Source organism: Topomyia yanbarensis, chromosome 2, assembly GCF_030247195.1.
Source record: "Topomyia yanbarensis strain Yona2022 chromosome 2, ASM3024719v1, whole genome shotgun sequence".
Lineage (NCBI taxonomy): Eukaryota > Metazoa > Arthropoda > Insecta > Diptera > Culicidae > Topomyia > Topomyia yanbarensis.
This window is the reverse complement of record NC_080671.1, coordinates 372781626-373069983: the sequence shown is the minus strand read 5'-3', so window position 1 is coordinate 373069983 and position 288358 is coordinate 372781626. Positions and strand designations below refer to the sequence as shown.

The window sequence follows — 288358 nt, the reverse complement described above, 5'->3', positions numbered from 1 at the left end:
CATCCTGTAATTCCGGAACTAGAAGTCAAACCCACACAAAATTCAATAGCAGCCAATAAAAACGTTGTATCTTTCATTTAAAACTAAGTTTGTGATAATCTGTTCAGAAAATGCCGAGAAACTGATGTGGACAAATTATAACAAGATTTTCTATGTAACCGTACTCTTCAACTCGTATCTCCTGAAGCAAATGTCGGATCAAAATAGAATCCCATAGAAGCCGATGGGAACGTTGTACTTTTCATTTGCGACTAAGTTTGTGAAAATCGATTGAGCCATCCCCGATAAACCGATGTGGAAATTTTATTGTCATGTCTGCACATGCCCATACATATATACACACAGACATTTTCCGATCTCGACGAACGGAGTCGAATGGTATATGTGAATCGGCCCTCAGGGCCTCAGTTAAAAAGTCGATGTTTGGAGCAATTGCATAACCTTTCTATATGAGAAAGGCAAAAAGGAAGCTTGAGTGAATATTTTGTCTTTATTTTAAATGCATTGAACTTACGAAAGAAACATGATTGAATTTAATTGTCATGTTGTTTTGCTTTTAGATACGGTTCAAGGAGACATTGTACCGAGCACCATATCGAACTTCACAGTTATTCGTATAGAATACATGAGGGTACTGTAGTATTCTCTAGATTCCATTTCAGGTGTATTTGTGAATTTTTGGGAATCAGGAAACAGATCACAGACATCCATAGTTGTGTGTGTGCACAAACTAGGCATGTTTCTGCGATGTTCATCTCAGAAAAAAGATCATTTCGAACGCTTTAGCGAGAAAAAAAAAGTTCTAATTTTTTTCGCCCAGCGACCCAACCCGCCTTTTGGCGGGTTACATGTTTTGAGGTTTAACTGAAAAACCCGTAACTTTCGTAAACCGGCAATATGTTTTTTCTGTTTTCTGATCATAAAGACACACTACTTAAGTTTTTTGAAGTGAAACAAAAATTTGGCAGTAGAGGGTTAAACACAGTATCTAACAATAGAGAGCTGCAGCCTTATTGTTGGAGACTGTGTTTGCACCATTTTCCAACCAGGTATCGAAGAGCACTCTATGAATCAACGAAATCTAGAAATCACTCATCTCTGGACTCGCAAAAACCTTAAGTAACGCGGACACTTCCCCTACAAGCTACTGCAGCTTGCATGAGTGCACAACACAAGGCACGACAAAAGTGATCAGCAGGAGTAAGAGCTGAGCGTAACATAACATATCCCCATGTAACACGTTGTCCAGGAACACCTACTCCCTAATTTGGAATTCCTCAAATCTCAACCGATTCTTCGGCGCAAAGTCGCACACGAACGCATTGTTTGCGTCAATCCGCAATGTCCACTCAGGGGGTGATCTCGTTATGCCAACTTGTGCTGGCTGATTTATGACCGATCCGTCCGCTTGATGGGCACGCTCGTGTTCAAACCGTTGCTTTGTTGTTGCTGTTCTGCTTTGAGAGGTAAACCGCGAGGTGTCAGAGTCATAAATTTTGCGTTCCCCGTTCGACGCTTCAGTTTGGTGAGGACGGTTTTGTTTTACGAGATGTTTCCATCTCCCGGCGAATGATCTCTATTCGGAGGTTGTATGTAGGAACCGAAAGCGCCATCGGTTGTATTTGACGCAGCCAGTCGTGTTTGTCCGGGTCGCCAAAGAGGTGTTGGTGTGTAAAAACCGTAGGTACCAACTATAATACCCCCAAAGCATTAGCGGCCGCCGCTGGACGGAACGAGTTATTATGGGGTGTGAGAAAACATGCAATCGTTGACGCTGGCTGGAACGCTGATGCTCATGATGACGGCAAAGCAGTAAATCACGGACACGGTTATGGCCTGGTGATTGATTGATTGAGTTTGGTCGCGCAAAAGTGGTGTATTATGCAATGACTTTCTAGAACCAATTGCTTATTTAGGCTGGAGGCTGTTGGGTTGCCTGTCACCATGGGCGCTGTTTGCTTAGTGGACCTTCTTTGCAGTTCGGGGTGTGATACAGTTTCAGCAATGGTTTTTCATGTAATATCATAAATTATCTTAATAATTTTCCTAGGACAAAATATGAAAATTTGAGTTTTTTCAAATATTCGAAATCGTATTTTTACTGTCTAATCAAGAAATCAAGGGTTCGTGGTATAAACATAGTTGCGGATTGTCGTTAAAAATTTCGTTATACAGTGAAAACGCACAAAACAAGTTTTGTCAAAAATCGTATAATTACTCACTCACATCCAAAAGTGATCCCGAAGTCCGCCAAAGTCACCCAAACAAAAAGTTACGTAATCGGTTAATGTCTCGACGAATTCAAATATCACTTTCTAATTCCCCTTAAGCTGTCTGAAGACTGAGAGCAAATGATTTTTTGTTGCCGTTCCTACTACTTTGGAAAGAACCAGCAAGACTAAGTATAATAACGTTATTGATAAGCACATAATGTAGGCAATTAATCATCGCGTCCACGCGGAACTTTAGCCGATCTCGGCATTATAAATGTCGTACTCCGAAAAGTGCTGTATCATTTGGGGTTACACCGTAAACTCGGAAGTCACTGTTCGATTGGTGTTGAGAAACAAAAACAGTTGCTTCATCGGAGTGGTTCTAGTTGTTGCACATAGTTTTCTTTCCGATTCGAGCAACGAATCATTTACGTTCAACTGAATTTCACCGGTTCATCCGGATTAATTACTCGCTGTTTTAGCGTTGTTCGTCTGATTCTTGACACTCCATCCATTACCATTTACGTTGGGACACATTTTTATTTATTTCGTTGGAAAAAAACAGCATTAATTTGCAGATTATTTAAATCCGCGAAAATGGTGCTCTATAACTGATGCTGTATTAGTCTGAAATGGACCGAACATAAGCAGCTCGCTTCAGTTAAACGTGCGTGTTGGATTGTTTGAGCGGCGGTAAATTCTCCTATATAACAAAGTATAGAGAGAAGATCAGGCGACATAATGAATTTTTTAAAGTTTCGGAACAGTTTTAGGCTGTACATTCAAATGAATTTAGTAAACATCCATAAATTGAATGGAATTTTGGCAAACAAATTAAATTTTATAACGCAGACAGACGATAAGGCATCATTGAAATGCTTCACCTATTCACGCATAGAGAATCAAATATATCAACCCATTATTGCCCAACCTATTATTGGGTATAGTGCCTATTTTCACCATGTTATGCAGGGTACTTCACTAATTCATTAATTTCTCGGCCTACAATAAATGGAAAGCGTAAAAATTGACATCAACAGCTTTGCTTCGTTGTTAAGAACCAGTATAATAACACAAATGCGCTGAAAACAGTGGAATTCTCGCGTTTAAGCGCAACGAAAACTCGAATCGAGTGCGCCTACTGTTGCGCTACCATTTGACTCAAAGCGTTGAACAAAGATGGCAGACACTGCTCTAACCAACGGCTTCAAACGGGTAGGGTGATAATAGAAACATGGCGTAAATAGGCTCATCACCCTATATAGTTTGAAGCGTAGCAGGTAGCACCATCTTTTTTTTTACAATGGAGAAGACATTTACGTCCTAACCCAGTAAACGTGCTATTGGTAGGTGTCCAAGCAACCACACGGGGTGTACTGCGGGCGTGTCGGGCTCGAATGGTGACGCTGCCGTTAATACCGACTAAACTCGATTGGGCTCCGCCATCGTCCCCCCAGGAACTACCTCTCGGTATTACTTCTGGGGGGATGGCTGTACTTAATGTACTCATTCACTCTCACTCACGCGTTTATACGTCCTGTATAAGGCTTACTTGGGTGCTCTCTCTATCGCACCTTGATTCACTCTCAAACACTCCACATGAGGCTGACTTTTGTGCTCACCTTTTTCATTCCTTGCTAGGCTTACTTTTGTGCTCGCCTCTAACATACCATGTAAGGCTGACTTGGATGCTCACCCTTTCACTCTACTGCCACGCCACGAGGCATCGATATCTAAGTCCCAACATACTACGCTACGACCCTCCCATCTTGGCATGAGGCAGTCCACTTATACGCCTATACACTCACTCTTCTGCTTTGCTTCGGGGTGGCTGGGTTTACCCCTTACGCGGTTGCCAGTCGCTGCGCCAAACCTGCCTCAGCATGAACAGACCATTCACTCCTTTTTTTGCGCTCGGCCTTTTTCGCTCCAACTAACCAATCACTAGTTAGCCGTGCCTATCGTCTGTTGCTCGGTTCGCCAGATTACCTGTAGCCTACAGGCAATCTGGGTGGTAGCATCCGAGACTGCGTTCCACTTCTCCACCGATTGACACATCCGCTGAATAAGGGTATCAGGGGTTGTGTCCCAGCCACAGACGTCAAGCATTGCTCTTCTTTCGACGTCGAACCGAGGACATACGAACAGTATGTGTTCGGCAGTTTCGTCTACACCTGGGCAGTCCAGGCAGGCTGGGACCTCCGCGTGCCCGAACCTGTGGAGGTACTGTCGGAAACAGCCATGGCCTGACAGGAATTGTGTCAGGTGGAAGTGAACTTCCCTATGGGATCTTCCCACCCAGCTCGATGTGATAGGTATCAGCCGGTGGGTCCACCTACCTTTCGAGGAGTTATCCCACTCACGCTGCCATCTGGCGACAGAGGTCACCCTGGTGCGCTCGCGGGCTCCTCTATTTTCACGTAGCTGGAGATACTCCTCATCTTCCCGAATGACCAGCCCGACTGGCATCATGCTCGCTATCACGCAGGATGCATCGTGTGATACCGTGCGGTAGGCAGATTTCACTCTGAGGCACATCACGCGGTAGGTGCTCTCCAGTTTCTGTAGGTAACTGGTTACCCTCAGTGCTCTTGACCATGACGGGCCGCCGTACCTGAGGATAGATACGGCAACGCCTGCCAGTAACCTACGTCTACTGGCGCACACCTTTGAGCTGTTGGACATCATCCTCGATAGAGCCGCAACAGCAGTCGACCCTCTCTTGCATGTATAGTCGACATGGCTGCCGAACGTCAGGTTGTCGTCCATAATGACTCCGAGAGACTTCAGACTTCGCTGTGAAGTGATCGCGAGTTCTCCCACATGGATAACTGCATGTTGTGCCGACTTGCGGTTGTTGACGATAACTACCTCCGTCTTATGATGAGCGAGGTCCAGGCCTCTCGCGCTCATCCATTCCTCCACCGTGTTGATCGTGTGTTCTGCGGTTAGTTCTACCTCAGAGGTTGACTCCTCATTGACCTCCAAGGTTACGTCGTCGGCAAAGCCGACGATATTGACCCCAGGAGAGAACTTCAGTCTCAGAACCCCGTCATACATGAGGTTCCATAGCACCGGGCCTAGGACCGGAACCCTTTTCTGACCGGCATCGGTCTCGTATAGCAGTACGCGGTTCTGGAAGTAACTTTCCAGGATACGGTACAGACCCACCGGTAGGCTAAGCCGGTGTAACGAGAGCGCGGTGGCATCCCAGCTTGCGCTGTTGAATGCGTTCTTCACGTCAAGAGTCACTAACGCACAGTATCAAATGCCTCTCCTTTTTCGTTGGATCGTTTTCTCGGCAGTCTTTATCACTGAGTTGATAGCGTCCACCGTGGACTTACCCTTCCGAAAGCCAAACTGCTTGCTTGACAGACCGTCCGTACCTTCTGTGTACGGGGTTAGCCTGTTGAGGATAATCCTCTCAAGCAATTTGCCAGTCGTGTCGATCAGACAGATTGGTCTGTACGCCGATGGGTCGCCTGGCGGCTTCCCGTGCTTCGGCAACAGTGCCAATTTCTGCCTTTTCCATCTATCGGGGAAACGGCACTCGTCAAGGCATCTCTGCATAGCTAGCCTGAACATGTTCGGGTTCGCTATGATCGCAGCCTTGAGAGCGTTGTTTGGAACTCCATCCGGCCCTGGAGCTTTGTTCATTGCTAGGGATTTAGCCATTGCGAGTAGTTCTTCATTCGTAACTGGAGCCACCATTTCAGCCGTACCCACACTGTCTCGTAGTGCAAGTGGTCAGGGGCTTGTGGCTCGAGAAGGGAAGAGTACTTCGATAATCGTCGCCAACCGGTTCGGAGACCGTTCTGGGGGTGAAGAGCCCCCTTTGGTCTTGGCCATCACAATCCTGTAGGCGTCACCCCACGGATTCGCGTTGGCACTCTCACACAGGTTGTCGAAACACGCTCTCTTGCTACTTTTAATGGCCTTGTTAAGGGCCAATTTCGCAGCTCGAAACACTTCACGGCGGTTCTCTCTTGCATCCTCGGTGCGAGCTCTTTGCATCCTACGTCTAGTTCTGAGGCAGGCTGATCGTAGAGCTGCAATCTTGGCACTCCACCAGTATATCGGGCATCTGCCGTTTCTTGGCAGGGTTTTTCTCGGCATAGTGGCGTCGCACGCGCGTGATAGAACAGCTGCCAGCGCATCCCCGCTTAGTCTGTCGGTATTGGCCTCTAGTCCCAGGGCCGCGGTGAAAGCTTCGCTACCGAAGTGATTGGACTTCCACCCGCGTACTTGACAGGGATCTCCCGCCCTCGGATGCTGCACACCATAGTTGATTCTAAAGGGGATTGCTAAGTGATCGCTATGGGTGTAGCCTTCGTCTACCCTCCATTCCATGCCTGGAGCCAGACTCGGGCTGGCAAATGTTACGTCAATCCACGCCTCCACTCCGTTTATACGGAATGTACTAGCGGAGCCATTATTAGCTAGCACAGTATCGAGTTTCGAGCGCCTCCATTAGCGCTTGACCCCTGCTATTTGAACAGCGGCTGCCCCACTCCACTGCCCAAGCGTTAAAGTCTCCCGCTATAACTACCACTTTCCGGCCCACTAGGTCTGACGAGAGCCTGTCGATCATCTGATTGAACTGTTCTATTGGCCACCTTGGTGGAGCGTAGCAGCTGCAATAGAACATACCACTGATCTTGGCAATCGCAACACCCTCGGTGGAGGAGTGTATTACCTCTTGAACCGGGAACCGTCCCGTTGTACAGATTGCCACCATTCCAGACCCGTCCGACACCCAATTGCCGTTGCCGACAGGGATGTTGTACGGGTCTGATAGGAGGGCGACATCTGTCCTCGACTCTGAGACCGACTGCCACAGCAGCTGTTTGGCTGCTGCACAATGGTTAAGATTTAGCTGTGTGACGTTCACGGCTTCTTCTTATTTGCCTCACCGAAGGGACACGAAGGTCCGCCCATAGCATGTTTATGGACTTGCTTCTTAGCGGTGCAGATAAGGCACTTGTGCGCCTTAGTGCAACCCCGCTCCTTATGCCCCTCCTCGCCGCAGCGACGACATAGTTTGCTCCTGTCTATGCCCTTGCACTCATAGGATTTGTGGCCGGACTCAAGGCACCGATAGCACCTATCCACTGAAGGCAGCTGGGGCATGCTAATTGGACATACCGACCAGCCGATCTTCAGCTTACCTTTCTTGGTTACCTTTTTAGCATCCGCCTTCAGTAGCCTGAGGTAGGCTACTTAGGTGCCAGAGGGTCCCCCTCTAAAACGCACAGAGGCCCGCTCGATTGTCACGTCGCATTGCTCCTTGACGGCTGCGACGACATCTTCTGCGGTCGTGAGCTCGTCCAGATGCTTGCACTGGAGAGTTCCCCTAGCGACCTGCCCTGGGCGCCTTCACCAAGGACCTTTTGGGCCAAGGCCTTGTACACCGCACTAGATTGTGCGCCTCGCTTCAGCACCAGAAGCATTTCTCCTGTGTTGGTGCGTCTCACGCTACGCACGTCTTGCCCAAGGGCCGAGAGGCTTTCGGCCACCCTCATCGACTTTAGGACGTCGGCGTATTAGCATTACTAGCAGTAGTAGCATCTTAAGTTATTAATTTGTTTAGGACTGGTGGTATCCAACGGGAAAAAACGATCGGAAATGATGGGTGAAGCTAAGCAATCATGTGAAAAAAATTCCTCCCAGAGGCGAGATTCGAACTCGCAGCTTTTGAGACACCGGCCCAATGCACTAACCCTTATGCTATCCCTGGGTATGGTGACATCCCAGATAGAACATATGAGTATCCAACTAGCGACGGTGATCGTACTCTGCCTTCAAAGCAAGAATCACACATAACGGCAGCTGATCACCCCAACACATTTGATCTATTTAATTTCCCCGCTTGATACCAAGGCCCGGGTTTTTATTATCGTCTGATGTCTAATTTTTAGTTCATTACCCATCGTACTTCGGTGGGTGACAGAGCTAATGAAGACTGTAGATTTCTGGTTCCTTGCCCAGTGAACAGAGGTATGACGGGAGCGGGCCCGCCCATTCCAATTAAACTAATAATTCAATTTTTGGTCTTTTGACTTAAGTGCCAATACCTTATTTAGGACTGGTGGTATCCAACGGGGAAAAACGATCGGAAATGATGAGTGAAGCTAAGCAATCATGTGAAAAAATTCCCCCAGAGGCGAGATTCGAACTCGCAACCTTTCACATGATTGCTTATTGCTCATCATTTCCGATCGTTTTCCCCGTTGGATACCACTAATCCTAAATAAGGTATTGGCACTTAAGTCAAAAGACCAAAAATTGAATTATTAGTTTTATTCATTTGTTGTTCAGCAAGAAATGCCCTATTGATACATATATAAATCATAGGGCGATCTAAAGAGATCCTTAGAATAATGTGGGGTAAAATATACTAAGCGTTTCAATGAATTATTTGTATTATAAAGCATGAAAAATAAACCATTATTCGAAATTGTTCAAATGATTTGAAATGTTATAGTCCATTCCATATATTCCAACATTCGATTTTTTTTGTTAATAACATGTTCATATATCATCAGTGTTCTGCCAATCATCTTCTTCGCCATTGGATGAACAAGGTATTTCGTTGCTTAAAATACTCGGTTGTATTACTAGATCCTTTTAGTTAAAAAAAATCGTTGTCAAGCATCGATCCTAACAGATCGATTGAAAAAATAATATGCTAATAAATACGAAAACATTTATATGATGAACGAAATTAATATGTACGAACAACAAAATCGTTTGTCGTAAACACAAACGTTTGTTAAAATAAACAATACATTTCGTTTCATTCACGAAACAAAAAATAATGTCGTAATTAACGATAACATTCGTGCAGTGTACACTAAATATCTAAAATTTTCGAAAGAGCACATTCACCAAGCGGCCATTCTTGTTCATGAAATGTACGAAACCTACTACATATTTACAATGACCGAAAATACTTTGTTGCAGAAAACAACGAATGAACTCGTGCATTGCGTGATGAATTTCATTATAGGGTAGACGTGCCCCTATTCATCTTATTAGTCACGATGTCACACCATTTCGCTGATAACTCGGATTACACTGATTGGATTGCACTTAAATAGGTATCAACATCTTTGCTTCATTCTTAAGAAGCAAATCAATAAAAAATCTGGCTTGGAAAATGTAAAATAATCGCGCCGGAGCGAAGCGGAAAGTCGAGTACAACGCACCCTTATTCATCCCACCATTTGAGCTCATGCGTTCAATAGAGATAGCAGACACTGCTCTAACTAATGTGTTTAAACGGATGGGATGAATAGAGGTGCTAAGATGAATTAAGGCACAGTAACCCTATTTACGAATCTGTATTGTTCCTATACTCTAGCAGAATACGTTTCGAGAAGTTAGAGTGGTTAAACCGGTGCTTATGTTTTGTTTTATTTTTATCAGGATGACAAAAATCGAATTTTTGTAAATTAGATATTCTGAAATTACATACACTGAGGATTTTTTTTTCAAAATTTCATTAACCTTACGGCAGGCGCGCTAGTGCACTAAGTACACGCTGCTCTGAAAATCTAACAAAATCGTTTTAGGACATCAGCGGCTGCTCGTTCAGTGGGCCATAAGCGCGACTTCCGGAGGGTTCAGAGTTACAGCTATTCAGAGACCGCTACCCATTGACCACTCGTAGGCAGTGCGTTGACGTTGACTGTTCCGACAGTAAAACTCGATTATCTCGGAGTTGTATTTTATTGAAAAATTCATTCGCGGCGATCACGATACACATCAGATCGATCCGTAGAGTTGGTCAATTTCTATTGTCGATTAAAGTCAACAACATTTGTTTGTTCATAACAATGGAAAAAAGCAAATTCAGGGCTGTCACCAAACATCTCCATTTGAAATGCTTAAGCCCGGAAGAAATCAAAGCCGAGTTGGATTCAGTTCATGGCACATTTGCGACGGTTTACAGTTGGGTGAATGAGTTTAAACGTGGTGTTCATTCACAAAAGAAGAACATCGTTCAGGACGCCCCGTTGAGGTGTCTACTTCTGAAATCATCTATAAAATCTACGATCTGATTTTGAGCGATTAGTGAATCAAAGTGCGGGAATTAGTTGAGGCCACAGGCATATCACAAGGTATAGTCGCTTCAATTTTGAACGAATAATTGTCTGTGAAAAAATTTCGGCAAGATGGGTGCCGCGTTTGCTCTCAAAGGAGAATAAACTCAATCGTGTAGTGGTTATGTTGACCCTTTCTATCGGAATCCTATCGAATTCCTTCGTCGATATGTTACTGTGGACGAAACCTGGATTCACTACTACACTCCAGAAACGAAGAGATAGGCTTGGCAGATGACAGTTCACTTCCAAAGAGAACGTCATTGCTCAAACGAATGTGTATTTTGCAGAACTTCCGTAATCCTATTTCTTGGACGGAATAAAAATTTTGGAAAATCGGTTGTAAAAGTATGTAGAGTTGAAAGGACATTATGTTGCGAAATAAAAAAGAAAATTTTCAAAAAACTGTGTTTTTCCATCATTTTTAAGGACTTATTGAACAACCCTCGTACGTTAATATATGAACAAGCGTTTCTGTTTTAGGAGATTATCTGTAAAGTATCACACATTTAAATTCTCACAATACGAACCAAATATAAAAGAAATTATTTTTTATTGATTTTGACCGTTGTTATTTTGTGTTGTCGCAGAAGATTCGGTTAAGTACATCTCTTTAACGTGCATTATAAATTGGGCTTAACGACTCCAATTCTACGCATCAGCATCAGCCTTCTCGATCGCAATATAGACGTGAAGTCAAAATCGTATGCAAACAGTAAATTTCAGCATCAAATACAGTTCACTAGTGAGCAATACAGCATTCCTAATAAGTCGATATCTAACTTCGGAAAATCCATATATTTTCTTCCAATGGACATTCCATTTCGACGACTCTTGCTACCCTTGAGATCAATCAATATAATGTTGATTCTAAGTGCGGATATCGCCTTGCGGTTTATTAATGTTCCATCATCCCTATCGGAACAGAAATAACGGTTCTTTGCCATATTGTCTGGGGTTCTGCAGTCTACTTTTTTCAAAGTCTTCATCAGTGTGTTGGTTTTGTGTTGTGTCTTTCGGTCGGTTATTCAATTTAGTTAATTCTTTTGTCTAGTGAGTCACGGCTGTGAATATGTTTCCTTTTTTTTGTATCTTTGTGACATGTTGAGAGGATATGAACACATCTAGTATATTTTGAAAATAGTTCTCACTTGCAGCAGGATACATTCCATTAGCCTAGCGGGAAATAATTATACAATTCATTCCCAAAGGTGGCCGCGTTACTTATGGGGTCTTTCCTTTTCAAATTCAATCAACCACTATATTCCCAGTTTGTCTTCACTTCTCGCCCTGAGCAGAAGCAAAAAATCGTCCCGCTCAAGTGAAACAGTCAATTCTACCTAAAAATCAATCGGTGCCTATCACACAAGCAGTCCATATAACAATAGCCTACTGTGCGATTTAGTGATGAGTGACGGTGCCCAGCAAAAAGCAACCCAGATACGGCCGAACTGTGTTGCTGTTGATTTTTCGAAATGCCCCGTAAGACCAGCCATTCGGGAAGTGGAACAGTTATTAAAAGTGCAGATGAAACTCAATCTGGCTGAAGTGAAAACCCTACAAATGCATCATATCAAACATTGCGTGCTGATTTCGTTCAACAACATTAACCAAGTTGAGTCATTCGCCTCGCGAAACAACATGCAGCACACCGCCGAATGCGGCAATGTTAAATATAGCATTCCCGTATACATCGAGAACGGCGCAGTAGAAGTTCGTGTCCATGATTTGGCTACGCGTACCCCTGACGGCGCGATTAAAAAATGCTTGCAAAAATACGGAGAAGTAGACTCCGTTACACATGAGACTTGGAGGAATTTTTTACCGGGCATCCCTAACGGTGTTCGTGTGGTGAGAATGCGTGTGACCAAGCCAATTCCCTCATACATAACTGTCACAGCGTTAGGAAGTGACGATGTTCTCATTCATCAAACATCACTAGTCACGTACCCAGGGCAAATTCCTACGTGCCAGTTCTGCACGAAGAAGCTGCACCTCGGAAAACCTTGCGTAGAAACTGTTAAGGAAAACTTAACCAATCCAACTGAAATCAGCCCAGAACCATCTTACGCTAAACCACTAACAGCTGCAAAACCAACATCTTCGGATCAAACACCAACAACCAGCAACAACAACAACGAAACGAATGCCGAAAAATACGAACATACAATGACGACCGATAAGAGTAAGACACAAACTGGAACATCTGACCGCGAGCAGCAGGAAAGTAGTACGGATGAGGACATGGACATGAACGACAACGCAAAAGAAGACAAACGGATCGAACCTCAAATGGCAGTGGACAACACTGGCAATATTTCGCCCTCTAGAAAAAGGATCTCAACACGCAGCAGAAAGCTGCGTCTAAACGAGACAAAAACTTAACATAGTTGTTTTTTTTATTTATTGTAAAAAAACAAACAATCGGCCTCGTCGAGCTACCGCATTTGGGCCTAAATAAATTTAATAATTATAAAAAAACCACTATATTCTGGATATTAGCATGGGCGAGCACTTCCTGTTTATAATGCAACATGCATATCAGCGAGAGAAGTCTACGACCATCCATGCTGTCTACAACATTGAAAAAGCTTTTTCGCAAAAGTCTTCCGAATAAATGCTGTCTACAACATTGAAAAAGCTTTTTCGCAAAAGTCTTCCGAATCCATTTTGAAAGTAGCACGATGTCAAGGAGTACCGGATACACGCAATGCTTAGCAACCGACATCTGTGCTCATTTTAAAGACAAGTAGAGATAAGGAAACTGAGTGTATGCGGATGCCCTCAAGGTGGTGTGCTATCACCACTTTTATGTAACCTTGTCGCCGATGGCTTGTTGGGGAAACTTTATGAGCTTGGGTGTCCGACGCATGGTTTCGCCGATGATTATCATATAGAGATCACCGGTATTTGCATTAACACACTTTTTGATTTGATGTACCAAGCTTTATGTGTTGTTGAGCAGTGGTGGATTCATGTTGGACTATTAGTTAATCCAAATTACACATCAATGGTGCGTTTTACGCATCGAAGGATTGCAACTGGAGCTCGTCCGTTGCAGTTTTTTTACTTTGAAATGGGCGTTCGAAAATAAAAGCCACAAGGACAGAACATGCTTCATATAACCCGTTTCAAATATATTAGAATATAAAAATCGGAAATAAACTTCAAGCGTAAAAATCGGGCAGAGATCCTTCAGTATAAGAATCGCTCAAAAAATGTTCACCCGAATAACACGGCAAGGATGAATCTCCATCATAAAAATAGTTTAAAAATAAATAAATCGTTCGCAGGAGCATCCGTAATGTTCAAAATTGAAAGTCGGCTAACAAAAACTACTTTGTAAGAGTCGGATATATTTTCTTCCGGTTTTTATACTGAATGTATTTTTATCCGACTCTTACAAAGGAAAGTCCATGTCCGATTTTCATGCTTGAAGTTTATACCCGGTTTTTATATTCTAATGTATACGAAACGGGTTTTACAAAGCATGTTTTGCATTCATTGCGACTTTCAGTTTCGGTCGCTCAAATTATTGTCGCAGAGTACCTTGGGATAAACCTTGACTCAAAACTTAATTGGACAGCTCATATCTATTTCAGAATCAAGAGAGCTTGCATGGCGTTCGGCCAATGTAGACGGGCTTTCGGCAAATCTTGGGGACTTAAATCCATGTTTATCTAGTTACACAACAATTGTTAGACCAATACTGGCATACGGATGCCTTGTTTGGTGGTAAAAGGGAGAAGTTATGACCATCCAATCAAACTAAAACCATATTCAGAGGATGGTCTTGGAGGCGATGACTGGTGCGTTCTCAACAACACCTACTGCTGCTCTAGATGCACTCTAGAACATAAAAAGAACTACGTATGTTTCTGAAACAAGAAGCACTTTCTTGTGCATACCGTCTTTAAGCTACTGGGCTGAGGTTACTTGGGATGCGTATATACTTGCTTCTAATTACCGTACACTCAAATGCAGTTTTCCTTTTAAAACCTTCAATGTGAAAATTCCTCCTTGCGAGGAATGACTGTTTGGCTGGATGGAGCGATAACTTAAAGAATACGTAGTTTGTTATACTGACGATTCTTTGTTGGATGGTTGAACTGGTGCTGGTGCCTATTGTGGTGAAATGAGATTAAACCAATCTCATTCGCTTGGTAGATACTGTACCATATTCCAAGCAAAAATCTTCGCGATTATGTGTAGCGTACAATCGTCACTTCAACAGAGAATTTGTGGTAAAAGAATCTTTTTTGTTCTGACAGCCAGGCTGCCTTGAAAGCACTTGATTCGGCAGATTCAAGATCGAAATTAATAATCACATGTCGAACTCAAATCGAAGAACTCAGTCTATCCTCTGACCTCGCACAAAGCAGAAGCAAAAAATCGCTACGCTATAGCAGGTTATAGACACCAGTGAATCAATCTACCTATTGTTCTATATCAGTGCACATACAAATTGTATCGTTGCCCCCGGCTGCGGAGTGAAATGAGTTTGCCAAATTAAACAAAAGTGCCCGTGCTACGAGATTATACAATTTCGATCAACTTTAATAAAACTCGTGTTAGACCCACAGTACAGGAAGTGGAACAATTAGTTAAAGTGAAAATGGAGCTTAATCTCGCTGAAGTTACGTACATCACGTAAAAAACTGTGTTTTGATCACGTTTAGAAGCTTAGCACAGGCAGAAAACTTCATTGCGAAGAACAACATGCAACACGTGGTCGAATTTAATAACACCAGAATCAAGATCCCCGTGCATACGGAAAACGACATGGTGGACGTGCGTATCCATGATTTGGTCCCGCGCACGAAGGAAGATTACATCAAACGAATCTAATGTCGCAATATGGAGAAGTAGAATCTACTACGAATGACACCTGGAGAAATTTTTTCACCGGCATTCCCAACGGCGTTCGTATTGTGAGGATGCGAGTGACTAAACCAATACCTTCTCACATGACTATCGAATGCAAATCACCGAGGGACGGCGTAACCTATAAGCAAACAACGCTAATCACATATCCCGGGCAGACCCCAACATGCCAATTCTGTAACCATACAGCCCACTACGGAAAAACATGCGCCGAAGCAACTAGTCAAAACTCATCTAAGGGCGAACACGAAATTATTGCGACACCGAAAATGTCATGCCAATTTTCTTATAATCCAACCAAAATTTTAGGGTAGTTTATACATATATTTACTTCAAAAATCAAAAGAAAAGTTAATCGATGGAGCCTTGAGTGTAAAATTGAAAGCATTTTCGCTTGATGCCTTCCATCAAAGTCTTTACAATTTTTTCCTTTTTTATTAACGACTTATAGTGAGTCAATCTTTTTTCTTTTTTATATTGTAACGACATATAATTAGCAAGGGACTGGAAGGTGAAGTATTTTTCAAATATTAAGAGCCATAGTACTCAAGGGAGAGCAAGGATTTGAAGTAAGAAAATTTAGAAAAGCGTGGAGTAGGGTCAATGAACAAGCTTAGAGTTTCCCGGTTACTTAGCTTTTTGTCTTCTGCAGCGCAGTAGTCAGGATCTTTTGACTACTGCGCTGCAGAAGACAAAAAGCTAAGTAACCGGGAAACTCTAAGCTTGTTCATTGACCCTACTCCACGCTTTTCTAAACTTTCTTACTTCAAATCCTTGCTCTCCCTTGAGTACTATGGCTCTTAATATTTGAAAAATACTTCACCTTCCAGTCCCTTGCTAATTATATGTCGTTACAATATAAAAAAGTCTTTACAGTGTCATCCGGTGCCAGTTTCTCAGTTTTTTTTTCCATTTTCTTAACATGTCCTTCTCGTCTTTGACTGTCTTCTTGCTCTTCCGAAGTTCCTGCTTCATCATTGCCCAGTACTGCTCCACCGGGCGCAGCTCCGTACAGTTTGGCGGATTCATGTCCTTTGGAACAAAATGGACAGAATTGGCCTCATACCACTCCAGGACACTTTTAGAATAGTGGCATGATGCCAAAACTGGCCAAAATAGCGGAGCTTCGTCGTGCTGTTGCAAGAACGGCAAAAGGCGTTTCTCGAGGCACTCAGATTTGTAGATCTCGCCATTTACTGTGCCCTTTGTCACGAAAGGCTCACTCCTCAGTCCGCAAGAGCAGATGGCCTGCCAAATGAGATATTTGGAGGCGAACTTCGACATTTTCTTCTTCTTAAATTTGTCGTCCACATAGAACTTGCTCTTGCCGGTGAAAAACTCCAACCGCGGAATTTGCTTAAAATCGGCTACGTTTCGTCGTCCATCACACAGCAGCCATATTTTGTCAGCATCTTCTCGTAGAGCTTCCGTGCCCGAGTTTTAGCCGTCGATTGTTGCCGCTCATCGCGGTTTGGGAAGATCTGTACCTTGTATGTATGTAGTCCAGCTCTCTTCTTTGCATTCTGGACGTAGCTCTGCGACATGCCGATCTTTTTAGCCAAATCACGGCTTGAGACGTTGGGATTTGCTTTAATCATCTGCTTCACCTTTCCCTCCGTCTTTTGTTCTCCGGTTTTCTTCCAGCTCCTTTGCCGTGGTCCAACGTCAACCGCTCCTGGAACCGCTTCAACACTCTGGAGACGGTTGAATGATGAATGTTCAACATTTTTCCCAACTGCCGGTGCGACAGGTCAGGAAATTCCAGGTGTTTGGAAAGAATTTGTTCTCTCGACTCGCGTTGGTTCACCTCCATTTTCGTAGAATCGAAAAACACGACTTCGAGTTTGACAGCATGTAAACAATACACATCAATGAGAAAGTATGCAAAATTTGGTTGATTTTTACCCAATGGTAAAAAAGTTATGCCCTGAGGAATGTGTCGCAATAATTTCGTTTATGTAACTGACCTGTAGTAATGCAAATACATGTCCGGATTTAAGCATAGGCAGTTTAAACTCAAGGATGTGCTATTGTTCCTAACCCAGTGTGGTAAAGAGCTATATAACTTTTCCTTCAGGTTTGAAGAATTCACGCAGTTTAATGTTTTGTTGTCATTTTTCATTTCCCCTAAATTTTTCTTTCTTTTTCCTTTCTCTTGCCATCAGGAATGCGATGAGACGACATGCCAAGGCACAAATCTCCGACTAACACCGGGCATGTGCCAAATGAGCCAACATGTTCTGATTCCTGAGGATCACCTCACTTTACATTATGTTCTTCGACAAAGTCCTTGTACATATCACTTTCTGTGATGATCTTAGATTTGGTACTTGAACGCTTACAATGCTACCTAGTGGCGAAAATCTGAATTGATTGTGTTTCTAACAAACAATTTATCTGGATAATTGCTTGAACAGCCCTTGCTCAGCTTATTCTCCTGTATCAATGGTTTGTTCAGCATTCGTTGTTTGTTGGGTATACATTGTGAAATGTTATACTATTCGATTTTGTTGGCTATTTTCGGCAAATTTAAGATTAAGTGAAACGAAAGCTATGAAATTGAAAGACCTATTGCATTATATAGTGAATCAGTAATAAATTTGATACAAAAAACTAGGATTAGGCTCATATGCACATAATCGAAAGGATATGTGAAGAATCTTTTGCCTTCTGCTGGTAGGAGTTAGGCGTTCCTCAAGTCTATCTCATGGTCGGTGATACAGTGTAACTCATCATGTTTTACAACCAACGCCGGCTTAGTATCTAAGTAACACATTGTGATAACTTATTGTGACAGCGAGTCATGTTTTTCGGAGGGTCCTGGGTTTTGGGAAAATAATTTTGAAATAAAAATTATTTGGAAGCTTCAAGTTTGCGCTAGGTGTCCCTCAATAAAAAATGAGCTAATTAAAAATCTCAATATGTTATATTTATTTCGAATTTAATCTCTTGTTGTATAGATACTATGCTCACGGCTGAGATTCGACCGGGTCGACAATCAAGTTCAGACATTTCGCGGTATCAGCAAAATCTTTCACCGTCAATCCTCATCCTTTAAGGCAATCTGGTTGAATCTCCTCAATCGCAGATCCTTATCTGTTACCTCCGTGATCGATTGATGTGAGTGTTTCTTCGATCTGTGCAGTCCTACAGGCACATGTGACTGATGACAGTTATTGGCTCGTCCACTTCGATCTATCGCTCCCACTCCCGTCCCACAGGTTATCCATAGTGAAATGAAAACAAAATCAAGATCTTGATCGAAGCTATGCTTTGAGGGCCACGCGGTATCAGTTGTCGATCGTATCAAATCCCCATCAGTACGGAAGATTAGCCAGCGAGCGGTGGGGGCCGGGTCAACTTCAGGCGGAGGAAACAAGTACTTGATCGAAACATGCTTAAATTGACTTTGGCGTGCGGCAAACATGCTACAATTCCAGTGCAGCGATCAATCTCACTAGCTAGTTCGATGTCAGCGAGCGTCGTTTTGTCAGAGAAGTTGAAGGGGGCGAATATGTAGTTATTTTGTCGCAATTTAGCGTTGCGGGGGGTTTTTGTAAATCAATCATAATGTGTAAAAAATTATGTTGGTCACTCTACAGTATTATCATTATCCGGTAGATATTCGATTGATTTGTTTTGCACCTCAGTATTTAATTTAAATTTAATAGTGCTGTTTAGGAAAACTGGATAGTCTGAGAGAGCTCATTCCATTTCCACTCCCACACACACAAACTCGTCTGAGATAGCGAATTGGACCTAGAAATAAATTTAAAAATCTTCAAAAGAAATCTTACATAAGTCACTCATCATTCAATTTCAACACAATCCGGCTTGAACACTATTCCCAATGAATACTTCGTTCAAACTTTCAACGTTCATCAAGAAGTCTGCGGCTTCCTAAAAACGCTTCCTGTGAATCATGAATGTTGGACAATGCGGGGGTCCCCATAAGTCGCATACGTTCCACTTTCGCTGTTTGGCTAGTCTCAAGCAAGTGATTACTATATTTTAAAGTGGTTGGCCAAATCCGCCGGGCGCCGCCTGGTACGGAAAATTAATACCTTCACCATGCCCGGACAGTGAACAGCGAACCCCTAAAACAAAACAAAAACCGACCGTCATAGTAGTGGCCATCTGACAGCTGCGTAAAAGCTCCGAAACCCTTCACTGTCTCAGCAGCCGTTTCCATAATGGCCATTGGATATACTTTTGATGATGTAGAGTTTTTAATTGTATTGCAGTGATGTCAGCGTAGTCTAACCGGTTCGCAGTGTTGCCGGAAATGTTTCAAAACAAGTAGGTGCGCGAACTGCAATCCTCGCAAATCCGAATACGAGGAAAGTATTGCTTTGTGGGAAACTATTCGCAATGATGGTGAAATCTGAAGGAAACGGATATCCCAAGCCGAATGTATAGCTGTCTGTTTGTTGAACGCGAACAAACAATACCTCGGTTTGTTTTGGGCAGTCTGCGTACATGTCGATCGCGCACGGGAACTCATTAATATTCAATCACGGGTATTAGAAAAAATCGATCAATTATAATTATACTATTTTTCGGGTCGACTCACGCGCGCTCTGCGAGGTAAGAAAGCTTGCGAAAGTGATCTTTCAGCGGCGTCCAAAACTGTACCTACACCACTGGATCCCACCCCCACCGGTCGGAGCTGAAGTCTCTGGATATTGATTGTATCAGAACCGGAGCTCTGGATGTTTAAAGGTATGGGAAAAATGTACGAGCCGGGCGATGAAAGTGATGATGGGCTAAATGATGCTCAAAACCAGAGCTGGTAGGCGGTGTAATTGATGTTTTTCTTTGAGGAAATTATAGCCATTAACCCCCATGGTTTGTCGGTTGGTATTTTGTTGTGAGCGTTGTTGTCTACAACTTGAGCAAAGGGAATGTGGAATATTTCTTTGGCAATGATCGCTGCCATCAGTTTAGGAAAAAGTAACTTTGCAAAATTTGCGTAGGTGTTCTATAGAGGGACAATTCATGCCTTCCACGAAATCTAGAACTCATTACTAGAAAAATTCAAAGCAAGTGAACGGCGGAGATAAACTACTTTTTGGCAATTTGTGTTCTGTATGGAAACACGTCCAATGACGTAGCCCAAGAGGGATGTTTACAAACAAGGCGACTGTGACTTACCATATATGATATGTCCCGAAAATGTTATCAATTCAATAATTAATACATTATCAAGTTATTTTGAAAATAGTTTGAAATATCTTGAAATTTGTCATTTTCATTTAAATCTTGAGAAACTACATCATCTACTTTAGCCCATAACCTTGCTTGTTTCTAGCACAAATAAAAACAATAAAAACAATCGTGCATCCATTGGCTAAGCTGTATGATGTGGAATATGATTCCCCTTTATGTGGTATCGAAAATCTGTGGTGTACCGACCTATTGTTGATATCGAAATACTAATATTTTCAGTACCATGTAAAGCTTTTGATGCACAACTTCCATTCCACATTCTGGTAACGACGAGGACACCGAAGAAGTCATTCACAAGTACAAAATCAGACGCAGGGGCAGATAATCATTTATTTTTTAACATTTGCTTCCGCAGTTTCATGATTTTTCACATCATTTGCCACTTCCTCATTTTCTTACCTGAATAACGTAAATGAATTATTTGTGTTATTAATTTTAAAAAAATCTGCAGTATTCATACTTTTCAAATGAATGTTGAACCGCTTTCTAGGCGTGATCGTTGTCAGGGGCGGCGAAACACTTGACACCCGAGTGGGTAGAAAGCATAGGGTGAAGGGTCCATTAGTAAGAATTTTTTCCCTTTTTGCAATGCACACGCTTACATTACATTCACATTAAATCATGTTCGTTTATGCAAATGGAATTGTGGTGCATCGATGTTTTCAAGTGTGTGTAGTGCGAGATACATGCGTTGCACATCTAAATTTTTTGAAATGGTTCAATATTTCGAGTGGGTAATTACCCGCTCGGTTATTTTCGAGTAGGTAGTACTACCCATACTACCCACGCTTTCCGCCGGCCCTGATCGTTGTTTTATTTAACCTTGACCTATCGTACCCTCAAATTCTGAAAACAGCGAAAATAGTAACTTCGCCTTATTGGATTTAGTTTGAAAAATATTTACCTAGGCATAGAATTATTATTGTCAAAATATTGCCAACGAGTGATTATTTGTCAAAATCAGTACAAAAATCCTTCGCATGACCTACTTGACCACACTCTACTCTATATACGGGGATATTTGCTCAAACGTTGTTGTAGTCGGTGTTGTGTTGCATGATGCTTCCAGCCTTAGCTGAAATTTGAACGTTATCAGTACCACATTACGCCCTTGATGTAACCATTTCCGTGAGTAGATGCTTCGTTTTCACCTTTGGTAACTGTTCCACCTAGCTCAAGTTTGGTCTAATACCAGTTTGTTTAAATTCAGACGCAATAGTAATTGTAGTACTAGAGGCACTTGCCACTTCTGTGGATTTTTCATTTCACTGCGCAGCCGGAGGAACGATACTATACTGTTTGTGCAGTGGATAAGCAACAAAGCAGTAGGAATTGATTGCCTGCTTTATTAATGGCTATAAGAGAGCAGTGTTTGCTTTTACTCCGGGCGAAATTGAAGCATATGAAAGCATATCAATTTAAGCATATTTTTAAGCAAGCGTCCCTTGGCAGAGTCTGGCACATTCTTCAACGTTGAATTCGATTCTGTTTGGACCTGAGGCTTTATTGTTACATGACAAGAGAGTGAGTGAGAATTCCACCATATAAAAAGATATATTGTTCGCGGTATCGTGAAGTTTCCCCGGCGTGGAACATCTTCTGTGCCGGAGCGAAACTAACGTTCTCGTTAGTACTAATTCGGTTCCGCATATGTCGTGTCCCAAAGATTGCTCATCGATGTTTCTCTAGTTTATTCGTCAATGAACCAGCGCCAGTATCTACGTTACTTGGCTTTCATTAAACTCTTCATTCGCGTTCCTGACATCGTCTACTGTCGATAGCCCGGCATCCCGAACTATCTTCCCCGCATACATATCTGAGCATACTCTTTGTCCCACCATGGGTAAGGAAATCTTCTGGTACGCATTTAGTTTGGACTTGAATCGCGGTGTCGAGAATCAAGCCAGCCAGGAACCCATACTCTTCCTCCAAAGAAGCTTTTTTGTGAATTCGATTTTGCGAGATATCGCGGACGCTTAGCAGTTTCGTTTAATTTTTCGTGTGAGATCACAGGGAACATTGATTCCATATTCCTCGTCGGCAAACAGAACCTCTGTGCTCATTATCGAGACATCACTCGGTATGAGCCAGTGGTTTAGTGCTCACGAAAGACGTGTGACTTTTTGGAATTTAGTGTCTAACTAGTGCTAATTTGGGTACTAGTTTAGATACTTAGTCTAACTAGACACCCAGATGGTGCTAGTTACTGACGAGGAGAATCCGAAACACTAAAACAAAAAACCATACTTTATGTAAGGTCTTGTGCCCTTATGCACAAAAAATGTTGGTCTTGTCCCAAATTTTTCCCACTTGGGAATATTGCAACATTGATTGTACTCGGTGGCCCTGTACTGTTCGCAATAGGAATTACCATTAGCAGATGCACCGTGGAGATAAGGGATTTTCTTCCACATGTAATCCAACTGCGGCGATGTCGAGCAGAGGGAGGCGGAGCGGGAATCATTGTCATGTCACCCATAGTCAAAATGGTCATAGTGAAGATACAGCAATGCTCGAGAAGTGAGGTAGATCAATTATTGTCATAAAGGCAACCCCATGCCGACCCTTGAGAGTTAAAACCACCCAAAACTTGTTTGGTATTTGGAGGAGGTTGGTAATATCGCAAAGCCGTTGGTGGCCAGTTGAGGCTCTAGGAGGTGTAAGCAATTCAAAGGTCCTTTAATTCTAGTTTAGCTAGTTACACTTTCACTGTCTGGTGTCAATGGACGGTCAATTCGATTGAAAGAATATAAGGCGGAGAGTCGATTGTATTTCGACATCCATTTCACCTTGAGGTGAACTATTGTCAGGGGAAGTCAATTTTGCACGGGCCTATAGCTTAGTTCACAAGACCGAAGATGAAAAGCAAATAGCTGAACACTTGCCATGTATAATCTAATGTAAAAATTTAAACTTCGTCAATAAAAACAAATTTTAGTAGTAATAGCTTAGTTCACATTAGTAGGTGAACCAAAAAAGGGGAATGTATTAAGTGTTACTTATTTTTTATAACGGTGTACAGCGGAAAAAAGAAACAGTTCCAAAACTTCAGAGAGACGCAGAACGCTCGAGGTAACCTTGAAAGAGGATTGCTTTATAGCGCGACACTACACGGACTGAAAAAAGCGTCTACACACTCTGAGAGTCATTGTACGAATGATCAAGCATGTTGTCTGTATATGCGCCGGGTATTGTGACACCAGGTCACAGTTAAAGGTTTCCCTTCAGGTTCGCGGTAGACTACCCAATGTTCCATTTGTCAACTGTTGTTACGGCATTTAATTAGCAAGGGACTGGAAGTTGAAGTATATTTTTCAATATTAAGAGCCATAGTACTCAAGGGAGAGCAAGGAGGTGAAGGTGGAAGGGTCATCTGTGCAAGCTTAGAGTTTACCAGCGACTTAACCTTTTGTCAGCTACCGTAGGAGTCAAGATCTTTTGGCATTAGAAATGCGAATCACCTGAGTCTACGGCATGTCCGGACAAGCGTAAAGTAACTTGTTACTTTATGCTGTCGGAACCGACAAAAAGTTAAATCACGGTAAACTTCCACACTAAGCATTTGCGAAGTCGAAAAAAAAATACCAATGTTCCAGTTCAGGATATCCTGGTAAGTCGCCATCTTCTCTATAAGTATCTTATCCACCTTTTTATAAAACGATAAATATCGAAATCTAGCCCCTCTCTTCTATTTATCGTTCTAAGAAGTTACCTGCACTGCCCTAGTGGAGCCAAGCTGTAGCAGAGTGCCGTCATTGGACCGCTTTTGCTCTCTCCACTACACCGGCACTATCGGGATTTAAAACGAGCGAGACCTGATGATTTGATCATGTTAGGAAGACTTTCTGCGGGTTCGGAGAGTACCACCCGTCCACTGTCAAGGCAACCCGAGGTTGTAATTCATGTCGTTGACCTTCCGTGTTTCCGCTTTCCGAAGTTCAATTTTCCGCAACTCGACTGAAAAATCATAATTACTTTATTCTTGAATTCATTATAATTGAACAATTACTTACAAATTAGTTTCCTAACTTTTCAATAAATCCAACGAGGTTACATTTTAGGCAGGTTAGGTTTCTCTACTCAGTAGATAGTAGACAACAGTTTAATTAGGCTAGTCATAAGTATGTATAAGTGATTCATTAGGTTAGGTAGATAGGTATAATGTAAATAAAGTAATCTTAAGTAATTTCAAGTAGATTAACAAACCTCAAATATAATAATTCCTTTCCGATGATATTATCGCCTATGAAATGTGGCTCTATTAGATCCAAGCTGATTATATATAGTATATAGCACAGTCACTGGGTGTCATTTATATGCCAGTGTGGAGCTAACTAACGCGCCGCGTCAATAGTTTTCTGCGCTGATTCAAGAAGAGCCGATCGAAAGGGCCTAACACCCACTTTTCCCAACATTCCGTTTACCGTAATATTGCAAGTTTGAGTGTACAAACACCCAGCCACCCTTGCGTCACTGTCCGCCTTTTCGCCTCTGATAGGATTTTTGCTTTCGGTATGTGAGTTAATATTATGCCAAACATAAACTTTCGTTACAAAAAGCAAACTTGATTCCTAGCTTTTAGGGGGTCATCGCCAGGGGGTCAGATCAATAAAACAAGCAGTATGAGAAGTCGGACAAAACAAAATGTTTGTCGTCATCTCTATCATGTAGAGGGCTACTTTTTTCGGCAAACTCGTTCAGAAGATCAAGAGCTAGCCTGTGTGCATGTTCTTTTTCAGCTTACAAGATTCAGATTATTTGAAAAGTTTGTGACTTTGTCGACGTTGCTCAGCGTTCAAAAACCTATGAGGTGTTATACAGAATATCTCAGAGCACTACCATTTTTTTTATTCAAATCGTTTATTTGATAAGGCACATTGCGTTAGCTTAAAGATTCCAATTTTGTTTTGTTTTACATTTTAAATAAGCATAAGCATAAGAGATCGCCCGTAGTTGCTACTCCGTTATTGACCAGAACCAAATTAGGTTGCAAAATGTTCATTGGAACAACATGCTTGGGAATAACATGATGAGCCACATTGTACAATCTATTCTGATCCCTGCATGCTGATCAATACCGACCCCGGCCACGGCCGAATGCAGATCTTCTGGGAAAGGAAGGAATGTTAGTCCGATACATGTTGCTACTAGAGACCGAGGAATCCTCTGCATCTCCACATGTATCACGAGAATGGGAGAGTTGTTAGTAAGTGTGCCAGTAGCGTTATCATGTAATAATTGCTCTGGGCAGCCAGCTGCCGAGAATGTGGGTAATTTATCATTTGTTGTATTTATACGATTAGCAAAATAAGCAACTTGAACTCCGGAAAGCCGGCTATAAGGAGCACTGCTTATATTTCTTAATAATATTCAATCACGCGACGAATTTTTTCGTGGTTTCTATCGTGTCGGTGCTGATTTTACCCGGCGATCGTTTGAATAAAATGAGGAATTTTATACAGAAGGTTCATCAGACACTTCCATAGGTGTCGCGAAGTTGGTGTTCTAGGATTCGCTCCATGCAAGCGATGCGACCTGTACATAGTTTATTAGGTAGTAGTTTAGTAAGTTTTCGAGAACACGATCGCTCGAAAAAGAAGATCTTGTTTAGTTTTTGGTTCTTTTTAAACACTGGGTAGCCGGCTACCGAGAGTATCCTATGTTTTCTAAACAAAAGCAATTTCAACTCCACACAGCCGATCGTGGGAGTATGCCTAGAAAAGCTAATCTTATCTGCATAATAGGCCGGATCACTATTTATTGCGACATTATTTAGACTAATTTCGCTATACCTTCTCCACAATATATTTTTTGGGTTGCAAACTACCGAGTGATAACACGTTATACACACAAAGAGTTATGATAGCTCGAGATGTTATAAATCAACGAAAGTATTTCCTAGTTCTAATATCGGATTGTTTGCGAAATACACGTATACGAACGATTATATCGAACATTAAAGGGAAATACAGGGGATCGTTAACCTAATGCACGGGCTTGCCACCAATAACGGAACTTGAAATTAGATTCATTAAAACAGACGCGGCGAATTTTCAGTACGTATTGACCCGCGATCATCGATACTAGTCAAATTAAAGTCTTATTGGAGCTGATTTCCCAACAACTATTCATTTCGACGGTATTGTTTTCTCCGCTAGATCTGTTCGCACCCTCTCATTCTGCTACTATTGGCAGAAGGCTGATAGCACCCAGTCGTCGCCGGTCTAAGGACCAAATGCTATTAATAAACTTAGACTCGCGTGGAGGCATGAGATAGAATTGAAAGCTGAATGAACATGACAGCAAAACACTTATTCTTCGTGCTGACATAACTGAATGTAATTGCTTACCGGTCCCCGATTCCTCTCGCGAATTGTCAATTCTCAAACCTTATACATGATTGAAGTCATCGTTCCACTCAAATAAGGCCATGTGTTTTCCCTAAGCACATTGAATGCTCTTTGGATCAGTGCCCCCGTTGGTAAAACAAACCCTAAAGAAATATAGAAATTAGTTTGCTCAGTCCAAAGAAAAGTTTGCCGACCGGCAGATACGTGTTCCCGAATATTAAAAAATCAAAACCTCTCCTCATACGCAATAAAATAAGAAAGTAAAAAAAACAGTTGAATATCCAAGGCGGCTCATTTCCAAAGATAGCACTGCGGCTCATTTCTGTTACCGTAACACAACTTAGTTTTCTTAAAGATGTGTGAACCGTAGGGATAAATTATAATCAATTAGTGTAGGAGCAACGGTGAATTTAAAGTGGGCGGTCGGTAAAGAAGATATGTGGATTCGAACGCAGAGTTTGGGTGAAAAATGCAGTGGATTGACGCGGAAAATGAAACGGAAAGAGTGAGAGCGAGAGAGATAGTGAGCGGGAGTTGGAGTTGGTTAGAAGGCTACGATAAGGGAAGGCTATTGGATAGTTGGACTTGGACGATAGAAAGTGTAAGACGTGTTCGAGGTGCCATCGCTACGGCCCTTGGGGAAAAAGTTTAAACGAACATTATTAGCTAGACAGTTACTGCTACGTCCTTTTCCCAAATTGGGTCGCCGTTTTCCTAAAACTAAAAGTAACGGCTCACCGTCAAGGACCCCGTCGCAGGACACGATTGCCTCGTGCATTCCGGCACTTTCGCCTGCTAAACGCCAAGGACGACAAGGCCTGCGCGCCCAAATGCAGAACCACCCGTTTCTCGTGGTCCCGGATACAGTGAATGTAGTATCTCTCCCGGCCTCGTAGCCCACAAAACAGCTCAACTTACCTGCCTGCCGCACGTGTCATCCCTGATCATCGTCGCCCGCTGCTCGCCGCCATCGAAGACTCACGCCATTGTCACCACCGCACCCGAACCGGAATAAATTTGTACGTAAGGTAGGAAGTGTGTTATTTTCTTTAGGACCGCCACACATCCGAAAGCTCCCCTACTTCCACAACGCCCTGGGACTCGGAACTAATGAGGCCTTGAGTGCCCACTCCAGGACTCCCATACCAGGAGTCGGAGCTTAGGCAAAACCCCCATCTGGGACTTTGCACCTTCCGAGGCGAGAGCCTTATATCTGGCGCCCAACGTAAATTAAAGGTTCCTAGGAGAGAAAAAATATTCATGGAATATTTTTTCTTAATCAGTTGTGGGGGAGTTTTCGAGCTTTAACCTCTCAAATCCACTCTGGTCACATCGCACACGAAGAATTGGTGGCCATTTGTAGGTAATTCCGCCGCGGTAGTTGAACCACGTGGTAAATTCTGAGCGGTCAGTGGGGCATCAAAAGCTTATAAGTCATTTTCGATGAAGTGTAGTTAACCTCGAATAGTCTTGAAGTGCTTTGAGTAGAGAGACGTTTGATGTTCGGATCGTTTTCTTACAGATTAATAAGTGCCATCTAAACCACATTTATTCCTTCCCCGCGATCGTATCAACCATCTACAATGCCTCCGTCACGTTCAGTCTCGGGTACAGATTTCGGGACACTCTATCACAACCTGCGGGTTGATTTTCTTACCGCGGGCGAACTTGATTACGAATTAGCACTCCGAAACGTGTGTATTAGCGATGACGAATCTCGGTGTAGGCGCCGTCGTCGGTTGAACGGAATCCTGAAAAACGAGCGGGAAGGTCATGAGTTTATTATTCACTATAATCAAGACCCGGAGGTGGATCTTAGTATCTGCCGACTGCTATACAATGAACTTGATCGCATTATATCCGCATCGCCAAAAGATGAAGCTTTTTTCTGTAGGGCAAGGTTGTTACATTTGGGTCATAGATTAGTTCTAATTAAAAACCATTCAGTAGGAGAGGTACAAAAGAAAGCTAATTGTGAGTTTAACAAAGTGATTGAACTGTTCTCAGAGCATTTTTGGGACGATGAAAATTGGTCTTCCGAATCAGATGAACAAGGGTCTGACGAAGAAGATTTGTTAGATGAAGCCGCAGGAACCACAGACACACCTCCTATCGTAACGTCGACAGTCACAACCTGCACAGGGACAATTCCTAAAACTCACCCAGAAACTGGCTTTATTACAAAAGAGGATTTTCACCAAGTTATGACCAATATCAATTCACTCATTCAATCAATGGCTATACAAATTACCGATTTGAAAGAACAATTAACTCCGCCACAACCTACGAAGACCGTACAGAGTCTGAATGAAACAAATCCTTTTCTGTTTCGAGACGATTTCCACTCAAATAATAACCCAGTACCCCCTAGCTATGATTTCCGGAAGGTGTCTCGATCTTCAACCATAACCACTACTGCCATTAGTAGGGGTATACCATATCCAGCACCCGCCACTACAGCGACTTCACATTTTATCCCAGCCAGCAACCCAAATCCTTTTTCTGGCACCAATAATCAAAATCATTCGTTCAATCGTAGAATTGATGAAATACAATTTAGTCCATTTGATCATGGTTATGTGCATCAACAAGCAACTCCCCGTGCATACGGTAATTTTAGACACCCTTCGCAGATTTCCCAAGAAATTTCGCAACGAAAAATGATTCCAGTTTCACAGTGGAAAATTAAGAAGTACTCGGGAAATGATCAAGGGTTGGCCCTCAATGAGTTCCTCAATCACGTCCAACAGCTAGCAATTTCAGAACATGTCAATGAGTCCGATCTCTTCGATTCGGCGGTTCACTTGTTCGAGGGAGCGGCGCTAAGTTGGTATACGTCTCAGCGTAATCAAAGTTCCCTTCTCGGAAGGGCACATTTGGTACAAGAGCTTAAAAGCGAGTTTAGGCATCCAGACCTAGACTCTGTTCTTCGTACCAAAATTTATCAAACCCGACAACAGAAAGGCGAGTCCTTCCAGCAATACTATTTGCAGATGGAAAAACTGTTCTCAGCTATGAATCATGGCATGGCTGATGCAGAAAAGGTTGAAGTGTTGAAGATGAACTTACGATATGATGGCAAGAAAGCTCTCGTTGGTAAGAACGTACGAACTCTGAGGGAATTGATAGCCATTGGGAAGGATTTAGACGCCACCGACTTTTCAGCTTTTACAAAAGTATTTGGGATGGGCAAACGCGAGACCTGTGCTATCAACTCAGGTAATAACTCCGGTCATTCTGCCCGAACTTTCTTTAACAAAAACCGTTCGGATGACAATAATGCCCAAACATTAAAAGGGAACAAAATGTGGAAGGGTCAGAAGGGAGAATACCAAAAGTACCCCCCACAAACAGACCACAAGCATGCATCTACTAATAATAAAACAGATAGAAGGAATACGCAATCTCCAGAATCAGGTCCTAGCCAACAAAGTCCTTTGTTGAGACTGGTCTCAAAGTACGTTCCCCCTTCTAACGACGAGTGTTTCAACTGTGGGGAGAACCATAAACTCAAGGACTGCCCAATTCCGAGAAGAGTTTTTTGTAGCGTGTGCGCCTTCAAAGGCTTCACGAACGAAAACTGCCCCTATTGCTTAAAAAACTCGATCAGGAAGGCCTAAAGGCGCAGGTGCTTCCTATAGCGCGGGAGGAGGAGTGGTCCCCTTTATGGTGGTCTGAGGTCAGTCAATTTTACGAATTAGCATTGAACGAAGAAGGAGATTACCAACCACCCTCTCCAGCCCAAATTCACAAAATTACCTTTCATAATACGCTGGATGATAGACCTTATGTTCAGATTAAAATTTTTGATATACGAGTTAATGCCTTATTAGATTGTGGAAGTAATTTGTCGTTCATAAATTCCAAAATTTACCGTCAGTTGCACCGAGTAACCATTCGAAATCCGTCGGAACTGGTAGAGCTGCAGACAGCAGACGGATCGCCAATGGAAATCCTTGGAGAGGTTCTCATCCCATATACATTCCACGGCAAAACGAGAGTGATTCCCACCTTAGTGGCGCCTAGTCTCACAAAGGAATGTATATGTGGCATGGACTTCTGGAATGCCTTTGGAGTGTACCCGTCAATTGCTTCTATCTGTTCCACTTCAAGAAGCTTAAATACTATACCAGATTCGATTGGACCAGTTTTATCTGAGGAGCAAATAAAAATCTTGAACCGAATAAAAACTAACTTCAAATGTGCTCGGGCAGATCGGTTAGATACCACACCGCTTTGTGAGCACCAAATTATTCTCGACGGTGCATTTAAAACTGCTAAGCCGATACGACTGTATCCGTACCCGATTTCCCCAAAAATTCAGGAAGGATTGTTCACTGAACTGGACAGACTGCTGGACCGGGGAATAATTGAAGAATCAAACTCGGACTGGTCGCTCAACATTGTCCCGATTCGGAAAACGTCTGGGGCGATACGGCTATGCCTAGATGCTCGTAAATTGAACGAGAGAACGATACGTGACGCGTACCCCCTGCCTCATCCAGGACGAATCCTCGGGCGGCTGCCCCGAGCTCGGTTTCTTTCGACGATTGACCTGTCGGAGGCCTTTCTTCAAATTCCACTGGCGAAGGAGTCTAGAAAGTACTGTTCTTTTAGCGTACAGGGGAAGGGCATGTACCAATTCACGCGACTTCCTTTTGGCTTAATTAATAGCCCGGCGACGCTAGCCCGTTTGATGAACCGCGTCTTGGGGCACGGGGCACTAGAACCAAATGTCTTCGTTTACTTAGACGATATCGTCATCGTAACGGAGACATTTGAGGAGCACATACGTTTGCACGATGAAGTCGCGACGCGCCTCCGCGAAGCAAACTTATCGATTAAATTAGAAAAGTCCCATTTTTGCTTGAACGAAATACCCTTTCTAGGATACATCATTTCCTCGCAGGGATTAAGAATTAATCCCGAGAAGGTAAGGCCCATCGTAGAGTACGACCGTCCTAACTCTATAACCAAACTCCGCCGCTTTCTCGGTATGTCGAACTACTACCGACGTTTTATCGCGGATTACAGTAAGGATACCGCAGCCCTTTCTGAACTTCTCAAATCGAAGTCTAAATCATTGAAATGGACTGTAGAGGCGGAGGAAGCGTTTCAAACAATAAAAGAAAGACTGATAACAGCTCCGATATTGTCCAGCCCTGACTTTGACCGTGAGTTTATTATACATACTGACGCAAGCGACTACGCCATTGCTGGTGTGCTAACCCAGAAGATTGAGGGGGAGGAACGAGTCATTGAATACTTTTCAAGAAAGCTAACCACGCCAGAGCGATCATACCACGCGACAGAAAAAGAAGGACTGGCAGCATTGCAATCGATCGAACATTTTCGCGGGAACGTGGAGGGTAGCCACTTTGTGCTAGTGACCGACTCATCCGCTTTAACCTTTATCATGAGGTCAAAGTGGAAAACTTCCTCTCGCCTTAGTCGATGGAGTTTATCGTTACAGCAATATAACATGACGATCGTCCACCGTCGGGGAAGGGACAACATCGTACCCGATGCTCTATCGCGAAGTGTAATGGCGATATCGGCCAACTCGGAATCGGTCTGGTATAATGATTTATTGCAGTCAGTACAAGATTCTCCGGTTGATTACCCTGATTTCCGACTCCAGGGTAAATTGTTGCAAAAGTATGTCTTCAATGACGAGCTCGCAGATCACCGCTTCGACTGGAAGATTGTTCCGAGCCCGGAATCGAGAAAGGACATTATTATAGCGAACCACAACAATAGCATGCACATTGGCGTTGATAAAACGCTAGCCAAAGTACGTCAGCAATATTATTGGCCCAACATGGTAAGAGACATCAGGGCCCATATTAAGAAATGTAACGATTGCAAAGAAATCAAACCTCCCAATACATCCACGGGTCCTCTAATGGGTGAGATACGTTCCCCGTCCCGTCCTTGGCAAATCATCGCGATAGACTATATGGGTCCCCTACCGCGTTCGAAGGCGGGGAAACAATTCATCCTGGTTACAATGGACCTGTTCAGCAAATGGGTGCACTTGCGCGCATTTCCCCAAATATCGTCAAAAACTTTGTGTGTCGAACTAACCGATCATTGGTTTTTCCGGAACTCCGTCCCAGCGATTATTCTATCGGATAACGCCACTACCTTCACGTCCAAAGATTTTAAAAATCTGCTGGACCGCTTTGAAATTAAACATTGGCTAACCTCGCGGTACCATTCGCAAGCAAACCCAGTCGAACGAGTAAATCGCGCTATAAACACGGCTATCCGATCGTATGCGAGAGGAAATCAGCGCGAGTGGGATACGCGCCTGTCTGAGATCGAACTTATAATCAATTCCACTATACACACTTCCTCTGGTTACAGCCCGTTCCGGGTGGCGAAAGGTGAGAGGTCATCTTGAAGGGAACCGATCACTCACGGTTAGTTGACGAAGAGGAAACCTCACTAGAAACCCGGCTAACGCGAATTCGCGAAGATTCTCCTCTGTTATATTTCATTGTTAAAAATAACCTCCAAAAGGCACACACTGCATGTGCAAAAACCTACAACTTAAGAACCCGCAAACCAGCTGAACCTTTCAAGATAGGCGAAACAGTTTATAAAAGAAATACGAAGCAGTCAAACGCAAGTGAGTTCTATAACGCCAAACTCGGAGCTCAATATTTACCTTGCACTGTTGTGGCCAAGCACGAGTCATCTTCGTACGAACTAACTGATTCTAATGGCCGCAATATTGGTGTCTGGCCAGCAAATTTGCTGAAAACCGGGTAGACCAAACCTAAAATGAAACTAACAATATAGAACAAGAGAAGATCATCGTATAGCAGATTGCTATTGTTCATGTTTTCGACCAACAATAGTGATAATTACCTCATGATCTTCAACACTCCTTGGTGATAAAAGGCCACAACTTAGCCAAAAGTAGCATCTAATTCCCTATCCAGAACGGTGACTGGGAGATCATTTATGGCGGTAAAGCTGGTCTATACGTGGAGATGAACGTTGTATTGGATATTCTAGCTCCAAATCGCGGAGACGTCTGCGAATCATGGCCCTGGAAATCCTCTCGAAATCACGCGCGGATTCTGACCTTCATAGGTTCAGAGTTAAACGACTACTGATATCCGGATAAGATTTCAACTTATACAAAGCTGTGTAAGTGAAATTAGTATTGCCCTTGGCTAACTGCACGAAAACCCGATCCCATGGGAAATTTATTTAATTAACAGTGACATGTAAAAGTATTCAAACCCCTATTATAATCCTACGAGGTTCGAAGCGAGAGCTCTTATCACCTAATCTGTGATCCTTGTCTCGTTCGATCGATCATCGTGACGATTTCACCCGACGTGTTGTAAGATACGAATCTGGCTTTCATCCTTAGTCTTACGTGAACCTTAGACGTCGTAATATGAATCCAAATTACTCGCGGCGCGTCGGTTTCGTACCCTTTCCGTGAAAAGATTAACAAATGTGGTGTAGAAGGCATATACATAATCGTTGTTGCGTAATCCGTCTGCGCTACTCAATACAATTTAGCACTGTCTCTGGTGCCTAAGCTGATCGAGAATTTTGACCGTAGTAAATAAGACTAGGAATGCACCCGATGATCGATGTAAGAATAGCCACACGTTTATTTATATTAGTGTAAGTGTTTTTGGTATATTATGGTGGCCACCTATTCTTCTATGTGTGATTATCCATGGTTTATTTTTCTTGTTATTTCAATATAAGGTATTTGTGTATAAAAAAAACGAATTATGTAGCATTCATTTTTTTCGCTGACCAGAGGGGGAGTGTTACCGTAACACAACTTAGTTTTCTTAAAGATGTGTGAACCGTAGGGATAAATTATAATCAATTAGTGTAGGAGCAACGGTGAATTTAAAGTGGGCGGTCGGTAAAGAAGATATGTGGATTCGAACGCAGAGTTTGGGTGAAAAATGCAGTGGATTGACGCGGAAAATGAAACGGAAAGAGTGAGAGCGAGAGAGATAGTGAGCGGGAGTTGGAGTTGGTTAGAAGGCTACGATAAGGGAAGGCTATTGGATAGTTGGACTTGGACGATAGAAAGTGTAAGACGTGTTCGAGGTGCCATCGCTACGGCCCTTGGGGAAAAAGTTTAAACGAACATTATTAGCTAGACAGTTACTGCTACGTCCTTTTCCCAAATTGGGTCGCCGTTTTCCTAAAACTAAAAGTAACGGCTCACCGTCAAGGACCCCGTCGCAGGACACGATTGCCTCGTGCATTCCGGCACTTTCGCCTGCTAAACGCCAAGGACGACAAGGCCTGCGCGCCCAAATGCAGAACCACCCGTTTCTCGTGGTCCCGGATACAGTGAATGTAGTAGCTCTCCCGGCCTCGTAGCCCACAAAACAGCTCAACTTACCTGCCTGCCGCACGTGTCATCCCTGATCATCGTCGCCCGCTGCTCGCCGCCATCGAAGACTCACGCCATTGTCACCACCGCACCCGAACCGGAATAAATTGTTACTTCTGAGTATAAGAGTCAGGGGAGGGAGGGTAGACAAAGATGGCAGGGAGAGAAAATTATTTCAGTTTCAGGCATCGTGAGATCAACAGATGGCTTACAAACTCGGGTGGCCTTCATCAGGGGAATCATGTACTGGGACGCCGGGTGGTCCTCCTCAAGATGGCAGGGGGTTTTCCAGACGATTTCGTAGTACGGCTCAGATGTGGATCGGCTACATTTCGAGTTAAGCGTGTTATGTTCGTGCCGTAGGTGTTTGTTGGCTCATTCGATACAGATGCTTTGATACAGGTGGAAGAGGGTTCTGAGAATGATAAGGAAAATAAGAAGGGGCAGTTAGATTTGTATATTGATGGTTTTCACAAAGGTGTATATAAGGGACATATAGAGGACATCGCGGCTTGCCAGCACATCTCGAACCGGGACGTTGGTTGGTCTTCCTCGGGCCCGCAGGGTATCCATTAGCCGAAACCTGGCGGAACTGTACTCGGTGCACGCCCAGACAATTTGCTCGATGTCGTGATAGCCGTCGCCACAAGCGCAGATACCACTATCCACGAGCCCAATACGCCGGAGATGTGCATCCAGCGTGTAATGGTTTGCCATGAGTCGGGACATCACACGAATGAAGTCACGACCCACATCCATCCCCTTGAACCAAGGTTTCGTCGATACCTTAGGGATTATCGAATGTAGCCACCTTCCCAGCTCCCCACTGCTCCACGAAGTTTGCCAACTTTCGAGGGTTCTCTGATGAGTAATACTGAAAAATTCGCTGAAGCAAATTGGTCTTTCGTAAACGTCTCCTTCTAAGGCACCCACCTTAGCTAAGGAGTCTGCCTTCTCATTGCCTGGAATGGAGCAATGAGAAGGGAGCCATACCAAAGTAATCTGGAAAGAGTTGTCAGATAAAGCACTCAGTAGCTCCCGTACTTTCCCCAAAAAATACGAGGAGTGCTTTCCATGTTTCATCGAGCGAATAGCGTCAATGGAACTGAGGCTATCCGAAACGATGAAGTAATGGCCTGCGGGTAATGTTTCAATGACTCCAAGGGTATACTGAATGGCAGCTAGTTCTGCGGCGTAAACTGAAGCAGGGTCACTGAGTTTGTAGGAGGCGGTGAACTTTTGATTGAAAATACCGAAGCGAGGTTTGATCCGTCAGTATAAAACATCTTAGAACAGTCGACTTCTCGGAATTTATTATAAAAAAATGTTTGGAACCACTTGTGGGCGTATGTGGTCCGGAATCCCACTAATCTCGTCTTTCATGGATGTGTCGAAGAAAACAGTAGATTCAGTAGTATTTATAAAATGCACACGGTTGGGATTGTAAGAAGAAGGGTTAATATGCTGCGCCATGTAGTCAAAGTACAGGGACATGAAATGGGTCTGAGAATTGAGCTCAACAAGCCTTTCGAAATTTTCAATCACGACCGGGTTCAAGATATCGCATCGAATGAGCAATCGATATGAGAGTTCCCAAAATCGATTTTTCAACGGGAGAACGCCCGACAATGCATATGCTTTTCCGACAACAAGTTTAGTAAAAAGTTATTCAAAGTCGCTGAAAGACCATGCTGGTGCAGCTTCTCTGAAAGAATGTTGATCGAAACTGAATCAAAAGCCCCCTTAATATCTAGGAACACTGATGCCATCTGCTCTTTGCTAGCATAGCCCATTTGAATTTCAGTTGAGAGCAACGCAAGACAATCGTTCGTCCCTTTGCCTTTGCGAAAGCCAAATTGTGTATCTGACAGTAAGCCATTTGCTTCGACCCAATTGTCGAGGCGGAATAGGATCATTTTCTCGAACAACTTCCGGATACAGGATAGCATTGCGATCGGACGGTAGGAATTGTGGTCGGAGGTTGGTTTTACTGGTTTTTGGATGGCGATGACCTTCACTTGTCTCCAATCGAGTGGGACAGTAAGTTCAACAAGCGTCTCTTGGCAGATTCAGGCAGATTCTTCAACAAGTTGAATTTGATTCTGTCTGGCCCCGGAGCTTTATTGTTACACGACAAGAGAGCAAGTGAGAACTCCACCATCGAAAAAGGTGTTTCGTTCGCGCTATCGTGAGGAGACGCGGCGCAGAGCAAAAATAAATACGTTTTTACGCAAATTCCAAGTTGAAGTACCGATTGTACGCCACACAGAATCGCAATGATTTCTGCTTGCAATACGGTTGGTTTTGCAACCAATTCGCTCAGAGGATCGAAGGGCATTTTTGTATGCTTTGCGAGCCAATTTAAATACCTCCGACCCATCCCTGCGTCTGCGATTCCAACCTCTTCTTAATTTTTTGAGTGGAACGATTTCGGTATTCCACCAAGGTGTTCCTCTAGAAGCACGCATAACTCGGAGCAGGCAAGCCTCTTGGTATGCTGCTACTATGAGTGAGTTTGTTTTATCCACGACCTCATCCAAGTCACGTGGAGACTCAATCGTTGGAAGATACCCATGAAACCTAGTAGCCAAGCCCAAGCATCGTAGAACTCTCAGTTCGAAGATTTGGGATTACGATATGTTAAGGTATGTAGCGAGACGGTTAAGTGATCCAAGACGACGTACGAGTCAGTTTGCTAATTCATACTTAATAATGTCAGAGCAGAGAGTTAGATATAGCACCTCTTCTCTGCCAACTTGTGCAAATGTGGACGATTATCATGCGAGCTAGCTAGATGAACTTTTTTTTCAAAATTATCAAGTGTTAGTTGTGAACATAGTGAAATTGTTCAATGGGTTTTGGATCCTTCTTCGGAGTTTGATACTCATCAATGTATGGGATTGTCTATCCGTTTTTGTGCGATTGCACGGGTGTGGAAGATTACTATTCCCGAGGTTTCTAGGTAACGCTTTGTCATCGGTGTCTGTCGGATTGGCTTACGTACGGTCTCTGTCTGAAAGAGTAAAGAGTCAAGCGTAGAAAGTGGTAATGCAGCGAAATGAAACTTCTGCACGAATAAAGGACTTACAGATGCTGGTTGAAGCATTAAGTATGTGCAGATTTGTACTGTATAAGTATTCCATCAACTCTGGGCCTCTCAAATTGATATCTGAGCTGCTCTAAATTATGTGGTGGGTATTTGCATTACTGACGATTATGAAGGAAGTTTCGGCCACGGTATGATACAACCCTTTCGAAATTATCAGAAGGTGATGGCAAATATCACAAATATCGCGAGTTGTGAGGTCGGATATAAGACATGCGTCAATAGCACTATTCGCAAATATACATGTACGAGGCATTTGTCGTGCCATTTTTGTTGAAAGCAACGAAGACAGGGTTAAGTAGCTTTCCCATATAGCAGTTGCCTTTACGGAAATGAGTAATCTTGAACCAAAGCTATGGCAGCTTTTCCTTCCTGCACAAGGCGGGATAGATTCATAGTTGCTGTACATTTTTGCTGAAGATTAATTTGTGCTACTCTAGTCATGCTCGATCGCAGTACTACACATTTCATCATCAGCACTTGTTGTACAGCAGCTAGAAAATACCAAAAACGTTGGTTTATAATCGCCTGTAGAGAACCCCTAAATGGGCATTAGGCACATAATCATCATTTAAATCCCACGATTTACGAAGAAACAAACGTCCACTATATCAAAAATATGCTTATCACAGTAACGGTAAAACCCACGACACTCCGTGCGCGGCTGTCATATGTTTGTCCTGCCAGCCATTCAGTCCTTGGCATGGAGAATCACCTTGACTTGAGGACTCCAGTTTTCAGTCGCCGCTTACGACATGGGAGCAGGAACCCGGATGATCAATTCTTGATTGAGAAACTTCAACCCGCTGGATGCCACACAACCTGTAGGCTGGTTTTGTCCGGAGAACGATAATAGACAACCTCCTAGTGGACCCCAGCCGGGACAGTAAAATCAGAATAACTTGTTTTGCAGTACATAATAGAAAGAAATGACAGCAACTTTTTTGATGGTATGTTATGTAGAATTGAATAATTCCTACCTCTACCTTATACCTTTACTTTCTTTCAATCACCCTTATCCACTGGCTGTACCATGTAGAAACTCTAGCGAAATTGTCTTCGAACACCAGCGGCTGCTCGCTTGCTAAGCCACTAACGCGACATCTGGAGTTAGTAACACTTATTTTAGGTTTAAATTTTTCATTAAGTGTGTCTAACGTACCTATTCCAAAAAAAATGTCTGGCCTCTGGGAACTTCAGATCTAATCTAGATCTCGCTTACCTCGAGTTAGTGGAGCCGATTGGTACCGCAGCGGAAGAGGAGAACCGTTTTATATTCCCCGGCAAACCAATTAATTTCGACTGCAATCGCCATAAAGGCAAATCAGACCGAAGACATTATTCTTACAACGTCAAGTTACTTGCATCGAAGCATAATTATACCAGGATTCACAGTATGTACTGCATATTCGAATCGATCGGGACCCACGACGCCTCACCAAACTCGGACGTCGCGGTGTGGTCCAGCCAGCTCATAATTTATGTGAGAACGGCTCGCACTTGCTTAGTGCGGTTGGTGTGCAAAGCTGTGTATGTGCCGTACTCCAGCAAGTAATAATATTACCCGATATATCTACGGTAAGAAAGTCTTTTTAACCGCTCGCTCGTCGTATGTGAACTTATGATTCGCTAGCCGGGGCATCGAAATAAACATGCAACGAGCTCTTGGGGAAACCGAAAGCACATGTTTGCGAAATGGCTTACTTTTTTTTAGCTGATGGTTTGTGTTGCACAAACGAGAACAAGTTGCAAAACATTCTCCAGAGGAATCCTCGGGGATTTCGAAAGCTTCCACCGATGCTGGTGGCGGAAAGAACTGGGAATATGGGAGGTCATATGAATTATGATTTCACTGCTAATAATACGGCCCCGTCGCAGTTTTGGTCCATGACGACCGACCGACCGACCGACCAGTGGTGGAGTCAAGTTTCGAGATTTCCTTCTTGGGAGCAGCTCCGCTCCGCGCAAAAATGAAGCGCGTGTGCCTCGGCCAGCCAAAAGGATGGCTCTGATGCGGCGCGCGAATTCCCATGTGAGCTATGCTGCGCGTCCCCATTGATACCTGCACGGCGAATTGGAACCCTTTGATGCCGTGCCAGGCGAACCGTTTATGGCTTCATAATAAATATTCGAGAACTCGTCAATATTGGCACAAGTAAGACTGTTGCGATTGCGAGCCCCAAAACCGGTACCTATAGGTACTCGCCGTTTCACCTGTTGCGCCGTATACCAATGCAATAAATTCGCCATCAGAGAGCTGGTGCTTTACTCGGCTGCAACTGACTATTACCGCTCATAAATATCATATTTTTAATTAACTCGTTAGAGTACCTGCCGGTAATCGATCATTTTTGCCTTGCTCTCTGACTTCGCTGGGCTAATGTGGTTGATTTTAGTGAATTGTGTGGCTCGGCTATTGAGCTGCGTTAGGCTGCTGGGGAACTGGTCTACCATACGTAGTATGATGTAGGGCTAATTTATAGTTCAATGATAACATTGCTTGGGCTCAATTTAGTGCCGCAATCAAGAATGATGAATTTTGCGCAAGCGAAACGATGGCTACGGAGAGCTATAGCTCGTGATTAATGCTTATGTATGGGTTCTATTCTATATTTTGACACAACGTATTATTCGCTCGCATATATGTATCTTTTGCAGTAATCACCCCGATTAAACAATTAAATCGAGGAACACTTTGTAATGCCATGGAGACACCGTCCTGAGTCTGAGTCTGTCAGACAATCAATAAATTATACTGTTTATTTTCTTGTTTGCTTACTGGTTTGCTCAAACCCCCCATGATCGTTTTGAACTACTTTTAAAAATTTATTATCTTCCTGTTCCGGAAAATAAATATACTGTAAACCGTTTGGACACATAAAATGTCATTTGAGTTCGATCACTTTAGAAACAAGTCAATGAAGAAACCAAGGACGAAACTTTGCGAGGGTGGATGGAAAGGGATGTATGTCAAGTTGGACGGTTTCTCTGAAGGATCGATTAACGTATCGACAAGCTTCGATATTAGCAAAAGTAGTGGAGAAAATCGGGATATCGTTGTCTAGAATTTTTTTTCCGCCGATGATTATTCCGGTAGAGTGGCAGCGAAATGGATCGCGAAAAATGGCATCGGTATAGGGTGAAATACTGCCGCCAAGAAGTTCTCAGCACCAGCTAGCAGATAAACAGGAACGACTAGCACCAAGAAGGAAAAGAAACGCGGCGAAGGACGTTGTAAACAGATGTAAATCCTTATGGTCGACACCCCCGGACCGGTTCATGTCTCAACAGGGTACGATATTTGCAGCAGACCTGAGCTGGTGAGATATATCGCGAAGGTTTGACAGCAAGTAAGGAAAAGTAGCTATGGATAAAAACATGACGATTCACACAAAACTAAATAAGCAAGAACACAATCCTTACTAAAACAGTACTTAACGGTTGCCCCGGATGGATGAGGATTACGAGATACAAGAGGTTTAAGTTTAGTCGGTTGGTTTAACGACTACTACAAACCAATCCGAATCCACCACGAGCCAGCATTCAACGCACAGTGGTCGGAAATGCCAAAAACGTCACTAGAGGCAAATTATTGAATATATTCATAGGGTATCTTTGGAGGAATTGTTCGTAAGAATATTCCCCACAACCTGATAAAAATTAAATTAAGGCATGGTTTACTATGATTGAAATAGAAAAATTAACTTTTTTTACTGACGATGTAGAAAGTTGATGTCTTCGACAAAGTTTTAGGAATGCTCGTAATTAAGAATTTTGTTGAACAACTTGAGCTTGTAGGACTTAATGTTATCGATTTTTAAAGCGTTTTCTAAGGTAAATCCCTTAAATTTAGCTATTTAATATAGCTTTTCTCGTTGTGACTTTTCGTGCAAACGATGTTCCAGACAAATGTTGAGGTATTAACACCGCATAATATTGTTGAAGACTGCATGTAAAAATAATGTTGAACACTGCATATGAAAATTTTACCTGAAATCGGCGGCGCCGCGCACACCTCTTGTAAAAATACTCATTCGTTTTAGAGTTATTGAAGAATTTTAAATTTTTTTACACCAACTTCAACTGCGTATAAGAGATATAGGTACAAACCAAAATGGACGAGCAGGCACTATTTTCAATGTCCAGACTACGCATAATAAAGGTAAGAAGGTTTGAAGCTCATTTTGTAATGTTTTTACTTAAGTATTTTTACTTACAGTCTTCAACAATATTATGTGGTATAATGCCACCATATTTGTCTAGAGCACGGTTTGCACAAAAAGTCACAGTGGAAAAAGTTATTAAAAAAAACTAAATTTGAGGGTTTTGCCATAGAAAACGCTTTACAAATCGATAACATTAAATCCTACAAGTTCAACTAGTTCAACAAAATTCTTTATTATGAGCATTTCTAAAACTTTGTCGAAGACACCAACTTTCTACCTCGTCAGCATAAAAAGTTCATTTTTTTAATTTGATCGTAGTAGACCATGCCTAATTTTAATTTTTATCAGGTTGTAGGCAATATTCTTACCTACAATTCACAGGGTATCCTTGTGAATATATTCGATGGTTTGGCCTCTAGTGAATTAAGTTCGCGTTTTTGGGGTTTCCGACCACTATGCAGCGGTGTCCTTTAATGACTTCTTCTCGATAATAAACATTTACCCAATTTGTTGAGTAGAGTCGTTTGATTCACAAGACTAGGTCCAGGCCTCTGAAAAAATCTTTAAAGTTTGAGGGTTTCTGTACGTTTCTTTTAAAATAAACGTTAAAAAATCAAACCCCCCCCCCCTTGAGAATTTTCTGCGCACGGGCCTGTATAGATGTAAGGCAACATGACCTATCACCTTGTACCCCTTCTGAGCCAATTGCAAAATGCGTCTTGCAATACGGAGAAGCAGAATCCGTTACACCTGATACTTGGAGAAACTTCTTCCCAGGTACTCCTAACTGCGTTTTGTAGTGCGGATGTAGATCGAAAGACCTATTCCTTCTTTCTTGACTGTAGAAATCAAAACTCACGGAACTACAACTAAACAAACTACGCTATGCACCCATTAGGGGCAAACGCATACGTCCAAGAACTGGAATCAAACAGCATATTATGAACAACCTTGCGTGGAAGATGCAGAGGAGAATGCATCTCTCTCAACCGACAGCCAACTCATCTACGGCAAACCAACCCAAAGCACAGTTTTCAATACCATGGCATTGGTGAAACCAAAAATGGTGGCCAAATTTGTGGCAGTTGTTCAGACCACAATGACAACCGCAAAAGAAGCATCCAGTACCCCAAAATCAACAGTAAGCAACATCCACAAGGAAGGTATTAACAATGGCGCCGGGTTTATGTTGGTCAAGCGTAAGTGCAAGATGCTCTTAGGCACCAAGCTAGCTTCAATGGTGATGACCTGAACGTGAACAACAATAGGGAATTAAATAACCCTCCTGACGCCGTACGCTAGCAGACAAATGTTTCGCCCTTACGAGAAGGTTTCCGCTCGCAATAAGAAGTTGCGCGCACGAGATCCAACGGCAAAATAATATTTATTTTTTACATATTTTAAATATATAAAAGGCCCACGGCTCCGTTAAGCTACCGCTATGAGCCATGTCAAATCAGCGAATTAAAAAATATAAGACTATGTTTGTGCAAATCGGTCTAGGCATCTTAAAGAACCGGAGATGACATTTTTGCCACATGCATAAACATACCCCTAGTAGCATTTTAGGTTTTATGATACTCTTGATACCTTCCTTAAAACTCAGATTGCACTTGTAGTGTGCTATAAAACCAGAAATGCAACTTGGGACACGCACATATAAACAGCAGGGAGGTACAGCAGGGAAAGGACTAAACGATCTTCTCCTCCGGACCTTTTCTAAGTCAACTATAGAGCCAATCGGCACATCAGAATCAACGCTAGAAATATCTTGATTACGGCATACGGGTAACACCGGCTTGAAACGGTAAATGAACCAACGGTGGCGCTGCCTCCAGCCCGGTATAACCTTGGCAAGCCTCAATGTACGTTCGAAGCTGGTCACCAGACTCGGTGGCTAGTAGTTTCCGCTTTAACAAGCCTGATTAACGCCAATCCGGCTCTGGACTTGATCACCATGAAGGATCGAGTCCAACCCTAGATTAACTTCACTGCTTGCACAGATAATCAATGGATCACAATAGGCGTACAATACAATGCATACAATGAGTTTTTATTGCGGCCTGAAAAGAAACCCACCAGCATGGGGTCATCAAAACATTTCAGTATGACAGACGAAGCACGCAGAGCGAAGTTGGACGTGATTGGGTTTGCAATGAGTGGCAAGGTCCGGAAATCACCGGTGTTCTACAAGGAAACCAACGGGAGAAGGGGTTACTGAATCGAGTCACCAAAGTGACTCACAACTTGGAAGTCGAATCTGGCAGTGGGGGAGGAAAAGGCTAACGAGCTAGTGCAGAAAGGACAAGCACAATGTGAACACCAAGGTCAAGCAGCTAGCGACGAGCAGTAAATCTGCCGTAACAGCTGTCGTAATGTGAGCAGAAGGCACCCTAGATAAGAGTTGCATTAGCTGAAAAAGTTCTGAATGAAGCCGTAGAACACGCAACGGCCGAATCTGAGCAGACATCGAAGAGTCACCGCAAACTCGCTCGGAGAAAAGAGTGAGGGACACGCCGGGAGAGCTAAATGACCTGACGAAACAAAAGAGCGAGCTGGAGTTTACCAGTGATCAGTGGAACGTTGGCTGGCGCATCGTAGAAAGCCAGTAGGCGAAGCGGAAAAAACAGCGGCGGGAGGAACAAAATGAAAAGAGAACAGGACAAGAAAAGAAAACGCTCGTCTCCTCTGGAGAGGCACACCCTTTAGTTATGCACTAATAGTCAAAGCGAACGATAAGACATCGCACTATGCTCTTCTCAAGACGATGATAGAGGAATCGGAGCTGTATCAGTTTGGAGAGAATATCGTTAAAACGAGGCGCGCTTAGAAATACGAGCTGAACAAAGATAAAGAGCACGGCTTTCCGTGAGTTTGTTGCTAAATCCGTAAGCAGCGTAGCGAACGTGGGAGCTCACGAAGCCATGGTCGAGGGCGGGACGATATCAGGACCGAAAAAGAACTGAGGAGTGCCCTGATTCAGCAGTTCCGCGAATTACAAAGCGGATGGTGAGTTCTTTCATGTGTTTTGACAAGTGACTGGTAGAATCCGGACGGTCTGCATTGTGTCGAAAAAACGGAGAAAAGGGGTATGGATGACGAAAATGAACACACGATTGGCGGCTTCAAATACTCTCCGCATAAAAAGACAGGGGCAGGCAGGGGATAACCCAGTTTAATTTTAATCATTGTTACATTTCACAACAACTGTTATGGTAGTCGACAGCAGGAGCGAAGTGCGACACTGCACAGTGTTTTAAAACGTCGTTTTCGTGCTCAAAATTAATAGCGCCCAAACCTTTAACTTTAGAAGCATAGTTTGTTCGGAGAAGTTGTTGTCCTTATGGTAGCGCATCTACAAGAGTATATCGTTCAGTGATTAATTCTCCTATAAGTGATATACGAAATTTATTAGAGGTGTGCGCCGCCGCGCCACGCCGCCGCCGCCGATGATTTTGACACGCCGCCGATTTCAGGAAAAAATGATCAGCGCGCCGATTGCCTTTTTTGTGCTGCGCCGCCGATCATATTTAAACTCGCGCCGAGTCCATATTTGACCTGAATGTGTATTGAGTGAAAGAATTTTGGTTTATTTTGCGATAATCTTTTTGGTTGTAATAGTTTTGTCTGATTCTTACCATTCCCAACAAACATTTCGTGGTTTTATAAACGTTTTAACAGTTGCTTTATTCAGCTCTAGCTGAACATTGGAAGTATACGTGTAATCATATATCGTTTATTCCACCCTTAAACATCCGGGATTTGGAGAATTTATTCAGCTGGTCTGATTAAGACACATGAAAGAACAATTCTTCAGCACGTATACAGCCTGAAGAAAACCATAGTTCAGCTTTATCAATAAACCTTTTCGTTACCGCTATTCAGCTGAGAGAATTATCATAGGAAAATTGTTAAAAAAGACATTCATTTCAAGTTACACACGCCATCAATCTCTTTGGAAGCCATATTCTTTTATTAGTGTTACGTTACAGTTAGAGAAAAATTGTATTACCTTGTTGGATATCATATCACGTACCTGGATCCGAACCAGCAACCTGTTGAATACTAAGCACTTACCTTACTGTCTGCACCAATCTTGCATACGTTGAATGCTTAAGAGTTCACCGATGTACCGACAAGTCTAGGCTGCTGAATAGAGTCTGTACAAAGGCTACAGTAGCCTTCTATAGATTTAAGTGAACCTAGTTGACTTGGGTTCGAATCCCAACCTACGATAATATTTTTATTTCATTTTTTTTATTTAATAAGTTTTAGAACATTCGGGAATTTTAAATTAGATAATTTATTTATTTCAAAAATGATGATTATAGTCGTTTTTGTTTCCAAGGTGAGGATTTATGGTTGTCACAAAATATTTAGATAAGTAAAAATGGGTGTTATATGAAAGTGGTGGTAACTGAATGATGGATTGAAGTCATTTATAATTCTAAGGTGGCAATCTCCTCAATTTATTTACCACTCCCTGCCAAATGATTTTCTTTCCATTGTGATTTTTTTGGTAAGCGGAAGTCGCTGTTCGAATTCAATAGTTTATTTATTTATATCAATTAAGTCCGCCAGCGTGAATAATCATTTCATTGTACCTTTGTTTGCAAGTCGATGGATAGAAAAAAATCATGGTAACAATGCTGGTGTCTAAAATTTATAGCAACATTGGAACAAAAAGTTTCTATTGTGTTCAATATTAGTATATTCATGTTTCACAAGTAAACAAACCGTTTCGAATTAAAAGGTAAATTTACATAAACGAGGGCGCGAGTGATTTGGTAAGCTTGTACATTGAAAAACTGTAAATCGTGTATTTCTCGTGGTGAAAACTCAGTAGATATAAAAAAAACTAAATAAACTTTCTTTATTTCTTTATTCATTTATTGATCTATTGCTCCTTAACTGTAATATATGCAAAACATCTCAATTGGAATATACCGAAATAATAAAAAAAATCCTTCACATAATAGTAAAAAAAATATTGTGTGTGTATTGGGACTCGAACCCAGGTCGGTTGCCATTCCTCATGATTTGCTAATCGCGCCAATTTTTGTAGTAGTTACAATTACCTTTGTTAAACACAAAATTCAGCTGAAAGTCAAAGGTGGTATAACGGTAAATGCAAAGGTAGAAACAACCTCTTGAAGACATGTAGTGCAGCTTAATGATTAAAGGTAATACTTTTGGTAACAGCATCGTTTATTCAACTCGCAATTCAGTCTAATTAAGATGGTTGAATAAAAGCTTTAATATTGTCGCTATTACATTTATTAGCAATATAGTTCAGCCTAGTTGGAACTGGCGAATACTGGATTTTAAATAGGCTGAATAAACTGTTAATGTTTAAATAGTTCAGCGAAAGTTTTATTCAGCTTACATAACCTTTAATCTGCTTTAAATCAACACGTAGTCTTATAGTTCAGCTCCTAATGTTGGTTGGGTTGCCAATCTTGAGGCAGGATATTGTAGTCCATATGGAAACAAAACTGCTTTCGAACCGCACGGCAATTCAGCAAGAAATTAAACTGTCACCGTGTCTGCGAGCGGTTTGCTTATGAACTGTGAATTTATATAGTGTTCCGCTGTTTAAAGACTGGACAAGCGAATATCAGCCGAATAGGTCGGTAAAAGGTATTAAGATATTCAGAAGTTAAGCAATATACTTGTTCTTAGCATTTCTTGTTTTACTAATCAATCAATCGATATGATAATAAAATAGCCTGGACAATACTTTTGCTGACTTCCTACTCGCATAGTCATCCGGATCGCAGCAATCAACCGTCAGTCTGTGGAAACCATAATACTCCCTACTGTCGAGTTCTCAGTAGTTAAAGACACAAGTTACTCAGTGCAAGAAAATATTCGGCTCATGCGGAATTAGATAGCATATCGAACGAATGATGTCACTTTTTCATGGTTAGAAACAGTTAAAACTTAATGAACCGACATATAAGCCAGTACAATTGTTTCTACAAAATCTGTGTAAATATTTAAATAAAAATACGTTGTAAATTACCATCGCACGCGTGAACCACAATTCTACTCAAATTTGCACGCAAGCAAAGCTCGTATAGCGTCATGCCTTCGATATAGTAATTCAAGCCGTATGACTTTTAACTATTAACCTTGGTCTGGTAGTTCAGAGGGTAAGGCGTTGGTGTCGTATAAGCCACCCGTCGCATAAGCCAGCCCCCGCCAGGAAGGATTCTTAGTAGTCAGTAGTCTCGTAACACTAGCCATGCAGTAGCACTGCACATTCCTAAAACCTGGCTGCAAAGTCTGCCGAAATGAAACTTGGAACGAAAAACTAGTGCTAGACATACTTCTGTTAACATAATGGAAGGTTTTCTGTACGTTTACAACTGGTTCTCTCTAGAAAAATCCGCATTTCAATTTTCTTATCCTTTGTTTCTCTTTTCCTTTAATTTACCGAAAAAGTCTACAAAATCGATACAGTAGAACTTTGCCGCAATCGAAACTACCATACCATATTGGCCTATTGTTCGAAAGTGATTCGATGTTTAACCTGTATTGGAAGCCGCACCATTTTGTAATTTTATCATGCTAAGGATTTTTTCCAACGATATACGTGGGCAAAATATTGAGTGCGGTGTATCAAACGATCAGAGTGGCCCAGAAAACGTCCCGTTGATTTCTATTTCAATATTTCAGCAAAAAACATTATTGGTTATCCGCAGAATCTCGTGCTCGTGATTTTCTATTGAGAGTGGAGACCTTCTTTAGCGGTGGGGATACAGTTGACTGCTTGTCTGCTGTATCTTTGGAATTATTTGCTTCTCTCATGTCTGACGTCCAGGTCTTCATAGTTAAAGCTGTATTGGTGCCGACGGTCGGATGTTGTATCTTGCTTCTTGCACTTGCGCGTGAGCAACGTCGCCTTTTTATCCTCACCGATAGTGCTAACAGTTGATTTTGGGGTGCTGGATGCTGTTTAGCAGTTGTCATTATGTCCTGAACAACTGTTACAAATTTGGGAACCGTTTGTAGGTATTTGTATAGAGATCACTGTTCAAATAGGTATATCGTCGATGAGTCGGCAATTCGCTGAGATACATTCTCGTTTGTATATGTATCTTTGTATTGCGCAAGGATTGTTCACGATGTGGCGTCTGATGTTAATACATGCGCGTAGGAATTTGCATGTTATGGGGACAAAGCGTGGTTTATTTAATAGTTCCGTGATTTTTAGTTGAATAATCGATCCGCATTCTCAGCATAAAGAAATTTCTCCAAGTATCAGGTTAATAAATTCTATTTCACTTCACTCGGTTGTATAGGTCTGGCTCAGGCAGAAGTATAAATTAGACTGAAGACCAGGTATTGTTATTTTATCTCAGAGGAATATTTATTAAAATGAATGGCATAAAACTTTGCATGCTTTCTGAAACTGTGTTAGCATCGATATTCGTAACAGTTGGCATTGCAAGTATTAGGAACGGTTGTTTAAATTAATCTTTAGTAATCGCAATTTTGGATATTTACTTTTATTTTTTTCCATTTTCTCAAATAAAATTAATTCCCGGTTAAAAAACAGTGTTATGCTTAAAGCTGATGACACCGCTACGTCATCAATATTTGGTTTAATTTTGACACACGCAGACACAATAGTCAACATAGCAAGATTATTGAGAAAATTACTACTTTCCATCCATATAAAAAAATATCCCACGCCGCCGCCGCCGCCAATGATTTTAGCAAACGGCGTCACGCCGATACGCCGCCGCCGCCGGCCCAAATCACACCTACGCCGCCGATTACGACATTTTTCATCGGCGCACACCTCTAAAATTTATTTTCCGAACTAATTAAGATAGAGACTTTGTGTCTTCGGCAAAGTTGTAGCAAATGTTACTACAAAAGAAAGTGCTGAAGACACCATATATCTTTCTTTAATAGTTTACAAGTTATGGAGAATATTATATGGAAGACCCCTTAAAATTAGTTTTTTCATGATAACTTTTTTAGACATTCTCTTATCGTCTTGAAATCTTCCACAAAGTTGTTTGCGGTATCGAAACACATATTTTTGCTTAACATAGCTACTTCCTATCTGTCGTATTTAAAAAGATATTCCAAATTTTACGATATTTTTGGGGTAACTTCCACCTTAAATAACTAGTTAAGGAGCAAAAAGGAGCAAACAACATCATACCATACTGAAAGTACTAGCTTTTTACTTTCATATAGTGGTCCGATTGTTAGCCGACGCGATTCTCCCCGCGTGTTATGTTCAAAACAATATGCCCTCTTAGCGGTATAAAATGAAATATTCATGCGCACTGCGACAAGCAGCTTCATCGATTATATATTATGTGCAAAAAAAGAAAAGGGATCTTTGACCACATACAAGATCAAAGTGCGAAACGTCGCGTATCGTGTGTTCGAGAAGGGTGTCAATCATATTTAAGCAATCAGTGTATGCTGGGAAGCTTGAAAAAATTACGGAAATCCCACCAGCAGGTTTGCAACAATTTTTATTAATGCTATCGAGTTTATTAATGTCCTTTATGACATTTATTGTGGAGCTTGATAAGCGTCACCTGTTCACAATATGGGTTCATACGAATGGGAATTTGGCAGTAAAAAATCAAGCAGTTTACGCGCACGTTCTCGAAGCACACAGAACGTCCTTAGACGCACATCCAATTGTTCGTTCTGGAGTGAAATCAAGAGTTCGAGTTATTTGTTCGTATTTTCAAAAGCTTTGGATTAAGCAGTGTCGTTCGGAACATAAGGTTTTAACGTGTTGCTCCAGATAGTTTAATAAGCCGTTCAAATTTTCTGAAAACACTCAGTCATCATTGAGAGTGAAAGTTGGACGAAGAACAGTACCTTTCGAAGAGTGTAGCGACACAATAAAAAGAAAGAAAACAGCGGGAATCCGGAATAGCCATCATTTGGATGAACTAGCATTTGCGACCCAAATGAAACTACGAGAGATGAAGCAAAAGGATGCGGCTGAAATAATTAAAGAGGCTACCCAAACAACACCGTCTCGAGCATAAAGAATTCGAGAATCGTGGAAGACATCCGAATGTACTCCAGTTTATGAGTATTCAGATCTGGAAGCACTTGCGCTTATAGTAGATAATGATTTATCTGCCTCACAATATATGAATATACAAGCAGGAACTAAACGAAGAATTGCGAACATATATCCTCCATACTACCGAGTGCTAGCTGCTAAAAAGCAGTGCTACCCTGTAGATGAATTTCTTACAGTTACGGAAACAGAGATTGAAGTAAAGCTACAACAGTTACTCGATTTAACATCAGAACGAATTGTGTTGGCGAATGAAAAAAAACTTATCAACTTTACGAATGCGGAACTTCTAGATATTGAGATGATAGTAAAATGTGGGATGGACGGTAGCACTGAAAATTCCGAATACAATCAAGTATTGAGTTCTACAAGATGACGACACGAATGAACTCATAATGAATAAAGTTCATGTTTGACAATTCTCGGTGGTTTGTTTACTTTGTCAGATGCGTGAGTGCGAGCGCAACGGTTGCTCATCTGTTACATTCGAACTCACGTAACTTCCATGTAAACAAACCACCGAGAATTGTCAAAAGAAGTTCATCCGGCTCGTTTTGCGGGGTTATGTCGGTTGGTGTAAAACCTAATTTGAAAATGACGATGGTTCAAAAAGTCATGCAAGCATTTTCATGTCCTCACTTGTACCAAATAAAAGTTGCATCGAAAGAAAAAATTCTTTTTCAAAATCCTCGCCCGTCGTCAACGCGCCTATGCAGGCCAGTACATATACAGATAACGACTGAAACGGCTGAAGTTATTGTCCGCGAAAAAGATCACTTAGCTCGTCAAATTAGTATGCTGAAACCTACTGAAATAATAAGAAATAGTCGTATAATTCGTATAAGTTACAGAATGCTGCTTACGATGGTTGATGGCAAGATGCTACATATGCAAAGCAGACGCTATTAATTTTGAGCACGAAAACGACGTTTTAAAACACTGTGCACTGCAATTATTACAGAACCATATCGTGTTCCTCCCCATAACGGTAATTTGGTGGCGGATAGTGCTGGGTTGGCCATCCAAGTGATGAGTGGTTTCCCTGTCCAAGCATCGTGGTGGATATTCGTATATAGCTGTTATGGCCCCCAAGCTGGACATCAGAGTAGTACAATCCGGTGTTGAACTCCCTAACGGACTCAAAAGGTTATAGCTTGTTGGAAACCCTTTCGAAGCAAGATGTAAAACGGAGGTTCCGAGAATACATTCCGTATAGTCGGTCGGAAATTTGATACAAGAGCAATTTTTCAGAAGGGCGTAAACATTTCTACGTGCCTTAATTCAAAAAAAAAAAATTGTTCGATTACTCTATTTTATACAGCATAACTTTCTGAGAACGACTTTCAGGAAATAAATATTTATGTTTGAAAAAAATATACACTGAAAAAATGTGCCATTTTTCACAAAAATAAAAATTTGTGTTAAAAATTTAAATAGCAAAAAACGTATTTTTTCTAATTTTTTATATTTTGTCAGCGAAAACCTAAAGAGAAAAGAAACATTTTGAATGTGACTGTAAGATGAAGAACTTATCGGTAAAGTTTTAAAGGTAAGTTTTTGTAACGATAACTTTATACATGTTTTTAAATTTGGTGCATATTGACATACAAAACCGTAATTTTATTACAGAATATAATTCTATGTATCATTTTAAATCGAAATGCATTTAACAAAAAAATTACAAAATGCGATAGTTTTTAAGATATTTGGAATTTTGTTCCAACAAAAACAGTTAATTCGTGTGATTATGCCCTTTTTGAAAGTTATTCGCGTTACCCCATCATAAAATGACAAAAAAAAGTTTATCGGTTGAAAGATGTAAAACGAAACTTTTTGAGTATATTTGGGTCATAGAGAAACTTTCAATAAAAAAGTTTTCTTAACAACTTTTGGCATATTTTAATAATTCATACTATTTGTAGTCAAAAATACCATTTTCTTTTTGAATATGATTCAAAACGCTATTTTAAATCAAAATGCTCATAACAAAATTTTTCTGAAATGCTGTGGTTCTCGAGATATTTCAAATTTTGTTTTAACAGTACAATTCTTTTGTTTTATTACGATTTTTTCTGAAGTTATTCGCGTTTCTCCATCAACAACAATAGGTTTTTCAAAAGTCCCATAACATTTCCTGTAACATCTCTTTTGATATCAAGGCGATATTATAACCCATTTGAAAGTTACATGAAAATAACCAAAATATGATCGAACTATTTAGTTTAATCATAAGTCCCTAATAGGGCATAGCAAAAAAAATTTTTTTTTGGATTCTCGAAGGCCCCCCCTCTCAAATTGTGACAAATGTCAAAGTAAGCTCAGATGCCAAATTTCGCATAATTTGGACAATTTTAGACCCCCGCCCACTTCGCTTGAAATTTTTTGAAATTGGTACTATGGGAAAATATGGAGGAAAAATACATTAAATGCAATAACTTTTGCAGTAGCAATCAGAAAATTAAAATTTATGCCTCTTTTTGAAGGAAATTAGTATTTGTATTTGAATGGAGATATATTTGTTTCTATAAAAATACGGGAAAGTGGGGTACTGGGCCATTTTGGCCCCAAAATCCCCTATTTTTAATGATTTTTCTGCTCCGTGATGCAAATCATACATATTTTGTAGTTTTTCTAATGTGAAAAAATCTCAGAAATCGAACGGAACCCTTTTGATCTTAGTTTGAATACGAGAAGTTGGGGTTAAATGGCCTTTTGTCGTTCATATTAAACTTCATAATTTTCTCGCGAATATATCTCTATTATTGTTCACTCAATTTTCATAAACTATACCTTGTTGAACGTGGAAAATCCTTAGGATTATAACAAAAATAGATTCGTTACCGGTAAAATTCAGGAACATCAAATTATCTGACATATAGTGTCGATTTCACATTTTTATCATAAAATCGCACATATTAACTCCATTTAACAACAAAATTCTTATTTAATTTACTACTTTTAGTGTAAAATTTGCTTAGGGATCACATGAGAAAAGTTTCATTCCTGGAAAAATAGGGGAAGTTGAGGTATTAGGACAAATAATGAAAAAAATGAGATTTGTAGAGTAAATATCAAGAAGTTTGATGTTTCTGAATTTTACCGTTTTTATTTTTGTTTTATTCCTCAGAATTTTACACGTTCAATAAGTTACATTTTATGAAAATAGATTGAAGAATAATAGAGATATAAGCATGAGAAAATGATAAAATTTAATATGACTGACAAAAAGCCCTATAACCCCAACTTCTCGTATTCGGACTAAGGTCAAAAGGGTTCCGTTCGATTTCTGAGACTTTTTCACATTAGAAAAACTACAAAATATGTATGATTTGCATCACGGAGCAGAAAAATCATTAAAAATAGGGGATTTTGGGGCCAAAATGACCCAGTACCCCACTTTCCCGTATTTTTCTAGAAACAAATATATCTTATTCAAATACTAAGATTATTTCCTTTCAAAACAGGTATAAATTGTAATTTTCTGATTGCTACTTCAAAAGTTATTGCATTTAATGTATTTTTCCTCCATATTTTCCCATAGTACCAATTTCAAAAAATTTCAAGCGAAGTGGGCGGGGGTCTAAAATTGTCCAAATGATGTGAAATTTGGCATCTGAGCTTACTTTGACATTTGTCACAATATGAGAGCGGGGGCCTTTGAGAATTCAAAAAAAAAATTTTTTTTGCAATGCCCTAGTCCCTAATGACCCTAGTATTTTGGTTGTTTTCGTATAGCTTTCAAATGGTTTACAATATCAGCTAGATGTCAAAGAGAAAGTTACAGGAAATATTATGGGCCTTCTGAAAACCCTATTGTTGTTGATGGAGAAACGCGAATAACTTCTGAAAAGGTCGTAATAAAACAAAATAATTGCGCTGTTAAAACAAAATTTGAAATATCTCGAGAACTACTAAACTAAAACTAAAACGATAAACATTTGTTTTTTGACATTTTATGATGGGTTATCGCGAATAACTTTCAAAAAGGGCATAATCACACGAATTAACTGTTTTTGTTGGAACAAAATTCCAAATATCTCGGAAGCTATCGCATTTTGGAAGATTTTTGTAAAATGCATTTCGATTTAAAATGATACTTAAAATTATATTCTGTAATAAAATTACAGTTTTGTATGTCAATTAGTATGAAATTTAGGAATATGTATAAAGTTATTGTTAGAAAAAAAATTTACTGTCAAGTTCTCCATCATACAATCACATTCAAAATGTTTCTTTTCTCTTTATGTTTTTGTTGACAAAATATAAAAAATTAAAAATGGGTTTTTTGCCATTTAAATTTTTAACACATTTTTTTTGTGAAAAACGACACAACATTTTTTTCATATTTTTTAAATATTTTCGGACTAATCTTCGTGTAGTTCCTCTTTTGCTTTCGCGTTTTAGAGAATAGAATTTCTGTAAATTAGTTAGGAAACATAATTCAAACTCCAATGCCTTAAATTATTTTTGATCAGTTAAAGAGGAGGGCCAAAAATAACAAGGGAGCGCTAAACTGAAACTGAAGGGTGCTAGAAATTCACGCTACGGCTCGGGGGTTGATACGACACATTTTCTCCCCATGGACATGAATCCACTGAACTACGTCCAATCGAAATCTATGTATGACCATGATGAAGCGGCAACTCGGAAAGACCAAAGAGTAAGTGAATACAAATAACATACTAACCAAATAACATCTAATAGTTTATCCATTATCCGTAAACTGTTCTAAATACAAGTATATTACTGTCCTAAAAATGATTGCAGTGCCAAGATTGGGTTAATTTGGGGCACACAGCTGATTAAATTCGAGCCACGTTGCTGCGAAGCTACAGCTACCAACAGTGATACCTCGGTTACATAACGGTAGAGGGAGTAATTATGCTGTGACATGAAGAATTTCGGATTCCGAATGAATATTCACTGTATACATATAAAACGATAGCTTTATTTAAAATAATCATGTTCACAAAACATACTAGATAATAAATAAATAAAATACTGCCGGTAAATAAATATTCTAGAAAGGAATCGTACTTTGAAAAGAAATGCACGTTTAACGTCATTGTCGAATTTTTGTGTGTGTAGGAAACATCGGAATAAAACATCAGAGTCAAAAAATTGCACTTATAAATCATCAAAACTGTCGAGTGATCGATTGAGAAAACAGTTAACTACGCTCTACGCTTTAAAAAACAATACTCTATCTACTAGGCGCATAGCCTCTGTACTATTTACTGTAAGGAATTTGTACCCTCTAGGATCTACCGTAAAACAATACTGATACTGGAATAAGGAATGGCTTCTGCCGTCGGGAGGGGCAGAACTGTTACTTCTTCTCAATGAGATCGTTTGACTCCCCGGTGATGATTGCTATTCATGCTATTTCCGGGGGTTGAGGAAGACGACGCTGAGGACGATGACGAGGATGAACTTTGATGGTGAAGTTGATGCTGCTGCTGCTGTTGCTGTTGTTGTTGCTGCTGTTGAATATGATGATGATGATGATGATGGTGATGAAGATGTTCCTCCATCGGCTTACGGTCTACGGATGAGGAGGATGTGCTTTCCAGCGCTAGCAAGCGATGGTCCGAAGGCCATGGAGGAGGTGGTATCTGGATTGGTACTGGCATCGGAAGAGACATGGGCACTGGAATACCGTCCTGATTTATGGTACATGGTAGAACACACCCGGACGGTGTTGAAGGAGGGTGGCAATCCGTCATGATCGGAACGAACTGTTCTGGCATCCAGTCGAAGGAGAACGAAGCAGGTACACCAGCAACGTGAGGCGCACTGGTTGGTGTTGGCGGCGTTGTCGTCATGTAGGGGCTAAGTTCCTGGTGGGTGATGTCGGGAACTTTTTGTACGGTTGTATCCGACCAAGGAGGACTAGGATTCCACTGATCGATGAAATCTGTTGGTTCTGTCACCGTCGAAGAGGGAGGAGCCTTGAGAATACGGGTGCTTCTGGTGTGAAAAGAGGTAGACAGGGTCATGGTTTGAACTCCGCCGGATCCCATGAGTGTCCCCGTTCCACCACCAGCGATTCCCGCGCCACCGTTGTGGCTTGTTTCTGGGTGTTCGTGGTTGGAGGGATGCGTTGGGGGGTGCAGTTCTGTTATGGAACTTTCTGGTGACTCTTGACCGTTTTCTGGAATGTAGAGAGGCTCTATCCGATTAAATGCCCGCTTTTTCGCCGGAGGAGTTCCGTTGCGATCAGGTTGAATGCTTTGACTACTGCCAGTGCTTTCACAGCGTATTGGTATGGAACCCATCGGAGCTTGCACTTGACTACTGTAGTCTACCGGTTGCGTTTCCAGACAGTAAGCGTACGGCCGATAATGTTCTCCGCCTAAACCGTGATGGTGGCTGATGATTGGAGTTGAAGATCCGTTCATGTGGTGACCACCAGTGCCTCCTCCAGCCTGCCCCACAGGTGAGTGGTATCCGTAGGAAACATGATGCGGAGGTGCGATATAACCGTGGCCTTGAATCGTTGACGTTGGCGAAGGGTGACCATGGTAGTAGGAAGTGTTCGGCGGGATTCGGGTTGCTCCTTCGAACGGAATACCAAATTGCATCTTCGATTGGACGGTGTAGTAATGATAAAGCCATGAATTGGAGAGCATTACTGAAGCTTCGCGATCACTGTGGAAAGAACAAGAAAACATACTGTTACGTATTAAGTCAAAAGCATGCACGAAGTTGTCGCTACGAGTTTAACGCGGTCACAATAAGACATGTGGTGATGTGTCTGATCCTCCGATCCGAATTCACACTCGCTTTTTAAATTACCCGCATGTACAGTGAGCTTGTCGGTAGGAAGGCGAGAATTATGTTCCTGTCAATTGCTAACTGGCACACGGTTTGCTTTTGGCTACTTTCATCTTAGCGTTTCGCAACATGATCGACGGTACCCGTATGACGTTTTATTTTTATTTTCAACTGACGTTAGACCGGGTTGCATTGGAAGGCACACACAGCCCCAGATTGGAATTTAATTGGCCAATTCATTTCCCATTGATAGGTGAATTTATCAACATATCGCGGTACCCCTTTCGGTCTCTGGCTGCAACAGGTTTAAACACCCTGCTGTGAGACCGAGTTCCTAATACGAGCCAAAGTACGAAAGCCCCGGAGGTGAAAATTAATGTCTGGTCATTTGCCATACAATCAGAAACACTGGCTGGCGCGTTACACAAATTCAGAAGCACTTCACTGACCTACCTAAAGCACACTTAACCACCTCCAGTAGTCGTGAATAGGGCGAATAATTCACACGCTTGTTTCGCGCAAAGTACAAACCTATCGCCTATGCATGTCGTGGGGACTTCAAATGACCAGCGGTTGCTTTCGTAATTAATTGGCCAATAATCTCTAATGTGGCAAAGTACAAGATGAAAGGAAGCAAAACAAAACGAATGCCAAACGAAGCAAGAAGAAATTTAATTGAATTACACTGTGGAAAACAAAAGACTTGTTGAACGCGCCTCGGCCCGTACGTATGCAAAGACGCAGGCGACGAACCCGGCATCCCGGTGGTGCGTTAAAGTCTCGTCCTTTTCGGATGAGGCACGCGAGTGTGTGATCACAACCCAACCCGAAACCCGGCCGGCATATATATCGTTTCGCATTTCATTCATGCAAAGTTCACGCCAAGCCCTTTCCATCCAATCCCTATGGAGCCCGGGGGCAAAGTAGCGTTGAGCATCGTACTGACTACGACAACGAAGACGACGACGACGACGACGCATAAAAGGGAACACGGGCCATTGGAATAAAATAAAATTTGATTGTTCTGGGGGTAATTTAGTTGGAATTTTCAGTATTCCGCATATCCACTTTGCTTGTAATCTCTTTCCCCAGCTCTGGAGGATTTATTTTAATTCACTAACATTACTGCGGTTGAGGTGGTTGGGAAACCGGGGTTCGGCGGGAGCGGAAATGGACATTGTGTCCAGCCGACAGGATGGTACAATATGCGTTTTCTGGACGATTGGGAACATCTCTACCTGACAAAGAATAATAATAAGTCCAAGTGATTGTTGTTTGTTACGGATGGCGTCCAGCAGACGAGGACGGATCGTGTGAGCCTTTGCCATACATTCGCAGTCGAAGGTAGAATGAAAATGGTAATGGTGCGCAGGTCAATTTACTGGTTTGAAGCCAATTAAGTGTATGCCGAATAGTTGCATAATTTCTTGAATTGGCAAATTTTCCTCTTGGTTTGAAAAGTATCGTCTAATTGCTGATTACTTTAGCAGATTTTAAAACATTTACTTTTGATAAGTATGAATAAAAAATGATTGAAATTTCACTGTTCAACAACGTATCAAAACAAAACTCGATAACACTCAATTTGTGCGAATAAATTCATTGAAACATCCATTTATAATAGGGGAGGGCGTATCGTAGTTGGTAAATCGATTGCCTTGTACGCAGCTCACCTGGGTTTGATTCCCAACCCCGCACATAGGGTTAGATATTTTTCTAAAGACATTTTTCTAACCCGAAAAGGGATGAATGACCATAAGGTTAAAACCTCTACAATCAAAATAAAAAAAACCTCATTATAATAAGTCGCTACCAGTCAGTGGGACATGGGAGGGTTACCGCACACACACAGTTTATAAGATAGAGACAAATATGATTACACTTTCAAAAGGTGTAAAAAATTAAAATAGGAAGAAATTTACATCCCTTGTTCTCGACATGGACTTTTTTCCATTAAGGGTCGTACTACATTAGTTGATTTTTATATTTCTTACAAAACAAATATATAGGGTTCGCTTTAATTTTGAAAACTTTTTTTGAGGCCTGGAGGGCCGAGTCTTATATACCAATCAACTAAGCTCGACGGATTGCGAATATGACTGTATGTACGTATACCTCAACACTGGGCCACGGCCAGGGGCCCCGAGCTTTTAGAGGCCCTCAGCTTAGGATGTATAGAATCATTCAGAAGACTATGTTCCAAAAAATAGTAGTGCTCAATTGTTTATAACTCATTAGCGTGTGAATAACAATGGATCAGTTGCTCGGATTCGCACATTGCATCTTGACCCATGTGACTTCCAAGACCATCAGATAATCAAGCGGACTGATGGAAGCGGTAGGAAACGAGGCATTGCCTGACCGGGATGGTATTGGACCAATTCACACTCAAACCAACATTTTCAATTCATTTTCAGTAAAAACAATGAAATGTTTTCTACAACACGTATAGAAAGTTCCAAAGCGGCAACCAGCAAAGGGCAAAACTGTACAGAAAGTGGGAGAAGACGATGTTGAAATTTGGTACACAATCCTTGTTTGGCAAGCGATCCGCGCATGTGGCAAATTTTCATTTCATCAGGGATTGTGAATGGACAAATCTAGATGAAAACCTCTAAAAATGAATCCTGGATTTCTTGAGGTCTCACGACACACGATACACACTATGCCGTCGTAGTTAGGTATAGAACCAATTATGTTATTTTTGTATGACACTCCGCCTTATCAAAAATATTTTAGGCTGTCAGAATCAGGAATCAGAATATACTGGCTTAAATTGAACATATACCATAAGTAGTCGAGGATTTGTGCCTCACAGCACCGTGCATTCGATGTGTTTCCTATTTCGACTGTTTTACATTTCTGGTATTGAAATTGATTTTTTTTAACCTTCTTTCGGTGTTGGGATCAATGTGACCCAAAATGAACCTTCAAAATGCGACAACTTTTCAAGTTTTGTGCCTAGAAGTTTGGAATGTCTTGACTTTTGCTCTTTCATGGTTAGCAACGATTTTCAAAAAAGTTCAAAATTTTCGGACATTCCTGAAGGGCAGTACAAAAAAAGTTACGAATAAGGTGTTAGTGGGTTATATTAACCCTGATTTCGAACACAGTTTTAAGACACATTTACAGTCAAATCTAAATGAACTTGTACCCAAATTGTTTTTTAGAGTTTCAATTTTCAGTTTCTGATAAATATTACCGTTTTTGACCAGGTTAGCCAGCGGGAATCGCCTCGGTGCCGAATGGGGCATACATAGATGTATTCAAAACCGTCATCATAAATTACAGGTTTATTGACAGAATACTAATAATAAATACAGTTATATATCGTTTTATAATAGTAAACGCAAACAATATAAGAATGTACATATCAGTTTTGCACATGATTCGACCGATCTTAGGTATTCCGAAGTACGCTTCCGATGCCGATTTCGGTGATATAATAGTATTTCTCATAATACTGAACATGCGACAATGTTGTCAATCAATGAAACTGATCCCAAAGTTGCATAATATTCTTGAAAGCTTATATAAAATCCCATCTAAAATGATTATGATACTCTGATTCAAATACTGACCCTGGATTGTACGTGAAAATCATCCGGAACATTCGAAAAACTGGCTAATTCATGAATCTACTTCTAGAATTCTACAGTTTTTTTCTAAAACATTTGTTCACGTTCCATTGGCATAAATTCATAGTTTCGAGTGAAAAATTTACCCTATTGATCGCGTAATGATCATCCGGAAAATTTGGAACATTCGATGAACCGATTAATTCATAAGGCTGGCATTAGAACCATGTGTTTTTAGTGTTTCTTAAATTCTCAGTGGAACGAGTTCGTACTTATGACCTACACATGTTTTTGGCTACATAATGACTTTCTGGAACATCGGTGGACCGGCCAATTTATAAGATTTTTTCGAAAATATTTTTGGGAATATCATTCGTATAAATTCGTAGAGGAAAGTGGTAGGTTGCCGACACCCCTATGTATCTTTTGACAAAAAGCAGGCACGGACATTCTGAAAAATATTATTAGTGTGTTATACTAGCACGTTCTTTTTGTTTCGTTTTCTGAAGTAAACAGACTCGTATGTTCTGTTATACAACCAAAATATTTTTTAAGTAAGTGAAACTCTACTTAAATGCTTTTTTTTTATTAATTGGTTTGTGTTATAGAAAGAAGTAAATCGATCGGTTGTCGGCACACACACATGATCGGTTGTCAACCTCATTTGTGGTCAATTCTCTATAACCTAATCAATATAGGTATTTTCGGAACAGGTTTAACGAGTAGATGCCAAAGATCGTCAACTGTCAAAATTCTCTATGGTAGGAAATTCCGAACAAACCGTTACTTGCCAATCACAGATGTTGGCAGTAAACTAAAGACAAAAGTATTCTATTTCGTTAACTGCTATGAACTGTGTTTAGCCAGTAACGGTTTGTCCGGAATTTCCTTTCAAAGAGAGTTTTGACAGTTGGCTTTTAAGCCGTAATCATATGTTTGTCGAGAATTACACCAAAAAGCATTTCATAAAACTTTGTGGAAGTCAGTAACTTTCTATCTCAATTCATTGTTAATTCTGGCCAAGATTGAGGCATCATATCACTAGAATCGCATACCATCTAACCTATGCCGAGCACCTGATTAGGCAAGATCGCTTTATACGTTGTTCGTTAACCATGGCAATCACTACCCGAGCAGAGTCTGACATCAAATTGAAAACTAAACTTGATGTTGTGATGTTCGGCAAATGATTACTCAGGTTGTTGTCGTTTTGGTCGTTTTAACGGGTTAAAGATCAAAATGGAGAGCAGCAAAATTGTTCTATGACATCAAACAGAAAACTAATTCTGCTATCAGTTAGAGTAAATTGAAAGCTTATTGAGATGTTAAATTTTTTTTTAACAACAAAATATGTATTCACTTTGATGTTTCGCCAAAGAAATATAAACATAGAAAATTCTTCTAAGAAACAAGGATAGCAAAATGAGATCAAAATTTGAAGTCATATTAAAAAAATCTAAAACTGATAGCAAAATAAAATTTCAATTTGATGCCTTCATCAAAATATTATTTCTACTTGTTGCAATTTTGATGTTCGACTTTGCTCGGGTAGTGAGAAACCACTGCTTTGGGGAGAGTCTCAATGATCAGTCTTTTATCAAATTTATTTTACATCATTTTCACACCAATTTGTTCGAACATTTTCTAGGATATTCATGATACACAAAACTTTCGCCGAGATACACGCTTGTTTGGAATTATTCCAATTTTTTGGATAATTTATTTATAATTTTTTTCAGAAAAGTTCGTGGAAGAGCGGGCTTACTCCTAACATCCCCTTCTCTATATATGTGCCAGCGTGGACTTCTGTCTGATTTGTCTGAAGCTTTAGTCAGAAACTGGACTGACTGAAACTAATTCCTTTGCAATGAACGCTATCCGTCGGTTCGTTGCATTAGCAGTGTGTAATATTCGCACCAGTTTCATATGATTTTCATTCAAATTTTTCTTAGTAAATTTTCTTAACCGACAACCGCAATTCTTGCAAATTGCAAAAAGAATTTTTTTTCTAAATAGTTAGTAAATTTTTTTATGTTGAGAGAATAAACTAAAATCTTTCACCGGTTATTAGCTAAGGCCTCTAGCTTTCTATTGGTACGCTTTTGTCTCAATATTGTGCAATTGGAGTAATGTTATGAGCAAAAACCGATTTAATCCACCTAGCAGTGCGATGAGACATTTCTTACACATTTCACTATTGGATTAGTTTGCAGAACTCACGAGAAGTAGGCACCCAATTAGAGGTGGGATGAAAACAGTTTCTAGTCTTGCACGAATAAAATCTCGAATAAACTGAATAAATTATAGAAATCAACAAAACGACCGAAATAAAAAAGTAAAGCAAAAAATGGAACAATAGGTTTTTAAATTCATAAAATGAGTAGAAAAATTAATGGAAATCATTATAATTTTGATCCAAATACACGAATCAAATTAGATTAGGTTATTACATAAAAATTAAGATTATATTTAGAAATAGTTATAAGATTAATAGAATAAATTGACTCATACTAACAAATTGAATGAAATAAAACGAATGACTGAACATGAAATGCATAAAATTAAAGATATGAATAAAATGAATCAGATAAATCAGATAAATCAAATGAATCAAATGAATCAAATGAATCAAATGAATCAAATGAATCAAATGAATCAAATGAATTAAATCAATCAAATAAATCAAATAAATCAAATGAATCAAATGAATCAAATGAATCAAATGAATCAAATGAATCAAATGAATCAAATGAATCAAATGAATCAAATGAATCAAATGAATCAAATGAATCAAATGAATCAAATGAATCAAATGAATCAAATGAATCAAATGAATCAAATGAATCAAATGAATCAAATGAATCAAATGAATCGAATGAATCAAATGAATCAAATGAATCAAATGAATCAAATGAATCAAATGAATCAAATGAATCGAATGAATCAAATGAATCAAATGAATCAAATGAATCAAATGAATCAAATGAATCAAATGAATCAAATGAATCAAATAAATCAAATAAATCAAATGAATCAAATGAATCAAATGAATCAAATGAATCAAATGAATCAAATGAATCAAATGAATCAAATGAATCAAATGAATCAAATGAATCAAATGAATCAAATGAATCAAATGAATCAAATGAATCGAATGAATCAAATGAATCAAATGAATCAAATGAATCAAATGAATCAAATGAATCAAATGAATCAAATGAATCAAATGAATCGAATGAATCAAATGAATCAAATGAATCAAATGAATCAAATGAATCAAATGAATCAAATAAATCAAATGAATCGTATGAATCAAATGAATCACATGAATCAAATGAATTAAATGAATCAAATTGATTTAATTCATCCGGTGAATACAATGAATCAAATTAATGAAATGGATCAAATGAATAAAAAGAATGGATGAACAAAATGACTAAAGTAAAAAATAAATGAAATGCATAAATAAAACAAACGAATCAAATAAACAAAATGAGCTGAAGTGATAAAATGAATAAAGAGAAGAAAATGAGCAGAATTAAATGCATTGATTAAAATGAAAAATTGAACAACAGTAAAAGGTTATAAAGGTTATATTAAATTATATTATATTAAATTATATTAAATAAAGAAATAAATTGAATCAAATAAATTATTTGGATGAAATGATTAAAACTGAAAAAGTAGTAAGATTATTAAAATGAAGTAACTGAACAAAATGAATAAACTGGGAAAAATTAATAAAATGCATACAATGAAAACAATGAATGATATGAGTAAAATGCACAAAAAGAATAAACTGATCAGAGTGAATCCAAAGAATGAAACGAATAAAATAAGTAAAATGAACGCAGATGAACAAAACTACTTAAAAGATGCGGAATGAAATAATTAATTAAAATGAAATGGTCATATATTTGAAGCCAAACACATTTTTGAATAAAGAAAATGAATAAACCGGATTGTACGTATTTGAAAACCATTGCATCAGAAAATTTTGAAATGTTTTTGAAAATCCCATCTTCTGAGAAAAGGCTAATAAATATGCAATGGACTTTCTAGGGCTTCCATCTTTTTTTGGTTTTATTCTTTTTGTTTTCATGCTTCTTTACTTGACGAATTCAAAGTTTACTTTTTGGTCACATATTCCCGAAAAAAAATTATGTGCAGAACAGAATTTACTGGTCCAGTATTTTAACGCGCAATTGAATATAGTAAAGTGAGATAAGGTCACATGTGCTTTCAAGCCCCTTGAACAGAGAACGACAGAGGGAGAATGCGATTCGTGAGTGAGACAGGTAGAGTTTTTATTTGCATTGAAGTAAATAGTGTGAAATGTCTAGGCTATGTCGATTGCATAAAAGCCGTGTTTGTATTGTTTCGTTCGGAATTCTCGTGCAGGAAATATGGATAAATAAGTCCTATACAGACCAATATTGTGAAAAGGAAATGGTTCAAACTAGTCAGTATATCCAAATATGGACGACGATAAGTTAGAAGACATATTATAGTTGCATCCCCCATCGAGAGTGGGTACTTTGGGGACTTCTTTTCCTGGATCTAATTTGTGGATATTTTTGGTTTTTGATCTGTTATTTTTCATGAAAGTTCGTACCAATACAACGAATGTGCAGCTGATACAACTCATGGTTCATTCGCCTGCGCAACGTTCCGTCTTCCATCTGCTCGCCACCATAGATGGTACGCAACACTTTTCGTTCGAAAACTACAAGGGCGCGTTGGTCCTCCACGAGCATAGTCCAGGTCTCGTGGCCGTAGAGGACCACCGATCTAATCAGCGTCTTGAAGATAATCAACTTCGTGCGGCGGCGAATTTTGTTCGACCGGAGCGTCCTCTGGAGTCCAAAGTAGGCACGATTTCCCGCTATGATCCGTCTCTGAATTTCTCAGCTGTTATCATTGTCGTCGGTTACCAGTGAGCCCAAATACATGAATTCGTCGACCATCTCGATTTCGTCTCCGTCAATCCGAACTCGGGTGGGAGGTTCACATTGTCGTCTCTAGAACCTCTTCCTCTCATGTATTTTGTCTTCGAAATCCTGGCTTCAGCTTTCAGTCTTTGAGTATATATTTCATTCAAAATTCAATAGAGATACGAATAGTTTAAATATCGCACGTGGAATGTCTCTTTTAAAAATTTTCATCGTTAAACTTTCATATAACCCAGTTAAGCCAAATATTTTTCTGATATAGCCATGAATTTCCTTAATTATAGTGTAGATACAGGCATTGAATACAATTGAATTAAAGTTGAGTTGATGTAGCAGCAGACAAAAAATAGTTTTGTTTTCTCAAACCTTCGCAATTACAATTAATAAATATTTCAGATTGGCAGAAGATCTTATCACACAACTTAGAAATGGATACAGAAATAGCTAGATAGATGCGATAGAAGAGAGACAGAGAGAGAAAGAGAGAGAGAGAGAGAGAGAGAGAGAGAGAGAGAGAGAGAGAGAGAGAGAGAGAGATGAGGGGGGGGGGGGGCGTGTGAGGAATGGCAAATGATGGTTAATGCAGTGACATTATTTGTATATGTATATTATTATGATATATTGATTCTTACATTCTTATCATAAATAATGTAAGTAGTACTTTTTGCGCCATAACCAGTATAACCTAAATCTTGCAAAAGAGCTAAATTTTCGCTAGATTTTTGGGTTTCAAACATACAGTTGCTTTCGGTGACGCCACAAGTATAATTATATTAGAAATCTTTTATCTCACTACTAGGTGAATTACTTGTTGATCTGTGTATTGATATACCATCCAACATTTACCTCATGATTGAACGCAATGCCTAATCCAAGGAATCAATACTAGAACTCACTGTTTCTTTATCAACGCATTATTTTGTCTTTGAAGTGAACTTATATATTGATTTTTGAGAAATAGTTCATTTATTATAAAGGTAATTCACAAAATGTTCTCAACATCGAATTCCTTGAATCACGTAGATGTGTTTTCATACCCAGATATTCAAAATCGGTTTAGTTTTGCCCCTAAAACACCAGTAAAGCAATACTCTGTATGAAACAATCTCCTTTTTAGTTAGTGGAAATTGGTAAGCGAGGACTAAAAATACAAAATGTCTAATATCTCCGCCGCTCGTGTACGGATTTAGACAGTCTATAGCTTGTTAGAAAGGTATTTTTACAAGCTTTCTATTTATGTGCAGTTTGTGGGACAATATTGTATTGTTTGAAAGTTATTTGCAAAAAACCTGCTGTGTTTTGACAAAATCGCCCATATCTCAGAAAGTAAACAACATATCGAAAATCAAAAATAATAGTGTCAAATGGCAACGTTAGACCTTTCATTTGAAACTAATTTCATTAAGATCGGCTCAGCCATTGCTGAGATAATTACATGACATTTTGTACATACATACATACACACATACACACACACACACATACAGACATTGTCTCAATTTGTCGAGCTGAGTCGATTGGTATATGAGACTCGGCCCTCCGGGCCTCGGGAAAAGTTGTCAAAGTTTGAGCGAATCCTATACATTTCTTTTGTAAGAAATGTAAAAACACAAGTGTTCTGACAACCGACTACATTCCCCTACCCTATTGATAACGTAGTAACCTTCTGGAAGATCTGGAATTGGCTCTGAAAGTTTGTGGCTTTCTCGAAAGTTTTATTTAGAATTATTATTGCAAAAGAAATCATACGTGTGACTGGTACAAACACCCTATTTGTGATCTGGCCAATTCTACGCCGGATCATCCGAAAGGTCTATGGGTCACAAGTACGAATTTATGCGAATAATATACCGTTATATGTTTTCGAAAATAACTCAGAACTCTGGAACAAGATTTATTAATTGACCAGCTGCACGGATGTTCCAGATCTTCCGGAAAGTCATTATGTGGTCAATCCAGTCATAACTACGAATTTATTGCAATGCAATAAATATTTTTGAAAAAAAAAAACTTCAGGATTCTAGATTTAGATTCATGAATTGACCCATTATACGGATGTTCCAGATCTTCCGGGTGATTTTCACATAAAATCCAGGGTTAATAGTTGAGTCACAGTGATAATATCATTTTAGATGGGTTTTTATATAAGCTTTCAAGTCTATTACAAATTTTTGGGATCGGTTTCATTAATTCTCCACTAGAGTCGGCGCTCCCCTGAGTCGATTCCTAGTCCTAGTTATTTTCACTTACAGTGATAATATGATGCATACATTGCCACCTAGCGGCGAAAATGTACACTAATGGGTTTTCTTCATGTACACTGAAAACCATTCGATGAAGAAAATAACAAAACAAATTCTTGTTTTCCTAATTAGTTGATTTTAACAGAAAATTGAAAAACGTAACTAAATTTTCTCTTGATTTTGCGAGATTCTCAAATAATGGTTATTGAAAATTATTATTGATTTTGATTCAAGACGCACATCATACGAAATGACAGCAAAGTAGCCAAGATTTACACTAGGGTGACAGGAAAAAAATGACCCCTATCGGCCCACCTCTGCGTCGATTCCTAGTTTCACCAGGATTACTTGCACCAAATTTGAAGCAAATCGGACAAGTCTAACTACCGGACCAACGGGCCTGAAGTTTGTATGGGAATTTTCAACAATTTACATGGAGAAAACCCACCAGCACGCATTTTCGCCGCTAGGTGGCACTGTATGCATCGTATTATCACTGTAAGTGAAAATAAGAAGGATAATTGAATTGTCTACAACTTAGTCGAAGACTGCAAGTAAATCCGACTTTGTTAAAAGAAGTTATTAAAATTTCAACGAAGTTGTGTCTGAGTCAGTTTTGCATGGGGCCTAATAGTGCATGATTGTGTATCAGTACTCGATTCACACAAACTAAACATTTTTGTGAAATAATCGTTAGGTTTAGCTCAATGGTATGTTCAGAAGAATTATAGTAAATAATACGAGTCATGCTTTGATTAGAAAATTTTAGTCCCACCTGATACCGCATAGAGGGCGCCAACACTAACTTTTCAACGGAGATAGATAGAAATTTGGTGTCTTCTACAAAGTTATAGAACAGGCATTTTTCAGTATTTCTTCTGAACATCTTGATACTCTATCTCTCTTCTATGAAAAGTTAGTAGTGGCGCCCTCTGTGCGGTCACAGGTGGAACTAAAATTTTCGAACCAAAACATAACTCGTATTATTTACTATAATTCTTGTAAACATACTATTCAGCTAAATCTAACCATTATTTCACAAAAATATATAGTTCGCGGGACTCGAGTACTGATACACAACCATGCACTGCTAGGCCCCATGCAAAACTGACTCAGACATCACTTCCGTAAAAGTCCTTCCTTCTTTTAACATAGCCGGATTTACTAGCAGTCTTCGACAAAGTTGTAGACAATTGAAATATCTTTCTTATTTTCACTTACAGTGATAATACGATGTATACAGTGCCACCTAGCGGCGAAAATACGAGCAAGTGAGTTTTCTCCATGTAAATTGTTGAAAAGTCCCATATAAAGTTCAGGCACGTTGGTCCGGTAGTTAGACTTGTCCGATATGCTTCAAATTTGGTACAAGTACTCCTGGTGGGACTAGGAATCGACCCAGGGGTGGGCCGATTGAGTTTTCAAAAATTCATCATTTTTTCTGGGCAGTCTAATGCACACCTTACTGAAATACATCAAGGTAGCGACAGCAACTATGTTCATACACGCTGGGCAAAACGGTTATGCAGGTATGTAGTTGTCTCCACTTGGAAAGCTTGTTTTAGCCCGGATGCAACTACCTGAACCAGCATACAAAAATCAGAAATTCAACTGACCTCATTTTGGTTTTACCTAGTTTTTCTTTAAAAACATTTCAATAAAGGAATGATTTTGATTGACATTTATTTTCAATACATGTATACTGAAAGTTGAAAGTATTGTCGAAAATTGCCAAAATTATTCTATTTCGGATTTTGTCGATTATATAGTAAAATTTCAATTATTAACAAATGTAATATGCAATATAATAATAATGTTTCATCTTTTGAGATTCCAAACTAGATCTGAAATAAGTATGAAGTTTTTTTGTACAGCTGGCTGACTAAATAAAAAAGAAATAAAAATTATTCCTTTCATCTAAAATTGAAATCATCAATCAATTACCAACAATACTTAAATAGCTTTGGTTATTTCGTCTCATTTAAGAGTGCAGTTTATAAAAAGATAACATTATGAGAAACATAACTCTATATTATATTTACGTATGAATTACTGGCATACGGAGTATTTCAACAATTTAATTCCATACCTTCATCCGTCGGTCGGTGAAACAAAACGTTTGAAATATCCTATGTTGTATTTTACGATGTTTAATTCAACAATGAGATTAGTTGAATTCCAGTCGTTTGTGTCTTGGCTGAAAAGGTAGTGTAACGGCATATGCAATTGTGTCTGAACTAAAACAAGCGTTACAAGCTGAGACAAGCTTTTCAAACTTTAGCTCAGGTAGGCTTTTTAAGTTTTGTGCTAGGCTGAAACGTTCATGGCCAGACTGAAACTGACAGCTTCAAACCAACATGCTCAACTATTTTTTTAGTTGAAATTGTGATGAATCGGCTTTCCGTGTAAATTGTCGAAAAACCTTATACAAACTTCAGGCACGTTGGTCCGGTAGCTAGACTTGTCCGATTTGCTTTAAATTTGGAGCAAATACTCCTGGTGGGACTAGGAAACGACTCAGGGGTGGGCCGATAGGAATAATTTTTTTCTTGTCACTCTAGGGGGCATTCAAACATTTTAAAATGCTTAAGTACGAAATGTTTCGAATAAAAAACCCGGCCCGACGAATACCCTGTGATCATAAACCTGATTCCTACGGATAAGGCTTCGGGTCGGGTATCGTACCCGTATGGGGTGAGAAAATAATCATCATCATCATCAACTGTTCCTTAATCCTATAATAATCCCTTCATTATCTACATTGGGGCAATCGTTTGAAGTTCTACGACGAGTCCCAAGGTTGCAGGGGATTTTTTCATATAATTGCTCATTATTTCGATCTGTTTTCCCTGTTGGATACCACCAATAAAGTCTTTACGACGATTTCGTTTAAAGTTCAATCGATGGTTAAATATTTGAAAATCGAAATGTATCAGGCAAGATACTTTTATAGTTTGTACATTTAATAAATTAGCCTTTTCTAATATGCGAATATTTTTTGTATTTAGTCATTCGATATTTTGTTACAATCGATCTTTTCGAAATTTTTCCATACATCATCCGACATAATGTTATAGATTCATCCAAACTGGCTATTTATGAAAAAGGAAATCACTTTTTAAAAATTTGAATAATGTTCAGTGGCAAAAAATGTGTGATTCTTATTGAGGGATATTGTAATCTGGTGAAACGTATAGATGACACAGAATTTTCGTACTGCATTTTATTGATTTTACAAATATTTATTAAATGTTTAAGTATGTAGTTTGTTATCCATTGAAAAGATAAATAATCAAACATTTCAGAAAACATTTGAAAAATATATGGAATAGTTTATTAAATTTCATGAAAAGAGAAATGCTGAGTTATAAAATTCTTGAAAAAAGTTATGTTCGCTTAAGGGGGATTATTATCTAATCGATCATATTTACTGCATATTTGCGCATGGTAAAAAAACCGTATTGAAGTCTATAACTTTTTTATTTTGAAGACTTAATTATTAACATGTATTTTTTATTTCGTTAAAATATAGGGGGACTCGGAGCTATTAGGACAGTGGGGGTAATTCGGACCCCTTCGATTTCTCAAAAAATAGCAAGACTTTCTGACTATCGTACAAATTTGTGGAACCGCTATTATGATGCTTAAATTTCTCAAAACAAAAATCATTATAATATTATTTAGAAAAACCGTGATTAAATCAACAAGTAAAAGTGAAAAAAATAAATGGTAAGTGTTTCGGAAAGCTTGAGGCTCCTATTTTGTGGAATGATTTTTGTTTGGGTGAAAACACAGATATTTTCGAGCCGCTCACTACTTTTGTGCGAAATGAGCGTACGGGGCTATTCGGACTCCATATTCTGTCAACCACCGTTCAGCGGCTTGCGGCTGCGCACACCATTGCACATGCCACAGCAAAGAAAATACATGGGCCGCCAATTGACAGCTGTGACTTACCATATTCAGTTTTTGCAAAGCAATTTGTTTTTTTGCTTCTTAGGGAGTGTCTCTTATAAATGTTTCATAGGTAAATTGCATTGTAAAAAAAATAAAGAAAAATGACGGCCTGAATTGGGGCAAGGTTCGAATTACCCCTACATTGTAAAAGGATGGAAAAACGTAAAGGTTTGCAAATCGTTGCCTAGCGCTGCCATTGAGTGGTGCAAATGAACCTTTTATGCCACCAAAATTTAGCTGAGGTTTCAAACTAACAATTAGAACCTTTGACCGGTAAATTTTGTCACATCTTTCCACCTAAAAGGGCGATTTGCTTATGTACCCCTATTCGTTCAAATGGGAGATATTAAGGCGCACAGTCGACATGATTTTTTTTTCAATAGACGGCTAGTATTGCAATTGCTAGTATATCCAACCTCTTCAATGCGAACCTCAAAGAAATTTTAATAAAATAGTTTTTACCAATTTTGGCTAAAAACAATAAAACAATCGAATTTGTGTTTCCACTTCGTCTTATCAGAATCCAACACTAATTTAGTACAGGACTAAGCTACAGCTGGATTGACATTAGCTCAGAAGACGGAGCTTAGTCCTGTCACTAAGTTAGTGTCGGATTCTGATGAAATGAAGTCGAAACGCAAATTCCATAACTAATTTAGTTATAGGTTTTGTGCCCATGCGCGAATGTGGTTTTACACAAGTGCTTGTCGTGATGTGAGCGTGTTCAGACGTGCATCGCGTTGCTTTTGATTCGTTTTCCTTTCAAATAGTGATGGTGTCAATTACTAAAGTGCATTTGTTTAGAATACATAAATTACGTGTCATAATAACATAAAGATTGTGTACGTTGTTGGAATGGCGTTTCTCTCCATCGGGTGTATTGTTATAAGAAGTAGAACGAAGGAGAACTAAATTGTATCATATACAGTACTTATGTGTGTTTGTGAGACCAGTTAGTCGTGGGAGAATTGGTAATAGTTAACCTATAATAAAACTCTATACTCATACTCATCATATTCTTTACATATGTTATATTCACCTTTAACGGTATGACCATTATACTTATCATATGCACTATTTTCGTTTTAATTAAGTTATTCAATTTATCTAATTTCATGCAAATATTTTAATCATATATATGTTCTGAATATTTATAATATCCATGGTGTTATCTTTTTTTTCAGTATATTCAAGATAGATTCTTTACGTATATTTCATTATTTCATGAACTGTCTTCATTATCGGCATTATAACCATCAAAAAAAACTATATGAATTATTTCCATTGTTAATCTATGTTACATTATATTAAATAAATATATTATATGCAACTATATGGGAAGGGAGGGTTAGCATCAGGGCACCTTACAACTGCCAGTCTGAATCACTTGGAGGAAACGTACCGTTTCATCCTAATATATTATATCATGTTGGATTATATATATATATATATATATATATATATATATATATATATATATATATATATATATATATATATATATATATATATATATATATATATATATATATATATATATATATATATATATATATATATATATATATATATATATATATATATATATATATATATATATATATATATATATATATATATATATATATATATATATATATATATATATATATATATATATATATATATATATATATATATATATATATATATATATTGAATTATATTATGTTATATTATTATTTTATTATGTTATATTATTTTAATGCCATATTCTTTATATTCATTAATTAAAATGCATACATGAAACCGCAACCAGAGCAAGACTCAAGCTGGATGATGGCAACCTAGATTCATTCATATATAAATCATTCATCACTATATGATTCTAATTCGGTCGTTATATTCATAACATTCATTATATGCATTATATTCAGAATTCATACATTACATTTCATATACAAATTTAAAAAACATTGGGTTGGGAGGGAGCATCAGGGTATCATTCAAGTTACAACTTGGACTAGATGTCGTGGGTCGCCAGCTTCTAGTCACAAAATATGAATACTACCAGCGAGCGCATAATTCTTCAGGATCATGCGGTTGCTGTGAATTTTCTTATCTGACAAATGGTAACAAGATTGACGCGCCCTTCTCACACAAACCATCAGGTAGTGCCTTAACAAGTATTGAAAATTGAGTTATGTAACTGGCTGGATCTTTTCGTTGGAAGGAGATTATCTGTCCCTTCGGATTGCGCATAAATGACTCCGTTTATTAATCCACCCCATTTTGGCCCTTTATTCAGCGTTAATGTGAATGTCGGTTGATTACATAATTTTATCCTTACTGTTAAAAGCATCTTTAGCCACCGGAGTATTCCATGCACTGATGGTAGGTTCCTATATCATCATGCGCAAATGTGGTTTTTTTCTTGATGAAGAAAAATTGGTTTCTGTCAAAAAAATTTTTTAGGGAAAAATAACATAGTGCTTTATTGTCTTAATTTGCTAAACCAAACCAAGTTTTGATTTTACTGGTTCTCATCAGCTTAAATAGAAAATTTTCTATTGTAGGACTGCGCCCGATGATATCTCCTAAATAAACGGAGGTATATTAACGAAATAAAAAATAACATGTTTAAAACGAAGTGTTCAAAATAAAAAAGTTTAAACCTTGGACATTCATTCAATATGATTTGACAGTTAATGTCGCTTTAATGTTTCCTAATAGAATACAACAATATCTTACAGAAACGAACATTTTATGCGTGTCGCGGAAATACCCCGCAAATCCTTTTTTCATCCACTGTATATGTACAACGCTAATCCAACATCCTGAACGCCGAGAAAACATTCAAAAATTCAACTTATTTACCAACAGTAAATTCTAAGCGACGCAAACCGTGTTCCGTGGCATGTCGCTCAGTCCCCATTTCGCCGTGTTTTCCAGCAAGCGATCAAAATCTACTCGATTCCAAATCCCTGCCTGTCGATAGGGAATCACTTTAGGGAGGCAGATTGGAGAGCGCACAGATCCGCGATACCGATCAAGATCACCGATCAGAAGTTTTTAAGTGCACATTTATTGCGCCGACTCAATAACTGTCGACCGCCGTTCGACCATGGATGGCGTGGTAAGCTATATTATATAGACTTCAATCGATCACGGTGGTACAGCCATCCAGATAGTGATCTTGGCCTCGGCCGGTTTCCGGGAGGTTAGTTATTGCGCGAGTGAAATGGACAGTGTACCGACCGACCTCGACGGGCCTGCTGGATGGCACGCTATATTGGACCTACCTCAAGACCTGGTTCGTGCACACGATCACCGACTGTTGGTTCGAGTCCTGGCCGTCGCGGACCTGCAGCACCACGTGCACCCAGATGAAGTCGTTCTGTCGGCGCTGCATCCGGACCAGCAGTATGCAGGAACGGTCCTGCTCGGATTGGGTTACTGCGAATAGAGTAAGCAGAGAAATGGAAAGATAGGTGAAAATTTGGTAAAATAAGATTAATCGATGGGGATAAATTTCAATTTGCCTAATGTGTGTGCTCCATAATCAATTATTCTGCTCGGGGAGCAGATGTGGAGAAGGAGAGAGAGGCAGTCAATGGGAATGGCTAGCAAAAAAACGAGGCGTGGAGAAGGCCTTGAAGTTAAAATCTACCATCGATTAGGGTCATTGATTAATGTCTGATGAGGAATTGAATAATGGCCTGGTAAAATATGATACCACTCACAGCCCGGAGCGAGTTTGTTCTTGATGATTGTTTACTGACCAGCCAAGAGGGCAAAGAAAACTTCGTGGCAAAATGGATGTGATTTTTTGGTGTTGTAATATCTTGATGAGTTCAATGATAGATTCGCCAGAGGAGGTTGATTGGTTTGAATGTTTCAATTAAAGCTTACGCATTTGTGGAGTAGAGTTATGGGAACGTAGCAGATTCCGTATCCATGACACATGCTAATACCTGTATTTGGTTTAGTTGCGTAGCGCAATATAAAAGAAGAGAGAGATAGATAGAAAGAGAAAGGACAAGAGAGAGATAGATAGAGAGAGAGAGAGAGAGAGAGAGAGAGAGAGAGAGAGAGAGAGAGAGAGAGAGAGATTGGAGAGGGGAAGAGATGGTCAAGCCTTCCAAAGATTGTCGATAAGAAAATATATTTTGTTCAGGTTAAGGTTCAATAATTATATTGATTATAATCATACTCATTTTAATGTGGTTGATCATTACTGAAAGAAAGATAAGGTAAATAGCACCGCGAAGGAAATATGCTATCTAAGATAGAATGTTAAATATTACAATTTGATGGATTTTATGCTGTAATCGTAATCATATTTTAGCAATCGCTCAAAAACATGAAAAATATTCTATTTGGGATCATCCATAAATGACGTAGCATTTTTTGAGTGATTTGTAACACCCTTCTCCCCCAACGTAGCATTTCGTCACAAACCTCTAAATCCCCCCTGGTAATTACGTAGCTTGACGGTAACTCTCCCCCCCCCCCCCCCTTGTCAACGCAAATTAAAAAAATGTTAGTTATTCCCCTTTAAAAAAAGCTACGTAGCATGACATGACCCCCTATCCCCCTGTCGTCACACATCATCACAAAATACAAAACTTCCCCCTCCCCCATATATGCTACGTATGCTACGTCATTTATGGATGGTTCCTTTTCGAAATGAAGAAAATATTCCATTTTCAAAATGATGCGGAGCAAAATGCACCTACCAGCGCACAGTGGGACGAAATCCAAAAAAAAAACGGGCATTAATATTTGCAACGACAACGAATTATGTTACTTCGATGTCTTCTGGAAAGTTTCTTTATTTTTTGAGCAATTTGATATGATGATGGTAAATTTTGATTTATGGGGGTACTAAACTGGTTCAATTTTTGACTTTTAGCTCCACCAGGCTCTACTGATTTCTTTTATGGCTCCTAGTAATTGTGCAAATTTTGGTACATATCGGTTGTGTCTACGGACCCTCCAAAAATTCAATATGGAATTTATATGGAAATTTGCATGGAAAATTGTTTTACATTGAAAATAAATTCTTAAAAAATCACCTCATCAATCAATTAATCAGAACACTATATATTTCTAAAAGTATTCTTCTACTGAACACATTCGTGGAACATTGTAAGTTTATGAAAATTCGCTGAGAAAAGTTATTAACTAAAGAAGCAGCATAACTTCAAAACAAGTGGATTTTATTATTAATCATAGCAACCCTGTTTGAATAGGTCCATCTTAATACAAGTGTAAACTAGACTTGCCACCCGCCGATCGAGTATGGTAGATGCAGCTATTCAAACAGGGTTGGATTAATAATAAAATCCACTTGTTTTGAAGTCATGCTGCTTCTTTAGTTAAAAACTTTTCTCAGCGAATTTTCATAAAATTACAATGTTCCACAAATGTGTTCAGGAGAAGAATACCTTTAGAAATATATAGTGTTCTGATTAATTGATTGATGAGGTGATTTTTTAAGAATTTATTTTCAATGTTAACCGATTTTCCATGCAAACTTCCATATAACCTTCGATATTTTTGGAGGGTCCGTAGACACAACCGATCGGTACCAAAATTTTCACAATTGCTAATGACCATAAAAGGAATCAATAGAGCCTGGTGGAGCTAAAAGTCAAAAATTGAACCTGTCTAGGGTACATACTCAGATGAAAAACATAACTTTTTTATTTATTGTTGAAATGGTAATGTGTCTATGGAAAGTTTGTAGAGGATCTTTGTCAAAGATGCAAAGTGATAGATAGATCTCTTAAGAGAAAAAAAAGTTATAACGTGTAACAGACGTACCACGGTGTGTTTAGTAGAACAATTTTATTCGAAAAAAATCGACATCTTCAGCACGTGATAGAATGCGCTTTTCCCTTTCATTTGAAAGTAAAATTAAAATATTTTGTCGGGGGCTCCAGAACAACTTTTTATTTTAAAGTTTTTTTGTTTGAAAATTTAAGTTTTTCAATGAAACTGGTTCACATTGTTGCCCCTAGGTAGTACTTTAGACATTCAAATATTACCAAAAGTGAGAATCTGATAGACAATCAGTGTGTACAACTTTGTAGAAAACTACATCGCGATCTAAAATCGCTAGAGAAAGATATTATTTTTATCAAAGTTTCTAGATTCGCGCGGGGCCTATTGGTTAAGAAGCTTTGTTCCAAAAACATTTTTATTTGTAAAAAAATGGATTGCCTAATTTTAACAGTGTGCTCAGAAGAACTTGAATGCTAGCAAAGTCCCACCTTGAAGGGTGAAAAACATAATTTCAGATTCCACCATTTTATGCGCACCAATGATATTTTAGAAGCATGGAGATATAGAGAAGAGTAGATAAAATTTGAACGAAATTAGTACTCTTTTGAAAGATGCTGGGCAATGCAGCAAAATTAAACAATTTTTTCTGTCACAGATGTACAGTAAAGACCCGTTTTTATCAGCCCCTTGGCGAATTTTAAACTGATAAAACAGGGACATTGATAAAATCGGGACATATATTTTTCTGTCTTTTTAATAAACCGAAGCTCTTAAAATATTCTTCCTTGTTCCTTAGAATAGCCTTGCAACCTTTTTTGATGATTTATTTTAAGTTCTCCTTAAGGGGGTCTGACAGCGCAAAATTAAAAAAAAAATAATATTTTTATTTTTGCATTTTTCGGATGTCTAAGATAAGAAATATATGCCTAAGAAAGGATTTATTCGAATTCAACTTGGTTCGTTTGCTAGAGCCCATTAAACTACTAACTATCAATTTTCATATGAAACTGATAAAATCGGGTCAAAAAAAAAATAAAGTCGGGGGCAGATAAAATCGGGTGCTGATAAAATCGGGTCTCCACTGTATTTATTTCTTCTTTTTTTTCTTCACTCATTCTGGAGTATGCTTGATGTAACCTTGAATCCACCTTTTTGCTCGTTAGCATCTTGTGGGATATCTATATTTGGCTTAAATTTTAACTTTATATTTGATCAAACTCAATTATATATTCAGTCATTTGATTTGATTTCGATTGAGAATCCTGATTGACACTGAACTGAACTGGCAACTCTGTCTTCTTGATATTTTGTCTTTGCTCTTATCCCATATTATGAGGGAAATATTCAATAAACAGACTTGTATTACTTTGAGAATTTACTGAATGTATGGTCCAGCCTGATATTTTCTTGTTCGTTTTCTGTTGTGATCCGTGTACAGCGAGTAACGACTCCGGAATTTCTTCTTACAGGAAATTATGATACAATTTGTTATTTTTTCTCGAATTGGAAATAAAATTTCAAGACAAACAAAAATCTGCATCTATAAATTCTGATGAAATGAATCTACCCAAAAGATAAGAAACATGGATCCAAAACTCGAAGAGCTTTTATCTTTTTCAATCATCTTTCTTTTAATGTTGATAAAGACAAACAGGATTCTCAACCCAAAATTGCAATAAAATCCGTCGTTTATTACAATGACTCGAACTGTCTACTTTAGTTGATTTAAATATAAAGCTTTGAATTTAAGCCAATTGTATTTTACCAGGCAGGATTGGATCAGGAAGAAGGGTTATTCTGGTTTACATTAGCTATCCCCTAGAGCGAGAAAAGTAATGAAAAAGGCATGATAAAATCAACATATTGAAAAAGTATAAGATTATCGAATAAATTTGGTCAACACCTTACCACACCTCATAAAGTGTCATTTTCGCCCAAGACCCGGAGAAATCTGAAAATATATTTTTTCTGCTGAGAATGGGACTTTGTATACATTGAAATTTATCTGAATTTACTGTTCATTTAAACCCAACATTTTTTTGTAAGTCCTTGTTAATCGACTTCTTAATCCATATGCCCCGAGCACACCTAAAAACTGATTAAATTTTAATAACTTTCTCGGGTGATTTCATATAGATTTATAGCATTCTACGAAGTTGTAGAGAATGGGATTGTTCATCAGATTCTCACTTTGAGTATTTTTTGAATGTCTATAGTACCAATTAGTAGCAAAAATGCGAATTAATTTCATTAAAAAGCTTAAGTTTTCAATCAAAAAACTTTAAAATAAAAAGTTGTTCTAGAACCCCCGACAGAATATTTTAATTTTACTTTCAAATAAATCCATTCTTTCATATTCCGAAGTTTTACAGATGCCGAATTTTTTTGAATAAAGTTGTTCGACAAAGACACCGTGGTACATGTCAATATACCCCCTTAAAACGATTTTTTATTAAAAATTTTTTTGCTCTATCTATTTTATTTGATTTTTGACATTTTTGTTATGTTTTGAACAGTTGTAAAGCCACATTTTTGTGGAGCACTCCAACTCGCTATCTCTTCTCTTTAAGGATTTATGACGTTTTTCTGGATTTTCACTCTTTAAGGGATCTATAACTAACCTCCCGGAAGCCTAATGTTGCCGGAATTTGCAGCTAATATTTACAAAGTTGTTAAAAAATGCCTAACAAACTTTTAGCAATCGAAAAATCAATGGGATCTAGAGAACCTTTTAACTTAGCCATTTTTAAATTAGTGTTTATTTCGCACAACTATGAACAATTTTCAAACAATAAATTATTGTAAGTTTTTTGTGCATGTCACTTGTAAGAGAACAGAATGATTCATTATTAAACAACTTGACAAACTCGAAGTTTCTTGCATTTTAAAGACATTTGCCATCAAAAATGCGAAATCGATTTCGGAAATTTTATGTGGTCACCCTCCGAAAAAAAATTTCAACTTATCTGGGAATTTCATATTTGGCCGTACCGATTCAGTATATATTTCCGAAACCATACAACCGATCCGTACGAAATTTTGTGGTAGTCTATGGCGATAATAGCCCCTTCATTTGAAACTAATTTCGTGGAAATTGGCCCAACGATCTCTGGGAAACCGATGTGGGTTTGTTAATTTTGAAGCATGGTCATTTTTCTCGGGACTGCCGGAACTTTTTATGGCCAACGAGACTTCGAAAGAGAGGGGGAGAAGGGTTTGAGCTCATGACGTGAAGTTCAATGTAGTATACAGTTCAACAGATGTCATAGGTCCACTAAGAATGTCTTTGAGCACAGTTCTAAAGATCTACAAGTGTTGCCACAGCAAAAAATGTCAGAAATGTCAGATAAAAGGAATCGGGCTAAACAAGTAGATATAATCATCCTATTTCGAAAATGTCCATATTGCTGAGGTTATTGAGAATTTATCTAAACCGGATGTAGCAATTTTGGGTTTTCAAAATGGCCTGCGACATCGATTTCCATCATCTACTCGTCAATTCCATTCTGAAAATACTCACATTGTTGAGGTCATAATGGGGGTTCAATTAAAAATGAGAATCTTTTCAGTGATGTAGTTAAAAAACAAAAACTAATTTTTCAACGAATTCAGTATTTTTTATTAAAAATATTGGTTGGAGAAGGGGCCCTGGTCAGCCGTACGACGCAACTTAGTCGCGATGCTTTCACAAGAGCGCTGGACGGCACTGACGCCCATCTTCCGGATACAATTACGGATCCAGGTGGTGAAGTGCTTCGTATCCTTGGCCCGCTAATTATTTTTGTACACTAGGGCACTGAGGGAGCCGAAAAAATCATCAATGGGACGGTACTGGGGAAATTTGGTCGGGTTCCTTTGTTTCGGCACGTACGGTATCTTTTTCTGCTTAAGATACTCCAGCGTCTTCTTGGCGTAATGGGAAGACACCTTTTCCGGCCAAAAGACGTACTTCCCATCTACATGATGCTCTTTTGAGAACGGCAAAAGAATTTTCTCAAGACACTCCTCCTGGTACACATGTTGATTGATGGCCAGACCGCTCGGCTTGAACGACGGCTTTAAAATCCCTCTGTCCGATATGGCGATGCATAGCATTTTTTTTCAAATTTATGCTTAACCTTATATTTTACTTCGGGGGTGTGTCCGACTTGTCGCTGGAATAGTAGCTGTAATTTTCTAGAATGTAACTTTCGTCATCCAGCACGAAAGATGTCCCGCGGTAGTTCTTCGTCATCCATCGGCACTGCGTTTTCACGATCGCTATCTGCTCGTCCGTGTACTCGGGGGACCGAGTCTTCTTCCGACAGATGATGTCCTCCATCTTGAGGGTTTGGTGTATCAATGTAAGGGAGCAGTGGTATTTTCAACCGGCGTCACACAAACTCGTTCCGTCGTTGTTGTCGAACAGCTTTTTCAACGCTTCCTTCTTCTTTTTCGTCATTATCTTTGCCGGACGCCTGCGGGTTGCCAGGATCTGGTAAACTGTACTTGCGGGAACGTTTTCGTCTCGAAAGTGGTCTACCGTAAACTTTTTTCCACGAGAACCACGATGACGTTTTGTAAAACCGTACAACACGCTCGCGGAGTTCTTTCTGTTTCGACGCCATCTTCGATTGAACTGACAGCACCCAAGCGAAAAGAAACATACCACCCATTTCTTGAGAGTCCAGAGAGCAATTCTCTTGGAGAGAAAACAAAACGCTCTTTACTGTAATTACATCATTCTCATTTTAATTGATTAATTTTGGCATAACGCGGATGGCGTCATGAAAACGGTCGAATGGCTCGAACATCGAAATATTCAAAATGTAAGTAATAAATTATACAAAACTGCTCTTGCTTTTTGATAAAAAGAATTAAAGCTATTTAGACGCTTTAATTTAGAATAATGCTCTTTTACTATCAAAATATATTCAAAACAATTTAGAATCATGATCCCCGCAGATCAAGGGATGCTTCTCCGGAATATTTAATACAATGAAAGTCGTTATCTCAAGTCATTATAGTTCAAATTTCATGTATTTTTCTATGGAGGACCCTACGACTTTTGATCATATTTGATGCAAACTTGTCAACGGCGTATTCATTCTACGCAAATATACGAACATACATTTCTGTTACGAGTACTTTGAGAGTTCCGCACACATGACATATACTTTTTTTTAAAAAGGAAATTTAGTAATAATAATCCGCGTGAAAACTCGTCGTTCTCCTTCCTCCCTCCCCATGAATAAACATGAATTATGTCGTTCTCTCCTCTTCACCTAAATGGTTCACGTGGTACATGAACGATTCTTCAGTGTGTGTGCTTATATGAGCCAGAAAAGAAGTTCGTTAGGAGGATTTTTGCCCATGTTTGTTAGACATCCTTCAACATTACACATGTAGCATGACAGCAAATATCCAACAAACAATTACTTCAAATTACTAGAATCATCTTTGTCAATCACTATTGGGTTAACTATTTTTTATCAACTTATAGCAATCAATGTTCACTCATCATCGAAGACAGATCGTCGTGGGAATAGAAATTTGAAAGATCTGTCGTATTCTTCTATCATTATCATCATCATTATTTAATACTCACTCAGTCGATGTTTGCTTTGCGCCTCCCGCGTTGACTCCCAGTGTAGCAGCTGGTACCACGAAATGCCCTGCAGTTCGGTGCGGCTATAGCCGAGATGAAATTCACCACTGAAACGAGACGAAAGCGGAAAATTGTCAATTTTTTATTTCTCTCTAGCTCTCGGAACACAACTCGGAGTACGCGGTTGGATCGAACGCGTAACTCTTGTACATATGGGGACGTTTATCTCTGAAACAAATCTCGATCTCGCCCATCGATATCGTCCTTTCGAATCCAAAGGGCTGCATAGGAATGGGATGCATCCGAGAGAACAGTGACTAAACAGCACCTGCAGCAAACTCTGGCAAGCAAACGCCCGATGCCCATCGGAGCAGATATTGTGCAATTTCAAGGTTTAACGCTTCGGACCCACCCACCCTCGCGGTTTTCGTTCGGCTGCTCACGTGAACGAAACATGTATATTATTATCGCGGGGTGTTTTGCATTAAAATTCAATAAACCAAGCGGTGAAAATTAAGATCGTATGTTATTTCGAAGTCGCAGAAACACTCCCGGAAAACAAAGGGTGATGCGATTGTCGAACGAAAATGACCCTAGGGGTATAACTTTGTCTTACGATGCGATGAGTGTATGAAAAATCTCGAGGAGGAGGAATGCATTGCATCGGATCGTAGCTCAATCGATCGAAATGAAGTTGGAGGTTATGATGGATGCAATGAATTGATTTCATGTCCGATGGTTTTAACTGTTAGAAGGTTCGTATCGAATGATTGAACAGGTTCAACGATTTATTGATAAGTTCTAGTTGAACAATGTTATTTGTGAGACATACCTAAAAAATTGAACTTAACTTAACGAAGAGTTAATCATCGTTTCATTTTGGCAAGTTGATTAACGAAGAGGTAATCATGATTTCACTTTAACAAAACGTAATATTTGGAAGGAAACAAAAAAACTGTCATGTTTTACACTCGTTTGTCTAGTTCAAGAGACCTAAATTTAATTTTTTTAATAATTTAATTAATATTTTTTTCCGCCCGATATTTTTAATTACTATTTATTGTAAATGAGTTTGGCTTCTGATTGAAGACGCACATAAAAACAACAAAATACTTAACTATTAGTATAAAAATTGCAAGCTTGTAGGTTTGTTCCCATCCTGATGCATAGATGTCCAGGCTGACACTAATAACTACGCCACCATTAGGTCAGCAGGGCTAGATTATTATTTTCAATAAAAAAAACTCTGTTCGTCTAAATGTCAGCTAGTCGAAATCAAAATATCAAGTGAATGAGCTTTCCGTGTACTTAAGCTATAGGAATAACCTATCCTATTTTACAGAAATACAAAGCTTGTAAATCTAACAGCAAAACAAACATCCTCCATCTTCAAAGGGGTTTGGTGGCCTACGGCAATACAAATGCTAATAAGTCCGCAATGGCAACTAGTTACAACAGTTACTGGAACAATTCAATTATCACTGGTGCGATACTGTCTCAAACAAGAGTATTAATTAGAACACTCCCACCCCTGGCATCGGCTCGTGCCGTTCGAAAGTGCGTTCCAGGTTAGAAGGATCGCAATCGATAGCACCATGAGCTAGGTTTACACCCCCTCGCGGGAAAAACTTTCCGATTGTTCGATGGCGTTTCTGTTTAAAATCTTTGGTCCCTATCTCTGCGCTAGAGTACCTACATATGCGCATTGCCTTATACCATAAACAACAACAAAATTTGCGATCGTCGATGCCGTATCAGTGTGCCGGTTGGCCAGTTATTGCTATTGCACAGCCCCCTGCACGAGCCTTGTCTATAGCCTACCAGGGCTGAATATCATAATAAATGTGCATATACCGGCACTGTATCCGATGTGGGAAAGAAAAGTGAGAATTCCAAACGATACGTATGATTGTTTGAACATACACAGTCTTCTCGCTAACTGTATGGCTTATATATTGTTACACTAATAGAAATTAACAAAATATTGTATTTACCCTACAAAATTGCTGAAATTTGCTGTAGGAATTTTAATGTTTATTGTGTTTGTATTGTAGCATAACATTAGCCTTCATTTTAAATTATTGAAAAATTATTGCATTTTCATAGAGAAAATTGTGGTTTTGTTACTGTACAGTTCGAGGCAAGCCATTCTCCGACCACAACTCTTATCGGCCGATTGCTATGACCTGTATGTGGTAGTTTTTGAGAAAATGGTGCTATTTCGCCTCGTACATCGGATCGATGCAAATGGCTTACTGTCAGATACACAATTTAGTTTTAGGTAGAGGAACGAACGATGGCCTTGCGTTGTTCCCAACAGAAATAAAAATGGTCTATGCTCGCAAAGAACAGATGCCATCAGTTTTTTAAACATCGAGGGGGATTTTGATTCGTATGATCTATCAACGTTGTTTTAAAGAAACTGCATCAGCATGGTCTTTCACTGATTTTAACCAGTGTTTTGCCAAATCTATTGCACATGCATTTTTCGCATGGCGATTTTACAGCATCACGAGTTAGCTACAAGTGTCTTTCCCAGGGTTCATGTCTAATATTTAATACTAGTAACATGTTGCTTTTTTCCACAAGCCGCCAAAATGATACCCCCCCCCCCCCCCACCGAAACCGATCAAAAACCTAGTCCTACTCGAGCGTTTTCGTGAAAAAACTGCGCCTCTATCGAATTTAATAAGTTGAATCGGTGAACAGAAAAAAAATCCTAAAAAATCAAGGATTTAACCCACAAAATAACATTCCAATCGGCTAGCCTTTTGGTCAGGGAAATAACGGGGGATGCGTTGGCCCTGACTGAGGTAGTACCGACCACAGTAGACGAGCCTCCGGCGGCTGCCTCTAGATAAGTCACTATACAGCCCCTACCATCAAGGAATTGTACGCCTCCAACTTGTTTCCAGACAACCTACCACATCCCATTCTCAGCCATTACACTGGGCAAACATCGAAGAGAAATCGAGGCCCACTGATAAACCCATTATCCGGGCCGCAAAGTCAACAGAGATCCACAACGTCAAACTGTACATCAGCACAAACCAGAAAAAAGGAGAACCGATTTCAAGGGACTCAACACACGATCACCCAGTCCAATCGCCGGCTCCCGGTAGCCTTACGTATAAGACGACCAACAAACGACACTCCAGTATAAGCCCACCAAGCTACAACAAACGAATGACACCCTGTAACCAAGAACACTATGCGTAGTAGCATTACCCGCCGGAAGTCGCGAAAATGGCTCACTGAACGAGCCCCGCTGGTGCCCTAAGACGATTTAGCTAGATTTTCAAAACAGCGTGCACTCAGTGCACTAGCGCGACTGGCGGAAGGATAAGGAAAAAGCCTCCTCCCTTCTGCTTGCGGATGTACCTGATTACACCGACGAGCGTTCCACGAAGAGGCCTTGGCCACACCCTCGACGGTCACTGGAGGAGCAGTCCGTCTCTCTAAACGAACCTCAACCTGAAAGACGACGAATCTTCATATCCGAAGCAGTTAGCTATCCGGCCAGGGTTAGAGCCTCCTCTCCTGCACTGGTCCCCCAGGTTCCAACCGAAGAATCTTCGACGGTTGCTAGTGCAGGGGGACTGGCACCCCCAAAATCTCCCCATGACCTGATCTATGCTATGTACTATGCCTCATCTATTTCGGATAGCCCGCTTAGCCTCAAACTGCCCCTTACCAATGACGCATATGGCATATATCTGCTTCCCCATCCAGTCTAGCAACCGAGCCAGAAGCCGCGATCTATCCATTCTCGCCGTTCAGTGGAACATCGACGGCCTGGGACATAGCCTTGGAGACCTGAAATAATCTCAGCACGAGCCGCTTTGCTTCGTCATCCAGGAGACTCACCTTCACGCAGCACGAGGCGCTTTCGGTACCGGTACGAGTGGGAGACATCCAGAGAAATCAACAATCATCAAACCATCGTTTTAGACACCAAAGTAGAACTTCTGTCGGAGCTAAGCCCCCTCAATACCAAATTGTTTGCCGTCGCTGGGAGATTGTCAACCCCCATCCGGTGCTCCATCATTTCCATATATACCATAAGAAGTCACTGACATCCGAAACTGATCGACCTCATTAACCCGATTCCAGTTCCGTTCATCAAAATGTGGGATTTAAACGCCCACCATACCACCTAGGTGTCTGCAAAGTGCGGCCATGCCACCGTGGCATTGAGGTACTTATAGCCATAGAAGAAAGCGACACCGTAGACGTCAACTTCTATTCCATTGCAGAGTGCTGCGCTGGGCGAGAGCCAACGACACAGCAGAGAGTCACCTCTTCCTCATCGAAATCTATTTGAATCAAACCCCATACAAAACCAATCGTTGTCGTCGGTGTGTGTACAAGAACGCTGACTGGTATTCACTAGAAGCAGCTTTCCAGTCCAACCTTGACTAGGACCGCACCCGTAAGCGCTCTCCGAACTGACCATCCAAGCTGCAGAACTAGGCGTCCTCCAAACTAGCGGGTGCCCCGCCGTACCGTACACTGGTGAACCCCAGACGATGCCACCGCCATCAGGATATGCAGGAAAGTACTACGCCTTCTACAAAAAACGCCTGTATTCAACCCCAGAGCGATGAAAGAGCAGACGAGTTCAGGAGACTTCGCAATCTAGCTAGACAAACCATCCAACACCCGCATACACCCAGATTCCCTGACATCTGAACTATGGATACGAGTTAATGCTTTCAGCGGTAATCGGCAAAAAGATCAACTATGAAATCATCACCGACGCCCGGAAAATCGCAATCGCGCCTTGAAGCAACCCCTGCCACATTTTCGCCAAACTCCACACTGGAATTTAACAAACCCTTCTCTGGGACGCAAGTCGCTACCGCCTTCAGGTCAGCCCGTGGAAAATCGGTTGGCCCCGACACAGTAGGGTACCCAATATTAAGACATATGGATATAAGAATAAAAAAAGGGAAAGAGTACTCCTCTATGTCTTCAATAGGATCTAGGAAGGCGAACTTTTTTCAGATGCCTGAAGACTTGTCTACATCGTGCCAATCCCCAAAAAGAGTCAGAGCATACGATCCCCGAGCGACTTCCGTCCCATAAGCCTTCCTTCGTGAACCGCAGAAATTATACAGAGAATGGTCGCCTTCCGGAAAGCACTCGGGAGCGTAATCCACCTGGGATCCCTTGGGGAGCTGATTGAAGATGCAAGAGCGAAAAACGACATCGCCATCTTAGACGTGGCGAAAGCCAATAATACAGTCTGGTTCGAAGGGGCGAGCTGCTGCGAAGGGGCATCCACGGAAATCTTGAAGCCTTCATACAAAATTACCTCAAGGACTGCTGATTTCAGGTATACATCGGACGCGAACTCTACGGAGAGAAACGAAGTCCTACTTGGATCAATGTACGCAGTAACGCTATTCATAGTCAGGATGAGCTCATTATTCGCTTTACTACCCAAAAGAACCTACGTGTTCGTATACGTGGATGACACCATCCTAGTTGTCTTGGGAAAAACATTCCCCCGTACCCGGATCTCCCTACAAGCCGCCGCCAACGCGGTCGGACGATGAGCTCTAGCCGCTAGCTTCAATATCGCCGTGTCTAATTATGCGATAACTCACTGCTGCGGATCCTTTTATCCCGCCAACACCAGGTCGGTCGTGCTCAATGGGGCTTAGATACCCTTCCAAGAAGAACCGTAAGTATTTGGCATCACTTCCGGCAAGTAAATAGGGACGTACACCGCGACTTTATCCATATTATGGTAATGGTTTATATTATGGGATCGAATTGACCTGTCGCAACCTAGACGGACTGGTAGAAGTCCTCGCCCCACTGTATCACGGAGCCGTCCGACTAGCTTCCCAGTATGCCTACCGAATACGCCATCGATGCAGGAGTCCTTCTCTGTTGCTGAGCAGCATTCAGGCGAAGCGAATCCTCGGATTCATAGAAAAAACATCGGGAGGAGGGTGGCACGCTGTTCCGTAGCTAGGGCTGTCTTAAGAACACTCGGGGCCCCTTGGCACTTTGAACTGCGGGGCTCCTTGAATAAAGTAACCCGATAGGAAAAACATGTGGTAATCTGACCTTCACGCATGACGCATCACGCATCACGCAACGCATGACGTTGTTTGAGGATTAAGAATGCCTTTGCCAAGAGGGGATGCTGAAGTAGGATGAGTTTATGGTTCACTATTTGAATGTTTTCTTGATCATCAAAAAAATCTTTGTGTTCTGTGATGAATTTAAGGCGACTTTCGTAAACAAAACGCAAAATTTCCTATATCATGAATATTTTTTATATTACGATTTTTGCTTCTCGTCAGCATCGAGACTATTCTATGTCAATCATTGCCAAATGTCGTTAATTAATGGGCAATCGTTGCTATTTTGGAGGATTAAGTAAAGTGAGAGGCTGAGAGCAAGAGCAGATTAAAAATTCGTTGCGAGTAAAAGTGGTATACGTTTTATTTAGAGCAAAACCAGTTTAAGTACCAGTCAGAGCAGAAATGGGATAAAAAAAACCTTAGCGCAAAAATGGGTTAAAAAGATATACCACTTTTGCCCTGAGAGGATATATATATTCCATTTTTATCCTAAGAATGTTTTCAAAAATGGTTTATCACCGATCAGGGAAAACCATCACTAATATGGGTATCATTTGAAAGGGGGTGGTCAGTAGATATCGGAAATCGATAATTACGCCATTTTGAAATCAAAGATGGCGACTTCCGATTACCACAAAATAGTGAGAGCCAGCATTAATATGGGTGTCATTTTATAGGGGATGGTCAGCAGACACCGAAAATTGACCATCACCACCATTTTGAAATCCAAGATGGCGACTTCCGGTTACCACAAAATAGTGAGAACCACCATCAACATGGGTGTCATTTGAAAGGGGGTGGCCAGCAGACACCGAAAGTTGACCAATACAGCCATTTTGAAATCCAAGATGGCGGCTTCCGGTTGTCACAGAATAGTGAGAACCACCATCAATATGGGTGTCATTTGAAAAGGAGTCAGTAGACATCGGAAATCGATAATTACGCGATTCTGAAATCCAAGATGGCGACTTCCGGTTACAAGAAAATAGAACCATCATCAATATGGGTATCATTTGAAAGGGGGTGGTAGAAGTCGTTTTAGATCCGATTTTCTTTCACTGCAAACACTACATTGCAACAACACGGCTGTATGCTTAAATGATCGACAACCAACCTGCTCTCGTTCACAACATATGTACTCGATGGATTTACAAACGGATTGCAAACCGATTCTATTTACATATATCTATCGGCGGCCTTCGACAAAATGAACCATAATATCGCAATAGCGAAGGTTGACAAACTCGGTATTCATGGACAACTCCTCCGCTGGTTTCGTTCCTACCTCGATGGAAGGCAATTCCAAATCCCTGCCTATCTGCACCATTCTTCACTACATCCGGCATCTCAATAGGAAGCCATATCGGTCCAGTGATATTCCTCCTCTTCTTTAATGACGTCAATATCAAAATACAAGGACCCCGCCTTTCTTTCGCCCATGACATGAAATTTTTTCGACAAATACGGGATAAAACCGATGCCGAGTTTCTTCAGAGTGAATTGGAGAGCTTTAGAACGTGGTGTGATCAAAACATCCGCTACATCTTACATCCGAGTAAATGCTTAATCGTTACATTTACACAGAAACGCTTTTAGATTCAGTTTAACTACTATTTATTCGACTCGAGCATTCCAAGACACTCTCACGTCAAGGGTGGTGCAGTCATCAGGGATTCAGCACCGCACACTTCATACTTCGTGGATGAGGCATGAAGACAGCTTGGGTTCATTATCGTAGAACTTTAAGGACGTATACTGTTTAAAATCACTCTATTGCACGCTGGTAATGTTCTGCTGTTTGGAATCCGTACTACCAGAATGGCGTTGACATAATCGAGGCCATCTAACGCCGGCTCATACGCTTTTTACTCCAACATCTTCCTTTGTAAAACAGATTTCAGCTGCCGACCTACGAAAACCTGTGTCAGGAAATATAGCTCGATACTCTAGGTATCCGGAAGGTCTGCTCTCGAGCCCTACAAATTATGTTCAAATTGTGTTTTTTATTCATATATCATATCATTGCATGTTCGAGTAATAATCAGGATGCGAAGTCTGTCGAAAACGGAGCTCAAGTTCCGCTACGGAATGTAGTACCAGGGAATCGATTTTTTCCTTGAGTCACATGCAGTTATTTATTGAGTTATTAAAATACATATTTCAACATGTGTCAATACTACTTCTTACTGTGCATTGTCTTTCAAATGACATTCATATTGATGACAGTTCTCTCTATTTTGTGTTAACTGGAAGTCGCCATCTTGGTTTATAAAATGACGTAATTATCGATTTCCGATGTCTACTGGTCACCTCCTTTCAAATGACGCTCATATTGATGATTGTTCTCTCTACTTTTTGATCATCGGAAGCCGCCATCTTTGTTTTCAAAATAGCGTGATTATCGATTTACGATGTCTACTGACCACTCCCTTTCAAATGACAATCGTTTTGATGGTGGTTCTCAATATTTTGTGGTAACCGGAAGTCGCCATCTTGGATTTCAAAATGGCGGTAATCGTCAATTTTCGGTATCTGCTGACCACTACCTTTCAAATGACACCCTTATTGATGGTGGTTCTCACTATTTTGCGATAACCGGAAGTCGCCATCTTGGATTTCAAAATGGCAGTAATGGTCAATTTTCGGTGTCTGCTGACCATTCCCTTTCACACCTATATTGATGGTAGTTCTCACTATTTTGTGATAACCGGAAGTCGCCATCTTCGATTTCAAAATGGCGGTAATCGTCAATTTTCGATGTCTGCTGACCATCTCCTTTCAAATGATACCCATATTGATGATGGTTTTCACTATTTTGTGGTAACCGGAAGTCGCCATGCTGGATTTCAAAATGGCGGTAATGGTCTAAAATTTACTAAAAATTCATTACCTACAAATCCGAATAAGAAATATCTGATTCTTTTCTAAGCGCAAAAATGGGTTAATATTCTATATTAGTCTTGCCCTGAAAATTTTGTCGAACCACTTTTGCGCGAATTAATATTCGACCCGCTTTTGCCTGAGGTTGTGATGAATATACCTAGTGATGTCTTTTTTTACTCGATTAACGCAAATAATCGATTAATTTCTAAAATAATCGAAAAATCAATAATCGATTACAAGCTTTCGGTATAATCGAGCAAATCGAGTAGCTGCTATCAATTAATCGAGAGCATAATTAATGAAGGGTGGCATTGAAAATGAAAGTCGCAGGGCAAAAAAATATGACCAAACTTCTCCCAATTTTTCAACATGTATCGAGCGGCCTTTTTTTTGGTTGACAAACTAGGATTTACTAAGTAATCGATTATTGATTTTAATCGATTATATTGGTCGATTAATCGAATGAATTAATCAAGCTCTCAAAAATTATTCGATTAACGGATAATCGATTATTTGCAAAAATCAGACATCACTAAATATACCATTTCTCTTCTAACAGAATATTTTAACCCACTTTTGCTCTGAGCAAAATTTTAACCCACTCTTGCTCTCAGCCTCTCAAGTATCACTCATTTTTATTCTCACACTGCTGATAAAATATAGAGACAAGTATTTGTTTTTTTTAATTCGTTTATTTGACACTGCTCATAGCGGTAGCTTAACGGAGCCGTGGATCTTTTATACGTTTACAATACATGTAAAAATAAAAATACAAACAAGAATTGATTAATTGGATCTCGTGCGCGCAACTTTTTATTGCGAGCGGAGACCTTCTTTCGCGAGGTCTGTTGGCAAACGGCGTCAGGGGGGTCATTTAATTCTCTCTTGTTTTTCACGTCCCGGTCGAAGCTGGCTTGGTGTCCGGGATCAGATGTTCTCCCTTGCTTCTTGCACTTATTGTTGATCAGTGTAAATCCGTCGTCATTGTTACTGCATTCGTTTCCGATGTTGCTTACAGTAGCTTTTGGGGTGCTGGATGATTCTTTTGCGGTTGTCATTATGGTCTGAACAGCTGCCACAAATTTGGCCACCGTTTGTGGTTCATGCATTGGTATAGAAAACTCTGTTTTAAGTTGATGAGTTGGCAACCGATTGAGATGCATTTTCCTCTGCATCTTCCGCGCAAGGTTATCCATGATGAGCTGTCTGATTACAATACTTACACGTAGGAGTTCGCCCCTCATGGGTGCATAGCGTAGTTTGCATAATTGTAGTTCCGTGAGTTTTGAGTTTTATTGCCAAGTAGGAGGGAATAGGCCTTTCAACCCGCATCCTCACTACAAAAACGCCGTTAGGAGTACCCGGGAAGAAGTTTCTCCAAGTATCAGGTGTAACGGATTCTACTTCTCCGTATTGCGTACGGGTACGAGGTGATAGGTCATATAACCTTATATCTATATAATCATTCTCAATATATACGGGAATCTTAATTCCAACGTTTTCACTTTCAACCACGTGTTTTAGTTGTTCTTCAAAACGAAACGCTCGGCTTGTGCTAACGTGTTGAATGATATTAACACTGCTTTGCGAAGATGATGATACTGAAGGTACAAGACTTCCGCAAGCCTAAGTTGCATTTTTACCTTCAGAAGGTATTCCACTTCACTAAAACTCGGTCGTTTTAAACAAAATTTAAAGTCAACGACCGCAGCGTTGGGTCGGAGTGGAGCTTTTTCGTCAACTTTACTCATTATGACAAGAATAATCCGATATTTCCTTTGTTCTCGAGACAATGCACACTAGATCGAGAGTCCTGTTGTTCACTTGGCTCGATTGTACGTCTGACTGACAAGTATTTGTTGTTTTTTTTTTTATGTCAATTATAGAGGTTTGAACCTTAAGGTCATTCGCCTCTTCGGGTTAGAAAAATCTCTTATGAAAATTTCCAACCCTATGTGCGGGGTCGGGACTCGAACCCAGGTGCGATGCGTACAAGGCAATCGATTTACCAGCTGCGCTACACCCACCCCTCAAGTATTTGTTGTTGATTTTGACAGTTATTCGTTTGTATTGTCGTTATTTTTTCGCAGTTCTCTTCTCAAACTCTAAAGCTAAAGAATGTCCAACCTACAAGAAATGGAGTGTTTTGCTTAGAACTGAGCTGACGAAAATTGGAAATGCATTTGCCAAGAAGTAGTAGTCATGTACACCATCTGACTGTACAGGATAAGGGGCCCAGGAATCAGTAGCGTCTGGCTCAAATGGCACGTTCCCCATGAAACGTTGTTACTAGGGGGTTTAATGTTTCGAATTCTTCTGAGCAGCGTATGACATCCACCTTGATCGCGATATAGAAGTAAAGCCCAAAAATGTAAACAACAAATTTCAGTGTCAAATATTGTTAACTAGTTTTTAGACTACGGAAGTTATATTAGTTCGCATCGACATTGACCTAGTTTAGATTTGTTCAGAACTTTTTGATTGTGAGCAGTACAACATTTCTGATATAATTACTCTAAACTGGTTAGAGTCGACATCCAACTTCGGGGAAAACCACATATTCTCTTCCAATGAACATTCCACCGAATCATTCAAATCAATCGATACAATGTTGATTCTAAGCGCACATATCTCCTGGTTTATTTATGTTCCATTCTCATTGCAGGAATGAAAATAACGGCTTTTTGTAATATTCTCCCTTTTTGGTACGAAATTTTTGTCGAGGTAGGTTTTTTAATTGAATAATTTCATAGATGTTTCGCACACTCGTTCAGTATGATCGGCTTAACAAGACGAAGAATAAAATAATACAGTTTAAATAATAGCACTTACATTTTAGAGACAGCATCGGAAGTTAGTTAATAAGCCTGAGTGCTGGTTACCCCAGCGAGGCTAAATTTAAAAGGTGACAAGTCCAAATGAAACGATTTTCAATTCAAAAATGTGCCATTTTAGCAACGCTCTGAAGAATTACAAATATTCGAGTGTACCTGTTCACGGACACAGGCGTTAGTATGGATTTAAATCCATCCTCAGTGTGCCCCCCCCCCTTCTCTCACAAATCCCGGAGCCCCTGACCCGGAATAAAGTAGGGAACTGCTATCGAGTGGCTACCAATTTTACAAAAAATTTGTTGTAGATTTTTTTTGCAGGCTCTACCATCTTCGCCATCGAAAAGCAAGTATCGCACCTGAGAAGACTGTTTATATTTATGTACATAAGTGGGTAGGCAAAGCAACGACCAGTGTGGATGCATGCAACGCCGCGCCACTCCTATCGAGCGGACGTGGTGGCCACCAACCACAATCGTGGAGCATTTTGAGCATAAAATATCGGTAAAATACGACAGACGTTGTCACACCGAGGGTCTGATTAACCTATGCAGTGACCTCCTTATTAGTGTTGAGTAAGTTAGCAGAAACATTACATTATTCAATCTCCGTGTAATGCAGTTTCACTAGTTGCAGTCAGTGTGCTGGATGGTGGGATTTCATTTGACAATTTCTATGATAAAAACACTAATTGGTGCAGGCAAATCTTTTTCGAAAATATCGTCAATAGTTTTCTTCGTATTGAAGAAATTCACTCGCTTTTCAAATATGGTTCTTTTTTGCTAATTTTAAACATAACTACTTCATATTTTTGTTTATTATGATCTTTGAACATTTTTAATCGGATGCGAAGCATTTTGAAATAGAAGCTAAAAAATCCGCAATGTGAGTATAGTAAGGTGATTTGCCTAATTTTTGACTTTCATGGATAAGTTCCAACACTATTTAATTAATTAGTTGGACTTCCATGAGCGGGTAACCTAAATAATATGGAGAGAAATGTATTAAACATCGTACTCATACTTTGTTTTTCGTTGATGTATATCCAACATCTTTAAAAGTTGAAAACCTCTCGAACAAGTGCGAGATTTTTCTAGTTAATAATATCTTTTAAGGTAGAAAGTTGCGAACCAGCTTGACAGAGCATATACGGTTAGCAATCACGGAATTGAGTACCTATCAAAACTTTTCCATCTGATTAGTGCTTGATGGCGTCGAATCAAATTGCGCGATGTGCGACGACCGGACCACCTCAACGTGGGAACGATAAGGAAATAAGTGCTCGCTAAAATAAACCCTCCATCTAATCTACGATAAATCGCAAATGCTTTTACGACCCATTTCCCAGGTACATACCTACACAACAGATAGTTTAAAACATGTCAAACGGCAGCTCCCAGACAAAATATAATCCTATCATGTTGAAGCAACACCACCAGACCCCGGAGAAGAGTGGGTCCCATTTCGAATGGTCCTACAGTTTTTGTAAGCACAGTAATATCACATTGCCTCCCCTAATACCGATGTGACTGTCGTCAGCAGCAGCAGCAGTAGTCCATCATCACACGCTCTGTCAACTTAAGCCATCGCGAATAATACCTTAAGAGCACCGGCGACGGTCATTGATTGAATGGTCAGCTTTGTCTCAGGATTTTGGTATCTCTTTTCGAGTATTGAGGCAACCACTTATGTAACGCGCTTGACTCATGATGATTTGGCTTCGGTTGGAAGTCACCCACTGCACATAGTTTCTCATGAGTCATGAATAATTGATCTTTCATTCAAATTCCACCGAGTGGTCGTTACACACTGTCCCGTTAGCCCAGCATTGTATATGCGGCAAACAAACCCTACACACCAAAAAAATCTGAATTTTATCGTTGACGTATTTGTAAACATGACACAATTCAACAAACAGTAATTTACGAAATGACGGAACATTACCGTGCTCCGTTTAATTTTTAAAAGAAACATATACTTTACATGCGCAATGACATAAAATTACACTTCCTACAATTCAGAACAAACGCTGTATGAGAAGTAAAATTACACGATTTACGAAATTAAACGTCATGTAAAATTAAAATCAAACGTAAAACTAAGTCATTTTTGATGCTCGTATATGTCATGGTCAGGAGACGTAAATTTACACTATTTTTTCTAGGTGTGTAACTTACTTCTTATCGATGTGCACAACTTTCATGTCCATCGAGTGAATTGTGGTGAAGACGTTGGTCGCCCCTTGGACGACGCACTCCCTCGTCTCAGGCATCGCGATCGGGGTGCAGGTCGCGATAAACACCGGTTCGTTCCGGCTGCACAGTGGCAGGTACGAGAGGTAGTGACCCTGCACCAGGACGACCTGTTTATGGATAAAAAAAAACAAAGACAGATATTTATTAGAATTCCGTTGAGGGACTAACTCATCCGATCAACACCGAAGCATCATACCTTCTGATCCCCGAATCGCATCTGCCGTCGAGCGTTTCGACTGACGTTCATCCGACAGAGGAATATCCGCTGTTCTCCGTCCAGCTGACTGGAAGCTCCATGGGCATGATGACCGTGGTGGTGGTGATGGGAGGCACTGGTTTGATGTTGCGGCACGCCGCGTCCTAGCTCCGACTGGATGGCACCGTGATCCTGCTTGTCGATGATGTCGTACACGGAATCGCCGTGTATCAGCAGGTCTTCCTGTAATAGGAAAAGAAATCATATAGAAGGTTCAAACAATTATAGAAATATGTTTTGCATTTTGTGTGATATAACAGTTACAAACACAGTGACAAAAATGTTTAATTTGGGAGAAAACGGCGTAAGAAAACGGGTGTACCCCATTAAGCATAAATACGTTTGTTTCATGGACTTGTTGACTTTTCTAGGTGAAAATGAAAACTCCAAATTTTCCTATTACCTCAAATAACGTTTCGGCTTACTGCTCTTCAGCCATCGTCGGACGCCTACAAACATTCATTTTCATTTTCACCGAGAAAAGTCAACAAGTCCATGAAATAAATATGTTGCGGTGACCATAAAATCTGATATAAATACGTTTGGCATGCGTACGTTAGGCATAATGGACGTTAGGCATAAAGACGTTTGGCATAAATTATCATATTAAAGTATACTTTAAGGAAATAACTTTTTGGTGGCGACAGCATCGGGTGGTAAGAGCGTAAATGTTTGAATTTTTTTGAAATACTCTGGAAGCTCATAAAACTCGACCAACATTTTATTCTATTGTATATACCTCAATAAATATTCACTCAAATAAAAGATGCAGAACGAATGAACAAATTGCACATCTTTAAAGTAGGCTAAATACTCTTGTTTAAAATCAGTTTATTTTTTAAGGTATGAATAAAGCGCATCAACCCCTTCATGCCAATGTTGTTTGTATACAACAATTTTAAAACTGCTAAAACTTTTGATTTGGGCATAATTTACTCACAAACACAAGGACGACCAGTAACTGCGACTATTAGAACTTAGAACTGAAGTTATTGCTATTAGTCTGATATAACTCTGCTGGAGCAGTACCACCAGAGATATTTACAGTTGGCGCTGATAAATGAAATTTGGATATATCTTCATTATTTTCCATTATTATTAAAAACTGATAAAGCGTATCAATTTGGACCGTCTTCGACTATCTTTTCCTAGCATATAGAATATTGAAAAAAAAATCTAGGAGCAGCACCGGAAGGTAAATATTGAGCAGCTTTCAGCGGTGCGGAAGACGTATCTTTCAAAGCGGGGTTCTCGTTTTTCTCGAACCCTATGAACGCTAAAAAGAAGTTGGGCAGGTAAGGATTACCTTAAATTAGTTCTTCATCCATGCAAGGTGTTATTGTCCAAGAAGAAAATATAACCTTGAAGAACAGCTCATGAAAGACAGAATGATGCATTTTAGTATTCATTCAACAAATATACGAATATTGCTGGTTGTATATTGATTATCTCTCATATTCTTAAGCACAATGATTGTATTTTTGAGGCCATCACAAATAGAACCACGGAAACTCTTTGATGTGAGAGAGAGTTTATTCCTATACTGTGATGAGTTTCCAAAACGAAAAAGGTATCGTCACAAACGTAGAATCCGTAGCCTAATGTTGATCCTCCAAAACTTAATATCTGTTCAATATTTTGCTTTTTTTAAATATTTGGATGCAACTGTATTGGTCATACATCTAAAAGGCTAGAAGCAATCTTCCATGGTATTTTTCATTTTGGAGTCTATCGCTAAAGCTTTGCAAAAGTATGGAATAGCAAAGTATCATTTTTCATTAACCTGAAAAAACAAGTGAAATCTCTAATGAAAGCCTTGCGATTATTTTTATATTTTTGTTTGTTATGCCTATTGTCCATTATCTTTTATTTTGAATCATTTGAAATATTCTGAAACAATCCATTAGTTCTTCATATTCGCTTATATGTTGCATTTACACAGTTTATTCTACACTATTCAATTTATTCAAATGGAGAAATCATTCAAGCACTCGAAAAGTTTTTATTTCAAAATAAAGTTGATCAATATACTTTGAATTTTTTATGCTTTTACTGTAAGAGTTGATATAATTATATCGGGCCTTAGAGGTCCGGGTTGACTTTTAGCGTTAGGAGTTAAAAAAGGCTCACAAAATTTCCTGTAGCTTTTCTTTTGACATTAAGACGATATTGTAAACTATTTGAAAACTGGAACAAAACAATAAAAATATGATTCAATTATATAGTTTGACCATCAGTCCTTATAGTTGAATCGTACATTCATTGTTAACTTGTAGCTTTTATATAGTTCCCAATATCGCCTTGATGAAAGGAAAGTTACAGGAAATTTTCCGAGCATTTTGGAAAACCTATTGCTCTTGATGTAGAAACGTTTATCGCTTATGAAAAGTTCGTAGTTAACCGCAGAAATTGCATTTGTACGAACAATATTCAAAATGTCTCAAAAACTAATTCATTTTTAATTTTTTTTTTGCATGAGCTTTTGGATTTGGAGTGGCTTTTAGAACCTTATTCAATAAGAGAATAGTATTTTTGACTGCAAACAATATGATTTTTTTAAATATGTTTAAAGTGAACAACTTTCATATTGATAGCTTCTCCATGATACAAATACACTGAAAAAAATTCTTTTCGTGTATAAAACGATAAACATTGGATCGTTACTGGTTCATGATAGAGAAACGCGAATAACTTTCAAAAAGGGCATAACTTCACGAATTAATTGTTTTTGTTGGAACAGAAATCAAAATAAATTCGGTAAATGAATTGGGATTTAAAATATTTCATAATAAAATTATAGTTTTGTCTGCCAACTTGTATGAAATTGAGCAACATGTTTGAAGCTATCGTTAGAAAAACCTTTATTCCACACGTTTCAAAAGTTTCTTTTTTCTTTAGGTTTTCATTGACAAAAGATAATAAATTTAAAAAATGGGCTTTTTGGAATTGATATTGTTAACATAAATATTTATTTTTGCGAAAAATGTCGCAATATTTTTTTCCGTGTATGTTTTTTCGTGCAGAAGTTTTCATTCCCTATAATGCTTTCTCTGATTATTTTGCTATATAAAATACGGTAATCGAAGAGTTTGTTTGGAAACGCTGCATGCAAAAACTTCTCTTTTAAGAAAAATGCAAACTATTCTGTTTTTAAAAAAATCTTCTATCAAAATGGTCTCATTGACTGTGGAAATGCCAGTGAAGCATGTAAAGTTTCATTGGAATCGAAGATGGTCGGTCACGATTTTAATAATTTTCGGAAGGACCTTCGTAAAATTCCTCTAGAGTAGTACTAATTATAGTTATTAGTACTAGTGTACAATTGTTATGTGCTAGTCGTATGTCTATCTGCGTATGTGTTCGTCTGTGTATTTGTGACAGCTGGGTCAGGGAAAGGATGCAGAACTGGCGTGTATGGTAGAATAGTGGATAATTTATTGTGTCGCATTTTTTTTCTCCTTAGGATTTTTTAGTCACTTCACTTACGATGTTCAATTCGAGCGTTCGATTCGATTCAGTCGGGAAGATTGGATTGGATAAATTAAGGTACGATTGATTTACTGACGCACGTGAATCGTCAATTTCTTGTCAGAATAGTATGATAGCATTAAAATAACATGCAGTTGTCGTTGATGGTACTAAAATACCATTTGCTGACATGTTCACGAGTTCATGTAGTTTGATTGCATGTTACATGTGTTATTTTCTATTTGTTTGCTTTTCCGTTACTCATGTATCTCAAAATCAATATACGTCAATTCATATTATTATTTATCGGGCTTCGATTTAATATCTTTGCATCCTATTTCTGTTCACTCGGTATGTTATGCTTAATTTTTTACTATAACTTATATTAGATTCATAATAACATTCACTAACACAATCAATTGCATGTTCTCTCATATACCTTCACAATCTCTCTCATTCCAAACGCTCATGGCCTTCGCGATTAAATAAAACCTGATCACAAAAGCGAACATGCAATTGCAATCATCCCCACATGCCTAAACCCGCGAGCTCGCCAACATTAAAACACCCCGATAATTAAGTGAATGCTTTAGCACTTATAAATTTAGAAACGCGGCCTCAAGCATTAACTAACCGTCCAATGTTCAATGTCTTCAGGTGGACCCAGCAAAAAAATGACGCATTAATCAACCGAACAACACGTTCCATGGCTACAAGACCGGGAACTCTAGTAATCTAGTGAGTATCTCTCACTCTCTTCCTGCATCTGAACCGTACACTGAAAATTAAGTATCAGATTCACCGTTAGCGCAATAATTTAAAAACACACCCGCGAATATGCGAATGGACACGCGAAAAACTCGTTAACATACAAATGCTTGAGCCATTCGCGATCGTCCACGCAACCCACACCCACGATATCGCAAACATGATAACATTCCGCTGATAAGGTACTCATTTCAGGGCTTATAAATTTTCATATGCGATCTCAAGCGCTCGCGCTATCATGAATCGGTCACACTAGTCCATATGTCTTCAATTGGACTAATTAAAAAAGAAAGTTCTTGTATCCATTGTACAACATGTTCCATGACGACATGATCGCGAACTCTAGTAATATGGGGTAACTCACTATTTTGTCAGAATCTAAACCGTACACCGAAAACTAAATATCAGAATAACGGTACGCGTGAACATCCAACAACACATGCGAATATGTGAATGGCCACACGGTTCAAAGTCGAATTTATACACAAGGTTATATACATGCGAGCTCACACGACAAACACGTTAACATACGAACGCTTAAGCCCTTCGCGAACATCTACGCACACGATCGCGCCAACTTGATAACACCCCGGTAATAGGGTGAACGTTCAATCGTAGTACATCAAAGGTTAAAAATTCAACGAAAAAAACATCACATTATTTCTCTTGCAAGTCTGGATCACTGATGGCCAATCAAAGATTCCTTGAATATATTGTCCACTATCGACAATTCTGGAACTCTCGGATTCTGGACGTATTCCATAATTAAAGTCACATTGTTTCTTCATAAACCATGTCTCAAATGGAGGGTATAATATGCGGTTGGGTGTTGCATCCCCCATCAACCTCTCCACTCCCCCCCCCCCCCCCCTCATTCCCTTACACAATCGTTTCCAGAGAATTGAATGATCCCCATCACGCAGTAAGTGAGCAGACGAACGGTTCTCCGCCGCGAATAAAGGTCTCAGCGCGCAATAGAAAGTTGCGTGGACGAGATCCAACAGATAATCACTATCATTTTTTTTACATATTTCACATATTGTAAACATATTCAATAATTCGTGTCAAATAAACGAATTAAATGAAACATTGATTTGTTATTAAGAATTTATTTTCATTTTTTTTATGAAAAAGGGATTAAAAGTTTTCGTTTCACATATTACCATCGCCGGCAGACCTTTCCCTCGATTTTTGAACAAAAGTTTTCATTTAGTATAAAACTATTAGCACATCGACCCTACAAGAAATAAATATAATTTTATATATGCACTTAGACGAGTATTTCGACATCGGTCCGGTTATTGGACCGACCGTGTAAGTAGGTGTCATTGCTTTAGAAATTCCTCGTTGAGATGCAGTTTCAATGAAATGATAGGAGATTTACGTTCAGGCACAGGTTGTTGTGTACAGAAGGAATTAGCAGTAATTTTACTTTTCCATAAACGTCATAAATACTTAACTTTGATGTTTCCTAGCAACCGCCTCACCGGTCGTACACACTTCTCCTGGGAGCCACGTGGACAGAAATCACACCGTATATGACTATTAACTTTATTCATACAATTATTTGTTCACTGATCTTATCAGTTGCGCACCGGTCATAAAGATACCTCTAACGAGTAGTGCCACGGGATTGCCGAGCCTTAGCGTGATACCGCACTGGGAGTTGGTGGGGATTTTCCTACTCCGTTCCGCTCACTGACCGACAAGGCCGTGGGCCAGCGCCGAGTTTTCTCATTCATGTCACGTCGTTAATGAGCATTATAAATAAAGTGTACCTTAATTGATTTCCATCGCTTACTAACGCAGACCTAGGGGTCTTGCCCTGTCTATCGATAAGCGCGTTTCCTTGAGCCGTGCGGCCGAAACGAAACACCGCGGCGTCAAATCTTTGCCACAACGAACTTTGACAGCTGCTTCCCACCCTACTTCGAGAGCCGTATGAAGCTGTCACCAAAAAGAACATGACAAACTGGGCGAACTGTGTATCCCTAATTGTACAAATTTTTCAACCCCGCTCAAGCTGCACTTGTCCGATATGGCAATAAATTCGAAGTAATAAGTCATAAACTACCAACGGCCTTTCATAATTGTCAGGTGTTTTCCTATGTGACCATATATGTATGGTACATATGCAAAATAGCCCCGTCTTGTACCCCGATCGCAAAACATGTGTTTGCCAAAGTTTGGTTTCTAACGTTCATCCGCCGCCGATTGGCAAAATTCGCCACAGGAGGTGATCATGGGAATGTTTGGATGGTGAGGTGGGGGGGGGGGGATGTACAGCAGAAAAATCCCACAACTCAAATCGCTCTCGCTTTACGGACATAATTTATGTGACACTGTAATAGATTTAGTGAACTTTAAATAGGTGCCTATTTGCGAATGTTTCGCAAAGCTAACCTCAATGGGATATGATAATATGTGAACATGTGCGCGATTTCTTTCTTCTTCTCGCGATGTGTTGCTAGTTACCCTCAGGCTGTGCGGCGTTGTACGAACAAGATCTATGCACAGGGTCCTGATCGTTGTCACTGTCGCGACGAATCAGCCAATGTTATTGCATGATCGCATGCATATACCACTTGCGTCAAAGCAATACTGGAAAATGGAACCGAGGACGCAACTGCTCAGTACCCTATAGGTACAACTTGTTGCCTGAACTGACCAGTCTGTGAGGTGTTCGATAGACTCATGAGACCCGTACGAGTATATAAGCTATTTCGACTTTGTAGGGCTAAACGTATTCCAACAAGATTTCGCGTCTCACCCCATTTCATGGAGAATTATTATTATTATTATTCACGAAAGAAAAATCACATAACCTATCAACAAAAGCAGATGAACATTTCTGAGGTTAAATTACAGAAAATCCATCTCATTAGATCACCAGGTAGATCCTCCCCTTTTAAGGTGGTCCCAACAACTCATCGCCGTGTGTGCGACTCATCATCAAGCGAACAGTGAAAGCATCGCACAAAAAACGTCATTCTCATTGCGATTTCCCCCTCACAAAACCGCGAAACCTGTACCGGTACGAGCTCCACCTTATTTTTCAGTGTTTATTTTTGCTTGCTTACAGTTCATCTCCCTCTTCGGCCCCGTGATGCTTCTGCGCATGAAATCAACAGCCAACGCGTTGGCTTTCCGTTGTTTGATATGCATTAATTAACCCCGTCATGCGTTGCCCTGCTTCCCACTGCTGATCCTCCGCGCTCAACCCGTCAGCCATCGTGCGTCCCCCTGGCCGAACCGGACGCCACTCAGAGCTCAGCCAGTCAGTGCGCAGTTGGAAGTTTTTGATTTCGCTTCGTTTCAACCTGTTCATCAGCGCTGTCATAATGCTCACTCATCCGGCGGAAAAAAGGTGGTTCCCATTCCGAGCTCGGTGGCGCGCGCGCTTTGCAATGCAACCTAACCGGAGAATTTAGTGCAAAATGAACATGTTTGCGCTGTAATTACTGCCAGTCGGGGAGTGCGTGTTTGTTTTTACCATCAGGACAGCTCGTTCATGAAGGCACTTTGATGGGTGTCTTAAGATTGGGTTCTTGGCAGTAGTTTGAGTTATGACGTGAACTATGTACAGTACGAGGGCACGTCAAATACAGGGTGCATCGTTAATTATTGCGACACATTCACGGTGTGTTTGATAGAACAAATTTATTCGAAAAAAAATCAGCATCTCTAAAACATCAGCATGTGATAGAATGGACTTTTTCTTTATATTTGCAACCAAAAGTAAAATAATCGGTAGAAGACTCCAGAGCAACATTTAGTTTTGAAGTTTTCTGGCTTAAATCTTAGGTTTTACAATGGAACTGGTTCATATTTCTGCCACTAGGATGTACTATAGACATTTAAATATTACTAATAGTAAGAATCTGAAAGACAATGTCAATGTCTACAACTTCGTAAAAAACTACAAATCGATCTAAAAATACCCGAGAAAGTTATTAAAATGTTATCAAAGTTTTTAGATTCGCTTTCGTTGGACATTAGAGTAGTTCAGTCTGGTGCTGGAGCAGTTGATCGGTCAAAAGCCGATACACGGAAACAAAACTGTTCCCACAATCGTGAATAAAGTGCCATGAATTCTGGAACAATCACGTTTTACGTTACGAAAACAGGACCATGACCAAAAATCATGGCTTTTATAATTATGTTCAATTTCCCTTCAGTAACGCCCGCATAACGCTTTCATTAGTCGAAATATTTGATTTTGTTTTGTGAACTTCAGTCACGGTTTCCGCCGAGAACTAGTTCACAACTTTATGAACATTAGTCATAAAACCAAAGGTTGACTCATGATTTTTTTCATAGTTATAGGAACAATAGTTCACAGAATCAAAATATTCTGGCTATTTTTTCGTGAACTATTTCACGAAATTCGGAATTTTATTCATTAATCCATTCAATCCTCGTGAACTAATTCATGATTCCTAATATATTAGTGACGATCCAATATCCGTGGTCGTGAAATGGTTCACAAAATCATCAAATATTGCATGCACTCGTGAATTGGTTCATGATTCCTAATATATTAGTTACGATCCAATATCCGCGCTCGTAAAATAGTTCACAACATCATGAAATATTATTCATGTATTCGTGAACCGGTTCATGATACCTAGTATAATAGTCACAACTTACCATTCGTTTAGGTGAAATAGTTCACGAAATCATAAAACATTATTCATGTATTCGTGAACTTATTCATGATTCCTAGCATACTAGTCACGATCCAATATCCGTACTCGTGGAATTGTTCACGAAATCATGAAATATTGTTCATGTATTCGTGAACTGGTTCATGATTCCTAATATATTAGTTACGATCCAATTTCCGCGCTCGGGAAATAGTTCATGAAATATTATTCATGTATTTGTGAAGTGGTTCATGATACCAAGCTTAATAGTCACAACTTATCATTCGTTTTCGTGTAAAAGTTCACGAAATCATAAAATATTATTCATGTATTCGTGAACTGATTCCTAGTACATGATCTACTATCTATCTAGTAGCTATTTGCGTGCTTGTGATATTTAGAAGATATCCCAAATCATTTACAATTCCATGCAACATGGTAATGAAATTTTTACGTGAACTCTATCACAAAAGTTGGAGTATTGTTCGTGGAATCATTTTTGTTCCATGCACTTTTTTATGAAATACCCAATAATATATATGCTAACGACCAGTAATAGGTACAAGCAGTAGATATAAAAAGCTATTAGAACCTCGAACATCGTTTATTTGATAAGGTTCATTGTGATATCCGGAAAGAAAACGAAAAGTACACTGAGAACCCAAAATAGTGTGCGTGATATAGTTCACAGAACCAGATATCGCGAATGAGTCTTATTATAATGATCCAGTTCATATTGTCACGTTATTCCGAGTAAAAAACCCATTAGTAACCAAAAAGTAATAGATCACGATAAGGCGAAGAGAATTTACGAATACCATGATAAAACTGCTGATATCATGAACATTAGTTACATTACTCTTTGAAAGTAAGCTCCAAAATAAAATATCATGATACCATTAACAGAAATTACGAAAATCGTGACTAAGATCCTGAAATCATGAACACAAATCACACAACTAGTGACAAAAATATCTAAAATCGTGACCAAGATCCTGAAATCATGAACATGAATTGATCTATTCATGATTAAAATATCACGATAACATGAACAGAAGTTACAAAAATCGCGACTAAGATCCTGAAATCATGAATTTAAATCACACAACTCATGACAAAAATATTTAAAATCGTGACAAAGATCCTGAAATCATGAAGATGAAGCACTCTACTCATGACTAAAATATCACGATAACGTGAATGGAAATTATGAACGTCGCGACTAAGATCTTGAAATCATGAACTTTATTCCTGCTAACGTCATAAGAGATCACAAGAATCGCGAATAAGCTCTTGAAATCATTAACAACGTTTGGCTGTCTACTGTGTATTTCCAAATCATGAACAAGAATCACAACAAAAACTAAACATGTCCAAGGAACAACACCAAACGCAACCAAACATTCGAATGTAACGCCATGTATATATTCGGGGCGAACTGGTTTTTAGAAAACTCAAATAGTTTCATGAATACGAGGTTTATTATTCATAATTTCAGGAACTTGGTCACGGTTTTCGTAAATCGTTCAGTTCACGAAATCGTGACCTTTTGAATTTATTAACGGATTTTTTTTCCGTGTAGTCATTGGTGGTAACTTCAACGCCTAGGTTGTGGAGTGGGGCAGTATAGAAACTAACACAAGAGGGTGTATCCTGCAGGAAACTCTAGCGAAGTTAGACGTACGATTGTGCAATGAAGGTTCTATTAACACATTTCGGAGAGACGGGAAGGCGTCTTTCATCGACGTCACATTCTGTAGTCCTTAATTGGCGGCGAAGGTGGATTGGAAAGTATGCGAAACGTATACAGATAGCGACCACCAGGCGATTCGCTACCGTATCGGTAACCGGCGATGGAAATTGGAAGGCGAAAGCCTTCAACAAAAACCTCTTCGTTGAAGCACTTCGGCCAAACGGCGGGCACCGAGAACGTGGATGCGGGTGACCTAACAAGAAGGATTGTGGCGGCATGTGACGCGAAAACTAGAACCACACAATAGACGGCGCAGGCTTACTGGTGAAATGAGACGCATAGTGCGCTACGCACTGCTTGTCTCATAGCCAGAAAGCGGCCTCAGAAACCAATATCTGAGCCAGATAGAGCAGAGCGCAAAGCAGCGGTTCGGGAAGCTAGGGCCGCTTTAAAACGGGAGATCAGACTTAGCAAGTCAGATTTACCATACGAAGCTGTGCCGAGAAGTAGACACCAATCCCTGTGTCGACGCAGACCGAGTCGTGATGGCGAAAATGAAGAGCTCGACGACGCCAGCCGAAATGTGCCGGAAAAGCTGAAGATAATCGTCGAGGGCCTTTTCCCGAAGCACGATCAAACTGTCTGGCCACCGACGCCGTACGGAGAAGAAGAAGGAGCAAACACGGACGACCGGCAAGTGACTAACGATAAGCTCGCAGAAGCGTCAAAGCGCCTGAAATTAAAGAAAGCCCCCGGTCTGGATGGAACACCAAACGTGGTACTGAAAGCTGCGATCCTGGCAAATACGGACATTTTCAGGATGGTGCTGCTAAAGTGTTTAAATGAAGGAAAATTCCCCGAAATGTGGAGGGTACAGAAGCTGATGTTGCTTCCGAAGCCAGGGAAGCTACCGGGCGATCCGGCCTCGTATATGTCTGCTAGATACACTCGGAAAACTCCTGGAAAGAACCATCCTTAACCCTCCGGAAGTCACGCATATGGCCCACTGTACGAGCAGCCGCTGATGCCCTAAAACGATTTCGCTAGTTTTTCAGAGCAGCGTGCACTCAATACACTACCGCGACTGCCTGAAGGTTAAACGATTGACGAAATGCACGGAGGGTGAGCGCGGATCGTCCAAAATGCAGTTTGGATTCCGCAAAGGAGCATCGACAGTGTATGCAATTCGAACAGTGCTCGAGAGTGCTGAGAAGGCATCCAAACAGAAGCGAAGAGGAGATCGATACTGCGCTGTGGTCACGATAGATGTGAAGAATACATTTAACAGCACCAGCCGGGAATCCATGGCTGCAGTGCTGAATAGAATGACGGTTCCCGACTATCTATGCCAGTTCCTGAAGAGCTACTTCCAGAGCAGAGTGCTGCTATAGGAGACGAGCGAAGGGCAGAAGTCAATGCGAGTCACACCGGACGATCCTCAGGGCTCCATTCTCGGTGCAACTCTTTGGAACCGGATGTACGATGGAGTCTTAATACTGCGACTGCCCAGGAAAGTGAAAATCGTGGGTTTCGCGGACGATTTGTCACTAACGGTCAATAGACGCGATCTAGAGCTGGATGAACGGGTGCAAGCTGCAAATAGCTCACCACAAGACGGAATTGTTGTTGGTCAGCAATTGCAAAGTGGTTCGGCGGATGCAGATCAACGTCGAAGGGCACGTGATTACATCGAAGCGTGTACTGAAGCAATTGGGAGTGATAATCGACGACCGGTTGAGCTTCAACAACAGCGTCGACTACATCTGCGAAAAGTCGGCGATGGAAACGAACGCAATAGTGAGAATGATGCCAAACTTCGGCGGTCCGAGATGCAGCACGAGACATCTGCTATCTACTATTTCGTCATCGATAATCCGGTATGGGGTTGCTGCACTGAAAACCAAGCGGAACCGTGAAAAGCTGAACAGGACATTCCGGCTGACGGCCGTATGAGTCGCAAGTGCATACAGAACAATATCGTCGGAGGCAGTGTGCGTTATCGTCGGGATGATCTCCATCTGCATCACTCTGGCCGAGGATGTGGAATGCTACCAGCGGAGAAATGCACATAACGCTAGGAGAGTGGTCCGAGCGGACTCGTTGGCTAAATGGCAGCAGGAGTGGGACAACGCGGAGAAAGGAAGGTGGACCCACCGATTCATCTCAAATGTGTCGGCTTGGGTGCTTAGGAAGCATGGAGAGGTGAACTTCTATTTGACGCAGTTTTTGTCCGGGCACGGATGCTTCCGGAAGTACTTGAATCGGTTTGGACATGCTTCGTCGCCCCTTTACCCGGAGTGTGTGAACGCGCAAGAGACACCGGAACACGAATTCCCTAGGTTCGAAGAAGTTCGAAGGGGTATGCCTGGTGTGATAGTGGACAATACCGTCGAAGAGATGTGCCACGACGAGCATACCTGGGATGCTGTCAACAGAGTGGTTACGAGTATACTCTCCGAGCTGCAGATGAAGTGGCGAAGGAACCAATAAAGTAGCACCATTGGCTAGAAAGTCGCCGTGAAACCACAAATCGGGTTTCGGGAGCAAATTGCGCCTCCGGAGAACTCTCCGGCGGTCTAGACTGGGTCCATCGCCGGGGACCAGTTGAGTAGTACGCAACGTAGTACCGGGTTCGGGTCATCGGGGCGCCAGTGAAGCGGACGTCAGACTTCACGGGAATCGCCAGACCGACTTCGACACCCTACCGAAGTACGTAAGCTAGATCCACCACCTAACCACTGAACACAGAATGAGACCGAGTAGACCGCGTCGAATAGCTAGCAGTGGGTCGTTGAGGTGCCAGTGAACTAGAAGCTACGCTTCACCCGGAATTCATGAATGGATTTCAGCACCTACTGGCTGGCCCGTTGAGTAGGCTAAGTCAACTGCCGGGGACTAGACCGAGTAGACGAAGCGGTGAGCTAAATGACTCACGGAAACGAACATCGATTCTAAGAGCAATCTACCGCCGGGGGAATTCACGGTAGGGTAGATTCGGCGCAGTGGACTACCCGACATAATTGTGACGAAAAGGGGAGCAAATTGTCTCACGAAACAAACACCGGTACTGAGAGAAATTCCATTGCCGGGGAACTCTCAGTCGAAGTAGGACAATATCCGAGTTGATCTCGATAAAACTGGCTTAAAAAAGCGGGTATCGGTGTGCGAAGTGCGACGAAAGCATAACGAGGCCCGTCCCCCCTCCACAAAGTAATACTTTGATGTAGTTCCGTCGGGAAGAAGAACGTAAAAAGAGTAAGGAGTGTTTTTAATTTTATTTATTTCGTCAATCGATGTAGACTGGTATAGTTACAGTAATGTTTACATTTTTCTTATTTACTAAAATATATATATATACGTAATTTTATTATAAATAAAACAATTTCAGCTTTTACAGAATCATTTTCTTATGCGTTAGAATTTCTTTTATGTATAAAATATTGTGTGAGTTTTAGTTTGGACATTGTAAAATCAATTGATTCGCAATAGCGGTTGTAAACAGCCATCATTCGATTTATAGGGCCATATTTTGCATAATTTGTGCGATATGGAGTTATTGAGAATATGCTTCGGTTTCGTAGCTGTCGAGAAGGTGCATAAAAGTTCAATTTGGATAAAATTTCGGCTGAATCAATACGATGCGAGACGATATTATTAATGAACGAAAGCATTGCAAATTCACGACGTTCCTTCAATGTTTGTATATTGATAAGCATGCAGCGTGCTTCATAAGATGGCAAAGGAAATGCTATCCAACCTAGTTTACGAAGGGCAAATAATATGAATTGTTTTTGTACAGATTCTATTCTTTCTTCATGTGTGCTTGAAAAAGGGCACCAAACGATGCTGCAATATTCCAATATCGACCTAACATAAGCAATATATAATGTTTTGATTGTATACGGATCTACAAAATGATAACTAAAGCGTTTTATAAAACTGAGCATGTTGTTAGCTTTGTGAATAATTGTGTTATAATGATCAATAAAATTTAACTTGGAATCTAATATAACGCCTAAATCCCTAATTCTTTCACATTTTGCTACAGTCTGTCTTCCTAAGGTAATCACAACATTCGATGTTTGTCGTTTTCTACTAAAAGTGATTGAATTGCATTTTTTCACGTTTAGCTGTAGGAGGCTTTTTTGACACCACGTGTGGAAAACTAGAATTTCGTTTTGGAATGTATCAATATCCTCGGCATTTCTTATCTCCAAGTAAAGTTTCATGTCATCGGCATAGATTAGTACTTTCAGTTTTTTGAGAAGGAAGGAAATATCGTTCACATATAAAATAAACAATAGAGGTCCTAAATGAGAGCCTTGTGGAACTCCTGAGGTGACTTCAATTGGATTGGATTGCTTTCCTTTGAATTTGATTATTTGCTGGCGGTTGGATAGATATGATTCTAACCACGTACGCAGCTCAGGCTCAATTCCCATCTTTTTTAATTTATAAAGTAACATTGGGATGTCGATTCGATCAAATGCTTTACTAAAGTCTGTGTAAAGTGCTTCGACGTAGTTTCCATTGTCCATTGCAATCAGTGAATAGTTAATAAATTCTAGTAAATTTGTTGAGGTCGAACGACCTTTGAAGAAGCCATGTTGGAGGTTAGTAATTCTGTTTTTTATTTGAAGAAATATTTTTTCGTTAATGATTGATTCAAAAAGTTTCGGAATGCTGGAGATTATGGCTATTCCACGATAATTGCGAACGTCAGATTTTTTCCCAGATTTATATATAGGTACTAAGAAAGAACTCTTCCATGTTTTGGGAAACTCTCCAGATTGTAAAGACATATTAAAGAGCCAGAACAATGGAGTTGTAAGCTCGGTTGCTAGGTTTTTCATAAATAATGGTGGAATTCCATCAGGGCCAGCACCTTTTGATGAATCCAAATGGTTTAGAGTATTGAAAATGTCCTCCACTATGACATGACTGACACCAATATCCATAGGAAAATCTGGAATAAAAGCAAAATAATCGCGATCGCGGTCTTGTTCAGAAAAAAGTTGTATATATTTCTTGGAAGAATGTTGCAAATAGGTTGCAGATTTCTTTCGGGCTATTATGTACGTTGTCATCCAAGTGCATTGTTGATGGGAAATTGTCTGATTTTAATTTAGTTTTGACGTAGTTAAAAAAATTCTTTGGACTGGATTTAATCTGCTGTTCAGTTTTGGAGTTGTAATCCGCAAGTGCAGAATCTATGGCAATATTTAGTTTATCGCAAATGTCGAGATATTGTTCCAAGTGCTCGTTATTTTGATTTTTCTTGTATAGCTTGTGGGCTTTTTGTTTCCTATTTTTCAGATTTTTAATTTGCCTATTGTACCAAATAGGATGCTTCGAGCTACCGTGTCGTCTTTTCTTCTTAATGGGCACCTCTTCATGAATAATTTCGAAAATTATTTTGTAAAATACGTCCAGGGCGGTTTCAATATTCGCTTCATTCCTAAGAGTATTTTGCCAGTCGACATTACCTACCTTCCGTCTGATATTGTCATAATTAGCTTTATGGTATTCAAAGACTTCCTCAAAGTCATAGACGTTGGGTTCTTGATTTTTATGGATGAACAAAGAAAATTCAATAGCAGTATGAAAAGCTTCATTTTTCCACAAAGGAGCCAAAGATTCAGATACACAGAAATCATCCTGAGTGTTTGTAAATAAAAGGTCAAGATAGCAATTCTGTTGATTTTTTACATGATTTATTTGATTTAATCCTATGCTAGCAGTTTTGTCAAAGATGAAATTCAATGTTTCGTTTTCTCCTACGACTGGGATTAGAATATTTTCATTTTCAGAATCCGGAATAAAATCGGCATTGCGCTGGTTAAAGTCTCCGTAAATGTGAACTTTGACCTCGACCGGAAGTTCAAATAAAATTTGTTCAGCAATTTTGAAAAAGGCTTCATACGATGATATATTAGCATGCTCTGGTGGGAAATATACAGAGGCAAAAACATGTATTTCACCTGAAATGTTCGCTTTAACCCACACATGTTCAAATTCTTTAAACTTCACTGTGGGAAGAATTTCAGAATTAAATTGAGCCGAAACGCCTATAAGAACTCCTCCACCAGACTTCTTTTGAGATTCTAAAAGATTTCGGTCGTCTCTGAATACGTTAAAGCCACTACCAAAAATTTCCTCACTTTTTATGCTATCGTTCCAACTTGTTTCAGTGCCTAAAATAACAGAATAAGAGGAGCTCAATACATTACTATAGATTTTGCTCATTTTAGATGCGCTCTGCATACGATTAAAATTTTGACAATATATCAAAATTTCTGAAAGCGTTTCTGATAAAGTTAATGGCAATTTGTCATACTTAGAAATATCATGCAAAACTATTGATCCGTTTTCATCCGTAACCGGTTCGTCATGGTCTGCCTCTGAAGAGTGCGTTAGGTTGGACGAAAACACGAATGCTCACAGGAACAAGCTGAACAGCGCTGAGAAAAGGAATTCGTCAGGACGGGGGTTACAAACCTATCTGGTGCGAAAGTTGAGTTAAATTGATGTACAACCGGGTATGGATTCAGTGTTTCACCACGTTGAAACCTGATACCACGCTGATTTTCAAACGGAGGCCTAGAGAATTGCACCCTTGCCGCCGCAAGTAGATCCTTATCCCGGGGAAGAGAGTTGCCAGCTATTGGACGACCGCATTGCGTATTGTTGTTGCGATTATTGCTGCTATTGTTGTTGCGATTGTTGTTACGATTATTGTTGCTATTGTTGTTGCTATTGTTGTTGTTATTGAGGTTATAGTTATAATAACTGCTTCTGGATATCTGATGTTTATTTGTCTCATTAGTATTACGGCTACGTTGGTGTCTGTTTTTATTGCGATCATTTATTACCCGATGTAACTGCTTTTTATTAGCTTTTCTTCGTGCCATCGCCCTATCTTTCATCTTTTGCTGTTGAATTCTACGCTGATTACGTGTGTCGTACTCCGTCCAGTCAGAGCGCCACACTGGTTAGGTACGAACGTGAGTTGTGAGTCTCACACAGTGCCAATGCAGTACAGGACAGGCTTTTGAAACTTTTTTTTATATCTTACTATATAAAAAACATAGATACATACACATACATTTACTGTTCTTTACGAACTGAATCGAATGGTATTTGACAGTCGGCCTTCCGGGGCTTCTGTTAGAAAGTCGATTTTCAGAGCAATTGCAATACTTTTCTATTGAGAAAAGCAAAACGTGATTGTTCCAGAATTCATGGTATTTCGCTCACGAATTTTGGAGAAATTTTTTTTCTATATAACGGTGAGGATTCGAGGCAAAAGAATCATTCCCGACTACTGAACTATACAATTCCAAACTCACAGAACTTAAATTGTACAAATCACGCTACGCACCCATGAAGAGCAGATTCATACGTGCAACTGCACAGTAATCGGACGGCACACCAATAGAGCTTCCATCCCGGGATTTTATTTCCCGGGAATCCCGAGATTTTTGGATTTCCCGGGATTCCCGATTCCCGGGAAATTGTGTTTTCTCATTTCCGGGATTCGGGAATCCCGGGAAAAAAAGATTTTTAATTTATTCCATAAGACTTAGATTCTCCAAATGAAATTCTGTAGGAAATATCTTTACCGGCAAACATTTGGAGTGAGTAGTGAATCCAGATTGTGCTTTTCCAACTGATTTGCAGATCAATGGACTATATATCTTTAGGCTCACTGATGTTTCCGTGATTTTTTTTAGGTATATAGCCCACGCCATACTCAAAACACTGCTAAAGAATGTTGCATTCATTCAAATTTTCATTCAAAAATGGATTAATTTGCCGGCCTTTATACCGAACCATTTCCTTACAGTAGCGTTAGTGATGCGCACGATATCTCTGCCACCGATTAACCGATTGATCAGATTTTTAACAATTCTTTTAATAGTTTATTTTAATAGTTAGATCTTGAATGAAAGGGCTTGCAATCAAATTAGTAATGGAAATTGCGTTACTTTCTTAAAAAATCGATGTGTGTTTGTTTCAAAACTTGGGATGGTTTGTAGTGATATCATGCTTAACGCAAACACTATTTAAAATAAGGAATGTTTCTAGAACGTCTGCAGAAATATTTGGTCGGTTCATCGAATGCATATTTCGTCTTATTTGTTATACTGTAACTGTAATATCTGTAAATTTTTGGATGTATGAAAAGAGATACATAACGTTGTATCTGTCCAATATCCTGCGCATCCAAACTCTTTGAATGCTTTCAAGGATGCAGGCAGGATGTTTGAAGGGATACGATCAAGCAATCCAGGTACTTGCCCGTAACAGGAAATCGATATGTAATAGTCTTCATCCATCGCTGCACAGTTCGTCCATTATCTGCTTGATTTTGATTCACACTTAATTCGAAATGATGCTGATCCTACTGCGACAGAAATGGATTCCATGCATAAACTTTCCTCTTTTGATCGGAAGTAACTGCACACTACCCAGAAGCAGCTCAATCTTTTCATTCAAAATTATCAAAGAAGGTGCTTTGCATTAAATTGATCACATTCCATCGTATCAGAACAACGAATTCCAATTTTGGACAGTAACTCCAGCAGCTGCGTTTAGTATATCGTCTCAATCGTAATCGTAATTACCAAAATTTAGGCTATACATATACTGCCCATGATCGCATTTTTGTCCCGTTTTCTATAGGATTTCCTATCACTATGGGACTGATTTGCGATCATGGGCAGTATAGCCAAGTAAAAGTTTTGCGTAAACTTATTGACGAGTTATCAAATGATTGAATTATGTGTAGGCCACCAAATCGCCATCTTCTGACAATTGCTTTAGGGCAGATATACATGCAATCAAACGGGTTTGAAAACTTTTCAATTTATTCTTTTGTTTTCAAGAGAAACATTCATCTTTTTATTTCTCTTCTGTATTCCCGGGATCCCGGGATTTCCCGGGAAATTTATTATTTATTTCCCAAATCCCGGGAAGCTGAAAACCAGCGGGAAATGGAAGCTCTACACACCATGGAAAACCTTGTGCGTGAGATATTGAATATAATGCATGACAACAGATTGCTCACTCATCTATGGCCAACAAATCACACAGTCTTCAATACGACCATGACAACTGCAAAAGGAGCATCCAGCACCTTAAATTAAACCACCAGCACCATCGGAGAGGAAATATGTAAGTATACTCGTCTGCGACCCAGATCTTCTGTGCTTGGCTAATCGAGACATCACTCGGCACCAGCCAGTTGCTTTAGACGTTCACACTGTTTGGATTTGGTGTTTAACCGGCGCCAATTCTGGTTGTAGTTTGAATATACGTTCTAACTGGCAGCAAGTTGGTGTCAGTTACTGACGAGGGAAAATCATGAAAACCCGAATATTTTTATGTACGGTCGTTATAAGAGTTCTTGTCTGTCCAGTAATTCCAAAAATTACTTGGAATTAGACTATTTCCATTAATGGACCTTATCGTTGATGATTTTCGATAGTATAAATCTGTAGTGTTTGTGGATGTAGAATTTATGTATAGCTTTGGAACGAAGTAAGCTACGGTAGCAGGCAAAAGGAAAAATATTTGCTGCGTAATTTTTGTGTCAATGTTCCTTGTTCCTTGTATTAGAATTTGGTAGAATTTGCTCGCGATATTATTCGAAAGGGTCCGAGCTAACAGTGTTGTGTACTGTCCTGATAAATACTGTTCACTTTGAACAATTTATGGCAAGTGTTTCCGGTGAATTTTCGTACCTCAACTGGAGTTACTGGAAGATTATTCTCCTTGAAGCATCAAGCTTTGTTACGTCAAGCAACTATTGGAGACTGCTCCAAGGAGTCGAAGACGGACCTGAATGAAAAGGGAGTATTTTATTTTTTTTATCGGCCATTGTTTTTAGTCGTACTTGTGTTAGGACTTCTACTCCAAGGCAACTCCCTCTTACTGCCATTGTTGTCAGGTAGAAGCGTAGAATAATTTATAATTGTTTTGTACTAGGAATCTTTCCTTAAAATCAATTTATGACTTTTCAACCACACGCAACCGTATCGTACATCAAATTATGCATCCATTTGATTCGTATTAGTGCGTGTGTGAAAACGTGTTCACGGTAATTTTTGTTTCGTTTGCACTCGAGTGTTTCCCATACAGCAACAACCCGATGACATATTGAAAAACTACAAGGGTCAGCCCTATGGGGTTGCACGAGCTGTAGACGTAGGACTATACTACTTAATGTAAAATATTTATTTTCTTAGTACATTTATAGTAATAATAAATCAAATATATTTCTTACGTACGGTTTAATTACAACCAATCATCATCGAGTATAACACATTGAACCAAACCTTCTTGGTTATCAGGTCATTTCATTTATAGTAGGTGATCGAATCCGATTGAACTTATTTAAGAAGATCAGAAGAAAGAAGACAGAAAACTGTAACCGAACTAATATCTGGAACTAAATCTTTATAGCATAAGATTAGCTTGTAAAAACTTTTCGATTGTGTGTGGTAAAAACCCGGACCAGTGAAGAAAAATCAAATTTTGGACAATATAATCACATTTTATGTATAGACCAGAATGCTTGGTCTAGTTATATTTTGCCATTATTGTAACTTTCCTAAATTACGCATATATAGCGAAATAGCGAATAATCATATATCGAAACTATAAATATACAAGAATCGAAAACAATTCTATATATGGACAAGATGCGTTTTTACAACGGTTTTTCAAGTAGCAGTGCATTCATTCATTGCTTTGTAGTATGTACCTATTAGTAGAATCAAAATACTATAGGCTGAGTGGAAATGAATCACGTGAAGGGGAAATGAATCAATGAATTGATCGAACGTAAATAATAAACTTTCGTTGTGCAATTTAGTAACAAATTAGATCTACCTACCTACACATTCGCCTCAAACATTAAACCCAAGCGCACAAAGCAAAATGAATCAACGCTGATGATGATGGGTAGAGCGAAAGAGACAACTAATACCACGACACTACGTTAACCGTGTTTGCAAATGGAGCTCGCATGTACAAACTATTTTGTGTACGAATAATTATACATAAAAGTGTGCTGGAAACGAGCACAACACAAAATATAGCATAGTGTTTGAACGGCAAGCACAGTCGCATTCACTGGGTAGCGTACCTCCACAGGCAGTGTAACGGACTTCAAACTCAGCTACACTGGCTGTGAAAACACACAACGCAGTGACCTGCTTCGTCTGCCGCTTAACAGGCAACTGAGCTGCACTGGCGAAATCCGTCCATTTAAATAGTCGATAATGACGTCATTCATAGAAGCGTAGCGCGCTAGGTACACAAATCTGTCGTGCTGGACTAGGGAAGCGCTATCTTCTGTGTGTAAATGCGCGATATTCTGACTAGGTTGTTCATTATTTAAATTTTTAATGCCATGATATCAAAAATCTTTGGGTTTATCTATAGGAATCTATTGTTAGAACTATTTCGGGGCGATATGTTCAAAAAAATTGAAAATTTATCGTGAATTATATCCGTTTAAAATTGGACCACTTTTCGTTACATACCATTTTTGTAGAATTTGCAACGTGCACCCCTATATCGAAAACAAAGACGTAGTTCTACGTCAAAACTTAAGTGTTCTAAGTAGCCCCACACAACGGTAATTTAAAATTACGTTTATGGGTTTTGTTCAGCCTCATTCGATCCTCCCACTGTGTGTCAATTTGTTCTTATGAAAAACTAATTTATTTAACGCCCTATTCAACATCAGCTATCCATGCTGGAATCACTAACCAAAACAAGTTTTAAGCTCATTCGCGCATTACAGACACGCACTACACATTGGAATTTTGTTTTTATAGAAGCGTTTTGGTGGAATTTTATTTTTTCTTTTCTCGTAGCTATTTGGTTTTTTTCGTTTTTATATTTAGTTCTAATCAACCGATTTCGCCAATTTTCTCTATCATTATTTCATAGAGCGAGTAAAGGCGCTATAACCTTGGCTCATTAGCCAGGACATGGCTAATAACCTCTGCCCATCGCAGGAACTTAGGACCAAAGGAGTGACATTAACCCTCTTAGCCAAGTCACTCCCAACAATTTATCAAACACCCATCAAACTGAAACGGCCGGTACGGTTGTCCACGTTTCTTCCTTATTCTAAGCTCAAAATAGTTCGTTGATTACATCATTTATTAATGAATAATTGGATTGCCGTTGTTTTGGAGTCTGGTCCTTACCTTCCTTCGATTGGATTAGTGGACTGTATCCTAATTTAATTCCCGTTTCCTGACGGTGGCAAAGCTTGTCGGCAGACACTTGATACCTTCCGGCAATCGGCAAAGGATTCAGGGACTTGTACATAAATAAGCTTAACACCAGCCATATACCGATAACACTTTACATTTCACACTATATTTTCACATTTAATTAACATTTATTCTTACACAATATGACAAATCAATACATTACACTTTACATTGAATTGGTTGCTGCGACCGAGCAGCTTCTTCGCCGAATATGCACTGATGGCGCCTTTCTCCTTTATTCTCCTATTCCGGGGGCTCCAGGGGGTGAAGTTCAGCAAAGGTGGTGCGCCAGGGCTTCGTTTCCTCTGCTTCCGTCGTTGAGAGATTATCCCTCCAGTCCTACCGATGATGATGATGATGATGCAATTCAGCTGCATTTGTTTACTCGTACTGGCTCCGATGTGTGAGTAGACCGATGACATTTCTCGGCCAGCTGGGTAATCGTACTTTATGTTGTGTTTACATCAGTACAGTGAACGGGCGATTTCTTCTCAGTAGGGAAAAAACGGTGTAGCGGTCGAGGGGTGCATAAATGGTTTCAGGGTGAAGTAGTACACTCGCAAACATTCTCACCTCCCCTGAAATTGCTGAAATTTCTGAAAAGAAAGAAAAACCTCTCGCACACCGTACTGAAGCGTCGATATTTCCAACTACTGGGAACCACTTTCTGTTTCTGCCGTCGGTGATGGTAGAATGCATATTTTCTCCACTGGTCTAACTAAAACTCCTGTCGCTGTTTTCAGTGTCACTACTCTGACGACTCCATCGTCCGCAGGGTGCACTTGTTGGATTCTTCCCATTTTCCAACGGATAGGAGGAAGGTTCTCGTCTCGAATGACAACCAATTGTCCTTCACTGATCGAAGTTGCTGGCTGCCAACGTTTCGTTCTTGCTTGTAGTTGCGCTAAATACTCTAATCGCCACCTTTTCCAAAACTCCTGCATTTTTTTCTGAACAACTTGCCATTGTTTTAATCTGTTTAGCGGTACCGCTGACAAGTCTGGATCGGGAAGTTGTTGTAACGATGTTCCAATTAAAAAATGTCCCGGCGTTAAGGGTTCGAGGTCGTTTGGGTCATCGGACATGGCTGTCAACGGTCTCGAGTTTAAACAGCCTTCCACCTGGGCTAAAAGTGTGTTCATATCCTCAAATGACACTGTATTCTCTCCGAGAACCCGTAGTAGGTGGTGTTTTGCCGATTTTACAGCAGCCTCCCAGAGGCCTCCGAAATGAGGAGCGCTTGGAGGATTGAAATGCCACTGTATTCCCTCCTTGGAGCATTCGAGTGTCATTTTTTCACGATACTCCTTACTCCGTATCAGATCTAGTAGTTGTTTCAACTGGTTGCGGGCTCCGACAAAATTTGTCCCGTTGTCCGAATAAATATCGGAACATTTTCCTCTTCTCGCTGTGAATCGTCTTAAAGCTTGCATGAAACGATCGGTGGACAAATCAGTCACTAGCTCTAAGTGGACTGCCTTGGTGCAGAGACAAATGAAAACTGCTACATATGCCTTCACAGCGGTACGACGCGGTCCTGGGCGGACGTAGACTGGCCCGAAGTAATCTACTCCGGCTTTGGAAAATGGTCGTGAAATGGTCACACGCGCCTTGGGTAATTCCCCCATGAACTGTGGGGCAGGCTTCGGTTTTGCTCGGAAACAACGGTGACAGCGTTGGACGATCTGTCGAGCTACATTGCGACCTCCAAGCGGCCAATACTGGAGTCTAATTGTGCCAAGGAGAAGCTGCGGACCTGCATGAAGCAATCTTTTGTGATAATGCTCCAATAGCATTCGGGTAAGCTGGTGCCTGGCTGGGAGAACTATTGGATGCTTGGTATTCTCATTCTCCGACGAATGCCTTAAGCGCCCACCAACTCGGATAAGACTGTCCTTTGACAACTGTGGACTAAACCATCGTAACGGTGAATTTCTAGCTACCACTTCATTTTTTGCGAGCGCCTTCCACTCCTTGCTGAAGGTTTCCTGTTGGATAAGCCTCATCAACACATGCTCCGCCTCCACCAACTCTGCTGTCTTTAGAAAGCCCTTCCACATTTTAGAATCTCCCGTTCGTTTGAGGATTTTTATCAATCGTAACCAATAAGCTGTACGCCTTACTAAATCGATAAAGTTGGAAAATTTCCTGACATACCAGGTACCGAACTCTTCCTGTTGTTGTGAGCAGGGTGCTGCTGTACGACGAATCTCTTTTTCCGCGTCTTCCACGCTTGTCCTTACTTGGTGTTTTGGCCATGTTTCGAACGTCTCTTGAAACCAAGGTGGCCCTTTCCACCACAGCTTGCTACACTGGATCTGCTCTGGAGTCAATCCTCGTGAAATAAGGTCTGCCGGGTTCTGGATACCTGGAACGTGCTGCCAAGTATGGTTCTCAGTAATTGCTTGGATTTTAGCCACACGGTTTGCAACAAATGTAGTCCACATCGAGGGTGTTGCCTTGAGCCAATGGAGAACGCAGGTGGAGTCTGTCCAAAAAAACAACAGTGCCTCCATCTGAATGGCCGCGGAAATCTTCTCCGCAAGCTGAGCCGCCATCAAGGCTCCGCACAATTCCAATCGCGGAATGGATTGGCATTTCAATGGGGCCACTTTGGATTTGGACGAAAGCAATACTACACGAACGCCTCCCGTTGAATCCACACTCCTGACATATGCGCATGCTCCGTATGCTCGTTCCGACGCATCTGAGAAGAAATGCAGCTCAACCTTGATAGCTCTGGGTTTTATCACACATCTCTCGATTCTCAGATCGTTTAACAGTGGCAATTGGCAATGAAAGGTTCGCCAGTCTGCCTCGACCTTCGGTGGTAGCGCTTCATCCCAGCCCATGCTCTTTCCGTGGTCGTCCTTCAGGCACCACAGCAACTGCATGAAAATCTTTGCAGTTGTGATTACCGCTCCTATCAGGCCTAGCGGATCGAATAGCGTAGCAATGATTGACAGCACCTTTCGTTTCGATAGTTGACCAACTGGGTCCAGTTCCTGTATTTTGAACCGGAACATCAGAACATCATCAACAGGAAGCCACACAAGTCCTAAGGTCCGTACTTCGGGATCAGGGTCTAGCTGGACTTCTTCCGTTTGCAATATCGCCAGGTTTTCTTCTGGTATGCCTTGCAATACCATCGGGCAGTTGGAAGCCCACTTTCTCAGACGGAATCTGCCCTTGGCCATCATCTCGTCCAGCTGGATTCGCAGCTCCAACGCTGCTTCTGCTGCGTCAGCACCAGATAAAACGTCGTCCATATAAACATCTTCTGATGCGGCCTTTGCCGCTAGTGGATATCGTGCTTGCTCGTCCATAGCTAGTTGTTTGAGAGTTCTGGTTGCAAGGAACGGAGCCGGCTTGGTTCCATATGTGACCGTAGTGAACTCATAGGTCCCGACCTCCTCGTTACCATCCACACGCCACAGAATTCGTTGAAGCGGCATGTCCCCTTCATCGATTTTGATTTGTCGAAACATCTTCTCGACATCCGCTACCACCATGTACTGTTTGGTTCGGCTCCGTAGAATAATTGACCGGAGATCGTCCTGAATCATCGGTCCCACCAATAGTGCATCGTTTAGAGACGTTCCCGAGGAAGTTTTGCACGATGCATCAAAGACCACTCTGACCTTGGTTGTGGTGCTTTCCTGTTTGACCACTGGATGATGAGGTAAGTAGCAGTGTTTGCCTTCCTCATCTCGTGTCACAGATACCCTTCGCATGTGGCCTAGCTCCAGCTATTCCGCCATGAACTGGTTGTACTGTTTCCGGAGCTCTGGATCCTTCGACAGTCTGCGTTCCAAAGCTTCTAGCCGCCGGAATGCGATGTCTCTTGACTCGCCCATCCTTGCCAGTGCGACTTCATCCCTTGGTAGTGAGACTGTGTATCGGCCATCCGTTCCTCTTCGTACAGTTCTAGCATACTGCTCCTCGCAGCGTGTTTCCTCAGGCGAGTAAGTTGAGGTAGAATCGATCTCCTCACAGGACCAGAAACGAGTCAATATTTCCTCCAGACCGACTGCCATATTGCAGGTTATACGTTGGGTTTCTAGCGAGCTTTCAACCGTGCCAGCTACTACCCATCCGAATACCGACTCGGTTAGAGTAGGAAGGCCCTTGCCTAACTGCACTTCATTCCCGGTATGGAAAAATGCGAAGAAGTACTGGATCCCAAGCACTAAATCAACCGCCTTGGATTTGAAAAATGCTGGATCCGCTAGCTCCACACCAGTTGGGATTTCCCATCCCGTCATATCCACGTTGGCTATCGGAAGATTTGCTGTGACACTCGGTAGTAGAAGAAACTCCATCTTCCGCGAGAAAGCAGATACTCGCGACTTGACTGTTGTTGTCACCTTATGCTTGACCTTGGTATTGGATTGCCCAATCCCGTACACAGACACGTCGGACCGTCGCCGTTGAACGCTCATCAGTTGACATAACCGCTCGGTCATGAAATTGCATTCAGAACCCGAATCCAGTAGAGCCCTTGCCTGATAACTACCTCCTTGATCGTCCTCCACTAAGACGATGGCCGTAGCTAGTAATACCGATGAGCTGCGCTGACCAGACATGTTGGATGAAACAGCCGATGGTGTGCTGACCATTCTGGTCCTAGATTCCCCTTCCTTGGAATTCCCGGAACTGTTTGCTACCTTAGTGGTTGACTCCTTACCGCCTTCGCCGTCCGTCCGAAAACATACCAAGGTATGGTGCTTGCCCTTGCAATTACGGCACACATATCGTGAAGAACAATCCGCAGCCAGATGACCCTTCCGGAAACAATTGCGACATAAGGAGTGGTTGCGGAGCAGCTTATCGCGGGCGGATACTGCTAAACGTTGGAAAGCTGGACATTGATAAAGCGGATGGGATTCCGAACACGCGATGCACCGTCCTCCTGTATTTTGTACGACGCTATGGCTAGAGCGCGCTACAAATGGCTTCCTTTGCGGTTGCGGTACGACAACCTTGGGTTCAACGGATCTAGTTGGCAATGCTCCCAGTACTCTGATCCGTCTTTGCAAGAATTCGGTCAAATCCTTCACCGTATCCTGCTCCTTGGTGGATGAATGCTCTTCCCAAGCTCTCCTGGTTCCACTGTCTAGACGCGAAGCTAATATGTCTAGCAGTAGTAGATCCTTGTAGTCGGCGGGTTGTACCAGCTGATCAAGGGTCTGAACAACACGTTCGAATCCCTCCAACAAAGACTGCAATTCGTTGGCCGACTCCTTAGCCAGATTAGGTAACTTAAACAGCGCTTGAATCTGACGCCGCTTTAGGATTTTACTGTCGTTGTAGCGTTTGGTTAGCGTCTCCCATGCGACCTGATAATTCGCCCTTGTAATCGACAGCGGGTCAATAAGCGCCTTAGCTTCTCCTGACAGACATCCCTTCAGGTAATGAAACTTCTCGACATCCGGTAAATCTGCTTTCCAATGGATGAGCGATGTGTATAGATCGCGGAAACTCAACCACTCATCAATGTTGCCGTCGAAGGTTTGCAACTTGATTTGTGGGAGTCGCACATGCTCTATGGTGGGTTGTTGTGTCATGTCGAGTCCCCGGATGGAGGCATTCAGGATAGCAGGTTCTTCTAGCTCCTTGATCTTGTCTAACAACACCGACTTCACCTGGTAGTAGCGGTTTCCAAACTCCGACTGTTGCTCAGCATAGGCGTCATCCTCTGCTTCGAAGTCTTCGTGTGTTTCGATGTCCAAGATCACATCGTTCACCTTCTCCCACAACTCCTCAAGTTTTTCCAGTCGAACTGTCACCTGGCTGGCTGTAGTTTCTACCCCAAGAGAATCGGCGAACCTGCAGATATCCCTGAACATATTCTGGTATGACCTCAGCTTGGTTTGCAGCGTCCGCAACGCCGGTGACTTCTTAGCACTCGATGATGTAGTCGGCGGCATTGTAACACAATTTCACTTTGACAGAACGGGAAGATAATACGGAGGTGTAATATTCTGCTTGTTTCCTAACTTCGAATGGGCATATACTGTAGAGCTGTTTTTATTATTTACCTGAAGAAACAGGAATTTCCGCTTTCTCTACAGTTATGTCCCTCAGAAATATTCGAACGATGCAGCTTCAAATGATTGTGGAAGTACGAGTAATTTAAATACTTCATACGGATCCAGATTTCGCGGGAGAGGTGAAAAGGGTTATGTAGTAAAATTGTTGGTCCAACTACGGCTGAACATATACTGTTCTAACTGACCTGACAAAACAGTAACGCTGCTAAATTTCATGAAAAACGATGTGCCGCATTTTCTCGTGATCACACCGATGCTCCGAAAGTAGGACGCAGTGAAACAATAATGCACTTATGCGCGCCCCTTGTTCATATGCTTGTAAATGTTGTTTATGTATGTATACATCGATCACGATCAAAACAGTGTTTAGAGAGGAGTGAAATATGCTATGTAGTATGGCAATAGATTCCAGCTTCGGCCGGACATATACAAGTGGTGCAATTCAATTAACTGACCTGGAAGGATAACGGTCGCTGCACCAAGTGAACCAGCGTAGGATGTAGTTGCAGTCGGGAATTTTAACGGTAAGTTGGTTGAAATACGTCTCATTCGTCTAAGCTAATTTTCCTTGATAACTTGCAGTGATGGTGTTATTTCTCCAATATGTTTGCGGCAAAACATCATCGAAATAGGAAAGGAAACCATGTAGCATTTATTGAGTGGTCCAGCATCGACTGGACATAACTTTAGTGTATAATTACCTGGACAAACCAGGGCAATTCGCCCATTCCGGAATGGTTTCCTTTTGCGACGGGTGCCGACGATGTGAAATGCAGTTGGCTCGATTCTGCGATGATCTTGTTGGTGACTTCCCGGTCACAGAATAAGCGGAATGAAGTGTGAAATATCCTGATTATGTGCAATGTAGCAATAAATGTCACAAGTGAAGTAATCGTTTCACTGTAATCCTAATTTCGAAACTCCTATGTGCAGCAAATGATTACGGCTCCAGCACCCAGGGGATTATTGAAACTGCGATGGCGGTTACAGCTTGGCTTGCTTCTTGTAAGAACAGGAATTCGTTGGATGAATTCGCAATGGCGACCTTCTGCCCTCTTGGTGGATGGGTTTTTGGTTGGATTCGTGCGGGATCCGGCTCGAAGGACCAATGTTTTGGAGTCTGGTCCTTACCTTCCTTCGATTGGATTAGTGGACTGTATCCTAATTTAATTCCCGTTTCCTGACGGTGGCAAAGCTTGTCGGCAGACACTTGATACCTTCCGGCAATCGGCAAAGGATTCAGGGACTTGTACATAAATAAGCTTAACACCAGCCATATACCGATAACACTTTACATTTCACACTATATTTTCACATTTAATTAACATTTATTCTTACACAATATGACAAATCAATACATTACACTTTACATTGAATTGGTTGCTGCGACCGAGCAGCTTCTTCGCCGAATATGCACTGATGGCGCCTTTCTCCTTTATTCTCCTATTCCGGGGGCTCCAGGGGGTGAAGTTCAGCAAAGGTGGTGCGCCAGGGCTTCGTTTCCTCTGCTTCCGTCGTTGAGAGATTATCCCTCCAGTCCTACCGATGATGATGATGATGATGCAATTCAGCTGCATTTGTTTACTCGTACTGGCTCCGATGTGTGAGTAGACCGATGACATTTCTCGGCCAGCTGGGTAATCGTACTTTATGTTGTGTTTACATCAGTACAGTGAACGGGCGATTTCTTCTCAGTAGGGAAAAAACGGTGTAGCGGTCGAGGGGTGCATAAATGGTTTCAGGGTGAAGTAGTACACTCGCAAACAGCCGTATAATTTTGAATCATCTTCATTTTGTACGCTGCACAGTTGGCCTGGCCGCTTTAATGATTGTTTCACATACCATATGTGCCACAAACATTAATATTGACAAGAAAAATTGCAGCCGACCTTCTGCAATTTTTCAGGATCCCTACGTGTATTGGCTGTGTATGTGTAGATTAGACTAGACTAGACTAGTATGATTTTTATGTATGACTTTATAAATATTGAAGATCCTCATAATGCTTTTATCTTTCTCCCAAATCAAACTTACCATCGAATGCCCCAAATACTCCGCGGCGTTGTCGGAGATGTACAAAAGCTTTCCGTTTTGCGTGAGCATCATCAAGAAGCCGGACATTGCCTGAAACAGAAAAAAAATGAACAAAGCATATAAAAAAGGAGAATGTTAAAATCCGGATCAGTGGAATAAGATAAATTAATTACGACCACTTTAATGGGTTCGACTTGTGGAGAGCCTTCTCTCGACAGACACCTTAAGCCAGATCAATCACAAAACAAACCAGTATAATAATCGATAGCCGCCCCCGTTTAGACTTCGGACGCAGTCGTCTTAGTCGAAATTATACGACGACGAGGGTAATTTTGGATTTATTTCTGATGAAAGTGATTTTCACACGAACTGTCGCTGTCGGCTAAATTTGAAATCTACACCGATGGCTATAATTTGTGTCAATCGCACCGAGTCTGATGGCAAATCCGTGTTGCTACCTCCTCGGGGGTATGAATGTTTTATCGAAAACCTACTGTGCAGATCGTCGCCTTCGCTCTGCTAAATAGGAGGAGGAGGTTTACTGTGTCAATTGAGCACACCAAGAAACCAACCTAGTTCCCACCAAGCACCCGGAATGTATCCCTGCTGCCTCGTTCGAAATAAAGCAATTCTGTTCCACAGAAGAAAAACAATCAACCAGCCAAATCGCACTGCAATCATCAAATCCGCATAGCCGATAATCGATTATTGTTTATTTTACCTTATGTTTATAGTATGTACGATCATCCCTTCGTTCGCTGTGTGTCATTTCGCTTATTTCTACAATTGCTCTGGGATCAGAAATTGTCGGCCCTATTATTGAATCTGCACCTTCCCCCCGCCGGCCCGCCTCTTCGACGAAAACACATGCAATCGATCGGCGTTCGCCAATATGAAGCTCCACACAACCAATCCTCCAAACCATTTGCTCTCACATGAGATTCACGGAAAAAAGAAAATATGATGTAAATAATAAGTGCTGTCGTTAAGTGTATGTCTGTATTGTAAAGTGCACTTATAATAATGAACAATAAGTATTCTTCACTATCGATCACCGCACTGCAATTCTAAGATTTGCTTCAGTTTGTGCGAATTGTTCTTGGAGTTGGACTCCTCAATTCGAGTAGTGTCATCGGTTCCACCGATCGAGGGGTTAGTGATTATTAAACATTTGGTTTGATTCTAAATTACAGAAATATTCAAATTCAGGTAAAAATTTTTTTTTGATAAAATGCATTTTAATGAGGATAACAATGATAATACTTTCAAAAAATATGAATTTGTTTTAAAATTTTCTTGATTAAATATAATTTACAATGTCGCATTAATTTTGACACCTAACTCAATGAAATCTACCGTGTTTGTTTATAAATTCGAGTAATTGTGATGGATCTTTAGAATGGTGGAAATTTATTTATATTCAAAGATGAACATGGGCAATGTTAATAACTATCGCAGTCTGTGAACATTAGAAGAGAGAAGTTATTGAAAGTATACATTTAAAAACCAGAATATTACTCACTATTGTGATAGGCAAAAGAAAATAATCCCAAGAAACTATTTGGATGTAGTAAATATTTAAGGAGCTAGCATCACGATAAACTTTTTTACTATTCTATATGCAGTCGTTCGATTGAAACATAAAGTGTGTTTTAGTTTTAAGGGATTTGCGTCAAGCCGGCGCTAATCTATTCCGACAATAAGTTAGTGTCGGTTTCTGATGAGGCGAAGCCGAAACGCAACAGAGTATGAACTTTTTTACGCTTTGTCAAGTTTTATTTGAAAAGAGTCTAGGAAAATAATTTCTATTCTCGAGTCGAGGCGCTATGCAAATTAAAGGTGTGCACCGAACAATTTAAAAATCATATATCCTGCCTATCAACACCGAATCACCATCGATCAGCCCCCCGTTAGCCTCAGCATCACCCTGGCAGCGCTACACGTTCGTCTCGTCGCATTATTGTGACGCGACTTTTCGCTGCAATTGTAAATACATATTAATAAATATCTGTCGATTTACGTAATTCTTTTACCAGCAGCTTGAGCAGTATCTCCGCAGCAGGGAAGGTGAATCTTGGCTGCAGCGGGAGCAACTTCTGAAACATGCTATAGAACTAGACAAAACTGTAATTTATCTGCTCATTTACAGACTCCTCAGCGGCAGTGGCAGCGCGCCCTCTCCGCCCAGCGAGCAGATTTTGTTTTGTTTCACCTGGGATTTATTTGTTCGCGTTTGAGTTATTGGCCGATGGTGCCGTTTGCACATCCGAGGTTTGTACGGGATAGCCACCAGGAACTACAGACTCCACCAGGAGGTACCCCGTGTCACGAGAGTGGGGCTGGGTAGTTTTTTTTTATTGCATTTCGATGATTCATAGATGAAGATTAGCGATAGTGAGCAATGGTGGGATCTTCCACGGGGTTAGGCAGTTATTATCGGGTAATAAAAAACGGTAAATATTGATTCCTGGGAGGTCACGGCGCAAGATTCAATCTCAAACAATTGACTTATCGGTGTCATTCGGGTAGAGGTATATAGTATTTGTTTCTATTTCGCTCGGTCGAATGGATTTTGTTTTCGAACTATACTACGTTGATATCAGATCTGTACGACGATCTCATTCAATGTCTAATCTGTACAAACCGAACATGAAAGAAGCATCCACTCGGCGATTGACTTTAATTGAATCCATCACGCAATGATTTTTCTGCAACCAAATGCTAAATCGCGCCACAGTACCTATAATCGAAGATTAACACTTTTCGAAGGCTTTTTCCGGTCGGTAATTTGTCTCGAAGTATCTACAGCATAATTGCATCAATTCCGACCGAACAAACAGTTCGTTCAATGCAACCAGCATCAGTGAATGATAGCTTGATGGAATACTAGTCAACAAAATGAAGGTAATTTTCCATTGCATGTATCGTGTGAGGGGCGTGTTTCAATAATTGGAAGCAACTATGTACTTCGTAACACAACCAGTTCTTCGTCACACTTTGCTTTGATTGGAATTGGCAACTTGAATAATCTTAGTCAGATGATTGTTCAAGCGGCAACAAGGTGCGAGTTCCTAAGCTAAGACCATCGTCATTTGTGCCGATGGGAACCGATTTGAAGTTTTTATTCTCACGTGGGTCGTAAACACCTATTGATAAAAATTTGGAAATCAGAGTACAAATACGTCGGAATCCGTCCGTCTTAGCCAACACTTCCAATCAGTTGTATGTAAAAAATAGTTGCGTTCTACATTGATAATCGACATATCGTCTCTTATGTAGTTTATCATGTTTTTCTTAGATTGACGAAAACCATTCGTATACCGCAAAAATGATGACCTAGATCCATAAACTTATAATGGTATTTATTAAGGGTGGGCGAAAATTTATTTTTTCGCAAATTGTCGGAACGAAACGAAAATTTCGCAAACTTTGCGAAACGAAATGTTAAGGAAAATTTCGTTTAATTTTCGAAGTTTATTAAAATTCAATTAATTTTAGAGTTGTATAACTGTTTCTTGGATAAATCGATTTTACACAAAAATGATAACGATTCATCTATTGAAAGGTGAACCGATGCATCCGCAGGTATTCTCAATTCTCCGATAACTGATCGATTTACCGGATATGTCATGCGCATGGTGCACTAATGAAAATTTGATTCAAAGTACAGCTTAATCATTTTATACAATTTTATCACAGAGAAATGTTGTCCATCTCGAGCGTTAACGGCCTATTCAAAGGTAATTGAGATATCTGCACCAGGTTGACATATTTACAAATTTTATAACACTAGTTTACAAATTTTGGGGTGGGCTAAGCTAAGAGAAAAGTTTTCAAAATCGAGTTTGCATCGCTTAATACGAAAACAATACCCGTTTTCCTTTTTAAAAAGCGCTTCGATCGCATACCATGAGTTACAACAATTTTTCATAATATACAAAAATATGAAAAAGAATCAACTTTCCTTATATTAAATGATTTTTGGAAAATTTCGCAATAGTTCGCAAATATTTTCGTCAAAATATAATTTCGTGTTGCGAACAACATCTACTATTGAAATTTCGTTTCGTTTCGTATCATTAAAGGATACGAAAGAGTTATTCGCTTCGTTTCGTACCGCATAGACCAGAATTGCGTTTCGCCCAACCTTAGTATTTATCTCAAAATGCGTCCTCCTATCGAGTAGAGGTGTGCGCCGATGCATTTTTAATCGGCGGCGGCGTAAGCGACATATTTGGCTGGCAGCGGCGGCGTTGGCGGCGTCACGCCCTTGGACCCTATCGGCGGCGGCGCGCCGGCGTGTATCGGCGTGACGAATATTGGCGCCTATGTAACTAAAAAAAATGTTGGCAGTACAATTCCTTTCCCAAATTTTTGGTTTCTATTGTATCAGGCACATACAAGCAGACGTTACAGCTTGAAGAAAATTCTAAAAAAATCATCGCCCACAATGTACTAGCGACATCTGTTGAACACATTGCACAAAATGTAATTCTCGCAACCACATCACTTTTTTTAACTGCAGCTCTAATAGTGCCCACCCTGCTTGCGAAATGCAAGATAATAAATGAAAGGTGGAACTATTTTTACAGTTGTTAAATTTTAAGAACGAAATAGAAAAATTGTCGATGTCGCATACTACGACTTTGCATGAAATAATGATTGCAATGGACAAATTTGAAGAATGAATAATTATTTATTTTTCTATATTTGGGAAATTAAGCAACGGTAAAACGGTTTTTGTTTTGTTTGAGGAAATTAATTCTTGTTCTCGTTTCATTGTTTTTTGTTTCTGTTTAGTCTTCTTTACCGTCGCTCTTTTAGAATCCCGCATATATCAGGTACCCTAACACGATGCGTTATTAATAGCATTACTGCGCAGAAATGTCACATTTAATGATCGTGTAAGGACACCTTTCAAGACATCCCATTTAAGCTCAGTCGGAAATGAACCGGGATTCTGGCTGGTTCAAGTTCGTATTCCTGCTCCAGTGACACAACCGATTGTAGTTAGAATCGGTTGTGCCACTGGATCCCGTGTACGAACTGGAACCAGCCAGATTTCCAGTTCAATTCCGGCTAAACTTTACTAAGATTACTTCATTTTCCAGGCTGGCGTTTACTTTTACTTCTTGTAAGTACAAAATCGCCGCGATGATAAAGCATATACGATTCCATGGCACTACATTAAAAAAACCCAACGTAAAATTTGCTTCTATCTTGAATGCAAAGTATGCTCGATGTGCTGGAATCATACAGATCTACACCCTGACGAAACCTAAATATACAGTTACTATCATTCATAATTCCACGACTTGATGTTTTAGCTCCTGTTGGGTTGAAACTGATCACTAAACAAGCCTGATTGAAAATGGTCTGAGCGTATCTCTAGTTTTCGTAGCACCTGCACCCCGCCAATTTCTGCAGCAGTTCCGGGGACCAACAAGTTCTAATCCATTGCATACATCTAGTTAGATTCGATACACCGAATCAATTAAAGTACTAACATCCTATTATGTGCTTACTCACAGATCGGCATCGTGTTGTAACTTAAAAAGTGTTTGTAAACAACTCCCGCCTTAGGCACATCGACAAGAATGAGTTACACATTTCCAGCATATTTTATTTGTTTTGGTGTGCATGAGATTAAAAAGACTAAACAGAAACTAAGCAACGCATTTAGCTCTGTGTCAAAATCTTTTCACTAACGCCACGCTAGCTGATATGGCGCCTTTTTTGTAATTTAAATCGACCGTTTTTCCTACGAGTGATGAAAATTCATCTCGTGCTACGTCCTATTTGTCTGTGATACCGGGCTGATGCAAATGACACTGAAAATCTTTCCTGAGTGGGGCTAGATCACACGATGAATAATTTATGAGACCAGAAATCTTACCTTCTACATCGCCACATCAGTGCACCAACGTCGCGAAAAGTCAAGATCACTCTGCTAAACTATTCTTAAAGAAAATAAATTCAAAATAAGCCACGATTCAATCAATGATACAATGATAAACCTCGTATTGAAAATAATTTTTGTGTTATACAAAATTAGTTATTGCAAAAAAAAATAATCCATTATACTCAAATGTTTAGTAGGTGGTTGTATTGTAATATGTTTAATATTTTTATGATTCTAGTTCATAACTTGATATTAACTTTATTGACTAAAAAAGTCCAGAATTGAACGATGTGCACTAGGGGCAGATCACTTGCGAAGCATTTTTAAAAATCAGCAAAATTAAATGCATTTCTTTCCATCAAAATAGAAATTCATAATGTATTTTGCGTTGCGAGTATGACGTCAAAACCCTACAAAAAATTAGCCCTAAGTTCAACAAAACGTCGAACAAAGTGAATCAGCGTAGGACGTTTGTTAAACAAACTTTTCTGCGAGGGAGTGCAAAGTTGATGCAAAAATGGAAATTAATTGCATTTTTTTCTAATTTGATTCAAATTTGTTATACATTTCTATCTGCCCCTAGGATGTGCAACGATTTTCGTAAATTCTCGTCGTGTTATCGTGATATTTTAGTCTTGAGCTTATCGTCGGATTTTTGACACAGAGTCACGTGTCTTATAGTTTTCTTAATTATTTCACGGACATGAATTGTAGCTAGGTACTGTATTTTTGGTGCTCAGCACAGTTTCATTTAATTTCGAAAATTACACTGAATCTTAACAAAAGAATAACAGGGTTACAGGTCATAGAGTTTTCTTGTATCTAATGCTCGCGCCTATGAGACTGGTTGCTAGCAGTTGTACACAATAGCTCACATAGAAATTTCAAAACCAAAGAGTAGAGTGAATAGTCCATAAATAATAGTCCGAGTTCCTTGAAATTGTTTACGTAAGTATATTAAGATTATGTGAAAGATTTATTACTTTATGAACTATATCATGAACAGTTTCACGAGCTCCACTGGTGAATCGTGTCTAACATATTAGGAATCAACTATATCTTGAAAGTGGAAGTATTTTTTTGAATTTGTGGACCATTCCACGAATGGTGAATTGTAACTTATATGCTCGCAATCATAACCAGTTGACAAAGCAAGAATGGCTCCATGAATTATATTCCGAGTATCGTGTAATGATTTTCGAGAAAATATCAAGACTTTGTTAATTTTGTGATCTAATTCACAACCACTAATGCCAAATAAAGATCAATGTGATAAATCATGAATCAGTTAACGTCTTATATTCGGACCATAGACAGTGTTCATAGATTTGTGGATAAAATTATGAGTCAATGATTTTCGAGTTAGCGAATTGTCGGCGTGAGAAAAAAACGTCGGCGACGCGCCGCCGGTTTACCTTTCGGCGTCGGCGTTTGTTGAAATTTACAGGCGGCGGCGGCGTGGCGCGGCGGCGCGCAGGTCTACTGTCGAGAGCTGATTCCGGCCATTTTGAATCAATATCCGACAGGTTGGTTTTGAACTAAGAATCAGCTTACACATCAAATTTGTGAAGGCCCTTTCTCAAAAATATATGATAAATTTTTAATGAGTACTAATTTTTTCTGCCTGGCAGCGTCAATTGGGTTGTCCAGTTTAAAAAAAAAACAAGCAAAAGTGTTGTTTCATAATCCGCCCAGTGCAACGCATGATGCAAGGCAATGTTTAATTTTTATTAAATTTTTGGTAAGACCTATATTGATTCGGTCAAAATTGTCCTTAGCCGTGTGCATGTTGTAGTGTGTTTCCGTATCATTGTGTCATAAACCATTAGTATTTTTATGAAATCATAGAACATTTTGTCAAAATAGTCGGATTTCGAGACCGGCCGTATGTCGAGGTATCACAGTATACGAATCTCCTGCCATTGCACTTTCACGTGCATTTATAATTGTCAAGGCTAGAATGAGAATCGAAACTTATTGGCTCAAATGGCACGTTTCCCCTATGTAGGCGGGGATTTGTGCCTTGCCATGTCAATGTAAGGACGACCGAAACCGCAATTGCGCTACTGCATAGCAGGTGCATATCAGATGATATGAGGTTCCCTAGTCGGATTCATAAAGACCGAAAATGACTTAGTGCGTTGTATTGATGCCATGTGATAATTGAGTTTGCAGTGACAGGTTAAAGCCCTGGTCAGCATGCCGCAGTTGAGTCTCAAAAAATGTCGATTTTTCGAGATCGCTGCGTTTGGCAAAACGTTTGTAGATTTCTCCAATAATCGCGTTTTCGTATTATTGATAGTATTTAAAATTAGGAAAATTTTAGTTCATCAAGTCGCCATGTTTTTAGATCGTTAAATGGAAGCATCTAATCCATTTTTAGCAGATTTACTAATAGATTTGTTCAGCGATATGAATTTTTTGGGGGTACTTCGGAAAAATCGTTCATATTACGAAAGATGCTTGTAAATATTATAAGGACTTTCGCGTGTTTGATCAAACAATTCAATTGATTAATGAAACAGAACCTACGAAAGTCGATTCGTGGTTTTTATAAAAAACTCGAATTGAAAATAAAAATGTTTCCGTAAAACTACGAATGATTCATCATATTAACGAAAAATTCGTATATTTTATGAAAGGTTTCTGTACGAAACCTGTTCGTAGCAGATTTACGAATATATTCTCTCAGTGTGTTGAAGGGCCGATTGTATCCCCCACATAATCGCACATATCGCGCTTAGAATACAGTACAGTATCTACCGAGCGACTGAGACTGTTCCAATCTTATTTTAAGACAGTAGACACCAGCACTAACGCGTCCGTACATCAGAGAATCGTCAGTGTAACAGGTCACTTGCGTTTATTGTTGTTTCTCCATATAGCCAGACAAGCACTCCTGTAATATCACTGGGAGCAAGAATATCTTCACCCCATGTAACCATCGTGTATGACTGGTAGCAAGATCAACATGATTACTGTTCCAAAGCCCAGTAACCCGCAGTCTTTATGTACATGATAGTGCTTCTTGTTGGAGGTGTATGTGTACTGGTTTGATATTTAGAAGTGCCTAAAGAGCAGCAGTCGGAGCCGTGGTGAAAGCACCAGTCAACGCCATGAGCACCGTTCTTTGCAGATGGTTTAGTTTTGACTGGACCGTAATCGCCTCTCACCTCTGCCACCACCCAAGGCATCCGTATGACAGTATTGGACGTACAATTGGCGTGTAAATCCAATAGATGTATTTGGGTTTGAGACCCCAGGTCTTTCCAAAAGTTCGTCTGCACTGCCCGAAAGCCATGCACACTTTTTTGACTCTGAACTCAATGTGAGCAGATTCAGTTTGGAATCCAATATAACTCCAACGTATTTGACTTGATCTGCACACAGTAGCTCAGAGTCAAAGAACTGCAAGCGACGGACCCACAGCTCATAATGCTCATAGATAAAGTCGAATATTCTTCTGATGCAAAGTTCAGTATTTGGTAATAGTCAGCAAACCAGGAGGTTGGAAATCTAATCCATTGAGTTTCCTCAACAAGCCGTCGGCAACCAGGTTCCATAGCAAAAGTGATAGAACGCCACCCTGAGGATAGCCGCAAATACTCAATTTCCTTTTCTCTATCTTTCTCAGTAAAGAGCAAAGAATGCGATTATTAAGCATTGCGTTTATCAAACCCGAGATACATACAGGCACTCCATAACCGCGCGTCGCTTCTACAATTAAATTTATTTATTTATTAACAGATTAAGGCCGAAGTGGCCTGTGCCGTATACAAAAGATTCCTCCATTCCACTCGGTCCATGGCCGCGCGTCGCCAGCCACGCAGTCTGCGAAGGGTCCGCAAATCGTCTTCCACCTGGTCGATCCATCGTGCTCGCTGCGCGCCACGTCTTCTTGTACCGGTCGGATTGCAATTGAGAACCGTTTTCACCGGGCTATTGTCCGACATTCTGGCTACGTGCCCGGCCCACCGTAGTCGTCCGATATTCGCGGTATGACAGATGGGCGGCTCCCCCAACAGCTGATGCAACTCATGGTTCATTCGCCGTCTCCATGTGCCGTCTTCCATCTGCACTCCACCGTAGATGGTACGCAGCACTTTCCGTTCGAAGACACCAAGTGCGCGTTGGTCCTCCACGAGCATGGTCCAGGTCTCGTGCCCGTAGAGAACTACCGGTCTAATCAGCATCTTGTAGATGGTCAACTTCGTACGACGGCGAATTCTGTTCGACCGAAGTGTCTTGCGGAGGCCAAAGTAAGCACGATTTCCTGCCACGATGCGTCTACGAATCTCTCTGCTGGTATCATTGTCGGCGGTCACCAGTGAGCCCAAGTACACGAACTCTTCAACCACCTCGATTTCGTCGCCACCGATGCAAACTCGAAGCGGGCGGTTCTCATTTTCTTCTCGTGAACCTCTTCCTATCATGTACTTTGTCTTCGACGTGTTGATGGCAAGTCCGACGCGCTTGGCTTCTCTTTTCAGTTTGATGTAGGCTTCCTCCATCTTCTCAAAGTTTCGTGCAATAATATCAACGTCATCGGCGAAGCCAAGTAGCTGAACGGACTTTGTGAAAATCGTACCACTCGTGTCGATCCCTGCTCTTCTTATTACACCTTCCAGCGCGATGTTGAATAACAGACACGAGAGACCATCACCTTGCCGTAACCCTCTGCGTGATTCGAAGGGACTCGAGAGCGTCCCTGAGACACGTACTACGCACATCACCCGATCCATCGTCGCCTTCACTAATCGCGTCAGTTTGTCCGGGAATCCGTACTCGTGCATAATCTGCCATAGCTGGTCTATCGATAGTGTCGTATGCGGCTTTGAAGTCGATGAACAAATGATGTGTGGGCACATTGTACTCGCGGCATTTCTGCAGTACTTGACGAAGAGCGAACACCTGGTCCGTGGTAGATCGTTCGCTCATGAAACCCGCCTGGTACTGCCCCACGAACTCTCTTGCAATTGGTGATAGTCGACGGCATAGTATTTGGGAGAGTACCTTGTAGGCGGCGTTCAGCAGGGTGATTGCTCGGTAATTACAGCAATCCAGCTTGTCGCCCTTTTTGTAGATAGGACACACGACACCTTCCATCCACTCCTCCGGTAAAATCTCCTCCTCTCAAATCTTGGTAATCACCCAGTGCAGCGCTTTAGCCAGTGGCTCACCATCGTGTTTTAGTAGCTCGCTTGGTATTTGGTCAACCCCAGCGGCTTTATTATTTTTGAGCCGGCTAATCTCCTCCTGGATTTCTTGGAGATCCGGAGCCGGTAGGGTAATGTCTTCCGCGCGTGCTCCCAGGTGCGTTACCGTGCCATCCTCGTCGTCTGCTGCATCGCCGTTCAGGTGTTCTTCGTAGTGCTGCCGCCACCTCTGGATCACCTCTACAATTAAATGGAAGTACACATTTTCAAAAGCACCCTCAATATCTAAGAATACACCCCATCGTGAAGCAGAGCGATCGTGCATTTCATCCGCGAAAACATTTCGTTGCGTAGAGCGAACGTTCCGCTGCGGAATGTGGCATGCTGGGGAATTCGCTCGGCGCTTCTCAGGCTCCGTTCGCCATTGAGAATATTTTAAACCCCCTCAACAATTTTAACCGTCGCATGACACTACCGAATTGGAATTTGTTTTATGGGTTTTTACCACAGGAACCGGTGGTTCGTAGTGTAATTCTTAGTTGGTTGAAACAACCTCTACCGACACTACACGGCTTAACTAGGCTGTTCGGAGAAAGAAATCGAAATTTAAGGACAGATAGATGGCCGAACAGCCATCTAATGTGCAAGAAACTATGAAACAATTTTGAACAATTCCTGTCTTGAGAACTTCGATTCCAATCTCGTTTTGATTTTTGGCCCATTTTGTTCATTTTTGTTTACGTGCGATTTAATTGTGGTACCGTTTTAGGGTGTGTGTGTGTGTGTGTGTGTGGATGTATTTGGTTATGCGTTAAAATCACTTCACTCGCTCCACTCTCGGTAACCCGGGGAATTTTTTATGATGTCAAATTTACCATTTTCACCTTTATGAGAAAGGTTATGCAATCACTATGAAAATCGTCAATCTAATCCCGGCGATTTTTTTTCCAGTGATGTGGGGTTTCTGGATTTTAACAGGGGCGTAGCTAGAGATGTACGAAGATGGTTTACTCCTACTGATCACCTCACCCCCTGTCATCATCGCCTTAAAGTCCCCTCAGATTACCCCTCTTTACATCCCCCTTAGACCATCACCCTATCCATCCCTATTCCCCCCCCACTCAACGCCATCATCTTCATATCACCGCTTTATCACTCGAAGCTAAAATTGCTGTTGGGCTGGGGCTCTAGTGGATTTCATGTTGAAATCAGAAATTAGCTTCGCGCCTCGTGATCGAACAGTATCGAAATAAGCATGCTATCAAATCATAATGCGTATTAAACAGAAATATAATCAATGCAATCTTCTGACATATCAACTCGACATCAGTTGATTCAGTGTGTAACGTTACTTCTATTGATGAAAGTCAAAGCAGAGGGATACAGTATGTTTCGTTTCATCGTTACTATTATGCATAGGACATTGTGCAAATGTTTTAAAATAATTCATCTGAACATCCCAACTCGACAATATTTCAGTTATTTCAGTTCGAATTTCTATATGTTGAAGCCCCCCCCCCCCCCGCTCACTATACTCTATTTCTCAACTATCTACGCTCATGAAATTGAGCTAAGGTTTTTGAATAATTCATCCAAACATACCAATGTGGTAAGTCTAAAATATATGGTGTTATTTTGGAATGCTTTATGAAATGTCATTGGTACACCAGCAGTATTGGCAAAAAAATGATTTTTGGCATTTAATTCGATGTATGGAACTTTGAACAGCTATAACTTGTTTTAGAGACATTCTAACACCATATATGCAAAGTTGTTCAGCATACCCTAGACTACACTTCTATCTAATTGTCGGCAACAATGCAGGAAGAATTGTAGTGTGTAGAATTGAAAATGCAAAAAAATAGGTTTTACCATACTAATTTCCACACAAAATTCAAATGTAATGCGCTACGCCGGGTCAAAACCAATCGACCCCAAATTTTGCACAATTATTCATACCCCAAATAAAACCAAAAAATTGATGTGCTCGGTTGATGTGGTTATGATTACGTTTTTCCATACAACAATGTGGAATTGAGGAGAAGTTTGGAGCCGTACGTTGTATTACGTTTTGATTCTCATGAGGTTTTAGCTCTAGGTTAAATATATTCTTTATTAAATATATTGCATTGTACCGAAAAGATCAGTACCAAATTTTATTCAGTGCACCGATACTCAGTATCAAAAAAGGTTCGTTATTTCCAAGATTTTCGGTGCCACTACTATCGGCACCACAACGCATTACGCATTACATTATGCTACTGTAGGGGAATTATGGTTAAAATCGACACCTTAAGCTTAACACTTTTTCTAAGTTGCCACAAAACGAATAAAATTATAATCTTCTTCAGAAAATTCTTAACAAGGCTGATTTTTTTCAGCGCTTTAAAAAAAAATAATTTCATTAAAAATTATTGATGACATTTTGTAGGCACTGCGGGTAAAACCGACACCCCAGAGGGGTAAGATCGACACCTCCTTTTATTTATTTTCTCTCCACTTCTTTAAAATCTCTATATTTATTATAAATGAGATATATGCGTGATTAATAAAGTGTGAGTATGTATGATGCAAATATGTGCTTTTTATTGCTTCATCATGTAGTGAAGGGAAGAAAGTTTGAAAGCGTAGTACTATAAATAAGAGTATTTTATGCTATAGAATTATTTCTTGATATGATATATGATTTCTTGACCTTCAGTGTCATTTTATTTCGTAAGAGAAGATTTGCAAGCGTTCTACGTTCTACTAATTGGATTCATTCACTTATAAGTGACACACACACTTCTTAGTAAAACTATCTCTTTCAGATTTGATTTTTCGGACTCTGATCATCAACGATCTACTGGGGTATACATAAGATCATTGTCTCATTGTGATAAAGTTCGTCTATGCCAAACCAAGAGAACACTAGAAATTCGGTTTGTTGAGTTTTTTGCAGAAATAGCAAAAGCTTCGATAGAATCAGATAAGCAAAATTTTTGATTTTTAAAGAGACTCACAAGAAATAAACACAATAAAAGTATTTCTGTGTATTTCTGCTAATACTATAGTGTTCTAATAGGCTAAAAGAAGTGTCACAAAGATCCCCAGCATTTTGTAATGAATCGCAAGTATACAAAACCATCTTAACTGCGTGTCGGTTAGACTGCCCAGAAAAATAATGAATTTTTGAAAACTCAATCGGCCCACCCCTGATTCGATTCCTAGTCCCACCAGGAGTACTTGCTCCAAATTTGAAGCAAATCGGACAAGTCTAGCTACCGGACCAACGTGCCTGAAGTTTGTATGGGATTTTTCGGCTATTTACATGGAGAAAACCCACTAACTCGCATTTTTGCCGCTAGGTGGCACTGTATGTATCGTATTATCACTGTAAGTGAAAATAAGAAAGATAATTTAATTATATACAACTTTGTTGAAGACTGCTAGTGAATCCGGCTTTGTAAAAAGAATTTATTACATTTTTAACGAAGTGAAGTCCGAGTCAGTTTTGCATGGGGTCTAGCAGTGCATGGTTGTGTATCAGTACTCGATTCACACGAACCAAGGGTGGCAATAATCGGTTTTTTTCCTCATCGCTAAAAATGAGGCTCACTTACTGATGGACTTCACGCCCATCACTGAGCGATAGAAAATAACGATAGTAGAGGGATAGAATTAATACATCGCTCACGCATCGCTTGTCGTGCCATCAGTAGATGAGTTGTAAATGTATGGCTCAGTGATAGAAAGATGAGCGATGTTATAAGATACTATTTTTGAGCATCTGATGTAGATCTGATTCTCATAATGATGGAATTTTATGAGAATGAGATGTATGTACAATGGATGACGAAAAGAGAAGGGAAATAGATGTTTACCGCCATTTTCAAATTCAAGATGGCGACTTCCAGTTACGCAAAATCGCCAACAATCCTATTAATATGAATATTTTTGGAATGGGGTTGATGAGTACACGACGGAAATCGAAGTTTGGTGTCGTTTTGAAATTCAAGATGGCGACTTCCGGTTACGCTAAATCCTCTATAATCCCATCAGTATGGGTATTTTTGGAATGCGGTTGATGAGTACACGACGGAAATCGATGTTTGGTGTCGTTTTGAAATTCAAGATGGCGACTTCCGGTTACGCTAAATCCTCTATAATCCCATCAATATGGGTATTTTTGGAATGGGGTTGATGAGTACACGACGGAAATCGATGTTTTGTGTCGTTTTGAAATTCAAGATGGCGACTTCCGGTTACGTAAAATCGTCAACAGCCCCATCAATATGGGTATTTTTGGAATGGGGTTGATGAGTACACGACGGAAATCGATGTTTGGTGTCGTTTTGAAATTCAAGATGGCGACTTCCGGTTGCGTAAAATCGTCAACAACCCCATCAATATGGGTATTTTAGGAATGCGGTTGATGAGTACACGACGGAAATCGATGTTTAGTGGCCATTTTGAAATTCAAGATGGCGACTTCCGGTTACGTAAAATCGTCAACAACCCCATCAATATGGGTATTTTTGGAATGGGGTTGATGAGTACACGACGGAAATCGATGTTTGGTGTCGTTTTGAAATTCAAGATGGCGACTTCCGGTTGCGTAAAATCGTCAACAACCCCATCAATATGGGTATTTTTGGAATGCGGTTGATGAGTACACGACGGAAATCGATGATTAGTGGCCATTTTGAAATTCAAGATGGTGACTTCCGGTTACGTAAAATCGTCAACAACCCCATCAATATGGGTATTTTTGGAATGGGGTTGATGAGTACACGACGGAAATCGATGTTTGGTGTCGTTTTGAGATTCAAGATGGCGATTTCCGGTTGCGTAAAATCGTCAACAACCCCATCAATATGGGTATTTTTGGAATGGGGTTGATGAGTACACGACGGAAATCAATGGTTAGTGTCGTTTTGAAATTCAAGATGGCGACTTCCGGTTACGTAAAATCGTCAACAACCCCATCAATATGGGTATTTTTGGAATGGGGTTGATGAGTACATGACGGATATCGATGTTTGGTGTCGTTTTGAAATTCAAGATGGCGACCTCCGGTTACGCAAAATCCTCCATAACTTCATCAATATTGGTATTTTTGGAATGCGGTTGATGAGTACACGACGGAAATCGATGTTTGGTGTCGTTTTGAAATTCAAGATGGCGACATCCGGTTACGTGAAATCGTCAACAACCCCATCAACATGGGTATTTTTGGAATGCGGTTGATGAGAACACGACGGAAATCGATGTTTTGTGTCGTTTTGAAATTCAAAATTGCGACTTCCGGTTTTGCAACCTAAGATTCGGATTTATTTTGAAATTCAAGATGCAGTGAAGGCCCGATTTTATCAGCCCCAAATTTTGTCTACCTCCGGTTTTATCAGCGTTCTGACCCGATTGTCAGCCTTATACAGTGTTGGGTGAAACATGTGTAACAAATACCGAACTTTATTAGATCGCGTCAGTTAACTTAATCGTTCTTGAACCGAACCGAAGCAAAGTAAAGCTGCACAATTGGTGCTTCAGAGTTCTAATTTGATTCCATATCGTTATATGGGCAAAAAATTCGTTAACGACGGCACACTGAAAAAAATTATGCGAAGTGCATTTTTTCTTTGGACAAAACAAGTGTAACTTTTCCTTTCCGTTTGGGTTTTTTTGTGAAATAGTACAAAAACATACGGAAAAGATTATGTTTCACAACAAAAAGTTTTAAACAAATGTTATTCTGCCATCATGACGCTAATAACACATACAATTCCTTAAAAACTACAAATAGTTATAATATTAATTATAATTATAGTTATGACATTAATGTACATGTTTGCACATGTTTTACCCAACACTGTATAGAAAAAATTATGAGCTCTAAGAGCCTAACTAGATTAAATTCAAGTAAACCTTTTTCTGAATCTTTCTTTTCTTGTTTTAAAGATGCAAAATATGCAAAAATAAAAAGATCATTTTTTTCAATTTTGCACTGGAATACCCCCTTTAGAGAAATGTATACCAAATAATCAGAATAGGTTATATGGTTAATGAAAAGGATAGAAAAAATGTGTCCCAATTTGTCCAATACAGGTAATTTTCGATATCGGGGTATGTTACCCTCGATATAGCGTCACTCGATATAACGTACTTATTTTATAATTTATTTTTCTCATCAATTACGCATGTATTCCATATTTTAAGAATTCAATATGTTACACACAATCTTAAAACGTATTAATTTGGCTTCTAATGAGCATGTTCGCAATTGGTTACTTCAGTGAAAGCTAAAAGAGCGATTTTTTCCAATTTCATTTGCGTATGATCGTAATTTATTAAAACCAACCACGTATCTCAATAAATAATACAAGATCAGTAAGTTCTAACTGAAAACTCAAATGAATAATATCAGATACAATCGCTTCCTGAATCTCCCGAATTCGGTTTTTCGGACTACAGAATCTTTTTATCATTCTCAACATTTGGGTCATCAAATTACTTCAACCACATGATCTACGAATCATATTGAAAGTAATGCGGACACATTTAACTCCGATTTCGGATATTCCTGAATTCAGTTCGCTGGACTCATGATTGTTTTGTCTGTTTTGCATTGATTTTGCCATGATGTGACGCATGAAATGACGTACCCTAGGAATCCAGCGATTTTTATCAAAATTTTACTGCTGGTTTTTGAAACTCCTGAATCTGGTTACTAGAATCGAAAAGTGTTTTCGAATCCTATTATGTGCCACATCAAATTAATAAGCGTGAGAGATCATAATTTTAGTTACTGTGTACGTTTTACGACCGGTTTGGGGTATTTAAGAAACCGGTTAGCGGACTGAAATATATTTTCAAAATTTCTTGAATCGTGGATACAAGTGGATCTTTATAGTCCATTCTAATGATATAAGTTCATGTATTGCTTTTACTTGATGAGGTGCAAGCGGTGGGAATATTAAGAAACACTTTACAAACTCAGACATAATAATAATGACTAATGATTTAATTATTAGGAAATGAGTCAAAATAAGAAAATTTTCAATAAAGATTAACTTATAACTGGGGGTGGGCGTAGCGTAGTTGGTAAATCGATTGTCTTGTAAGCAGCGCACCTGGGTTCGATTCTCGACTCCGCACATAGGGTTAGAAATTTCTAATATGAGAATTTTCAAACCCGAAGAAGCGAATGACCTTAAGGTTAAAATCTCTATAATCAAAATAAAAAAAAATATTGTAAGTAAGAAATGTAATTGTGACATCTTTTTCATGGAACCACTATAATATTCTTAAGAGAAAAGCTGTTTCACACTGCTAGGTGGGTAAGATTTTCAAAATTAGTTACTCGTTATCAAAATTCTACAAAATAAAGTACCATAGATAACAATTCTGTGAGAATTTTGCATGCTTCGATATAACGTACAATTTTTAAACCGAGATGTATATCGAAGTTTAACTGTGTCCCTATTTCGTCGGTCTAAAATAAACACAGCGGCTGATAAAACAAGTATTCGCTGTAGTGACTCTTAATGCTCAACATTTTTGGAATGGAGTCAATGAGTGTACGACAGAAATCGCTGTCTGGCGCCATTTTGAAATTCAAGATTGCGGTTTTGCTTAAATCATATTCTTTATTTATTTCCTTTTAGTTCCTTGTCTCATAATTATTTCTTATTACTCTATTCTTAAGTTTTTTATGCAAAAGAAATTGTTTTAGAGTTGTAGACCATTTTTCTTAACCAGAAGTCGCCATCTTGAATTTCTAAACGACACCAAACATCGATTTCCGTCGTGTACTCACCAGCCCCATTCCAAAAATACCCATATTGGTGGGATTATAGAGGATTTTGCGTAATCGGAAGTCGCCATCTTGAATTTCAAAACGACACCAAACATCGATTTCCGTCGTGTACTCCTCAACCGCATTCCGAAAATACTCATATTGAAGGGGTTGTTGACGATTTTACGTAACCGGAAGTCGCCATCTTAAATTTCAAAACGACACCAAACATCGATTTCCGTCGTGTACTCATCAACCCCATTCCAAAAATACCCATATTGATGGGATTATAGAGGATTTTACGTAACCGGAAGTCGCCATCTTCAATTTCAAAACGACACCAAACTTCGATTTCCGTCGTGTACTCATTAACCCCATTCCAAAAATACCCATATTGATGGGATTATAGAAGATTTAGCGTAACCGGAAGTCGCCATCTTGAATTTCAAAACGACACCAAACATCGATTTCCGTCGTGTACTCATCAACCCCATTCCAAAAATACCCATATTGATGGGATTATAGAGGATTTTACGTAACCGGAAGTCGCCATCTTCAATTTCAAAACGACACCAAACTTCGATTTCCGTCGTGTACTCATCAACCGCATTCCAAAAATACCCATATTGATGGGATTATAGAGGATTTAGCGTAACCGGAAGTCGCCATCTTGAATTTCAAAACGACACCAAACATCGATTTCCGTCGTGTACTCATCAACCCCATTCCAAAAATACCCATATTGATGGGATTATAGAGGATTTTACGTAACCGGAAGTCGCCATCTTCAATTTCAAAACGACACCAAACTTCGATTTCCGTCGTCTACTCATCAACCGCATTCCAAAAATACCCATATTGATGGGATTATAAAGGATTTAGCGTAACCGGAAGTCGCCATCTTGAATTTCAAAACGACACCAAACATCGATTTCCGTCGTGTACTCATCAACCGCATTCCAAAAATACCCATATTGATGGGATTATAGAGGATTTTGCGTAACCGGAAGTCGCCATCTTGAATTTCAAAACGACATCAAACATCGATTTCCGTCGTGTACTCATCAACCCCATTCCAAAAATATTCATATTAATAGGATTGTTGGCGATTTTGCGTAACTGGAAGTCGCCATCTTGAATTTGAAAATGGCGGTAAACATCTATTTCCATCTATTTCTCATTCTATAATAAAACTCCATCATTATGAGAATCATATCTACATCAGATGCTCAAAAATAGTATCTTATAACATCGCTCATCTTTCTATCACTGAGCCATACATTTACAACTCATCTACTGATGGCACGACAAGCGATGCGTGTGCGATGTATTAATTCTATCCCTCTATGATCGTTATTTTCTATCGTTCAGTGATGGGCGGGAAGTCCATCAGTAAGTGAGCCTCACTTTAGGGTTGAAGGAATCAGTCGATTATATCTGCTCTTGGAGCTGATCGAAATCGGAAAACGAGCCTCAGTATTGATTTTTTGCCACCCTTGCACACGAACTATGCATTTTTGTGACATAATCGATAGGTTTAGCTGAATAGTATGTTCAGAAGAATTATATCACAAAATACGAGTTATGCTTTGGATGAAAAATTTTAGTTCCGACTGTGACCGCATAGAGGGCGCCAACACAAACTTTCCATAGAAGAGAGATAGAATATCAAGATGTTCGGAAAAATTATTGCAAAATGCTTGTTCTACAACTTTGTAGAAGACACCTAATTTCTATCTCTTCCCGTTGAAAAGTTTATGTTGGCGCCCTCTATGCGGTAAAATGTGGAACTAAGATTTTCTAACCAAAGCATGGCTCGTATTATTTACTACAATTCTTCTGAACATACCAAAGAGCTAAATCTTACGATTATTTCACAAAAATGTTTAGTTCGCGCGAACCGAGTACTGATAGACAACTACGCACTGCTAGGCCCCATGCAAAACGGACTCAGACATCACTTCACTAAAAGTTTAATAACTTCTTTTAACAAAGCCAAATTCACTAGCAGTCTTCAGAAAAGTTGTAGACAATTAAATTATCTTTCTTATTTTCACTTACAGTGATAATACCATACATACAGTGCTACCTAGCGGCAAAAAAACGAGTTAGTAAGTTTTCTCCATGTAAATTGTCGAAAAATCCCATGCAAACTTCAGGCACGTTGGTCCGGTAGCTAGACTTGTTCGATTTGCTTCAAATTTGGTGCAAGTACTCCTGGTGGGACTAGGAATCGAATCAGGTATGGGCCAATAGGGGTCATTTTTTTCCTGTCACTCTAGTGTCGGTTTTACCGTAACCATGGGGTGTCGGTTTTACCCTAACCATGGGATGTCGGTTTTACCCCAACAACGCACTTTTTTTTATAAAAGCAATTAAAAATATTGAATTTCTCAAACTCGTCTTCAATGCACCTAGTTGATCATAGGAAAGGCCGATAATAATAGGTACTGAAAAAAGTGGTGATTTGAACAGCTTTTGTTCGGTTAAAACCTTAAAATCTACCAACGAAATTTAACATCCAGACGAGTATGAATGCTGCTGCCGTATGTTTTGTTTATTTTTATGACATTCGGCGCACTAACGTAAATTCAATTTTTCTTCAAATGCTCAACATAAACGTATTAATAATAATGTGTCATTATGAAATGAATAAAAATTTGATTTCTAGGAAAAGTTATGGGAGGTCGGTTTTTCCCACAATTCCCCTACTGCTCTGGTTGCAGAACTGTCACTGCGTATGAGAGGTAGTGCGAGTGTACATCAAAAACCTTTGAGCGAGAGGATGCTTAAGATTGCCAGCAAAAGATTGCTGGCATTCAAATTGGTCATCTATGAGGCTTCAATACTCGCCACCTTTCTCATGCTAAATGGTCGGTGTTAAGTCAGACCGGACCAAGTCGCAAAACATCAAAAAATGAGATAATGATAGCACTGAATAAATAAAATCGTCAGCTACAATCGACTGTTTGCAGATTTGAAATATGTAACAATAAACAAGAATTATGGCAAAAATTAATTTCCAATCACAATGTAAAGGATGCTGCGATTCAAACTTCAAACTTTTTCTCGAAATCAATATTTTGTCACTTAGTCCGGTCTGACTTAACACCGACCAAATGATAGTTCTACTACCACCGATGTCCTGTAGCATAGGGTAATGGTTATGCGTCGGAGTCGCTAAGGGGCCGTTCATAAACCACGTAGATTCATAGGGGGACGGGGGGGGGGGTCTGGCAAAAGTCTACGTTTGTCTACGAGGGAAGAGGGGGGGGGTCTTTGAAAAAGTCTACGTAGACTTTTATTTTTTGTTATGTTACTATGTTTTAATTGCCGCAAGGTTCTACTGTATCGATTTTGTTGGCTATTTTCTTTATTACTTTTATTTTTTGTTATTCTCGTATTATGAATGGGATTTAAAGAGAGTTGTATTCAAAATATCGGTCTTTTCAGTATTTATGCTGAAACTTCAAAGCTAGTACACTATTGAGGTAACTACTCGTTAAGCGACCACTCAACTCAGAACCCACGATTTTTTTTGGACAACCTCACACGTTGTTGTTTCTTGCGATTTGATTTTGATCAGAAATATTATAAAATGACAGTTCTAAAGACGATCGCCCCAAATTCCTCTCGACGGAAGATTTTGACTGTGAAATCATCTGAGTCACCCCTAGTTAGCAGACATGCATGGGCCATTAAATGCATGAACCATAAAAAGTTAAAAAATGGTCAAAGTTAAGCATTGTAACAACAAGTCACCCGATTTTTAACAATAAGTAGATTAATTTTTTTTATTTTTTTTTATTAATTTCGGTGGTTAAAGCAGTAGTGTAGTTAAACTTCTACAACAAATTGTTTACTCGAGGTAATCAGTTTCTCTTGCAATCATTTACACTGATTTCAAAATCTTTAAACACCCGTTAAATTTTACGTCTGACCCTACGCAAACCGGCTTTACTATATTTATCTTCGAAAATATTCGAAGTTAAACTTTGATACTTTGCGATAATACTCTAAGGTGATACGGCTATTAATTACATAAGAAATATAAATATTTTTGGGAAGATTTAAATAGTTTCGTTCCCTTAATCAAATAGGGCAATTTAGATTATCTTAGAAATATTGAAATTTCTTCACGAAAACTGAAATTTGTGTGCAAACGGTTTATTATTTTAGTGTAGATGATAGTACACATCGACAGTATTAATTTGTAATTGTTTCTTATAATTTAACAATTTAAAATGCACCAGTGAAGCTCAAAAAGTGTTTAGCAATTCTGCATTGTTGGTGTAGGTCGCACTTCGACCAAAATTTAAGCTAGTTATAGCAATATATCTTTTTACATATATTTGAGTGACTAACCTTGAAAAGAAGTATTCCGCTACACAAACGTTGGAAAGCACCTTGAATCGGTATTAATTGATTTGATCAATCAATGATAAAAAACCAATGTGAAAAACCTTTCTTCAATATTTAAAAAGCTTGAAATAAATCTGAACGCTAATTTTTAATTGAACATTATAATGTGCTTCTTGCTAAATTCACATTTCCTGCGAATAAAAAAAATTAAAAGTCTACGTAGACTTTTGGCGTGGGGGGAGGGGGTTGGTAAAAGTCAACTAAGGCCTGCTAGGGGGGAGGGGGGGGGGGGGGTTTAAAAATTCTCAAATTTCGGTCTACGTGATTTATGAACGGTCCCTAAGGATGCTAGGTTCGAATAACAGCTGTTAATTTCCACTCCCGCTATTCCATTGGTTCATTATTTGGCTCTGAAGAAATAATTTTATAGATAGCTTAAGGTAGTGAAGATAAACACTTTCAATACTAAAACGAAAAAGCAAACCACTATGCAGTAAATTGTTTCTTTACACAACTTACCTTTGAGAATCCTATATTTGGCGTGGGAGCTGTATGCAGTCCAATGTCAATGGAGCGCTTGAACACTGCAAAACAAAACAAAAATAAAAATATATCAGAAAGCTAGTCATCTGAATCGTTGGAAGTAATACAATTGATGGTTACAAAGTTGTCCAAATCATTCACCGGCGGTCGTAGAACTGCTTTGTAACACAAATTAGCTTGCAGGAAATAACCCGTTAAGAAGCGGTCGATTAAACGCATGAATGAGTAGGAGCAACGGAATTTTTTTCTACACTATTCTAAGGAAAACATGCTGATCTGCTGGCTAAGTGAAGTAACATTATACACCACTGACCTCGGATCTTCCAACTGACACTTTGAAACGCCTTCCCAATCTGTTTAGAAAAGTGCACTCAGGAATATGCTATGTTGATAAATGATGCTGCAGTAGATAGCCTTGGGCTGAGTGTTCTCTATAAAAATTACCTCTCATTAGCCCGTTGATGAGTGTCAGGTGTGTAATGGATTATTTCAGCTATTTTTAATACTATTTAGCAGAAAGTACCAATTCCTTCAATTCATACAGTGCGTAACGCGTTGTGAAGAAGTAATGTTAATGAGCTTTCAAATTAGATCTACACCAGTTTTAACTTTCTTATAATTTCCAATTTCACTACTACGAAGTTCCCGTAGTAGCTCCCACGCTCACGTTCGATCATTTCCGCGAGAAAGCCACGTTTTTGCCGATTCATAGTATCTATCTCTGTGGCAGGTTTTATGGGAGTGTAACCCACAACAATGGACAGGGCGGCGGCGATAGTTTAAGCCACAATGAGTTCACATAAAGTTTACAGTTTCAGACATTTCTTCGTCCGGAATTCCAGTCGCATTGCAGCTGCTGGGTGGCCCGCAATCGGTAGTGGGCATACACCACAAACATACATGTTACCACCAGCATGTGTTTGCCATCAATTTTTCGCGCTAAATGGTCTTGACAGGCTGCAATTACCTGCTGTACCGCAGCACGTCAATTGAATCCTCTTCCCGCCCGCGTTACACTACTCATGCTCGTACCGCTTTGTTTGCTGTGCCGATGCTCGGTTGAATTCGAGTTGAGAACGTCAAAGCCGCCATCAACTCGATTCCAGTCGGTCGGTGGGTGGGCGTTGATTCATGATCAGCTGAGGGAATTGCGAGCTTACTTCAGGATAATCGGAAATCTGCTGGAAAGGTCACATGGGAGTGCTGAGTAACACAGGTGTCTTTCGAGTTCACTGTCATGTTACCGATTTGAGCAGATAAGATACCCAGAAGAACGAGGTCCGGTGCTGGATCGGTTCGTTGAAACGTACTTTCGCTTAGAAATATTATTTCAAGATTAAGTCACTTCAGCAGATACTTGCAACGTTACCCAAGGATCAAATATTCCTTGTGTAGATATTGCACTAATATCCAATCAATGGCTCAAACCACACAAACATTTTCCTACGATTTAGCAGTAAACCTTCAACAGATTTTCTCACAACCAAGCCCTACAGAATCTCGGTTGTAAGTTTAACGATTGCATAAAACGTGAGAAACAATCGAATGTGAACAGGTAGGTACATAGAACGCCTTACTTGCAGTCCTACCAATGAGTCCTTCGCAAGTCGTCTGGCAAGTGTGCGCAAAAATGCACGTTAAATGAATTTTTAATTGAATTCATTCTTGTTTACATTTGTTGCTGTTAATCGCGTCGTCAGTCGTCTCTCTCTCTCTAAACGGGCAGCAATTTAAATTGCTGCTCGGCAGATATCGTCAGTCGGCGAAACCTTAACACTTCTAAGTGCATATGACTTTGCGCGGGATAATAAGCCAGTCAGTACCCGGTGTCAATAGTTTGCAAGTGAGCTTTACGATTTCCGATTATCAGTGTTTCAACACCTTTCGCTAGTATTTTTTATCCTAACTGCTACAATACGGCATGTATGTACGGTTTTATCTGATTGATTCTGGTTGCGAAGCCAAGTTTACATAATAAATTGACGATTCGATGATCGGCGATTCCGCACGAAATACGATCGCGACCGGTTACCACCATTATCAACGCCACGTACTAGTCTATTGAACACATACAAGTACTAGATGCTGAGGCCACAGTTGCGGGTACTTGAGTACCTAGAGATGCATTTAAATAGAATTCAACCATTGTGATCGAGGAAGTTTTGATCGAACTTGCTCGTTTGCTGTGACTTTTTTGATATAATGTTTCTTTAACTGACGAAGAAACGGTTTCAGTTACTGATGCGGTGAATCCGAAACCCGAAAAGAAATGTACATTTTTTTCAAAAGAACAGATATTATTATTAATCCTTTCATAAATTTTTCTGTTCCTAAGTTTGCATGGAAGTTTAAGTTATCCATTTCTTTCTATATTCCGATGATATGGAAGCAGCTCTATATTACTAGTTTAAAGTATTTTGAACCAAAGTACTGCCAAATTTTAGCTCAACGAAAAAAGTATTGACATTTCGTCATTTGCGAATAGTTTGAATTTTTTTGACGCTTGAATTTTTATAACTGAAGAGCAAATGTCAAAATAATCAACCAAGAGGCATCGTTCTGCACGCAGACTAATGAGAGTTTTTCAGATTTTTTGAAAATCATGCAAAGAAATGCGTCAAGTTATCAATTTTGATCGCAAAACCTTTTAAACATGTCTACGAAATTTTTAGTGGTTTTGAAAGGAGCCGATTTATCAATAATTCATATTCATCCAAATGTCGCTATTGCATGGATTTCTTCCTATCTTTGGTTAGTTTCACATAGAATTCGTTAAAGAAAAGACACATTCGGTCGGGTCGGTGCGCTGCAACATTGCCAGCGATGAAAATACAACATCTCATCGACTCGAAAATATTCAATATCTTACGACTCAGAAAGACCCAAATTTTCAAAAAACTGAATTATGAAGGTAATGGAATGAAAAACAAAATGATATTTTTTTATGGGTTTAGCCTGGCGCAAAGGCTAAATAATTATATAATAATCACTAAAAAAGTCCCAACTCTAAATTTTGAGTATGAAATAAAGTCCAAAAGCTTATCAAACAACGAACAAAACAAAAAATGACATTATTCGGATCAATACAACACATTTTAATTAGAAATAGATTTGGAAGAATTCACTGAATCATCAAAAATTAAATTGTCGATATTTCTGAAAATATTTCTTTTGCGAAATCCAAAAATACGTGTCAATTAAATTTGTTCAAACAAGCAGGAAAAAAATTCATCGCGTTTGAAGATGTCGATATTCTCACAAATTACAAATAGTAGCAAAATAGAAATGCAATATTTGAATAAAGAACATTCAATGGAGGTAGAATTTAAAAAGAGTGAGGAAAAAATAAATAAGGAACAAGTAAGAGAAAAAAATAGATAACATGAAATAAAACGAGAAAGGTGAAAAGTTACATTTAAAATAATGGAAAAATATTTATAACATGCAAATTGTCAAAAACCCACTAATATCCAAAAATATAAAAATACAGAGCGAAGAAACAACAGCAAATGAAGCTATCGCCAAGCTAAGGTATTTGTGCCATTAAATACATGATCTGAATTAAATAAAAAACACAGAAAATGAACAAAATTAAGACAATATAAAAGTTAATATTTGAAAGCATGTAAAAAATTGTAAAATATAAAATAGATCGAATAATTGAAACAATCACTTAAAAAAAGGAAATTCGACTTAAATTTAAACAATACAAAAATATTGCAAAATTGTAAAAATAAAAAAACGGGTAAACGAAAAATAAATATTAAATATCATAAGCATGGAAAACAATAAAAACGACAAAAGTAACACAAATGAGTATAGCAAAAAAATAAAAACAAAGTTACAAAAAAGTAAACAAATAAAGTAATGAACAAAACTGATCCAAAATGTTTCACCTATAAAAATTGGTAACGAAATAAAAAAAAACAATAAATAAAGGAAAATGTAGAAAATGTTGAAAATATTTCAAAATCGAAGAAATGATAACGAGTATGGAATAAATTAGTAAAAATAAAATAGCTATGGTAAAAAATGAACAATCTTATTTTTAACCTTCTAGTTCCCAACACCGCCACTAGGCGGTCTCTATAAAAATCTAAATAAAACTACTAAAACATGATTGTATGTTGTCATCCGCACTAGCATTTCTTCCCAACGCTCACACCCTTCAAACACACACATTATTTGATTATTCGTAGCTTTCTGTCAAAGGCATTTGAAGCTCAAAGTTGAAAATTCGAGGAAAACGTGGAAAAAACTATTTTATGTTTAGTGGTAATCTTCATTAAATAAATTTTAATTTAATTGGTTTAGTGGAATAATTCGGAAGTTTAGGTTTTTTGGTAAAATACTTTGCCCGCTTAGAAGCGGTGTTGGGCACCTGAGCGATTTTTTTCAGTCTTTAGTGATTACTTATCGTTCCGAAACTAGCCATATGTGCAATAGCTGAAAAATTATGTTTTAAAAACTTTGGGTGAATGTTGCAGTTAGAATATGGATATTCTTATCATTTAATAATATTTAGGGGAGTCTGGGGCTAGTTGGCGGAATCTTTTGTTCTCCTTTTGTATTAGACACTTGGCGCTGTCTCTAGTTCTGCACTTCAAGTACTGTTTAATCCATTCTCCAATGTGTTTATGTTGCATTAAATTCTGCTTCGTAAACGTTGTAAGTGATATTGATTTTTCGAGCGTATTAGAGTGAAGAGCCTACTTTAGTCGTATTAGGAAGGGTGCCTCACAATTTCATTAATTACTCGGAATACAATTCATGCAATGCGTATGAATCGGCATCAATATCTATGCTTTCTTCTTATGAACCATTATGATATCAAAAATAGCCATTTCAACCAATACGTTGAACAAAGATGGCTAACGCCGCTTTAACCAACAGTTTTACATGGTTAGGACGAAAATAGGCTAATTACCCTAAGTAAAGTTTTTAAATTTCAGCATAGCGCGCGAAAAGAACTTTCCTTGGCCGTATATGTAATATACACTGATAATATAAATTCATGAATATAATGAAATCGATCATGCAATGCACGAATTCATTCGTCGATTTCTGCAACGAAGTATTTTCGTGCATTGTGAATAGTAGGTTTCGTTCATTTCATGAACAAGAATAGCCGCTTGCTGAACGAAAGTTTTCGTAAATTTTACACATTTAATGTACACTGCACGAATGCTATCGTTGATAACGACATTATTTTTCGTGAATGAAACGAAATGTTTTGTTTATTTTAATAAACGTTTGTGTATGTTACGTACGATTTCATTGCTCACACGATTTACTTCGTTCATCTTAGGAAAGTTTTCGTATTCATTTTTTTCAATCGATAAGTTAGGATCGATGTTTAACAAAAACGATTTTTTTTAACTAACTAAAAAAAATCGATTTTATTTCAACCTGCTCACTTTCATTGGGTACTAGAAAGATTGTGGTATGAAGTAATGCCCGCTTGATGAACAAAAGCTTTCGTAAATTTTACATATTTAATGTACATTGCAGGAATGTTATCGTTGATAACGACATTATTTTTCGTAATTGAAACGAAATGATTCGTTTATTTTCATAATGTTTATGTATATGATGGACGATTTCGTTGGTTGCACGAATTTATTTCGTATATCTTAGAAAAGTTTACGTATTTACCAACCTCTTCTTGCTTTCAGTCGATTTTTTGGGATCGATGTTTGATAACATCGATTTTTTTTTAAATTTAAAAAATCGATGTGGCCAAATCGATTTTATTGTGGTACGAAGAAATGGCCGCTTGATGAACGAAAGCTTTCGTAAATTTTACTTATTTAGTGTACATTGCACGAATGTTAACGTTGATAACAACATCACTTTTCGTGAATGAAACGAAATGTTTCGTTTATTTTAATAAACGTTTATGTATATTACGAACAATCTCGTTGGTCGCAAGAATTCACTTCGTTCATCTAAGAGAATTTTTTGTATTTAATAGCATATTATTTTGACATTACTCCTGAAGGGAAAAACTCAAACACCAACGAGCAGTTTGCGAAGGCTCAACGGAATCCGTAATGCTGCGGATTCTGGATCAAATGGAAGCGAAAGAAGTTCAGGAAATCTATCTGAAACCGGTAGACACGGATACGGCTACTAAATAGTCAGACAGAGACCGTCGTGATGATCATCAATTATCTGACGTATAGCAACAATGACTCCATATTCAACGTCTATTGAAGCTCTTTTGACGTCGACGGTTTGACGAATGGTGCTCGTAAATTTAATTAAGACTTTCGTATATAACAGCGAACAATTCGTTTGCCTAACGAAGCCATTTCGTAATAAGCCAACGAAAGTCGTTTCGTGGTTTTCACGAAAAACTCGTAATGAAAAATAAAAGTGTTTCAATAGAGCTACGAACGATTCATTATATGTACGAAAAATTCGTATATTTTATGAAAATTTTCTGTACGAAATTAATTCCTAGCGATTTACGAATATATTTTATCAGTGTACGTAACCACAAGAAAAATTTGTTTTTTTTTGTTTGTTTACTTCGGAATTTCACCTGAAAAATTTCGAAAATTTAGCTTTTGAATACAAAGTGTTCGCCGAAATTAAAATGCAAGAGCATTGAGGCTGAAAAATAATAACAAGTATCTTTGATTTGCAGTTTTATTCAAAAAACATCTCACGCGATTCATATTTTACCATCAAAAGTGGCCATGTGGCATCATTGTGCGTATAGTCGTAAATTAGCGAGATTTCCGCGTCCCTTATTTAAATTGCTGTAATGCAGCCAACAGTCCGCTCTTTTATGCAACGCATTCACTTTTACACGATCTTCGTAAATTGTTTTTAATTTAAAAAGATCGTGTAGTGAAACCATCGCCAGCAGACCCTGGACTCCCCTACTACAAATTAGAAGTCAATAATTAAACAACCAAAGCACTAGAGAAATACTCCTTACAGTTTAGGTATTTTGCGTTCTGATGGAGTTCAAAATATAAGAAACCATCTTTATTCGCTTATGTTGAAGTAACTAGAAGAAAAAAAGTTTTTGTTTTTTATTCGCCCAGGTGCCTAACACCGCCTCTAGGCGGTCTACTTATTTTAAGGCCTTAATGAAAAATCCATTACTTCCAAGAATTTTCAACATTATTTTAGTTTTTCTCATCACGAGACCCACCTCCAAATGTTTTTTCAAGCCAAAAATAATTTGGGCACTAGAGGGTTAAATTAATTAATTTAGAACAGAATAAGTGCAATGGAATAATGGAAATAGAAATAATTGGGAATAATTGGACGGAATAGATTGAAGACAAAAAAACCTGTTTTAATCCATCTAGCGGTGCAATTGTGCCTTTCTCATTTCTCTAAACTATGGCTCGTAGGCTGTTGATTTTCAACATAATTGTGGAAATGTTTATTGCATTCATAGTACATTTTGCATTAATACACAATGGCTTGCCAGCCACGAACTTGATGAGCTACGTGTCGACGGTGAAACACTTGAAAGAAAAAAAAATATCATACTTCATTAGCCTAATCAGCATTAGATCAATGTTATCTGTTTGCTAACTCATTTTGTCAGTGGGGGTGGGTGTGTGAGGAGGGCGAAAGTCCCACGAACAAACGATTCCCCAGCTTAATTTGATATGCTTTGTGATATAGTCGTGGTTCAACGATGATGGGGTTAAGAGGGAGAGGTATGATGGCTGGATGGGGTGGTGGTCTGAGGGGTGATGTAAGGGGATTTTAAAGGGAGAGGAATGAACAGTAGAGGGGGGGGGGGGTAACCCCTCTCCGTATACCATCACCTACGCCCCTGTCACAATCCAGAAACCTTATGCCAGTCAAAAAAATAGGTTGACGTTTTTTAAAGTGATTGCATAACCTCTCTATATGAGAAAGTCAATCTATATGAGAAAGTCAAAAATGTGTCAAAATCCAAAAAAGTGAATTTTCGTCAAATTTTTTTCGAATCTGCATCAATCTCGACGTTTCATGCACCTTAAAGACATTTAGCATCAAAAATAAAAGTTCAATTTTTAAGTTTTCCTATAGTTTATATGAGAAATTTCTGTGTGGCCTCACCCTTAAACCCGTAATTCCGGAACCAGTATTCCGATCAATCCAAAATTCAATAGCAGCCGATAGGAAGGTTGCACCTTTCATTTGAGACTAAGTTTAAGCAAATCGATCCAGCCATCTCTGAGAAAGATGATTGACATTATTTGACACATACGCACATACATACACACACATACACACACATATACACACATACAGACTTTTTCCAATCTCGACGAACTGAGTTGAATGGGATATGACACTCGGTCCTCCGGGCCGGGATTAGGTTGACGTTTTTCAGAGTGATTGCATAACCTTTCTATATGATAAAGGCAAAAATGGAAAACAAACCAGTGGAAATAGCCCAAGAAAAGACAAAGGTGAAATTATAGAAAACATGAAAATTAAAATGGTTTGAATGGGTAAAAATGAAAATACTAGACGAAATGGGAAAAATAGGAATATTGCAAAGAAGAAAAATAAAAGAATTTAAAAAAAATTCGTTGAATTATCAATAAATTCATATAAAGCAGAGCTTAAAACTAGAACAACACAGAAAACATGCACAAAATAAAATATCAAAATAGGGAAAAATGATAAAATGAACTAAATGGAAAACATTATATATAAAATTATTTAAATGGAAAAAGGTAATGATTGATAAAACGCAAAAATGAAAATAAACACGAAAAGATGGAATCTAAAAAATGGAACAGATTATTTAAAATATAGCAAAAATGGTGAAAATATAAAAAAGAAAATATAGAGCAAAATGTATAAAACAAAATGCAAAATAAGAATTCATGGAAAATATAGCAAGATTAAAAACCTGAATGAAATGGAAAAAACAACAAAAAATGCGAAAATTAAAATATGAAATCAAAAAAATTAAAATATGAGCAAGAGAAAAAATTTGGAATGAATAAAAATTCTAGATTATATGTAGTATATTAAATGTCTCCGACGATATTCCAAAACATGAAAAAACTGATTTCTTTCTGTTTCTCGTATTTGGCCTGCGTTAAACCATACCGAACTGGCGCCATGATTTTTCTGGCATTTTTAATGCAAAAAATCATTTTTTGATAACTTGCCATTAACTTGGAAAGTTAAGGGATACTAATTTGCCTTCAATTACTATTTGAGCTCTCAAAAATAACTTGATGTGGGTGTTACTAGCATTACATTGGATGTGATAGCGTTTTTTTAGGCAGGTATCTCAAAATGGCGCTTAGTCCCCTTTGGCTTAACACAGGCCATTTAAATAACATTTTCAAATGAACACGAGAAATTACTATGATTTGTTCTCTTAAAGAAGGTTGCTGAGTTTTCTTCTCTTTCTAGTAGATACTGTATTGGTTTATTAGGCGTTAAAAATTGCTTTGTGTGGTGTATTCATATTTAAATGAAAACGCACCGGAACGCTCAGCAGGAAAGGCTATTCTATTTTTATGATGCTGCTTTGAAAAATGACACAACGTTACTTGATGTTTGAAACAGGAGTCTGAAAATATGCGATGACTAGTATTGCCAGTAAGCTCCACCTCCACCTTGAAAAAAATATTGTGTGATTTTAAGTTTATTTTCATGCACATATTTGGAGCATGAATATAAATGTTAAATTAAGTTCCACCACAAATACACACGACTTGTCGTGCTTTCTTCAACTAATTTTATTATAATTTTACACGTGGATTGAAAAGTACAGTTTCTTTAAACGGAAAATCAATGCTCTTCAATGTATTTTACTCGAATACTGCTGTAAAATGAATGACATGTAATATTACGCAAATGAAAGCGTAAAATTGTTTGCTGTTTGATTCACCAATTGATTTCAACGTAATTTTCAATCAAATTTGTTATTCAATCGTTGTATGTTTACATTCGTATTGATTTACATATCGCTTAAATTTAATTATTTTTTGGTGTGTGGGGTGCCTTATGTACCTCAGAGGTAGCGTGCTATTAAGAGCAGTAATATTCAGTTCAGCAGTAATATCAGTTAGATCGCTATTTAGTACTTAGTACTTAGTAGTACACATATAACTTCCTAAAGATATAGTAACAAGAATATAACCACTAGACCGGCAGCAATTTTGACTTTTTTTCGGAACACTGTTAATTCAAATGGTAATTGGATGCACAGAACATATGCAAAATATGAGCGTTTTCCGATAGCTCTAGTTCACCCACAAGAGGTTTCAAGTTTCTATAGTAATATATATGGAAACTCGGAAATAAGAACTCAAATTCCCATAAAAAATTTCACAGTAACTCTGCGTACCTCAAAACTTACGATCGCATAATTTTGAATTGCTTTGTTGAAGATCGCATATTGATCGGAGATTCCCTTAAAAAGTTATTTAACTTTGAAGGCCAACCAATTTTTTGATATGTCCTATTCTAAGCATGTGCGAGAAAGAGAGGCAACACATAACTTTATATGAGAATATCTTTTTACTGCTAAATCGGATCAATTTGCAGTCTTTGGCAATGTTGATCCTTACACCTTAAGCTATAAATCTGCAGATTATGGGATGCACAAGATAATACTGGCTCTTTTTACCGAATTTATAGTTTCTATCGCCTATTTTTCATATATTTTCACATACAAACTTTAAAACTCTTGTGAGTGAACTAGAGTTTTCGGAAAAAGCTCATATTTGATAAATGTTATGTGAAGCCAATTACCGTTGGATTTAACAGTGTACCGAAAACAAGTCAAAGTTGTTGCCGGTCTAATAACCACACGCCAATGCCCTTGATCAGTGAAACTATTTTCAAAGCAAACATAAAACATGTTCTTATTTTGCAACTTTAGCAGCCTCGAAAAGACAAATCTAGTTTCTTTGTACCATTATTTAATTTAATCTGACGACCCCTGTGAGTGTCTCCCAGCTGGCAGCATCATTTCTATTTTCACGCTAAAAACTGGCACGTGATGGTACAGAATTGAACGTGGCTGCATTAGGACCCCGGTCGGTGCAGAGGGTAGGGAAGCGCTTCATCAGCCACCTAAAGCTGGGATGTTTTCAATCGCATAGACTGTAACCGATCGCCAAACATCGCGTGTCGGCAGGATACGGTCGTCTTTCTTCGGTGGATTGGAAAAACACGATCGGTGGAAGATAAGAAATCAATTTCTGGTGTTAAGTAAATTAGTTTCACCGCTAGGGGGTACATCGTGGAAAGTTGTATCGCATGGCTGTGCTACGTGATGCAGGGAAAAAGCTGGAAGCAGTAGTTTCTGTGTTGTATGATAATCGGTTGACTCTTCAGTGTAGATTCTGGTCTACCGTTTTGTTAGCCTCTGGTAATGGATGCTACTAGTATGAATAAATTATTCTAATGAGTAATGGAACTATCTTATTTCATTATTTTTTTTGTGAAAGTCATTGGAAGTTGATCAATAAAATTATTGGTTACATTCTGCTACCAAGTTCCAATTTAGATATGAAATTTGACATTCTAATTGTCTCAATTGTCAGCGAACATCCAGACCAATTAAGTTTCTGCTGCAACGAAGAAATACTGTGGCAGCAGATTTAGTGTACAGCAGATTTGTCCCTCTTTTTGTAAGTGGACATTTATTAAGAGAAAGTTCCATCTAAATAAAAATGTGGTACTAATGTGCATCGCGAAACTGTATTCGTAGTATCCAAACAACAAATATTCTGGTTGCAGTTGAAAATCGAAATAGTGAACTTGCGTCTTTCGATTTTTCTCCTATTATCAGCGTGCGGAACTAAAGCGCAACTGGTATAGATGATGCGCAAGTTGATTCTCTAACATCTACACAAGATGCGCATTAGTTGCCCACTCTGCAAATAGGGGAAAAAACGAAAGGCGCAAGTTCAATTTTTCGATTTTCAACTGCAACCAGAATAATATTTTTATTTAGACGCTGTAAATTGAAAAGGTCCACCGACTATGCTACGTTTACGCAACAGTCCGTGCCGTATAATTAAATTTAATAGAAAAGGGATCATTACTTAGTGATTAGATTATGCCGATTTCTGCGAAGATTACTATTTTTCTCATGAAATATTTTCACACAACATATTTGTTCCTTATTATTTATATGTATGGCAGAACTAACCCAGCTGTTTAGTTCGTTGATATAAACTGGTTACGTCAAAGAAACTAACTGATGAAGTCAGCTATGGCATGTGACTACTATAATCTAAACCCCTTACTGGGCACCACTATGACTAATATACTATTGCCATAATGAGGCACTTGGTTCTGAGCGCTTCCACCCCAAAGGGCTGGGAGTGGCATATTTAGTTAGTTAGGTACAGCACCCGAGCTAATTGGCCTCACAATTGGCCACCCCCAAACACAAGCGGCAAGCAGGCCATTCGTGCAGAAATAAACCACCTCAAGCGATAATCAGCACCAAACTATTAATGAACGCTGGTGCTCGGTAGGTAGGTACACGATCCATAAGCTTTGGCTGCACCTAAAACACTTATTAGCGTAACATTTTCCAACAGGTACCGACACCTGGTATGCTTGTCCGTCTTTAAATTTGTTGGACTAATCGAACTGCATGATGATGATGATAATAATGGACAAACTCAAGCACTGACAGTTGAGATAAAACGTGTTGACAAAAGGCATTCAGTTCTGATTAATGTAATTGTTTGTAGGGTTGTTCAAATTTTATTATTTGACCAACCAATGCTTTAGTTACGCGCAGAATATCATTCCTAACTGCAATATTCAAATTTAAGTTGAAGTAAACAGTAGTTGTGAAAAAAAATTATTGACAAAGGATCGAAAAATAAATGGTTAACGGTATTAAAGGTAGAAAAGAAATCACACTCCAAATGTACACAAAGTCAATCGGTTGAAAGAGATAAATCGTCCAACTGACCAAGATATCGAAGAGCTCAAAACGTCTAAAAAAGGTTGAGCAACATTGAATCGAAACAGTTGCAAATCTTTACAAAAGCGATGAGCCTAGATTACACCGACGGGAAACCTGGCGGTCGGTGGAAGGGCCAACCGTTATGGTGCCGAGGTCGGCCCGGCAATTCCGGTGAAGCCTGGCATCCGGTTCGCTGACTCCCTGACAACACGAGCCTGGTGTTACGTTGTGTCAACTTGTCTTCAGCGGTACATCTAGTCTACTCCGACGGAGAGTTCCCTGGCAAAGGAGTTACTCCCGAACCCGATATTGTTGATTCGCGGCGGCTTTCTAGCCAACGGCGCTACTTTCTTGATCCCTTTGCCACTTCCTGTGCAAATCGGAGAGTATCCGCGTCACTAATCTGTTGATAGTGTTCCACGTCTCTTCGACGATATTGTCGATTGTTATGCCGGGTATATCCCTTCGAACTTCCTCTAACCGAGAAATGAATCGAAGATCATGTGTTCCGGTGTCTTTTGGACATTCACACACTCCGAAAAGAGAGGTGACGAAGCATGTCCAAAACGATACAGGTACTTCCGGAAGCAGCCGGACGCAAAATTGCGTCAGATGAAAGTACCCCTCTCCATGCTTCCTATGCACCCACGCCAACACACGGATGAATCGCTGACGGGATGAATCGGTAAGTCCACCTTCCTTTCTCCTTATTATACCACACTTGCTTCCCCTTGGCCATCGAGTCCGCTCTGAGTAGTCTCCTTATATTCCGTGAACTCATGCGTTGGTAGCATTCCATATGTACAGCCAGAGGGGTGCAGATGCGGATCCTCCCGGCAATGACGTGTACGGCCTCCGACGATATCGCTTTGTACGCACTCGTGAGATGGGCAACCTTCAAACGACAAGTACTCGTCAGATTCGTCCGGTTTCGCTTTAAGTTCAGCACATCAGCCCAGACCGTAAACCATACTTCTATATTGAGGATGAGATACTCGCACGAAAGCGTCTGTTGCTGCATCTTGTTCCGCCGTAGCATTTTAGAACCTTCCCCAGGTAATCCGGAGCTCGCATTCTGGGCAGCGCTATGGTAATAGCTTCCCAGGTGGCACTGTTGAACGCGTTCTTCACGTTGATCGTTACTGCGGCGTAGTAACGATTACCCCTTCTCCTTTGCTTCGATGCTTTCTATCCGGCATCCGAACTGCCAATGCGATATCCCATTTTTTTTCTTTTTGTGTAGTTCACCAGCCCGTTGATGAGGACCCTTTCCAAATGATTACCATGTCTATTCAGCAAGTATATAGGTCGATACCATGATGGATCTTTTGATGGCTTCCTTGGTTTTGATAGCAACGCCAGCTTCTGAATCTACCATCTATCCGCAGGGTAGCCTTCGTCCAGGTAGTTCAATAGCACTGTCCAGAACATGTCCGGAAACGTCAAGATCGCGTTTTTTAGTGCTACGTTGGCGATACCGTTCAGACTGGGGACTTTCTTCCCTTACAGTCCATTTTCTACTCGTTATTGGAGACACGATTGTCACCGATATTTTCACCGATTGCATCGACGTACGGCCTAGGCGGCCATGCGGTTGGGTCGTGATCTGGGAAGAGACCGTCCATAGTCTTCAGCTTGTCAGCACACATTTCAGTCGACGTTGTTCTTGGCTAAAACTTGTTTTTCTGCACATCTTCTTATGGCAGATGGGCTGGCTCAGCACTATCTCACGTTTAAAAGCGGCCCTGGTTCCCCTGGAATATAACCTAACGCACTTCTCTGACTGCCTGAGATCACGCTCTCTGAACTCGTTTTCAGGCTCTTAAGCAATGAATCTTCCGTTCCACCAAAACTCCGGCAGTTCCTCCGCTCCTATTTTCTCGGCATGGTTACATAACACGTTTCCGACAGCTCGTTTTCCTTAACAGTTTCTACGCAAGGTTTTCCGAGGTGCAGCTTCTTCGTGCAGAACTGGCACGTAGGAATTTGCCCTGGGTACGTGACTAGTGATGTTTGATGAATGAGAACATCGTCACTTCCTAACGCTGTGACGGTTATGTATGAGGGAATTGGCTTGGTCACACGCATTCTCACCACACGAACACCGTTAGGGATGCCCGGGAAAAAATTCCTCCAAGTCTCATGTGTAACGGAGTCTACTTCTCCGTATTTTTGCAAGCATTTTTTAATCGCGCCGTCAGGGGTACGCGTAGCCAAATCATGGACACGAACTTCTACAGCGCCGTTCTCGATGTATACGGGAATGCTATATTTAACATTGCTGCATTCGGCGGTGTGCTGCATGTTGTTTCGCGAGGCGAATGACTCAGCTTGGTTAATGTTGTTGAACGAAATCAGCACGCAATGTTTGATATGATGCATTTGAAGGGTTTTCACTTCAGCCAGATTGAGTTTCATCTGCACTTTTAATAACTGTTCCACTTCCCGAATGGCTGGTCTTACGGGGCATTTCGAAAAATCAACAGCAACACAGTTCAACCGCAGCTGGGTTGCTTTTTGCTGGGCACCGTCACTCATCACTAAATCGTACAGCAGGTATAGGCTATTGTTATATGGACTGCTTGTGTGATAGGCACCGATTGATTTTTAGGTAGAATTGACTGTTTCACTTGCGCGGGACGATTTTTTGCTTCTGCTCAGGGCGAGATGTGAAGACAAACTGTTGAAAGGAGGTTGTCAGCACGAAGTTCTTCCACAAAAAGATTCTTGTCGGAGTCCTTTATTTTTCATTTTCTCTCGTCAGTCCTCACTCTCAGTGTTATCGTACAATTTCGCCAACTAATGGTGTAGTGGATCGCCTAGTGTTCACTATGTGTGTACTGCTCACTAACTCGCCAATTCGTGTTATCTGTCAGCGAATGGCTGCAGAATGTTATGTCGATGATGGATTCTCGACCGTCTTTAGGGAATGTGGTAGCGGAACCTTCGTTGCACAGTTTTGCATCCAGCTTCGCCAAGCCTTCCAACAGGCTGTAACCTCTTATGTTGGTCAGCCTGCTACCCCATTCCACGGCCCAAGCGGTAAAGTCTCCTCCTATAACAAACGGCGTTCGTCCGACTAACGAGTCGGTTGGTGCGTCCAGCATCTTGTGTGTGTTATCCATTACCTCTTGGACAGGGAAACCGCCCATTACTTGTATTACAGCCATCCCTGCACAATCCACTACCCAGTTGCCGTTGTCGGGAGGAACACGATACGGCTCTGCAATAATTGTAACGTCGTACTTCGTTTCTGTTGTCGACTGCCACAACAGTTGCTGTGCAATATCGCAATGATTGAGATTAAGCTAGGTTATCTCCGTCATCATTGACCTGCCTTCGCCTTCATGTACGCAGGGCATTTGAAGCCACCCGTCATGTTTCCGTCCTCCGGTTTTCAGATCATGCACCTTGGTTGCTTCGTGCAGTCTCTAGCAACATGCCCCTTTTCTCCGCATTTTCTACACAGTGCAGACCTGTCCGGGCCCTTGCAGTTTCTCGCCAGGTGTCCGAGGTCAAAGCATCTGAAGCATCGCTCCAACTACTTGGAAACTCGCGGAGTGACTCTCAGCGAGCACACCGACCATCCGACTTTTATCTTACCGGTCTCCACCAGCTTGTTAGCAGCGGCCACCGGTAGTCGAATCGCCGCCGTTTGAGTTCATCCGTAAGATTTCCAAATCGGGATAGCCGCCGGTACATCCAGTTTGCACTGCTCGATCAGTTCCTCGACGGTCGTTATCTCATCTAGACTATTGCACTCGACTACGGCTTCCTGCGACAGGGCTCTCACGTACGCTTCGCACCCCAATGATTTAGCAACGAGCTCGAGGTAGGTCGAGCTCTTGATGGAACGATCCTGCTTCAGTTCGAAGATCATCTCGCCCTTCTGAGTGCGCCTCGTTCTAGCAACGTTCTCTCCCAACTCCTTTAGCGTTGGTTTCTTTCTCTTTCTTGAGAAGAGCGGCGTAGGACGTCGTATCGTTCGCTTCGACGATCTCCTTTTAGCGCCTTCTGACGAGCCGAAGGTTTTCCTTCCTTCTTCTGCTCCCTTTTTCGCTCTTCCTTCTTTTTCTGCTGTTTCTCGTGGTTCTGCTTCCGACCTACAACGGTACACTAGCTTTCTCCCTGTTGGGTGTCGTTTTTTTCTTCGGAAACCGCCACAGCATCCTCGAGCGTCTGCTTTTTGGGTCCACCTGGTCTTCCGTCTCCTGGCGAGGATCTTGTCCTCTTTGGAATCACGGAAACTGGCGTATTCTCAACATCAATCTGCTCCTCCTTACCCTGCTTCGGAGGGACTAGGAAGATAGTAGCCTAAGCCGACTACCATGCTCGCTCAACTACATCAGCTGTCCGCGTTGCTGTGCCGTACTCATTCACGACCGACAGTAGCGGCTTTCGGATTTTAATGACCATCTCTGTAATGTCCTGGATATTGTTTCTCGCATCGACAAACTTGTGGAACTCCTCCACCAAATGTTCGCGGCCACTACTTTTGGCTTATGTGGGGTGTAATTCGTCCCACTCTGCTCTGGCTGTTGTTGCTGCTTCCCCACCTCCTGCTCTTTTTGAATGAGAGCAGCTGCTGGTGGTGGTGGTGACCTCACCAACCCACCTCTGGCGAACGGATTCGCCGTACCTACTCCGTATATGTTAGTTTCTTGTTTTTTCTCCATTTTATTGGGTCTCAACTCCCGGTCGCTATCTCCACTCGTTGCACATAATCGCCTCTCTTGATCCCATGATTCTCTATACTATCAAAATCTTAGCAGCAGGGACGTCATGTAAGGGTTGACACTCTCCTTCATGGAGAGTAGTGTTCGGAGCCGGATCGGCGTAAATCGGGAATGCTCTAACTAAACTTAGTACCACCAACTAAATGGTGACGAGTTTTGAACGTACCCGGAGACCTGCCAGGGTTTTATTGGGACGGAGGCAGTCGTACTGTTAGCCTACTTGCGATTTCAAGTCGGTGTCATCCTTTCTTACTCAGGGAGTAGAACAGCACGTCTGTCAGCCCAAAGTCGCCGTCCAATTCGTGATCCGTGCCCTGTCTGTTGTCATTCGCCATGGCCAGTATGCCGTAATCAGGATGTTATTGGCGTTATTGACGGTTGGCACTCCGGTGTGTACGTACACACACAATTTTCACAAACTTAATCTCATTTGAAGGCTATAACGCTCCCATAAGCTGCTATTGAATTTTTGGTTGATCCGATTTCCGGTCCCGGAGTTACGAGTTGAAGAGTGTGGTCACACAGCAAATTCCCATATTAACTGGTACCACCATGATGTCCAAATGATGTAAACATTAAAATGGGTGCAAAATTACTTTAAATTGCGGGTCTAGATCACTAATGATTATTCAAAGTATATTTGACCACATTTGCTATCTATGATGGTTCATGATACCCCCGGGGAACTCACCAAGTTCCTATACTAATATTACACCTTTTGCCCAATGAATTCGTGACTGATTTTTACAAACTTGATTTCAAATGAAAGATACAGTAATCCCATTGACTGCTGATGAATTTTATTCGTTTCTGACGCTTGGTTCCGGAGTTACAGGTTGTTTAGTAAGGTTACATTGGAACTTCCCATATATAAACCGTTACAATCATAATACCCCAGAGGCTGAAAACTATTGAAATTGTCACCAAATTACTTCTAAACGAAGATCTAGATCAATGATTGTTAATCAAACATTCTTTGAATATATTGTCCACTGTTGACGATTCCGGAAGTCCAGGATTCCGGGTATATTCCACAATTAAAATCACTTCGATTGTTCGATGATGACTGAGCCGATGTTCTCAAACCAAGTCTCGAATGAAAGGCAAAATAAGCAGTTGAATATTATATAGCGATTAGGCAGACGATTTCTTTAAAGTAAAGCAAAAAAGTAGAGCTTGCCGCATACGCTCTTTTTGTGGCCCAAAATTAGACTTGATTACCCAAGGGAAAATGAAAGTTGTTATATGAAATCACTGCTGGTGTACAATGATTGATATAAGCAGGTGTTGAACTCACACAAAAAAGTATGACGTTTCTATGGTAGCTAAATATGCTTACTAACGCCATCTATGAACAAACAACGGATTTACGCTTCTACACCTTGTACATAGTATTGTAAAGTGCAATATTTTATCATGAAACGAAACTAATTTTTTTTATATTGTCCACTGTTCAAGTAATTTAAACATATTACATGTTTAAAAATTATATTAAAAATTTGGTTTTACATATTCATGAAAAACCAAATTTTTAATATAACTTTTTCAGTTTTCATTTTTTTCCTTCATATACTTCAGATGTTTTTCAGAGGTTTTGAAGACAAACATTTTCTTCTAACACATCAAAACTCTAGCTTCTAATATTCAAAACATATAAGCACTTAAAATATCAAATACAGACTTTTTTAAATAAATTTTATGAAATTTAAAAAAATATCGTGTTCGCCATTTTTGCTCAATTATAACTTGAATCATGACCTTATTCATTGTTGTAAAAATAATTATCCTTTGTTTGCCCCAATGAGTAAAATTGTTATTCCAAAGAACCTCATTTTTGGCGAAAAAGTGCTCATAACTTTTAAAGGAAAATAGTCTGATATGTGGTGACATGAAACAAATTATTCGCCTTAAAAGAATCTTAATGTTGTCTGAAGACTACTTCAGTTTTTAACCAATATAGAAAAAGTTATATGAATAAAACTGTTTTTCTAAGAAACACCTTATCCTTCGATTTTAAATTTGTTCTAATATGAAAAGTATGACCGATAGAGCTTACATGTCTTCAACAAATTTGTCTAGCTAGAATGATCAAACATTTAATTTTTTATCGTGGTGAAATTAGAACCACCCCAATTGTTGTTTTAACAAAAAGAAGAGGCTCAGAAACTACGAAAACTTCTTCAAACACTAATAAGGCTAAGTTGTTTAGTTTTAGTGAAATGTCAAAATTCCTGCTAAATTTGCATTCAGGACCACTATGCATTGGGGGAAGGGGGAATCTATTTTGAACAATGTTTGCGTGACGTAATATGTAATTGGTCCCTAAGATGCATGCCAAGCGCTGTAATTGTTTTCTTACCTTGCTGGAAATAGTTAGCTTTCCGCACGTATACACACACGAGCGCCATCAGCTGCAGCTGAGATAACCGCTGCCGAGTCGACTGCGGAAGCGGTAGCAGATCCCGCAGATTAGCAATCTCCGAGTTGATCAGATCACGCCTCAGTTTGGAGGCTCCTTTGGTTGATTTATTTGCGTCGAATCTGCAAAGGAAAAAAAATGAAATTAAGTCGTTTGCACGTTCCAAATGTTAGAAAGTTTCAGTCAAATATTCATTATGCATTATTGGTCATCATCAGGAAACACTCTTAATTTTCATATGTGCAATCTGATTTCATAACAGTCATATGCCTTCAAGGGTTAATATATCACCGAAGTATCTTCCAGCATGTTACCACTGACAGATGACGACATACGGTAATCCGGAATCTTAGATCACATCGAACAAGCACTAACTAGCGAAATGACTCAACAGACTATCACTTTCCACCGGACTGGTAAACCCCTTCGAGAACAAATCCGCCGGATTCGAAACAACGACAGGCCATCAGCTCATCGCATCGGGATCCCCTGGGGAGTTCTGACAAAGGGGTACCTCGTTTTTGTGCTTGCTCACTCAATCCGCTTGCGCTGGCCATCGCCGCTCAGCTATGCAAGCCCAAAATGAGAAGCGGATCAAATGGTTATAACTGCGAGCCGTCATCTAGATATAGGGGTCTCAGCTCAGCAGTCAGTAGAGATCGATCTCGATTCGTCCTATGCAGACTAGTCGATTGTCTGCGGATGGCTGTGTATAGTGAAAACGAACCAAACCCGAAAAGTAAACAAAACGCCAAGAACGACGCAGCAATGGGCTCGCGGTCTAGGAGTGGGAAAGTTCCAAATACTCCGATACTGTACCCGACCGCCGTCCGTCTAAGATTAATATAGAGATCTTGAGACGTAGTGCCGAAAAAGAAATTCCTCGCATTATAGCGACGGCCAATCAGGCGGGTGATCAATGATCGTTGTCCAAATAGAGATCATTCATCAGCGAATTACCTTGTTATGCGCTCTATTGGTGCGATGATCGATCCCCGCCGAGGTGAGGTCCGAAAATGAAAAATTAACAAAACAGAAATTATGACAATAACAAATAACTGTTGGCCGATCGGATTGACAGTGCCAGCGATTTCTGGACTACGATAAGGGGGGATCTATTGAAATGTTTATGTTACGCGGACTTTTGGAACAATCTTCCTTTTGAGTGTGTGAGACGAACTCCGCTTCGAGCACCAAAGATTCCCATAAGCGCACAAATAGCTATTCGATCGTTCTCCAAATTCAACTGTGCTCTCCTTGACCGATTGACCGCTGACTGGTTGGAACTTAGATAAGCATAAACTGGAAATAATAATAATAAAAATAATAATAACAACAACAAAGCAACATTTCAGCTTGATGAGTGATGATAGCTTTTGGAAATGACCATCAAAAACAGATGTTCTAAGACTACGGGCTCTGATTTATGTATGTACGGTACGTGCATGCATGGTTTGTGGATATCGACCGGGATCTGCGCTTAGAGTTACGTGAGATGGGAGAGTTTGTTTTTCTGATCAACACCCCTCAGCATCGACGCAGCAGACGGTTCGGCATGTGCGCGGTATGACGGATTTGGAGCGGTCAGGCACGAGTTTGGCTTGGAGTGGTTGTGCGGAGGCAAGAGTCATGCTCTCCGACACGTAAAAGGTGATAAATGTGCAGGCAAATACAATGGCATTTGGAGCGGAAAGCTAGATTCCCATTGTACCAACCCATGACCAGAACAGGGTAGGTTAGGATCAAACTTGTTTCAATTTACGAAAATACTCATCTGTTATTCATGATCAGTGCCAAACGGTCAATAAAATAGACACGTAAACGCTCATACTAGTTGAGAGTCTTACGAAACGGATAATGGCCATAAATTAACAAATTATGCTTCTTATTCCGGCGATTTCAACGCTACAATAGAACAATCGAGCCCGCCCAGAAGCAATTATACGGACGCCACGAGCCACGACTTTGGCCATACAAACAGCAGCCGACATTCACTGAACCGTCAGTCAGAACCGGGCGAAAGGGTGTATGTGGTAATTGCCACAGATCCGGCCACGTGCTCCCATACAAATTTGATTCCTAGCTCGCTCATGAATGAAAGTCATTAGTATTCATGAGCTGTGGGCAGATGCTTTTATTTGATTTGTTTTCGGCTTTCCTAGAATTGAGCCGAATAGGCGCCGACTGTACGTGACGGTGCCTTAAGGGGGTGACCGGTACAGGTGAATCTGTTAATTTCGGAGCTCAAAAGTTGGTTTCGCCTATAAAGGCAATCGAGTGCAGTATGAGGTGACGCACACAACGCTCGCTCTCGACTCTGAATGTGTCGAGGACAAGAGAGGAGCGAAAAAGCAAAATGTAAACAAACAGATGTTGTTGGTGAGGTAACGTCGAAATCAAATGTTTCAAAATGTTCTAACAGACGCAAATAGTTCTCAATATTGCATTTTTGAAAGAAAATTGACTAAATAGACTAACACTATCTGTATCGCCAAAAGTTATTTTGGGAAACGGTATTTTCATGGAAAATACCTTACAAACCACCCCCTTAAAGAAATAGAATATTTACAGTCAGTTTTACAGTTGATATACGACATTAATAAATTGTATTTACAAACTGAAAAAGAAATAATAAAATACATTCCAATTAATTTCAATCTCCTCACGCAACATTTCCACAACTCGTCTTGCCTGTTTAAGGGGTTATATAGAAAGTTGTGGCGAAAAAGTAAGCTAAGCTCGTGATTTTTTTAAAGCGTTTTATCGAAGATTAGATATTAAGAGGACTGATATCTCTTTCCATCCCCCATACAACCGAGAAGCGACAGAGGTTACAGCGCCTCTGTTGGAGGAAGGTAGGAAGCTTACTGTAAAAATGTATATGTGTGATTCTGCACACAGCTACCAGTCTTCTTGATATGCATTCTTCGGTTTTATGCAAATTTTCTTTGAAAAAGCGAAAGTCAGTTCGTTGGTAGCACTATCGAAGATAGAAAAAAATAAGTTGAATTAATAAAAATTCAAGATTATCGGAATTATGGCCTATCCCCCGTATCGTGTTTTTTTGGCAGAGATTTGTGCTGAACGCTCTCCAAGCCGAATCGCTCAACTGAAATAAAAAAACTCAAAAGATTATCGAAGAAAAATGTATTGGTGTGTACTTGAACGGATCGGTTTCCTAATATTTTTTTTTCTTATAAGACCTTTTTTGGTCAACCTTTTTCTTGTTGACCAAAAAATTGAGTTTTGTTGTGCTCAAAATTTTAAACAAAAATTCATTGCGAAGAATCGATTTTTTTATGAAAAAGGAATCGTTCAAGTACACTAGAATATAAATACAAAAAATTCAAAAAAAAATTGAAAATCGGATGCATGGTTTCTGAGATATCACGTTCACCGCAACGGTACTTTTCAAAAAACTTCATTCTGAGATAATTGCGTTTAAACGTTTGGGTTAACTTTATTCGTGGAAGAACCTACGCGCTGCTGTAATTTGAAATCTATTGCTGATCTGGATGAAATTTCGCACAGATATTTGTAAAAATGTTTACTTTCATAATATTCAATTTTTTTTCGATTTTTTGAGTTCCAACTTTGTATATAACCCCTTAAAGGGTGAGTTTTTAATTATTGCGTCACTTCTGATTGATTGATAAATCGGCTATAGTTATCGAAACGAAACCAAAGTTTTACAATAGTTCAGTATATGTATTTATTTCAGCTTACATACGTCGCATTAACTTTAGAACAAGTTTGAGTAAAATACTCGACATTTGTTATTGACGCCCTCCATCAAAATCTATTCAACTGTTTTCGTTAAGGGTTTCTCAGCTTTTCCAATTTCCTCATCATTTTCTTTTCGTTCTTTTTTACTCGTTTGGCCTTCCGAGTTTCGCGTTTCATAGTGACTCAAAAAGTATAGGACGGCGCCGGTGGTTGAGTGGTAAGCGTGACCGCCACTCATTCCAGTTGCCCTGGGTTCAATTTCAGCCGAGGTCGTTGAGATTTTTCGGAAGGGAAGTAAAGCCGTTAGTCCCCGGTCCATGAAATTGGTGGATCGATATCTAGTCCAGGTAGTGGAATCACCTCTCTGGCGTCGGTAAAGAAGAAGTATATCCAACTTCAATACTCTACTAACAAAAATATCCTCCTCCCGTGATACTTGTGAAGTTCGCAGTAGTGTATATACGGCCTCTAGCAAAAGCAAGTATCGGACTACCCATTCCTTCCCTTTCCTTCCGCGATCTACGTTCGGGCCTGGCCGGCGCCGGTATTGATCAGAAACACTTTAGGATTACCAGGAGTTGCACATTGAAAGATGTTTCGCTAATCCCCTACTGATTCCCTGTGCAACTTCAGCTAGTCCCGATCGATAACGGAGTAGCAGCCAGGGGTGGTCGCACAAGCTCAAGCTCAAGCTCACCGTGACCCAAAAAGTATAGATCGGACAGAGTTCAAGACAGTTTGATAGGTTCTTTCGGCACTAAATCCACCGAATTAGCCTCGTACAAGGTCTCGTACCATTCCTGTACGGTTTGTGAATACTGCCAATACCTTATCTAAGACTTTTTTTGTGGAATCCAATCTTACAGTTCATGGTGCCTTTGGCTACGAATGGTTCACTACGTTTGTAGTAAGTGCATATGGCTTGCCAAATCAGGTACAGTAGGATTCCGTTTTTGGCAACAATTTTATTTTATTCAGTTGCCAAAACCGGAGCCGCGCCGAAAATGGAACCCTATTTATAATGTTTGGATTTTCAATTTACTGCAAAAATGTTTCAAGGATTTTTAATCATATGTGAAATGAAATGAGATGAAAGAAAAGAATAAACAAACTCAATTTTATTCGTTCACTGTTACCAGTTATCAAATTCGGTCGTCGTCCAGTAGAATTCCCACAATCTTCGCGCACCTCATTAAGGAGGTGTAAAATATCATTTAGTTGGAATTGCTTTTCTTGCTTTGGTAGTGTTGATTTCGCTTCAGTGGCTGTTATCTCTTCTTTCTGAAAATTAATGAACAGTCTAATTTAAAAAAATTATTAAATACTATTATAAGACTAACCAATCTGTGATCATTCAAATGGTATTGATAGATTGAAAGTCAAATTCCAACGCTTCAATATATTTATGTTTAAAGAAAACCATTTTTGCTGTAAAAATCACTTGCAAATGTCCAAACAAAAGGGATTGAAACATTAGTGCTACGGTAAAAATGTGCTCCAATGAAAGTTCCAAAAATCTCTAGAACAATGCATTTCCGAGAAATTAACACATCAAAAGATAATATAAGCAACCCGATTTTCTAAAAACCACCCTACCTCAAATCTTAAAAAATATCATAGCGAATTAACCAAACTTGCTTCAATTTATTTGTGTTATTATACATATTGTAGAGCAAAGCGCAGGTAAACTTCACACATCTAAACAGACGATACTTTGAACACCTTAACCACAAGGACCACCCTAATTCCATTCATTTGAAAAAATTGCCAAAAAACTAAAAAAATTGCCAAAAACATCATAAAGTTAAAATATATTATTTGAGGGCCATCAGTTTTGTATTCCTAAATACGGCTTTGGGAAGCACCATGATCAGCTTTCGATATGTACTGAAAATTTAGTGCCAAGTTTTGTAGTGACGCCATAATAATCGAAAGAGAAAGAGGCTCGCAATGCACTATGGTCCCAAAGCTGTATTTAGGAAGACAAAACTGTTTGCGTCGTAACCGTTGATTTTAGATATATAGTATCTTCGGCAAATTTTCTTAGAACTTTCTTGCCGATTTTTTTATATTAGCTGAATTAGGGTTGTCCTTGTGGTTAGGGTGTTCAAAGTATCAACTTCTTAGATAAGTAAAATTCAGCTACATAATGTTCTACAAAGTTATAAATCAATCAACTTGAAGTAACTTTTCTGGTGAAACTATGTGACTATCTCTAATGGTTCATGTGCTATGATTTTTGCAATATTTAAGGTAGGGTGGCCCTTTAAAAATTGGTTTTTTTTAATATCTTTTTATGTGTTAATTTCTCGCTAATACTTTGTTCTAGAGCTTTTAAGAACTTTTGTAAATACACATTTTTGCTGAAACAATGAAGTTTCTATCTCTTTTGATTGCATAGTTACAGGCGATTTTCAAAACAAAAATGTTTTTTTCAAAGCTATATATGTTCCAACATTGTAAATGGATTTTCAATATTTTAATTTCATTTAAAAGATCGGAACTTTTCTAGCTTTTGGTGAAAAAAATGCGGGAGCGTTATTTCTGTACAATAAATAATTAATTTTTGAAAATGGTGTATTTTTCAACAAAAATCGTTCATAACTTTTGAAATAGATGAGATAACAACTTTGTTACTTCAGCAAAAATATTCGCCATGCAAAGATCTAAAAATACTGCAAACAAAGTATTCACGATAAATCAATGTATGAAGTGATAAATGAGGAATAGTGGTTTTAAGGGGTCACGTTTTCATCGCTCAATCTCTTATGGTAAAATCAACTGAGAAATAGTCAATGTGTTTGATAATACCAAAAATCACAGAAAATCTATTGACATCTATGTGACACAACATTCTACCGTACAACTACATGTTAGTGTGAATTTACAATAGTGTTAATAGCGTACTATAGTAAACTCTAAATAAAAGTTATCTATTACGTGACCAATGAAGCAACCGTCATGCATTATATAGATGCTAGGGAATTATGCTTTATGAGTTATTACACCAGTTCGCGGTTAGCAATTTTCAGACCCCTTACTTTTATTTGTTTTGAAGTAACAAAAAATTGAGAATCTTTCTGTTTACGCCGGGATCTGGCCGATACTCAAGCCCGAGAAAAGCAGTGAAACACAGGGCGGACGAACTGCACCAGAAACGAAAACAAGCTTGGCTGGCCCCGCAAAGGCCAGCAAAAGGGCGTTCTTTTCCGCCTTCTTCGGACCTTTCCAGTCCACACAACACCAGAAAGTCGCTTACAACATAACATTTATTTACACTATTTACATGATTGTTATATTTAATTTCACTGCTTCTAATAATTGTTATATTTAATTTCACTGCTTCTAATATTCTAAGTCCCGGTCTGTGGGGAAGCGGTGTGCAACGTATGCACGGCTAGCGCGACGCACAGTCAGTTGTGCTGGACTGTCTTGATCGGCGATAAACTTAGTACTACCCGTCCGGTCCCACAGGCATGGTATGGGCTGACGGGTAAAGATGATGATCGCCCCGAGTGTGTGCGATCCTCTTCAGTCGGTGCTGCTACGGCAACGAATTTGCGTAGAAACCACCGGACTGCAAAAGTCATTGTTGGAAAGACCAGCAGCAATCAGCTGAACAGCAATGATATTAGCTTGCCTTCGTTTTACGTGTGTGCCAGCTGACCGAAATTGGAGAAGAAATTCATCTGTGCCGCGGGTGGGAAATTTTTTTTTTTTATTCATTTCGTTTATTTGATAGGCACAAATGCGTTAGCTTGGCGGTGCCAAATTCTTTTGTTTTTACATTTTGTATATTTTAAAACTAGGAGGTTACAATGTTGAAATATTTTTTTAAAAAAGAAAAATTTTACAGCTATCTTAAGACTAGAAATAAGATTCTATATACAAGAGAGGGAGCGAAAGATTTTTTTTATGAAAAAAATTTTAAAACAAGGAATTCAATAGTAATAATTTTTAGGAAATATTTACAGTTATCTTAAAACTAACAATATAGTTTGGTACACAAAAGGGGGAACAAATATTTATGAGAAAATTCGCAGGTGTTTTAAGACTAGGGATACAATTCTATTTACAAGATGGGGGACAATAGTTTTAGCAAAGAGGTAAAATTACAACTATCTTAAAACTAGGAATACAGAATACAAATTTAAACTTTTTTAGCGGAGACTTATGCTTGGTCAAGATATTCAGAGGGGGGCTGTAGAAGCAGTTGTATCAAGGACAGGGGAGAGAAAGCGTAGATGGTGACCGGGAGAGAAGAGCAAAACTTGCAACTTTCGCTCAAACGGGAGATCAGCGAAAGATTACCGCCTCAGTCTAGTAGGTCGGATTGGCGGATGGTATTCTTCGGACCCGCGGGGAATCCTTCAAAAGTCATCGGACCTTGAGTCGCTCTCGCTTCAGTTTCCGTAGTGGTAAGTGCGACGGCGGTTACATAGTTGCAGTCTGGAGCTGATCGGTCCCACAAGGCAAGAGAAAGCTTCTAAAACGAGAAATAAAAAGAGAGGGGCTAAATTGGGATATTTGTCGTTTTTATGAAAGTATAAATAAGGGACATATAGGGGAAATCACGATTTGCCAGTATATCTCGGACTGGGACATTGGGTGGTCTACCTCGGGCCCGAAGGGAATCCTTTAACTGAGACCTGGCGTCCAAGTACCCGGCGCATACCCAGACAACGTGCTCGATGTCGTGATAGCCCTCGTCACAAGCGCACAGACTACTCTCCGCAAGCCCAATACGCCGCAGATGCGCATCCAAGGTGTAGTGGTTGGACATAAGTCGGGACATTACACGAATAAAATCCCGACCCACATCCATCCCCCTGAACCAAGGCTTCGTTGATACCTTTGGGATAATGGAATGTAGCCATCGTCCAAGTTCACCATTGCTCCACGAGGTTTGCCAACTGTTGAGTGTCCTCTGACGACAAATACTAAAAAATTCGTTGAAGCAGATTGGTCTTTCGTATATGTCACCATTTAATGCGCCCACCTTTGCTAATGAGTCGGCCTTTTCATTGCCCGGGATAGAGCAATGAGAGGGGACCCAAACAAAGGTAATTTGATAAGATTTTTCAGATAACGTACACAAGGACTCCCGTATCTTCCCCAGGAAATATGGGAATTGCTTTTTGGGCTTCATCGCACGAAGAGCCTCGATGGAGCTGAAGCTGTCCGAAATGATGAAGTAGTGATCTGTGGGCAGAGTGTCGATGATCCCAAGGGTGTACTGAATTGCAGCTAACTCTGCGACGTAAACTGAAGCGGGATCATTGAGCTTGAATGAAGCGGTGATAGTATTGTTGAAGATACCGAAGCCAGTGGACCCATCGAGATTTGATCCGTCAGTGTAGAACATTTTGTCACAGTCGACTTCTCGGAATTTATCATAAAATATATTGGGGATCACTTGCGGGCGTATATGGTCCGGGATTCCACGAATCTCTTCCTTCATGGATGTGTCGAAGAATACAGTAGAATCAGAAGTATCTAGGAAACGAACACGGCTGGGAGTATATGACGAAGGGTTAATGCTCTGTGCCATGTAGTCGAAGTACAAGGCCATAAATCGGGTTTGAGAATTAAGCTCGACGAGCCTCTCGAAGTTTTCAATCACCAACGGGTTCAGAATGTCGCATCGGATGAGCAATCGATATGAGAGTTCCCAAAATCGATTTTTTAGCGGAAGAACGCCCGCCAGCACTTCGAGACTCATCGTATGGGTCGAGTGCATGCAACCCAAGGCAATGCGCAAGCAACGATACTGGATTCTCTCCAGTTTGATGAAGTGTATGTTCGCAGCGGAGCGGAAACAGAAACACCCGTACTCCATCACCGACAATATCGTTGTTTGGTATAACCTGATCAGGTCTCCTGGGTGAGCACCCCACCATGTTCCAGTTATTGTTCGGAGAAAATTGATCCTTTGTTGGCATTTCTGTTTCAGATACCTAATGTGACATCCCCAGGTACCTTTAGAGTCGAACCAGACCCCGAGATATTTAAATGTGAAAACCTGGTTGATCGTTGCACCCATTAATAGAAGCTGGAGTTGCGCCGGCTCACGCTTCCTAGAAAAAACAACCAACTCAGTTTTCTCCGTGGAGAACTCAATACCCAGCTGAAGAGCCCAAGCAGACAAATTGTCCAAGGTATTTTGTAATGGTCCTTGCAAGTCGGCAGCTTTGGGCCCTGTAACAGAGACCACCCCGTCGTCTGCAAGTTGCCTTAGCGTGCATGAATTGGCAAGACAATCGTCAATGTCATTCACGTAGAAATTGTAGAGCAGGGGACTTAGACATGAGCCCTGGGGAAGACCCATGTAGCTAAATCGCGATGTTGTTAAATCGCCATGCGAAAAGTGCATGTGCTTTTCAGACAACAGGTTTAGCAAAAAGTTATTTAAAATTGGCGAAAGACCATGCTGGTGCAGCTTCTCTGACAGAATGTTGATAGAAACTGAGTCAAAAGCCCCCTTAATATCCAAGAAGACTGATGCCATCTGCTCTTTGTTAGCATAGGCCATTTGGATTTCTGTAGAAAGCAACGCAAGGCAATCGTTCGTCCCTTTGCCTTTGCGGAAGCCAAATTGTGTATCTGACAGTAAGCCATTTGCTTCAACCCAATTGTCGAGGCGAAACAAGATCATTTTCTCGAACAACTTCCGAATACAGGACAGCATTGCAATCGGCCGATATGAGTTGTGGTCGGAGGCTGATTTTCCTGGTTTTTGGATGGCGATGACCTTCACTTGCCTCCAGTCATGAGGGACAATGTTACCCTCAAGAAACTTGTTAAATAAATTCAACAAGCGCCTTTTTGCAGTGTCAGGTAGATTCTTCAGCAAGTTGAATTTGATTCTGTCTAACCCTGGGGCGTTATTGTTGCATGATAAGAGAGCAAGTGAGAACTCCACCATCGAAAACGGTGTTTCGTTCGCGGTATCGTGAGGAGACGCGGCGCGGTACGTTTTCTGTACCGGGACAGAGTCCGGACAGATCTTCTTGGCGAAAGCAAATATCCAACGGTTTGAATATTCCACGTTCTCGTTGGTACTATTACGGTTACGCATACGTCGAGCCGTACCCCAAAGAGTGCTCATCGCTGTTTCTCTCGTTAACCCGTCGACGAACCGGCGCCAATAACTACGTTTTTTGGCTTTCATTAGACTCTTCATTCGCCTTTCTAACGACGCGTACTGTAGATAGCTAGCGGGTAACCCGTCTTCCCGGAAGGCCTTATATGCAGTGGACTTTTCCGCGTACAGCTCTGAGCACTCTTTATCCCACCACAGGGTGGGAGACCGTCCATGGGTATTCGCGCTGGGTACTGGTTTAGTCTGAGCTTGATTCGCACTGTCGAGAATCAAGCCAGCCAAAAACCTGTACTCTTCCTCCGGAGGAAGTTCTTGAGTGGATTCGATTTTAACGGATATCGCGGTCGCGTAACTCTTCCAATCAATGTTCCGTGTGAGGTCATACGATACATTGATTGTTTCCGATGGTCTTGAACCGTTAGCAATTGAAATCACGATAGGCAAATGGTCGCTACCGTGGGGATCAGGGATCACCTTCCACATGCAATCTAACTGTAGCGAAGTCGAGCATAGAGATAAATCCAACGCGCTTGCGCGTGCTGGTGGTGTAGGAATCCGCGTCATTTCTCCCGTGTTTAAGATGGTCATGTTGAAATTATCGCAAAGATCTTGGATTAATGTTGATCTATTATCGTCATGAAGACAGCCCCATACCGTACCGTGCGAGTTAAAGTCTCCCAGAACTAGCCGCGGTGCCGGTAAGGATTCCGTGATATTACAAAGCGTTCGGTGCCCTACCGAGGCTCTAGGAGGAATGTAGATGGAAGCAATGCAAAGGTCTTTACCTTTGATTAAAACTTGACAAGCGACAATTTCAATGCCTGGTGTCGAAGGGAGGTTAATTCGGTTGAAAGAATAGCACTTTTTGATCCCCAAAAGTACTCCTCCATAGGGGTTTTCTCGATCCAGACGAATTATATTAAAGTCGTGGAAGTTGAGATTTATATCGGAAGTTAACCAAGTTTCACATAATGCGAAAGCATCACATTTTAAACTATTTAGTAAAAATTTAAAGGAATCGATTTTCGGGAGGATACTTCTGCTGTTCCACTGTAGAACAGTGATCGAATCGGTGACCTCGTTCGATGACTTAGCCATCGAAGGATACGATCGCTGCAAGGAGGGGCCATTTAGTAGTCAACTGCTTCAAAAATGTTTGCACTATAGGGAGAAAACGTATCAGAAGGCTTTTAAGAGGATCAGTAACATTGAAAGCTGTGAAAATTAAGTCCACTATGTCAGAAAATTTCATTAGTCCGCTACTGGACTGAGTATCTGTTTGAAAAAAGGGGACACTTGGGGTTTTTGGTGTCCCTGGAAGTGGTGGGTACTCCTTGTTAGAATTAATATTTCCAAGTCCTGGAGCAAATTGCTTCGGCTTTTGTGCATCACTTCCGTTGGATTTATTGATTGCGGTTGGCGCACTCTGAGTGGACGACACCTTGGCACCCTTACGAGGCAATGTAGGGGAGGCTAGATTTCTCCTCTTCCTGGATTCCCCTGGGTTAACCAATGATGTTCCCTCTTGTGGGTCGTCAGATTCTTGCTCAACGCCAGCCAAAAGAGCAAAGGAATTTTCGGAAGGGACAGATGGCGAAGCATTCTTTAGCATTTCTGCATAAGAGTGCCTCGAGCGATCCTTAAGGGAGCGCTTAATTTTATCCCCGCGCTGCTTGTACGCCGGGCATGACTTAAGAGCATGCGGAGGGCCCCCGCAGTAAATACACTTCTCAGTTTCTCCACCGCAAGCGTCATCCTCATGCTCTCCCTCGCATTTGCCGCACCGTTTTTTATTGCCACAATAAGTGGCTGTGTGGCCCAGTTGCTTGCAATTGCTGCAGTTCATTACCCGCGGTACAAATAGGCGAACAGGTAGGCGAACCTTATCCAGGAGGACATAGTTGGGAAGAGCAGATCCGGAGAAAGTCACCCGAATCGAGTCTGACGGAGAATAAGTTGTCTTATCATCTTCAGTTTTTGCGGAATACAATTGCTTGCATTCCAAAATTTTCACCTTTTGAAGTGAAGGGTCCTTAAAGCAGCCAACCCCGTACTTCAACAGGTCTTCGCACTTTAGACCCGGTTCGGCGACGACCCCATCGATCTCCACAACTCTACAAGGCACATACACTTTGAATTGCTTCGTAAAACGCTCGCTGCGAGCAATCTGGTTTGCCTGGTCGAGGTCATTTACTATAACGCGTATCTTATTAGCTCGAACACGTGTTATCTGAGCCACGGACGGGTAGTTGGCAGTCAGCTCCCGTGAGATTTCTAGAATATTGGGCGATTTCGTGTTGGGCCGGAAATACACCACCCAGGGTCCAGTCGTACTGGCTGGGTATGTTTTAATACGGGGAGGACTGGGGGAATCAGGGGAGGGAGTAATTTCGGGTTTATCCGGTATATCCATGGGAATATCATTCCCATCCAATGTTACTTCGCCCTCGGCCATTTAGGCACGAGGATAACACGTGGTGTAAACGAGAGATGAAACTTATATTCAGGGGAAAGGGCAGAAGTAGAGACCGATCGGGGAAAGGGAAATGAAAGAAAAAAAAAATACTTAGCTTATATAGCGGCGATTCCGGCTATTCTGGTATTCACTTCACCAGCCTGGGCACCGGCGAACAAAGACTGCCTCGAACAATGGTTGACCTTCACTGACAATTTATTCGAACTGCTTCGATCGAGAGCTCGGAGAGTTATGCGGGTGGGAAATTATTCGATTTGGCACACTGTCAGCTGGTGTCGATTTTAGCGGTCAAAATAATTTTCCGATACTATGTTCACTTCGGCGTGAACATTCTCCCCGCCTTGAATTATCAAGGAAATTCAATCAGTAGTTGCTTAGGCCTGTGAGATGGGTCGAACTACGATAGAGTTGGTAGCGTTGACGATTCCGCTAGTTGGTATGGACTAGCGGTGTAGCTGTGATGACGTTGTATTGTCTGTTTCTTGCGATGACGTAGTACGGGCCGGAAACTGTCCGGAGATAGTGTTGCTAGGCGATGGTGACTCGTCGACGGCGATCACAGAAAACTACTGTGCGGTCCAGTCTGCTACTGGAGTGGTGATCCCGTGACGTCACAAACGTTCGTGGTGATGGTAAGTGATTTCATACCGATATTCTGTCGGGATGATGCTCATAGACGGTGTAGTCCGATATTCTGTCGGATTGGTGATCGCAGAGCTTCGTTGATACGGCGATGTGTGCATGAGTGATAAAACGGTCCGAAATTCTGTCCGGATGGATGTGCGTACAGACCATAGTGCGGTTAACGATCACGATGAAAAACTGAAAGAATAGAAAATCTGTACGCAAACATCGTTGCTGCTGAGCGAAAAAATTGTACTTAACTATTGTCAAGTCACAGCCGGGGGGTTCCGAGAACCCGCCCGGCGAGGCTTGTGCTCTTTACAGATGCTTCAGGAACTGCTCGATTCCCCCGAGCTTGGGCCAGGATCTCGTCTGGCGACTCTATACCCTGAGTGAGGGCCGGGATCTCGTCCGGCGGGTGTGTTTGCTGCTTTGGCTTCGTTGATGGTGGTGACAAAACCGCTTCGTCGTATCTTACTGCGTGTAGTGATGCGATGTGATCAACTTTGTGGTGCAATCCGTACATCCGTGGACGGATTACACGCAAAAAGATGGATTCCTCCGGTCCAACCACAAGGAGTGCGTTGAGGAACAGAATCCCACGGAAAGTTGATCCAGTATCGGGTGAGCTGACGGATGACGTGGTAAATTTGGCGAATGTCACTTTCCGGTTGCATGATTTCTGGCGAATACGCGATCATAAATCCACCAAATCGCCCTTTGGTGGGACCAGAAAACACCAACGGTGAAATATGAAGCACTTGGTTGCTTCCCAGGTCGGAAAGTGACTCGACATCCGTGTGTAGTTGTGTGTGTATGAGAATCGTCCTTCGGTCGTCTTTGACGGGAAAAGTGAAGCCAATTGCTTCCAGGAAGAACGAATCGTGCGTATATGTGGGTTGACGTTGTGCGCATTTTGGCCACCAGAGATCCTTAATGTGCCTAGTGTGTGTGTACGGGGTACGATACAGCTCTAATGCCGGTAGAGCAAATCTAGTGCAGGCTTATGTAGGGAAAACACGATCACGCGCCGTTTCGATTGTCTGTTGGCGACACATACGAAGAACGGCGTTCTGTGCTGCACTAGATGAAGCGGCCATCGGTTTGCCGCGAATTGATGACGTGGGATTTGGCATCTGATGCCACACTATGGCTCGTTTCGAGTGTGAATCGGGCTGGTAGTCTTCGTCGTAGGGTGCTCACTAATATGTGATGACGTAAATGGCTCACAACGGTGCTCGTCCCGAAGAATCGCAGCGAAAGCGGGACGTGTTGTGGCCAGGAATCGGTCCTGCTTGGACCTACTGTTACAGCGCGGTCGGTGTGTAACTTTCGTGAATTGTGTTTCTTCGTCAACGGCAAGAAAAAAGACTACCAGACGCACCGATTTATTCACACACTTGAATGGAACTGCACTCACCCACTTCCGTCGATGATGCGATGGAAAACGCGTCCTACAGCTGGCAGATTTGTTGCATAGCTGTCCAGCTGGCCGCCGATTCTCCAAATCAGCAGCGAAAGTAATCTCGATCCGCGTCTTCGCAGTATTGGAAAATGGGTGCAGTCTCCATTGCATTTTCTCCCACAGACCGGGTAGATCGCGATGGCGCTCGCGAAAACAAAAGCACGATCGTTGCGCGCGTTTTGCAGCGGACCGCTTGGCTTGCGGTAAATGGAGCGCCATCCTGCGGACTTGAGAGTCTATCCGGCTCGAAGGACCATGTTTACGCCGGGATCTGGCCGATACTCAAGCCCGGGAAACAGTGAAACACAAAACACAAAGCGGACGAACAGCACCCGAAACAAAATAAACTTGGCTGGCCCCGCACAGGCCAGCAAAAGGGCGTTCGTTTCCGCCTGCTTTGGACAACTTTCAGTCCGCACAACACTAAAAGTTCTTACTTACAAAATAACGTTTATTTGCACAATTTACAAGAAGTTATATTTAAATTTCACTGTTTCAAACTATTCTAAGTCCCGGTCTGTGGGGAAGCGGTCGTGCGACGTATGCACGGCGAGTGTGACGCACAGTCAGTTCTGCTGGACTGTCTTGATCGGCGATAAACTTTGTACTCCCCGTCCGGTCCCACAGGCATGGTATGGGCTGACGGGTAAAGATGATGATCGCCCCGAGTGTGTGCGATCCTCTTCAGTCGGTGCTGCTACGGCAACGAATTTGCGTAGAAACCACCGGACTGCAAAAGTCATTGTTGGAAAGACCAGCAGCAATCAGCTGAACAGCAATGATATTAGCTTGCCTTCGTTTTACGTGTGTGCCAGCTGACCGAAATTGGAGAAGAAATTCATCTGTGCCGCGGGTGGGAAATTATTCGATTTGGCACACTGTCAGCTGGTGTCGATTTTAGCGGTCAAAATAATTTTCCGATACTATGTTCACTTCGGCGTGAACACTTTCCTTAACTTACCCACAGCCGTCATTATAGTCGATAATTAATTTATAGTTTCAAACATTGCATAAATGTTGGAAAAGCATACAATAATTTCCGCTGCTATGAATAACAAACTCGTTTCAAGATTTAATTTTAAGATAACAATACGTGAACGAAAGCATTTTCTTTCTAGCACTCGTTTTGAGCACTAGTCCAAACCAAAAAAAGATGGGTGGGTAATGTCTGCGACATAACCGGAGAGATGTAGAATACATAAGGAACACGTTCTTCAAATATGTTGATACTCATTGGAATTTTCGGACAAAAGGTGATTTGGGCGAGGAATATTTCAAATTATTCTTTACAAAAATGATGGTGGTCCTGAAAAGGACCAGTTTTGTTGGCGTTGTTGGCCTTGGTGAGGGAGATGGCTAACGATGAAATTAATTGTTAGCATGAGGAAGTCGCGTAGTACTGGCCAATGGAAGAACAGATAATAATTGATTCCTGAAAATCAATTTTTCTTTATTCATGTAAATTATACATACTTACAAATCTAATAGAAGATTCCTGATCATATTTCTGAATCATTAGTGCGAACATTGTGTAATTTGGTTAAGTACAATGAAAGTTACAAACTTTCCAAATTCGACCTTCTGTTCCTTCAGAAATATTGAAATGGGGTGTCTATATTAAACCGTTAGTCGTGGTCACAATAAAAAGATGGGTGGGTAATGTCTGCGACATAACCGGAGAGATGTAGAATACATAAGGAACACGTTCTTCAAATATGTTGATACTCATTGGAATTTTCGGACAAAAGGTGATTTGGGCGAGGAATATTTCAAATTATTCTTTACAAAAATGATGGTGAAAAGGACCGGTTTTGTTGGCGTTGTTGGCCTTGGTGAGGGAGATGGCTAACGATGAAATTAATTGTTAGCATGAGGAAGTCGCGTAGTACTGACCAATGGAAGAACAGATAATAATTGATTCCTGAAAATCAATTTTTCTTTATTCATGTAAATTATACATACTTACAAATCTAACAGAAGATTCCTGATCATATTTCTGAATCATTAGTGCGAACATTGTGTAATTTGGTTAAGTACAATGAAAGTTACAAACTTTCCAAACTCGACCTTCTGTTCATTCAGAAATATTGAAATGGGGTGTCGTGGTCACAATAAAAAAAGATGGGTGGGTAATGTCTGTCACATAACCGGAGCGTCGTGATTTCAATTCGAGACGTTAATTTAAATCTAATAATATTCAACAGAATCACGTTTGAATGGGAAATTTTCAAATAATTCTCTATGGTAATAATGGTGGTTCTGAAAAGAACCTTTGGTATCGGCGTTGGTGTTGATGGTGATGCGCTGGATCGTTGGATATTTTTGGCATGATAGTTACGTGCCTGGCGAACTGTTTTGTAGCCTCGAACAAAACGACAAGACTGGCTTCTTCGGGTACCATTACGGCTGAACTTTATAAGCTTAGCTCGACTTTGAAATCCTGCACAATCTCACGAATCAGACACTGGTAGGGCCATTTTGTTTGCTACTAGCACGGAGCTGCACAAAAAATCATTTAATGCAGTTAGTTCACGGGGGCTGCCAAAAAGCTTGAATAGAAGCATGCGACTTCAACGTTTCTCTTAAACACATGCAACAACACATTCGTTTTGGTAATACTGATAATAACAGTAGAAAGGAATGGAAAAGCAGTGCACGAAACGAGCGAGAGGATAATTTAAATTTTTGTTCCGTGTGCAAGCTACTTCTTTCCACCCAACGTATTATGTTGCTTGTTGAAAATTTGCTATACACCTTAAAATAAAAGTTTCAGTTTAACTCTCACTAGAACACAATTGATTGGTCCTGAAAAGAACCGTTGCTTTTATTGTAATTTACGCCCACTCCCACAAACCGACCAAGTAGGCATCAGTGGCTTCATTACGGCTGAGTTTTGTAAGCGTAGCTCGACTTTAAAGTAATACACAACCTTACGAACCAGACGTTGGAATGTTAGCCAGCGGATTAGTTGCTCCGTTGCCCTTTAGTTGGGGCGAAATACTAGCATGGCGACAGTTCCTGATCGGTAGTTGGTTGCGATGGGCCACCAGTAGCTGGGGCACTTTTGCGAACCGTCATCATCGCCAACTGCTTTCCTCCGGTGGACTGGCTGCTTGCTAGTGCTTGAACGAATACGAATGATGAGAAAAACCGACCGACCAATATTCATATATGAAAACACAAGAAAGCACTACTATCGCTCTCCCGCTCGTTTTCGTGCCATTCCTGTGCCTTTCCTTTCCGTTCGGCTACCAATACTAGCATAACCAAAACGAATATTCTGTCTTTCCATCGCCTTCAATCTAGTGGCCAGTGCTAGCAAACTTGCATGTTCAGTTTTTCAATAACAACATTCCAACAATATTTTCAAAGAATGTTGCAGATTTGAAAAGAAGGAAGGAGAAGATTTTCACAAATTTAAATTCTTTTGTTTTATTTGTTAGCGCTGATAAAGGCTATTTAGTTTGCTACTAGCAAGGAGCTGCACAAACAAATCGATTTATGCAGTTAATCAACGGAGGCTGCCAAAAAGTTCGAATAAAAGCATGCGACTAGTGTACTTTGCATGTTCTATATTTTATCAATACTAGAGAGGATCAATAAAATAATTCAAATTGTTATAGCGACATGCAATTGTGGCAACACTGGCCATGAGATGGTGGGGGAACACGCACATTCGTTTTAGTTATGATGGTAGTAGCAGCAGAAAGGAATGGAAAAGCAGTGCACGAAAACGAGCGAGAGAAGATAATTTAAATTCTCTTTCTTTCTTTCCACACATCGTATTTCTTATATTGCTTTCTGAAAATTATTTGTTATACACCATAAAATGTAAATTTCAGTTTAACTCTTACTAGAACACAATTAATTGGTCCTGTAAAGAACCGTTTATTGTTTTATTGCGGGAGCATAATTCAGACGCACTCCCCGCGGACACGGTGAGCTAGAAAGCACTATTTTGCATTCTCGAACAAACCGACCAAGTAGGCATCGTTGGCTTCTCGGGGCATCATTACGACTGAGCTTTGTAAGCGTAGCTCGACTTTGCAGTCCTGCACAATCTCACGACCCAGACGCTGGAACGATAGCCTACTCTGTTGCCCTTTAGTTGGGGCGAAATTCTTGCAGGGCGACAGTTCCTGATCGGGTTGCGATGAGTCACCAGTAGCTGGGGCACTTTTTCCGCCGTCGTCATCGCCGACTGCTTTTCTTCGGTGGACTGGCTGCTTGCTAGTGCTTGAACGAATACGAATGATGAGAAAAACCGACCGACAGATATTTATATAATCGCGCTAATATGCACTACTATCGCTTTCTCGCTCGTTCTCGTGCCGTGCATGAGCCTTTCCTTTCCGTCCGGCTTCTAATGGCCTAACCAAAGGAATATGCAGTCTTTCCCCCACCAAGTGCTCTCGTCAAGCAACCCAATGCGAATAACCATACGAACAAACATGTAGTGGACCTATATATAAACTTTTCATTATTTTATTGTTCGGTTGGTCTACCATAACGACGGCTCTGTGCGGGATGGGCTGAAAATTTTCACTTTTCCGAGTCGTTTTCGAAAGATTTTTCAAAACACATTTTTTTTGTTATTAGTACATGTTATACATACTTCAAATTTTAATACAGCATAGAGGAACATATTTGCAACAAATTGGTCTAAAAATCAAATCATTCTGTTAAGTATGATAAAAGTTATTAAAGTTCAAAATCTGACGCGGCGCCGCAGCCGATATTTTGAAACGGGACCCCTATATTGAAACCTTAAATGTATTCTACATTAAAAGGATTTACTTAAGTGAGCATAGATAACGTTTGTTGGCCGATTTAGAATTAACGATAGTTTGCAGCTAACACTACTGTTAATCCACTGTACCATTTAGATTTAGAATTGCCATGACATACGGCACACAATAACTATTTCTCAGTTGATTGTACCATAAGAGGTTGAGCGATGAAAACGTGACCCCTTAAAATCACTATTTCTTATTTGTCACTTCAGACATTGATTTACCGTTAATAGTTTGTTTGCAGTACTTTTAGAACTTTGTATGGTGAATATTTTTGCTGAAGTAACAAAGTTGTTATCTCATCTATTTGAAAAGTTATGAACGATTTTTGTTGAAAAATACACCATTTTCAAAAATTTATTATTTATTTTTACAGAAATAACGCTCCCGCAATTTTTTCACCAAAAATTAGAAAAATTCCGATCTTTCAAATGAAATTAAAATATTGAAAATCCATTTGCAATGTTGGAACATATATAGCTTTGAAAAAAAACCATTTTTGTTTTGAAAATCGCCTGTAACTATGCAAACAAAAGAGATAGAAACTTCATTGCTTCAGCAAAAATGTGTATTTACAAAAGTTCTAGAACAAAGTATTAGCGAGAAATCAACACATAAAAAGTTATTTATAGAAAACCAATTTTAAAGAGCCACCCTACCTTAAATATTGCAAAAATCATAGCACATGAACCATTAGAGATAGCCACACAGTTTCTTCAGAAAAGTTGCTTCAATTCAATTGATTTTTAACTTTGTAGAACATTATGTGGCTGAATTTTACATATCTAAGAAGTTGATACTTTGAGCACCATAACGACCAGGACCACCCTAATTCTACTAATACAAAAAATCGGCAAGAAAGTTCTAAGAAAGTTTGCCGAAGATACTATATATCTAAAACCAAACGGTATAGGCGCAAGCAGTTTTGTCTTCCTAAATGCAGCTTTGGGACCATAGTGCAATGTTACTGAAGTTCTATTGAACATTTTCTCCAGCACTAGTCTTATTATGCAGTATAGTGCATTCCTCTGTACTTGACACTTAAAGTAAACAGACTCTAGGTCTTACTATAAAAAATGATTCCGTCAGACACTAGTTACACTGTTACCTGTTATACATAAATAGTACATGTCTATACTTATTGTAATCATTAAATACAACACGTATAGTTTAAATTATAGTTAACCCTTAAATTCATAACGCTGTTTTAAAACAACATTGCGAAAAACATCTCAAAATTATCTCAGTAATATATTAAAACTATGAGACATTTTTTACAAAATTTAAAAAAAATGCGTCTTTGAGGATTAATACACGTTTGGAAATAAAGTCAAATGTGATATCAATTGATACAAAAAATATTCATTGTATATTTTTAAAAGACTTATTATGTACAGCAAAAATGTTTCCAAAAACGGAATCATCCAGTACATCTCCTCCCCCCCCCTTTTCCCTTACTCGCCTCAGATACCTACCCTCCCAACGTCATGCACAAAATCCACCCCTTGACCATCTCCTTGGTAGAAGGAATACTTATGTCAAAATCGAATTCGTCGCTAATAATCACATTGAATGAATAAATAAGGATTCCTTCAGAAACTCCCCCTCCCCTATCGTGGTCCACTCCGCCCACCATGACCACCTCCATAGTGGGAGAAATACATATGTCAAATACTATATAGAGATATAAATAATTCTGTAGCCCCCTTCCCCTAAAGCTCAGGTAATCCCCTCCCTCAAACCTTACCATGAATATCTCCTTGGAGAAATGAGCACGTATACAAACATACGTTGATTTTTATATATAAAGAAAGAAGATTTAAGAGATTTATTATATATAGATTAAAAAAGCTGTCATCCAATAATAAAAAGAACTGAAGCAACTGAATAAAAAATATTAACTGGGAAAAATTAACAATTTAATAAAATGATTAAAATAAATGAAATAATAAATACAAACAACAAATTTATTGAATTATTAAGACAAATAATATAAATAATATGGATAAAATATCCCTTTCACGCCTAATATCTTTCTAGCACATATAGGGTTCCAAAACAGTTTTTCTTAAAAATGTTAGAGCAGAGAAACACGAAAAACCTATTTTGATCAAGATAGGTGCTTCTCTAGCAGTGTTAGAAGCTGCTCAATTTTTACATACCGATCCTTAATACACATCTCCTACAAAGTTTTCAATAGTTAATTTGGACAGAAAAGGTAGCCGAAAACAGTCTAAATTGATAACATTTATCAGTTACCAAAATATTTGAAGACAACGAATATATATCAAAACATAATTTTGCACCGATAACTAAAAATGTCTCTGGAAGCACTGCTCCAGTGGACTCCAATCAGAACAATTGCAATAACTTCAGTTCTATGGATATTTCTTGTAACTAATAGCGCTCAAATGTACGGTAATAGTCACAGTTATTAGTTTTACTTGTTTCTGTGAGGAAATCTTGTCTAATCCCAAAGTTATAGCAATTTGAAAATTTAGGGCAAGCAGGGGGTTAATAAGATAAATAAAACGAATAGAATGAATAAAATAAACAAAATAAAAAAAAATAAAAAATTAATAAAAACAATTCTATTCATTTTATCATTTTTTTCATTTTGTTTATTTTTAAGCAATAACATGATTAAAATTTAAAAATTCAACGGCATTTGAAAGTAATAGAATTAATAGAATAAGGTTAATTGTGTCTAAATAATGTTCTGGATGAAATGAATAAAATGAAGGACTGAACAAAATTAGTCACATTATTAAAATGAATAAAATGAGTGAACCGGAAAAAACATAAAATTGCATAACATGGAAAAAGGGAATAAAATAAATTATATGAATGATACGAATGAGATGCATGAGATAATAAACTGATCTTAATGCATACAAAGATGGAAATGATTTCAATAGATAACACTAGTTTACAAGAAAAATGAAGCTTCAAGAAAAGTATTTTTTAGACTAATTTCGGGTCGCTTAACACGAAAACAATATTCATTTTTTTGTTCAAAGAAGCGATTTTGTGATTTTCTCAAAAAACTCGTTTTTGAGCACTTTTTGTAGTTTTTAGTCAATATTTCGTGTCAAAATCATTCAATTAATTTAGTCGATATGCAGGTTGAAAGGTGCCTAGATGCCCTTGACAAAAACATATTATATGTGTCGATCATATGTAAAATTTTTAGTGCTGCAAGCGACCAAAGTTTAAAAAAGTGCATTTTTGAAATTTTTAAAAGTTACTCATTTTTAAATGATTTTTTTACCGAAAAACAAATTTTTCTTTCGGACCTTTTAGAATCTTAGATGACAAATAATATGTTTACGTTAGTTTTAAGCCTAATATCACTAACATCGGATGGAAAATGTTGATGCTATGGCACATTGAGTGTAATGGAAATTTTATGATTTTAGCGGACCCTGCCCTGGTGCGGCGGTTTAGAGGATGTAGCACTGGTCTCATAAGCCAGTCGTCAAATATTCGAGTCCCTATCGGGAAGGAGTATCAGTGGGATCGTAGCACTAGCCACGTAATATTCTGTGAACTGAGAATCTGCTGTGAAGCCTGTTGAAGCAGAAGGCGAAAATTCCTTTAATTTGTTAAATATATACTTACCACAGACAAAACTTTTCCAACGATATTTTCACATTTTAAAAAGAGCACTAAGTTGTACAATGAAAAATCCAAAACCATTCAAATGCCGCAGGATGGATTGATGCAAGCTCGAGAAGACGGCACCCAACACAAACAATAACTATCAAGTATAGAAGATTATTTCAGCCGAAAGTATGATTGTGCGAAAAATGAAAAGTTACAATTTTCACTCAGTGCTTCATACCATCCACATTCTCATCCGATTTTTGTAACCATTGTCTTAAAATTTATGCGAAAAGAATATTTATTTCATTAGATTCTAAAATAATTTTCTTCTGTCCTTCATTTATTATACAAAATTTACTAGAAATATAAAAATATGTCGAACATTAGACTTTTTTTTTACTTTGGTCGGTTGTAATCATAATAAATGTAAATTTCTCGACAAACATACGATTACAGCTTAAAAGCCAACTGTCAAAATTCTCATTGAAAGGAAATTCCGGACAAATCGTTACTGGCTAAACGCAGTTCGTAGCAGTTAATGTAAGAGAAAACTTTTTTCTTTTGTTTACTATAAACATCTGTGATTGGCGGGTAACAGTTTGTTTGAAATTTCCTTTCAAAGAGAATTTTGGCAGTTGGCTTTCATGCCGTAATCATATGTTTGACGATATTTGATCTACGCATATTATATATTTTCGGAAAAGACACATCAATACCTTTCGGACTGTTTCGATCGGATCCTATTTGAACAAGATATTGACAAATAACAAAAATAGTGCCCAAAAACACCTTTTTCAAAGAAATCTTGAAAATGCTTCTTTGAAAAAAATGGACTTGGTTTTCATATTCAGCGATCCAAAATTAACTGAGGAAACACATTTCTTCTTAGCTTATCGCCATTACCTTAAAATTGTTAAAATTTGTTGAAAATATGAAAAATTATTTTTCTGTAATAAAAGATAGAGCAAAAACAAAAAAGCGGAAGCAAAAGAAAAATGTTTTTTTTAAACTCGAAATATAGTATTATTTTCGTATTCAGCGACCCAAAATTAATCTAGAAAACAATTGTTCTCGTAACTTCATTTTTCTTGTAAACTAGTGTAATCTTATTTAACCCTTTCATGCCCAACTTTTTTCTAGTGCATGCAGGGTTTCAAAACTATTTTTCCTTGTGAACGGTGGGGTCAAGAAACACGAAAAGCGTTTTTTCATAAAGATAGGTGCTTCCTTTGCAGTGCTAGAAGCTGCTCAATTTTTATCTTCCAATGCTCAATACAATTCTAGAATATTTACAATAGTCCAATTGCGTGGAAAATATAGCCAAAGACAGTCTAAATTGATAAGTTTTATCAATTTTCAATAATATTGCAACATAATGATGATATATGAAAAATTCATTTACCGTCGTCAACGTAAACTGTTTCTGGCAGCACTGCTCCATCGGAATCCAATCAGACTAATTGCAATAACTTCAGTTCTAGAACTGGTCCTTGCAACTATTAATTTGCCTATTTGCCTTAATCAAAAGTTATAGCTGTTTAAAAACGTTGTTGTCCACAAACAACATGGGCATGAATGGGTTAAGACCAAAAGAGATATGTGAAAAACAGAGCAATTTTCACTCGGTGCTTAATAACATCACCAGTTTTTGTCGGATTTTTGTGATCTTAGGCTTAAAATTCACGTGAGAAGTTTGACTGTCACATAAAATTTTAAAAGATTTTTTTGCTGATTTATTTTTTTTATGAAAAATCAACTAAAAATTAGTAATTTTATCAAACATTACTTTTTGTGACTTTGGTTGCTCTTAACCCTAAATTGTTGATATTTTATCCTAACATGTTACACATTTTTGGAATGGTTACATCCCATTCCACATACCTACCTTTCGAATGGTGAGTCATTTGTGTTAATCGGAAGACTTGTTCCTGAGATATTGACCAAAAACTGCAAAAAGTGCTCAAAAACACCTTTTTCAAAAAATCACAAAAACGGTTTTGCCTTTCTCAATAGAAAGGTATTGCAAATGCTCTGAAAACCGACTTTTTAACGGAGGCCCGGAGGGCCGAGTGACATATACCATTCGATTCAGTTCGTCGAGTTCGGCAAATGTCTGTGTGTGTGTATGTATGTGTGTATGTATGTATGTGTGTGTGTATGTGCGTATGTGTGTGTGTGTGACCAAAAATGTCACTCATTTTTCTCAGAGATGGCTGAACCGATTTTGACAAACTTAGTCTCAAATGAAAGGTGCAACGTTCCCATAGGCTGCTATTGAATTTCTAATAGATCCGACTTCCGGTTCCGGAATTACAGGGTGATGAGTATGAACACGCAGAAAATGTCGATTTTAATAAATTCTGCAATGAATGTATAAAGGTGAATTTTTTTCCAAAATATGACCACAACTGCTTCGATTTGTAGTATTAGGTCACTAACATCCATTCAAAGTCTATTTGGCCACATTGGCCACCATCATCGGTTCCGCAAGCCCCGGCGGAAGTATCTAAATTCAGAATAACAGTCACATCGGTTTCTCGGAGATGGCTAGACCGATTCGACTAAACTTGGCCTCAAATGAAAGGTATTGCGTCCCCGCAAATAGCTATTTAATTTCATCCCGATCCGATTTCCGGTTCCGGAGTTACAGGTTGTGGCGTGCGATCACATAGCAAATTGTGATTCAAACCGATACTCCGATGAAAGCAAAAAAGGTAAAAATTTCGCTAAAATGTCTCTCAAACAACTTAAATTTGCTGTTCTAGGTCACCGACGGCCAACCAAACTTTCGTTGACTACATTGACCACCATAGACGGTTCCGGAAGTGCCCGGGAAAAGCGGCCATCTTTCAAAATTTACGAACTCACATCAGTTTCCCGAAAATGGTTGGGCCGATTTTCACAAACTTAGTCCCAAATGATAGCTATAATATCCCCACAGATGTCTATAAAATTTCGTACGGATCGCTTATATGGGTCCGGAAATATAGACTAAATCGTCCGGTCACATATGAAATTCCCATATAAGTCGGAACTTTAATTTTTTTTTTCAAAGGGGGGACCCCATTAAATTTCAGAAATCGAATTCGTATTTTTGATGCCAAACATCTTTAAAATGCATGAAACGTCGAGATTTTATGTTATCTCGAAAAAATTTTTTTATAAAAATCGACTTTTTGGGACTTTGCCGATTTCGCACCTTTTTTCAGTTCAATATTACCATGGCTGTTTTTTCTTTTTCAAAATTTTAGAACTCGAATAATGATTTATTTTCTTGTATATAGTTGTCATGTGTTGTATAATAATAAAATGTAATATATGCATTTAAAAGTTTTTAATGAATATAAACAACGCACACATTCTCGTGATTCATGATTGAGAAAGGCACAATTGCACCGCTAGGTGGATTAAAATAGGTTTTTTGAAAAAGAAAATGGATATGATTTTCGTGCTCAGCGACCCAAAATTGACTTAGAAAACACCTTTTTTCTTAACTTCATGCAATTAACCCAAAATTTGTAAACTAGTGTAATATAAGCTCAAATGAACAAAATAAATAAAAAGAATGGCGAAAAAATGAAAAAAACATTAAAGTGAAATGACCATATATTTAAAATTAGTCAAATATTTGAAATAAAAAGAATGAACAAAACGAATGTAATCCATGAAATGAATGAACTGGAAAAATGAGTGCATAGAATAAAATATAAAGAAAGTTATTTAAATTAAGTATATGAATAAAACGAATAGTACGAATTGCAGATTGTTTAATTGTTTCAGAATATTCTGAAATGTTCATGAAAATCCCATTATTCTTTGCACGTTTTCATTTTTCTTTTCTTGACGACGTTTTAAAGATTAGCTGGCGTTTGTTTTTTATTAATGAGCCTTAATTAGTCATCAGGAAATTTAGAAATAAGGAATTATAAGTCTCTTTGGTCACAGATTTCTGAAAAATGATTTTTATTCAGAATAGAGTTTTCAGGTCCAGTATTTTAACGCGTAATTAGAAATAGTAAACTTCGATAAGGTCACGTGTGCTTAAACAGGAAGCGACAGAGAGAATGCGATTCATGTATAGCAATATCTGCAAAGGGTACTCATTTACATTGAAGTATATAGAAAAGAGTGTCAAGTGTCTAGGCTTTGTTGGCAATTATATTATTGTCGATGGAACAAAAGCCGTACATTCAGTCGATTACAATGCAACCTCCTTCCAATCATCCTTACCATTTGCGAATTTTTTCGATCGGAATTCTCATTCTGGAGATATGGGTTGATGAGTCCTATACAAAACAATATCAATGATGGATCAAACTATCAGAATAAGTATTTAAACTCATTGAAAAGCAAGTGGACATTGAAAGTGTCCCTGGACTGCTTTTGAAAGACGAACATTAGACTGCCCTAGAAAATAATGAATTTTTGAAAACTCAATCGGCCCACCCCTGAGTCGATTCCTAGTCCCACCAGGAGTACTTGCTCCAAATTTGAAACAAATCGGATAAGTCTAGCTACCGGACCAACGTGGTTGACGTTTGTATGAGATTTTTCGACAATTTACATGAAGAAAACCTACTAGCGCGCATTTTGGCCGCTAGGTGATACTGTATGCATCGTATTATCGCTGTAAGTGAAAATAAGAAAGATAATTTAATTGTCTCCAACTTTGTCGAAGAGTGCTAGTCAACTCGGCTTTGTTAAAAAAAGTTTTTAAATTTTTAACGAAGTGATGGCTGAGTCAGTTTTGTATGGGGCATAGCAGTGCATGGTTGTGTATCGGTACTCGATTCCCACCAACTATTAATTTTTGTGAGCTAATGGTTAGATTTAGCTGAATAGTATGTTCGGAAGAATTGTAGTATGTGATACGAGTTATGTTTTGATTAGAAAATTTTAGTCCCACCTGTGACCGCATAGGGGGCGCCAACACTAACTTTTCACTGGAGAGTAAACATATCGAAAATGAGATTGTCAAGTGGTCACGATAGGCCTGTCATTTGAAACTAATTTCGTTAAGATCGGTTCAGCCGTTGCTGAGATAACTACATGGCATTAGTGCACATACATACATACCCACACACACATACATACAGAAATTGTCCCAATTTGACGAGCTGTGTCGATTGGTAGATAAGACTCAGCCCTCCGGGCCTCGGAAAGTTTGAGCGAATCCTTTACATTTCTTTTGTAAGAAATGTGAAAAAAATGAAAAAATAAATTGGTGATTCATCCCTGTAGCACGGCGGCTCTTAACAAACTTGTGTTTCGTGATGTTCACACAAATTTATGAGAAAATGTGGAAAAAGAAATTGACCAGTAAAACTCTTCATAAATCAATATTTCCTCGCTAGGACTTGTCACATTTAACAAAATTCGCATATAGTGCTTCATCAGGTGCACAATAATATTTAAATAATTACCGATTCTAAAGACGAGAGCATTCGATATTTTCATTTTAGTCAAAATAAAATTTGATTTGAATAATAAAATTGAATTCAACAAAATGGTTCCGCTAAACCTAAATCTGACAGTTTCCATGTTGGGGAATAAATGTATTTAATTGTGTGTTGGGACCACCCTAGTCCATCCTACAAATTGTATGCCAAAATTGATTAAAGAGTACCAGAATTACTTAGTTTCGTCATTTTAAAAGCTTTAGAGCTTTTGGCCAACTTTTGTTCTGAGTGTCCATACAACGTATGTATCTACACTGTGCGTTGTATGTACCTACAAGTACATCCATCGGTAATCATGAAGAGCTACCAAAATGTTGGAATTGGTTGTAACTTTAAGTTCCTCTTTAGGTTTTGGTTTAGGAACAAAAAAATTGAGGCAAAACATGATAGATAATGTTGTTGTAACGTATATTTTTCCCTGTATATGCTCAAATCACTGGAATTGTGTTCAGCTCTATATTGATGTGACAACCAATAGGAAGAAACTGCTGCATTTGGGCAGTTTTCTTCTACAGAAAAAATATTATTTCCAGTCCAGCACATATTTTCTGTATTGCAGTCAATTTATAGATTCAAGACTTGCGCTAAATATGGCGAGCTACGCTTAATCAACCGACATTCTTACCATTGCCGGCTTCCGATCTGCACCCTAAAATATCAAATAAAAACGCATCTCAAACGATATTGATTTGCTTTTCCCTAACAGGTATGTGCACCTAAGAGAACGTAGAACCAAACGATTGCGGGATCAAACATTACCAACGTAAACACAGGCATTAATTTAGCTGCCTCAATTTATGGTGCTTCAAATAGCATCCCTATCCTTTGCAGGGATCCCGACCGTCTCTCCGAGTGATGGGAGTTGGCGCAGGCAGGCAGACAGGCTGGTTCGAGAAAACACGATGTTTAAATGATCTTCACCCCGCAGCAGCAGCAGCAGCGTGGAATGAACGAACGATATGGGAACCGTTCTATCGGAAGGCAGGAGCCTTTTTCATTCTCCTGTTTCGACTAATGCTGTGAGGCTTGCAACAGGCACCTCCGGCAAGTGGCTGCCGTTTTCGCTTTGGTTGAGCTGTCCTGAGAATAGCAGACCGAAAGGCAAACGGGCGGCCAAAAGGATGATTGACTTTTGTTGTGGGAAGTTATGAGGACCGATTATTTTCTTGCGCATTAGCCACTGAGACCGAGTCAATCGTAACTGCAGTGGATTCCGTATAATTATTGGAAAATAAATGCGACTGTATTGATATTCTTTCTGGATCAATTTAATATAGTTATAGGCCGCATTGCGGTAGTATTTAAGTTGAGACTGCATTAAAGACATACGGTTTGACATTCACTTGGTAACTATTAAATTGTGACACAGCTTCACCAATTTCACTAGTCAAAATCTGAAATCACAGAGTTAAGGTCCGGTTATGACATTTTGAGTCTATGAGTATTATCTATCCAATCTATCCAACCAAAATCTCAAATGGAGATAATTTTACCATTGGATTTTTTCCGTACTATTTCTTGTGAATTAAAGATACTGGAATATAGCGGTTGTTTAGCATAATTATCCACGGTATATAGATATCCACCGCTATCTCCAGCCAGGAAGACATCATCGCCTTGCACGACATTTACCAGATACTTAACAATCGCTCCGCAAAATATTGCTACTGATAGCAGCTTCACGATAAGCCTTGTCACCATTATCTACCCAAAATTTGTAGTGTTAATTCTGAAAAACCGAAACGTTTTCACGAAACAAGATCCAAAAAGCAACCCTCCAAATATTCGCTAATTGACAGGAACAGGCGCCTTCTCGAAGAGGCTCAAAACCAAAAAGAAACAACAAAACCATAGCAGTAAGCAAACTACCAAACAACAAGAAGGGAAAAGTGTCTCATTATGGTGACTAAAACGCGTGGCACCATTCGCCAGTATCGCACCGAGGATACGGCCGAAAAACAAAAAAATCGCCCGATTCGATCTCCGAGCAACATACTTTTTCACCCGGATTCATCTTCCTTCTGCTGGAGAGCTGCACGAGCACCCGAAGATGGCAGAGAACTAAATTTTGTTGTTCAGTTCTGGTCCTGTGCTAGGGACATAACAGGTCCAGCCAAGATTTTACCAGGAAGATCCTTCTCAGCTGGTCTTGTTGCTGGACAGCGCACACACGAGATCCAGATTAAATTACTTGCTCCGGTGTGTACGAAATGAGTTCTCCCTTCAAATATTTCACTTCGGATGACCACTCTGCCCCATCTCGCCAGCCTGAAGCTATATACATACATATATATATGCGAATGAAAATCATAAAGGCACCAGGAAAGACCACCGCTGCAAAAAAAAATCGAATTTTGATATAACAATTTCGATAAGTGCGGCCAATGTGTATATTTTACCGATGGTACACGTCTCGCGTTTTCCGATTTTTCGTCCCGTTTCTGTTGGTGCCATCAGCCGGTCGTTGCTTGAGCCGGTGGTGGAGCCTTCACAGGAGATGTCGTTCCGTTTGCTACATCGCATAGGTAGACGAGGCGCAGTAGGCATCCGTGCATACGTACAAACGCGCATATCGTAACGTGTCCCGGACTCAGTAGAGACTTGGATGATCGAACAGAGATTACACTTACAGCCACTCATCGAACAGAGCGAAATATTGCTTTTGATGTACGCAAATAATTGGCCACCCACTACTGGATCAGGTTCAGGGATTGGAAAAACGGCTGGCTATCGATCGCTTGGCAGGGTTGAAGTGGTCATTAGATTATTATTTTGTACTCGACTGGCTGTCAAATTTTGAATTTGGAAGTTAATAGCGTGTGTCGATGACGGTGCCGGTGGTTGAGAGGGTAAGCGTGACCACCACTCACTCCAGTTGGTCTGGGTTCATTCCCAGCCGAGGTCGTTGAGATTTTTCTGAGGTGAGAAAAAATCCGTTGATTCCCGGTCTGTGAGTAGCGGTAATAGGCCGACGGAAAATAACTAGAGCTAGAAGAAGCGTGCGTCGACTGAAGTGTAATTGTAATTATTGTAAGATTATTGTCAACTGTCAAAAATGGAACAATGATATTATCTGTCATCTGTAATTAGATACCATATCAAGAACTTTCAACTGAGTGATGATTTTTGTTTACTATCTAATCAACGTTGGAATGCTGGATGATTCTTTCATTGAAACAAGAAGTTTTTATGCAAATGTATCTTAAGGTGTTACACCACCGTAGAATTTAAAAAAAAATCGAATTTTTTTATTGATCTAAAATGAGCTTAAGGGTCTTGAAAATGACATACCAAAAAACCACAGGCGACGATAATAGCTAAATTTACTTTTTTTTATGCTGACGCAACGCATCTGTAATACATAATAATAGATTCTGTATACCCCAAGAGTACTGAAAACTATAACAGTATATTCAAAATTGAATCCTCCAGCGACGTTCTTAGGATTTAATTTTTATTGGTTTATTTTTTAATTAATTTTGTGTCGATTTTTATGACATTTTCAGCGATTTTTTCTACTTTAAAGAAAAAATCCTACAGACGTCGCTTGCTACAAGAAATCAGAAAATTTTTAATTTTAAACTCTAGGTTAAAAATTACGTGAGATAGGTTTCCACCCGTAGACCCCTTCCAAAAGACGCTTCTACGGGAAAAGGTTACACAGCCACCATTTTGTGACAGAATTACTTAAAAAATATTTTTTGTGCTTCACAACTACACCCAAAACGCGAACCGTATGAATTACCTGCGAATAAGCATGATTCTAATGAGAATTTTGCATTGTAACTGGTACAATGCATAGAAAGCGATGTTGGTCCGGGACAAAAATACATTAAATGGCGATTACACCACAGAAACTTACACAAACCCACAGTTGGGAATGTATTAGTGAATTTAGTGATATCGGAGTATTAGTATTAAAATGACTCCGCACTAATACACATGTAAAGGAGATCTCCACTGGGATACATGTGCGCTCTGAAAACACTAATGCACGCTCAAGGACCTGTTTCGATTTCGCTTTTCTACTGATCACATGCTGCATATTGGAGGGAACCAGCATCATCAAATTGGTGGGGTGTGGGTGATGATTGTGTTGATATTATGTAGAGCTTTCGGCGTTCTCTCAACCCTAAATTTACCAGCGATATGCGAGTTCATCACGTATGATAATCGACAAAGAATGCAGTACCAGGATATTACTTTTAATGGAGCTTTTCACTTGTTGAGCCACGATATTGGCAAGCAAAATAAGTAAAATGCACATTGCGTCATCTAGCCGCACATTAACTAAGACTGTTTTAATGTGGATGTAAAAATGCATCAACCTGTTATACAATTAATCTGGTTTTACGGATCATTATTTAACTGTGTTGAAACATTGATGATACGTAAAACTTTTTTCCCAGTTTGCTTCGAGGATCGAGTATTTTAAGTTTCCCCTAATAGAGTAAAAATCCTCTATAAACTCGGAAATAAACTTTACGAAGTAACTCGTGTCAAATCATCAACAGAAAATCATAATATCAGCATCCAATAAGCCAACACCGCGCGCCGTGGTGAATTTATCTGTACACGCACCTAACGCCACATATAATTCAAAGAGAGCGCGGTTCTCTCGCACCAAACCACCCCATCGCCAATCCAATTATTCAGCTTCGAAAGAAAGAGCTTTCTGCTTTGTCTGTGGTGCATCATCATTGTATCTTTTGCATGTGCATGAACCTGGCACACCAGTGCATCATTGGAATGAAATACTATCAGCGCATGGCGGCAGTCATTAACGCCTACAACCGAAGAATGTGAGCTGACATGAAACGCAGCAGCTACTACGCCTACAACGTCAGAACAAAAACTAACGAATTTTTCGAGTGTTCTCTTTTCATACGTGTCGCAGTTCATTGGATGGGAAAAGGGCAGTTATATTAACGCTCGCTCCTTTGTCGATTTGTACCGGCCAATCATGGATCAGATAATATTTACTGCTTTCATAAAACCCATTTTTCCCGTTATTTTTAGTAATTGTACATTAGAGTGACAAAAAAAATTACCCCCATCGGCCCACCTCTGAGTACCAGGAGTACTTGCACCAAATTTGAAACAAATCAAACAAGTCTAGCTACCGGACCAACGTGCCTGAAGTTTGTATGAGATTTTTTGACAGTTTATATGGAGAAAACCCTCTAGCTCGCATTTTCGCCGCTAGATGGCACTGTATGCATCGTATTATCGCTGTAAGTAAAAGTAAGATAGATAATTTAAATGGATACAACTTTGCCGAAGACTGCTAGTCAATCCGACTTTGTTAAAAGAAATTATTAAACTTTTAGCGAAGTGATGTCTCAGTCAGTTTTGCATGGGGTCTAGCAGTGCATGGTTGTGCATCAGAACTTGGTCATGTCACCATGTAAGGTGTTGTCTAATTGATATGAGCTTTATTGGACTTTAGTTGGACCAATAACTGAATGTATGGACCTAAGTTGCTAGGACGGAGGGTAATGATTTCTGGACGTTACCGAGTCATGCTCGCGCGAACACGGACGTTTATAGGTTCGCGTTTGAGATCGCGTTTGAAACTTCGCAAGTGCTAAAATAGTCACCTTATTACTGGGGTGTTATCAAGTTTGCGCGATCGCAGGCAGAGGTGTGCGTGGTTGATCGCGAAGGGTTTAAGCGTTCGTATGTCGCGTGTGCTCGCGTGTCCATGTGACTTTGCTTGTACAAAACCCGATTTTGTAACGCTTGTGTCCATTCATATATTTGCGTGCGTTCTTGGATGGTCACGCGAGCCGTCATTCTGATATTTAGTTTTTGATGTACAATTCACATTCTGACAGGGAGTGAGTTACCCCATATCACTAAAGTTCGTGGTCATGTCGCCATGGCGTGTTGTCCAGTGGATATGATCGTATATGATTAATGATCGTGCGAGCGCGGGAGTTTTTAGGTTCATGGTTGAGACTGAGTTTGAAAATGTTTAAGCGCTGAGACGTTTACCTTATCACCGGGATGTTACCATGTTTGTGGATGGTCGCGAAGGGCTCAAGCATTTGTATGTTAACGTGTTTCGACAGCGAAGCTTTCACCGCGGCCCTGGGGCTGGAGGCCAACACCGACAGTCTAAGCGGGGATGCGCTGGTAGCTGTTCTATCACGCGCGTGCGACGCCACTATGCCGAGAAAAACCCTGCCAAGAAACGGCAGATGCCCGGTATACTGGTGGAGTGCCGAGATTGCAGCTCTACGATCAGCCTGCCTCAGAACTAGACGTAGGATGCAAAGAGCCCGCACCGAGGATGCAAGAGAGAACCGCCGTGAAGTGTTTCGAGCTGCGAAATTGGCCCTTAACAAGGCCATTAAAGGCAGCAAGAGAGCGTGTTTCGACAACCTGTGTGAGGGTGCCAACGCGAATCCGTGGGGTGGCGCCTACAGAATCGTGATGGCCAAGACCAAAGGGGGTTCTTCACCCCCAGAACGGTCTCCGAACTGGTTGGCGACGATTATCGAAGTACTCTTCCCGTCACGAGCCACTAGGCCCTGACCACCTGGCACTACGAGACAGTGCAGGCACGGCCGAAATGGTGGCTTCGGTGACAAATGAAGAACTACTCGCAGTGGCTAAATCCCTAGCAATGAACAAAGCTCCAGGGCCGGATGGAGTTTCAAACAGCGCTCTCAAGGCAGCGATCATAGCGAACCCGAACACGTTCAGACTAGCTATGTAGAGATGCCTTGACGAGTGCCGTTTCCCCGATAGATGGAAAAGGCAGAAATTGGTGCTGTTACCGAAACCCGGGAAGCTGCCAGGCGACCCATCGGCGTACAGACCAATCTGTCCGATCGACACGACTGGCAAATTGCTTGAGAGGATTATCCTCAACAGGCTAACCCCGTACGCGGAAGGTACGGACGGTCTGTCAAGCAACCAGTTTGGCTTTCGGAAGGGTAAGTCCACAGTGGACGCTCTCAACTCAGTGATAAAGACTGCCGAGATAGCGATCCAACGGAAAAGGCGAGGTATTCGATACTGTGCGTTAGTGACACTTGACGTGAAGAACGCATTCAACAGCGCAAGCTGGGATGTCATCGCGCTCTCGTTACACCAGCTTAGGCTACCGGTGGGTCCGTACCGGATCCTGGAAAGTTACTTCCAGAACCGCGTACTGCTATACGAGACCGATGCCGGTCAGAAAAGGGTTCCGATTACCGCTGGAGTCCCGCAGGGCTCGATCCTAGGCCCGGTGCTATGGAACCTCATGTATGACGGGGTTCTAAGACTGAAGTTCCCTCCTGGGGTCAAGATCGTCGGCTTTGTCGACGACGTAACCTTGGAGGTCTACGGGGAGTCAATCCCTGACTAACCACAGAACACGCGATCAGCACGGTGGAGGAATGGATGAGCGCGAGAGGCCTGGAGCTCGCTCATCATAAGACGGAGGTAGTTATCGTCAACAACCGCAAGTCGGCACAACATGCAGTTATCCATGTGGGAGAAGTCGCGATCACTTCACAGCGGAGTCTGAAGTCTCTCGGAGTCATTATAGACGACAAGCTGACCTTCGGCAGCCACGTCGACTATACATGCAAGAGAGCGTCGACTGCTGTTGCGGCTCTATCGAGGATGATGTCCAACAGCTCAAAGGTGTGCGCCAGTAGACGTAGGTTACTGCCAGGCGTTGCCGTATCTATCCTCAGGTACGGCGGCCCGTCATGGTCAAGGGCACTGAGGGTAACCAGTTACCTACAGAAACTGGAGAGCACCTACCCCGTGATGTGCCTCAGAGCGTTATCTGCCTACCGCACGGTATCACACGATGCATCCTGCGTGATAGCGAGCATGATGCCAGTCGGGCTGGTCATTCGGGAAGATGAGGAGTGCTTCGAGCTACGTGGAAATAGAGGAGCCCGCGAGCGCACCAGGGTGACCTCGGTCGCCAGATGGCAGCGTCAGTGGGATAACTCCTCGAAAGGTAGGTGAACCCACCGGCTGATACCTAACATATCGAGCTGGGTGGGAAGACCCCATGGGGAAGTTCACTTCCACCTGACACAATTCCTGTTAGGCTATGGCTGTTTCCGACAGTACCTCTACAGATTCGGGCACGCGGAGGTCCCAGCCTGCCCAGGTGTAGACGAAACTGCCGAACACATACTGTTCGTATATCCTCGGTTCGACGTCGAAAGAAGAGCAATGCTTGACGTCTGTGGCTGGGACACAACCCCTGATACCCTTATTCAGAGGATGTGTCAATCGGTGGAGAAGTGGAACGCAGTCTCGGCTGCTACCATCCAGATTGCCAGTAGGCTACAGGTAATCTGGCGAACCGAGCAACAGACGACGGGCACGGCTAACTAGTGATTGGTTAGCTGGAGCGAAAAAGGCCAAGCGCAAAAAAGGGAGTGAATGGTCAGTTCATGCCGAGGCAGGTTTGGCACAGCGACTGGCAATAGCGTAAGGCAGCCACCCCGAAGCAAGGCAGAAGAGCGAGTGTATAGGGGTATATGTGGACTGCCTCATGCCAAGATGGGAGGGTCGTAGCGTAGTACGTTGGGACTTAGCTATCGATGCCTCGTGGCGTGGCAGAGGAGTGAAAGGGTGAGCATCCAAGTCAGTCTCACACGGCATGTGAACACAAAAGTCAGCCTCACATGATATTTCAGAAGTGGGGCCCAAGAAAAGTGTACCACATGGGATGCCAGGGGGAGTGACAGAGGTATAATAGAGTGGCACGATCGAGAGTGAACCAGGTAATAGGGTGAGCACCCCAAGTCAGCCTCACATGGTATGGGTGAGGCGAGCACAAATGTAAGCCTAGCAAGGAATGAGTAAGGTGAGCACACAAGTCAGCCTCGCAAGGAACGAAAAAGGTGAGCACAAAAGTCAGCCTCATGTGGAGTGTTTGACAGTGAATCAATGTGCGATTGAGAGAGCACCCAAGTAAGCCTCATACAGGACTGAAGGCATGGATCTAGACTGCTAGGACCGAGAATAGAGAATTTCAGGCGTAACCGATTCTTGATCGCGCTAGTGGTGGGGTGGTGGGTTGCTTGAGACCGCATTTGTATGTTTATAGGTGTTATCGCGAAGGCCACGAGTGTTTTTACCCATATGAGTATAGATACAGTATAGTATAGAGTAATAGTAATAAAAGGGTACATAACAATCCGAACCATAAAAGATGCGAAGAGATTGATTAGAAGTGTGTAAATTGACCGATTCTATTTTGGTATACATGAGTAATGGAAAAGCAAACTATTAGAAGTGCAAAAGAAACAGACTAATGAAGTAGAATAGAAAAATACATGTAACATGCAATTAAACTACTTTAACTCGTCTAAATGCAGCAAATACAATTATTAAAAACTACAACTAATAGGTTTCTACTTATGTATTTATTAAATTATTTTTTTTAGCCTGTGCACGATGACGAAGTCGACCGATAAATGGACACACAGTGACTCACACTGCGAGCCCCGTCCACCAACACTGCCGCCATTAAACTGTGGAACAATGTCATCAAACACGGCTCACAGCAAAAGTCAATCCACGTCGACGCGCCAGCCGGCCACGCCAGCGTACACAGGCTAGTAGTTGAGCTTTAGTACGGGCAGGGGCAGAGTATGAAAAAAACATAAAACATATAAAATGCCCATAAGCTCTCTCAGTCTCCTCGATGCGCCACTATCGAGGCGTAATGCAATAACTATCTTAAAGCAATTGTCTGTCAGTGGTTGTGTAGCACTGATGCACACAATGTTTGCAATACCGTCAATCTTCTCAACCTAGGGGAGAGATATTCAAAATCGGTTAAGTTTTGTTCCGAAAACACCAGTAAAGCAATACTTTTTATGTAACGATCTCATTTTTAGTTATTAAAAATTGGTAATTGAGGAATGAAACTATAAACTGTTTAATATCTTCGCCGTTCGTGATCGGGTTTTGACAATCTGTAGCTTTTTAGAAAGGTATTTTTATAAGCTTCCCAATTTTTTAGGTTACTCAAGTTGCATTGTTCAGTTTCATGCTTAAAACATGTCGTGTTTCGACAAAATCGCCCGCATCTCAGATAGTAGTAAACAACATATTCAAAAACAAAAATAATAGCGTCTAATGCTCACGTTAGGTCTTTCATTTGAAACTTGGTTCGTTTAGATCGGTTCAGTCATTGCTGCGATAATTACATGACCTCAGTGTACATACATACAGACACACAAACATACAGAAATAGTTCAAATTTATCGACCTGAGTCAATTGGTATATGAGATGCGGCCGTCAGGGCATCGGAAAAAGTTTGTGCAATGTAATCCACGATTACTCGACGAATGAATAAAAGGGATGGTTTGAAAAACTGATTGTCTTATTTTATAGTAAAGTTTCAAAACAAGATTGTTGTTGCAAAGGAAATGTGTTTCTATGACATGTTATCATTGGAATAAACAATAAATTGTTGAATTCGGTTGATTAGTTTTGCTGCCATTCAATTTTGTTTTAGTATCATCTATTCTTAAACACCCTGTATGTTTTCCTACACAAAAGTAAACCAAACTCTATCACAGCTGCAGAAATGACTTTATTCCTAACGCCCATCATGCCTAACGTCCGTATACCTAATGAGATACCCCCGTTGTACCACAGACACTATTCAGAGGCGTTTAATAAGTCGTTGTTTTCGCAACTCCGTGAATACAACCCCTTGCAGCAAACCGATGACCTCCTTCCCATCGCCAGTACTCTACCCCTTCCAAAGATGGTAGTCCGAGATGACGAAGATGATGACGGCGAGACATCGCGACACATACCTCGACCCAGCTGAGGAGGCGGGCTGCAACAACGAGCGATGGTCAGTTTCTGCTCTCGAAAGAGCGAAAAAAACGACAGAAAACAAAATATCCCCTGTCTCAACAGCATCATCAGTAACACACATCTTCGGATCTCCGGAGAAGGATACGGGAGCAGGAGAAGACATTTTCTTAATTAACTCTTTAAAACTGTTTCGATGGCGATCGGATTGTGGTTGTCCTCGTTGAACGTAGTCGTCGACCAATCGAGCAGATCCCAGTGCCTGTATATAGCCGACCAATTCAGATCGGGTGTAGTTATAAAATAGAGCCGTAGTATTTTCGGTTCATGTTGGCACTTGTGATCGAATGATAGCGGAGGATTCGTCGTTTTATGATTGGTAACTTATGAGGGAATGGATAGTTTTATATTTCATTTAAGCTGTATACGAAAGTTTCAATAAGGGAAAAAATACGGTATTATCCGATTCTACTTGAACATAAAATGTAGCCAAAAATCAAGAAGCAAACGAAAAACTTTTATTCACATCATTTGCTAAGTTCTTGGAAAGACCCGCAACCAAATGTGCAACATTTGATATTTGCAATCAACGATCAATCGCAAAACAAACAACAAATTATTACGTCCTTTGGTTGGCCAGTAGCATCGATTAACACTCGCTGTCAATTATCGCCCCAACGGAAACAAACCAAGCATGAGCATCATCAGCGTCAGCGATCGAAACTAAGCATTTCCGCTTCGCTAAAAATTAGAACCCATCTGTGAGCGTTCGAAGCATGTAATCGAAAAACTTCGATTCGATGAAATCTGGTGATAATTTCCGAAAGGGCACATTACCGGTTTGGAGCAAGCTTTTAAGATGCCAAACAGGAGATCAACTTTCACCATCAATTAAGAAGGGTGCCACCCCGTACTGTTGGGCACACAATGTAATGGCTGAACGGGAAAGCAAGCTGCGCATGCTAGAATCGATCGTACAACACGCTTGTCACGCTCCAGCAGAGCACCTTCGAGTAGCAACACCTTCAGATCAAAATACGATCATTTCCTTCGTCGTCGGTCTACAGAAGGAACGCACTGCACCTGAGTGTGTGTGTGGCAGTCAGCAAGCGGTACTTCCAAATGGATCTAACTTTTGTCCTACAACAAAGTGGTCCCAGATCCCATAATAGGCCGTATCTAACTTGTGTAGAGGATCGGCTTAAAAGCGTTTCTGAAACGATTACCGAATTTGTTCGCTATTGTTAGGCGCGTTTAAATTAAATTTTGATTGATTGAGCACTTTTTTCTACCAGTCCCGCCATTCATAATGTGCCTTGTAATGGTGGCTGGTGTGGTTGTTACATTTGCGTTAGTTAGGAGGTATCTGTTCGAAGTCTACTTGAATTGCGTGTTTAGGGTGAGTCGGGTTTGATTGCTAGATTTCCGATTGAATATTAGCTAATATCTGGTTCAGAATCATCGAAGGTCGATTCCTTACGATCTACTTGCTATCAGGACCGTAGCGTAGTCTTCTGGCGACCTTAGCGAGGGCATGGCATTTGATTTTCAATTCGACTTCCTAACAATAATTTAGTATATAAATGGAAAATTTTGCACATTCCCTGGATAATACTACAATACAACAAAAGATGAATAACAATCGACTGACACAAACATAATGAACAGGACTTTCACAGGTTCATTCGAAAAGGACCAGTGGAAGCAACGTTATTGTGCAACTTGCTAAGAAGAAACTAATTCTCAGACGATCTTTCGCAAAGCGGCTTAGACAACTAAAATTTCCCTCCTTATTTCAAGCAAAGCCATCAATAGGTAGCACCAACAGTACAGAAATTTTAAATATAAGTTGCCTGCATCTGGCCAAAAGTATTAATATAATTTGTTCTACGAAAACGATCCGGTAATGAAGGGAAACCAGTGTAATAAGATGTGCTAAGAAGTTTTCATATGAAATTATATTATAATTATGTTTGTATGCATCTTAAAGTGCGGTTCCAACTTTCTGTAAAGCGTTGTTCCGTACAAAGGAGACCGTTATGCTGCGCGTGACTTGTGTTGCGTCTATTTAGTTCAAAACGTTGTATCTTTTACAATATCTGGAATAAACCACTCAAATTTTGCACAGATATTCTCTGAAAGTAGACTAATTGTTAAAAATATTGAAAAAGCAGTCAATTCTAAAATTGAATAAATAAGTGGTATGAAATTGAATAATATATCGTTTTGTAATATGCATATTAAAATTCTTTTTTACTGTGGTTGAGCATTCAAAATGCTGTTTATTAATAAAACGTTTTTGAATAGCTCTTTGAATTCTGATTAAAACAATCAAGTATTTAAAATGCCAATGCACTCTTTTGGCAGAAAAACTGATACGACAAAATATTACTATCGACTTTGAAATGTTACTTGTTACTGCACTAAAAAAAATCTGTATGATATTCCTTGAGAAGGTTAAGGGGGGGGGGGGGGGGGGGTACACCAAATATAACAGCTCGAGGAAGTGTTTATACAAAGCCTAGGGAAACCGCTTCTTAGTAATTCTAGATCAAACGAGGAGTTTCTAGCGCTTCCAGGAACATCAAAATATCAAGTTCTCCAAGAAATTCAATTTAGTGCAGCACCGAGTGGATGACTGACCCTCGGCTACTTTCAGTTACGGAATGGTATGGAGTTGTCTGCTCGATCTTTTTTTTTCTTTTTCAATTACAGAAGTTTGAACTTTAGGGTCATTCGCCTCTATTTTTTGGGTTTAAAAAAATCACTGCCGAAAGATCTCTAACCCTACGAGTGGGGTTGGGAATCGAACCCAGATGAGCTGCGTACAAGGCAAACAATTTACAAACTACGCCATACCCGCCTCTTGTTTTCTCGAGGTTAATCAATTAAGCCTCACTCCACGATCTCAGCTATAGCTAATCTGTACCATTTGTATGAAATTGTGAAAACGAGCGATAAAGTTCGCAAGAATCTTTGCTATTTTTCCTATTTGAAACCTTTAGATTTGAAATTTTTGTGTCGTCATTTATTTTTGTGTACACTTTAGTTTTGAAAACATCGCAATTTATTATCAATAAATCTGGATGGAACTAACAGCGCCGTAGAGTGGTCTTCTTGAACCATACGTGAAATCGCAGTTTTTCGCCCCATTGGATTTCACAATGGCTTCTGTTTTCAGTTCGACTTGTGAATAGAAATTTAGTGTGTACCTAGAAGTAGCAAACTGATTTTGACTTAGATTATGACTAATTCCAATTGCTATATAAAGTAGTCAAAGCTTTCAGCGCCTCCTAGGGCGCCAACCCGGCCAACCGCACGCTATAAATATAAGATAGAGATTACGTTTTGGCAAATAAATAAATGTGACATGACAAAATTTACTCTCAAAAGGGGAAAAATGCATTAATATGCATAAAGGGCACAATACCCAACTTAGACATAGTTGGGTGTTTGTGTTTCGAATTCATCTCATCTCAAGCACCAACTTTGTGCCAATAAATAATAAATCCAAATCAAATAACATCAAATTGTCACTAGTTAGACACTAAATCCAAACAGTCGCACAACTTGTAATTGGAATTCACACAAGTTGTGCGACTGTTTGGAATTAGGGTCTAACTGGTTTCAATTTGTTGCTAGTTTGGAATTATGTTAGTCACAAGTTGGCACTAGTTACTGATGAAATAAACTCAAAAATCACATTTTCTACTCGTTTATAACCAGTATATATCGTGTATTACTTGTAACCGTCGCAATATAGGTTTGAGAAAAATAAGCAGTAATACGCACCTGGTAAACATGTTGACAGATCTCAGAATTCTTTCAGCGGCGTGTAACGAAACAAACACACTAATGTTACTTACAAAAGTAGTTTTATGAGAGATTGAACCGAATAAAAAACCATTTCATAGCCATACAGCATCAGCAAACTTAAACAAATTTAAAGTTAGCACAAAGCACCGAAAAACGACTTCAACGCTCACCAGCGACGAACGCCAATCTCTTCCGTCGGTTCACGTGTTTTCCCCGCGACACCGCCGCCCCGCACCGATCAGTTTTCTCTTCGCACCACAATTTGCTTCGGGCCAGCCGGGACAGTTGTCTCAACCGCACTAATAACAATAATTTTCGAATCCACTCTCATTAATTTGTTGACGGAACCAGCGGTGGCAGACAGCCGGTGGCACTAGTGTAGTTGTAGGCACAATCACGGCCGTTGTTTCCATTTAGGTTTAAGGTCCAATGTTCTGCAACCGTGCTACAAGCCGTAGCTAGCAAGTAGCTGTTGTCATCGCCCGGGCAGCAGCAACATCTTAGGCCAGTGATGCCATCTCTTCGCTGAAGATGTCCGCGGTCCGACAGTAACTAGAAGAAAAAGTTGTAACAAGAAAGAGGTACTTGTTAGTTGGTGTGGTATGAGGGTTGACATTTTACGGTGAACTGTTTTTAATGTAGAATACATTTAAGGTTTCAATATAGGGGTCCCGTTTCAAAATATCGGCTGCGGTGCCGCGTCAGATTTTGAACGTTAATAACTTTTATCATACTTAACAGAATGATTTGATTTTTAGGCCAATTTGTTGCAAATATGTTCCTCTATGCTGTATTAAAATTTGAAGTATGTATAACATGTACTAATAACAAAAAAAATGTGTTTTGAAAAATCTTTCGAAAACGACTCGGAAAAGTGAAAATTTTCAGCCCATCCCGCACAGAGCCGTCGTTATGGTAGACCAACCGAACAATAAAATAATGAAAAGTTTATATATAGGTCCACTACATGTTTGTTCGTATGGTTATTCGCATTGGGTTGCTTGACGAGAGCACTTGGTGGGGGAAAGACTGCATATTCCTTTGGTTAGGCCATTAGAAGCCGGACGGAAAGGAAAGGCTCATGCACGGCACGAGAACGAGCGAGAAAGCGATAGTAGTGCATATTAGCGCGATTATATAAATATCTGTCGGTCGGTTTTTCTCATCATTCGTATTCGTTCAAGCACTAGCAAGCAGCCAGTCCATCGAAGAAAAGCAGTGGGCGATGACGACGGCGGAAAAAGTGCCCCAGCTACTGGTGACTCATCGCAACCCGATCAGGAACTGTCGCCCTGCAAGAATTTCGCCCCAACTAAAGGGCAACAGAGTAGGCTATCGTTCCAGCGTCTGGGTCGTGAGATTGTGCAGGACTGCAAAGTCGAGCTACGCTTACAAAGCTCAGTCGTAATGATGCCCCGAGAAGCCAACGATGCCTTCTTGGTCGGTTTGTTCGAGAATGCAAAATAGTGCTTTCTAGCTCACCGTGTCCGCGGGGAGTGCGTCTGAATTATGCTCCCGCAATAAAACAATAAACGGTTCTTTACAGGACCAATTAATTGTGTTCTAATAAGAGTTAAACTGAAATTTACATTTTATGGTGTATAACAAATAATTTTCAGAAAGCAATATAAGAAATACGATGTGTGGAAAGAAAGAAAGAGAATTTAAATTATCCTCTCTCGCTCGTTTTCGTGCACTGCTTTTCCATTCCTTTCTGCTGCTACTACCATCATAACTAAAACGAATGTGCGTGTTCCCCCACCATCTCATGACCAGTGTTGCCACAATTGCATGTCGCTATTACAATTTGAATTATTTTATTGATCCTCTCTAGTATTGATAAAATATAGAACGTGCAAAGTACACTAGTCGCATGCTTTTATTCGAACTTTTTGGCAGCCTCCGTTGATTAACTGCATAAATCTATTTGTTTGTGCGGCTCCTTGCTAGTAGCAAACTAAATAGCCTTTATCAGCGCTAACAAATAACACGAAAGAATTTAAATTTGTGAAAATCTTTTCCCTCCTTCTTTTCAAATCTGCAACATTCTTTGAAAATATTGTTTGAATGTTGCTATTGAAAAACTGAACATGCAAGTTTGCTAGCACTGGTCACTAGATTGAAGGCGATGGAAAGACAGAATATTCGTTTTGGTTATGCTAGTATTGGTAGCCAAACGGAAAGGAAAGGCGCAGGAATGGCACGAAAACGAGCGATAGTAGTGCTTTCTCGTGTGTTCATATATGAATATTGGTCGTTCGGTTTTTCTCATCATTCGTATTCGTTCAAGCACTAGCAAGCAGCCAGTCCACCGAAGGAAAGCAGTTGGCAATAGCGACGGACGGAAAAAGTGCCCCAGCTACTGGTGACTCATCGGAACTGTCGCCCTGCAAGAATTTCGCCCCAACTAAAGGGCAACAGAGTAGGCTATCGTTCCAGCGTCTGGGGCGTGAGATTGTGCAGGACTGCAAAGTCGAGCTACGCTTACAAAGCTCAGTCGTAATGATGCCCCGAGAAGACAACGATGCCTACTTGGTCGGTTTGTTCGAGAATGCAAAATAGTGCTTTCTAGCTCACCGTGTCCGCGGGGAGTGCGTCTGAATTATGCTCCCGCAATAAAACAGTAAACGGTTCTTTTCAGGACCAATTAATTCTGTTCTAATAAGAGTTAAACTGAAATTTACATTTTATGGTGTATAACAAATAATTTTCAGAAAGCTATATAAGAAATACGATGTGTGGAAAGAAAGAAAGAGAATTTAAATTATCCTCTCTCGCTCGTTTTCGTGCACTGCTTTTCCATTCCTTTCTGCTGCTAATACCATCATAACTAAAACGAATGTGCGTGTTCCCCCACCATCTCATGGCCAGTGTTGCCACAATTGCATGTCGCTATTACAATTTGAATTATTTTATTGATCCTCTCTAGTATTGATAAAATATAGAACGTGCAAAGTACACTAGTCGCTTGCTTTTATTCGAACTTTTTGGCAGCCTCCTTTGATTAACTGCATAAATCATTAGATTTAAATTAACGTCTCGAAGTGAAGTCACGATGCTCCGGTTATGTCGCAGACATTACCCACCCATCTTTTTTTTTTAGTTTAGTAGAGCGAATACGAACTACTATCGCTCTCTCGCTTACTCGTTTTCGGGCCATGCGCCTTTTCTTTCTTTTCTGCTACTAATACTAGCATAATCAAAACGAATGTGCGTCTTCCCACCATCCATTTAGTGAGCAGTGTTGCCAAACGCATTTTCAGTTTTTCATCAATAACATTTCAACAATATTTTCAAAGAATGCTGTAGATTCGAAAAAAGAAAAATAGTTGGTGATGGAAAAGAATTTCCAATTAGAATTTTTAACCATAATTATAACGAATCATTTGAAAATTTCACATGCAAACGTAATTTCGTTGCATATCATTAGATTTGGATTAACGTCACAAGTGTAGTTACGACACTCCGGTTATGTCGCAGACATTACCCACCCATCTTTTTTATTGTGACCACGACTAACGGTTTAATATAGACACCCCATTTCAATATTTCTGAAGGAACAGAAGGTCGAGTTTGGAAAGTTTGTAACTTTCATTGTACTTAACCAAATTACACAATGTTCGCACTAATGATTCAGAAATATGACCAGGAATCTTCTATTAGATTTGTAAGTATGTATAATTTACATGAATAAAGAAAAATTGATTTTCAGGAATCAATTATTATCTGTTCTTCCATTGGCCAGTACTACGCGACTTCCTCATGCTAACAATTAATTTCATCGTTAGCCATCTCCCTCACCAAGGCCAACAACGCCAACAAAACCGGTCCTTTTCAGGACCACCATCATTTTTGTAAAGAATAATTTGAAATATTCCTCGCCCAAATCACCTTTTGTCCGAAAATTCCAATGAGTATCAACATATTTGAAGAACGTGTTCTTTATGTATTCTACATCTCTCCGGTTATGTCGCAGACATTACCCACCCATCTTTTTTCTGGTTCAAATGGTATGCTTTGCGTGTCACTCTAGTGCGCTACAAGTACCTACTGGTACAGGTTATGCTTGTTCGTTTGTCTGTTTCATTGGGACCTCCGCTGGGGCACGCCGGTGTAAAAAAACGAGAGCATCGCGTCGTACTTAAGAGGCCCGTCACTGTGCTTGGCACTTCTAGGGTTAATGTGTCTCTTTGTAGTTCGAATTGTGTTGACAAAATGGATTAGTTAATTTTAATAGCTACAAGTAGACGAGCTGCTTGGTGCAGAAGGACGTGCCATCTTTAGTGGCATTGTGGGGTGAGGGAGCCGGATACAGGCGAAATACAACTTCATTCCGCAATTTGGGAGAATAGGCGGAGTGGTGAGCTGGAAGAAAAACACCGTCGTCGTGACTGGGTGCCATTGTCTAAAGGTGAACAATTCGTCTTAAGTGTTCCTCGGAAGGAGCTGTCGCAATGCGCGGCCCCAGGTTTGTCAGAATGTCAGCAAATTTAGCATATGTTAGATACGGTGTGCGAGACGTAGAGAGCATTTACGCTACACATTGGAATGATTGAAAACTCCAGGGGCACTATGATTAACCAGAAGTATGGTATAAGAAAATTTGACAAATAATGACTACGCTGAATGGAACATGTATTGGCAGTCGATTTTCAGAATTGTATTTTTGATATTTTTTAAATTGAATTTTCACCCCCATGTTCAAAGCATTACTGTAAACTGTGAGCTACATACTTGAACAAATACATATATTATTGTGAATTGAATACCACTTAACACAGTAACAAATTGACTTTTTCATATAGCTTCAAATATTTTTATTAGTTTTTTTGACACAGCTCTACTAAGCCATAGAGCTGCAACCGTCATCCTTGACGAAGAAAAACTAACTGCGTTGCTCGCTATAACTTGGAGATCATCCAGTCTACCGTCTTTCGCGTTATCGTTCCAGTCCACGTCGTTTTCGGTACTGCATTCTTGTTTTGTTCACGGCTTCTTTATTGGTGATACTGGTTGTTGGTTTGGAGGTACTATTGGTAGTCGTTATTACTTCGCTGTTGGTTGATTGGGCGAATGTTCGAAGCTAATCTGTACATGTGGGTGGCGGCTTGTTAAAGTTGTCTGTAGTAGATGAATTTTCACTAGCTGCATCTCCAATCGGAGTATACATTGTTCAAAGAAGTTGTTGCACTTATGACTGCGCATCTTTAGTGAAAACTATGTTATATCACCGTGTGACGACCCACAGTTGCTTCCTATCTGTTGATTTTAAAAAGATATTCCAAATTTTGCGATATTGTTGGGGTAAATTCCACCTTAAATAACTCGGTAAGGAGCAAAATGGAGCAAACAACATCATAACATTTTGAAAGTACTACACACAAAAAATAATGAAGTTTAAACGACATCTAAATCAATACGAATGTAAACATACAAATATTGAATCAAAACTTTGATTGAAAATTTCGTAAAAATCAATGCACTTAATTGGAGCATCAAAAAGCATACAATTTTACACTTTCATTCGTGTAATATTACATATCATTCATATTACAGCAACAAACGTGTAAAAATACAATGAAGTCCATTGGTAACTGGAAGTAACTGTAATTTTCAATCCACGCGCAGAGGAGTAACTAGAACAAATTCTTGGCCAAAAACCAAAATATTTTTTTTCGATTTTTTTGTTTTGTTATAATTTTTTTACATACCTAAGAACCTACTGTACAACGCACAGTGGTCCCAAAGAGCAAAAAAGGGGTTTTTTTAGATTGCGTCAAAACGGTTGACTTTGGTAATATGGTGTCTTTGAGAAAGTTTCTTGGAGTAGAACTCCCCTTATTTTTGTCTTATCGGATTGATGATTAATCCCCCTAAAAGTGAGTTACGAAATTTATTTTCTTCAATAATTCAGATAGACAAATACTTACTTCAGCAAAGTTGTAGAAAAACTCGTTACAAACATTTAACCTGAAGACTTCAACTCTCTATCTTTTAAGGTTTTTGAGATAAGGGACATTATTTGCGAAAGGCCCCTTAAAAACAGTTTTTTCATCATAAGTTTTCTTCTAGATTTTTTCCATGATATAAATGTTCTAGAACATTGTTTGGACTATTAAACTGCATTACTTTGCTGAAGACGGAAACTTGCGATCGCTGGTATGTGTGGAAATATTCACATTTTTGATTGAAAATAGCTCTTTTTCCAATGCCGATTACTTTTAAACGAACAAAAACGGGCAAACCACTTTGTAAACAAATTAAAGTACAAGAAAAGCACAACAAATGCTGGAAAAATCAGATCTCCCCAAGGCGGCCCTCTATGGAAATACTTGAGCTGAAATTTGTCTCATTCCGTCATCAAATGCAATTGATTCCTCGCCGTTTGGTTGCACTTGCGCCATTGTTATGAAGTAGGCGCAACGGAATTGTCAGTTTCCGGTGTCAGGCGCCTGCATTGAATTTTTTAACAATTGTAACTATTGACCTAAGCAAAGTTCGAATAATACTTAAAAAGCACACTTTAAAATTCACAAAAAGTTCTTAGCGAACTTTCAAGCGGCTCAAGCTTTAATAGAACTGCTTAACCCGCTATTAGAACATAAAACGTATTGCAAAATTACTTAAAACGAGAAGCTTATGTAGTTCCTTTATATCAACTTTTGGTTGCTGGGGTATTTACTCAAGACGTGCTTACAAAAGTAAGAAAGGCTATTTATTACGATTTTAAGGCTTTATTTCAGAACTAACAGTAGGCGGTGGATGTAGCGTAGTTGGTAAATCGATTGCGTTGTAAGCAGCGCACCTGGGTTCGAGTCCCGACCCCGCACATAGGGTTAAAAAAATTTCATAAGAGATTTTTCTAACCCGAAGAGGCGAATAACCTTAAGGTGAAAACCTCTATAACCGAAATAAAAAAAAAAAACTAATAGTAATATATGGTGATGTATTTAATGCCGGAACAGCTCTAGTATGGACAAACTTAGGCTCTAGTATTTCCATAGAGGGCCACCTTGGGGAGATCTGATTTTTCCAGTATTTGTTGTGCTTTTCTTGCCCTTTAATTTGTTTATAAAGTGGTTTGCCCGTTTTTGCCCGTTTAAAAGTTATCGGCATTGGAAAAAGGAGCTATTTTCAATCAAAAATGTGAATATCTCCACACATACTAGCGATAGCAAGTTTCTGTCTTCAGCAAAGTAATTCAGTTTAATAGTCCAAACAATGTTCTAGAACATTTATATCATGGAAAAAATCTAGAAGAAAACTTATGATGAAAAAACTGTTTTTAAGGGGCCTTTCGCAAATAATGTCCCTTATCTCAAAAACCTTAAAAGATAGAGAGTTGAAGTCTTCGGGTAAAATGTTTGTAACAAGTTTTTCTACAACTTTGCTGAAGTAAGTATTTGTCTATCTCAATTTTTGAAGAAAATAAATTTCGTAACTTACTATTAGGGGGATTAATCATTAATCTGATAAGACAAAAAGAAGGGGAGTTCTACTCCAAGAAACTTTCTCAAAGAAACCATATTGCTAAAGTCAACCGTTTTGACGCAATCTAAAAAAACCCCTTTTTTGCTCTTTGGGACCACTGTGCAACGTGGCAAATTTAGGAGTATATCAAAAATTGTTAAGGAATTTTTGCATGTATGCCCATTAATGATATATTAAGGGATATTTTAATCGTTTTCGTTGTACACTCAGCAAAATCACTTTCTAGTGATGATGACTGTATTAAATAAGACAATATTATTACAAACCTAGTTCAACACAACCGTTTGTTTAACTTCAGCTTAAAACTAACTAAAAAAAACCTGTTTTAATCCACCTAGAGGTGCAATTGTGCCTTTCTCATTTCTCCAAACTATGATTTAATAGCTGGTTCGTACAATATAACATTATGGAAATGTCTTTCTTTCTTATTATACTTGGTAAGTATATATAAGAGTACCTTTTTGCATTCATCGCGGTATCGGTTTGAATCGGAGTTTTCTATGTTATCGCACTCCACAACCCGTAACTCCGGAGCTGGAAGTCGGATGGAGATGGAATTTAATATCAGTTTCCGGGGACGCAACACCTTTCATTTAAGACTAAGTTGATCAAATCGTTCTAGCCAATATAACCATTATTCTGAATTTGGATGCTTCCGGATCCGTCGATGGTGGCCAGTGTGGCCAAAGAGACTTTGAATGACTGTTGATGACCTAGATCTACAAATTCAACAGTTGTGTTTACATTTTGGAAAAAAATTCACCTTTTTACATTGATCGCAGAATTCGTTAGAATCGGGATTTGCTGCGTGATCGTACGTATCACCCTGTAATTCAGGAACGAGAACTCGGATCCACACAAAATTCAACAGCAGCTGTTGGACCTTTCATTTAAAATCAAGTTTGTCAAAATCGGTTCAGAAAATTCCGAGAAACCGATGTGGACAAATCAACAAATTTTGTTTTGCAACCATACTCTTCAACTCGTAATCCGGAACAAGATGTCGGTTGAAAATGAAATTCAATAGCAACCTATGGGAATATTATACCTTTCATTTGAATCTTAGTTTGTAAAAATCGGTTCAGCCATCTCCGAGAAACCGTTGTGGATATTTTGTTAACAAATCCGCACATACACATACATACATACATTCATACATACATACATACATACATACATACATACATACACACATACATACATACATACATACATACACACAGATATTTTGCGATCTCGGCGAACTGAGTCGAATGTTATATGAGACTTGGCCCTCCGGGCCTCGGTTAGAAAGTCGGTTTTTGGAGCAATTGCATAACCTTTCTATATGAGAATGGCAAAAGAATAATATTTAATTAGCTTAATAAGCATGAGTTCAATGTTATCTTCATGTGATTATATTTTGAAATGTTGGTGGAATGGGTTTGAAAGTGGAGGGAATGGGGGGTTAGTAGAGTGGGAGTGGAGGATGCGTCAGAAATCCTTCATCTTATTTCGGTATACGTGGTGGATGAAGGAAATGCGGGCGTGAGGGTGGTCCAAGGGGAGGGGAGTGATGAAGGAGGGAGGTGTAAGGGCAAGGCGGGGGGAGGGGTGACAACGCAATACTCAACTGCATATTTTGCCTTCCATTTGAGACTTGGTTTGAGAAAATCGGTTCAGTCATCACCGAAGTGATTTTAATTGTGGAATATGCCCGGAATTCCGGACTTCCGGCATCGTTTATAGTGGACAATATATTCAAAGAATGTTTGATTGGCAATCAGTGATCTAGATCTGCGATTAGAAGTAATTTGGTGACCATTTCAATAGTTTTTAGCCTCTGAGGTATTACGATTGTACCGATTTATATGGGAAATTCCAGTGTATCCTTACTAACACCCCTGTAACTCCGGAAGCAAGAGTCAGAACCGAATGAAATTCAGAAGCAGTCAATGGCATTACTGTATCTTTCATTTGAAATCAAGTTTGTAAAAATCAGTAGAGAATTCGTTGGGGAATTGGTGTGATATTAGCTTAGGAACTTTGCGGGTTCCCCGGGGGCGTCATGAGCCGTCATAGGTGGCCAATGTGGTCAAAGCTGCTTCAATTGATCATTAGTGATCCAGACCCGCAAACTAGAGTAATGTTACATCAATTTTAATATGTTTTACATCATTTGAACATCATGGTGGTACCAGTTTATATGGGAATTTGCTGTGTGACCGAACTCTTCAACCCGTAACTCCCGAACCGGAAGTTGGATCAACTAAAAATTCAATAGCAGCTTATGGGAGCGTTATACCTTTCAGATGAAACTAAGTTTGCGAAAATCGGTTCAGCTATCTCTGAGAAAATTGTGTGAGTTTAAATGACACACACACATGCACACACACATACATACATACACACACAGACATTTGCCGATCTCGACGAACTGAGTCGAATGGTGTATGACATTCGGCCCTCCGGGCCTCGGTTAAAAAGTCGATTTTTACAGTGATTGCATAGCCTTTCTTTATATGAGAAAGGCAAAAAGTAGACTTGCTGTGTATGGCACCAACTTTAAAAAATACCTTTTTTAAACATTTTATTCCAAATTTGAATGATAAAAAAGTTACATTATGCGGCTAGATCCGGCAAAGTTGCTGAAGCAGTATTACAAAACAAGATTTCAGCTATACAAAAAATATTCGAAATAATTGAATTTTTTACTAATTTAAGGTACACCGAAATGCTGTAGGGCCAAATATTATGTTTGCCAAAATGTATATCTATGAAAATATGCACAGGCGTCCCTTTTCTTCTCCCTTTCCCACTGATTAAATGTTTATGCAACTGGAAAAACAAATGTATTCACAAAGTTCACCTAGATATTACTAGTATTCGAAAGGATATAGAAAATTGGCCTCTGCACTGGTAGGTGGGTAGATGCCAAATTGTTCCAAAAAATTGTCTATTTTTAGTTCATATTAAGGCATAATAACAACAATTGCAGCAGCAAATAATTTTGGCCAGGATTCGACCCCAATTACTCCTCTGTGCCACGTGTAGAATTATAATAAAATTCATTGAAGAAAGCACGACAAGTCGTGTGGATTTTTGGTGGAACTTAATTTTACATTTATTTTCATGCTCCAAATATGTGCATGAAAATAAATTTAAAATTACAAAATATTTTTTCTGTGTAGCTTTTTACTTTCATACAGTGGTATAAAATGAAATATTCATACGTCTCCCAACCTTTGAACGGAACGGATCGTTATATTTCACAGTGGTGTTCGGTGTGTAAATTTAGTGAATCAAGGTCATCCTTTGTTCGTTCGTTAGCTGCCATTCTGCTTGTCGCCGACGCAAAATCATAAACAGCTGTTCGCAGCGAGCACAAGAAAACCGTTCGGCAGAATCAAAACAAACCACCGCAACATAGAACAGTTCGTTCTAACCTAAAGAGGCAGAAGGAAAATCAAATTACATTCAAGTGCGCCCAATGATGAGTCAATGCGCGCTCACGCAAGGGTCATATATGCTTCATCGGCATTTTCGGTGCCACTGCCGGTCACAGCGCATTCGAAGACGATAATTATATCGATATTTGACTTCGCGCGGTGGCTTGGATAATAAAACATTTGTGCAGAGTTGACAACAATATTCATTGTTAACATTCTGTACCAAAACAAATCCAAATAAAATCGATTCAAAAATCGATTATTTGTAAATAGCTAGCTTTAGGAAAGTAGGTATATAAACCAAAAAATTGTATAATAAAATCAAGTTGAAATCGAGCAGTCGAAAGTACCACTTCACTCAGTCGAAAATCCTTTACTTCGTGTCCAGACCCTGGAGTTCTTCGTTGGTTTTTCCACCTTGTTAAATCCAAAGTCAAATTACTTCCTTGTTTGTAACGCAAGCGGGGAAGCAAATTGTCTTACGACCAGAATTAGTATTGGATTGTTACGCAGAACGATACTAACTGGACGAGGAATTCCCGGCTTATTAAGCTATAGCGTGTGGTATTTGTAACGCAGGTGCCACAAACTATACTTAGTCTAGAATTAGAAGTGGCTTGTACCGCAGGACGCTTCTAACTAGACCCAGCACCCCCCTCTGCGGCGAAAGATCGTTCGGCGGAACGATATATGGTGGCTCCAGAGAGGATTTATCCTCACAATTCTCGCCACAGAAGGCACGAAGTAAAGAAAAACTACTAAGTCCTACACTGACCAAGCTACGGTAGTGGAAAAAGGCATAAACATTAAGCGAACACCTACAAACTGTGGTGGAAAAACGCTAGAAACACAGCGTGTCCGTAGCTTATAACGGACAGTAATACGCATTGCAATACGCGTCACTTACAAAATCGCTAATAAGGCGTATCCGCAGCCAATAGCGGATTCGGTGAAAACAAACAGTGCTTGAATAAGATATCACAATATATATCACACCGTGCGATATATCACTAGTGAACCTAAAACAAGCCGAAAGAGAAAGCGGATCTAAAGGATGGCATCTGGAGGATACGCGCACAACCCGAATGGGAATTGCCGCCTGTGCAAGGATAAGGACAGCGCGGACGAATGGATGGTCGAGTGCTCAAAGTGTTGGAACTGGTTCCACATGACCTGCACCAAACTTGAGAAAAGACCCTCCACTAAGGACCTCTGGCACTGCCCAAAGTGCAAAGAGGAAATAATGGAGCTCCAGCAACTAAGAAAGGAGCTGGAGGATCAAAAGAAGAAGACTACCAGGAGTGTGTCCAAGGAACGCGGACCAGCAGACACTGTAGAGCTGCTAAGACGCCAATTTGAGGCACAAATGGAAAGCCAAAAATTGCGTGATGAGGCATTTCAAAAAGCCATGATTGAGATGGCAACCAAAATGCACCAAGTAAAAATGGACCCCGAAGCGGGACAACAAATGGCTCCGACAATCAAATTGCCGGATGAAATTACAAACTTACTGAGGAGGCAAACAGCAACACCCCTCCCAGTTTTCAACGGAAATTACAAGGATTGGCCAAATTTCAAACGGCTTTACGAACAAAGCAAACGAGAAGGTCAATTCAGCGATACCGACAACATAAACAGACTTATGGCAAGTCTAGGCAAGGCAGCAAAGGTACACGTAAGTGCCTTGCTGATGGATCCAGGAAACGAGAAACATGTAGTAGAAACTCTGGATAGTATTTACGGACAACCGTTGGCTATATACAACGAACTATGGAAGGATTTGGCAAAGTTACGGAACCCACGCATGGAATACCCTCAAAGCATGGTGGACTTCGTAGTGACTCTCGGAAATTTGGTGTCCAACATGTCCATGATACAGTGTGAGGATTATTTAACTAATCCGTTGCAGATGGCTGAACTTGTTTGCCGCTTACCACTGAACTTAAGAGAACAATGGGCGGACAAGGAAGCAGAAGCAATGATTCCGCAAGAAGGACGACCACGGCAAAAACTCACACTAAAGGAATTACACGAGTTTTTGAAACCGCAACAGCAAAGAGCAACACTTCTTATTGCACAAAAGGTGTGTCAATCTGAGAAGGAAAACCCGAAAAATGAGCGCCAATCAAGAGTCAATATGCACGCTGAAACAACATCCAGATCCCAAGCCAAATGTTCCTGTTGTAGTCAACAACACTGGATAGTAGCATGCCCGGTCTTTAAAAAGATGAGTGTGGAAAAAAGACGAGAACTGGCACTAGAGAAACGCATGTGCTTTAACTGTTTACGCCAAGGACACTCCTTTAGAAACTGTCAAATGAGGCCAAACTGCAGAACAGAAGGATGTACAGCATATCATCACACATTTCTTCACGTCAGACCAAAAACAAATGATGAAAAACGAGCCTCCCAAAAGGAGGAAACAAAACAAAAAATCAAGGAACCTTCAGGACAATCAAAAGACAACAAGAAGAACCAAGATAAGAAGGAAGTGAAAGAAATAGATGCGCAAGCTCCAACATCGTCCACCTCGAAGGAACAAGAAGATGTGCGCACTAACATACACGCTACCAAAAGAAATAAGGTCTACTACCAAATACTGCCGGTTACACTTTATGCGCAAGGAAGACAATTAGAAACCTTCGCATTTTTGGATCACGGCTCATCGAACAGTCTAATCCTCGACGACTTGGCCAAAGATTTAGGTTTGCAAGGGCCAGTATCACCATTATGCATAAAATGGACAAATGACTCCGTACACGAAGATAACGAAAGCCAAAGCGTATGTTTCAAAATATCAGGCGACAACAAAATTCGATACCAAATAAAATTATCCTTGCCACGACAGACACTTGACTACAAGGATCTTCATGACAACTACAACCATCTTAAAAACCTTCCTATTCAAGGATACGAGAATGCTGAGCCGACATTACTTATTGGACTTGATCATCCCCGACTATTAACAGCAACAAAACAGAGAGCAAGCAAAGTCGGTCCAGTTGCCGCTAAAACACCAATAGGATGGGTCATTTACGGAAGGACCAACTCCCGACATCAAGGAGAAATATATTCCTGTGTAGTAGAGGAGCAAGACTCACTACGAGAAGAAATGAGGAAATACTTCTCAACGGAAGAGTTTGGCGTTAAGGTTAGCACCACTAACCAACAGAGCGAGGAGGATAGACGAGCTGAAAAATTGATAAAAGAAACAATGAAGTATGACGGGAGTCAATACGAAATTGGCCTTTTATGGAAACAAGCCAGGCCCATAATGCCAAAATCAGAAAGCTTCAAGGGAGCATTAAAGAGGTTAGAATACACTGAAACTAAGATGAGGAAAAACCCTGAGTTTGCCCAATGGTACACGGACAAAATTAAGGAATACGTTGAAAAGGGATACGCACGAAAATTAACAGCAAACGAGATAACACTAACAACCGATAAAACATACTATTTGCCTCATTTCGCTGTCGTAAATCCTAATAAAACACCTTTAAAACCGCGACTTGTATTTGACGCAGCTGCCAAGGTACAAGGATTATCGCTCAACACTGAATTACTCTCTGGTCCCGATAACTTGACATCGCTCTTTGGAATTTTACTGAGATTCCGAGAAGGAAAGTACGCAGTAGCAGGAGACATCCAAGAGATGTTCTCACAAATTAAAATACGCAAAGAGGACCAGGAGGCTCAACGATTCTTATGGAGGGACGGTAAGGCTTCAAATACCATGGGACACTACGTAATGCAGGTAATGACGTTTGGAGCAACCTGCTCACCTGCATGTGCCCAAGCAGTAAAGAATGCAAACGCAGAGAACTACCGAGATTGCGATCCGGTGGCAGCCAACGCCATTATAAAACAACACTATGTTGACGATTATCTGGACAGTTTCTCGACAGCGGAGGAAGCCAGTGCAGTTACGTTCGGAGTTATAAAAATTCATGAAGCTGCACACTTCACACTAAGAAACATCATTTCAAACGATGCCGACATGCTGGACGTCCTACCTGAACGCAACGTCGCGAGACAATCCACCCAAAAGGAATTTATTGAAAAAACTGCAACATCAGAGAAAGTCCTCGGAGTATACTGGGACACGACCCAAGACACAATTGGGTATAGAATAGCAGACTTCAAGTCCAACGCCATACCGACCAAAAGAGAAGTCCTCTCAACAATTGCCAGAATCTTCGACCCTCTTGGATTAATAGCGCATATTACGATTGGAGGTAAATTACTAATGCAACAAGCCTGGAAAGAAGGTATAGACTGGGATGAGAAAATATCTACGAAATTAATGGAAGATTGGACGATTTGGACAAATAGACTATCCACAATATCACATCTGAGAATTTCTAGGTGTTTCTCTCCCAACATACCGGACGCAAAATCATTGGAATTGCATATCTTTGTTGATGCATCAGAATCAGCGTTCGCCGCGGCAGCATATATACGAGCAGAAACCTTACATGGATACGACGTAAGCCTAATAGCAGCAAAAACGAGAGTTGCACCAAATAAAGCCATGTCAATTCCAAGGCTAGAACTTCAAGCCGCGGTGTTAGGCACACGATTGAAAACAACCGTTTTAAAGGAACTTCGATTGAATATTACAAACGTAACCATGTGGACAGATAGCACCACTGTACTCTCCTGGATACGAAGTGACCATCGCAGGTATAAAACATTTGTAGCCAACCGAGTAAGCGAAATACTCGACGACACAACGATCTCCCAATGGAGGTGGGTACCATCAGGAATGAATCCGGCAGACGAAGCAACACGGAACATCCAACCTACGGAATCTATATGGTATACAGGAGCGACGTACCTAAATACAAAAGTGGAATCATGGCCAAAGGAGAAAGGTGCAGTCATTGAAACTTCAGAAGAAAAAAGGGTTTGCAGCGTTCAAGAAATACAACCTGCGAACATTATTATGCACACAACTTGGTGCTCGGATTGGGGACGACTAAAGAAGGCAGTTTGTTACTGGCTCAAATACATGGAAAAATTGAGGACGAAAGTATCAAACTCCAGATATGATGAGACAATTACTTCTGATCATTATAAGCGAGCAGAAATTCTATTGTTACAACAAGCACAGCAAGAAGCTTTTCCATCCGAGCTAGTGGCTCTGATCAACGGCGAAGGTATTTACCAGAACAGCTCTGTAGCAGATCACGAGCTTGCATTAGATGAAAACCGTCTCATCCGAATCAGCGGACGAATACAAAACATGACTCCAGTACTATTACCAAACAAGGGACATATAACGAATTTGATCATAAAACAATACCACGAGAAATTTCTACACCGTGAAACAGAAGCAGTTATAGCTCAAATACGACAGCATTTCTGGATAATCAAGATTAGGGCGGCAGTAAAAAGAGTGAATGCAAGATGTCAACTCTGCAGAAACAAGAAGGCAAGCCCTCACCCTCCAAAAATGGGCACATTGCCAAGCTGCCGCACCACTCCAAATTTAAAACCATTTACACACACCGGTATAGACTTCTTTGGACCAATGGAAGTTACTGTAGGAAGAAGATGTGAAAAACGCTGGGGTGCACTCTTCACCTGTATGGCTACTCGAGCTATACACCTGGAACTAGCAGACGACTTAAGTACAGACGCGCTTCTCATCTGCATAAAAAACTTACAAAACAGGCGCGGCAAGGTCTGTGAAATGTACAGCGATAACGGCACCAATATGGTTGGCGCAAGTAATCAGATGAAGGAATTAGAAATCAGAACAGCGATCGAAGGAATAAAATGGAATTTTATTCCACCATCAGCTCCACACTTTGGAGGAGCATGGGAACGTATGATACAAGAGGTTAAAAAATTACTAAATGAAAAGTTATGGCCAGTATCAAAACCCAAGGAGAGCGTACTTAGGAATGCTCTAATCGAGATAGAGCATCTCCTGAACAGTCGCCCGTTAACACATATACCATTAAGCTCCAACGATGATGAACCCCTGACACCAAATCATTTTTTGATTGGATGCGCAGGAGGAACGTATCCTTCACTCGACGACACGTCGCGAGCCGAGGCAACAAGAGAACACTGGAAAAAGGCTCAAATGGCAACTACTAAATTTTGGGATCGGTGGAGTACAGAATACCTTCCTAAACTGAACAAACGAGAAAAATGGAAACAGAACACAGAACCACTCCAGCCTGATGATGTCGTTGTTTTTCCAGACGAACAACGGAAAGGGAAGTTTCATAAAGGAATTATAACCGAAGTAAGGAAGGCGCAGGATGGCCAAACAAGGTCTGCGGTCGTTCGCACTGAAAACTCTAAATTAGTTAGGCCAACTGTAAAATTGGCCAAATTAGACGTAAAGGCAGATACGGTATTCACCGGTCACATACAGGAAATATCACCAAAACGAAAAGACGTCTTCCCGCAAAATAGTAGCTCAAATGCAAAGGCAAATATGACAGATTGGGGTAAGCGACAAAAAATCGACATAGAGCTAGTAAAACAACTAGCAGAAAAGCACAAAGCCGCTCATCCAACCAAACCGAAAAAGAAAACTATTCGAGCTAGGCCAAACATGTGGGCAAAAATGCTCGTCACTACAGCAGCAGTACTATCTTTAAATACAACGTCTAGTATGACCATCAAACCCGTACCAAATGCGGGACTTTTATTCGATCACGAAGCTACCTATTTAATACAAACCGGAATTTGGGACACACAAATTACTACAAACATATCTCCCACCGACGATGTAAAACTCATTGACACGATACACAGAAACATCGAAGACGCTATAAATGGACTAAAGCAGAAAATAAAAAATCCAACACTCATCGACTTGGCTACCTCGATTGAACAACAGTGTTACGCCGCGAAGCAGGAAATTTTGGAACCAGCTCGAGTAAAAAGAGGAAAGGGAATTTTTGGATTCCTTAAAGACATACTATTCGGAGGCGATGATCTGACAGAGCAAATCGAGGCTATCCGAATGAACGAAGAACAAAAAATTCATGACGTCACACATAGCATGAATCAGCTAAGGGAAAGAACCCTGCAACAAAACAATCAATTTGAACAACGGATTCACCACGCATTAGATGGAATCAAACTTTTGAACAAACAGTTCGCGATGAACTATGCAGAAACTCTAGCCAACCATCTGATGGACACAATAATGGTGGCTAAACAACTGATCGAGAGTATTCTCACACGTCACAGAAAATTGAAACGTATACCCGTCACCATAGAAGAAAGAAATGAATTCATCCAACAAGCAAACCTGCGACTTCCTGCAAATCACTACATACCCGAGGATGAGTTTGCAACCCATTATAAACTCAAAATAAAGAATGATTCGTATCACATCACGATGAGATCTATTGTGATACTAAGAGAATCATTCGAAAATTTCAAGGTTATAGCTATACCAGACTTTGAAAACAGAACAAAAATTCATGTTGATCAACCAAGAATCGCCATCAATCAGCACAACCAGTATTTCTATCCCTCTAATGAGGCAAGGAAACTAAACGAAACACACTTCCTCTGCTTCAAGCCAACAATACAGATGGAAATGTCATGCGTGCCAGCAGCAATATTTCACAAGCGTCCCGTAAGAAACTGCAATATTACAACTTTCGATAACCTGCCCACCGATTACGCGGAAGTAATCATATTATCACAACCAAACACACTACTATACTACGCAAAAGATCCAAATACAATCACGATACTCTGCAATAAGGAATTGAATTTCACCTCATACAACATAGCGGTTGTAAAATTAGATCCTGGTTGTGAAATACGAACCAAGCACAGCGTAACGTACGCTAGCATTGGCGGAACTTCAAAGCAACAAAAAATATACTTCAAACGCCACGATCAAATACCTCAATGGAAAAACGACAATTTCAATGCGTCAGAAGACACTTGGGAAACAACAGAACTTGATCCGATAGCTGCAACCCATTCATCCTATCACAACGATCCTGAAACAAAGGCGATAAATCATCATGTTCCGGTCATAGTAGCAGCGGTATCATCAGTACTTGTTGTGGCCACGATAATCAGCGCCCTTTACTATAAGAAAGGCAGTCGACGTTACACCATTAGAACATCGAGCAGACCAACTCCACTTCCAAGACGACCACCGAGAATAATTCCACGAACAACAGCTGCAAATAGTGTTACACAAATTTAAAGCAAGTGCATTAATAACTTAAACAAATATTAAAAAATAACTTGAAAGATAGGAACGTTATCATTTATTAAATATTAAACTAGGCTCCAAAAACATAAATCATTAGTAGGTAACAAAAGTAAATATTATATGAACCTTTATAATCAAATAGGCATCGAAAATCTCGACAAGCAAGATGACCATCGGCGCGTCGGCTAGTTTTTCGTAAGGTCTATGGGATAGACTTACGGGGGGCAATATGTCGCCGACGCAAAATCATAAACAGCTGTTCGCACCGTTCGGCAGAATCAAAACAAACCACCGCAACATAGAACAGTTCGTTCTGACCTAAAGAGGCAGAAGGAAAATCAAATTACATTCAAGTGCGCCCAATGATGAGTCAATGCGCGCTCACGCAAGGGTCATATATGCTTCATCGGCATTTTCGGTGCCACTGCCGGTCACAGCGCATTCGAAGACGATAATTATATCGATATTTGACTTCGCGCGGTGGCTTGGATAATAAAACATTTGTGCAGAGTTGACAACAATATTCATTGTTAACATTCTGTACCAAAACAAATCCAAATAAAATCGATTCAAAAATCGATTATTTGTAAATAGCTAGCTTTAGGAAAGTAGGTATATAAACCAAAAAATTGTATAATAAAATCAAGTTGAAATCGAGCAGTCGAAAGTACCACTTCACTCAGTCGAAAATCCTTTACTTCGTGTCCAGACCCTGGAGTTCTTCGTTGGTTTTTCCACCTTGTTAAATCCAAAGTCAAATTACTTCCTTGTTTGTAACGCAAGCGGGGAAGCAAATTGTCTTACGACCAGAATTAGTATTGGATTGTTACGCAGAACGATACTAACTGGACGAGGAATTCCCGGCTTATTAAGCTATAGCGTGTGGTATTTGTAACGCAGGTGCCACAAACTATACTTAGTCTAGAATTAGAAGTGGCTTGTACCGCAGGACGCTTCTAACTAGACCCAGCACCCCCCTCTGCGGCGAAAGATCGTTCGGCGGAACGATACTGCTGGTGCCGGCAGTAAATCCAGTACATTGTTTTCGCTGGTGCGGAACAATCGACGTTGTTTGCAGATAAGTTTTGCTTTATTTTTTTCCTCGTTTGCTTTCTTTCCTTTTCCCTACTTTTACTCTACCTTGTTATCAAATAATAAGGCACATTCCCGTTTATATAACGCTCTGCCCTCGTGCTTAAATGGCCGAGGGCGAAATACCATCTGATGTAATCATGGAAGTCCCTGATCCCCCTAATACTCGCATTGCTCCCCGTATAAAGCAGTACCCAGAAGGTTCCTCTGGGCCATGGGTGGTATATTTTCGGACCGGAGAGAAACCGGTTAATATATTAAAACTTTCTCGAGATCTGACTGCTAATTACCCGGCTGTAGCTCAGATAACACGTGTTCGGGCAAACAAGATACGTGTTCTAGTGAATGATCTCGGCCAGGCAAACGCGATTGCTTGCTGTGAGCGCTTTACACGGGAATTTAAAGCGTACGTGCCTTGTGTGGCCTGTGAAATCGATGGGGTAGTGTCCGAACCGGGCCTGAAATGCGAAGAACTGTTGGAGCACGGGGTTGGCTGCTTTAAGGACCCCTCACTTGAACAGATTAAGATCTTGGAATGCAAACAATTGTATACCGCAAACACCGAGGGAGGTAAGACTACCTACTCTCTATCAGGCTCGCTTCGGGTGACATTCGCCGGGTCCTCTCTTCCCAACTACATCCTCCTTGACAGGGTTCGCCTACCAGTTCGCCTGTTTGTACCGCGGGTCATGAGCTGCAGCAATTGCAAGCAGTTGGGCCACACAGCCACATATTGTGGAAATAAGAAACGATGCGGCAAATGCGAAGGAGAGCATGAGGATGACTCTTGCGACAAAGAAACTGAAAAGTGTATTTGCTGCGGGGGCCCTTCACATGCTCTTAAATCATGTCCTGCGTACAAGCAGCGCGGGGATAAAATTAAGCGCTCCCTTAAGGAACGCTCAAGGCGTTCTTATGCAGAAATGCTAAAGAATGCTTCGCCATCTGTCCTGTCCGAAAATCCCTATGCTGGTTTGGCTAACGTTGAGCAAGAATCTGACGACCCACGAGAGGGAACATCTTTGGTTAACCCAGGGGAATCCAGGAAGAGGAGAAATCCAGCCTCCCCTACATTGCCTCGTAAGGGTGCCAAGGTGTCGTCCACTCAGAGTGCGCCATCTACAACCAATAAATCCAACGGAAGTGATGCACAAAAGCCGAAGCAATTTGCTCCAGGACTTGGAAATATTAATTCTAACAAGGAGTACCCACCACTTCCAGGGACATCCAAAACCCCAAGTGTCCCCTTTTTTCAAACAGATACTCAGTCCAGTAGCGGACTAATGAAATTTTCTGACATAGTGGACTTAATTTTCACAGCTTTCAATGTTACTGATCCTCTTAAAAGCCTTCTGATACGTTTTCTCCCTATAGTGCAAACATTTTTGAAGCAGTTGACTACTAAATGGCCCCTCCTTGCAGCGATCGTATCCTTCGATGGCTAAGTCATCGAACGAGGTCACCGATTCGATCACTGTTCTACAGTGGAACAGCAGAAGTATCCTCCCGAAAATCGATTCCTTTAAATTTTTACTAAATAGTTTAAAATGTGATGCTTTCACATTATGTGAAACTTGGTTAACTTCCGATATAAATCTCAACTTCCACGACTTTAATATAATTCGTCTGGATCGAGAAAACCCCTATGGAGGAGTACTTTTGGGGATCAAAAAGTGCTATTCTTTCAACCGAATTAACCTCCCTTCGACACCAGGCATTGAAATTGTCGCTTGTCAAGTTTTAATCAAAGGTAAAGACCTTTGCATTGCTTCCATCTACATTCCTCCTAGAGCCTCGGTAGGGCACCGAACGCTTTGTAATATCACGGAATCCTTACCGGCACCGCGGCTAGTTCTGGGAGCTTTAACTTTAACTTTAACTCGCACGGTACGGTATGGGGTTGTCTTCATGATGATAATAGATCAACATTAATCCAAGATCTTTGCGATAATTTCAACATGACCATCTTAAACACGGGAGAAATGACGCGGATTCCTACACCACCAGCACGCGCAAGCGCGTTGGATTTGTCGCTTTGCTCGACATCGCTACAGTTAGATTGCATGTGGAAGGTGATCCCTGATCCCCACGGTAGCGATCATTTGCCTATCGTGATTTCAATTGCTAACGGTTCAAGACCATCGGAAACAATCAATGTCTCATATGACCTCACACGGAACATTGATTGGAAGAGTTACGCGACCGCGATATCCGTTAAAATCGAATCCACTCAAGAACTTCCTCCGGAGGAAGAGTACAGGTTTTTGGCTGGCTTGATTCTCGACAGTGCGAATCAAGCTCAGACTAAACCAGTACCCAGCGCGAATACCCATGGACGGTCTCCCACCCTGTGGTGGGATAAAGAGTGCTCAGAGCTGTACGCGGAAAAGTCCACTGCATATAAAGCCTTCCGGGAAGACGGGTTACCCGCTAGCTATCAACAGTACGCGTCGTTAGAAAGGCGAATGAAGAGTCTAATGAAAGCCAAAAAACGCAGTTATTGGCGCCGGTTCGTCGACGGGTTAACGAGAGAAACAGCGATGAGCACTATTTGGGGTACGGCTCGACGTATGCGTAACCGTAATAGTACCAACGAGAACGTGGAATATTCAAACCGTTGGATATTCGCTTTCGCCAAGAAGATCTGTCCGGACTCTGTCCCGGTACAGAAAACGTACCGCGCCGCGTCTTCTCACGATACCGCGAACGAAACACCGTTTTCGATGGTGGAGTTCTCACTTGCTCTCTTATCGTGCAACAATAACGCCCCAGGGTTAGACAGAATCAAATTCAACTTGCTGAAGAATCTGCCTGACACTGCAAAAAGGCGCTTGTTGAATTTATTTAACAATTTTCTTGAGGGTAACATTGTCCCTTATGAATGGAGGCAAGTGAAAGTCATCGCCATCCAAAAACCAGGTAAACCAGCCTCCGACCACAACTCGTATCGGCCGATTGCAATGCTGTCCTGTATTCGGAAGTTATTCGAGAAAATGATCTTGTTTCGCCTCGACAATTGGGTTGAAGCAAATGGCTTACTGTCAGATACACAATTTGGCTTCCGCAAAGGCAAAGGGACGAACGATTGCCTTGCGTTGCTTTCTACAGAAATCCAAATGGCCTATGCTAACAAAGAGCAGATGGCATCAGTCTTCTTGGATATTAAGGGGGCTTTTGACTCAGTTTCTATCAACATTCTGTCAGAGAAGCTGCACCAGCATGGTCTTTCACCAATTTTAAATAACTTTTTGCTAAACCTGTTGTCTGAAAAGCACATGCACTTTTCGCATGGCGATTTAACAACATCGCGATTTAGCTACATGGGTCTTCCCCAGGGCTCATGTCTAAGTCCCCTGCTCTACAATTTTTACGTGAATGACATTGACGATTGTCTTGCCAATTCATGCACGCTAAGGCAACTTGCAGACGACGGGGTGGTCTCTGTTACAGGGCCCAAAGCTGCCGACTTGCAAGGACCATTACAAAATACCTTGGACAATTTGTCTGCTTGGGCTCTTCAGCTGGGTATTGAGTTCTCCACGGAGAAAACTGAGTTGGTTGTTTTTTCTAGGAAGCGTGAGCCGGCGCAACTCCAGCTTTTATTAATGGGTGCAACGATCAACCAGGTTTTCACATTTAAATATCTCGGGGTCTGGTTCGACTCTAAAGGTACCTGGGGATGTCACATTAGGTATCTGAAACAGAAATGCCAACAAAGGATCAATTTTCTCCGAACAATAACTGGAACATGGTGGGGTGCTCACCCAGGAGACCTGATCAGGTTGTACCAAACAACGATATTGTCGGTGATGGAGTACGGGTGTTTCTGTTTCCGCTCCGCTGCGAACATACACTTCATCAAACTGGAGAGAATCCAGTATCGTTGCTTGCGCATTGCCTTGGGTTGCATGCACTCGACCCATACGATGAGTCTCGAAGTGCTGGCGGGCGTTCTTCCGCTAAAAAATCGATTTTGGGAACTCTCATATCGATTGCACATCCGATGCGACATTCTGAACCCGTTGGTAATTGAAAACTTCGAGAGGCTCGTCGAGCTTAATTCTCAAACCCGTTTTATGTCCTTGTACTTCGACTACATGGCACAGAGCATCAATCCTTCTTCGTACAATCCCAACCGTGTCCGTTTCCTAGATACTTCTGATTCTACTGTATTCTTCGACACATCCATGAAGGAAGAGATTCGTGGAATCCCGGACCATATACGCCCGCAGGTGATCCCCAATATATTTTATAATAAATTCCGAGAAGTCGACTGCGACAAAATGTTTTACACTGACGGATCAAATCTCGATGGGTCCACTGGCTTCGGTATCTTCAACAATACTATCACCGCTTCATTCAAGCTCAATGATCCCGCTTCAGTTTACGTCGCAGAGTTAGCTGCAATTCAGTACACCCTTGGGATCATCGACACTCTGCCCACAGATCACTACTTCATCGTTTCGGACAGCCTCAGCTCTATCGAGGCTCTTCGTGCGGTGAAACCTAAAAAGCAATTACCGTATTTTCTGGGGAAGATACAGGAGTCCTTGTGTACGTTATCTGAAAAATCTTATCAGATTACCTTTGTTTGGGTCCCCTCTCATTGTTCTATCCCGGGCAATGAAAAGGCCGACTCATTAGCAAAGGTGGGCGCATTAAATGGTGACATATACGAAAGACCAATCTGCTTCAACGAATTTTTTAGTATTTGTCGTCAGAGGACGCTCAACAGTTGGCAAACCTCGTGGAGCAATGGGGAACTTGGACGATGGCTACATTCGATTATCCCAAAGGTATCAACGAAGCCTTGGTTCGGGGGGATGGATGTGGGTCGGGATTTTATTCGTGTAATGTCCCGACTTATGTCCAATCACTACACCATGGATGCGCATTTGCGGCGTATTGGGCTTGCGGAGAGTAGTCTGTGCGCTTGTGACGAGGGCTATCACGACATCGAACACGTTGTCTGGGTATGCGCCGGGTATTTGGACGCCAGGTCTCAGTTAAAGGAATCCCTTCGGGCCCGAGGTAGACCACCCAATGTACCAGTCCGAGATATGCTGGCAACTCGTGATTTCCCCTATATGTCCCTTATTTATACCTTCATAAAAACGATAAATATCCCAATTTAGCCCCTCTCTTTTATTTCTCGTTTTTAGAGTTTCCTCCTGCCTTGTGGAACCGATCAGCTCCAGAGTGCCACTATGTAACCGCCATCGCCCTTACCACTACGCCTGCATAGAAGGAAACTGAAGCGAGAGCGACTCGAGGTCCGATGACTTTTGAAAGATTCCCCGCGGGTCCGAAGAATACCATCCGCCAATCCGGTACTCGACGACTTACTATACTGAGGCGCAAATTTGATACGCTGATCCCCCTCCCCCCCCCCCCCCCGCCGTTCGAGCGAAAGTTGCAAGTTTTGCTCTTCTTTCCCTGTCTCTCCCCTGTCCTTGATACAACTGCTGCTACACTGATGCGGAAATAAGCCACCCTTTGAATATCTTGACCAAGCATAAGTTTTAGTTAAAAAATTCAAATTAGTATTCTGTATTCCTAGTTTTAAGATAGCTATAATTTTTACTCTTTATTGAAACTCTTGTCCTCCATCTTGTAAATAGAATTGAATCCCTAGTTTTAAGATTTCTGTGAAATTTCTCATAAATATTTGTTCCCCCTTCCCCTAAACTATATTGTTAGTTTTAAGATAACCGTAAAATATTTCGTAAAATACTATTACTCCCCCTCTTTTTTTTTTTTCAATTCGTTTATTTGATAAGGCAGGTTTGCGTTAGCTTAAAAGTGCCAATTTTGTTTTGTTTTACATTTTAAATTACTTAAAACTAGGGGATTATATATTGATTTTTGAAATTAAACTAAGGCACATTTATAGCTATACATATACACAAGGGGGTAATATAGTTTTCGTAAGATTAGGGGGTCATTTAGTTTTTATGGCAATATGGTTTGACATTTTTAGCAATGAGATTATTGGAGCAAATAATGTTTAACTAAGGGGGAAAATTTTTACGACTATCTTAAAAGTAGAAATAATTAGAGGGCGTGATTAAATTTTGTAAAGATTCGGAGACATTAATTAGAGTTATTTTATGTGGTAGTAGAGTTGGGCATTTTCAACGAGATCATATAATATAATAGTTAAAACTAGAAAAGGCAAGAAGAGCTAAATGCTTCATGAAGGTATTTGGGGGGTGGAAGGGGTCTTACTTCTGTATATAAGAGTCAGGGGAAGTAGGGTGGACAAACATGGCAGGGGGAGAACATTATTTCAGTTTCAGACTTCGGGAGATCAACGGATGGATTACAGAATCAGGGTGGTCTTCATCAGGAAGAATCATGTACTGGGACGCCGGGTGGTCGTTCTCAAGATGGCAGGGGTTTCTCCAGACGATTTCGTAGTGCGGCTCAGATGTTGATCGGCTACATTTCGAGTTGTGCATGTGATGTTCGTGCTTTAGGTCCCGTGTTTGTTGACTCATTCGACAGGGATGTTTTGTGTCGCCTTGGAGTCGCATCAAACCATCGTGGGTGTATGGTACAGGTGGAAGAGAGCGTTTCTGAGAATGATAAGGAAAAAGGGGCAGTTAAAGTTGGATATTGATGGTTTTTATGAAGGTGTATATAAGGGACATATAGAGGACATCGCGGCTTGCCAACACATCTCGAACCGGGACGTTGGGTGGTCTTCCTCGGGCCCGGAGGGTGTCCATAAGCCGAGACCTGGCGGAACTGTACTCGGTGCACGCCCAGACTATGTGCTCTATATCGTGATAACCGTCGCCACAAGCGCAGATACCACTCTCCACGAGCCCAATACGTCGGAGATGTGCATCCAGCGTGTAATGGTTCGCCATGAGTCGGGACATCACACGAATGAAGTCACGACCCACATCCATTCCCTTGAACCAAGGTTTCGTCGATACCTTAGGGACTATCGAATGTAGCCACCTTCCTAGCTCCCCATTGCTCCACGAGGTTTTCCAACTTTCGAGGGTTCTCTGATGAGTAATACTGAAAAATTCGTGGAAGCAAATTGGTCTTTCAAAAACGTCACCTTCAATGGCACCCACCTTAGCTAAGGAGTCCGCCTTCTCATTGCCCGGAATGGAGCAATGAGAAGGGACCCACACCAAGGTAATCTGGAAAGATTTGTCAGATAAAGCACTCAGTAGCTCCCGTATTTTCCCCAAAAAATACGAGGAATGCTTTCCATGTTTCATCGAGCGAATAGCGTCAATAGAACTCAGACTATCCGAGACGATGAAGTAATGGTCTGCGGGTAATGTGTCAATGACTCCAAGGGTATACTGAATAGCAGCTAGTTCTGCGGCGTAAACTGAAGCAGGGTCACTGAGTTTGTAGGAGGCGGTGAACTTTTGATTGAAAATACCGAAGCCAGTGGACCCTTCGAGGTTTGATCCGTCAGTATAAAACATCTTAGAACAGTCGACTTCTCGGAATTTATTATAAAAAATGTTTGGAACCACTTGTGGGCGTATGTGGTCCGGAATTCCAATAATCTCATCTTTCATGGATGTGTCGAAGAAAACAGTAGATTCAGAAGTATTTATGAAATGCACACGGTTCGGATTGTAAGAAGAAGGATTAATATTTTGCGCCATGTAGTCAAAGTACAGGGACATAAAACGGGTCTGAGAATTGAGCTCAACAAGCCTTTCGAAATTTTCAATCACCAACGGGTTCAAGATATCGCATCGAATGAGCAATCGATATGAGAGTTCCCAAAATCGATTTTTCAGCGGGAGAACGCCCGACAGGACTTCGAGACTCATCGTATGGGTCGACTGCATGCACCCTAAGGCGATACGCAAACAACGATACTGAATTCTTTCGAGTTTGATGAAATGTATGTTCGCGGCGGATCGAAAGCAGAAGCATCCGTATTCCAGTACCGACAGTATCGTTGTTTGATACAACCTAATTAGGTCTCCTGGGTGGGCACCCCACCACGTTCCGGTTATTGTACGAAGAAAGTTGATCCTTTGTTGGCATTTCTGTTTCAGATACCGAATATGGCATCCCCAAGTACCTTTTGAGTCGAACCAGACCCCTAGATATTTTACTGTGAAGACCTGAGCTATAGTTTGACCCATTAATAGAAGCTGTAGTTGTGCTGGTTCACGCTTCCTAGAAAATACAACTAGCTCAGTTTTCTCCGTGGAGAATTCGATACCCAGCTTAATAGCCCATGCAGACAAATTGTCCAAGGTATTCTGTAATGGTCCTTGTAGATCGACAGCTTTGGGTCCCGTAACAGACACCACGCCATCGTCTGCAAGTTGTCTTAACGTGCAGGAATTGTCAAGACATTCATCAATGTCGTTGACGTAGAAATTGTATAACAGGGGGCTTAGACATGAGCCCTGGGGAAGGCCCATGTAGCTAAATCGTGATGTCGATAAGTCACCATGCGAAAAATGCATGTGCTTTTCCGACAACAAGTTTAGTAAAAAGTTGTTTAAAGTCGCTGAAAGACCATGCTGGTGCAGCTTCTCTGAAAGAATGTTGATAGAAACTGAATCAAAAGCCCCCTTTATATCTAGGAACACTGATGCCATCTGCTCTTTACTAGCATAGGCCATTTGAATTTCGGTTGAGAGCAACGCAAGACAATCGTTCGTCCCTTTGCCCTTGCGAAAGCCAAATTGTGTATCTGACAGTAAGCCATTTGCTTCGACCCAATTGTCGAGGCGGGATAGGATCATTTTCTCGAACAACTTCCGGATGCAAGATAGCATTGCGATCGGTCGATACGAATTGTGGTCGGAGGCTGGTTTTCCTGGTTTTTGGATGGCGATGACCTTCACTTGCCTCCAATCGTGTGGGACAATGTTAGCCTCAAGAAACTTATTAAATAAGTTCAACAAGCGTCTCTTGGCAGAGTCTGGCAGATTCTTCAACAAGTTGAATTTGATTCTGTCTGGCCCTGGAGCTTTATTGTTACACGACAAGAGAGCAAGTGAGAACTCCACCATCGAAAAAGGTGTTTCGTTCGCGTTATCGTGACGGGACGCGGCGCGGTAGATCTTCTGTGCCGGGGCGGAATCCGGACAAACCTTCTTGGCGAAATCGAATATCCAACGGTTTGAATATTCCACGCTCTCATTAGTACTGTTTCGATTTCGCATACGTCGGGCTGTTCCCCAAAGAGTGCTCATCGATGTTTCTCTCGTTAATCCGTCGACGAACCGGCGCCAATAACCGCGTTTTTTGGCTTTCATCAAACTCTTCATTCGCTTGTCTAACGTCGCGTACTGTCGAAAACTAGCGGGTAACCCGTCGTTCCGGAAGGTCTTAAACGCGGCGGCCTTCTCTACGTACACGTCTGAGCACTCTTTATCCCACCAGGGATTGGGAGAACGTTTTTGTATGTTCGCGCCGGGTACTGGCTTAGTCTGAGCTTGATTCGCGCTGTCGAGAATCAAGCCAGCCAAAAAGCTGTACTCTTCCTCCGGAGGAAGTTCTTGAGTAGATTCGATGTTGTCGGATATCGCGGCAGCATAGCTCTTCCAATCGATATTTCGTGTGAGGTCATACGAAATATTGATTGTTTCCGATGGCCTTGAGCCGTTATTGATAGAGACTACGATCGGCAGATGGTCGCTACCGTGGGGATCAGGGATTACCTTCCACGCGCATTCTAACTTTAGCGAGGTCGAGCAAAGGGATAAATCTAATGCGCTTGGGCGCGCTGGTGGGGGAGGAATCCGTGTCATTTCACCCGTGTTTAGAATTGTCATGTTGAAGTTGTCGCAAATATTGTGAATTAAAGAGGAACGGTTATCATCATAAGGGCAACCCCATTCCGTACCGTGAGAGTTAAAGTCGCCTAAAACTAGTCGCGGTGCAGGCAGGGATTCTATGATGTCATGTAGCCGGCGATGCCCAATCGCGGTGTTGGGGGGAATATACATGGAAGCTATGCAAAGATCATTGCCTTTGGTTGTTGCTTGACAAGCGACAACTTCAATACCTGTTATCGAGGGAAGGTTAATTCTGTAGAAGGAATAGCGCTTTTTGATCCCCAAAAGCACTCCTCCATAGGGGGTGTCTCGATCCAGGCGAATAATATTAAAGTCGTGGAAGTTGAGATCTATGTCGGAAGTTAACCAAGTTTCACATAATGCAAATGCATCGCAACTCAAATTATTTATTAAATTTTTGAAGGAATCGATTTTCGGGATGATACTTCTGCAATTCCACTGTAGAACAGTGATCAAATCCGTGACCTCGTTCGATGAGTTAGCCATCGAAGGATACAATCGCTGAAAGGAGGGGCCATTTAGCAGTCAACTGCTTCAAAAATGTTCTTACTGTAGGGAGAAAAGCTAACATAAGACTTTTAATAGGATCAGTTATATTGAAAGTTTTTATTATCCAGTCCACAATGTCCGAGAGTTTGATAATTCCAGTGCCGCGATGATTCTCGAACTGAAACAGAGGAACACTTGGGATTTTTGATGTTCCGGGAAGTGCTGGGAACTCCTTCTCTGAGTTTAATCCTCCGAGACCAGGAGCTAATTGCTTCGGTTTGGTTGCAACACTTCCAATAGATGTGACTTTCGGAGTCCCGTCAAGCGATACCTTCTGGCCTTTACAACGAACTTTAGGAGAGGAAATGTTCCTCCTCTTCCTATAACTTCTAGGCGCCCTAGTAGATGTTCCCTCTTGTGGGTCATCAGTCTCACCCTCGTTAGGAGGCAAGTGAGCATAGATGTTTGTTGAGGTTGGTGGTGTAGCTTTCTCTAGCATTTCTGCGAAAGAACGTTCGGATCGTCCCGCAAGGGAACGTTTTAGTTTATCCCCGCGTAGTTTGTACGCGGGACATGCCGAGATATCATGCAGATTCTCTGCACAGTAAGCACACTTCTCAGCATTCTTACTGCACGAATCATCTAGATGATTCTCCCCGCATTTTCCACAGCGGGCCTTATTGCTACAATGGGTGGCTGTGTGACCCAATTGTTTACACTTTGTGCAATTCATGACCCGCGGCACAAACAGACGCACAGGCAGACGAACCTTGTGCAAGAGGACGTAATTTGGCAAAGCGGTACCAGCGAAGGTCAACCGATAAGAGTTTGATTGGGGGTACGTTTTTGAACCATCCCCCGCAACTACTACTGAGTGCAAACGCTTGCACTCGAGTATTTTCACTGGCTGAAGTATGCGGTCTCTAAAACGGCCAACCCCGTACTGCAGCAGATCCTCACATGTCAAACTGTCATCGGTGACAACGCCTTCAGACTGTACTTTTACAGCAGGAATATACACGTGATAGTCCTTCGTAAAGTGCTCGCAGCAAGCAATATCGTTTGCCTGCTTTGAGTTAGTCAACACGACCCTCAGCCTGTCTGAGCGGACCTTTTTTATTTCGGTCACAGCCGAGAACCGTTCCGTCAGGTCTTTTGAAATCTGTAATAGATTCAGCGATTTTGTTTTGGGCCGAAAGAAGACCACAAAGGGACCGGTCGAGAGCTCTGGATATTGTTTGGGTCGGGGGAGAGCCTTAGGAGTCGACTCGATCTCCATTTGGCCATCCGGAGAGGAAGCCATCGACACCGTCAACGCACGGGGTCAGCACCCGCGCAGACGGGAAAAAGCCGTAAATGTATCAAAAAGGTAGATTTCACTTATCTGTATACTCGTTTCCCACGACGCACCAGTCCAGCTTAAATAGCTGGTTATTGTTCAATCCTCGCTTTACGAACAAAAGGTTGATGAATGTGGCCTAACGGTTATCACACGCACAAAAGAAAAAAAAAGTCCAAACCTCGAAGAGGCAGAGAATGGCAAAATAACCTTGAACGCGGATTACTGCACTGTTCTTTTTCCAACAGACCGAATACAAAACACTTCTATCTCGATCGAGCGATGCGTAGAGACTGCTGCTGCACGATATGTTTACTGAGACGTTACTCCCCCTCTTGTATATCAAAGTGAATCCCTTGTTTTAAATTTTTTCATAAAAAAATCTTTTGGCCCTCTTTTGTATATTGAATCTTATTTCTAGTCTTAAGATAGCTGTAAACTTTCTTTTCCTTTGTAAAAAAATATTTCAACATTGTAACCTCCTAGTTTTAAGATATCCAAAATGTAAAAACAAAAGCATTTGGCACCGCCAAGCTAACGCATTTGTGCCTATCAAATAAACGAAATGAATAAAAAAAAAATGAAATATTCAGGTGCGCTGCGATAAGCAGCTTCATCTTCTCATGGTAAATTGTATAGAACACGTTCGCCAATAACATGCAATGTATATGGTTTGCCTTTCAAAAATCGAAGTGTAAATTTGGATGTGTCTAATAACGTCAAAATTTTCTTTATAAATTAGATAAATAAATTTATTTTTAATCATCGTTTTCTCCGTCATCTTCAGAGCTTTCGTAAGAAGAGCTTTGGCGTCTTCCGAAAATCGCATTTAATTTTTTATTCTTTTATTACCTCAAAATTTTGGCACTTAGGGTGGTTCGAAAATTCAACAATTACGAATATAAAGTGCACTATATCTAAAAATTCATTCTCAAAATATTGATGTAGTGAATTTTCAGATAATGCTGAGAGACGTTAATAAATTTTATTACGAACCCTTGGCAATCAAACACTATCATGCGTCTCCTTCGAACATATCATGAAAAATCAGCATTTTTCATGCCTCGGGGCAGAAAGGGGCTTAACAAGACATTCATTATCGGAAAGTACACTAATTTTCAAGTGTCATTAACTACAAGCGATCTTTTCGAACTGTTTCAAAAAAAGTGCACCCACCTTGAACATTATAATTTTACTTTAATGCACGATTCATTATTTGTTCTACATGTCTGAACGAGAAGAAAGGCTTGTATCGACTAAATCGAATGGCAAGTAAATGTCCAACGAAACACGTTTCAAATGAAACCAGTTCGACCCTAATCGCAATCTTAACTAAAAAGATATATTAATTTGGATAACATAGATTTGAATGCAATTTTTTCTGAATTGATCATTAATTTCACCTATGAAGCTCAGTAAAAAAAACTAACTTTTGTTCTACCTGTTTACAAACCGAGAAAAATTTAAATCATGAAAATTCCAAAATAAAATTTTGAGGTTTTGTTCGGCTCCGGCACTTTGTTCGCAGCATACAATAGACAATTTTACCAATAATTGAAATATAAATTATTTTATTAGTTTTATTGATTGCATCAATTTTACCAACTATTCAATTCATTCGTTCTACTAATTTCATTTACTGCATCCAAAACAACCCGGTAAGAACCACTTACATTAACAAATAGTGAATCGTGAGCTCAAACTGCAAGCGTACTGACAATGTGCAAAAATGCAAGAAGCTTCCTTGCAGGAACAGAAAAAGGTACTGGTGACAAATTGTTTAAAAAAAACAACTTAATCCACCAAGCAGTGAGATGAGACATTTCTTACACATGTTGTGAGGTGTAGATTTACCTCAGTGTCGTACCCCTCAGTCTCTTATTCGACAGTGTCCTACACCGCCAATAATGCCTAGTTGTGCTGGCACCGCTGCTACTGCAAAGCGCCAACATCCGCCACGATAGTCTTTTGTCAGCGTCATTGTGCATCAGATTCTCGTGGAGGTAAGTCATATACAAAGGAGGCATCTACGTGTCGAGTGATTTCCTCAGTAATAATGATAAATGGTGTCCTGTAAGAGATCCTGCGCAAATCGCGACTTTTACACATGTCACTGTTGGATCATTCATTAATTTGCAGAACTCTTTTATTAGTTCTGGTCTTGCCCGAATAAAACCTCAAATAAACTGAATAGAATATAGAAAATCAATAAAACGAACCAAATAAAAAAATAAAGCAAAAAATGCAAAACAAAATGTTTTCAAATTCATAAAATGAGTACAATGGTTTGTATAAATGAAATTTATAAAATACATAAATCAAATTGGATTAGCTCATTAAATGAAAAATTAGTCAATATTTAAAAATAGTTTTGAATTAATTGAATAAATTAAATTGACTCAAACTAACAAATTTAATTAAATAAAAAAGTGGAACGACTAATTACGAAATTATAAAAATTAAAGAAATGAACAAAATTAATCAAATGAATCAATTAAATCAAATGAATCAAATGAAACAAATTAATCAAATGGCTAGAACGAATTTAATGAATCCAGTGAATACAATTAATCAAATGAATAAAATGTATAAAATGAAAAAAATTATTGGAATGAAGGAAAAGAATAAAACTAATAAAAGAGTAAATGAATTGAATAAAATGAATAAATAAAACAAACGAATCAAATAAACGAAACGAATAGGATTGATGAAATGCATAAAAAGAAGAAGAAAATGAATGGATTAAAATGAAAAATAAGGCGATGTTCAAAAGTTATAAATTAATTGAAAAAAAAATAAATTGTGTCAAATAAATAATTTGCATGAAATGAATAAATCTGAAAAATATTCAAATTATTAAAATGAAGAAACTAAAAACTGGAAAAAACAAAGAGAATGTATAGAAGGAAAGCAATGAATAAAATAAGTTAAATGAATGATATGAATAAAATGTACAAAAAAACTGATCAGAGGGAATCCAAAGAATGAAATGAATAAAATAGATTAAATGAACCCAAATGAACAAAATGAATAAAAAGAATGCTGAATGAAATAAATAATTAAAATGCAAAAATCATATACTTAAAACTAGTCAAATATTAAAAATGAATAAAATAAACAAGACGAATAAAATCCATGAAATGAAGAAACTGAAAAAATTGACTATTTAGAATGAAATTAAAAACCATTTTTGAATAAAGTAAATGAATAAACCGGATTGTACGAATTTGAGAACTATTGTATCGGAAAGTTATAAATTGTTTTTGATAATCTGAAAAATGACTAATTAATATGTAATCAACTTTCTAAAGTTTTCATTCTTTTTTGTTTTAACCTTTTTGTTTTCGTTGGTCTTTTCTTGGCGGCGTCGTTTACGATTATCTGGTATTTCTACTTTATTGATGGACCTTAATTAGTTATCAGGAACCCGGTACGTTCAATTTGTTTTGAAATTCAAAGTTGTCATTTTGGTTAGATATTCCCAAAGAAAAGATTTTTCTGCAGAATACGTAAATATACGCAATTGGAAATAGTAAAGTAAGACAAGGTCACACATGCTTTCAAACCCCTTAAACAGAGAGCGACAGAGAAAGAATGCGATTCGTGCATGAGACAGGTAAAATTTTCAAAATTTTCATTTGCTTTGATATAAATAGTGTGAAGTTTCTTGGCTATGTCGATAGCACAAAAGCCGTGCATTCAGTAGATAATAATGTACTCTCTTTCCATTCATCCTTATAGCGTGTATATTGTTTCGTTCGAAATTCTCGTTCAGCAAATATGGATAAATGAGTCCTATACAAACCAATACTACGAAAAAGAAATGGTTTAAATTTTCAGGATAAGTATTTAATTTGTAGGAAACGCAAGCGCCATTGAAAGTGTCACTTGATATAAAACTACTCTAGATGGATAGGCATGCTTGACATTACAAGTCTTAATTTTCTGCGAATAAATATGTTTCTTCGTGTTCATTTGTTGTTACACAGTAATGTGCATGACAAAAATGTAGATCAAACGTTTCAGTACACAGTACATCCAACTCCTCTCTACTAATTGTGACTGCCATTGAAACATCAATTGAATTTTACTTAGCATAGAGCAAAAATAGACAACGATAAGTTAGAAGAAACATTGTACTTGTATCCCCCATCGAGAATGGGGTCTTTAGGAGACTTATTTTCCCGGATCTAATTCGTGGATATTTTTGGACTTTGATCCGTTATTCGTCATAATAGTTCATACTAACGTAATGAATATATATTTTCATACGTCTCCCAACCTTTGAACGGAACGGATCGTTATATTTCACAGTGGTGTTCGGTGTGTAAATTTCAGTGATTCAAGGTCATCCTTTGTTCGTTCGTTAGCTGCCATTCTGCTGGTGCCGGCAGTAAATCCAGTACATTGTTTTCGCTGGTGCGGAACAATCGACGTTGTTTGCAGATAAGTTTTGCTTTATTTTTTTCCTCGTTTGCTTTCTTTCCTTTTCCCTACTTTTACTCTACCTTGTTATCAAATAATAAGGCACATTCCCGTTTATATAACGCTCTGCCCTCGTGCTTAAATGGCCGAGGGCGAAATACCATCTGATGTAATCATGGAAGTCCCTGATCCCCCTAATACTCGCATTGCTCCCCGTATAAAGCAGTACCCAGAAGGTTCCTCTGGGCCATGGGTGGTATATTTTCGGACCGGAGAGAAACCGGTTAATATATTAAAACTTTCTCGAGATCTGACTGCTAATTACCCGGCCGTAACTCAGATAACACGTGTTCGGGCAAACAAGATACATGTTCTAGTGAGTGCTCTCGGCCAGGCAAACGCGATTGCTTGCTGTGAGCGCTTTACGCGGGAATTTAAAGCGTACGTGCCTTGTGTGGCCTGTGAAATCGATGGGGTAGTGTCCGAACCGGGCCTGAAATGCGAAGAGCTGTTGGAGCACGGGGTTGGCTGCTTTAAGGACCCCTCACTTGAACAGATTAAGATGTTGGAATGCAAACAATTGTATACCGCAAACACCGAGGGAGGTAAGACTACCTACTATCTATCAGGCTCGCTTCGGGTGACATTCGCCGGGTCCTCTCTTCCCAACTACATCCTCCTTGACAGGGTTCGCCTACCAGTTCGCCTGTTCGTACCGCGGGTCATGAACTGCAGCAATTGCAAGCAGTTGGGCCACACAGCCACATATTGTGGAAATAAGAAACGATGCGGCAAATGCGAAGGAGAGCATGAGGATGACTCTTGCGACAAAGAAACTGAAAAGTGTATTTGCTGCGGGGGCCCTTCACATGCTCTTAAATCATGTCCTGCGTACAAGCAGCGCGGGGATAAAATTAAGCGCTCCCTTAAGGAACGCTCAAGGCGTTCTTATGCAGAAATGCTAAAGAATGCTTCGCCATCTGTCCTGTCCGAAAATCCCTATGCTGGTTTGGCTAACGTTGAGCAAGAATCTGACGACCCACGAGAGGGAACATCTTTGGTTAACCCAGGGGAATCCAGGAAGAGGAGAAATCCAGCCTCCCCTACATTGCCTCGTAAGGGTGCCAAGGTGTCGTCCACTCAGAGTGCGCCATCTACAACCAATAAATCCAACGGAAGTGATGCACAAAAGCCGAAGCAATTTGCTCCAGGACTTGGAAATATTAATTCTAACAAGGAGTACCCACCACTTCCAGGGACATCCAAAACCCCAAGTGTCCCCTTTTTTCAAACAGATACTCAGTCCAGTAGCGGACTAATGAAATTTTCTGACATAGTGGACTTAATTTTCACAGCTTTCAATGTTACTGATCCTCTTAAAAGCCTTCTGATACGTTTTCTCCCTATAGTGCAAACATTTTTGAAGCAGTTGACTACTAAATGGCCCCTCCTTGCAGCGATCGTATCCTTCGATGGCTAAGTCATCGAACGAGGTCACCGATTCGATCACTGTTCTACAGTGGAACAGCAGAAGTATCCTCCCGAAAATCGATTCCTTTAAATTTTTACTAAATAGTTTAAAATGTGATGCTTTCGCATTATGTGAAACTTGGTTAACTTCCGATATAAATCTCAACTTCCACGACTTTAATATAATTCGTCTGGATCGAGAAAACCCCTATGGAGGAGTACTTTTGGGGATCAAAAAGTGCTATTCTTTCAACCGAATTAACCTCCCTTCGACACCAGGCATTGAAATTGTCGCTTGTCAAGTTTTAATCAAAGGTAAAGACCTTTGCATTGCTTCCATCTACATTCCTCCTAGAGCCTCGGTAGGGCACCGAACGCTTTGTAATATCACGGAATCCTTACCGGCACCGCGGCTAGTTCTGAAAGACTTTAACTCGCACGGTACGGTATGGGGCTGTCTTCATGATGATAATAGATCAACATTAATCCAAGATCTTTGCGATAATTTCAACATGACCATCTTAAACACGGGAGAAATGACGCGGATTCCTACACCACCAGCACGCGCAAGCGCGTTGGATTTGTCGCTTTGCTCGACATCGCTACAGTTAGATTGCATGTGGAAGGTGATCCCTGATCCCCACGGTAGCGATCATTTGCCTATCGTGATTTCAATTGCTAACGGTTCAAGACCATCGGAAACAATCAATGTCTCATATGACCTCACACGGAACATTGATTGGAAGAGTTACGCGACCGCGATATCCGTTAAAATCGAATCCACTCAAGAACTTCCTCCGGAGGAAGAGTACAGGTTTTTGGCTGGCTTGATTCTCGACAGTGCGAATCAAGCTCAGACTAAACCAGTACCCAGCGCGAATACCCATGGACGGTCTCCCACCCTGTGGTGGGATAAAGAGTGCTCAGAGCTGTACGCGGAAAAGTCCACTGCATATAAGGCCTTCCGGGAAGACGGGTTACCCGCTAGCTATCAACAGTACGCGTCGTTAGAAAGGCGAATGAAGAGTCTAATGAAAGCCAAAAAACGCAGTTATTGGCGCCGGTTCGTCGACGGGTTAACGAGAGAAACAGCGATGAGCACTCTTTGGGGTACAGCTCGACGTATGCGTAACCGTAATAGTACCAACGAGAACGTGGAATATTCAAATCGTTGGATATTCGCTTTCGCCAAGAAGATCTGTCCGGACTCTGTCCCGGTACAGAAAACGTGCCGCGCCGCGTCTCCTCACGATACCGCGAACGAAACACCGTTTTCGATGGTGGAGTTCTCACTTGCTCTCTTATCGTGCAACAATAACGCCCCAGGGTTAGACAGAATCAAATTCAACTTGCTGAAGAATCTGCCTGACACTGCAAAAAGGCGCTTGTTGAATTTATTTAACAATTTTCTTGAGGGTAACATTGTCCCTTATGAATGGAGGCAAGTGAAAGTCATCGCCATCCAAAAACCAGGTAAACCAGCCTCCGACCACAACTCGTATCGGCCGATTGCAATGCTGTCCTGTATTCGGAAGTTATTCGAGAAAATGATCTTGTTTCGCCTCGACAATTGGGTTGAAGCAAATGGCTTACTGTCAGATACACAATTTGGCTTCCGCAAAGGCAAAGGGACGAACGATTGCCTTGCGTTGCTTTCTACAGAAATCCAAATGGCCTATGCTAACAAAGAGCAGATGGCATCAGTCTTCTTGGATATTAAGGGGGCTTTTGACTCAGTTTCTATCAACATTCTGTCAGAGAAGCTGCACCAGCATGGTCTTTCACCAATTTTAAATAACTTTTTGCTAAATCTGTTGTCTGAAAAGCACATGCGTTTTTCGCATGGCGATTTAACAACATCGCGATTTAGCTACATGGGTCTTCCCCAGGGCTCATGTCTAAGTCCCCTGCTCTACAATTTTTACGTGAATGACATTGACGATTGTCTTGCCAATTCATGCACGCTAAGGCAACTTGCAGACGACGGGGTGGTCTCTGTTACAGGGCCCAAAGCTGCCGACTTGCAAGGACCATTACAAAATACCTTGGACAATTTGTCTGCTTGGGCTCTTCAGCTGGGTATTGAGTTCTCCACGGAGAAAACTGAGTTGGTTGTTTTTTCTAGGAAGCGTGAGCCGGCGCAACTCCAGCTTTTATTAATGGGTGCAACGATCAACCAGGTTTTCACATTTAAATATCTCGGGGTCTGGTTCGACTCTAAAGGTACCTGGGGATGTCACATTAGGTATCTGAAACAGAAATGCCAACAAAGGATCAATTTTCTCCGAACAATAACTGGAACATGGTGGGGTGCTCACCCAGGAGACCTGATCAGGTTGTACCAAACAACGATATTGTCGGTGATGGAGTACGGGTGTTTCTGTTTCCGCTCCGCTGCGAACATACACTTCATCAAACTGGAGAGAATCCAGTATCGTTGCTTGCGCATTGCCTTGGGTTGCATGCACTCGACCCATACGATGAGTCTCGAAGTGCTGGCGGGCGTTCTTCCGCTAAAAAATCGATTTTGGGAACTCTCATATCGATTGCACATCCGATGCGACATTCTGAACCCGTTGGTAATTGAAAACTTCGAGAGGCTCGTCGAGCTTAATTCTCAAACCCGTTTTATGTCCTTGTACTTCGACTACATGGCACAGAGCATCAATCCTTCTTCGTACAATCCCAACCGTGTCCGTTTCCTAGATACTTCTGATTCTACTGTATTCTTCGACACATCCATGAAGGAAGAGATTCGTGGAATCCCGGACCATATACGCCCGCAGGTGATCCCCAATATATTTTATAATAAATTCCGAGAAGTCGACTGCGACAAAATGTTTTACACTGACGGATCAAATCTCGATCAACCGGGTCTCAGAGGCCCGGCACGTTACAATATTTTTGTTACAAAAAAATGTGTATGCAGTATAAGCTTGGGCATGGAAATTTTGATAAGTAGCTTTGAAATCTATAACAAAAATAAAGAATCGTGAAATTTTCATCTATGGAGTGATGCGCAGCTATGTTTGAATTTTTTACATGCACAAAAAGGCAAGCCGGGCCTGGCAGGCCCGGTGTGCATGCAATATTTACTAGGAATACCACGGGTTTTATACATTAACATTTATCTGAAAAAACAGTTTGATGAGTTCATCTTCATATTAGTAGGAATTTTTTTCATGTTTTCATTGATTTTATCTTTTTACCTTTTCTTATAAGAAAAAAATCTTGAAAGTTTGAGCGAATTCTATACATTTCTTTTATAAGAAATGTAAAAATAGCATACGATAATGACGTGTGTCATATTTTTTGGGTAAATGCTTTTATTTCACCCACTCTGGTCTACTTGACAATTATTTGGATACAACATAACCTAACTCTGTCGTTATTGTCTATTTTTGTTGTTTATTCTTTGTGTTATAGTTGTCGTTATTATTCAAATTGTAGGTTCTAAAAGCAACAAAAAATTTAAATGGCTATAAGACGATATGCCCATGTTTTCAATCATCTCAAAGAATCTGAAATAATGGAAGAAATTCGAGCAAATTCAACAGCAGACGATTTCGAAACTGATTTGCAAAGCGAGGAAGAAGATGTGAATGATATTGCTTCCGACGATGAATCTAATGCAGAAAAATATGAATATGTACTCCGGTTATGCATCAGAAGAAATTAATAGCAACCCAGAAACATTTATTGGTCGTGTTCAAACGAAATGGAGCTCAGAACCAATCGACAGTCGTGATCTTCCGAGTACTCACCTTTTTGAACAAAAATTGACCTTTTTACATCCATCGCCTTATACGCTGAAATCGAGATTTGTTGCGTATTCGTACTCATTATCCTGTAATTCCGGAACCGGAAGTCGGATCAATTAGAAATTCAACAGCAGCCAATGAGAATGCTGTACCTTTCATATAAAACCAAGTTTGTAAAAATCGGTAAAGAATTCTCTGAGAAATAGTTATGACATTATCTTAGGAACTTGGTAAGTTCCCCCGGGGCATCAAGAACCGCCATAGCTGGCCAATGTGGTCGAAGTGCCTTCGGTGGGTCATTAATGATCTAGACATGCAAAGCCAAGTAATGTTGCACATATTTTAATTTTTTTTTTATTTTGATTATAGAGGTTTTAACCTTAAGCTCATTCGCCTCTTCGGGTTAGAAAAATCTCTTATGAAAAATTTCTAACCCTATGTGCGGGGTCGGGACTCGAACCCAGGTGCGCTGCGTACAAGGCAATCGATTTACCAATACGCTACGCCCACCCATATTTTAATATATATTGCATCATTTGGACATCATGGTGGTATCTATGGAAATTTGCTGTGTGATTGTACTTTTCAACACGTAACTCCAGAACCGAAAGTCGGATCAATAAGAAAAATCAATAGCGACCGATGGGAAGGCTGCACCTTTCATTTGAGACTAAATTTGTACAAATCGGTCCAGCCACGTCAGAGAAAAATCGGCGAGATTGTTTGCCACATACATACATCCATATATACATACATACACACACACATACAGACATTTTACGATCTCGACGAACTGAGTCGAATGGTATAAAAGATTTGGCCCTGCGGGTCTCGGTTAAAAAGTCGAAATTTCGACCGATTGCATAACCTTTCTATATGAGAATGGCAAAAAGGAGCTTGAATTTAGACGGGCCTGAGAGGCCCGGCTTGCCCTTTAATGTTAGGATTTTAGCTTGCCTTCACAAGGGTTAAATGGTGACATATACGAAAGACCAATCTGCTTCAACGAATTTTTTAGTATTTGTCGTCAGAGGACGCTCAACAGTTGGCAAACCTCGTGGAGCAATGGGGAACTTGGACGATGGCTACATTCGATTATCCCAAAGGTATCAACGAAGCCTTGGTTCGGGGGGATGGATGTGGGTCGGGATTTTATTCGTGTAATGTCCCGACTTATGTCCAATCACTACACCATGGATGCGCATTTGCGGCGTATTGGGCTTGCGGAGAGTAGTCTGTGCGCTTGTGACGAGGGCTATCACGACATCGAACACGTTGTCTGGGTATGCGCCGGGTATTTGGACGCCAGGTCTCAGTTAAAGGAATCCCTTCGGGCCCGAGGTAGACCACCCAATGTACCAGTCCGAGATATGCTGGCAACTCGTGATTTTCCCTATATGTCCCTTATTTATACCTTCATAAAAACGATAAATATCCCAATTTAGCCCCTCTCTTTTATTTCTCGTTTTTAGAGTTTCCTCCTGCCTTGTGGAACCGATCAGCTCCAGAGTGCCACTATGTAACCGCCGTCGCCCTTACCACTACGCCTGCATAGAAGGAAACTGAAGCGAGAGCGACTCGAGGTCCGATGACTTTTGAAGGATTCCCCGCGGGTCCGAAGAATACCATCCGCCAATCCGGTACTCGACGACTTACTAGACTGAGGCGCAAATTTGTTTCGCTGATCCCCCCCCCCCCCGGTTCGAGCGAAAGTTGCAAGTTTTGCTCTTCTTTCCCTGTCTCTCCCCTGTCCTTGATACAACTGCTGCTACATTGATGCGGAAATAAGCCACCCTTTGAATATCTTGACCAAGCATAAGTTTTAGTTAAAAAATTCAAATTAGTATTCTGTATTCCTAGTTTTAAGATAGCTATAATTTTTACTCTTTATTGAAACTCTTGTCCTCCATCTTGTAAATAGAATTGAATCCCTAGTTTTAAGATTTCTGTGAAATTTCTCATAAATATTTGTTCCCCCTTTTGTGTACTAAACTATATTGTTAGTTTTAAGATAACCGTAAAATATTTCGTAAAATACTATTACTCCCCCTCTTGTATATCAAAGTGAATCCCTTGTTTTAAATTTTTTCATAAAAAAATCTTTTGGCCCTCTCTTGTATATTGAATCTTATTTCTAGTCTTAAGATAGCTGTAAATTTTCTTTTCCTTTGTAAAAAAAAAATATTTCGACATTGTAACCTCCTAGTTTTAAGATATCCAAAATGTAAAAACAAAAGTATTTGGCACCGCCAAGCTAACGCATTTGTGCCTATCAAATAAACGAAATGAATAAAAAAAATATATATTTTCAATAATATCATCACAAAAAAGATATTCTTACTTTTCACATGGCATATTTGAGCATATGATTCATTTAAAATTCAATTTAGATACGAAAAGTTTAAATCACGCATGTGAAATGTATCTTCTTAAAATTTTCATCTTCAAACATCCATATTACCCAGTTAAATTAAATATTTTTTCTAGAGAGCCATGAATTTCCTTAATTATAGCTTATATAAAAGCTCTGAATAGAACTGAATTAAATTGGAGTTGATGTAGTTTTCGAATTTTGGTCGCCTACCAACCCATAGTTCAACGGTTCGGAGGGATACACCTTTCATCTTGAGGGTGTGAACATTTGAAAATAGTTATAGTTATACACTAAATTGCGAAAATCTATTTACAGAGTAACAGCAGAAAAAAATGGTATTGTCTTCTCAAACCTTCATAATTACATCGCACATATGATTGGACATTAATAAATGTTTCAGGTTATCAGAAGATCTTATCACACAACTAAGAAATGGATTGAGAAACAGCAAGAAATATGTGAGTCGTGACAGTTACCAGGAACACGAAGGAAGGGAGAGAGAGTGAGAAAGGGAGAGGGGGCGTGTGAGAGTTGGAAAATGATGTTTAGTGCCGTGACCTTATATTTAAAGGTATGTTATGCGATGTATTGATTCCTTACATCCTTATTATAAATAATGTAAGTAGTAATTTTTACGCCATAACCAGTATAAATGACCTAAATCTTGCAAAAGAGCTAAATTTTCGCTTGAGTTTTGGAATTCAAAAATACAGTTGCTTTCGGTGATGCCGCGAGTATAATAGTATGAGAAATCTTTTATCTCACTACTAGGTGAATTACTTGATGATCTATGTATTAATACACCATCAACATATACCTCACGATTGATTGCAACACCTAATCCAAAGGATAAATACATTAACTCTAGGAAAAATTTCACTATGAACACATTATTTTGTCTTTGAAATAAACCTACATATTAATTTTTGAGAAATAGTTTAAATCAACTATTATATAGGTAATTCACAATTTTTTTCAATATATTGTTAGACCGAGAAAATTTGTCCAAAGTCCATTATTACGATGAAGCGTCCATTAAAATACATGCGTTATGCTTGGTCAGAACATGCTTGTACTGCTTCCTGGTATAGCTTTAAGGGGTTATATATGTTGAGGTCGGCCAAAAATTCGAATTTTTTTTATTCTTCTATCGTAAAGCTCAGGTTCTTAAGAATATTAGCTTAAATTTTTATAGAGATCGCAGCAGTGGACGCAAAGTTATAGCGTTTTTCATCTTGCGCCCTTATGCAGGTGTTGCTTATACTTGAAACTTTAAACGTGATTATCTCGAAAACATGTTTCCCAAAAGCGACTTTGCGGTGACTACGATTGCCGGAAAAGTTTTCAACCGATCTCAAAACTTTTTTTTACTTGTTCTTAATTTAACTGCCGTGTCTTTGAACAATTCCATTTTTTCGTCAAAATTTTCATATTATAGTTATGAATTTTTTAATATTTTTTTTAGGTGAAAATACTGATTTTTTTGAAAAAATCGTCCCCGTTTCCAAAAAGAAGATTTTTTTTAATCGATTGTTCAAGGACACCACTGGTACATATACTAATGATATTTTTTAAGTTTGATGGTTTCTGTTGAGCTGTTGGACTGGAATCGTAGTCACGGCAAACCTCTTTGAAAAAAACGCGTTTTGCGGAAATTGCTATAGCTTCGACAATTATTAATATTTTTTTATTTTCTCAAGTGGATTTTGCAAATTGGACATTGCACTACGCTAAACGTATAACAAGTATTTCACAAAAAAATATGGCTACATACCTTTATAAAAATTCAAACATAAATAATCCCTTAAGCAACAGTGTAGGTGAATGACCTTATGGTTAAAATATTACTAAGCAAAAAAAGCTCGTCAGTACATTGGATATCTCGTCAAAGATGGATGGACTGCCCTGCCCATTAAATATAACAGTTCCATTCGCATTCTTGTCGAAAATGCCTTTGCACTCCGGAACACAATTAAAACTCATTTTAGAAGAATTCAAAAACAAAGTTGTCCGATTCATAAGCCTCAACGAAAAAGTATATTTTGAATAGCGTTTTTTCTCGGCTTGCTCTTTTTCATTGTAAGAATTATTGACTCTCCAAAACAAGGTTACTGGATGCGTGTTGCGCAGTTTTTGAACATAACCTTTTATTTTAACGACCGTGACATTCATCTGCATTTACACATAAATACTGAGCATAATCCTTAACAATAAATCAAGAAGTTAACATGATTTTGAAAAAAAAAGTTTTTGGCGTAAAGTAGCCTCCCTGTGGGCATGATCGTAGTTCTTTAATTTTAAATTAGAAAAAGTTCTATTTTTGGCGCAAAGTAACCCCCGATGACGGTATGTCAAATGAACGAATTATACAACAATGAAATGTCATTTAGATACTCAAACGTAAACTGGAAGTTTGAATGTTGAGCAATGCTATAAGTGGATAGAAAATACACGCCAAGTGGTGATACGATGAAATTGTTTCTCTGAGCAACTCTCACGCAACCCATCGTTCACTGGAGATGGTTTGAGTTTTTTTGAAAATAAAAAGGTATGTAACCCCTTAACAAATGGAAACGAAATAGTATCAGGAATCAGAATATATTGGCTTAAATGTCACATTCCCCGTATGTAGTCGGGGATTTGTGCCTTGCCGTGTGTTTTCATCATTTCCTGAACGGAAGGAAAGGACAAGGAGGTGTGGGGAAGTAGAATTGAAAGGGTGGGAAAAATAACAGCACAAAACAAAATAAACAACAGGTAAGTTAAACTCATAAGTAGTTCAACTTGCCTGCGAATAAGCCTAAAGCTCTTTACCACATTGGATAAGAAACTTTAGTATGTCTCTGAGTTTCAGTCGTCCAAACATGGTTTCATCTATATAAGGACGGCTGAAGACTCGAAATCGCAATTGCGACCCCAGGTTTTTCCAAAAGTTCTTCTGCACTGCCCGAAGGCCATGCACGCTTTCTTGACTCTGAACTCAATGTGAGCAGACCAATTCAGTTTGGAATCCAATATGACTCCAACGTATTTGACTTGATCTGCACACAGTAGCTAAGAATCAAAGAACTGCAAGGGACGAACCCCGGTTGTTATTCGCTTCTTCGTGAAAAGAGCCATTGGAGTTTTGCTTGGGTTAACTGATAGTTTAACTTGTCGACACCACTGTACGACAGCTCTCAATGCCTGTTGCATTAAGTAAAAGATTGTTCCGATGCAAAATCCAGTAATTAGTATCTGGTAATCATCAGCAAACCCGTAGGTTGGAAATCCAAGCTCAGTGAGTTTCTTCAACAAGCCGTCAGCTACCAAGTTCCATAACAAAGGTGACAGAACGTCGCCCTGAGGACAACCGCAAATACTCAACTTCCGTATCTCAGCCTGTCGCAGTGACGAGCAAAGTATGCGGTTACTAAGCATTGCGTTTATCCATCCCGAGATACATGCAGGTATCCCATGACCGCGCGTCGCTTCCAGAATAGACTGGAAGGACACATTGTCAAAAGCACCCTCAATATCTAGGAATACACCCAAGCTAGATTGCTTGAGCGAGAAGGTTTTCTCAATGTTGTAAACAACATCGTGAAGCAGAGTGATCGTGGATTTCCCACATTGATATGCATGTTGCATTTTGTGCAGTGGATATTCAACTAAACTAACGTTCCTGATGTGATGATCGATTATCCGTTCCAAAGCTTTCAGAAGAAGAGAACTTAAGCTGATAGGCCTAAAACTCTTGGCTTCTTCATAGCTTGAGCGCCCCCCTTTGGGAATAAATCTAACAGTTATTTCTCGCCATGCTTTCGGGATATACCCGGTTGCAAGACTGAAAAGCAAAATCTTTTTCAAGACATGTTTAAGAATATGAAATCCCTTTTGCAGTAGCACGGGAAGTATTCCATCTTTTCCGGGTGATTTGTATGGAGCAAAGCTGTCAACTGCCCACTTGACCGATACAGTGGAAACCAATGTGCGTGCTAACGCCCACGAGTCCGAATCACCAGAATGAGATCTGTGAACATTGTTCAACTCCGGATCGATACAACCTGGAAAGTGTGTGTCGAAGAGACAATTAAGAACATCTTTTTCGTCCGTCACATAAACACCATCTCTGGTTTTTAAGGAGTTCAGCTGAAAATCATTCGATTTGGAGAGAATTTTATTTAATCTGCTAGCCTCGTTCAGACTAGAGACATTAGTGCATAGGACGCGATTCTTCTCCATATAGCTAATCGTAATTTTGTATGAAAGTCGACATCAGATTCTTTGTTTCCTCTTTATGACCTGGTAGTTTGATTCGGTGTCTCACTTGCTTTATGCACAACTCCTTAGCAAGCCACTCTATAAAGCTGTAAAGCCTAACAGATGTTTTCGATACGTTACATGATATAAGTTTGCAAGTTGATAAAAGTGTCCCTTTGGGACCATATTCCGGAATCACCGAAACTGGCCAACGCGGCCAATTGGCCTCGAAACTTGTTTTCGATTCTTTCAACCATCTTGTGAATCTCAGTAGATGTTTTTTGATACGTCGCATGTTGAAGGATTACGATTTGATAAAAGTGACCCTTTGGGACCATATTCCGGAATCACCGGAACTGGCCAACGCGGCCAAATGGCCTCGAAACTTATTTTCAATTCTTTCAACCATCTTGTGAAGCTCAGTAGATGTTTTTTGATATGTTGCATGATGAAGGTTTATGATTTGATGAAAGTGTCCCTTTGGGACCATATTCCGGAATCACCGGAACTGGCCAACGCGGCCAATTGGCCTCGAAACTTGTTTTCAATTCTTTCAACCATCTTGTGAAGCTGAGTAGATGTTTTGTGATACGTCGCATGATGAAGGTTTACGATTTGATAAAAGTGACCCTCTGGGACCATATTCCGGAATCACCGGAACTCACCATCGTGGCCAAATGTTCTAAATACTTGTTTTCAATGCCTTCAACTAAATTGCGAAGCTCAGTAGATGTTTTTGGATAATGCGACGTATCTTTGAATGATTTGCAATTTGATAAAAGTGACCGTCTGGGGCCAAAATCCGGATTCACCGGTGAACCGGTCAAATGTCCTCGTAGTCTGAAAATGGTTCGATTTGGTTCTCACACATAGGTTTTTGCCACTATCACTGACTGTCATTCTTGGAGTCATTTTTTCAATGGATCCAAAGAGCATTCATTATTGGCCTCTTGTAACCGGTTACATGACCCTCGGGGAAGATTGGCCAAACGTCAAATTACTTTAGTATGATGTATTTTAGTTAATTCTACAAATTTTAAAACAGTTTAAGCATTGTCCCATAGAAAATTTCAATGTTATTATTAAAAAACCCCAAATAGTAAAACAGACTTACCCCAACGAAATCCGGAATAACTCCGGTATTTTTGGACCATGGTGGACGATGTTCCAGTAGTATAAACTAGAGGAATATCCGGTTCTTTTGACATATAAATCATCAAAATTGGTCAACGCTGTCAAGAGTTATGAGTTTTTGAAAAAAAAAATTCTGCCGAAATCTCAACCCGAGCGTTTAGGTGTTAAAATAAACGAAACATTTCGTTTCATTCACGAAAAATAATGTCATTATCAACGATAACATTCGTGCAACGTAAACTAAATAAAAAAAATTACGAAAGCTTTCGTTCATCAACCGGCCATTTCTGCGTACCACAATAAAATCGATTTGGTCACATCGATTTTTTTAAATAAAAAAATCGATGTTGTAAAACATCGATCCCAAAAGATCGACTGAAAACAACAACAGGCTAACAAATACGCAAAGTTTTCTAAGATGAACGAAATAATTTCGTGTGAGCAATGTAATCGTTCGTAATATACAGAAACGTTTATTCAAATAAACAAAACATTTCGTTTAATTCACGAAAAATAATGTCGTTATCAACGATAACATTCGTGCAGTGTACATTAAATGTGTAAAATTTACGAAAGCTTTCGTTCGGCAAGCGGCTATTCTTGTTCATGAAATGAACGAAACCTACTATTTAGAATGTATGAAAATACTTCGTTGCAGAAAAGGACGAATGAATTCGTGCATTGCTTGCTCGATTTTGCTATATTTACGAATTTATATAATCAGTGTGCAAACAACTTTCTTCCTAAAGAGTTCCGTTTTCATTAAATGCACATCGGAATAATCGCTTGACTTTTTTCTTTTAAAATGCATTCAAAAAGCCAGTGGTTTCACTAGTTAATATCTCTTACTTAATATCCAACGCCAAACTTTGTCACAAAACTTCTAAAAGTGCGTATTTAATATCGTGAGCAGTTAAAATAACACGTTAGCAATTCACTCGCTAAACCTTCTCGAATAATTCAATTTGGCATCACAATTAATCTAGATTAGCTGGCAAAACATATCATTTCCGATTTAGATACCTTCAATCCAGGGCAAGATTGTACTGTGTCGTCTTATCTAACGGATTTAAAACATACTATTTTAACTTGTATTTAGGAATATTAACACACAGTCATTATGCAGTGGACTAATGATTTTTTAATCTATAATCCATAAGGACATAATAAAAAATCCCCAAAATATCACCATTCAAATTCTAGAATGTCAAAATAACAACGACTACGAGCAAGAGACAAACGAACAATCAAGCTCATGGTTTAACTAACGCTAACCAATTTAGTTACCTCTGTTCTTGTAAATCCACTGAATCAAAAGAAGAGAATTCGGCACTTTTCCGCAGTTCAGTCAAACGCAACGTTTGCAATCATTCGAACTATTTGCCAAGCATATCCGTTAATTAGCAAGTTTCGCACAAATAAGCATTCGCTCCTGATGTCTTCTTAACTAACTGCTGGCGCACTGACTTCCACTCGAAACCAGACCGTCCCTGCCGGGTCGAGACCTAAACCGGTGGCAATATCCCGATTCACCGTTGTAGGGCACTACACATAATTAAACGAAGCGAACCCCGGCCGGAGCCGTAAACAAACATCCACCGGGAAGGAAAACAAAACCGAGCCAAAAGCACTGTATTTGTTTTGCCCGGTAGGTCGACGGGCACGATTCTTCTTGTTTTCTAACACATTTGTACTGTAGCACTAACAAAACTAACACTCGCTGCTACTGCTGCTGCTGCTGAAGCAGAGCGTCTTCTGCTGGTTCAGACCTGCTAATCAGCTCGATCAACATTACGGGGCATCCGGAAAATCAGAACACCAACCGCACACACATACGGCACCTCAACAGATCTGGATCATCCGTGGTGGTACGGGGACCTCACGTACATTCAGAATATCACCTGTACGACTTTGTCATTGGCACGATTTAATCCCATTCACTATCTGCTACAGATCATCACGATCCACAACCTGGTATATCACCGGTCCAGAAATTACACACGCGTTTAGCTATCTCTGTTCGTTCCGATCAAGACCAACCGAAAGCACGTTCCACGCGAGAAAAAACCAAACGCAACGTTCCACGAGTCGCTCCCGGCGAACACTGACTGAGTGTGGCCGCGAAAACGCGCATGCTGTTCTACCGTTGGGAGCTACAGCTCTGCTCGTCCGCGGTCCTCTCAGGTACGCGATCGCGTTGAAAAACCGGTTGCACTGCTCACTCAGCACCACCCCGATCGAACGGCAAAACGGAATGAATAGTCGAACGTTGCGGGTTTTGATTAGGCCTAACCGCGACGATGGTAAAGGAGAGATGACATTGGATGGTATGGTGGTCTCACTCCCGACCACGGATCGATCACCGACAGTCACTCACTTGGGCGCGGTGATTTACGCCTCAGCGAATCACTCAGCTTTGAACCAGAAATCAACCAACCGACCAATTCTCATCCTGGTAAAACAAAATCACAATTTTCCGGTTGCTGAAAACACTAATTTCCTCTCAATGACGAACGACCTCCGCCGCGTGTTCGGAGGTTGTTTTTCAACCGTAGACGTTTAGCATCAGTTTCACGCGGCTGGCTGGCGCGTTTCGTCCGGTAGATCACGAAATTGATTCATGATCTTGCCCGGTGCCGCGTGCCTACCGTCCGTCGGGATCCCGTGTCGGGTACTATCAGCACATTCAGAAAGCCCGCGGCTTTGGCAGGCACTGGGATTGAGGCACATTTGCACCTTCTGCCGGCGCTGGCTGCCAGCCACCTGATGAAGCCATTTGAACCCATTCCGAGTGGGGGGACCATCATTGATCTGCATAGATTCTCTGTTGTTCACCCCGTCTGCTGCTGCTGCTGCTCAGCTGTAAAAGGGAAATCGATCTTGTTCCAAACAAAACAAAATGTAGTTTAAATTACACACGCTCCAAGGAAGACTGACTCACGAATTCTGACTTTGGAGTGGAACTGTTTTTCGGTGGCACAACTCGGGACTGGATCATGATCGTGAGGCTGGTGAGGAACGAGAATGAACTAACCGGAAAATAAAAACTTACTTTTTCGGTAGGAAAGGTCCTTGAACTAATAGCAGAACGTGAGCAAGAAAGTGAAAACACAGACCGACGCAATTTATGACTTTGTTTGACTCGGGTTCGCGGCTTGGAAGCGTCGAAATCGTTCTATGGTACACTCTAGTCTGATTGTTGAAGCACGATCATAATTGAGAACTGATTTGTTTCGTATAATAGTGTTTTCGTGTAATAGTTTTGACTAGAGTATACCGGAAATTTACACTCAGAACTTGCTTTATTTTTTCGAAAACAAAAGTAGAAACAGACTATATCTCGTAGAACCTTTAAAATGTAAAAGTCGGCTCTAAACCGTCAGTGTGAAACTCAGACTGAAGTGATGGCGTGAATTCATATAAAGCCACACTTAACATTAAAAAAACTACTCATTAACTCTGTTAAAGCGGAATATTTTTTGTTCGATTTTTCCCACAGTCAAATATTACTCTTGAAGTTTCCAACTTTTACATTCTAATCTAATAGAACTAAACGGGTTCAACGACGCTTTACTCATTTGCAAATAGCGAATTCATTGAAAAAATATTTCGCAAAATTCCTCGGAACGTAATTAATGTGCTAATACTCGAAAAGCGCTTCGCTGAGATTCTAATTCTCGTAGCAAGCTGAGATTTTACACCCACAGATTTTTTTTCTAAAGGACGAGCCATCAATAGCAGGTGCATTGCGAATTCTCGCAAATTATCACTGTCGTATTAGCAGCGAGTTGTTTGGGGTAAATGTTCATAGGATGTTCAAATGCTGAAATTGACTGAACTAAAAGGGTAAGTATGCTGAATGACGTACCGTTCCTGGCCATAAAGGGCGAACACGAAATTATTGCGACACCGAAAATGTCATGCAATTTTCTTATAATGTTTAAAATCAAACCAAAATTTTAGGGTAGTTTTATACATATATTTTCTTCAAAAATCAAAAGAAAAGTTAATCGATGGAGCCTTGAGTGTAAAATTGAACGCATTTTCGCTTGATGCCCTCCATCAAAGTCTTTATAGTGTCATCCGGTGCTAGTTTCTCAGTTTTTTCCATTTTCTTAACATGTCCTTCTCGTCTTTGACTGTCTTCTTGCTCTTCCGAAGTTCCCGCTTCATCATTGCCCAGTACTGCTCCACCGGGCGCAGCTCCGGACAGTTTGGCGGATTCATGTCCGTTGGAACAAAATAGACAGAATTGGCCTCATACCACTCCAGGACACTTTTAGAATAGTGGCATGATGCCAAATCTGGCCAAAATAGCGGAGCTTCGTCGTGCTGCTGCAAGAACGGCAAAAGGCGCTTCTCGAGGCACTCAGATTTGTAGATCTCGCCATTTACTGTGCCCTTCGTCACGAAAGGCTCACTCCTCAGTCCGCAAGATCAGATGGCCTGCCAAATGAGATATTTGGAGGCGAACTTTGACATTTTCTTCTTCTTAAATTTGTCGTCCACATAGAACTTGCTCTTGCCAACCCCGGAATTTGCTTAAAATCGGCTTTTATATACGTTTCGTCGTCCATCACACAGCAGCCATATTTTGTCAGCATCTTCCGTGAGCTTCCGTGCCCGAGTTTTAGCCGTCGATTGTTGCCGCTCATCGCGGTTTGGGAAGTTCTGTACCTTGTATGTATGTAGTCCAGCTCTCTTCTTTGCATTCTGGACGTGGCTCTGCGACATGCCGATCTTTTTAGCCAAATCACGGCTTGAGACGTTGGGATTTGCTTTAATCATCCGCTTCACCTTTCCCTCCGTCTTTTTGTTCTCCGGTCCCGGTTTACTTCCAGCTCCTTTGCCGTGGTCCAACGTCAATCGCTCCTGGAACCGCTTCAACACTCTGGAGACGTTTTAATGGTGAATGTTCAACATTTTCCCAACTGCCGGTGCGACAGGTCAGGAAATTCCAGGTGTTTGGAAAGAATTTGTTCTCTCGACTCGCGTTGGTTCACCTCCGTTTTCGACGAATCGAAAAACACGACTTCGAGTTTGACAGCATGTAAACAATACACATCAATGAGAAAGTGTGCAAAATTTGGTTGATTTTTACCCAATGGTAAAAAAGTTATACCCTGTTGAATGTGTCGCAATAATTTCGTATTATTACACTAGTTTACACCATTTCTGAACTAAATAAGCTAGTGATCATATTCAATGTAAAATCGTGTGCTGAATCCGAAAATGAGGTCCAAAAAATTTACAGTAGAACAGTTTTAGAGTTACAGTGTCAAAATGAATTTTACCGTTAATTTTAAAAGTACGTTCAGTAAAATGCAAATATCTTCGGTTGTAGTGCATCGATATGCAGTATTATTATGTTGAATTAAAGATAACTGAATGCACTTTCGATCGTTTGAACATTTTGTTTTAGTGCGACTACTGGTTCTGACGTTATTTACGAATCTATTGAGCTTTTTCTTAATTTTTGTCGTTTTTGAACAAAAATGAGCGTGTGGTCAATATTTTCGGCAAGATAAAGCAATCCCAAAAATTATATTTTTATGGGTAATTAAAGCCTGCTAATAACCAATGAAAATAAGCACTTGTTAGTTTAAATCCGATGAAAATTGCGAACGTTATTAAATTTTTTGTAAAATAGCAATTTTTGTGTTTCTCTGGGTCAACTTATTGAATCGTCTCGATTCCATTTTTTATAGGGCTTGTTTAATAATATATAAGGGACTCTCTGTCAGAGTTCTGTTAAATAAGTAAATGGAAGAATTTTGAATGAATTTAATGTGGGGTAATATTCAAACTCGTTTATCCAAATGATTAAGGACTTCTGATAAAAATAATTTCAGCCTCAGTGGAGTAATGTCATCAAAAATTCGGCATTAAAAAATACGCATAATATTAACATGTACAGAATCATTGTAAACTGCAGGCTCCACAATGCCTTGATACACACATAGGAAGCTTATGACTGTGCAAATTGCTAAATTCGAGCAATAGCTTCACGAATGATGACTTATCCACCTATTTCCTCACGTTTTGTTCTACTAACAATTTATTTTACGTTATTAAAACGTCTAGAAGTTTATAATTTGAAATTGTATTGGATTCATATCAGGTCGTCAAACGGTGGGATAACAAAATTCTCACAAGTTTCCTATCTCATGCCTCCACGCGAGTTTAAGTCTATAGATGACATTTGGTCCTTAGATCGGAGACGACTGGGTGCTATCAGCCTTCTGCCGATAGTAGCAGAATGAGAGAGTGCGAACAGATCTAGTCGAGAAAACATTGCCGTAAAAATGAATAGTTGATCGGAAATTAGCCCCAATACGACTAATCTGACTAGTATCTATGATCACGGGTCAATACGTATTGAAAATTCGCCGCGTCTGTTTTTATGAACCTAATTTCAAGCTCCGTTATTGCTAACAAGCCCGTGCATCAGGTTAACTATCCTTTATATTTCCCTTCAGTGTTCGTTATTATCGCTCGTATACTTGTATTCCAAAAACAATCCGATATGGAAAATAAGAAATACTTTCCATGATTTATAACATCTCGCGCTATCTTTGCCTGAATAATGTGTTATCACTCGGTAGTTTTCAAGCCCATAAATATATCGTAGAGAAGAAGTAGCGAATTCTGTCCAAATACTGTTGCAATAAATAGTGATCCGGCCCATTACGCAGATAAGATTAGCTTTTCTAGGCAATACTCCCACGATCGGCTGTGTGGAGTTCAAATTGCTTTTGTTTAGGGAACATAGTATACTTTCGGTAACCGGCTGCCCAGGGTTTAAAAAGAACCAAAAACTAAACAAGATCTTTTTTCGAGTGATCGTGCACTCGAAGACTAACTAAACAACTACCTAATAAAATATGCTCTACAGGTCGCATCGCTTGCTTGGAGCCGATCCTAGACCTGATACCCTTCCAAACTACCAACTCCGCGACACCTATGGAAGAGTCTGATGAATCGTCGTCCTTCCGTTAAGTAGGTGGAGCATCAACACTTCCTGTCTACCTCATCCTTTATCCTTCCCCGTGAACGATGGAGATGGGGGCGGCCGGCAATGATGGCTATCATGCTGTTGAGGTTTTAATATGGGTCGGATTGGAATGAATTCCTACTTACCATTTCCTAAGCAACTCTTATTAGATAATCAGCAGTCAAACATGATGAAGTCAGTGTGCAATCCGCCAAAATCATCGTCACAACGCAACGCAACGCAACGCAAATTGTATTGGATTCATAATGGCTTCTATGATGTACCAATTTTACTGTACTGGGTCACAAAACTTCAACATACTATAATATATTTCGTAAAACATCTAAGTGCAGTTACAACATATTCTACTTTCTTCTAATCATTGTTAAGATCAGATTTTGAGATTTTGACATTAAAAATGTCTTACTCCACTATCTGGGGCTAGGTGTCATTCTAAAATCTAAACTATCTCCCATGTAACGAAACTATGTAAGGTTTGCACGCTTATAACTCCGATATTACCAGATGGATTTTAATCATTCATACACCAACCGATTCAGAAACACCTAACTTAAATATTGGTAATAATTTAATATCTCCCCAATAAAAGTAGACTTTTAAAAATTGGTAAAATTAAAAAGTTCACAAAAACGGGAAAATTACCATTCGTGATGCAGATTTCTCAGACACAGCCGTCATTAGAGGGTAGGTTAGTGGCTCAATCACAAACGAAAAGTCATAAATAGAAGCAACGCATGTCCGTTTAAATCAGTTGTTGCTCTTATCCCATATGAACAACATCGTCTCCGGGCGATGCAATAAGCGCTATCGATTTTCGGCAACAGAATGATTTGCAAAGTGGGTGTGTGGGGTGGTTTGGATTTAATTCAATACGGTGTGTGCTGCTTAAGAGTGTTGCGTTTGAAAAAAATATATTTTTATGCATGCGTGTGCGTTGTAACTTGTTAATCCATGTTTACGGCGCTTTGTAGCTGCGTAGGGTAAAGAGCCTATTGGTTTTCATGTTTCATATTTCGGTTATATGTTTTTTATGAGTAAGGCATCTGACAACGTGCTTCTGTAGTTATTGCACTGTTCAGCAGCGTAGTATTTTATATAGGAGAGTACACTCAGGTTTTTTTACGCGGATTTTGAAATTTAAGCGGTTTTCATTAACGCGTTTTTTTAAATTTTACGCGGTTTTCATTTACACGGCCTGTATCCCCTGCGTGAAAAATCTGAGTGTAATTGCATCGGAAACAATCACATTCCCAGCAGAACTTTTTGTTTTCTAATTTCAAATACTTTTGTTTCGTACTGCACACAACGGAAAATTTTAAAACAGAACTTACCGTCCCAGCAGCAGTTTAAGCGGGTGTTCTTTTTCGATTCAAATTCAAGCCATGTCTTAAGCGTTACTGGACTTAAAATTGTTTTCCCAGTTTATCCAGTCAGAATATCTGTCCTACCCTATGTATTTAAAACACAGTTCTAATTGCGTTTTAAAGTATACAACAAATAGAACGGTTGGGTATACAATTTTAATTTTAAAATAAATCTGTTTTAAATTATTAAACAAACCGCTGTACTGAAGATAAATTATGTCAGTCCTATTACCACATAAAACGCCTATATAACATAAAACGCTGCAGAATTGGTTTAATTATACAATGTTTACACTACAGAGTTATAATACGTTTTAATAATTAGCAACAAGAAAAATGTCACCAAGATAGCATAAAAACCCGTTTTAATTGGTAGTGCGAACGTTGTATAACAATGTAATTTATCAAATAATTTCATTTGTTCAATCACTAATCGATCAAGAACTACTTAATCTTAAGATTGTTTACTTAAGCTCATTAGTACATTATTGAAAATTTAAATGGAAAATGAAATTTCATACTTCATGGAGAATCTGTATATTTCCGTTGGCGGGCGTGGGCTTCCTCATCACAGCTCTCAATATGGAACTTTTCTTTTGAATATATTTTCTGGACAGACCAGCCTATTTTTACTAGATGGATCAGCCAAATAATGCCAATCACCTAGTGAGATACTTGATTAATTAATAGATTACCGTTAAAAGACCTTCAATAAATTATGTTTTGACGGGGAGGGTATATAGCAAATTGTAACATATGAAAACAGGCGAGTGAACAAGAGCGTGAGTCGATATGTGTGATAGATAAAATTCATTTGCACGCTCTTGAAAAAAGCTACATTTTTAATGTCACCGTGGTCGTGTCCTGTACACAACCCTTTCATTTTTAACCTAAAATAAGTTTTGTTCGATGTCCTACATAGTTTCAAAACACAAACTGCTAGATGTTCTAGGAAGGAGCACAAATTAAAAGTTTTACAAATTATTAATTTTACTGTATCGATTTTGTTGGCTATAAAGCAATGAAATTGAAAGACGGATAGGTATTCTAGAGCGAATCAGTTATAAACTTAGAACGGAAAACTAGAACTAGGCAGGCTCATATGGGCATGATCGAAAGGAAATGTGAAGAATTCTTTGCCTTCTGCAGAGTAGGAGTTGGGCGTTTCACCCAAGTCTACCGCATGGTCTAGCCAACAAAATCGATACAGTAGACCTTGCGGCAATTAAAACTTAGTAACATATAAACTAGTTGGTAAAAAAGTAGATAAAAATTCGATTTCTGCTAGCTGAGCTGTGTCATTAATTGCTATCAGCCATCCGTGTGTGCGGAACGAAAAATTAAATAAGTAGTTCAATCACAATAGGATCGGTGCGACACCGACAGCTTGGTGTCGATTGAATGCATACGTCACGGCTTGATGCTAGCAGAAAGGGAGAAGAATGATCGCATGGTCGTTCTAGGCGAGGATTTGTGAAGAATTTTTTGCCGGCGTCGGCGGTAAAACATGATGATGAGTTATGTTCTACCATAGACCATGCGGTAGACTTGGGTGAAACGCCCAACTCCTACTCTGCAGAAGGCAAAGAATTCTTCACATTTCCTTTCGATCATGCCCATATGAGCCTGCCTAGTTCTAGTTTTCCGTTCTAAGTTTATAACTGATTCGCTCTAGAATACCTATCCGACTTTCAATTTCATTGCTTTCGTTTCTCTTAGTCTCAAATTTGCCGAAAATAGCCAACAAAATCGATACAGTAGAACCTTGCGGCAATTAAAACATAGTAACAATTATTAATTTTATAATACTTGACGTATGTAGTATCATATATTTCTAAGGATTCGTATAGTTTGTATTGACATTGTACAAAACCCAATTGAGTAGCTAGCGTTTCAAATTTACGAATTTTATAACGTGAATTTTATAACGTGCGTTAGTTTACAACGAATTTTGTATCATAAGAGTGTTATTTTATGTAATACACTTGTAAATATTACACGCAGTATTGCATACCAATCATTCGATGACTTATAATTTCATTGAGCCTGAAATTATTGTTATCAGAAGTCTTAAATCATTTATATAAACGAGTTCGAATATTACCCCACATGAAATTGTTTCAAAATTCTTCCATTTACTTGTTTAACAGAATTCTGACAGAAGCTCCCTTACATATTATTAAACCCTAGAAAAAATTGGAATCGAAACGGTTCAATAGGTTGACCCAGAGAAACAGAAAAATTGCCATTTTACAAAAAATTTAATGACTTTTGCAAATTTCATCGGATTCAAACTTACAAGTGCTTATTTTCATTGGTTATTAGCAGGCTTTAATTTCCCATAAAAATATAATTTTTAGGATTGCTTTATCTTGCCGAAAATATTGATCACATACTCATTTTTCTTTAAAAAATGACGAAAAATTAAGAAAAAGTTCAATAGATTCGTAAATGACGTCAGAACCAGTAGTCGCTTTAAACCAAAATGTTCTATGGATCGAAAGTGCATTCAATTACCATTTTTTTTTATTTATTTTTTTATTTCGAATATAGAGGTTTTAACCTTAAGGTCATTCGCCTCTTCGGATTAGAAAATTCTCTTATGAAAAATTTCTAACCCTATGTGCGGGGGTCGGGACTCGAACCCAGGTGCGCTGCGTACAAGGCAATCGATTTACCAACTACGCTACGCCTACCCCCCAATTACCTTTAATTCAACATAATAATATTTCAGATCGATGCACTACAACCGAAGATATTTGGCTTTTACTGAACGTACTTTTAATTTTAAAGGTAAAATTCATTTTTCCACTGTAACTCGAAAACAGTTCTACTGTAAATTTTTTGGACCTCATTTTTGGATTCAGCACGCAATTTTATATTAGAAATGGTTTTCGAATATTGAAGTTCAAATTTTTAGTGTTATTATACCTACTCAGGTTAGAAGAGTGCGCTTTTATTAGTTTTATTATACCTTTGACATTTCGTCGCTGTTGTGCTATCTTATGACAAGCGCCATTTAGCACATTTCGAGAAAAACGATTTTTAAAGCTTGAAATTGAATATCTTCAAACTTATAAATGACTAGCTAATACCCATCGCGCGTTGCTGCGACTTTCCACGAAATAGGAGGAAAACAAAATTTGTTCCAAAGCGCCATCTGGCGGGCATATAATCTCCAACTAATAGTTCACAAACACGCCCCATAACAAATACCTACTGTGTATAATTTTTTACGGAAAGCGACAATTGATGCTTCTATCTATTCTGTATTAATCTCTCAAATATTACGAAGATCGGTTGACTATGTTTCGAGTTGTTACTGAAAATGTAAACAAAAGTCGCACTCACACGTGTCATAGGTGTGTATTGATGACAAAATTTGTATGGCGTGTCATAATCGGGCATGGAAAATTTTCCATAGAAAAAAATCATCAATTATTAACTTTTATTCATATCTTTGGCTTCATTTGGTCTATGAACAATCGGTAAGATACATTTTGAAGGAAATGAGTCAGGGAATCTAGAAAAAATAGTTATTTAAGGTTACAGTGCTGCCAAATACGCTATATTTTCAGTTGTAAAGTTAAACTGCATCTTTTTCACAATTCGTGTGTTTTTGTTTTGAAAATGATTATGCCATTCTGTTTCTCAGACAGTTTTACATAGAAAAACATCCTATACATCAAGATAGCTTGCGCCAAACCCCAAACACAGTCATTTTAAACAAAAATCATAGAATTTCTCAGTACGTTTCTCACTATATCTTAGTACCCAAGCAGAATGTCAAAATTCTGAAAACGCCACTTTGTAGAGATTTTTCAGAGAAGTAATGTTGCATATCTAACTCAGTTTACCCCAAAATGGCGTTTGTCATAAGATAGCATAACAGCGACGATTTGTAGAGCCATGTCTTTTAACCATGCTGCATATGCCTTTTGGCATTTTTCTTAAAACTGTTTACCAAAATAAACAAAACACTTCAATGGTCGATAAAAGCGATTTTAGGCTCGTAAAATAAAACTGCTCAACAAAACAGACAATCTTAAGTGTACCGAGACCGCATACTGTTTTTCGGAAAGAAGAAGAAAAAAGATGACAAATGCGTTTTTCGTTTGCTTCTAGTTTGTAATGATCGGTTTTATGAGCATTTGAAGATTTTTGTGTCTTTAAGTTTTTTTTATTATCATTATCAACAACTTTACCGAAGATACCAAGCCTCTAAATAATGTTTTGAGTTTATTCTCGGTAATTATGTTCAAGAGAATTAATTCTTTGAAGACATTGAACCTCCAAAATTGGTGGTTGCGAAATAATGTGATCTTGACCGTAAAAAACTGGTTTCAAACCTTTATTTCAGAATTCTTGACATAAAAAGTGCATAATTTGAGCACGTGGCCTTGTGTACTAATTACGCCATCAATTTATCACTCAAATATACGTCATAAATAGCCCCTTATTTCACTTTTTTTTTATTTTGCGGAATTTTCAATCCCGCCGTGTGGCTATTTTAACATTTCTTACACATATATATTTTAACATTTCTTACACATATCACTATTGTATTATTCATTACATTTCCGAACACACGCAAAGTTGGCAAGCAGCTAAATGTGAGATAAGCACAGTTTCGAGTCCTGCACGAATAGCACCACGAACAAAGTGAATAAATAAAAGAAAAATAATAAAACAAATAAAAATTTCAAATAATTAAGAAGCAAAAAATAAAAAGAAGTTATTTATAAAATGGATAGAAGGATTAATATAAATCAAACTTATAAAATAAATCCAAAAAAATCAGCGATATTAAAAAGTAATAGAATTATTAGAAAAAATTAAATTGTGTGACTGAACAAAATTAGTCAGATTAATAAAATGAATAAAATGTGTGTACCCGAAAAATAATATAAAATTGCATAGCACAAAAAAGTGAATAAAATAAATTAAATGAATGAGGTCAAATAAACAAAATGAATCAAAAGAATGCTAAATGAAAAAAAACCATTAAAATGAAATGATCATATATTTAAAATAAGTCAAATATTTAAAATGAAAAAAATAAACAAAATTATATAATCCATGAAAGGAAAAAATAAGTACATAGAACAAAATTTAAAAAAGTTAGTTAAATGAAGTAAATGAATAAAATGAATTTCACGAATTCCAAAACCATTGTTTCAGAATATTCTGAAGTGTTTGTGAAAATCCTATTGCGAAGAGCACGTTTTCGTTCTTCTTTTCTTGACGACGCACAGAGACGTAACTAACTTCAAATCCTGGCCAAAATAGAAAAAATATTGCTTTTGTTTATTTGTCCATATTTTCAGCTTAAATTGTTCTTCGAAATATACTCTAACGTTTGGCTTAAAAAGAAAAGCGTTTTCGTTTGATAATTTTTGTATGCAATTATTTGAAATCAGTGATTTTTTACACATTTTATTAGTTTGAAAGCCATTATCCCTAAATATTTCAGATTGCTCAAAAACTAATTACCCAAAGTCAATAAATAAATCAAATTTTGTGCTTTTCATAGCAAACTTCAGCAACTACAATCGATTGGGGTCAATTTAAGCTTTTCTTTGTCATTTTTAGGTAGGTTTTATAAAAGTGCTCACTTTTATAAATTTTCCACATACTCGTTATTAAAAAAAGTACCTTGTCGGGCAATGTCGGGTAAATCTGTTAAAAGGAGTAGATTATTTGGTGTGTCCCCTCACTGTTCCACGAATAAAACATTCCCAATTAATCCCATTTGGTTTTTACAGCTGTTTGAAAATGTCGTGTTTTTTACTCAAATTTAAGAGAATACAATTGAAAAATCAATATTGGGGCTATTTAAAAGATCATACATGAAAAGAATAATTTGAGACGGTGCCGCTGGTTGAGTGGTAAGCGTGACCGCCACTCATTCCAGTTGGCCTGGGTTCAATTCCAGCCAAGGTCATTGAGATTTTTCTGAGGTGAAAAAATCTGTGGTGACGTCTTCCTTCGGAAGGAAAGTAAAACGGTTGGTCCTCGGTCCATGAGTTGATGGATTGATATCTAGTCCAGAAGTGATGTTGATGGATCGATATCTAGTCCAGAAGTGAAGTCACCTCTCTGGCGTCAGTAAAGAAGAAGTAGTATCCAACTTCTATACTTACTAATAAATATCCTCCTCCTGTGATACTTGTGGAGTGAGCAGTAGTGCGGCCTCTTCCGCGATCCACGTTCGGGCCTGGCCGGCGCCGGTATTGATCAATAAACACTTTAGGATTACCAGGAGTTGCACATTGAAATATGTTTCGCTAGTGTTAATGTGAATAATCCAGATTGAATACGATAATCACTTGGATAGATTTCTATTTCTAAATTAACAAAAACTTGAACTTTTTTACTATTAGCAAAGCAGAAAAGCAAAATAAATATATGAACTTGAAAAAAATGTTTTAATTTATGAAAACAGACTAAATCTCAATGCGAGGTTTCCTCAAACTGATTACTCTAAAAACACGTTTACATTGAAAAATAATAATGCTCGTGGAATTCGTTTATTTTCGGCTTAGCATCACACTGCAAGGAGGTTCAATATTTTCATATTGTAGTCATAAATTGTCTTAAACATGAAAAACCATTTTTCATCACTTGTTATCGTATAAAAAAGCTTAAAAGCATGTGAAATAATTTTGGCCATGGATTTGATATAGTTACGCCACTGTGCGACGTTTTAAGATTATCTGGTGTTTCTATTTATTGATGGGCCATAATTAGTAGGGTGGGGCAAAATGATCGTTTTTTCAGCACAGCACTTTTTTGGTTCCTTTTGGGGTCCCAAACAACTGTGCAAAATTTGGGGTCGATTGGTGTTGACCCGGCGTAGCGCATTGCGTTTGAAATTTGTATGGAGATTAGTATGGGAAAACCTACATTTTTGCATTTTTAATTCTACAGACTACAATTCTTCCTTTAGTATGCAAACAAATAGATAGAAGTGTAGTCCAGGAAATGCTGAACAACTTTGCCGAAGGATATATGGTGTTAGAATGTCTCTAAGCCATGTTATAGCTGTTCAAAGTTCGATACATCGAATTAAATGCCAAAAATCATTTTTATTGCCAACACTGCGGGTGTACCAATGGTATTTCATATAGCATTCCAAAATAACATTATATATTTTAGTTTTACCACATTGATATGTTTGGATGAATTATTCAAAAGTCTTAGCTCAATTTCATGAGCGTAGGTAGTTGAGCAATACGGCGTAGTGAGGGGGGATGGGGGGAGGCTTTAATATGTAGAAATTCGAACTGAAATGTTGTCGAGTTGGAATGTTCAGATGAATTATTTCAAAACAATTACACAATGTCCTACGCATAATAGTAACGATGCAGTAAAACATACTGTATCCCTTTGCCTTGACTTTCATCAATAGAAGTTACGTTACAGACTGAATCAACTGATGTCGATTTGATATGTCAGAGGATTATATTTCGGTTTAATACGTATTATGATTTGATAGCATGCTCATTTCTATGCTGTTCGATCACGAGGCGTGAAGCTAATTTCTGGATTTCAACATGAAATCCACCAGATCCCTACAACAATTTTTGCTTCAGGTGATCTAACAGCATCGAAATGAGCATCCCATCAATCATAGTGCCTATTAAACTGAAACATAATCAATGCAATCCTCTGACATATCAACTCGACATCAATTGATTCAGTCTGTAACGTAACTTCTATTGATAAAAGTCAAGGCAAAGGGATACAGTATGTTTTATTTCATCGTTACTATTATGCGTAGGACATTGTGTAATTGTTTTGAAATAATTCATCTGAACATTCCAACTCGACAACATTTCAGTTCGAATTTCTACATATTAAAGTCCCCCCCCACTACGCCCCATTGCTCAACTACCTACGCTCATGAAATTGAGCTAAGGCTTTTGAATAATTCATCCAAACATATCAATGTGGTAAAACTAAAATATATAATGTTATTTTGGAATGTTATATGAAATACCATTGGTACACCGGCAGTGTTGGCAATAAAAATGATTTTTGGCATTTAATTCGATGTATCGAACTTTGAACAGCTATAACTTGGCTTAGAGACATTCTAACACCATACACCCTTCGGCAAAGTTGTTCAGCATATCCTGGACTATACTTCTATTTATTTGTTGGCACATTACAGGAAGAATTGTAGTCTGTAGAATTAAAAATGCAAAAATGTAGGTTTTCCCATACTAATCTCCATACAAATTTCAATCGCAATGCGCTACGCCGGGTCAACACCAATCGACCCCAAATTTTGCACAGTTGTTTGGGACCCCAAAAGGAACCAAAAAAGTGCTGTGCTCGTTTGATGTGGCTATGATTACATTTTTCCATATAACAATGCCCCACCCTATTAATTAGTCATCAGAATATCTAGAAATCAGGAATTGTCTTCAAATTAAAAGATGTCTTTTTGGTCACAGTTATCTGAAAAATGATATTTGCGCAGAATAGAATTTTCAGGTCCAGTATTTTAACACGTAATTGGAAATAATAAACCGAGATAAGGCCACCTGTCAATAGTATTTATTTGCATTGAAGCATATAGAAAAGAGTGTCACGTGTCTCCGTTATGTTGGCAATTATATTATTGTCTTTCCAGCCATCCTTATCACTTGAGAATTGTTTCGTTCGGAATTGTCGTTCTGGAGATATGGGTTCATGAGTCCTAAACAAAACAATACCGTGACAAAGGAATTGTTCAAACTACCAGAATAAGTATTTAAATTCATCCAAAAACCAGTGGCCATTGAAAGCATACCGGGACTGCTTTTGAAACACGAACATTCTTGAAATTACAAGTCGTATTTTTTCGCAAATAAATATGCTTTTAGTAATATTGATCATGAAAATTGTATATTGCGGTTTTCAGTACAACTCAGTATCAGTTGTAGTTACACAGTAATATGTATGACATAAATTCAATGAGACCAACTATCTGTCCAATGCATAAACTGTGATTGTAATCCTCACTAATTTACGTGTAGAATACGGATCACTGAAACGAAACGTCTACTGAATTGTTCAATGCCTGTACTAATTCTGCAATTGATGCTTCAATTGAAGCGTTCTCAGCATAAGCCAAATTTGGGCAATTGAAACCATTGCTATAAGTTAAAAGCATCTTTTTACTGCGATGCAAATATAGTTCGATAGTTCAGGGGCCTTTGGGCGCCATTTTTCCCGGATCTAATTTGTGGATATTTTTGAAATTTGATCCGTTATTTTTCATATAAGTGCAGTCCAATACAATCAATCTGCATTTTCAATAATATCAACCCAAAACAGGTGTTCTCAATTTTTAAATGGCATATTAGAGCATATGTTTCATTCAAAATTCAGTAGAGATACGAAAAGTTTAAAAAAGTGCACGTGGGATGTCTCTTTTGAACATATGAACATTAAATTAGCTTGGATACTAACAAATATTTCAGATTAGTTGAAGATCTTATGACACATCTTAGAAATGGATTTGGAAATATGCAGATCGGGATCATCCTGGTACTGCATCTCCCGCATAGTCGATCTGTCAATCGTGGGATTCTCCTTCAACTCATAGAACATCTTACATTTTTGGGTACGTCTGGTTCTTACTACGTTTTCACCAAAATCCCTCAGCTCCGGATCCTCTACATCGGCTCTCAGCGTTGCCGTATCGCACTCCTTCACAGCAGACCTTAGCTCCTTCGGTTGAGCTATGAGTAAAAATATCAATTGTCTTTGTAGCGGTATGAGAGAGAACCATTACCATCACGAACGAATGCCTTACGTTCCTGTCAGCGGAAATTCAAATGACCTAAGCTAGTAAAGAACACATGGCATCAGTGTTCCAGGAATTTGTGGATGTCACATTATAAGCGTACTTTTTCTACACTTAACAAACAAATCAAAAAGAATTCGTTCACAGAACTGTGTATTCTACTATTAAAAATGTCTAATGAAGCAACCATACTATTATCATGGTTATCATGATCCCATGGCTTCGCAAAATCAAAAAAAAAAATTAGGCAACACTTGAATTAACAAAAATATTGTGAGAATTGAACGCGTCTGAACAGATTGGGATGAGTACTGTTAAACATTTCTCGGAAGGGATTAAGTGGAAGGGTAATAAAGCAAATATGTCGAAAACACCTTAGCAACAAGCTTCGTTCCCTGAAAAATCTCAGTTCCGGTGAATTACTGGGGTTAAACAATTCGTGCATTATTATGCGATTATTGAGTAGAAGAGTAAAGGACAATTTCATCAATAGGGAACGGATCAGTTTTGAAATCATGGTTAGTTGGAGTTACATCCTAATGGGTAAGATATGTTTGGTTTCCAAAGTCAGTTCTTATTTATTTAAGTACAATCATAGGCGTGCGCAGCCTTTTCCATTAGGGGGGCTAACAGATTCAAAACTTTCAGTTATGACCTTCATTATCAGTTAGATTTCTGGTATAAGTTTGATTATGAAACAGTTATTTTATTTTGTTATTGAAATTTACGTTGTTTCATTTATTTTATAAATCTAGAAGAAATTAATATTACACATTCTCAACTTCATTGAAATTTTGTTTTTCGTAAATTGGAGCTTTACGGCCATTATTGCAATTGTCCGCAACACCAAATTTATACTCCTTTGGAATATCTCAGTGATCTTTGACAACATAAAGCCTCTGTCCCGGAAGATAGTTTCAAGTTAAATTTGACATACGTCTCATCAGCCTTTGTATTTATTAAATGTGTTCAGATCCTGAACATACGTTTTTCAGACCCGCGATTTTGGCCGTAATGCTTTGCTTTACGGTCCAGTTCTGTTGCTTGATAGACCTGTACTTGAAGAAAACTTCCCACATCCATGCCCGAAAGTCCTGGATTAGCTTTGAAAGCCTTCATGAAGTCCTGACGCAGTTTCCGGCACCGCTTCGACAACACGATGGCACCTTCTGGACAGCAGACAAACATTACTTGAAATCTGTTCGCACTGCACATATCGCTGTCGGTTCCGACAGCATGAAGTAACAAGTTACTTTAAGCTTGTTCGGACATGCCGTAGACTCAGGTGATCCACATTTCCAATGCCAAAAGATCCTGACTCCTACGGTAGCAGACAAAGGGTTAAGTCGCAGGTAAACTCTAAGCTTGCTCATATGACCCTTTCCACGCTTTTCTAAACTTTCACCATTCAACTTCTTGCTCTCCCTTGAGTACTATGGCTAATACTGAAAAATATACTTCACCTTCCAGTCCCTTGCTAATTATATTCCGTAACAACTACAGGCTTTAGGCTTAAAAAATAATTTGATTCTACTTTTAATTTTTTAAATTTTATTTTATGATATCTACTTTCAGGATAATATGTGCATTCTCACCAAGATTTTCACCAAAATATTACAATTATACTTTATAAAAAAATCTCTATCTATAGGTTTGGGTGAATCTCTATTGTATTTATAAGAAAAATGGAAACTAACAAAAACTTCTGAACAACTCCGAGAATCAAGTTTAAAATAGTCTTTCTTTAGGAAAAAAAATATTAACACTTTTAGAGGTGGGTGTGACTGGTCCAAAATACATTTAGAAAACATAGTTAGGAAAGAAATAATTTTTTTTCGTAAACCAGTGCTATTTATAACGACCGAAGAATCCGGGTATTTGATGCAAACCATGCACTATGGGGAGGCAAAATCGAAAATTGCATCAACTCCAATTTAATTCAATTCTTTACTGAGTATTAATATAAACTGTAGCTAAGAAGAGTATCTCGGAAAAATATTTAACTTAACTGTGTAATATGGATGTCTAAAGATAAAAATTATGAAAAATAGACATATCATGTGCATTTTCTCAACTGTACGTATCTTTGCTGAACTTTAGATGAAACATATGTTGAAATATACCATGTTAAAGCTAAGAACGCCAGCTTTGTGATTAATTTATTAGAAATGCATATATATCGTATTGATATGAAGTTATATGCAAAATAACCATTCAATGTCCTAAAATATCCACAAATTGGATCCGGCAAAAAAGGCCTCCAATGTCCCCCTTAAACTTTCGATGGGGGATGCAAGGTATCTTTTAACTAATAGCGAAGATTTTAGTTGCCCTAATTTGCCCTAAGCTGAGAACGCCTCACTTGAAGTTTTATTGGCTGTCTCAACTACTAGACCAGAGAAGGATAATTCATGTTTCATTTCATTTCATACATGTTTCGGTTGAGTGTTCCATATTCCACAATTAAATGAACGAGGATTACAATTAGAGCCGATGTATTGAAAAGATAGCTGATCTGACTACATTTATGCCATACAACATTACTGTGTAGCAACAAATGGTACTGAGTTGTATTGAAACCCCCAAGTTACCGTTAACACGATAAATCGTCGCTGTTGTGCTATCTTATGACAAACGCCATTTTGGGGTAAATTGAATTAGATATCACTTGTCCAAAATATCTCTACAAAGCGGCGTTTTCTGAATTTTAACATTCTGCTTAGTTACTGAGATACTGCGAGAAACGTGCTGAGAAATTTTAATTTTTTCACTTCAAATGACTGTGTCTGGGTATTGGCTCAAGTTATCTTGATGTATAATATGTTTTTATGTGTAAAACTATCTGAGAAACACACACACACACACACATAAATACACGAATTGTGAGAAAAATGCAGTTTAAGTTTTAAACTGGAAATATAGCATATTTGGAAACACTGTAACCAAAAATAACGATTTTTCTAGATTCCCTGACTCATTGCCTTCAAAATGCATCTCACCGATTGTTTATAGACCGAATGAAGCCAAGGATATGAATAAAAGTTAAAAATTGATGATTTTTTTCCATGGAAAATTTTCCATGCACGATTATGACACGTCATAAAAATTTTGTCATCAATACACACCTGTGATACGTGTTAGCGCGACTTTTGTTTACATTTATATTAAAAATTCGCAATCAATTGTATTCTTTGAATTGTTCAAACCATTTATACGCTTCAAGATATTCAATCTCAAACTTTAAAAATCGTTTTTCTCGAAATGTGATAAATGGCACTTGTCATAAGATAGCAGAACAACGATGAAATGTGTCCAAATACTTGAAATTCTTATTATACCAAAAAGTATGATTTACAGTTCACTTTTCATGCTTATATTAATGAGCTTCGGATTCGTTAAAAAACAGTGTTTGTGGCCAAGAAATTTTTTAATACATTCTGATAGTCTTAACTATTTCGTTTTCATGATACTGGTTTATATAAGATTCATTAATCTGTATCTCCGGAACAAGAATTCCAAATGAATCAAAAATAATCGCAAGCTATAAATATGAAGAAGATATATTTGCATAGC

The 288358-nt window shown here is 39.9% G+C and overlaps 1 protein-coding gene across 1 annotated transcript; it reads right to left on the bottom strand.

Moving 5' to 3' along the window:
- Positions 1–56525: 56525 nt before the first annotated feature.
- On the bottom strand, positions 56526–268683 carry LOC131684560 (uncharacterized). Its single transcript, XM_058967553.1, has 10 exons — positions 267895–268683; positions 217324–217899; positions 173420–173601; positions 153376–153440; positions 129663–129752; positions 98645–98887; positions 98371–98555; positions 84379–84485; positions 76304–76457; positions 56526–58166 (listed from the first exon to the last, which is right to left on the bottom strand). The coding sequence occupies exons 2-10, from the start codon at positions 217332–217334 to the stop codon at positions 56855–56857; spliced, it is 2349 nt and encodes a 782-aa protein (XP_058823536.1). The 5' UTR covers positions 217335–217899; positions 267895–268683; the 3' UTR covers positions 56526–56854.
- Between the last annotated feature and the right edge of the window lie 19675 nt (positions 268684–288358).

Bases quoted from the DNA above. Each gene is read 5' to 3' on its own strand.
- LOC131684560 (XM_058967553.1), bottom strand. The intron at 84,486-98,370 runs GTAAGTTACACA...GTCTCGTTTCAG, and splicing joins GTTGTGCACATCGATAAGAA to TGGTGAATTTCATCTCGGCT. The intron at 76,458-84,378 runs GTGAGTATTAAA...CTCTATTCGCAG, and splicing joins GCAAAGCAAACATCGACTGA to TAACCCAATCCGAGCAGGAC.